General features: G+C 50.5%; 7 protein-coding genes, 3 long non-coding RNA genes, 2 other non-coding genes and 1 pseudogene across 43 annotated transcripts; 3 read left to right on the top strand and 10 right to left on the bottom strand.

The window, feature by feature from the left end:
* Positions 1 to 11,361: 11,361 nt before the first annotated feature.
* Positions 11,362 to 12,424, bottom strand: LOC145530138 (uncharacterized). Its single transcript, XR_014071476.1, has 2 exons — positions 12,368 to 12,424; positions 11,362 to 11,410 (listed from the first exon to the last, which is right to left on the bottom strand). It is a non-coding gene; the product is annotated as an uncharacterized LOC145530138 (long non-coding RNA).
* Positions 12,425 to 13,101: 677 nt separating this feature from the next.
* LOC145530137 (uncharacterized) lies at positions 13,102 to 19,630 on the top strand. The gene is made up of 3 exons (XR_014071474.1): positions 13,102 to 14,140; positions 15,319 to 15,395; positions 16,081 to 19,630. It is a non-coding gene; the product is annotated as an uncharacterized LOC145530137 (long non-coding RNA).
* A 2,476-nt stretch (positions 19,631 to 22,106) lies between these two features.
* On the bottom strand, positions 22,107 to 26,030 carry LOC145528661 (small ribosomal subunit protein eS8-like). The gene is given in 4 exon segments (XM_081547308.1): positions 22,107 to 22,237; positions 22,675 to 23,219; positions 23,348 to 23,598; positions 25,857 to 26,030. Coding segments are annotated over 4 exon segments (1,080 nt in total). The 3' UTR covers positions 22,107 to 22,127.
* Positions 22,360 to 22,430, bottom strand: LOC145530722 (small nucleolar RNA SNORD38). Its single transcript, XR_014072026.1, has one exon. It is a non-coding gene; the product is annotated as a small nucleolar RNA SNORD38 (small nucleolar RNA).
* On the bottom strand, positions 23,270 to 23,348 carry LOC145530681 (small nucleolar RNA SNORD55/SNORD39). The gene has a single exon (XR_014071991.1). It is a non-coding gene; the product is annotated as a small nucleolar RNA SNORD55/SNORD39 (small nucleolar RNA).
* A 5,295-nt stretch (positions 26,031 to 31,325) lies between the features above and the next one.
* Positions 31,326 to 40,864, bottom strand: LOC145530136 (uncharacterized). Its single transcript, XR_014071473.1, has 2 exons — positions 40,812 to 40,864; positions 31,326 to 36,243 (listed from the first exon to the last, which is right to left on the bottom strand). It is a non-coding gene; the product is annotated as an uncharacterized LOC145530136 (long non-coding RNA).
* A 1,493-nt stretch (positions 40,865 to 42,357) lies between these two features.
* CHAMP1 (chromosome alignment maintaining phosphoprotein 1) lies at positions 42,358 to 45,831 on the bottom strand. The gene has a single exon (XM_081550951.1). The coding sequence runs from the start codon at positions 45,829 to 45,831 to the stop codon at positions 43,384 to 43,386; it is 2,448 nt and encodes an 815-aa protein (XP_081407077.1). The 3' UTR covers positions 42,358 to 43,383.
* On the bottom strand, positions 42,358 to 84,243 carry UPF3A (UPF3A regulator of nonsense mediated mRNA decay). 5 transcript variants are annotated; one of them, XR_014071471.1, is made up of 13 exons: positions 84,005 to 84,243; positions 82,644 to 82,750; positions 80,933 to 81,039; positions 79,640 to 79,738; positions 79,410 to 79,520; positions 75,941 to 75,996; positions 75,699 to 75,857; positions 70,130 to 70,290; positions 68,632 to 68,926; positions 65,774 to 65,920; positions 60,040 to 60,548; positions 50,468 to 50,588; positions 42,358 to 45,869 (listed from the first exon to the last, which is right to left on the bottom strand). XR_014071471.1 is itself a non-coding variant. In XM_081550959.1 (12 exons), exons 1-11 carry the CDS (start codon positions 84,206 to 84,208, stop codon positions 50,508 to 50,510), a joined length of 1,527 nt encoding a protein of 508 aa, XP_081407085.1. In that variant the 5' UTR covers positions 84,209 to 84,243; the 3' UTR covers positions 42,358 to 45,869; positions 50,468 to 50,507. The 5 variants fall into 5 exon arrangements, 4 of the variants coding, with proteins under 4 accessions (XP_081407085.1, XP_081407086.1, XP_081407083.1 ...); XM_081550959.1 differs by lacking the exon at positions 60,040 to 60,548; XM_081550960.1 differs by lacking the exon at positions 60,040 to 60,548 and having other exon boundaries at positions 75,711 to 75,857.
* Positions 84,244 to 92,048: 7,805 nt separating this feature from the next.
* On the bottom strand, positions 92,049 to 118,930 carry CDC16 (cell division cycle 16). 5 transcript variants are annotated; one of them, XM_081550952.1, is made up of 18 exons: positions 118,756 to 118,930; positions 117,600 to 117,654; positions 117,405 to 117,502; positions 116,070 to 116,108; positions 115,676 to 115,816; positions 113,355 to 113,514; positions 112,362 to 112,453; positions 111,745 to 111,878; positions 110,932 to 111,011; positions 109,909 to 109,958; positions 108,928 to 109,001; positions 107,108 to 107,233; positions 101,957 to 102,109; positions 100,638 to 100,701; positions 98,238 to 98,299; positions 97,186 to 97,321; positions 95,574 to 95,664; positions 92,049 to 92,525 (listed from the first exon to the last, which is right to left on the bottom strand). In XM_081550952.1, the coding sequence occupies exons 1-18, from the start codon at positions 118,801 to 118,803 to the stop codon at positions 92,266 to 92,268; spliced, it is 1,863 nt and encodes a 620-aa protein (XP_081407078.1). In that variant the 5' UTR covers positions 118,804 to 118,930; the 3' UTR covers positions 92,049 to 92,265. The 5 variants fall into 5 exon arrangements, with proteins under 5 accessions (XP_081407078.1, XP_081407079.1, XP_081407080.1 ...); XM_081550953.1 differs by having other exon boundaries at positions 117,600 to 117,651; XM_081550954.1 differs by lacking the exon at positions 101,957 to 102,109.
* A 10,410-nt stretch (positions 118,931 to 129,340) lies between these two features.
* CFAP97D2 (CFAP97 domain containing 2) lies at positions 129,341 to 141,993 on the bottom strand. Its single transcript, XM_081547307.1, has 7 exons — positions 141,904 to 141,993; positions 139,840 to 139,920; positions 138,878 to 138,996; positions 138,434 to 138,566; positions 130,180 to 130,252; positions 129,545 to 129,601; positions 129,341 to 129,405 (listed from the first exon to the last, which is right to left on the bottom strand). The coding sequence occupies exons 1-7, from the start codon at positions 141,991 to 141,993 to the stop codon at positions 129,341 to 129,343; spliced, it is 618 nt and encodes a 205-aa protein (XP_081403433.1).
* On the bottom strand, positions 132,538 to 132,906 carry LOC145528896 (large ribosomal subunit protein eL22 pseudogene; annotated as a pseudogene).
* Positions 141,994 to 163,608: 21,615 nt separating the features above from the next.
* Positions 163,609 to 243,610, top strand: RASA3 (RAS p21 protein activator 3). Of its 5 annotated transcripts, none has more exons than XM_081551598.1 (24): positions 163,609 to 163,745; positions 194,533 to 194,650; positions 204,076 to 204,179; positions 213,768 to 213,862; positions 217,460 to 217,536; positions 221,282 to 221,362; positions 221,674 to 221,746; positions 222,779 to 222,855; positions 224,160 to 224,264; positions 225,307 to 225,463; positions 225,827 to 225,975; positions 226,521 to 226,635; positions 227,113 to 227,187; positions 227,596 to 227,719; positions 228,049 to 228,155; positions 228,932 to 229,009; positions 231,061 to 231,138; positions 231,519 to 231,592; positions 232,315 to 232,421; positions 232,749 to 232,831; positions 236,259 to 236,467; positions 236,605 to 236,708; positions 240,976 to 241,147; positions 242,193 to 243,610. In XM_081551598.1, exons 1-24 carry the CDS (start codon positions 163,691 to 163,693, stop codon positions 242,266 to 242,268), a joined length of 2,493 nt encoding a protein of 830 aa, XP_081407724.1. In that variant the 5' UTR covers positions 163,609 to 163,690; the 3' UTR covers positions 242,269 to 243,610. The 5 variants fall into 5 exon arrangements, with proteins under 5 accessions (XP_081407724.1, XP_081407723.1, XP_081407727.1 ...); XM_081551597.1 differs by having other exon boundaries at positions 240,976 to 241,159; XM_081551601.1 differs by having other exon boundaries at positions 221,282 to 221,366; positions 221,679 to 221,746; positions 240,976 to 241,159.
* Positions 243,611 to 245,489: 1,879 nt separating this feature from the next.
* C12H13orf46 (chromosome 12 C13orf46 homolog) lies at positions 245,490 to 254,368 on the top strand. 20 transcript variants are annotated; one of them, XR_014071705.1, is made up of 8 exons: positions 245,490 to 245,783; positions 249,633 to 249,684; positions 250,136 to 250,295; positions 250,377 to 250,432; positions 251,316 to 251,363; positions 252,480 to 252,547; positions 254,000 to 254,076; positions 254,220 to 254,368. XR_014071705.1 is itself a non-coding variant. In XM_081551611.1 (8 exons), the coding sequence occupies exons 1-7, from the start codon at positions 245,594 to 245,596 to the stop codon at positions 254,064 to 254,066; spliced, it is 633 nt and encodes a 210-aa protein (XP_081407737.1). In that variant the 5' UTR covers positions 245,490 to 245,593; the 3' UTR covers positions 254,067 to 254,076; positions 254,224 to 254,368. The 20 variants fall into 20 exon arrangements, 16 of the variants coding, with proteins under 16 accessions (XP_081407737.1, XP_081407736.1, XP_081407738.1 ...); XR_014071703.1 differs by having other exon boundaries at positions 250,127 to 250,295; positions 254,224 to 254,368; XR_014071702.1 differs by having other exon boundaries at positions 250,127 to 250,295.
* The last annotated feature ends 28,544 nt before the right edge of the window (positions 254,369 to 282,912 follow it).

Raw genomic sequence — 282,912 nt, 5'->3', positions numbered from 1 at the left:
CCAAAGATAGAGAAGCTCTATACAGTCAGCAGAAACAAGATCAGGAGCTGACTGTGGCTCATATCATGGCATCCTTATTGCAAAGTTCAGACTTCAATTGCAGAAAGTAGGGAAACCCCCTAAGCCATTCAGGTATGACCTAAATCAAATCCCTTATGATTATACAGTGGAAGTGACAAATAGATTCAAGGGATTAGATCTGATAAACAGAGTCTCTGAAAAACTATGGACGGAGGTTCCTAACACTGTACAGGAGGCCATGATCAAAACCATCCACCAAAATGAAATGCAGAAAGGCAAAAGTGTTGTCTGAGGAGGCCTTACAAATAGCTGAGAAAAGAAGGGAAGCTAAAGGCAAAGGAGAAAAGGAAAAAGATATACCCATCTGAAAGCAAGGTTCCAAAGAATAGCAAAGAGATATAAGAAAAACCTCTTAAGTGAACAATGCAAAAAAAAAAAAAAAAAATAGAAACAATAGAATGGGAATGAATAGAGATCTCTTTAAGAAAATTAGAGATACCAAGGGAACATTTCATGCAAAGATGGGCACAGTAAAGGACAGAAAAGGTATGGACCACTTCTGAAGCAATAGATATTAAGAAGAGGTGGCAAGAATACACAGAACTGTACAAAAGAGATCTTAATGACCCAGATAACCACGATGGTGTTATCATTCACCTAGAGCCAGACATCCTGGAATGTGATGTCAAATGGGCCTTAGGAAGCATCACTACGAACAAAGCAAGTGGAGGTGATGGAATTCTAACTGAGCTATTTCAAGTCCTAAAGGATGATGTTCTTAAAATGCTGCACTCAATATGCTAGCAAATTTGGAAAACTCAGCAGTGGCCACAAGGACTGGAAAAGGTCAATTTTCATTCCAATCCCAAAGAAAGGCACTGCCAAAGAATGTTCAAACTATTGCACAACTGCGCTCATCTCACATGCTAGCAAAGTAATGCTCAAAATCCTCCAAGTGAGGTTTCAACATCCGTGAACCAAGAACTTCCAGATGTTCAAGCTGGATTTAGAAAAGGCAGAGGAACCAGAGATCAAATTGCCAACATCCACTGGATCATAGAAAAAGTAAGAGAGTCGAGAAAAACACCTACTTCTGCTTTATTGACCATGCCAAAGCCTTTGACTGTGTGGATCACAACAAACTGTTGGAAAATTCCCAAAAGATGGGAATACCAGACCACCTTACCTGCCTCCTGAGAAATCTGTATAAAGGTCAGGAAGCAACAGTTATAACCAGACATGGAACAACGGACTGGTTCTAAATTGAGAAAGGAGTACGTCAAGGCTATATATCGTCACCATGTTTACATAACTTATGTGCAGAGTACATCATGCGAAATGCCAGGCTGAATGAAGCACAAACTGGAATCAAGATTGCCGGGAGAAATATCAATAACCTCAGATTTGCAGATGACACCACCCTTATGGAAGAAAGTGAAGCAGAACTAAAGAGCCTCTTGATGAAAGTGAAAGAGGAGAGTTAAAAAGCTGACTTAAAGCTCAACATTCAGAAAACGAAGATCATGGCATTCGATTCCATCACTTCATGGCAAATAGATGGGGAAACAATTGAAACACTAACAGACTTTATTTTCTTGGGCTCCAAAATCACTGCACATGGTGACTCAAGCCATGAAATTCAAAGACTCTTGCTCCTTGAAAGAAAAGCTATGACCAACCTAGGCAGCATATTAAAAAGCAGTGAATTAAAATAAATGTAAACCAAAGTGTGATCTTTTTAAGGAACAACAACAACAACAACAACAAAGCAGTGACATTACTTTGCCAACAAAAGTCCATCTACTCAAAGCTACGGTTTTTCCAGTAGTCATGTATGGGTGTGAGAGTTGGGCCATAAAGAAAGCTGAATGCCAAAGAATTGATGCTTTTGAACTGTGGTGTTGGAGAAGACTCTTCAGAGTCCCTTGGAATGTAAGGAGACCAAACCAGTCCATCCTAAAGGAAATCAGTCCTGAATGTTCTTTAGAAGGGCTGATACCGAAGCTGAAACTCCAATACTTTAGTAACATGACGCAAAGAACTGACTCATTGGGAAAGACCCTGATGCTGGGAGAGATTGAAGGCAGGAGGAGAAGGGGATGACAGAGGATGAGATGGTTGGATGGCATCACCAACTCAATGGTCATGAGTTTGAGCAAGCTCTGGGCATTGCTGATGGACAGGGAAGTCTGGCCTGCTGTAGTCCATGGAGTCACAAAGAGTCAGACATGACTGAGCAACTGAATAACAAGATGTGCTGCACGTATACGGTAGACTATTTCTCACTCATATAAAACTGCCACTGAAGTTAGGGAATTATGACACTGGTAGTCACAGGGATGGAGTTTGAAGGATCATACACTAAGGCAGAGGTAGAACATGGTGTATGAGGTATCGTCCAGGTAAACTAAAAAAAAGATGTACAAGTCAACCAATTTCCAATTCTGAAAGAGACTCTGAGAATTCAAATCAAACAAATGGTTCCAGAAAAAAATTGAAGTGAAGGGATGGGATGCATCAGGAGGTCCATACATAAATTGACAAGAAATCAATATATGTAACAAGTAATCCACAAGGAAAATCCTCTGCCTTCCTTCCTTCATTCTTTCCTTCAACATAGGCACAGAAATCTTTGTCTCTAAGAGGTAATTCATAAAATTTATCTCCTATCTTCCTGTTTATAATCACAGAAAAGTGTATCTGATATAAATAACTCACAAGGACCTGATGCTCACCACTCTGCTCAACCTTCTAAGGCAAAAAGTCAGGGGAAAAAAAGTAGAAATTTCATAGATAACTTGCATTCCAGTCCCTATGATGAAAAGGCATCTTTTTTTGGCCTTAGTTCTGGGAGGTCTTGTAGGTCTTCATAGAATCTGTATCTTAGCTTCTTCAGCATTAGAGGTTGGGGCATAGACTTGGACTACTTTGATATTGAATGAATTGCCTTGGAAATGAACAGAGTTCATTCTGTTGTTTTTGAGACTGCAGCCAAGTACTCCATTTCACATTCTTTTGTTGACTATCGGGGCTATTCCATTTCTTCTAAGGGATTCTTGCCCACAGTAGTGGATATAATGGTCATCTGAATTAAATTCACTCATTCCCATCCTTCTTAGTTCACTTATTCCTCAAATGTCAATGTTCACTCTTGCCATCTCCTTCTTGACCACATCTAATTTACCTGGATTCATAGACCTAACATTCCAGGTTCCTATGCAATATTGCTCTTTACAGCATCAGACTTTACTTCCACCCCCAGACACACCCACAACTGTTTCCGTTTTGACTTAGCCTTTTCATTCCTTCTGGATTTATTTCTTCACTCTTCTCCAGTAGCACATTGGGCACCTACCAACTAGGGGAGTTCATTTTTCAGTGTCATATCTGTCTTTTCATACTGTGCAGCTGAATATTAAATGCCAGCTGAATTGCTAGGCAGTTAATATTCAGGGAGATCCAGGTTTTTGTAGTTGTTCAGTTGCTAAGTCATGTCTGACTCTTTGTGACCCCATGGGCTGCAGCACGCTAGGCTTCCCTGTCCCTCACTGTCCCTGGGAGTTTGCTCAAACTCATGTCTGTCGAGTGGGTAAAGCCATCCAACCACCTCATCCTCTGCTGCCCCTTCTCCTCCCATCCTCAATCTTTTCTAGCATCAGGGTCTTTCCCAATGAGTCGACTCTTCGCCTCCAGTGGCCAGAAGATTGGAGCTTCGGCTTCAGTCCTTCCACTTCCAACGAATATTCAGGGTTGATTCCACAAGAACTTTCTCTCCAACACATACAAATTATTAGTACACCTCAGCTAAAAAAAAAAAAACTAAAAAAAAAAAATCAGCCAAAGGTCTAAATGCATGTTTCTCTAAAGAAGTCATAGAGACGGTCATAAAGCACATGAAAAGATGCTCAGCATCACTAGTTCTTTGAGAAAGGAAATCAAATGTACAACGAGGCATCACCTCACATTGGTCAGAATGGCCACATCAAAAACCTACAACAATAAATTCTGCAGAGGGTGTGGAGAGAAAGAAACCCTCCTGCACTGTTGGTGGGAATGTAAACTGGTACAGCAATCAGGGAGAACATTATGGTGGTTCTTTTAAAAACTAAACACTGAAGTACCCCGTGACCCAGAAATCCAACACCTAGAAGGAGATTCAGAAAAAAAAGCAACATTTTAAAAGACACCCACACTCCACAGACCATGGCAGCACCGGGTCAACAGTCAGGACAAGGGAGCGACTTCAGTGAGCAAGGACAGACAGACGGACACAGAGAATGAGGCACATATACACAAGGCAATATTGCTCAGACATAAAGAAAGATGAAATAACACCATTTCCAGTTACAGGAAAGAAATTAGAGGTGATCAAACTAAGTGAAATAACTGAGAAAGGGAAAGTCAGATAATAGAGAGTATCACTTCTGTGGAATCTAAAAATGGATACAAACGAACGTCATTACAAAAGGCAAACAGATTCACAGACTCAGAAATGTATGGAAAGGTGGCCAAATGGAAAGGTGGCAGGGGGTGGGGGAGTAACTAGCTGGCACAGATCAAGATTTACATGTCAAAATGGGTGCAGTTGTTGATGTTTAGTTGCTCAGTCGTGTCCAACACTTTGCAACCCCGTGGACTGTAGCCGGCCAGGCTCCTTTGTCCATGGGAGTCTCTAGGCAAGAATACTGGAGTGGTTTGCCATTTCCTTCTCCAGGGGATCTTCCCAACCCAGGGATTGAGCCCAGGTCTCCTGAAAGTCTCCTGCATTGCAGGTGTATTCTTTTACCACTGAGCGAGCAGGGAAGCCATAAAACAGGTGCTGAAGGGCTCTAAATAGTCACAAGTTTGACAGGGCTTTAAATGACATCTGCCCTCAAGAAATGTCCCAGGTATTTCATCAGAAAAGAATTCCAAACAGGGCCGAGATTCAGGAAGCCATTTTCAAGAGGTAAATTGTACTCACAAAGTATAAAATAATAAAAGCACATGGAAAGATACTCCACACTAATCATTATTAAATCAATGCCAATCAAAACTACCATAAGGTATCACCTCGAGCTGGTCACAATGGCCATCATCAAAATGATCTACAAAGAATAAAGATAAAATAAATAAATAAAACAAAAGATCTGCAAAGAATATACAGAAAATGAAATCCTCCTACAGTCTTTTTGAGAGTGTAAATGGTGAAGCCACTAAGGAAAACAGCATGGAGCTTCCAAGAAACACAAGACATAGAGGTATCATATGACCCTGCAATCCCACTCATGGGCTTATGTCCAGAGAAAGTGAAGGGAAATTAGCTCAGTCGTGTCTGACTCTTTGCAACCCCATGGACTATACAGTCCATGGAATTCACTAGGCCAGAACACTGGAGTGGGTAGCCTTCCCCTTCTCCAGGGGATCTTCCCAACTCAGGGATCAAACCCAAGTCTCCCTCATTGCAGGCGGATTCTTTACCAGCTGAGCCACAAGGGAAGTGCAGGTCCGCAGAAAATCACCATTCAAAATGACACGTGCCCCTTGATTTTCAGGGCAGCACTATTTCAATAGGCAAGACATGGAATCCACCAAAAGGTCCACTGACAGAATAATGAAGACTAGGGGGTACATCTATACAGTGGAATACTACTCAACCATAAAACAGAATGAAATAAGGATGCTGTCAGCAGCATGGATGGACTAAGAAATCATCACAGTAAGTGAGGGAACTCAGAGAGAAAGATAAATATCATGAGATATCACTTACAGGTGCAATCTATAAATTCATACCAATGACTTAATGTACAAAACAGACTTCACAGCCTGAAAAAAATCAAACTATGATTATCAAAAGAAAGTTAGAAAGAATGGATAATTAAGAGTTTAGGATTAACTACACACACTAATATCTAAAAAATTAATAATCAAATAGGACCTAGTGAATGGAACAGGGAACTCTATTTAATAGACTGTAATAATCTATACGAGGGAAAAAATGGAAAAAGAATAGATACGCTTCTATGTAAAATCAAATTAAATTCCTGTACTGCTAAAACTAACAAAACAATGGAAATCAACTTGATTCCAAGAGAAAATAAAAATTAAATTACCTGAAATCCATCTGGGGAACCCCAGACAGTGGCGACCCTATAGATTAGATATGTGATATGCTATGACATTAATATGACACCACCAAAGGTTTTCACTCAGCAGAACACAGAGCAGCAACCCATTCAAAGGTGCCTGACTTCATGTGAATGTCCAAAGATGAAGAGAACAAAAAGGACCACAGGTTAATCAGGGCAACACCCTCATTTCAGATGCTGGGAATCTCCGAGGGGCAAGAGCAGACACAGGGTCTACGAGTACGGGATCCAGACCCACGTGGATGGGGTGAGACACACACAATCCCCGGACCCTGCGTCTGGGGTCGCGTGACTCTTGGTTAGGACACCAGGTCTCTGCTGGCTCGGCCCCTAAGGCGGAAACGAGTGGGTTCCTGGAACCTCCTAGGAGGGTAGAAAGAAGCGTAGAGTCTCCTCTCCCCACACTTGTCCCAGGGAAGTCCTCCCCTCCCGCCCTTTGGTTCTGTCTGATACTGTTTTTACAGCTGTCACGATAATGTTGAACACACTACCTTGGTTCCAGCAGGCTCGGTCCTTCGTTTTCCCACTGGGGTGTTGAGAAAACACACCGGGCACGGGGCTAGGAGACGAGGGGCAGGACTGGTCTCTTCTGAGCAGGGACGGCTGACCGGAAGGCAATCACAGGAGCAACCTCACCTGCTGCCCGTTGGTTTTCTGCCTCATCCCAGTACCCTGGAATCAATTTACCAGGTGAACCTGCCTTCCTACTCAAACTGAATGTGCTGGAAAATGGGACTAATTACCAGGTAGCCCACCTGAGGTGTCTCTGTGAGCCCCAGGGCAGGTGAACCTGGCAGGAGGAAAGACTAAGAGCCCTGCTGCAGCCCTGACCCCTGGGAGGGCCACGGAACCCCACTCAGAAGAGGGCACGTTACCCAGAGGAGCCCACCTCAGCTCCAGACCCCGGACCTCTGAGCACTGACATTCAGACACAGGCACGGAGTTTTCCAGGACAGGCCCAGTCTGCATCCAGCTCTCCACACCCTAGTGCACACAGAACATGGTCAGTGTCAATATTCTCACACTATTTCAATAGGCAAGACATGGAATCATTGTAGAAAGCACGCAGTCTTATCTAAACATAATCAGTGAAGACAGGATTGAAAAGTCAAAGTGTTCGTCATTCAGACATGTCTGACTGTTTGTGACCACATGGACTGTAGCCCTCCAAGCTCCTCTGTCCATGGGACTCTCCAGGCTAGAATACTGGAGTCTGTTACCATTCCCTTCTCCAGGGGATCTTCCCGATCCAGAGATCAAACCCAGGTCTCCTGCACTGCATGCAGATTCTTTACCATCTCAGCCACCAGGGAAGCCCCTAGAAAAGACTTGCTGCTGACTTAGGGAGGTCTAAATCTACCATGTAGACAGAATGTGGTCAGGTTTAAACTAGCATAAGGTTGCTCTCCCTGGAGGCACAGGTCACACACATGCAGGGTCTCTCATCATTGGACAGGGGCCTCACCTTCCTGAGGGAAACAGAAAGTAAGTTTCTTAAAGAAAAAATCATCACTGGGCTCCGCATGTCACCCACACCAGGAAACTGAAAGAATCTTTGTCATTAAACACTTCAACAGGCAAAACCAAACCGTTACCAGTGTCTTTGGGCACATGGTGGTCAGGATCCAGGGGAGATCCAGGGGTTTCTTAGAGTTGAGCCCAGGGTCCTGTACAGACAGACAGAAAGTGCCCTGATTTCATCATCCAAGGCTTCCAGGAGGAGGCAGCCACACTGGAAGCCTTCTAGAAAAGGATATTCTTTATCAGAATAAAAATTGTTGAAATTGAAAGCATATTAGTTATTATTTGCCAACCTAAAATATTCTTAAAAGCCTGGCCCCCAGATCCTTGCGGTTCCCACTGGTTCCTTTGTGTTCAGATTGTCAGGGTAGAAACAATCCATCATTTCAAATTAGTTTCTTCTAATTCTGTTATTTGCTATTATATGAAGGAAAGGTCACACTTGAAAAAATACATAGGAAAATTCCTGCAAAAAGATTGAGTCAAGGACCCCATAAGCTGCATGAACTCTGCCTTCTAACAATTTCAGTTTCAAAGACCGAGGGCAGAAGAAGAGGGGACGACAGAGGACGAGATGGTTGGATGACATCACCGACCTAATGGACATGAATTTGAGCAAGCTCTGGGAGATGGTGAAAGACAGGGAAGCCCAGCGTGCTGAAATCTATGGAGTCACAAAGAGTTAGACACGACTGAGTGACGGAACAGCAACAAGCTTCAATTTTCTGCCTGGAGAAATCTGATAAAATAGGCATCCTGATTTTTTCAATTCTCTTTTCAAACTCTGCTAAAATGAAATTGATATTCATATCAACATGTAAGAATTTCTGAGTTTTGACATGTCACACCAAGGTAAGAGGTGCTGGTGAAAATAGAACGCTACTGGTAGGCAAAACATTCTTAAAGTTTTGTTTCAAATTGGATTTAAATACAACACTACATGGTTATATGAAGTATGAACCAAGAGTCTAAATATAGCAGGCAATATGTAAAAGCAAATTTGATATCCCATATGTGAGAGTAAAAGCTACTTGTTTTTGCAGCAGTCATGTACGGATATTAGAGTAGGACCACAAAGAAGGCAGAGCATCGAAGAACTGATGCTTTCGAACTGTGGTGCTGGAGAAGACTCTTGAGAGTCTCTTGGACTGCAAGGAGATCAAACCAGTCAATCCTAAAGGAAATCAGTCCTGAATATTCATAGGAAGGACTGATGCTGAAACCAAAGCTCCCATCCTTTGGCCACCTGATGTGAAGAGCCGACCCACTGGAAAAGACCCTGATGCTGGGAAAGATTGAAGGCAAATGGAGAAGGGGACGACAGAGGAAGAGATGGTTGGATGGCATCACCAATTCAATGGACAACAGTTTGAGCAATCTCCAGGAGATGGTGAAGGACAGGGATTCCTGTCATGCTGCAGTCCATGGGGTCACAAACAGTCAGACACAACTTAACAACTGAACAGCAACAACCACGTGAGAGTAAATGTTTCTTGTCAGATCTGCAGCTGGTATGTGCAAATTGGTTCAGAGCACTCTCCAACATGGATTGTCTCTAGGTCTGATTAAGTGTGTCACAAGGGCATGAATCAAAATGTGATGTATTAATTCCAGGATGGAATAGAACGTTACTTTGAACGGTCTGTAAAACTTACACAGAGTCTGTAATCCACTCAAGATTTCAAATAATAAAACATTTACCTGAAATTTAAAGCCTCTTGGAAAGTTGTGTTCTAAACATTTCATAGATTTCTTTTCATAATCATTTTTCACAGTGATAACACTTTAACTCCTCAGTTGCTGATGTTGGTACCAAGATAAACTTGTCCTCATGGGTGTGGGAGATAAAGTTGATCCATTGTGATTGTTCTCTGGTCAAATGACTCTCACAATTTCTAATTATGTTCTACATCCACAATATTTCTTTTTATATCCATCAAAGTCTACTTCTCAGATCTTCATGTACACCAAATAATAGATACCTGGTGAGTTCAGATTACATTTAACACTCTTTCCATAGCTTTTCCCATGTCAATTGAATCAGAACAAGGTGAAGCATGGAGAAGAGTTGAAATTTTCAATGATTTCTAAGGCCTCTAAAAAAAACATTAGACAGAAATCCTAGCCTTTACTGGTCTATAGGAAAGAATCACAATGTGCCTTTTTCATGAAATTGCAACAATTGACTAACTAGAGTTGCAATTAATTGGAATTATGCTTGGAATGATTTGAGTTGAAACAGTTTGGATGTGGGCATGTGAGGATATATATAGGATGATACATACTTAAGGAGGTATCAACAAGTATGAATCCATAAATTGATGAGGTATACTTTGTAAACAAAGATGAAACATTTAACTTGTTTTCACTGTCTGACCCTTCCACAATTTGCCATCATCTACTGACTCCCCTGTGGACTTGGTTTATTGCCACCAGATTAAAACTAGTTACAGGAATCGTGGTTAGCTTTGTTCTCTTTGTTTGAAATTGTTTATGTTTCTCTCTCCTAGGATGCTCTTATAAATGCCACTATCTGTATCACTTATTTTGTCTATAAGGTTGTCTCTTGCATTTTCCACTGTGTAACCATCTTCCATGTATACAGATATTTATATGTCTATGTATATAAATATCTATGTCTATATGTATCTATAATAGATATTTATATCTGTATGTGGCGTGCTGTGATTCATGGGGTCGCAAAGAGTTGGACACGACTCAGCGACTGAATTGAACATAGATATTTATGTATATATGTACATAGATATTTATATGTCTATGTATATAGATATTTATGTTTCTGTGTATCTAGGTATTTATATATCTATATATCTATGCATATAGACATTTATATATCTATGTACCTAGATATATCACTATCAGTCTGGACATTTATATATATATGTACCTAGATATTTATAACTATGTACACTTATGTATACACAAATAGGTGTTTTACCAGTGTAACAGGGCCTGGCGAAAAGGGAACGCTCCTACAAAAAGAGTCAGACATGACTAGGCGACTGAACAACAAAATAGAAAATACATTCGGTTCACCTGCCACCAACAACACATAGTATCTCAGTGTTACTACAATATAAAATAAAGGTTCATTTAAAAAAAGAATGCCCAGGTGGACTTCCTTGCAGTTCAGTGGTTAAGATTCTGTGCTTCCAATGCAGAGGGCGAAGGTTCGATTCTTCGGCGGGGAACTAAAGATCCCACAAGCCGCATAGCATGGCCAATAAATAAAATTATTAAAATAAATAAATAAGAATGTTCAGGAAGAACACACAGGCTTTTGGGTGTTTCTTCAGGTACGTTCCGTATTAAATTACAGTCCTGAGTTAAAACTCAAAAGCTTTCATTTCCAAGGAATCACAACAGGGCATGAAAGAATCCTGCCGCCTTGTGGCCATTCCCTGCAATAGCAACCTTAAGAGTTTTGCTTTTGAGTACCTCTTTGTTGTTCAGTCCCCAGGTCGTGACCCACACTTTCCTCTCTAGGACGTCACGCCGCCTCTCACTGGTCGGTGACGTCTTTCCTCTCTAGGACCTGACGCCGCCTCTCACTGATCCTGAGGTCGTCCTCTCTAGGACCTCAAGCCACCTCTCACTGGTCCGTGACGCCTTTCCTCTCTAGGAGCTGACGCCGTCTCTCAATGATCCATGACGTCTTTTCGTGACGCCTTTCCTCTCTAGGACCTGACGCCGCCTCTCACTGCTCCGTGACGTCTTTTCTCTCTAGAACCGGACACCGCCTCTCACTGATCCCTGAGGTCGTCCTCTCTAGGACCTCACGCCGCCTCTCACTGGTCCGCGATGCCTTTCCTCTCTAGGACCTGACGCCATCTCTCAATGATCCATGACGTCTTTCTGCGATGTGTTTCCTCTCTAGGACGTGACGTCTTTCGTCTCTAGGACCGAACGCCACCTCTCACTGATCCCTGAGGTCGTCCTCTCTAGGACCTGATTGGGCGGGGGGGGTTCTCTCACTGATCCCTGAGGTCATCCTCTCTAGGACATGACGCCACCTCTCACTGATCCCTGACGTCTTTCCTCTCTAGGAAGTCACGCCACTTCTCACTGGTCCGTGACGTCTTTCCTCTCTAGGAGCTGACGCCACCTCTAACGGCTCCCTGACGTTTTTCCTCTCTAGGTGCTCACGCCACTTCACACTGGTCCGTGACGGCTTTCCTCTCTAGGACCTGACGCCTTCTCTCACTGGTCTCTGAGGTCGTCCTCTCTAGGACCTGATTGGGGGGCGGGGTTCTCACTGATCCCTGAGGTCATCCTCTCTAGGACATGACGCCACCTCTCACTGATCCCTGACGTCTTTCCTCTCTAGGAGCTGACGCCACCTCTCACTGGTTCTTGACGCCTTTCCTCTCTAGGACCTGACGCCGTCTCTCAATGATCCATGACGTCTTTTTGTGACGTGTTTCCTCTCTAGGACGTGACGTCTTTCCTCTCTAGGGCCGGACGCCGCCTCTCACTGATCTCTGAGGTCGTCCTCTCTAGGACGTGACGCCACCTCTCACGGCTCCGTGATGTCTTTCCTCTCTAGGACCAAAGGCCGCCACTCACTGATCCCTGACGTCTTTCCTCTCTAGGACCTGACGCCGTCTCTCAATGATCCATCACGTCTTTCTGTGACGTGTTTCCTCTCTAGGACGTGATGCCGCCTCTCACAGCACCCTGACGTCTTTCCTCTCTAGGACCGGACACCGCCTCTCACTGATCCCTGACGTCGTTCCTCTCTAGGACCCCACGCCACCTCTCACTGGTCCGTGACGCCTTTCCTCTCTAGGACGGGACGCCGCCTCTCACTGATCCCTGAGGTCTTTCCTCTCTAGGATCTGACGCCTCCTCTCACGGCTCCGTGACGTCTTTCCTCTCTAGGACGTGATGCCACTTCTCACGGCTCCGTGACGTCTTTCCTCTCTAGGACCAGACGCCGCCTCTCACTGATCCCTGACGTCGTTCCTCTCTAGGACCCCACGCCACCTCTCACTGGTCCGTGACGCCTTTCCTCTCTAGGACGGGACGCCGCCTCTCACTGATCCCTGAGGTCTTTTCTCTCTAGGACCAGACGCCGCCTCTCACTGATCCCTGAGGTCGTCCTCTCTAGGACCAGACGCCGCCTCTCACTGATCTCTGAGATCGTCCTCTCTAGGACCGGACGCCGCCTCTCACTGCTCCTTGATGTCTTTCCTCTCCAGGACCGGACGCCGCCTCTCACCGATCCCTGAGGTCGTCCTCTCTAGGACCGGACGCCGCCTCTCACTAATCCCTGCGGTCTTCCTCTCTAGGACGTGACGCCGCCTCTCACTGATGCCTGACGTCTTTCCTCTCTAGGACCTGACGCCGTCTCTCAATGATCCCTGACGTCTTTCCTCTCTAGGACCTGACGCTGCCTGTGACCGGCCCTGACCTCTTTCCTTTCTCTATGCCCTTTGACAGCCCCCTTAAGGTCCTCTCCGCAGACCCCGTGCGCCGCCGCTCGTCCACTTACGACTCCCCACTCCAGGTCCGCTTGACTGCTACCCTCAGGGTCCTCTCCGCGGACCACCCCCACCCCGCGCCCAGGTTCTCTCCGTGGGTCCCCCCAAGTCCTCTCATCGGCCAGAATCAGGTCGCCAGTTTCTTTCGACGGCCCGCCGCTGGTCCCCTCTCGTCGCCTGCCAATGGTCCTCTCATTGGCCAACTCCTGGTCTTCACTATTTCATGTCTCTGGACCTCACTACGACCTGACTCTGGTCCTCGCTATGCCCTTACTCTGGACCTGACTACACTTTCAACCCTGTCTCTGGTCCTCACTTGGGCCTGACTCTAAAGGAACTGTTAAAAATATGCCATACAATACCTACATAAACAGAGTGAAGTTATTTCAAACACAAATACAGATCACTTCAAAGCAAAGGAACTCAGAAGCACCTTCCAGATGAGATTTCCTGGAATGAACAAACACCAAAATGAGAACCAAGATTATCCTAAGTCTACATAACCACAGAGGGCATGCCAGCGAGTTAGCACACAGGCTGAGTTCTTGAAACACCCCGAGTGCTACTTTCCTAGTTTCCCAGATTAATTCCTTGGAGTAGGACATTTGGAACAGTCCAGACAGGATGGAGAGAGGATTGTCCTCAAGGCAGAGTTGGTCTTGGCAGCGGCTAAGGCAGTCCCTCTTCAGTGTCTGCTCCTGCCCTGGAATTCCAATTGCGAGATGGGGTATGACTCAGTCTCAGCTTTTCCAGTCAAGAATGCCAGGTGATCTGCCCTCTAATGGAATTCTCCAACCTTCCACTCTTGAAAGAGGCTGGCATGGAGAAAATCTTGGAGCATCTGATCAAGTCAGAGGACCCACAGGGGCTATCCCCAAGTCAGCCCGACAATGAGCACCAAATCTGATCCCAAAACGCCACCTCTGTACACCTGTGCTAAACTGAATCTCAGAGAGAGAGTTTCAGGTGAAGTAGAAAAGCATAGCTATACTGCTTTGCTAGCAAAGAGGGACACAGAAAACTCATGCCCTCAAACACTGCCCCAAGGCAGGAGGATTTGCTTAGGAGTTTTATAGCTATGGGCTTCCCTGGTAGCTCAGCTGGTAAATAATCTCTGTGTAACGCAGGAGACCCTGGTGCAATTCTTGGGTTGGGAAGACTCCCTGGAGAAGGGATAGGCTACCCACTTTATTATTCTTGGGCTTCCCTGGTGGCTCAGCTGGTGCAGAATCCACCTGCAATGCAGGAGACCTGGATTTGATCTGTGGGTTGAGAAGATGCCCTGAAGAAGGGAATGGCTACCCACTGCACTATTCTGGTCTGGAGAATTCCATGGATTGTATAGTCCATGGGATCACAAAGAGTCGGACTGAGTGACTTTCACTTTATAGCAATGGTTAAAGGGCAGAGTTGTAAGGATTAGGGTATGTACAGGGCCTGAACTCCCTTCACCTGACCTCAGGTGGTCCCTTGGTGAGCTTCTCTGCAATGAAGAATGCTACAATTTTCCATTTTGCTGGAGAGGATGTTTCAGTTCAGTTCAGTTCAGTCGCTCAGTCGTGTCTGACTCTTTGCGACCCCATGAATTGCAGCACGCCAGGCCTCTCTGTCCCGAGAGGATGTTTACTTGGGTAAAAAGTTTAGAGATATTTTTGTGTGTATCCCTTTTGACAGAAACAGGACCCTGACCCAAGACAAAATACTCTTTCTTGAGTGCTCTTTCCTTCTCTCTGCATCCCCTCCCTCCCCTGATTAGCACCTCTTCCAATCTGCCCTTTGGAGCTCAGGGTAGGTCATGGAGCCGGGAGTCTATTCCCAACAAAGAAACAGGGGACATGGGAAAGGCTTCTGGGCCCAGGAGCCCCACAGGGTCCTGCTCGATTTCACTCCCAGGCCCTGGCCCTACACTAACTATGGCCTTGAGCTGTCCATGACGGCCTGAGCTTTCCCAAACTGTCCTCTTAACTCTCTCTAACTAAGGCCCTGATGCTGGTTGTAACGAACACCCTGACAATATCCCTGGGACAAATGGTCTAAAGTGTCTTTTACTAAGATCTTCAGTTTTCTCTGAGGCCCTGACACGCTCCCTAATTAAGCCCTTAACTCTGTATTTAAGTGACAACCTGATGCTCTCCCTCTCTCAGGCACTGAAGATGCACCCCTGATGCTCTCCCTCACTTCAAGGCACTAAGGATTGAAGAAGTCTCTACCTGAGGGGCTGGTACTGTCTGTAACCAATCTTCTGACTCTTTCCCTAACTAACATCCTCATTTTGCCTCTAAATAACACCCTGAGACTCATCCTAATGCCCTGATGGTGTCCCTAATAGCCCTCAATATCCCCACTTTTGCCATGATCCTGTCCGTAACTGAGGCCCTGAATATGTACTGAAGTAGGTCTCTGATGCTGTCCCTAACTAACACCCTGACACTGGTCACAACTATGAACCTGATGCTAGCCCTATTAAGGTCCTGAGATGCTGCTAAGTAACAGCCTGAACTTCTTTAAGGCCCTCAAGTTATCTCTAACTGAAGCCTTGAAACTGTCTTTAACTAAGCCCCAGACACTGTCCCTAGCTAAGGCCTGAACTATACTTTATGAAGGCCCTAAGCCTGTCTCTAACTCTGACACTGCCCCTAATTGAGGCCATGATACTGCCCCTTATAGCCGAAGCTGTCACAAAATAACACCCTGATCCTATTACTAAGGCCCTGACTATGTCCCTAAGAAAGTCACTGAAGTGCATCCAACTAACAGCCCGAACTATCTCTTACTCAGGCCATGAAGTTATCTCTGAGGTCCTAACAAGGTCCTTAATTAAGGCCCTGTTGCTGGCCCTAACTAATGCCCTGCTGCTGAATCTGAGTCCCTGATGCTCTTCCTGTTATCCTTTGCCCTACCAACAGAGTTTTACCAAGAGAACACACTGGTCATAGCAAACACCCTCTTCCAACAATACAAGAGAAGACTCTACGGTCAATACTGAAATCAGATTGATTATATCCTTTGCAGCCAAAGATGGAGAAGCTCTATACAGTCAGCAAAAACAAGACTGGGAGCTCAGATCATAAACTGAGCCATAAGACTGTGGCTCAGATCATAAACTCCTTATTGCCAAATTCAGACTTAAATTTAAGAAAGTAGGGAAAACCACTAGACCATTCAGGTCAGCAGTGACCACAGGACTAGGAAATGCCAAAGAATGTTCAAGTTCAGTTCAGTTCAGTCGCTCAGTCATGTCCGACTCTTTGCAGTAGTTTGAGCATTCTTTGGCATTGCCTTTCTTTGGGATTGGAATGAAAACTGACCTTTTCCAGTCCTGTGGCCACTGCTGAGTTTTCCAAATTGCTGACATATTGAGTGCAGCACTTTCACAGCATCATCTTTTAAGGTTTGAAATAACTCAACTGGAATTCTATCACAATTGCACTCATCTCACATGCTAGCAAAGTAATGCTCAAAATTCTCTAAGCCAGGCTTCAACAGTACATGAACCATGAATGTCCAGATGTTCAAGCTGAATTTGGAAAAGGTAGGGAACCAGAGATCAAATTGCCAATATCTGTTGGATCATCAAAAAAGCAAGAGAGTTCCAGAAAAACATCGACTTCTGCTTTATTGACTACACCAAAGCCTTTGACTGTGTGGATCACAACAAACTGTGGAAAATTCTTAAACAGATAGGAATACCAGATCACCTGACCTGCCTCCTGAGAAATCTGTATGCAGGTCAAGAATCAACAGTTAGAACTGGACATGGAACAACAGACTGGTTCCAAATCAGGAAAGGAGTATGTATATCATCACCTGGCTTATTTAACTTCTATGCAGAGTACATCATGGGAAATGCCAGGCTGGATGAAGCACAAGCTGGAATCAAGATTGCCGGGAGAAGTAACAATAACCTCAGATACACAACGACACCAGCCTTATAGCAGAAAGCAAAGAAGAATTAAAGAGCTTCTTGATGAATGTGAAAGAGGACAGTGAAAAAGTTGGCTTAAAACTCAACATTCAGAAAAATAAGATCATGGCATCTGGTCCCATCACTTCATGGCAAATAGATGGGGAAGCAATGGAAACAGTGCGAGACTTTATTTTCTTGGGCTCCAAAATCACTGCACATGGTCACTGCAGCCATGAAATTCAAAGACGCTTGCTCCTTGGAAGAAAAGCTATGACCAAACTAGACAGCATATTAAAAAGCAGAGACATTACTTTGCTGACCAAGGTCCATGTAGTCAAAGCTATGGTTTTTCCAGTGGTCATGTATGGATGTGAGAGTTGGAGTATAAAGAAAACTGAGCGCTGAAAAATTGATGCTTTTGAACTGTGGTGTTGGAGAAGACTCTTGAGAGTCCCTTGGACAGCAAGGAGATCCAACCGGTCCATCCTAAAGGAAATCAGACCTGAACAGTCATTGGAAAGACAGATGCTGAAGCTGAAGCTCCAGTCCTTTGGCCACCTGTTGGAAAGAACTGACTCATTTGAAAAAACCCTGATGCTGGGAAAGATTGAAGGCAGGAGAAGGGGGTGATAGAGGATGAGATGATTGGATGGCATCACTGACTCGGACATGAATTTGAGCAAGCTCTGGGAGTTGGTGATGGACAGGGAAGCCTGGGCTGCTGCAGTCCATGGGGTCACAAAATGTTGGACACGACTGAGCGACTGAACTGAACTGAAGCTCTTCCTAACTAAGGTCTTGATGAGGACTCTACCTAAGGCCCAGACACTGTCATTAATAACCTAACTCTTTCCCTATATAACACCCTACTTGTGGCCCTAACTCATGACTTGACAATGGTCCTGTTTCTCTGATCCTGTTCCTTCTTAAGGTTAAGAACCTCCTCATCACAAAGGCCCTGACACTGTCAATAATAATGACCTGACTTTTTCCCTAAGTAACACCCTGATTTTGTCACTAACTAATGCCCTGACGCTGGTCCTATTGAAAGCCCTGAGATATCCCTAAGAAACAACCTTACCTGAAGCCTTGACACTGTCCCTAGCTTAGGCCTTGACGCTGTCCCTTATAGTCTATGCTGTCACTAAATATACCTTTGAATCTGTCCATAACCAAGGCCCTGAATATGTCCCTAATAAAGTCTCTGAAGTGTCCCTAATGAACAACAGCCTTAGCTAACTCTTGCTAAGGCCATCAAGTTATCTCCGAGGTCCTGACACTGTCTCTAAGGCCCTGATGCTGGCTCTAACTAACAGCCTGACGCTGACCCTTACTAAGTCCTTGCCCAGGAGTTGTTCCAGGCTGCTGGGCAGCTTTCTGTTTTCCTCATCTCTCCCCAGCTGCCTCCCATTGGCCAATCTAAGATTCTGTGATGCGGTGGTCCCACATAGGATGTGCCTGAGGAGGCTTACCTACCGGAGGATGGTCATGGCCATTCCACCCTCCAAGGGACAGGGGCTCAGGGTGGGAATCTCTCAGCCAGTGTCTGACCTCAGGTTCTGTGTCCCTGTTTGTTGTAAAACCCTTGGAGTTACTTCAGTAACATTTTTAAATGGATCTCCCCCTTGGCATATTTATAAGATAAATTTTTACTGAATTAAAATTCAGAACAACATTATTAGAATGAGCAGGAAGACAAAGGATGCCCTCAATGATCTATTACTTGGAGGATTTTACAATTCTCATGAGAAAACACTCACTCTCATCACCCTCTAGGCATCAGCATGAGGAAGGAATCATCTGCATTCTTTATTTATCCCTCTGAATCTTTCAGAACCTTTCCTTCAGGAGAAATCTCTGGGCTCTTCAGGAACTGTGAGTGGCGATGTCAGGTAAATCTGAAACTGAAAAGCAGAGGAAAAGAGAAGGTGAGGAGATGAGAATTCTTGATGGAGAAGCTGGGGCATCCATGTTCAATCTCAACCTGTGAGTCTAAGTTAGTATCAGTGAAAGTAAGGACCACCAGGACCTGGCCCCTTGGCCTTGTCACCTGGTGTAGGGACTGGAGACACCCAAACTGCCCTGGCCACTTTCAGAGAAATGAAGAAGCTGGGAGAACACCATGGGAGCCACATTGGAAAAGGTCCCTGCTATGAAGTAAGATGCACTTTTCAAGAGAGTGAAGGATGATCCCTTGGTTCTCAAAGACTTGCAAAGATTCTGTGTTCTTCTGGAGACATGTTGAAGCCTCCAGTCTTTGAGGGCAGTGATGAGAAGGAACTGTGCTCAAAATCGTCCAGCACACACTCCTTGAGGGTGCTGAGAATGACCAGTGTCCAGCCCAAGGGTGTTGTGGGCCTGAAACCCCCTTATCACCTGGGATGGGAGAGGCCCCATGGGCACCCCCTGGGCCAGCGGGTTCTCAGCTTGTAGGCTACAGACCTTTATCAGGTGCATGATCTGCAAACATCTTGTGCCATTTTGGATGGTGGATCTTTTTCTTACTCCTTTTGTGCACAACAGCTTTTGTTTTGAAGAAGTCTAATTCATCTCTTTTGTCTTTTGTTGTTTGTGGTTTTGGTAGCAGACCTAAGAAATCATGGCCAAATCCAAAGTTGTGAAGTTTTTCTCTCATGTTTTCTTCTATGGGGTATATAATTTTGGTTCTTACATCTAGGCCTTTGATCCATTTTGAGTCGATTTTGTATAGTGAGGGAAGTAGGGGTCCAACTTTGTTCTTTTGCATGTGGGATCTGGTTGTCCCAGCACCTGTACTAATTGTTGGGGGAAAATATTTGCAAATGATGCCACCAAAAAGGTCTAATTTCCAAAATACACAAACAGCACATGCATCTCAAAAAAAAAAATTAAAAATGGGCAGGTCTAAATAGACATTTCTCCAGAGAAGACATACAGATGATCAACAGGCACATAAAAAAGACACTTCACACGCTAATTATTAAAGCAACGCAAATGAAAACCACAATGAGGTATCACCTCATAGTCATCAGAATGGCATCGATAAAATATCTACAAATAACAAATGCTGGTGAGGGGGTGGAGAAAACAAAATCTCCTACACTTTGGTGGGAATTGATGCAGCCACTGTGGAAAACAGTATGGAGGATCCTCAAAAAACTAAAAACTTGCCACATGAATTAGCAATCCCACTCCTGGGCATATATCCAGACAAAGCTATAATTCGAAAAGATACATTCACCACTATGTTTATAGCAGCACTATTCACAACAGCAAAGATGTGAAAGCAACCTACCTGTCCAACAACTGATGAATGGATAAAGATGTGTGTGTGTGGCTGTGGTGTGTGTGTGTGTGTGCATATATACAGTCCATGGGGTCGCAAAGAGTCGGACATGACTAAGCAACTTCACTTCACTTCATACATATATATGAGTATCTCCCATTCACACATGCTGTATACACATTATTTAACTTATTTGTGCAACCATGCGAAAGTAATTAACATCACAAAACTGCATACTTAAGATGAATTAAATGGTTAATGCCACGTTTTGTATTTTTAATGACAATGAGAAAAAAGTGTAGTGGTCATAATTGTTACAACATAAATGAATATTAAAAATGTCCTTAATGAAAAAAGCCATACCATAAAAGGCCACCCAGATCCCATATTCATCTTATCTGCTTTAAATCCATCAAGGCTGTCCAAATGAGGGGAAAACTCAGTAATGGTTCCAGGAAAAGAAAACGGGACCAGGATGGAAAAAGGTATCTTCACACAGTTGGGGCAGCAGGTGACGGTGGAAGCGGGCCTGTGTATTAAACCATAACACAGAATTCATGCCTGCCTCGGGGGGGGCTAGGTGTTGGCTCCTCAGGAGAGTGTCACTGTTTTCGGTAAAACACACTGAACATTTTGTGTGAATTTGCAAATATGAGTACTTTTTGCCATTATTAAAAGCTTTCTGTACATTTTAAATTAGTGGAAAGTGAGTTACTTTTCAAAACAACCATGACAATACCATTCAAGAACTCAGGTAAGACAGGCATCAGACTTTGTTATAGAGGCCAAGACTTACCAGACCAAGTTCAACCAAATTTGTGACACTTATTTCCCTTGTAGGAGTCCATATGGTATTAGTATTAAGAGGCATCGTGGGAAAAGTATGTTAGTAGCCACTAAGTCATGGGTCCTGTGGATGATCTGGATTGCAGGAGAAACAGTGAGATTTTAGCTTCACAATCTTTTACATTATTTCAAAAAATATGTTAAAAGATAAATTCAGCAAAAAAAAAAAAAAATGGAATACACACAAATCAATTGTTTCTATACATGAATAACAAACCATCAAAAAGAATAAGAAAACAATCCCATTCACAATTCAAGAAAAAAAAAAACTATCTAGGAGTAAATTTAACCAAAGACATAAAAGACCTATAATCAGAAAACTATAGGGCATTGATAAAGAAATTGAAAACAGAAAAGAAAAATATCCTATACTCATGCATCAGGAAAAACTATTTTTAAAATATTTTCTACTGAGCCCAAGAGCCTAGAAGTCCACGCTCCACAGCAAGAGAGGCCACTTCCAAGGGAAGCCCACATACTGTAACTAGGAGCAGCCCCACGACCACAACTAGAAAAGGCCCAGGCATAACAAAGACCCAGTGCAGCCAAAAATAAAAATAAAACAAAAAATAACTTTTAATAAAAGTCTATCAACAAAAGAAAAAATAATGTGGACTTTATAAAATTAAAAATTTCTACTCTATGGAAGACCTTATTGAGAAAACCAACAGACGGAGCACACCCTGTGTGTATGCTCAGTTACTTCAGTCATGTCTGACTTTTCGTGACCCTACAGACCGTAACCTGCCAGGCTCCTCTGTCCATGGGGTTCTCCAGGCAAGAATACTGGAGTGGGTTGCCACACCCTCCTCCAGGGGATCTTCCCAACCCAGGGATCGAATTCCTGCATTGGCAGGTAGGTTCTTTTTTTTTTTTTTTGAACATGGAACAGTAAACGCCTTTATTATATGAGCTAAGACAGAAGGGAAGAGGGTTTATTTGTCTTTCCGGGCCTTGATCTTCCTCAGATAGAACTCGAGCTCTTTTCCCTCTAGCACATAGCCATCTGCTCGGCCACACTGGCCTGGTCTTGAAGCGATGCATGCTGCAAGAGAGTATGTGGTCCTCAGGAAAATGACACTGTGGCCCTATCCACACCTACGTATCGTATCCCCTTAAGTGCCCATGTTGGTCCAGGTATCCTGGGGGCAGACACGAAGCCCAATGTCTCCTCAGATATACTTTATCATCACTTTGAAAGTCAGTAGCAGAACTGGACAAAGTTTTCATCACTGAGACAATCCCCTCAGCCTGAACACAGACTTCTCAAGATACTCCTGAAACTCAAGAGGCCTAGACCAAGCTCAGGCCTATGGGCTCCTGCCCACTATCTTCCATTTCCGCTTCAAACAAACCAGATGATCAAATATTCTGATTTGTGCTTGTGTGCTGTTATCAAACCCTTCTGGTGAACTCTCTAGCCCCCAGAGAGCACACCGTATCTTGAGATGCCTCCTCCCCCAAATGCAGGAGTCATCTTACCAAGAAGCTTGCCCTGCTGGAACTGCTCCTCAAGAAGACTGCTGATTTTGGCATTCTTTTTCCTCTCATCGTATTTCTTCTGAATTTTCTTTGATCGTTTCTTGTTTAAAATCTCCTCCTCCTCAGGAGTCAGCTTGGCTCCCTTCTTGCGGCCCAGGGGCAGTGCATAGTGGGACTCGTACCACTGTTGGTACGGTGTGCTGTCGATGAGCACGATACAGTTCTTCACCAGGGTCTTGGTTCGGACCAGTTCGTTGTTGGATGCGTTCTAGACAACATCGATTATTCTTGTCTTGCGTGTACAACACTCCGAGCCCCAGGAGAAGTTCCCCACGTCCAGCCTCAAGGCCCGGTACTTCTTGTTGCCTCCCCGCACACGGACTGTGTGTATGCGGCGGGGGCCAATCTTTGTGTTGGCAGCGGGGCGTCCGAGCTCATACTTCCGCTTCTTGTGGTAGGGCTTTCTCTTGCCCCCGGTCTTACGGCGCTTGTGCCAGCTGTCCCGAGAGATGCCTGCGTGTGGAAGCGGGGGGCGAGAACCTGAGCTAGGGAGCCCGGAGCCGAGGCCGCCAGCCCAACGCCCCACGCCAGCGGCCGCACGCTCAGCTCTCCAAGGTTAGCTCCCCCACAGACAGTCGGGAAGTCACAGCATTTCCAAGGTGTCATCATGTACGTGCGACGCAGCCCGGACCCTTCCCGTCCCGACCCCGGCAGCCATGATGGTGCCGCTCGCGGCCCCAAGTCCTGCGGCTCCAGGAATGGCCCCTGGAACGGTCCCGGCGGCCCAACCCCGAGCACTACCCTCCTCGCGGGGGTTCGGTGTCTGGGGCCCTGGGAGCCCGCGCTGCCGGCCGGGCCCCGAAGCAGGATGGCGCCGGATTGAGCTCGCTCCCCGGCAGGTAGATTCTTTACCACTAGCACCACCTGGGGCAAAAGTGCCTAAATGGAGATCAGGGAAACCCAGATAGAAGGGACTCAGAGAAAAGGAAGTGAGGGAAGGAGACTCTTAGTCACATTCAGAGAAGCCCAGCAGGTAGTTCTGCAGGTGGAAGCAGGCTGGAGCTGTGTAGAAGATGAAAGAGGGAACTAAAGCAGGGGCCCCAACCTCTAGGATCTGATGCCTGATGATCTGAGGTGGAGCTGATGAAATAATAATAGAAACAAGTGTTCGGTCAGTCAACCGTGTCCAACCCTTGGTGACCCTATAGACTGTAGCCCACAAGACTCCTCAGTCCATTGAATTCTTCAGGCAAGAATACTGGAGTGGGCTGTCATTTCCTTCTCCAGGAGATCTTCCCGACCCAGGGATTGAACCCGGTCTCCGCGTTGCAGGCAGACTCTTTACCAACTGAGCCACCAGGGAACAGAAATAGAAACAGCGCACGATAAACGGACGGCACTTGAAACATCCCAAAACCTTCCCCCACCCCTGTCTGTCAAAAAATCGTCTTCCAGAAAAACTCCCGAGGTCAAGGAAGGAACTTCATGGGTACTCAGCTGTCCCAGGCTGCTGGCTTAGGGAGATGCTGAAGCAGAGGTGTCCCAAGAGGTAGAACCTCCCTGGCATGTGGTCCTCAACAGACCTCCGATAGCCTTGGTGATGATCGGAGAGATTTGATTCATTTTTTTTAATATCCTTGTGGGAAAAACTTAAAACTTAGCAATTCTGTTACAGTCTTCCTAAGAAAAAGTTTTCTTTCTTTACTAATCTGTGAAGTACCAACTGTGACGATCACTGTTCTAATATTAATATACCTCATAGTGTTGCTGACACTATGGATCTAATTGTGTGAAACTGAACTTATTCAATAAAAATGATGAAGCATCTGCTCTGTGCCCAGTACGTTCCAAGGGTTGGGGAGTAAAATGAAAATACTCCATAAGATGCACAGCATCTTTAGGCACATTCTTTAAAAAAGCCTTCTACACTTCCACCAATAGTTTATTCTCAATGTCAACACTTGCCAATTAATGACCATGCTAGGTAGGAAGCTCATTAAAAACCCAGGAGCCAGAGTTCCTGGAAGGATATCCCATTCTCCCTTGGACAGTCCTCCACCCTCTCTGGGTCTCAGTTTCCTCATCTGTAAAATCATGGACAACTGACTATAATTCAATCCTGGAACCCAAGCCTATTGAGAGGGATGGGAAATATTATTCCAAGGCCTGGATGATAGACCAGATTTAAAGAAAAATATGGCATTGCTGCTTTTCAGTCAAACAAATACAATGAAGGAAGGAGTCCCTGGCCCTGCGGGATTTGCCTAGGGGTCTAGTCGGGGAAATTCTTACACATCAGGAGATGGCTCCGAGCTGGATTTCCACAAACAAAAACATCCATGCAAAGGACAAGCCTGCAGAGCTCTGTGCCCATCAGCCAAGGGAAGAGACTACCTCCCAACAGCCAGCAGCATTTACAAGTGGCCTCGTAAGGCGTTCACCAAACTACAGGGGCACCTCTGAGTTTTCTGTTTCCCTCACTTTTCTGACTCTTTTCTTAAAAGAACGCACATTTCTTCATAGAATGCCACAGTGGAAGGAAAATAGGCCTTCAATTTTTAGACCTCAATTTGCAAAAAACTTGGAGCTTGTTTTTTTAATTAAAGCACAACATAATTTAAAGATTTTACACGTTCTAATTATTCAGTTCCAAAACACCACAGTTATTGCACAGGGTGCCCATGGAAAGGCCCCCTCTCAGCAAGACAGCCACAGATGCCACCATGAAAGGTCAGCAAGGTGCCCTCCTCCCTTCTTTTCCGCCTGGGTGGCCACCAGGTTTTTAAATCCATGCACCCTACTAAGTTTCTAGGGTGCAATTCGTGGACCCTTCCCTTTCCCATCCCAGAAGGTGGTCAAGGGCCCGCTGGGCTGCAAACCGCCCGAAGCAGGGCTGGGCCAGCCGGCCAGAGGAAGGGTTGTGGAGTCCCAGCAGGTGAAATCACCAGGCAGGATAAATCCCTTGGACTTCCTGGGGACCTCGCTGAGGGCACTAGGCTGCTTGGGAAAACCGCGCGGGTCTGAGCTTTAGGCGACGGGGTAAAGTGGTAATAAAGGCCTTGACCCCAATGGCGAGGCCTTTCTGTGGCCGCCAGGTTAGGGGGCTCCGAGACTGTGCCAACAGAGAGGGCGGAATACGTGGTTCCCTGCTCCGCCCTGCGCCAGAGCCCCAGTTCCCTTACCTGTGGTCCGCACCCCTCCGCTCCACTCACTGAATGCCGATCGACGGGGACCCAGGAGCCCACGAAATGGGCGTTCGCAGCCGTAATGGAGACCCCTGAGACCCGGGACCCGCTGCCTAAGAGCTCGGAAGAGGCGCGCTCCGCCCCCGACGCGGCCAGGTGCGCTCCGCCCATACGCCCGCTCCTAGGAGAGGCCCGCGGGCCTCGCTACTGCCGCCAGGTGACAACCATCCACGAGCAAATCCACCCCACAGAGACGACCCGAGCTTTCTATCCGCTGATCTGTCTATAATTCAGGGATAAAACTATGACTACAGAAAGGAAAGATGACCTGACCTAGGATGGCCATGATACTCTATAGAACCAGAGAAAATTGGATAAAATAAAAAAAAATTTTTTCAAGGAAATTGTAAAGTTGGTTCTTTTGCATATGCAATTAAGAACAATTAGCTTGTTTAAAGGCCTGCCTAGAGCAAAGCTTGAAGTTAACCCTTTCCTTGAAAAACACTGCCCACTTTGCCTGAGATCTCAGCCTTGGGCAAATGAGAACTTCAAACCACCCTCCCCCAAAAAAGGAGGTCAAAGAGATATTTTAAATCTTAGGCGGAAAACTAGAAGGTCTCTGTCTGTGTGGATTTATGTATGTCTCAGTGTGAATCTTCTGTTTTTTGATAATATTGCTGAAGTTGGGAGTTCTTATTTAAGAAAAGGAAGCCCTTACAAATCAAACAGTTCTAAATACAAGAAAAAATTGACCTAAATGAATTTTAGATTCATGTGAACTGCGAAATAGTCAATATTAAATATTTAGGTTTTTTTCACTACTCTAATATAGACGTGTCTAAGAGTCATTAACATTAAGCATAAAATTTTTATAATGCCTAGGTTTATTATAAGTTAAAAATTGCTATATTGTTATATCTGTCACTAGCTTGTCAACAAAGAAAGTACCTCTAAAAGCAAAACAAAACAAAAAACTCCTAAAAAATGTAAATGCGATATGAGCTTTTAGATAAACTATTAAAAATAATTATGCTTTAAAATATCTGTCTATAATAGTCTCGATTGAAGGCAGAGGAGAGGGGGACGACAGAGGATAAGATGGTTCGATGGCATCACTGACTCGATGGACGTGAGTTTGAACAAGCCCCGGGAGTTGGTGATGGACAGGGAAGCCTGGCATCCTACAGTCCATGGGGTCGCAAAGAGTCAGACACGACTGAGCAACTGAACTGAACTGAATTTACAATAGTTTCTCCAGATTTTGGTTACCTGAATTTCTATTGTTGTGCTAAACTAAGTGATGACAGTGTATTGAGTAGCTAGGTCATTTCCAAATAAATTAAGGTTCTGAAACATTCACTACTTGACAGGACCTTCCTCTTACACAGAAACTAAAGAGGTTTTTGACTCTCCATGAATTGTATCTGGTGCCATCCTGAGATGTCCACTATAAGAAAGCAAAAATTTTTTTAGATAGTATCACTGATACGTATGTTCACCAATCTGTAGAATGCCAATATAAAAGTCAGTTCTTGGTTGCTTAAGGAAAATGTATGTCTTCTTATTAAAGAAGGTATGAGGTATGAAATCGCATTTTATGAAGGAAAAAGAAGTAGTTCTGACTTACAGGCGGCAGTTTCAGGGTGGGAGAAGCAAAGGAATGGGTACAGAAAGTGATAAGAAGGCTTTATGGAAGGTGGGCCCCCGGAAAAGAGCTCTGTGCCTAGAACAAGTTTCCCTGAGATGCTGAACTGCCTTTGCTGATGGGTTTTAGGTTTCTTTACCTCTTAAGTGATCTGTTCTAGGTTTACCTTTGAAATCTTTTGTTAACTTTGGCTCAGTGGGTAAGTATTGTTTCACAGTGACGTATGTGATCCTTCCTGACTGTTATAAACCCTTTTGATATTTATGAACAAACCTTCCTAAATAATTGACTTCTAGCTAACTTTGGGATGCTTCACAGGGCCCCTGAGACCTCCCAAAGAGAGATATTAAACAACCTGAGTTCATTTGGCCTGTTAAACTGCATGGGAAGTGTTGTCAGAAGGAGTGATGAATCTTCTCAAGTTATATTGTATGGTTGATGATACTAACATAGATATCCTAGAAATTATGTGACATTCATGAAAATCTGATATGTTCTGGTAAAATGCTGTCAGTTATAATTCTACTTACCATATTAAAGTGTTTCAAGTCACAGCAATGACCAGATTACTTTGTCAATTTCAATTTAATCAGGTTTTAAACATGCCTTTTATGGTTTCACACGGATGCCTTTGCAAAAATACTGTTACTTTAAAATATATGGGAAAGACTTTTCTAAGCTTACCCGTAAACAATTTTTTTGTTTGTTATCTGGTAAGCTGGTATCAGACTGGAATTTAGTCTACTCTCTAGGTTAAGAGAACACAGATTTCTTAGAATGCAGCTTTCGATCACAGATTATGAATTTACCTTTCAGTGATTTATATTTGTTTTTATAATCTATTTTTTTACTTCAGTAAAGTAAATAAGCATTATTTAAGATTAGGGTACATGTAGGATGGACCAAGCTTTTCCCACTCCTGCAAATTCCCTTAACCCCTCAGATTCTTCTGATAGGACCAAGCTTCCCTCCAGAGGGACAATCCAAGCTTTTTCTCAGCTGATCTGCCCCTGATATCAGAGTTAATTTGAGCACTATTTGGTCTATAATTTAGGCATGAAACTATGACTACATAAAGAAAAGATGACTTTTTGATGCAGGATGGCCATGATATTCCTTGGACTTCAGAGAGAATTGGTTACAATGAAACTTTTTTTCTTGGAAACTGCAAAGCTGGTTCTTTTAGCATATGCAATTGAAAACATCTAGGTTGTTAGGTCAGTTTTCATTCCAGCCCCAAAGAAAGGCAATGACAAAGAATGTTCCAACTGCCACACAATTGCACTCATCTCACAAGCTAGTAAAGTAATGCTCAAAATTCTCCAAGCCAGGCTTCAACGATACATGAACTGTGAACTCCCAGATGTTCAAGCTGGTTTTAGAAAAGGCAGAGGAACCAGAGATCAAATTGCCAACATCTGCTGGATCAAGGAAAAAGCAAGAGAGTTCCAGAAAAACATCTATTTCTGGTTTACTGACTATGCCAAAGCCTTTGACTGTGTGGATCACAATAAACTGGGGAAAATTCTGAAAGAGATGGGAATACCACACCACCTGACCTGCCTCTTTAGAAATCTGTATGCAGGTCAGGAAGAAATAGTTAGAACTGGACATGGAACAACAGACTGGTTCCAAATAGGAAAAGGAATATGTCAAGGCTGTATATTATCACCCTGCTTATTTAACTTATATGCAGAGTACATCGTGAGAAATGCTGGGCTGGATGAAGCACAAGCTGGAATCAAGATTGCCGGAAGAAATATCAATAACCTCAGATATACAGATGACACCACCCTTATGGCAGAAAGTGAAGAAGAACTAAAGAGCCTCTTGTTGAAAGTGAAAGAGGAGAGTGAAAAAGCTACCTTAAAGCTCAACATTCAGAAAACTAAGATCATTGCATCTGGCCTCATCACTTCATGGCAAATAGATGGGAAAACAGTGGAAACAGTGGCAGACTTTATTTTTGGGGGCTCGGAAATCATTGCAGATGGTGACTGCAGCCATGAAATTAAAAGATGCTTGCTACTGCTGCTGCTAAGTCACTTCTGTCGTGTCCGACTCTGTGCGGCCCCATAGACAACAGCCCACCAGGCTCCCCCATCCCTGGGATTCTCCAGGCAAGAACACTGGAGTGGGTTGCCATTTCCTTCTCCAATGCATGAAAGTGAAAAGTGAAAGTGAAGTCTCTCAGTCGTGTCCGACTCTTAGCAACTCCATGAAGTGCAGCCTACCAGGCTCCTCCGTCCATGGGATTTTCCAGGCAATACTGGAGTGGGTTGCCATTGCCTTCTCCAAAAAGACCCTTACGACTTAGAAAGAAAGTGATGACCAAACTAGACAGCATATTAAAAAGCAGAGACGTTACTTTGCCAACAAAGATCCGACTACTCAAGGCTATGGTTTGTCCATGTGTCATGTATGTATGTGAAAATTGGACTATAAAGAAAGTTGACCACCAAAGATTTGATGCTTTTGAACTGTGGTGTTGGAGAACACACTTGAAGGACGCTTAGACCACAAGGAGACCCAACCACTCCATCCTAAAGGAAATCAGGCCTGAATATACATTGGAAGGACTAATATGAACCTGAAACTCCAATACTTTGGCCACTTGATGCGAAGAGCTGACTCATTTGGATGTCACTTTGATTTGCCCATCAGTGTGGGAGCCCGACCTAGGCGCAGGGCCTCAGGGGCTATTGCCACTGAATAATGACGTTAAAGCAAGCGCGTTCCAGCCCTGTGTGACTCTCAGCATGCAAGAGACTGGGAAAGCTATCTACCTTGGAGGGAGGAAAGGCAGGCGAGGGAATGTGTTTTCAGGGCTCTCCTCGCAGCAGGCGTTTGGCTCCTAAGAGGTGAGACCTCCAAGCCTGCTCCGAGGGCCACAATTCCCAAGTCAGGGCTGTGTGTCACCCTGCACTTTCCGAACCTTGCAAACACATTTCTAGGTCAGTGTGGTCCTGCCCATGGGGAAGGAGGCTGCGGGAGTGTGTCTGAGGGGCCGGGTGCCATGCTGGGGTCATCTGGCACCTCCCATGGGACCCCGGTGAGGAGTGGTGGGCCAGCCCCTGGCTTTTGAAAAAACTGAAGTGGGGAGCAAAGGTAGCTCTGGCAGAAAGAAGCAAACAGCAACGGGATGCCTTTGCAAGCAGTTGCTGGGCCGCCCCATGTTAGGGCTCCCCGGGAGAAACATGAGACTTTCGACCCCTAGGCCCGGGCTCCAGGTGGGCACCCAGGGTGTTCTGCCCGCAGGATCCGAGCACGGTGCAGACCGACCTAGGTTCATGAGCTCTCTTCTGCAGAGCAAACGTGATGGAACAGCCGTGTGGAGGGTGCCTTGACGTTACCGGGCAGTGTGGGAGCCCTCCCTGGGTGCAGGGCCTCAGGAGCCATTGCCACTGAAAACTGACCTCCCAGCCAGCATTTCCCAGCCAGGGGTGACTCTCAGCCCCCCAGGCTTCTGGGCATGCTATCTTCCTTGGAGGTAGGAAAGGCAGCCCCAGAGAGTGGGTTTTCAGGCCTCTATCGAGCAGCAAGTGTGTGGCTCCTCAGACGCCAGACCCCCGGGCCTGCTCCCAGGGCCACGATTCCCGAGTCAGGGCCGTGTGTCTGCCTGCACTCTGAGAGCCTTGCAAACATATTCCTAGGTCGGCGCGGTCCTGCCCGTGGGGAAGGAGGCTGCGGGAGTGTGTCTGAGGGGGCCGGGTGCCAGTATGGCATGGGGAAAGGGCAAGCATATTGCAAAAGGGGCTTTTATCTCCAAAACTGATCGAGGCATCAGACAACTCAACTTCCAGAAGAGAAACAACCCACGATGAGTGAAGTGGGCCGGAGGCCCGAACAGACACCTTCATTCAAAATAAAGGTAGAACAGACAGACACACAGAAGCACAAGGTAGACAACCAATCAATGGCAGGGCTGGGCTGGGCTGGGCTGGGGCTGCTGGGGGTGGGGGCGGGGTGGGGGGTGGACTCACGGAAGCACCCCTGGGCGTTTATCTGGACAATGATGTTCGGAGGGGAAAGGCCCAGGAGCTGGAATCACGACAGCAAGTTCAAAATATCAGAAGACAGTGGCTCCTGATCGATCGAACTCGTCCCTTCTGTGGCTGAGAAAAATGTTGGCAGACTCAGAGATATCAGATCTCATCACCTGGCGCCTCACAGAGAGAGAAACCACATCCCTAGGGAAAAGAGTCCTGTGATCCCTCGGAACACTCCACCAAAGATTCCCCATTCGACCCAACCCAGCAACTCCACGGAGTGCCCACAGAGGAGGGGACAGAGAAGACATGTGTATGTGTGGTATCGGCACATATGTGGGGCGAAGGGTGGGGGCAGAGAGGAGGAGGAGGAACACAACTCCCTGGTGCCAGTGAGTGCCTGTGGCCTGGAAAACAGATCACGCACCAGGCTGGCTCCGAAAAAGGGATCGGTCACGAGATCAGGCACGTTTGTTCTTTGCAGAGTCACTGCAGATCGAACAGGCAGTGGCAAGTTTGGGGCTTCCCGCAGTTAGACCTGTTCACCCATTGTGGACACAGGCGTCTGAAACACTGGGGTTAGGCTCTCCGTGCGATGTCCACAAGGCGTAGCCACTGAAATGTGTGCACCCCGGAGCCGCCATGCAGAGGTAGAGCTCATCCGGCTCCATGTGTTCTTCCAGTGAGTAGGCCGGAATCTCAGGAAGCACCGAAATCCAGAGAGTTGAGTGAATCTGGCCGTCACGCTTTCAGAATCCAAGTGAACCAGAAAGGAGGTTCACTCACATGTGGCTTTGTCTTTCCAGAGGATGAATCCTCTCTTTGAGCAGATGAGGGTTCAGGGGGCAAAATGGAGCAGAGAGGACCGAGAGTCCCCTTAGGTCCCCCGCTCCTCCCGCGCGCTCTCCCCAACGGTCCTAGGGACACCCTGCCCCAGATGAGTGTGCTGGCCACACCCCATCTACACTGAGACGTCGGTGTCTGTCCTCCTCGTCCAGAGTCCCCCCTTGGCCCTCGCCTTCACGCCCGGCATTGTCCGTTCTATAGGTTTGTATTGAACCTTCCTGGAGCCCAGTGGCGTCTTCCCGGATCAGAGATCAATCAAAAACACCCTGTCCCCTGCCTCAATGGCAGGTGGATTCTTCACCCCTGGACCACCAGGCAGGAAAGTCCCTTCACAGCCTTCGAAAATCATCTACCCTGAAACATTCAATGTCCTCATCCAAATCATTGACTATCACGACTGAAATGAAGGAAAATATGTTAGTTAAAGAAAGTCTTTAACTCCTCAGTGCTTGCCTTAGAACCACAAAGCCCTCTCTCTCTCTCTCTCTCTCTCACACACACACACACACACACACAAGAACAGAGGTGGGCTCCATAGTCCAAAAGAAACCAGCTTTTGTGTTTATCCATCCCACTTGTTGTGGCTGTCGTGCCATCGCTAACTCAACGTCTGACGCTCGCTCTGTGACCCTGCAAGAGAGTTCCGGAAAAACATCAACTTCTGCTTGATCAACGATGCCAAAGCCTTCGACTGTGTGGATCACCACACACTGTGGAACGTTCTTCAAGACATGGGAATACCAGACCCCCTGACCTGCCTCCTGAGAAATCTGTACACGGGTCAGTCAGAAAGCGAAGAAGAATGAACAAGCCTCTGGATGACAACGTCAAAGAGGAGGGTGAAAACGTTGGATTCAAACTCAGCCTTCAGAAAACTAAGATCACGGCACCCGGTCCCATTCCTTCATGGCAGATAGATGGGGAAACAATGGAAAGAGTGACAGACTTGCTTTTTCTGGGGGCTCCAAAATCACTGCAGATGGTGACTGTAGCCAGGAAATGAAAAGACGCTCGCCCCTTGGAAGAAAAGTCACGATCCACCTAGATAGTATCTTCAAAAGCAGAGACGTGACTTTGCCAACAAAGGCCCGTGTAGTCAAAGCTTTGGCTTTCCCAGGAGTCACATATGGATGTGAGAGTTGGACTCTAAAGAAAGCTGAGCGCCGACGAATCGATGCTTTCAAACTGTGGTGTGGAGAAGACTCTCGAGAGTCCCTCGGACAGTGAGGAGATCCAACCAGTCCATTCTAAATAAAGGCGATCAGTCTTGGATATTCATCAGAAAGACTGATGCCGACGCTGAAACTCCAATACTTTGGCCACCTGATGCGAAGAACTGACTCATCGGAAAAGACCCCAACGCTGGGAAAGATCGAAGGCGGGAGAATGGGACGACAGAGGATGAGCTGGCTGGACGGCATCACCAACTCAACGGACGTGAGTCGGAGTGAGCTCCGGGAGTCGAGGACAGACAGGGAAGCCTGGCGTGCTGCAGCCCACGGAATCGCAAAGAGCTGGACACGAGTGAGTGACTGAACTGAACTGAACTGACCCGAAGCGTCTTTGAAATGTGGAGATGGAAATCAATGGGGCTCTTCCAGGTGTAGAATGATAGGCACTCAGGATTCCTTCACCCAGCCCTCCCTCCCTTTGTTCTCCTCCTTTGGAGGTTTCGATGGATCGTTCATAGTTTCGATTCACCAGCAAGGAGAGAAGCGAAGCGTGCATCGTTTCTGTTTTCCAAGTTCGACATGACACATGACATGTCGGCGGGCGAGGGGCAAGCTCTTCTCACGAAACAAAGAAACGGTCGGAGATGTGGCAAAACCTAAAGTCCATTTTCCTATTGGTTCGAAGACAGAGAGGCCATCTAGAAAAGCAACTGTACTACTGGGAAGGTGGTGGTGGTGGTGGGGTGGGGAGGAAGGGGAGCGCCTAAAAAGAGGAGAATATCGGCCATCCTTAGACACAGAAACATCACACGACTGGGGGCCGTTCCTATCGTTTTCCCCGGGGTGTGAAAGAGACTTTGCCTCCCGTCTCCTGGGATTTCATCTCCCCAGGAACAATGTCAGGCAAGCTTTCAGGTGTGTGTGTGGCGGGGGGGGGGGAGGAGAGAAAAAAGAAGAAAACTTTCAAGTAAAAGGAGGCAGAGCAAAGGTCACTGAACAATCTGACAGCTGCCTTCCTTTTTCCAGACCAGTGACACGTTCTCCCAAGTTGCCTGGTTCCAGAAAATGCCTTTTGTAAACAGAATCCTTGAGGCTTGTGGAATCCTTAGGAATCTTTTGATGAGCTTCCCAGCCAGGCTATATATAGGCAGCGTTCTTCACCTGAAGCCAAAGCAACAAACTTCAAAGGGTCACGTCAAAGAAGCTGATCTAATATGGAACCCGATGTCTTCTTTTCTAGGACAATTCTAGGAGCAGCAAGAGTGCCAGTTTGTGAGAACAGAAGGTGAAACTGGCATGATGTAAACCCAGTGGTGTGTGCGGTCAGAGGCCCATCTAGATTCGACCTCCAGTTCACGGAGGGGAGCAGTGGGAACAGGAGGGTGGACTGTGAGCCCACCCTCCTGTTCCCACTCCTCCTGTGAACATCTGTCCCGTGGAAGGTGTCTAGGAACCTCATGACCTGACCTACGTGGTGAACAGTCGCCAAAGACAAAGAATTCCTACAGCCAGACATTTGCAACCACGAACCCTGTCCCTCCATCACCTGGCCTTTCAGAATGCTATGTTCAACACTTTCAAGAAGTTTGGGGCTTGGAGGTATGGACCCCTGAATTCTCCTCCCTCGGCCCTGCAAGAAAGCATTCTGTGCCTGCCCCACATGCCGACTTTTCAGTGGATCGGACCTCCCAGGGTGCTCCTGCACGCGGCACCCTGCGACATCCCAAGAGATCCTATGGAGAAACATCTCTGGCCACTCGCATGGCATCTACATCACTGGCGAGTGAATACGTGAGAACAAACACTTCTTCACAATCTGGGTCAGTACAGTTCAGTTCAGTTGCTCAGTTGTGTCCGACTCTTTGCAACCCCATGAATCGCAGCATGCCAGGCCTCTCTGTCCATCACCAACTCCCAGAGTTTACCCAAACCCATGTCCATCGAGTCGGTGATGCCATCCAACGATCTCATCCTCTGTCGTCCCTTCTCCTCCTGCCCCCAATCCTTCTCAGCATTTGGGTCTTTTCCAATGAGTCAACTCTTCGCATGAGGTGGCCAAGGTATTGGAGTTTCAGCTTCAATTATCAGTCCTTCCAATGAACACCCAGGACTGATTACCTCATAGGATTTGTGAGTTCCTCCGGTTCAGCACTCCGTCGACTTGGCTGTGGTTTTGGTTTTTGTTCTGTTCTGTTTTTGCTTTCTGACCCACATGATCTCTCTGGATAGGGCACCCAAGAAAAGCTAAAAGAAATCGAGTCTGTGTGAATACTATTCATGCATCAAGTGGGGATATCAACGACCTCTAACGTGGATCAATAAAAATGGCCGTTTTGTGTTCAGGAGGATCATTTTGTGTTTTCTGGGTGCGCTATTTGCTGTCAATTATTTCATGTGTCTTTTGGGCATGGCTGACAGAGATGGACAGGAAGCAGCAGGGCAGCAAAATCTGGCATCTCGGCCTAGGGCGGTTTCACAAGTGACATCTCAGAACTGGAGCTGAGACAGCCATCCCTCCCCGGGCCCCCCTCGGTGGCTGTGGGGTGGAGGGGGAGGTTGAGGAGGAGAGATGGGGGAGCTGGGCTAGGGGTAGGGGGCGCACGGTGCCAGGGGACCGTCCCCGGTCCTGCTGGGAAGTGAAGGCAGGTTCTGGTCCGCTGAGAACTTCCTTCCTTCAGGCGAGTGAGAGGAGCAGGTTTCTCTCCAATCCATGGCCGTGCATCGTTTTCGCCCTGTTCAAAAAAACAGACAAAAACGTATTTGCTTATCTTGGCTTGTTTTCTGGCCGAGGCCAAAGACCTCTTCAAGCGTGTCCAAAGGATCTGACAGGAGGGGAGGGTGCAGGTCAATCCATGTGTCAAGAGATCCAGAGAATCTGTCACAGCTGTGACTTGGGCCTTTTTCAGAAACAGGCCAATTTTGATGATTCCCCTGGACAGGAATCACCCCAGAAGTTTCCTTGAAGGGATGGAGTTGCAGGAGTCGGGGGCGTGGCCCCGCCGCCAAGAGAGGGCTTCCTCAGCTCGGCAGGCCGGCCAGCCGGCCAGCAGTTCAGTTCACTTCAGTCACTGAGTCGTGTCCGACTCTTTGCGACCCTGTGAATTGCAGCACGCCAGGCCTCTCTGTCCATCACCAACTCCTGGAGTCTACCCAAACCCATGTCCATCGAGTCAGTGATGCCATCCAACCATCTCATCCTCTGTCGTCCCCTTCTCCTCCCGCCCCCAATCCTTCCCAGCATTAGGGTCTTTTCCAATGAGTCAACCCTTCGCATGAGGTGCCCAAAGTATTGGAGTTTCAGCTTCAACATCAGACCTTCCAATGAACACCCAGGATTAATCTCTTTTAGGATGGATTGATTGGATCTCCTTGCAGTCCAAGGGACTCTCAAGAGTCTTCTCCAACACCACAGTTCAAAAGCATCAATTTTTTGGCGCTCAGCTTTCTTCACCGTCCAACTCTCACATCCATACATGACCACTGGAAAAACCATAGCCTTGACTAGACGGACTTTTGTTGGCACAGTAATGTCTTTGCTTTTAAATATGCTATCTAGGTTGGCCATAACCTTCCTTCCAAGGAGTTAAGCGTCTTTTAATTTCATGGCTGCAGTCACCATCAGCAGTGATTCTGGAGCCCAAAAAAATAAAGTCTGACACTGTTTCCACTGTCTCCCCATCTATTTCCCATGAAGTGATGGGACCAGATGCCATGATCTTAGTTTTCCAAACACTGAGCTTTAAGCCAACTTTTTCACTCTCCTCTTTCACCTTCATCAGGAGGCTCTTTAGTTCTTCTTCACTTTCTGCCATAAGGGTGGTGTCATCCGCATATCTGAGGTTATTGATATTTCTCCCGGCAATCTTGATTCCAGCTTGTGTTTCTTCCAGCCCAGGGTTTCCCATGATGTACTCTGCATATAAGTTAAATAAGCAGGGTGACAATATACAGCCTTGACGTACTCCTTTTCCTATTTGGAACCAGTCCGTTGTTCCATGTCCAGTTCTAACTGTTGCTTCCTGACCTGCATACAGGTTTCTCAAGAGACAGGTCAGATGGTCTGGTATTCCCATCTCTTTCAGAATTTTCCCCAGTTTATTGTGATCCACACAGTCAAAGGCTTTGGCATAGTCAATAAAGCAGAAATAGATGTTTTTCTGGAACTCTCTTGCTTTTTCAATGATCCAGCGGATATTGGCAATTTGATCTCTGGTTCCTCTGCCTTTTCTAAAACCAGCTTGAACATCTGGAAGTTCACGGTTCACGTATTGCTGAAGCCTGGCTTGGAGAATTTTGAGCATTACTTTACTAGCATGTGAGATGAGTGCAATTGTGCGGTAGTTTGAGCATTCTTTGGCATTGCCTTTCTTTGGGATTGGAATGAAAACTGACCTTTTCCAGTCCTGTTGCCACTGCTGAGTTTTCCAAATTTGCTGGCATATCGAGTGCAGCACTTTCACAGCATCACCTTTGAGGATTTGAAATAGCTCAACTGGAATTCCATCACCTCCTCTAGCTTTGTTCGTAGTGATGCTTTCTAAGGCCCACTTGACTTCACATTCCGGGATGTCTGGCTCTAGGTGAGTGATCACACCATCGTGATTATCTGGGTCGTGAAGATCTTTTTTGTACAGTTCTTCTGTGTAGTCTTGCCACCTCTTCGTAATATCTTCTGCTTCTGTTAGGTCCATACCATTTCTGTCCTTTATCGAGCCTATCTTTGCATGAAATGTTCCTTTGGTATCTCTAATTTTCTTGAAGAGATCTCTAGTCTTTCCCAATCTGTTGTTTTCCTCTATTTCTTTGCACTGATCGCTGAGGAAGGCTTTCTTATCTCTCCTTGCTATTCTTTGGAACTCTGCATTCAGATGGGAATATCTTTCCTTTTCTCCTTTGCTTTTTGCTTCTCTTCTCTTCCTAGCTATCTGTAAGGCCTCCTCAGACAGCCATTTTGCTTTTTTGCCTTTCTTTTCCATGGGGATTTTCTTGATCCCTGTCTCCTGTACAATGTCACGAACCTCTGTCCATAGTTCATCAGGCACTCTGTCTATCAGGTCTAGTCCCTTAAATCTATTTGTCACTTCCACTGTATACTCATAAGGGATTTGATCTAGGTCATATTTCACACACTAGCAAAGTAATGATCAAAATTCTCCAAGCCAGGCTTCAACAGTATGTGAACCAAGAACTCCCAGATGTTCAAGCTGGATTTAGAATTCAAGAAAAACATCTACTTCTCCTTCACTGACTACACTAAAGCCTTTGACTGTGTGGATCAAAACAAACTGTGGAAAATTCTTAAAGAAATGGGAATACCAGACCACCTTACCTACCTTCTGAGAAATCTGTATGCAGGTCAAGAAGCAACAGTTAGAACTGGACATGGAACAACAGACTGATTCCAAATCAAGAAAGGAGTATGTCAAGGTTGTATATTGTCACCCTGCTTATTTAATTTGACTTGACTTCCCTGGTGGCTCAGATGGTAAAGCGTCTAAAATGTGGGGGACCCAAGTTCGATCCCTGGGTGGGGAAGATCTCCTGGAGAAAGAAATGGCAACCCACTCCAGTATTCTTCCCCGGAAAATCCCATGGATGGAGGAGCCTGGTAGGCTACAGTCCATGGGGTCGCAAAAAGTCGGACACGATTGAGCAACTTCACTTTCACTTTTATTTAACTTATATGCAGAGTACATCATGCAAAATGCTGGACTGGATGAAGCACAAACTGGAATCAAGATTGCCGGAAGAAATACTGATAATCTCAGATATGCAGATGACACCACCCTTATGGCAGAAAGTGAAGAGGAACTGAAGAGCCTCTTAATGAAAGAGGAAAATGAAAAAGCCGGCTTAAAACCCAACATTCAGAAAACTAAGATCATGGCATCTGGTCCTATCACTTCATGGCAAATAGATGGGGAAACAATGGAAACAGTGAGAGATTTTATTTTCTTGGGATCCAAAATCACTGCAGATGGTGACTGCAACCATGATATGAAAAAACACTTGCTCCTTGGAAGAAAAGCTATGACCAACCTAGACAGCATATTAAAAAGTAGAGACATGACTTTGCCAACAAAGGTCCACCTAGTCAAAGCTATGGTTTTCCAGTATCATGTACAGATGTGGATCGTAAAGAAAGCTGAGCGCTGGAGAATTGATGCTTTTGAACTGTGGTGTTGGAGAAGACTCTTCAGAGTCCCTTGGATGGCAAGGAGATCCAACCAGTCCATCCTAGAGGAAATCAGTCCTGAATATTCATTGGAAGGACTGATGCTGGAGCTGAAACTCCAATACGTTGGCCACCTGATGCGAAGAACTGACTCATTGGAAAAGACCCTGATGCTGGGAAAGATTGAAGGTGGGGGGAGAAGGGGACAACAGAGAATGAGATGGTTGGATGGCATCGCCAACTCAACAGATGTGAGTTTGAGCAAGCTCCAGGAGTTGATGATGGACAGGGATGCCTGGAGTGCTGCAGTCCACGGGGTCACAAAGAGTCAGACACAACTGAGTGACTGAACTGAACTGATAGGGATGCTGAGCATTTTTCTTGTGTCTGATGGCAATCTGTATTTGTTCCTCAAAGAAATTTCATTTTCTATTCTGGCCCATTTTTTTTTTGCATGGCGGGGAAGTTGTTTGTGTTTCTGATATGGAACTGCATGTGCTGTTTTTGTGTTTTGAAGACAAACTCCTTGTGAGTGTCTTTGTCTGCCAGTATTTTTCCTATTCTGAGGGTTGTCTTTTTCTTTTAGGGGTTCCTTTGCTGTGCAAATACCTTTAAGGTTAATTAAGTCACCTTATTTCTGATGTATTTTCATTATTCTTAGAGGTGCATGTAAAAGATTCTTAATGCAATTTAAGACAAAGCATGTTCTTCTGATATGCATGCATGCATGCTAAGTCGCTTCAGTCGTGTTTGATTCTGTGGACCCTGTGGATAGCCTGCCAGTCCATAGTATTTCAGGGAAGAATACTGAAGTGGGTTGCCATGCCCTCCTCAAGCGCATCTTCCCCACCCAGGGATTGAACCCATGTCTCTTACGTCTCCTGCGTTGGCAGACAGGCTTTTTACATCTAATGTGAGCTGGGAAACCCCTGTCCTTTTTGATATACTCCTCCAGAATATCCTAGGATCCATGCAACTGAACTGAACTGATAGGGATGCTGAGCATTTTTCATGTGTCTAATGGCAACCTGTATTTGTTCCTCAAAGAAATCTCGTCTCTTTGAGACCAGAAGGGTAAAGTCACAATCAGTTGACTGACCAAGAGGGCTCCAGGGCAGGGCTTACCTCAGCGGGAGAAACCTGGATGAACAGCGTTTTCCCTAAGGCTCTGCTTGTCCTAGAAATTAGAGATGGGCATGAATAAATGCTGCTGCCTTTTGGCCATTTCCCAAAACAACTGTAAAACCAGTGCTAAGCAAGAGAATTCCAGAAAACCAACCAATTCTGCTTCATTGCCTACACTAAAGCCTTTGACAGTGTGGATCACAACTGTGGAAAATTCTTACACAGCCAAAAATACATGAACAAAAAATAAAAAGAAAGTAAATAGGTTCTAAACTAAGGTCACAGTTTACCCCTTAGAAGTAAAAGGAGAAAAAACTGGGAAGCTACAACTGAGGTGAGCCAGGAACATGCTGGTTTACTCAGCTAAAGGCCTTAATGCCAGAACTACACATGCAACACAACTGAACCTAGCACCAAATCTACCTTATGATAGTATTATTAAAAACCAACATGAGATGCCAAGTTACAGGATCTAGCTAGCTTCCCCTTGAGCATAGGGAGGACTGAGAAGGCTGCACCAAAATACATGACTCCAAAGACCCTGTTGCATGCTGTTACATTCTCAGACACGGTTGTTTTGATTGCAGGCTTCAAAATGGTTTCTAGGCACTGGAGGTCCCTTGTTTTTCTACTCATAATTTTAATCAAGTCAGCATATAACAGAGCTGTATCCAAGATACCTTCCCTCTCCTGCCTGTTGGCATCATGTCTAGGAGTCAACTCAACTCACAAGCTTGTTAAGCTGCCCAGTGTAAACCAACAACCCCATCAAGCAGTGCCTTCCCTGCCAGACCGTGCTCTCTGAAGTAACAGGTATGGAGCTTAGGAGACCTTCCAGCATTACCTAAGCACCGCATTCCCAATCAGTGTATGCACTTGAATTCCATCAAACAAGCACTCCCTTGAAGTGTCTGGAACAGCTTGATAAAAGCCAGTATCTCACTCCTGGCTAATCAGAATCCTTATGACACTAAATGCTTCCTATTGTTTAAATGGAATGGTCAGGATTGACCACTACCAGGATTAAGTGACCTTAATAGGTTAATGTGGATTGATAAGAATTTTCATGCAAAGCTTCATGAAGCTTGGCCTCGTGCACCCTTGGTTTCCACTTGTGTGGATTCAACCAATCATGGATCAAAAATATTAGAAAAAAATTCCAGAAAGTTCCATAAAGCAAAACTTGAATTTGCCACTTGCTGGTAACTATTTACAACGCACTTACATTGTATTAAGCACTGTAAGTTATCTAGAGATGATTTCAAGTACGGGAGGACATGCGCAGGTTATATACAAACATTACATGCTTTTCAGAGACTTGAGCATCCATGGACTTTGGTATCTGCAGGGTGTCCTGGAACTACTTCCCTGTGGACTCCAAGGGATGACCATATAGTCCCTGAACCTACCTGACCACTCTGAGAAAATAGAGCTTAGAAAATGCTGCTCCAGATATGAAAATGAGTGTGAAAACAAGTGGAAATTGGAAATAATGGAATTTGGTATCATATGATGAAAATCACACAAAAGAAAACACACAGGAAGATGTTGCTAACATGAAAGCCTTTGTTTTTAATTTGGTTGATACACATTTGACAAAATATTCTAGAATAAAACAATCCATAAACAGGCACCAAGTACTTACAGTAACAACTGTGAAAAACACGGAACTGACGTATTCTTAAACAGTAATGTTTATTTATAAAACTTTCTGTGGTTAATCTGGAAGACTTTCGGTTCTGCTCATGACCCTGGTCTGAAGCCCCAAAAGATGGTGCGGAAGGCCCAGGAGGAGGTTCAACTCTTCACACATTTGGCAAGTAAGGATCACCTGTTGGTATGAGCTCACAGGGAAGGCAAGGGCCAGATCTTGGGGTAGGGTACGGAGTGGAAGACTCCAAAGCAATCAACTAAGGACAAGACCCAAGATCACACGCCTGTTTCTCAGCTTCCTACAGGAGAAGACTGCAAACTATATTTTAAACTGACTCAATTTCCCCTTTTGGCAGAAAATCGGCAACCCTGAGACTCCAAATTTCCATGACATCAAAGCTAATAAACACCTAAAAGTGGTTCAAGATTAATAAACTAGTATTTTATGACCAAAGAGAAACTTTAAAATAATTTTTATGATCTGAAAACACTCTTAAGTGAGAACAAAACTTCTCAGAATTTTCATGCCTAATTCTTAAACATTCTAACGAATAATTTCCATTGTCCGAAATTAGTTGCACAAAAAAGATGTAACTAGATGTTTCAAACTGGGTATGATTTAGTCTTGTTATACAGAACGCCTACCTCTTCGTATTACTCAAATATACTAAAGAAATTAGAGAAATTTTACCCATGTGGAATATACAATATGCATTTATTGACTAATACAACAGCCACATAAACAGAGACCAGGAAAAAAAAATTACAAACTCTTATTCTTTGTAACGCTACTGAGACAAACACAGTACACCACAAACATCAATATCTACTGACCCAACTAGGCTTTCTAACTGATACTTTCAACAAACGGGTTCAATAAACAACTCTGTAGAGCACATATCTACACCATGTTTAAAAATCAAATTTGCTGCTCCTCCAGTGGAGGTTCCAGAGCTTCCATCAGCTTTTTATTTGCTTCCTCATTATGCCGGCTTTGACAATGAGTTAAATGTTTCTTAAAGCCTCTTGGAAAATTTGATTCAAAATTACAACGTGGACATTTAAGCAAACTTTGCCCATGAGCAGCTACATGATTTTTAAGGAGAGATTCTAGAAGAAAAGCTTTTCCACAAATTGCACATTTGTAGGGACTGTGGACATTATGCTTGTTGACCAAATGATGCAGAACAGCACCTTTCTTCATAGCACGACAGCAACAAATTTTGCAGTAATACTTTCCTTTTCCACGCTTCATGTATTTTGCAATCTCTTCTTCAGAGATAAAAGCCTCTTTTTCTTCGGTAAACTGCAATACATTTTTGGACTGCTCTGGACTAGTAATGTCCATTTTGTTCTCTTTACTAAAATCAATAGATTCCACATCAACCTGCTCTTGATCACTGCTTGATTCTTGGCCCTTACTATCTATCGCATCCAAATCTGTTTTTATATACTCACTGCTACTAAGCTCAGCATCAGAGTTCTCTTGGTTGTCTTTCTTGAGCTTCTTTGAGGAAGGAAATAAAGTGTCTTCTAAGAGTTTCTTAGGTGTAGCCATTAGTTCTTCCTGAACTAAAACATCACACTTTTGATCATCTATGGCATCTGCCTGTAGTTCATCACCAAGCTCAACTCCCTTCTGAGACTCCGAGAAGATGGCAGATTTTGGAAGTTCGGGGAAAAGGGCATGCTTCCGGGGCTCTGGAAAAAGAGCACGTTTTCGTGGTTCAGGAGAAGGAGGAGGGGCGGTTTTGGTAGGCTCAGAAAACAGGGCAGGCTTTCTAGGCTCTGTATCAAGAGAGAGAACAGGCTTCCAGATATCAGAGGCTGCTTTTGGGGACTCAGATGGCCCAGAAGGACCTGGTTTCCGGATCTCAGGGAAGACAGGTTTCTGAGGTTCGATGAAAAAGGAAGACTTCCAGAGATCAGGGGAGCCGCCACGGGAACCTTTCTGGGACTCAGGAAAATCAACTGAAGCAGCAGACATTTTCCGCTGATCAGGAGAAAACTTCCAAAGCTCTGGAGACCCTGAGGGCTTTCTGAGCTCTGGAGATCCCGCTGGACTCCGGATCTCTGGGGACAGTGTGGGGCCTGGTTTGCGAAGCTCAGGAGACACTGGAGGGACTGTCTTCCAGTGTTCAGGCGACAAGGTGGGAGCGGTCTTTCGCAGCTCTGGTGGGCCAGACTTCCAGGACTCGGGAGACGCAGGAGGAGATTTCCAGGAACCAGATGAGACTGATGAAGACTTCCAGGAGGCGGGGGACACGGATGCAGCCGGTTTCCAAGGTCCAGGTGACACAGAAGGAATTGGTTTCCAAGGTCCAGGAGACACAGATGGAGCAGGTTTAGCTGGCTTCCAAGGTCCTGATGCTGTTGACGGACTGGATTTCCAAGACCTGGGGGATCCAGGTGGCCCTGGCTTCCAAGAGCCTGGTGACACAGCTGGAGCTGGCCTCCGAGGCTCTGGGGAGGCAGCAGAGAACGGCTTCCAAGGTTCAGGAGATGCTGATGGGGACAGCTTCCTCGGCTCAGGGGAGACAGTCTGGGCTGCCTTCCGAGACTCCGGAGATGCAGTTGGGGACAGTCCCCAAGGTTCTGGGGAGGCAGCTAATACTGGTGACTCAGGGGATGGGGCTGAAGGCGGCACCAATGTTTCTGGGAAATGGGAGTGTTTCTGGGGTTTGGGATTAGTCAGAGTGGCCTTTATTGGCTCAGGAGACACAGAAGCAAGTTTCTGTGGTTCTGGAGAAGGAACAGGGACTGGTTTCTGAGATTCAGAAACAAGAGGGGCTGGTTTTGGAAGTTCAGGAGAAGAAACGGGGGCCGGTTTTGGAGGCTCGGGAGAAGGAAGAGAAGGTGTCTGTGGCTCAGGAGAAACAACAGGGCCAGGCTGCTGAGAGTCCACGGAAGGAAGAGGAACGGGTTCTGGTGATTCTGGAGATGTAACTGGGCCAAGTTTCTGTGTTTCTATAGAAAGGGCAGGGACAGGTTTCAGGAGTTCTGCAGAACTGGAGGCCGTTTGCTGGTGTTCAGGAAGAGGGGGGCTTTTCACAGGTTCTGTTTCTTTGCTGAACTGACTTTTTGGTTTCTCATCCCATTTCTCTGCAGCCGAATGCTTGGATGTGATGTGATAGTACACATTCGAGTACATCTTGCTGGTGAAAAAGCATTTATGGCAGTGAAACAGCTTTGCACTTTTCTGGTAAAATATCATTTTACCTAACCCACCGGCATCCATTTCATCACAAAATTCTGGATGGATGGTACCCATGTGGATTTGTACATTTTCATAATCTGTGCCTCTGAAATTGCAGTGGTCACACTCCAAACGTGCCGACGTCTTACGAAGTTCCTGGAATACTTCCATTTTTCTAACGTACACAATTTTATTCTTTAAAAACAGTGCTGCAACAAAGTAGAAATAAATGAATGATTTTCAGGGATCATAATTTTGAATGAAATGCTATTTCTAGTCCATTCTATACTTGAAAAATTTTAAGTCTGGAATGGCACATGCATTTATTATATAATATCTCTATAAAGACTGAAAAGAGAAGGGAAAAATATAACTAATTTTTAACCAAGTCCCAGGAACTCTGCTATTTTTACATATATCATCTCATTTCATCCTAACACTATAACTCCAATATTATTTTCATCTACAGATGACGAACCTAATGTTCAAAGTCAATTACCCAGGTTATAAGACTATCAGGAACTCGAGCTTGATTCCAGAATTATCTACTGCATGTGCCTCACACTTTAACTCTAAAACCCCGAATCAACAAGCTGTTAGCACACAAAGGCTGAGTAAATGTCAAAGTTAAAGCTAGGCTATTAAGGCAGAGCCAAGAAACTTTAGACTCACTTTAGAAAGTGCTTGTTAAGCTAATTCTAACTATGAAAAGACAACTTTAAAAAAAAAGTCAACATCCTAATGTATTTTTTTCCATTCATTTAATGAATTAATTATTTTGTGCCCTATGCTTTTTGTGACATTGTACAGGAGACAGGGATCAAGAAAATCCCCATGGAAAAGAAATGCAAAAAAGCAAAATGGCTGTCTGAGGAGGCCTTACAGATAGCTGGGAAGAGAAGAGAAGCAAAAAGCAAAGGAGAAAAGGAAAGATATTCCCATCTGAACGCAGAGTTCCAAAGAATAGCAAGGAGAGATAAGAAAGCCTTCCTCAGCGATCAGTGCAAAGAAATAGAGGAAAACAACAGATTGGGAAAGACTAGAGATCTCTTCAAGAAAATTAGAGATACCAAAGGAACATTTCATGCAAAGATAGGCTCGATAAAGGACAGAAATGGTATGGACCTAACAGAAGCAGAAGATATTACGAAGAGGTGGCAAGACTACACAGAAGAACTGTACAAAAAAGATCTTCACGACCCAGATAATCACGATGGTGTGATCACTCACCTAGAGCCAGACATCCCGGAATGTGAAGTCAAGTGGGCCTTAGAAAGCATCACTACGAACAAAGCTAGAGGAGGTGATGGAATTCCAGTTGAGCTATTTCAAATCCTCAAAGGTGATGCTGTGAAAGTGCTGCACTCGATATGCCAGCAAATTTGGAAAACTCAGCAGTGGCAACAGGACTGGAAAAGGTCAGTTTTCGTTCCAATCCCAAAGAAAGGCAATGCCAAAGAATGCTCAAACTACCGCACAATTGCACTCATCTCACATGCTAGTAAAGTAATGCTCAAAATTCTCCAAGCCAGGCTTCAGCAATACGTGAACCGTGAACTTCCAGATGTTCAAGCTGGTTTTAGAAAAGGCAGAGGAACCAGAGATCAAATTGCCAATATCCGCTGGATCATCGAAAAAGCAAGAGAGTTCCAGACAAACATCTATTTCTGCTTTATTGACTATGCCAAAGCCTTTGACTGTGTGGATCACAATAAACTGTGGAAAATTCTGAAAGAGATAGGAATACCAGACCATCTGACCTGTCTCTTGAGAAACCTGTATGCAGGTCAGGAAGCAACAGTTAGAACTGGACATGGAACAACGGACTGGTTCCAAATAGGAAAAGGAGTACGTCAAGGCTGTATATTGTCACCCTGCTTATTTAACTTATATGCAGAGTACATCATGAGAAACCCTGGGCTGGAAGAAACACGAGCTGGAATCAAGATTGCCGGGAGAAATATCAATAACCTCAGATATGCGGATGACACCACCCTTATGGCAGAAAGTGAAGAAGAACTAAAGAACCTCTTGATAAAAGTGAAAGAGAAGAGTGAAAAATTTGGCTTAAAGCTCAACGTTCAGAAAACTTAAGATCATGGCATCTGGTCCCATCACTTCATGGGAAATAGATGGGGAGACAGTGGAAACAGTGTCAGACTTTATTTTTGGGGGCTCCAGAATCACTGCTGATGGTGACTGCAGCCATGAAATTAAAAGACGCTTACTCCTTGGAAGGAAGGTTATGGCCAACCTAGATAGCATATTTAAAAGCAGAGACATTACTTTGCCAACAAAGGTCCGTCTAGTCAAGGCTATGGTTTTTCCAGTGGTCATGTATGGATGTGAGAGTTGGACGGTGAAGAAAGCTGAGCGCTGAAGAATTGATGCTTTTGAACTGTGGTGTTGGAGAAGACTCTTGAGAGTCCCTTGGACTGCAAGGAGATCCAATCAATCCATCCTAAAAGAGATCAATCCTGGGTGTTCATTGGAAGGTCTGATGTTGAAGCTGAAACTCCAATACTTTGGGCACCTCATGCGAAGGGTTGACTCATTGGAAAAGACCCTAATGCTGGGAAGGATTGGGGACGGGAGGAGAAGGGGACGACAGAGGATGAGATGGTTGGATGGCATCACCGACTCAATGGACATGGGTTTGGGTAGACTCCGGGAGTTGGTGATGGACAGAGAGGCCTGGCGTGCTGCAATTCATGGGGTCGCAAAGAGTCAGACACGACTGAGCGACTGAACTGAACTGATGCTTTTCCAGGTGTTTGGTCTTACAATATGGTGCTTACATGAGTTTAGAAGGTAAGAATGTGGAAGACAACACAGAAGGCTCTCAAGCGGGGGTCGTAAATGAAGTGAAGGACTTTGCCAAGAACAGCAATTCAGATGCAGGACACCCTTGAGGCAACTTGCTTGCCAGAAAACAGGACTTTTAAACTTTTAAGCTAATCTTCTTAGGTGGTAAAAGTTAAGAGAAACTCACATACTCATTCATGCAGACAAGACCTTCACACAGTATCACTTCCCAGGAGTAGTCACTGTACTTATGTATCACTAAAGAGAAGTTCTATGTTTACAAAAGGGCACAAATACATTCTATACAAATGAGGTATTAAACATATTTTTCAGCAATAAGCTTCCATTTAAGGAAGAGAAGTCTGTGGCTCAGGAGAAACAACAGGGCCAGACTCCAGGGAGGTGAGAGGAACATGTTTGGTGATTCTGAAAGCACCTGGACCAACTTTCTGCTTCTACAGTGAGGGCACACAGAGGTCGCAGGGGCTCTGCCAAATGAGAAGGCCTTTCCTAGGGTGTCTTTACACACAGGGTAAGCACTGGAATCCCTTATACAGATCTTTGAATGTGAGGGTATTTTTGTAGGGGAAATTCCTAGAAATGTTTCGAAGGCTATTTGCAACTGAAACTGATGTTTTACTAAACTCTCAAAAACCTGCAGTACTATCACATACCTTATATAGCAACTGTGAGGAATAATTCAATAATTCCCAACTCCCTCATCATCAGAGGATCATTAAACTTCAAATCCCTGCTACTCCTTAGGTGAAAACTGATGTCTCACTATTGTTTTAATGTTCTCTAATGAGAAAGACTGAGTATCTTCCCTTTTATCAGCCACATGTATATCTTTTTTCTAGGATGTACTTGATGCATTTTTCTTAATTATTTGTAAATAGTCTTTGTATATAAAAGAAGTCAGCCATTTTATGGAAACTATCTTCTCAATTTACCATTTGTCTCTTAACTTTATTTGACTTTTTATTTTTTTCCGAAACTACATATTGGGTTGGCCAAAATATTCATTCAGGTTTTCCATAACATATCATGCTGCTGCTGCTGCTAAGTCGCTTCAGTAGTGTCCGACTCTGTGCGACCCCATAGATTGCAGCCCACTAGGCTCCCCCATCCCTGGGATTCTCCAGGCAAGAACACTGGAGTGGGTTGCCATTTCCTTCTCCAATGCATGACAGTGAAAAGTCAAAGTGAAGTCGCTCAGTCGTGTCCGACTTTTAGCGACCTCATGGACTGCAGCCTACCAGGCTCCTCCGTCCATGGGATTTTCCAGGCAAGAGTACTGGAGTGGGGTGCCACTGCCAGGGAAAATCCAAAAGAATTTTTTGGCCAACCCAATACAACTGGTTTACACAAAAATTAGAAACTTAAAACTGTTTCTCTTATGACTGTGTTTTAAATTATGCCTTCTCACTCAAATATTTTTTTAATAACTCAATATTCTTCCTATGATAATGATAACTTCATTCTCTTCTTACATATGTGTATCTTTAATTCTCTGGTATCGAGCCTGTTTTTGACCCCAAATGGATAGTTCTCATCTCAACACTGATTACACATGTAATCAATGACATATAATGTTCTTTTTCTGACATGCAGCATTCTATTTAACAATTACTAAGTTTTGTGATTCTATTCTGGACTCTATTCTATTCTCCACCAGTTATATCTGGTATGCTCTTCTTAGCATGGATCCAACAACTGCTAAAACAGATTCTGTAACTAACATAATTAATACATGTTCATATACCACTATCAACATGGGTATGCATGCTTTTAACGTTTTCACTTAAGAACTCCAAGCACTTTTAAAAAATGCACTCATCATAAAATATTCTCTTAAATGTTAGAAAGTGAGAAATGTTAAAAGCACACAAAAATATATGCAAAGCAATGCTGCTAGAATATCACTGTATAAATTCAGAACAAGTACTTTTAGAACAGGGAAGAAATACAGAACAACATGTTTTTTCATTAGTAGACTTACCAGCTATCTTAGAAGAATTCTTAAAAGGGGTCTTCAAAAATCAGGCAAGTGTACATGGCTTTTTGACTAGACCACAGAAAACAATGTACAGTACATTAAGGACAAAAATGAGAAGTTGAACCTGAAAAAAACAAAAGGAAGGGTAATCAAAATTACTTCACTGTGAAAATCTGTGCCCTCCATAATAGAATTCTGGTAATTCCTCTCACTATCCTGCCCCTTCCAACAGCAACAGAGGTCGGATCCAAAGCCTAGACATTAACTTTAATAAAATGACACCAAAGATTACAGTAGATAACACCCACAACACCACCCTCGTTGAGTTTCAATTTAATGATCCAGTATGGAATTACATAGAGTTCAGTTCAGTTCAGTCGCTCAGTCATGTCCGACTCTATGCGACCACATGAACTGCAGCACGCCAGGCCTCCCTGTCCATCACCAACTCCAGGAGTTTACCCAAACTCATGTCCATTGAGTCGGTGAGGCCATCTAACCATCTCATCCTCTGTCATCCCCTTCTCCTCCTGCCTTCAATCTTTCCTAACATCACGGTCTTTTCAAATGAGTCAGCTCTTTGCATTAGGTGGCCAAAATGTTGGTCCCTTCGCATCAGGAACCAGAGATCAAATCGCCAAAATACTGGAGTTTCAGCTTCAACATCAGTCCTTCCAATGAACACCCAGGACTGATTTTCTTTGGCCAAATTCAGACTTAAATTGAAGAAAGCGGGGAAAACCACTAGACCATTCAGCTATGACCTAAATCAAATCCCTTATGATTCTACATGGAAGTGAGAAATAGATTTAAGGGACTAGATCTGATAGACAGAGTGCCTGATGAACTATGGATGGAGGTTCATGACACTGTAGAGGAGACAGGGATCAAGACCATCCCCAAAGAAAAGAAATGCAAAAAAGTAAAAGGGCTGTCAGAGGAGGCCTTACAAATAGCTGTGAAAAGACCGGAAGCGAAAAGCAAAGGAGAAAAGGAAAGATACACCCATTTGAATGCAAAGTTCCAAAGAATAGCAAGGAGAGATAAGAAAACCTTCCTCAGCAATCAATGCAAAGAAATAGAGGAAAACAATAGAATGGGAAATACTAGAGATCTCTTCAAGACAATTAGAGATACCAAGGGAACATGTCATGCAAAGATGGGCTCAATAAAGGACAGAAATGGTAGGGACCTAACAGAAGCAGAAGATATTAACAAGAGGTGGCAAGAATACACAGAAGAACTGTACAGAAAAGATCTTCACGACCCAGATAATCACGATGGTGTGATCACTCACCTAGAGCCAGACATCCTGGAATGTGAAGTCAAGTGGGCCTTAGGAAGCATCACTACAAACAAAGCTAGTGGAGGTGATGTAATTCCAGTTGAGCTATTTCAAATCCTGAAAGATGCTGCTGTGAAAGTGCTGCACTCAATATGTCAGCAAATATGGAAAACTCAGCAGTGGCCACAGGACTGGAAAAGGTCAGTTTTCATTCCAATCCCAAAGAAAGGCAATGCCAAAGAATGCTCAAACTACCGCACAATTGCACTCATCTCACACGCTAGTAAAGTAATGCTCAAAATTCTCCAAGCCAGGCTTCAGCAATATGTGAACCGTGAACTTCCAAACGCTCAGCTGGTTTTAGAAAAGGCGGAGGAACCACAGATCAAACTGCCAACATCCGATGGATCATCGAAAAAGCAAGAGAGTTCCAGAAAAACATCAATTTCTGCTTTATTGACTATGCCAGAGCCTTTGACTGTGTGGATCACAATAAACTGTGGAAAACTCTGAAAGAGATGGGACTACCGGACCATCTGACCTGCCTCTTGAGAAATCTGTATGCAGGTCAGGAAGCAACAGTTAGAACTGGACATGGAACAACAGACTGGTTCCAGATAGGAAAAGGAGTACGTCAAGGCTGTATATTGTCATCCTGCTTATTTAACTTCTCTGCAGAGTACATCATGAGAAACGCTGGGCTGGAGGGAGCACAAGCTGGAATCAAGCCGGGAGAAAGATCAATAACCACAGATATGCGGATGACACCACCCTTATGGCAGAAAGTGAAGAAGAACTAAAGAACCTCTTGATGAAAGTGAAAGAGGAAAGTGAAAAAGTTGGCTTAAAACTCAACATTCAGAAAACTAAGATCATGGCATCCAGTCCCATCACTTCATGGCAAACAGATGGGGAAACAGCGGCTGACTTTATTTTTCTGGGCTCCAAAATCACTGCAGATGGTGATCGCAGCCATGAAATTAAAAGACACTTACTCCTTGGAAGGAAAGTTATGACCAACCTAGACAGCATATTAAAAAGCAGAGACATTACTTTGTCAAGAAAGCTCCGTCTAGTCAAGGATATGGTTTTTCCAGTTCAGTTTAGTTCAGTCGCTTGGTCGTGTCTGACTCTTTGCGACCCCATGAAACGCAGCACGCCAGGCCTCCCTGTCCATGACCAACTAATTCCCTGAGTCCATCCAAACCCATGTCCATCGAGTTGGTAATGCCATGCAGCCATCTCATCCTCTGTCGTCCCCTTCTCCTCCTGCCCTCAATCTTTCCCAGCATCAGGGTCTTTTCCAGTGAGTCAGCTCTTCGCATCAAGTGGCCAAAGTATTGGAGTTTCAGCTTCAACGTCAGTCCTTCCAGTGAACACCCAGGACTGATCTCCTTTACGATGGACTGGTTGGATCTCCTTGCAGTCCAAGGGACTCTCAAGAGTCTTCTCCAACACCACAGTTCAAAAGCATCAATTCTCTGGCGCTCAGCTTTGTTTATAGTCCAACTTCACATCCATACATGCTGCTAAGTCACTTCAGTCGTGTCCGACTCTGTGCGACCCCATAGACGGTAGCCCACCAGGCTCCCCCGTCCCTGGGATTCTCTAGGCAAGAACACTGGAGTGGGTTGCCATTTCCTTCTCCAATGCATAAAAGTGAAAAGTGAAAGTGAAGCCGCTCAGTCATGTCCAACCTTTAGCGACCCCATGGACTGCAGCCTACCAGGCTTCTCCATCCATGGGAGTTTCCAGGCAAGAGTACTGGAGTGGGTTGCCATTTCCTTCTCCACACCCATACATGACCACTGGAAAAACCATAGCCTTGACTAGATGGACTTTTGTTGACAAAGTAATGTCTCTGCTTTTTAATATGCTGTTTAGGTAGGTCATAAGTTTTCTTCCAAAGAATAAGCGTCTTTCAATTTCATAGCTGCAATCACCATCTGCAGTGATTTTGGAGCCCAGAAAAATAAAGTCAGCCACTGTTTCCACTGTTTCCCCATCTATTTCCCATGAAATGATGGGACCAGATGCCATGATCTTAAGTTTTCTGAATGTTGAGCTTTAAGCCAACTTTTTCACTCTTCTCTTTCACTTTCATCAAGAGGTTCTTTACTTCTTCTTCACTTTCTGCCATAAGGGTGGTGTCATCCGCATATCTGTGGTTACTGATCTTTCTCCCGACAATCTTGATTCCAGCTTGTGCTTCCTCCAGCCCAGCGTTTCTCATGATGTACTCTGCAGAGAAGTTAAATAAGCAGGGTGACAATATACAGCCTTGACGTACTCCTTTTCCTATCTGGAACCAGTCTGTTGTTCCATGTCCAGTTCTAACTGTTGCTTCCTGACCTGCATACAGGTTTCTCAAGAGGCAAGTCAGGTGGTCTGGTATTCCCATCTCTTTCAGAATTTTCCACAGTTTATTGTGATCCATACAGTCAAAAGCGCTGGCATAGTCAATAAAGCAAAAATAGATGTTTTTCTGGAACTCTCTTGCTTTTTCGATGATCCATCGGATGTTGGCAGTTTGATCTCTGGTTCCTCTGCCTTTTCTAAAACTAGCTGAGCATCTGGAAGTTCACGGTTCACGTATTGCTGAAGCCTGGCTTGGAGAATTTTGAGCATTACTTTACTAGCGTGTGAGATGAGTGCAACTGTGCGGTAGTTTGAGCATTCTTTGGCATTGCCTTTCTTTGGGATTGGAATGAAAACTGACCTTTTCCAGTCCTGTGGCCACTGCTGAGTTTTCCATATTTGCTGACATATTGAGTGCAGCACTTTCACAGCAGCATCTTTCAGGATTTGAAATAGCTCAACTGGAATTACATCACCTCCACTAGCTTTGTTTGTAGTGATGCTTCCTAAGGCCCACTTGACTTCACATTCCAGGATGTCTGGCTCTAGGTGAGTGATCACACCATCGTGATTATCTGGGTCGTGAAGATCTTTTCTGTACAGTTCTTCTGTGTATTCTTGCCACCTCTTGTTAATATCTTCTGCTTCTGTTAGGTCCCTACCATTTCTGTCCTTTATTGAGCCCATCTTTGCATGACATGTTCCCTTGGTATCTCTAATTGTCTTGAAGAGATCTCTAGTATTTCCCATTCTATTGTTTTCCTCTATTTCTTTGCACTGATTACTGAGGAACGTTTTCTTATCTCTTCTTGCTATTCTTTGGAACTCTGCATTCAAATGTGTATATCTTTCCTTTTCTCCTTTGCTTTTCGCTTCCTGTCTTTTCACAGCTATTTGTAAGGCCTCCTCAGACAGCCATTTTGCTTTTGCATTTCTTTTCCTTGGGGATGGTCTTGATTCCTGTCTCCTGGACAATGTCACAAACCTGACAGAATGTGGTCCACTGGAGAAGGGAATGGCAACCCACTTCAGTATTCTTGCCTTGAGAACCCCATGAAGAGTATGAAAAGGCAAAAAGATAGGACACTGAAAGATGAACTCCCCAGGTCAGTAGGTGCCCACTATGCTACTGGAGATCACTGGAGAAATAACTACAGAAAGAATGAAGGGATGGATCCAAAGCAAAAACAACACCCAGTTGTGAATAGGACTGGTGATAGAAGCAAGATTCGATGCTGTAAAGAGCAATATTGCACAGGAACCTGGAATGTTAGGTCCATGAATCAGGGCAAACTAGAAGTGGTCAAATAGGAGATGAGAAGAGTGAACATCGACATTCTAGGAATCAGTGAACTAAGATGGAATGGAATGGGTGAATTCAACTAGGATGACCATTATATCTACTACTGCGGGCAGGAATCCCTTAGATGAAACGGAGTAGCCATCACAGTCAACAGAAGAGTCCGAAATTCAGTACTTGGATGCAATCTCAAAAACGACAGAATGATCTCTGTTCGTTTCCAAGACAAACCATTCAGTATCACGGTAATTCAAGTCTATGTCCCAACCAGTAACGCCAAAGGAGCTGAAGTTGAACAGTTCTATGAAGACCTACAAGACCTTCTAAAACTAACACCCCAAAAAGATGTCCTTTTCATGATAGGGGACTGGAATGCAAAAGTAGGAAGTCAAGAAACACCTGGAGTAACAGGCAAATTTGGCCTTGGAGTACAGATTGAAGCAGGGCAAAGGCTAATAGAGTTCTGCCAAGAGAACGCACTGGTCATAGCAAACATCCTCTTCCAACAACACAAGAGAATACTCTACACGTGGACATCACCAGATGGTCAACACCGAAATCAGATTGATTATATTCTTTGCAGCCAAAGATGGAGAAGCTCTATACAGTCAGCAAAAACAAGACCGGGAGCTGACTGTGGCTCCGATCATGAACTCCTTATTGCCAAATTCAGACTGAAATTGAAGAAAGGGGAGAAAACCACTAGACCATTCAGGTATGACCTAAATCAAATCCCTTATGACTATACAGTAGAAGTGAGAAATAGATTTAAAGGACTAGATCTGATAGAGTGCCTGATGAACTATGGTTTTTCCAGTAGTCATGTATATACAGAGTACATCACGCAAAATGCTGGGCTGGATGAATCATAAGTTAGAATCAAGACTGCCAGAGAAATATCAACCACCTCAGATATACAGATGATACCACTACTCTAATAGCAGAAAGCAAAGAGGAACTAAAGAGTTTCTTGATGAGGGTGAAAGAGAAGAGTGAAAAAGCTGGCTTGAAACTCAACAGTCAAAAAACTAAGATCATGACATCTAGTCCCATCCCTTCATGGTAAATAGGAGAAAAAGTGGAAGCTGTGACAGATTTTATTTTCTTGGGCATCAAAATCACTGCGGATGGTGAATGCAGCCATTAAAGTACTAGGCTGGTGCAAAAGTGTTGTTTTGCATTGTTAAACTTTGCTGTTTGATATTGGAATACATTCTTAAATACACGTGGTCACAATATACATCATTTTTACATACATTTCTCACTTTATGGCTTTTTTTGCTAATGACATTACTTGCTGTTTATTTTAGACTAGGGAAATGACGTTAAGACAAAAGGCGAATTCAAATGGTTTTTTTATTCGAGTTCAAAATGGGTCATAAAGTGCGCCAGAGACAATTCGTAGCATCAACAATGTATTTGGTCCAGAATCTGCTAACAAAACTAGAGTGCAGTGGTGGTTCAAGAAGTTTTGCAAAGGAGACAAGAGCCTTGAAGATGAGGAGTGCAGTGGCCGGTCACCAAAGTTGACAATGATCAATTGAGACGATCATCGAACCTGATCCTCTTACAACTGCACAAGAAGTTGCCAAAAAACTCAACATCAACCATTCTACAGTTGTTCAGAATTTGAAGCAAATGGGAAAGGTGAAAAGGCTTGATAAGTGGCCAGCCCATCAACTGAGCACAAATCAAAAGAAATCATCATTTTGAAGTGTCGTCTTCTTTTATTCTATCCAACAATGACTCATTTCTCCATCAGATTATGATGTGAGACAAAAAGTAGATTTTATACAACGATCAACGATGACCAGCTCAGTGGTTGGACTGAGAAGAAGCTCCAAAGCACTTCCCAAAGCCAAACTTGCACCAAGAAAAAGGTCACGGTCATCGTTTGGTGGTTTGCTGCCCATCTGATCCACTATAGCTTTCTGAATCCCGGCAAAATCATTACATCTGAGATGTATGCTTAGCAAATTCATGAGATGCACCCCAAACTGCAATACCTGCAGCTGGCACTGGTCAACAGAAAGGGCCCACTTCTTCTCCACAACAATGATCAACCACATGTCACACAACCAATGCTTCAGAAGTTGAGTGAACTGGGCTAGGAAGTTTTGCATCATCCATCATATTCACCTGACCTCTCGCCAACCGACTACCACTTCTTCAAGCATCTCAACAACTTTTTGCAGGGAAAATGCTTCCACAACCAGCAGGAGGCAAAAATGCTTGCCAAGAATTCGTCGAATCCTGAAGCATGGATTTTTACGCTTCAGGAATAAGCAAACTTTACAGTTGAGGAAATTCAAACCTAGACATTAATAACTTACTCAAGGTCAGGCAAATAGTCAGCATCTGATGAAGGACCACAATAATGTTCTGCTATCTATCCAGGGTTCTTTCTCAAATACCTCAACCAAATTAATATAGCAGAATTTAGGAAGATCTTGATGGAGAAGGCAATGGCACCCCACTCCAGTACTCTTGCCTGGGAAACCCCATGGACGGAGGAGCCTGGTAGGCTGCAGCCCGTGGGGTCGCGAAGAGTCGGACACGACTGAGCGACTTCACTTTCACTTTTCACTTTCATGCACTGGAGGAGGAAATGACAACCCACTCCAGTATTCTTGCCTGGAGAATCCCAGGGACGGAGGAGCCTGGTGGGCTGCCGTCTATGGGGTCGCACAGAGTCGGACACGACTGACGCGACTTAGCAGCAGCAGCAGCAGCAGTAGTAAGATCTTGAAAAGCCAGTAAATGGGCCAAAAGCAATTACATGAAATTTATCAAACATTCAGAAGAACCCCTGGAGAAGGAAACAGCAACCCACTTCAGTATTCTTGCCTGGCAGGCTACAGTCCATGGGGTCCCAGAGTCCGACATGACTTAGCGACTAAACAACAACGTATATACACAACAGCACTGCTCTATATCTTTGCTGTTTTAAAAATATTAGAGAAGTTTTAGGTTTAAAAAAAATTGAACAGAAAGTTCTGTGTTCTCATATATCTCCTTTCCTCCTCTGCACATCATTTCTATTATTAACACTCCGTATTAAGGTGGTAAATTTGTTACAACCAATAAACAAATATGTTATTGTTAACTAAAGTCCATAGTATACAACAAGCATCACTCCAGTATGTTATGCAGCTCAAATGCGTTTTCACAAATATATCCCGTCATGTATCTATTACAGACCCACACACACTAATTTCACTGTTGTAACAATTCCCTGTGTTCCTCACAACCACTGTCTCTGTAGTTTAGCTTTTCTGTATACATTTTTAAAAACTGTGATAAAATACAACATAAACTTTACCATTCTTCTTACCACTTTAAAAATGAATATACCATTCAACTTACCATTTTTAAATGCATAATCTTGTGGCATTAAGTACATTCACAATGTTGTATGGCTGTTTCCATTATCCATTTCCAAAATCTTCATCATCACAAACAGAAATTCTATACCCATTCAACAATTCCCTCTTTGAGAGGAATCATAAAATATTGGGGGTTTTGTGCCTGGCTTTTTTTACTTAGCATGTATATACTGAAGCATACATCATAATTTCATTTTTTCAAGGATATGCAGCAGTCCACTGTATACACAACTTTTTTCCCCACTCATCTGTTGACAGTCATTTAGATTGTTACCTCCTTTGGCTACTCTGGTTGAACAAAAACTATGCTGTGCTTAGTCACTCAGTCCTGTCCGACTCCTTGCCACCCCATGGACTGCAGCCCGCCAGGCTCCTCTGTCCATGGGATTCTCCAGGCAAGAACACTGGCGTGGGTTGCCATGCCCTCCTCCAGGAGATCTTCCCAACCCAGGGATCGAACCCAGGTCTCCTGTATTGCAGCCAGATTCTTTCCTCACTGAGCCACCAGAGAAACCCTCTTTTTGGCTACTCTGAATAAGGCTGCTATGGACACTGGTGTACAAGTACCTGGGTCTCTGCTTTCAATTCTTTGGAATTTATACCTAGGAGGGGAACTGCTGGATCATACTGGTAACTTCAAACGGTAATTTCTAAACCATTTTCCATAGCTGATAGCCGCATCATTTCACTTCCCAGCCAGCAAATTAGGACTGTTACAATTTCTCCAAGTCGTCATCAACACTTTGGAATTTTTTTTTTTTTTTTTTACCAGTATTAGCGAGGGGGAAGAGGTATCGCATGCTGGTTTCCATTTTCACAACGCTGATAGCTAAGGGCCATCCTTCGATGTGCTCTGGGGCCATCTGCACATCTCAGGAGAAATACCCACTGAAGTCCTTTGCCCACTTTTAAACGGCTTTTTGTTTCTGAGTTATCAGATACAGATTACCCGACTCCGCGGGTTGCCCCCTGACTTCCAAGCGGCAGTAATGACAAAGCCCACGCAGCCGAGGGGCAGAGGAAACCGCCTCCAGAACGAGGAGCTCGTGGGCCCGGGTTCCGTCACCCCTGCGCGGTTTGAAACAAAACGTTTCCGACCTCGGGCGGGATGACGCACGGCTCCCGCCCCAAGCCCCGCGGCCCCACCCGGCCCGCGGCCGCGCCCGGGGCCCTCGTCGGCGGCAGGCCCAAGCCTCCTTGGGGCGGCGGTCCGGGGACGGCCCTCCCCGCCCGCCGCGCTTCTCACCAGCGGGCCGCGGCCGGCGTCCGGGCCGGGAAAGAGGGGGGAAGCTCGCGGTCCCGGTGGCTTCGCCAAGGCCTGCGGCGCGGGGGCCTCCCGAATGGCGGCCAGGCGCAGGCGCGGCTCCGGACGCGCGAACGTGCGCGCGGCCCCAGGACGGGCGGGCGCGCGCTCACGCGACTTTGGCGCCGCGCCCCCTGCGCAGACCAATCAGATCGCTGGTCTCAGGCGCCCCTGCGGAGCGCGGCGGCCCCCGGCGGCCCTCCCGCGCCCGGAAGTGACGCGCCTCCCGCCCCGGCCCCGCCCCGAAGCTCCGGGAGCCGGCGGTGCTGGAGCTGGTCTCCGCTGTCCGCGCGCTAACCCTAACCCTTTGTGCTTCCCGCGGGGTCGAGCGCCCGGCTACTGAGTCCTGGGTTTATTTCTGCCTTTGGCCGAGTTCTTTCCCGTTGACAGCTCCTGAGTGCCCGGCCGCGACGGAGCTGCGCGAGGAGGAAAGCGGCTGGCCGCTGGGTTCCCTGTGAGAACAGACGGCATCCATTACCTCAGTTGCAGGCATCTCTAGTCTATTCCTTTATTTTTTATTTTATCCTCACTTTCATACCAAATTCTGAATATTGTCTGTTCTTTTAATTTCTGGAAATAGTCTAACTTTAAATAGTAACGGGTTCATTCTAGGAAATCTTCAGGTTTTTGTTTTTGTAGCAAAATGATCCATACATTTGACCGGACTTAATAGCTTTAAAAGAAAACTTTTCAGACTTCCCTGGTGGTCCAGTATGTGCGCTTCCGGGTGGCTCAGCTGGTAAAGAATCCGCCTGCAGTGCGAGAGACCTGGGTTCAATCCCTGGGTCGGGAAGATCCCCTGAAGAAGGGAACGGCTACCCACTCCAGTTTTCTGGCCTGGAGAATTCCATGGACTTAATAGTCCATGGGGTCACAAAGAGTCGGACAGGACTGAGCGACTTTCACTTTCACACATAATTAAAGGCTTTAAAATTTTTCAGTTGTCTTTTACCTGAGCTCTGTGGACTCCTCCCAGATGGAGGCACCTGTCGGCTTGAGGAGTACCTCCCTAGATGCCCTGTGCCAAACTCGAACTTCACTTGGCCGCCACTGAATTTACGATGTCCAGTTGAGTGAACAACTAGAACTGACGTTTAAACCACCACGCTCTCCATAAATTCAGCCCACCCCAGCGCTCCCTAATTTCTTGTTTAGAACCCGACACTGGGAACCCATGCCTGCATGTGCTCCCCTCAGGTTTGTAGGCGTGAGTTAGTAAACCCGCTCGTTCTCGTTCGTTTGGTTGGAAGCGGCTTCCTCTAGACGTCGACTTTGTTACTGGCTACTTCAGATCTGAGATGGTGGTGGGGAGGGGGAGCAGAAGAAAACCAGCTTCCTTGGTGAGGGGAATGGCATGGGGGGGTGGCGCTCAGGTGGGTGTCTGTGGGTCTGCTGAAGCCGGCTAAGGACCTCAGTTCTGATACATAGTCTCATTCTTTCCAGATTATTGACCCAACTTCCACACAGGCATTTTGTGGCTATTTCAACCCTGTGATTGTAAGACATAAATTATTTTATTATCTGCCTAGCAAGTCCCAATTCTTATGTCTATAGTGGGAACAGTTTAGACACTGTGTTTGCTGTTTGAAAACTTTCAGTGCTATTAGAAATTGCTGCTCTGCCTACAATCCTGAATTCCTTTTCCCTTTCACACTGTTCTGTGGCAGTGCCAACGCAGCTTCTTCAAACCTGGCCCTTGATGAATAGTTTGTTTTAGGTGACCACAGTAATTAGCCATTTTCCACCACAGGGAATAGGCTGCTAGATTCTCATCCCTGAATATTAGTGGAATTTTTACTCAGGGCCATGTAACTTATCTCCCCAAATTTCCTTTCTCCAAATTTCCTTACTCCCCAGTTCATCAGTTTTCCTTTGAAATTCTTGGTTTTAAGCAAAAGAAACCAATTCTAGCTGACTTAAGCAGAAGAAAGAACTTACTGGGAGCATCTCAAACAGCTCAGAGTCAGCTGGAAGCCGGGAGTACCAGCAGTTCTGAGGCAGGGCTTGAGGATGCATTTCTAATAAACCCCCAGGAGCTGCTGAGGCCTGGGGGGACACTCTCTGAAAATCATCACAGCAGAGCAACAAAGTTTCTCATGCATTCAAACCAAAAGAAACAGACACAGTGACTCAGACTGCTTTAGCAACAAGACTTGTCCCTTGTCCGCAGGGAGGGGAGTCCAGGGTGAGCTGCTGCAGCACAGCCACCAGGACCCCATGGCCTTTCCACCTCTGCTCTGAGTGCACAGCTTGGGCCTCCTTGGTCACTTAGGTGATAGTTTCTGCCAATAATATCGAATTGCTCCATTTTATGTTTATGGCAAGAAGATTGTGAAGAAAATTTAATGCTGGATTATTGTTGCTGTTCAGTCGCCCAGTCGTGTCCGACTCTTTGTGACCCCATGGACTGCAGCACACCAGGCCTCCCTGTCCCTCACTACCTCCTGGAGTTTGCCCAAGTTCATGCTCATTGCAGCGGTGATGCTGTCCAGCCATCCCATCCTCTGACACCCTCTTCTCCTTCTGCCCACAGTCTTTCCCAGCATTAGGGACTTTTCCAATGAGTCGTCTGTTTGCATCAGATGACCAAAATACAGGAGCTTCAGCATCAGTCCTTCCAGTGAATATTCAGGGTTGATCTCCCTTAAGATTGACTGGTTTGCTCTCCTTGCTGCAACTTTCAGGAGTCTACTCCAGCATCACAGTTCAAAGACATCAAATGTTGGCAGAGTAACGTCTCTGCTTTTCAACACACTGTCTAGGTTTGTCATCGCTTTCCTGCCAAGAAGCAACTGTCTTCTGATTTCATGGCTGCAGTCACTGTCCGCAGATTTTGGAGCCCAAAAAGAGGAAATTTCTCACTACTTCCACCTTTTCCCCTTCTATTTGCTATGCAGTAATGGGGCTGGATGCCATGATGTTAGTTTTTTAAATATTTAGTCTTAAGCCAGATTACTGACAGCCTAATATATAAAAATTTTATCTTCTGAAAAGTTATTCCTTTGAGGATCTGATGAAAGCTTATATAGACCATTCCACAGAAGTGTACAATATGTTTTTTCATAATATCATGATCCCAATTTATGGAAGCTACGGATGGTCAGAAGGACAACAGTGTCACAAGAGCACCCAACAGATTTTGGGTTAAGAATTCCTGATTTAGGGGGACTGATTTTGCCATTTGTGATGTGGAGGATTTGATGAAGCCGGTGAGCCTTCAGGGGTTTCCATTCCTTTTATGGGAAAGGAAGAGTATTGAGGCCTTTGAAGTCGGGGGCTGGTCTGCTCTGCTCACCACTGTGGCCGACGCCTGGAGAAGTGCCTTCCACACAGAGGCACATGGTGACCTCTTGATGAGCAAATGTGTCACTCCATTCCGCCACTTTTTCTTATTGCTAATCGAAGCATAGTTGATGTACAGTATTACATCAGTTACATTATCATTACAATAATATTACATAAGTTACAGGTGTGCAACATAGTGGTTCATAACTTTTAAAGGTTATATTCCATTCATAGTTACTATCAATGCTGGGTATATTCCTTGTGTTGTACAATACGTCCTTGTAGCTTCGATGGTTTGCACACCACAGTTGGCACCTCTTAACCGACTACCCCTGTCTTGTCCCTCCTTCCCCTGCTCTCCCCACTGGTAACGGCTAAACTGTTCTCTGTATCTGTGAGTCGTTCTTTGTTGTTGTTTCATTCACTAGTGTTCTGTTTTAGATCCTACATATAAGTGATATCATATCGTATTTATCTTTGTCTGAGTTATTTCACTTAACATAATGCCCTTGAAGTCCATCCATGTTGCTGCAAATGGAAAAATTTCCTTCTTTTTTATGGCTGAGCAGTATTCCACTCCAGTGTTCTTGCCTGGAGAATCTCAGGGACGGGGGAGCCTGGTGGGCTGCCGTCTATGGGGTCGCACAGAGTCGGACACGACTGAAGCGCCTTAGCAGCAGTATTCCACTGGGTATGTACACCCCTTCTTCTTTGTCCACTCTTCTGTTGATGGACACTCAGGCTGCTTCCACGCCTTGGCAACTGTAAATAATGCTGCTGTGACCATTGGGGTGCAGGTATCTTTTGAATTAGTGTTTTCTGATTTTTCAGATTTATACCCAGGAGTAGAATTGTGTGGTGAGGTTATTACTCTGACAGCTAAAAGGAACATATGTTTATATATTCTTGTGCTTAAACATTTTGCTTTAATTTTGACAACAGTAAACATCAATAGCTGATAAAAAAAGTCCTTTGTGGTTGTTAATAATTCTTAAGAACGCAAAGTGTTCCTTAAACCAAAACGTATAACAACCATTCCTTTAAACCATGGATCTTGAAAATGAACCCTAACAGACTGTGGTCCACAGGCCAAATATTGAATGTTCCTGTTTTTATAAATTAAGTTTTATAGGAACACAGCCCTACCCATTCATTTTTCTATTGTAAATGTATTCAAAGGTGGCTTTTTCCACTATGACGGCAGAGTTTAATAGTTGTTACACAAACCTTATTGCCTGTAAAATCTCAAGTGTTTACTATCTAGCTCTTTTCAGCCAGAGTTGCAGCTGCTGGGTCACCTGACCTCACTGAATCCACAGCAAGCCCTCCTCTCCCCATCCCCACCTACAGCTCAGCAGTGCTGGCAGACTGACTGCCCAACAGGCGTGGAGCTTTTTCATAACAAATCTCAGTTTCCTGATAAATATTTTATATGTTATAAGGAATAGATATAATCAAAATATTCAGATGATTACAGCTACATTTTAAAAAGCAGTTTTTTTTATCACATAACATTCTACATAGGAAAAGTATCATAACTGGAGTTCAAATTCATAGCAACTTAAATTTTTATTTAATAAATGGTACAAAGCACAGTGCCAAAAACATTAACATTTAAAATTTCACCGAAAGAAAAAACACTATAGAATACACAGTTGCAAAAAGCTACATTAAGTTATTTAAAACTGCCTCAGGCTGCAAAAAGAAAAAAACCCAATGCCATATCTAAGTTATCCCTCTCTCAAAATAATGCATGTTATAAACCATGAGCACCCCATCAAAAGAATGGAACTGTTTTTGTTAATTCAGTGGCCACATTGTTAAAAGGGCAACAATTAGACCTTTGGGGCTTTGTATACAGAGTTAGAGTTCCTATCAGAGGGACAGCAGCACCACAGCCTTAGTGAATCCTTATGAAAGAAGGTACATAAATGACTGAATTACAAGAGTTACAAGGAATGAGAGCTGCTCACTTCCCAGAAACTACAGCTCACAGAAAACCAACAAAGGCACGAGATACAGATCATTTACTTATGAATGTGTAAACCTCAAAGTCCACGTTATCCCTACAACATGTTGAAAGTGCTTCAGAATTCACACAATATTAGTTTTCTTTTGGTTCTGGTTAAATTATATATACCAGTTTATAACAGAAATGGGAAAATCTGTAACTCTGTTCAAAGTTTTAAAAGATTACTTAAGAATGGTTTCTTGTATTTCTATGGCACCTTTATAGCTCTGGTTTCTCATTTCTTCATGAGGAGTAAATTCAGCGTGCAGGCTTTATCCCAGGCTAATTTATACACTTCCGGAAGGAACGCCCTCTTGAATCCACAGAGTGTTGAGGCGGGGAGCCCCCACCCACGTCACCAACATGCATGTCGCCCCTCACCTCCTCGTCGCTCCTCTCGGCTAAAGCCACCATTGAGTCTTCCGCCTCAGCCCTCCTCCTGTCGCGGCGCTCCTCCGGGTGTCTTCCATCACAGTCACGGGCTGGGATGCGAGCGCGGGGCTGGTACAGCTGCAAGCCTGGTCGGTCCTGCCAGGACAGAAGGCGTGTTACTCTTCCAAGGGCCAGAAACACAGGTTGGGGCAACAGCTCTATCTATTTTAGGCCCTGATCATCCTAATTATCTAAAGAAAATCAGTCTAGCAGGTAAAAATCAGCCTTTTTCATAGAACTATCTCAGAAACTAGGCATTTTGATATTTTAAAATAGGCCATGAAAAAGAGTATTCCAAATAAATTGAAAGTAAAGTTAGTCTCTGAGAAAGTGTTATTGCTCAAACCTAGACCACTCTGTGGAATTGGTACAATCATGGCATCCCCTCCTATTTTGAAAGCTGAAAACTCAAACACATTCATCACAACCCCTCAAACTCACCATGCACAGTGGATGCAAAATCGGAAACAAAGTAAGACATGGCCTTTGAGCTATGAACTGAGCAGTCACACACATTTGTAATAAGCTACTGTTTCTGTGTAGCTTATTCCACAACTGTCCCCTTTATAGAAAATACTAACCAGTCATCATACTAAACTCTTAGAGGTGGTGGGATAAAAACATGACTGGATAAAGTACATGAAATGAAATAAAACTGCTTCAGGGCATGAGAAAGCAAAGCCAGGGAAGGACAAAGCGATTCTGCAGGACCGTCGCGGAGGCCAGTCCCACGGGGGCACCTGGGGGACAGTGTGACTCCAGGGCTCACCACTCACCCTAACCCACCCCTGGGCCGTGTGTGTGGTCCCCACAGTCACTACCATGGGGTTTACCAGAATGTCCTTTTCCTTAATATCAGCCTGGCCAGCAAGAAGAGTGGGAAAGAGCTTGGCAGGCCTGTGTAGCCTATCACGCTCTTTCCCATGCTCTTGGATCAGAAAAATTAATGCTGCTAAAACGGCCACACTAGCCAAAGCAATCTACAGAGGTGATGCAATCCCTATCAAAATACCCATGATATTTCTCACAGAACTAGAATAAATAATCCTTAAATTTATATAGAACCACAAACAGCCTAGAACTGCCCAAGCAATCCTGACATAAAACAAAAAGCTGAAGGTGTAACCCTTTCAGATGTCAGACTATACTACAGTAATCAAAACATTCTAGTAAAAAATCAGACATATGGATCAATGGGATAGAGTAGAAAGCCCAGAAATAAACCCACACATCCACAATTAATTAAGCCAAAGGAAGCAAGAATATACAATGGAGAAAAGACAGTCTCAGCAGCAAGGGGTGTTGGGGGAGCTGGACAGCTACACACAAATCAATGAAATTAGAACATACCCTCACACCATGCACAAAAATAAACTCAAAATTGTTTAAAGACCTAAATATAAGCCATGACATCATAAAACTCCTAGAAGAGGACACAGGCAAAACATTCTCTGACATAAATCACAGCAGTATTGTCTTAGGTCAGTCTCCCAAAGCAAAAGAAAATAAACAAATGAGGCCTAATTAAACTTAGAAGCTTTTGCACACCAAAGGAAACCACCAATAAAAAACCCCTACAGAATGGGAGACAATATTTGCCAATGATGTGACCAACAAGGGGTTAATATCCAAAATACGTAAACAACTCATATAACTCAATAAACTTGTGTATTACTTGTGTAAAAAGTATTATAAGCCTATTACAATACAGTACTACATAGCCAATTGTGTTAGTTGGGTACCTGGGCTAACTTGGTTGGACTTATGAACAAACTGGACTTAATGAACACACTCTCTGACCAGAATTTGTTCATATGTGGGAGACTTACTATAGTCAAGGTATGGAAACAACTTAAGTGCCCATTGAAAGATAAGTGGATAAAGAAGATGTGGTACGTAATACTATGGAATATTACTCAGCCATAAAAAGAATGAAATAATGAACATTTGCAGCAACATGGATGAACCTAGAGATTATCGTACTAGGTGAAGTAAGTCAGACGGAGAAAGTAACTATATGATTACCACTTATATGTAGACAAATAATATAAATGAATATAAATAATATAAAAATAATATAAATGAATCTATATACAAAACAGAAATAGACCCACAGTCATAGAAAAAAACTTACGATTATCAAGGGAGAGAAGGAAAGAGGGAGGGACAAATTAGGAGTATGGGATTAACAGATACAGACTATTAAACATAAAATAGATAAGCCACGAGGATTTACTGTACAGGACAGGAATTACATTCAATATCTTGTATTAACCTATCATGGAATGTAATCTGAAAAAAATAACCAGTTCCCAGTACACCTGACACTAGCACAATATTGTAAATCAACTAAACTTCAATTAAAAAAAATCAGAACACTGTTAATAACGTAAAAGGAAGCACCAAGACATATCATATTTTCCTTACTGTCTTAGGGGAAAAATACATAATCTTTCCATTACTTATTCTTAGGCAAATAGTGTGAATGTGCAGTTTTATGCTAAATAAAAGGGTTTTTTTTTTTTCCTTTCTTGGTTAAAAAAAAATCAATTTTCTGAGTAAAGGAGATGCTGGTTTCATCTCAGGCCCTGGTACCCTCTCACGTGACAAGAATCACTGCTCTACAGACACAGCCTTTCAGGACAGGGAGCCCCAAGACACTGTCAAAGCCTGTGGTCCTGCATCTCAAGACACTTGGTTCAGTAAAACATTTCTGTTTGGAAAGGCAGCTGTAAGCCTGCAGGATTATAGTTTATACTCTGAGCAGATGAAATGAATGGAAGATTATCCCCAAAGACTAGGAGAACCTTGTTTCCCATGCGCTCCTTTCTGGGTGCCGGTCGGTCTTCACTCTTCTCCCTTCCTAGCCTCTCTGCTGCTTCCACGGGGCAGCCCCCATCCTGGCTTCCTCTCCTGCCTCTGTCTGCGGCCACTCCTTTCCCCCATGCCAGCTCTTCTCCGCTTCTCCCCGAGCATCTGTCCAGCTCACAGGGGGCTCTGTGTTTCCTGCTGTCTTCCAAGTGGCATCGCTGTGCTTCAAGTTCTTTTTCTCGGGATCTTCTCTCCTTATCCCTTTGCTCTTTATCACTGTCATTTTGTGACCTGTGATTCAACACAAATTATCAGTAACCTTACATAAGCTGCCTGTCAATTTATCTGTCTTCCCTTCCAGACTACAAGTTCAGAAACAGGCAGGGAACATACAGCCTGCTCATCACTGTCATGCAGGTTTGCACGTGATGGGCACACAACAGATGCTCAATAAGAAACTTTTGAAAAGATGAATAAACAAGAGTAATAACAACATTTACTCTTATGCTTGAGTGACATATATGTAATAGGCACTATGCTCAGGTATCATATACACACACATATACACACATTCTTGTAATTCCTAGTAAATATAACCCTGTTTTTTTTTTGTTTTTTTGTTTTGTTTTTTTTTAAAGATTTGTTTATTTATTTGGCTGCACTGGGTCTTAGCTGCGGCATGCGGGATCTTCAGTGTGAAGTCTTAGCTGTGGTACATGGGATCTGGTTCCCTGAGCAGGGATCGAACCCAGAGCCCCTGCACTGGGAGCTCGGAGTCTTAGCCACTGGGCCACCAGGGAAGTCCCTAACCCTGTTTTTTTTAACAGATAAAGCAAATGAGACTAGAAGTAGTCAAGGGACTTTCCTAGTAGACCAGATGAACATCCATCGTGACACAGAACTGGTATTTAAGTTTGAGTTTCTGTTCCAGGCAGAGCTAAAATTAATTTTAAAAATTAACACATGCATATATCAAACTGTTACATGAATACTAAGTAAATAAGCCGCTGCTTAGCTCATCTTAAAGTCTTTCTCTCCATGAGCCCCACGTACCATCTGTGGCTCCGCACACGATGGCAGCAGGGCTCATGGGACAAAAAGATCTGCCAGCACAGATCTGTGCCAGAAACAGGACAAGCGCAGAGACGAGAGCTGCACACTGACAGAGAGCGCCGAGGGGGCGAGTGAGAGGAGGAGCGGGCGGGACAAGCGAAGGCAGGGATCCGAGAGAGGCAGCAGCAGAGCCGATCACGGAGACAGGATCCTTCCTGCCTGCAGACAGCCTCGAGGCTGCAAACTGACCGGCTCACCATCAGCATGACCCTGACCACAGGGAGGCAAAGGTGTGGACAAGGACATCCCAGCAAAACTCCTGAATTCCAAGCATGTGTATGAAATAGAAGCATTTACTCACACTGCAGAAGGATACATGACCACAGCTTGACGACACCTTCAGGTGCGCAACATGGTCAGAGAAACAAGAGCTCGGCTCACCTCTCCCGGAGCTCCTCCAGCAAGCTCTCTGAGGGCTTGGGCTTCAGGGCCACCCCGCTGGGACAGGGCTCCCACTTCCCGTCTCCAGGGCCAACCTCCTCCGCTCTTTCTTTTGGTTTCTCAGTGCTCGGCTCCTCTCCCTTTTCTGGTTTTTTGAGAAGCTGAGAAATTATAATGCTAGTAAAATACCACTTTGGGAGTATAGTAAAAAGAAAGTATTTAATAAGTAATTTAAAATATACACCAATATTGAGCCCAAATGTTTGAACAGCAAAAAATATAAGCTAAAGCTCCAATGAACAGGTTTTTGGTTTAATATACATGGGAACATTCAGTCAATGAGGTACTTTGTAGTTATGAAAAACAATTTAGGAAATGTGATAAAAAGATAGTATATAAATGAAGAAAAGAATATTACAAAGCAGAATGATCTGATTCCTATTTATATGTTGATTCACAGATATATTAATAGAAAAATGTCTAAAAGGCATGCAATACTGTGTTATTATTTTCAGTTAGCAGAAATGAAATGATTTTCTTTCCTTTCATCTATAGGTTCTAGTTTTTCTAAAATGAACACGTACTACTTTTATAATACAGAAAAAAACTTTTTAAAGATGTTTTACTGTTGATGACTTTGAGAATAGTTTCCAAAATACCTATTGCTCTCTTTCTTGTAACAGACTTAGCAGGAGCACTGATACACTGAGTCTGGGATGGAATTGGGCCTGCCTTCTGTTCTTACTCTTTAAACTTCAGTACCACAGGCCAAGTCAGTTTGTAGAACATGAACGTAAGTCTACACATAAGAATTTTGCTCTCACTTATAAAAGTGAACTTATAAAACTATACACAGACACATTTCACTAAATGCGATCATTTAAGAATGAAGTATAGACTGTCAGACACTCTTGTCAGAGGTGCTTCTCACCAGAGGTTACTCGCCTACGCTACCTGCCTAGGGGAATCCTTTTGAGTAAGAGTCTATCTTTGTTTAGTTTAAAAAGTAATGTATGCAAACCACAGGGAAATGCAACAGTGAATGTCTCCATCAATCCAACAAGTAGTTTATGTGCCTACAAACTGTTGTAACAATATTTCTGAAACCAAAGAGTTTTTCCAACACCACCTCCCTGACTCTCAACACAGGCTGGTGCCCTATGAGTCAACCCAGTTCTGACACCATCTACCTGGGGTCAAGGTCAGATCCCACGGGGCTGCCCCCACTTCAGAGGCCAGGTGCTAGTCCCAGGTTGTCACCAGTACTTGTGACTGACCGGCTATCGATTCAGGGAGTTCTTGGATGAGAATGACTCATGGAACTCGGGAAGCACTTTACTTACTATTACTGGTTTGTTATGAAGAGTACAACTCAGGCCTGGCCAGCTGGGAGAGAGCTCAGGGCGTGGAACCTGGGAGCAGTCTGAGGCCTCCCCCCTCCACTCTCTCAGCAGCTGCGTCCACCAGCTAGGTTGCTCTCCAAACCCCGCATGTCAGGACTTCTACGGAGACGCCACTGCACAGGCATCACCGACTGCACCTCTGGCCACTGACGACTGAACTCCATCTCCAGCCCTTTCCCTCGCGGGAGGTGGGGATGGCGCTGGAAGTTCTAACCCTGTAATCACGCCTGGTCTCTCTGGTGACCAGATTCCATCCTGAAGCCATCCAGGGCCCCAGCCACCTGTTAGCTCTTAGCATACAGGACATTTTTATCACTCCAGAGGTAGCAAGGGTTTGAGGAGCTGTGTGCCCTGAACTGGGGAAGAGACCCCGGGCTCAGTGCTAGGAATGCAGTTGTGCAAAATGAGGGCCCACAGTTAGGGCTTCACACTTGATATTCTTGCCAAGGCGGTGGCATCATGGGAGTGGGAGAACCATATCCACAGTGATGAAAACAGAAGAGTGAGCCAGATAATCTCAGAAGGTTATAAAACCCTACAGACACATAATAAACAGAATAAAAGTACAATGAGGTGTGGGGGAGGGAGGAAGAGGAATGGTTTCTCAAGAGGTCAGGGAAGGGTCCCCTGCACAGACAGGATGCGCACAGGAAGCAGACGGTGAGGGGAGCCATCCTGAGAAGGCGTGAGTCTGCGGAGGCCCAGGAGCTCCCTGTGTGGGAAGCAGGGGAGAGAGCACAGAAGACAGCAGGGAGGACAGCAGGGAGGGAGCATGGAGGACAGCGGGGAGGGAGCACAGAGGACAGCGGGGAGGGAGCACGGAGGACAGCGGGGAGGGAGCATGGAAGGCAGCGGGGAGGACAGTGGGGAGGGAGCATGGAAGACAGTGGGGAGGAAAGTGGGGAGGGAGCATGGAAGACAGCGGGGAGGGATCAGGGAGGACAGCAGGGAGGACAGCGAGGAGGGAGCGGGGAGGACAGCGAGGAGGGAGCACGGAGGACAGCGGGGAGGGAGCATGGAGGGCAGCGGGGAGGACAGCGAGGAGGGAGCGGGGAGGACAGCAGGGAGGGAGCACGGAGGACAGCAGGGAGGGAGCACGGAGGGCAGCGGGGAGGGAGCACGGAGGGCAGCGGGGAGGGAGCACGAAGAATAGCAGGGAGGACAGCGAGGAGGGAGCGGGGAGGACAGCGAGGAGGGAGCACGGAGGACAGCATGGAGGACAGCGGGGAGGGAGCACGAAGGACAGTGGGGAGGGAGCATGGAGGACAGCGGGGTGGACAGCAGGGAGAGAGCACGGAGGACAGTGGGGAGGGAGCATGGAGGACAGTGGGGAGGGAGCACGGAGGACAGCGGAGAGGACAGCAGGAAGGGAGCACGGAGGACAGTGGGGAGGACAGCAGGGAGGAAGCACGAAGGACAGTGGGGAGGGAGCATGGAGGACAGCGGGGTGGACAGCAGGGAGGGAGCACGGAGGACAGTGGGGAGGGAGCACGGAGGACAGCGGAGAGGACAGCAGGGAGGGAGCACGGAGGACAGTGGGGAGGACAGCAGGGAGGAAGCACGAAGGACAGTGGGGAGGGAGCATGGAGGACAGTGGGGTGGACAGCAGGGAGGAGAGAGGGGGTCATGGCGTGTGTGCCCCGTCCAGTCCTCATCCATGCTTGTAAACTGATCTCACACACCTGTTCCTACAGAGCTTCGTGGAAAAGATCACACAACGTTTTCAGATAATAGCCTACAACTGTACACAGTTTTCAGGAATTTCTTCTGTGACTCTGGCAACCTGACTGCCTTCTTCAACTTGAGCTCATTGCTTAGTTTTCTGAGGAAAATAAACCACTGGGTTGCTCTCCATGAGTCATATTTTCTTTATGGTAAAAAAGGGCCATGAGGACCTCTCTCTGCCTCCTCACTTTTAGGTTATCAATACAAACTCTTTTGGTCTTTCTCTACAGATTTTATTTTTCAGGTTTCCTTTTTTTAAAATTTGATTTCCCCAGATGAATCTTAGGTCAGGGATCCCCACACTGAGCACATGCTCATAAAAGGCTCCCCTTGGAGTCAGACACGTCCTGTCAGATCAGAAGCCCGGATCCGATCAGACACTTGGAGGACAGAGCCGAGGATGCCTCGTGTCAGTGGGGTCTAACCTGCCACCAGGACTCTGTTTTACCAGACTCAATAAGACGGAGCCCTTCTCCTGCTGTGCCCATGTTTTGGTTTCTTTTTCTATGTGAAGAGTCCTACAGTTACTTTTACTGACATAATTTGTTTTTATTTCTTTGGCTTATTTTGAATTCTAATTCCATATTCAAACATGTAAAAATAAAATGTTATACTCCAAATACCATAAGTCTTACTTAAAATTAGAGTCAAAATTGTAGGCTACAAGTTTCAATGTCTCTTCCTGAAAAACTCTCAAAGCTGTTGAAAAGACCACTTTTGAGAATATCAAGCATTAGGTGCTATTACATTTTGCTGAGAAAGGTAAAGGAAAAGGTTACACAATATCTGCATACCTGCAAGCGTAAGGTCTGCATTAGGTATACACCTTCCACCCCTCTGGTCATGACAGAGCTGACATTCTACAATGACAAAGCCCTTCCCATAGTATTGCAGCTTCATTTTATGATCTTTCAAGGGCTGTTAATTTATACTGTTGAGACTATTGAAGTTTGTTATAGGCAGTATATCTACTACATTTCTGCTATGAATAGTTGTGCTCACACTAAACCACACGGACAAACAGGAGACACTCTCTGAGTTATCTTCAGGGGACACCCTGGCTTTGCCTGTCATTAGGTCCATGTCTTGGCAGAAGCAAGATGGACAACCTTCACTTAATAATCTTGACTGGGTTCCTCAGTGTCATCAATGTTATTATCAGGTTATGAGATTTTAAAGCTACACAGATCTGTAAGAATTGTCATCAAAGCCAAGATGAAGGAAACCACTCTGTCCAACTTCTTGCTCATCTTGCTGAGTTTATCTTTGCAGCAGATGTGCTGAGACAACATAACCTGGCCCACACCGTCCATCAGGCTGAGTTTTTCAGCAAATCCTTAAACTTAAGGAGACACATTTCAAGGAACAGTCTTCAGAAATTGTTATGCACGAGTGCTGTTCATCAGATGTTTCAGGCTTTCCTCCTGATGCTTCTACTGTCCTTCAAATTGACATTAGGTGGGGATGTGCCTTTCACTGGCCAGTGAAATGCAGCAGATACAAAAGGTTTAAGAACCAATGTGCAATCTGCTGTGTTACACACCTCCTCCCCCGTCAGAAAGACTGTGGAAGCAAATGCAAGATGGACCCTCATCAGCTTGGGTCACTAGAGGGCTATGATGAGCAATGCACGATGGACACGTAATGGGAGCAGGAACAGAACTTCAGCTGCATGAAACCAATGAGATCCTGAGGCTACTTTCACTGCAGCATCATCAAGCCAGTCCTGATTGACACACACGGTTTTGTGTTTTACAGGCACATCGTTACGAGATTCCTTTCAATGCTAGTGAACCCCATATGATCACCTATGAGAGAAAACGCCTAGAAAAAGCTTTGCTTTCCTTGAAGAAACGGCATGTTTTCTCCTTGTGGATAATGAAAACTACGTTTCTGATCTTTTCTGTTTCTGATTGCTGAGCGCATCGGCAACTGATCTATTGCTCGATTATGGCAACTGTGATCTCTTTCCTCTCCTTTTCTCTCCACCTAGTTCCCACCTGGTCCTGACCTTTCATTTTTTCCCCTTTATATTACATGATTCTAATGAATCCTTAAAGGGCACTTTAGACACTTCATAGAAGAGGTAAGATGCACGATAGGTTGGAATTTAGACTGAGTTAAAGTCACCTGAGCAGAATACTAAGAAGGTAATGGCTGACCGCAATTGGGCAGTAAATTTTACACAGAGAAAAAACCTAAATCACCCTGCTAAACAAATGCAAAAGTCAAAGAAAAAACCAGGGAAGAGATGTAGAAACCATTGCTGCTACCATAAAAGAAATGATACAACCAGTTTGGCGAGTCAGCCTGCATGTAGAAAGGCCAGTATACACAAAGCCAGCAGGTTTCAAACGTCCCGTTTTTCAGTTAGGAAATCTTTCTGGAAAGGCAAATCTAAGCAGAAGCCCAGCCGCTGACACTCCACTCCTGGAGGTTACCTTCATCCTTACTTCCTTCTCGGCCGTTTTCTTCTGTTTTCCTGCTGCTTTCCTCCGGCATTTCTCCTCCTCCCGCCGCCTCCGCTTCTCTTCTTCCCGTAGGCGCTTCTTGTCCAGCTCCCTCCTCCTCCGCTCCTCTCGTTTTTCCTCTCGAATTCGCTAAAGATGGGAAAGTGTGTGTATAAACTGTCTGCCCAGACATGATGGAGAAGGCTACTCACAGGGTAAAAAGCCAGACCTACCTGCTTCTCTAATTTTCTGTTTTTAATATATTCCAAGAGAGGTGTGGTTCTTCTAGCTAAAATACAAAAATTGCAATGCAGTATTTACCTGTAAAGTAAGATTTCCCTATTTTAAATACTTGCTTTCAATTCAACCTTTAAAACAAGGGAAGAATGTATAATTTTAAAATTTACATGAGCATTCATTTTATCTGGGGGAATTCTTACTCTATCTCTAAAAAGTCAAGTAATTTGGAGCTACTGACAGTTTTACACATACTAGGCATTTTATTCCTCATTCTTAAAGAAGTCTTATATATTATTCAAAAATGATATAAAAGCAATATAGTAAAATGAATACATTAAACTTCCCAAATATTCTATGTATATACAGACGGCCGTCACATCCACCACTTCTGCATCTGCAGATTCAACCAACTGTGGATCAAAAATATTTGGGAAAAAATTTACAGAAAGTTCTAAAGAGCAAAACTTTGAATTTGTGACTCAGTGGCAACTATCACAGCAGTTACAGTGTATCAGGTATTATAAGTAATCCAGACATGACTTAAAGTATACAGCAGGATATGTGTAAGCTGCATGCAAATATAACACAATTTTATAGAGGGGACTTAAGCACCCACAGATTTTGGTGTCCATGGGGTGGGGGCAGGGCTGGAAATGAGTGAGGACTCTGCTCCACACTGTGGGGGTTCTGGACCGGTCAGCTGCTGCAGGGCTGAGACCTATAGGGGGACGGGTGGTAGGGGGTGAGGGGGGTTGATATGAAGACTCCACCTGCCTTCCCTCCTTCACTATAAACACCTGCCTTGTTCCCTCAGAGGACTGATATGATGGGTAAGTGACACCCTGCATAAGAAAGTGCTTTGCATGCTCAGTTGCACAGGCATGTCTGACTCTTTGCCACCCCCTGAACCGTGCAGCCCACCAGACTCCTCTGTCCATGGGGTTTTTTAGGCAAGAATACTGGAGTGGGTTGCCATTTCCTCCTCCAGGGGATCTTCCTGACCCAGGGATCGAACCTGCATCTCCTGCATCCCAGATGAAACTGAGCCATCAGAGAAGCCCCAGAGAAAGTGCTTTAGAAACCATAAAGGTGCATCTTTTACTAAGAGAACATGCATGACCATGTAGCCCTGATTTAACCTACAGTAGAACAGTCCCCACTTACTAGGCTTGGCCACAACTACCTATGAGGAAGCAAGTCCCATGGTTGCTGAGTCTCAGAGCTGGGACCCGGGCCCGGGTCTGTCTGCTCTAAAGGCTCTGACAGGCCAGCATGAACCACGACTTTAGGGTGAACTGACCCCTGCACATCACTCCCGTGGCTCAGACTTGAGCCTAAGAATCCACCAAAGGTTAGACTCTAAGACAAGAAAAAGGCATTTGCCACGAATTGCCTGATTAAGTTTACATTTAAATAGGCAGAAACAGGAATCACAGAAACAAGGTTCTACAGGCTCCTCTGGGCTTGTGGATGCTAAGTCACATTTATCCATTTAGTAAACAGTTACACTGCATCTCCTACGCATCGAGCACTGGGCAAGGCGCTGGGAACGCAGAGGACAACTGGTCTCTCCTCTGCAAGAGAACGGCTGGTGTGTGTGTGTGTGTGTGTGTGTGTGTGTGTGTGTGTGTGTGTGACCAGCAGGCGGATATCCAGCAACTGCCCGGAAGAAAAGGTCCTGCACAAGGGTGTCTAAGAAGAAGTGGTAAAGACACAGGACAGGGAGGAAGTTGAGTTTTGTAAATAATTTCTAGCTTGCTGCCTTGTTTAGCTCTTCTTAGAATCACTATGTTCTCCAGTGAAACTGCACTTTTCCCTCAACACTGTTTCTCCTCCACCTCAGTCAAGGTGCCGTAAACCACTGACCTGCTCAAGTTGAGCTCCTGGAGGCCACGATCCTTTCCGCTGTCTCACCCCCACACCCAGTCCTCAGCCAGTCCTGTCACTTCGACCTCCAGAACACATGCTGACTCTGCTGGACTCATCCAGCCACCTTCCCCGAGGACAGCAAAGCCTCTAAGCAGAGCCCAGCTTCTCCATCTTCCGCAGCAACCAGAGTGATGGGGAAAAATAAATCAGACCACTTTACACCCTCGCCCTGCCTCTCCAGAAACTCTGCCTCTTGCCCGCTGTGTCCAACCATGCAGGCCCAGAGTGCCAGTCTCCAGCCCTCTCCTTCCATCTCTTGGCTCCGCTGGACTTGGCTCAAATATAGTCTCAGAGAGGCCTCACTCTCTATCCCAAGATCCTACTCCATCATATCTGTGGCGCCTCTCACAAGAGGAGATGTTTGGGCTTAAGCGTTTCTGCTTGTGTTTGCTCCAGTCACCCCAGTAGGAGGGCAGCTACAGAGGGCAGAAGCCTGTGTGTCCTGTTCTCATGCTGCCCTGGACCCAGACTCAGAGTCGATACCCAGTCAACATGAGCTAAGCATATCTCCGTAAATTCTTCAGTGATTAAAGATCCTTCCAGCCACACGTGAAATCACCTCCTATAAAATATAAAACTTCATTATTAGACTAATGAAGAATGTTTCAATAATGTTAACCTTTCTTACTAATTTATGCAACACGCATTTACCAAATACCTAACTTGTCCAAGCAATGTATTATGCGCTGAGACTACAGAGACGAAAATGCCCCTCTGTTGGGGGGGGGGCAGGGAAGCACAATGAGAGGAGAATTAAGCCGAGGGGGGAGCAAAGAAGGGAAACTATGAACGGCGTAGCCATTCGGTCTTGTAAGTCTCAGTGGGCGAGCTGGAGGTAGGCATGGGAGGGAAGGCAGAGGAGCGTTAGGCAGTAAGGAGGCCCCAGACCCAACAGAAGCAAGAAGGGAGATACTACACCGCGTTTGGGAGTGACAAGCAGGTTGCCTGATAGAGAAAGGAGTTTCATGTCTACCCTTGATCTTCGGGCAGATTGCTACTAGGATACAACCATTCCCAAAATATATCGCTTGTGGGTGGAGGGCTGAAGGCCTGATTCAAACCAGGTTCAGCACTCTGGCTGGGCTTATCCACGCATCTGCCTCACTCGCTCAGGGGCTGTGACAGTTTCGGAATGACGGCAAGATGGCATCACACTTAAGTAAAGCGTCTCGCTGCTGTGGCTGCTCTTTGCGAAGATAACTGGCTTCAGCTCTGAGACAGAAGTTTCCCTGATGCAGCCCAGCACACGGCACTCAGATGTCTTCTCGGCTGCCAATTCAGAGCATCAGAACTTTGAAGCAGAATGACCGTAGCCAAAAACTCAGGTGTTCTCTCTCCACTGACAGATAATCAGAAATACCTTCCCCATTTGCCATGTTGACATCCTTTTCCTTTTGTCAAAACTGGGAAACACTCTATATTTCTGCCAAGCCTGGTACATGCATCCATTTTTTTATAATAATCATGAAAAAGAAAAAATATACTCTATATAATATATATCTCAATAAAGAGAAAAAAATGAGCAAAACAGACCAATAAGTTCCCGCGTCTTTGCCTCTATGTCTCCCAGAAGAGTTTCAGGACTGGCACTAGTTTTCTCCTCCTCCACACAGTAAGTTTCTAAAAATTTCTTATACTCTGGGTCTGTAAATGAAAACAGAAAAAAAAGAAATGTATTACTTCCCACGTATGGGAAAGAATTGTATTTGACCAATGTGCTTAATTTCGAAGCCTCACAATCCACTGCTTGAAAGAGGACTCACCGTCTTCAATGCTTCCGGTTTTGGCATCCTTTTTCTTCAGCTTCTTTTTGGCTATCTTCTGGAATGGAGCAAATTCTACCACTGCAGGATATTCTAGCCCTTTAACAGGAAACAAATTACAAAAGCCATTCTGAAATTCTACTGTATTCATTTTGAAACAATAATCTAGCTTACTTAAGCATTGAGCATAGCATTGATAATGTTACTATTTAAACTATAATTTAATTATACTTTCAAATAACAGTAATCTTAGCACATCAAGCTCCAAATTTAAACAAAGAATTAGCAGTTACTTACTGAATAAACTAATTCCTTATATTGTAGTTGCGGTTACATGACTGGACATATTCAAAATTCATTAAACTATATACCTTAAAGTGGTACTTTTTAACCATATGTAACTTATACCTCAATAAACCTCTTCACTCTCCCACCAAAGAGCTTATTTTGGAATACCTTTAAATAGCTTTCCTAGTCATAGCTTATATTTTTTAATTTTAAAGGTTAATTCAATGATCAATCTGTTATATGAATTCGAGGAAGTGACATAGTTTACAAGAGACACTCATTTAAAGAGAGGGTTTCAAAGGATGTACATGATATTCAGGTAAGATTTGCTTCATACAGAAAAATTCAGGATAAAAGTAACTTGAAACTAATTTTGTTGTTATAGTGGGGTGGGGGACAAGCAGAAATGTTTACTAAGAGAATCTGCTTAATCAAGAGATGAAATACTTCTACCTTGGTACCAAACCCTTTAGCCACTTTTATATTTGTCAGATGACTGATATTTTAACTCTCATTTATCTGCAAGACATTTTCTATATTTGCTTTATACTCAACTATGCAGAAAAAAGCCAAGGACCAGGAGAAGAGCAGGGCTTCAGACAGGGACCGTGCCCGACTCACTTTTCATGCTGCACCCATAATGCCTGGCACACAGCACCAGGATAAAATGATTTAGTTTGCATAGAAGAATGAATTTTACTTATCTAGAAAAATTTTACATAAAATAGTCAAGTTTACTTATCCAGAAAACTCATTATGAGAAAAACTTCACTGTCCAGTGATAATACCTACGTAGGTTGTCTACACAAAATTGCTAGAATTCTTCGGTTTATATATAATTTTAATTTTCAACATAAGCTCATAATCACTGTAACATAATCAAAGTTTATGAAGTTATTTTAGATTAGCATCTATGGACTCAGTAAAAACTCACAAACATCTAGCAAAACTTAATTAATGTACCCAGAAATTATAATGAAGAGTTTAAAAAGCCAATGACCCAACCTTTACTATCAATGAAGATATATCCATCAAAACGATCTCTAAAAAGAAGGATGTCATCTGGATTTCTAAAGTTAATGTATGCTCTTGAGTAGAGATGAGGATAAAGACTGAAAGAAGAGACAACAATGAAAATAGTAAAAAACTTAAGACCAAAACAACTTAAGACATCTTTTAATTTTTTTTTTCTTTTCTAGATACAACAAACTACTTCAGATAAAATCTTTATGCCAAAGAATCATTTCTCAGTTAATTACAACAATCTGGGTACTCTACATCAAAAAAACCCAAACAAAATATTAACTGAGATTTTTTTTTAAAGATTTCGGAAATACTTTAGGTTGGTTTCTCTACTGCACAGAGCCAGGGTTAGAATACTGGTTCTCAGAGGTAGGAAATCAAAGGCAAGGTTATTCAGAGATCATTCCTAATCATACATCATGACCGCAACACAACCCAGTCATGATTCATTCAGAGAAAATGTTATATTGTAAAGAGATCCTTTACAGATTTAAAGAGTGTGTTTAGGTTATCTTAAAAGAGTATTTATTGTAGCATGCAGCATGTGATATACAGAACTAAACCTTTCTCCTCTATCTCACAGTTACCAATGTCCTTCATAGGCAGGAATTTTCAACCCCATTTCATGCATGAGAACACTAAGGTTCGGAGAAATCAGGTACCTGCAGAGGGAGGAGTTGGTAAAAAGGTGGGGCTGGGATTCCAATCTGAGTCACTCTGAGTCCAGTGCCTGACCTCCTTTAACTGTATCCTAAACTTTAGTCATTTGAAAAAATCATGCTTATGTTGTTTTTTTTTTTAACCCAAATCTATATTTACCTGTGATACTTTTCTCTGACTGAACTGACATTTTTAATGAAAGGTATTTATTCAAAAGGAAAGTATGTATGACTGCTATAAATGAGAACTCATGATACTGAAGAGAAAAATAATACAGATAATGTGAAATCACTAAGAAATCACATAGTAAAATTCACTAAGTTCTAGCTGATCTGTCCCCTGTTGGGCTAACTTGAGGTCTGCTCTTTTTTAATAAAAAGTAGATATTGAACTGTTGAAGCACAGACAGAGACATCTCACTACCAAGCTGCAAAAGGGAATCAAAAGAGACATAACTTAGCAGAGGTGGGTTGAAAGTAGGGGTGTCAGCTCTGGGAAGGAACACTGGGGTCTGAGTTACGTGGGTGTGTTCACTTGTAAAAACTCATTAGGTTATACATGTATTATTTATTCGTTTTTCTTTCATATTTCAATGCAATTTATTTCATATAAAAGGTAATATTAAATAAAGTTTAGTGATATCCAAAACAAAATTAAGTAATATGGTGTTAGATTGCTTTTCTGTTTAGACTATGTTGATGCTATGGAGATACTCAAATCATTTTAAGGGAATTTAGTAATTCGACTACTTCGAAATATCTTGAAGAAATAATGGTCTGCACTGATTTTTGCATACCTGTGGGAAAGAAGTTGAAACAGAGATGGCTTCTATTATCTATATTACTTTACCATCCAACGACAGTGCCTCTCTCTCTCTCTCTCTTTTTTTTTTTTCCCTTTTCTTGGCCCCACGGCACAGCCTGTGGGATCTGTTCAGGGGTTGAACCGGGCGGGCAATGAAAGCTCCGAGTCCTAGCCCTGGACCGCCGGGGAACTCCCGCTCGGCCTCCTAAGGCTGGTGAGGTCTTCTCACCTGACATCAGCAGTAAAGAACTCGAAGTAATCGTGTGCAGGCAGCGGGTGCAGCTGCTGTTCCAGCTGCTCCTTGGTGAGGCTGGGGGGAAGCCGCCGGATGACCACCTGGGGAGAGAGGTCGCTGGTTGGATTCATTAGAACCTCATTAAGCTTCAGCTACTAAGTGGGACACGACTTATCGACTAAACAACAACCACCCGGATCGTGGTCACCCCGTTTATGCTCTGAATATCCAGCTCGGAGTATTTTAGGGTATCATGGTTGTGAGAGGTGGCCCGTAAAGAAGGCAGAACACCAAAGAATTGATGCCTTCCAGCTGTGGTGCTGGAGAAGACTCCTGAGAGTCCCTTGGACAGCAAGGAAATCAAACCAGCCAATCTTAAGGGAGATCAAACCCTGAATATACACTGGAAGGACTGAAGCTGAAGCTCCAGTATTTTGGTCATCTGCGAACAGACGACTCATTGGAAAAGTCCCTGATGCTGGGTAAGATTGAGGGCAGGAGGAGAAGAGGGCGTCCGAGGATGAGATGGCTGGACGGCTTCACCGCTGCAATGAGCATGAACTTGGGCAAACTCCGGAAGATGGTGTGGGACTAGGAGGCCTGCCGTGCTGTGGCCAGTCCATGCAGTGGCAGAGTCGGACACGACTGGGCGACTGAACAACAACAAATATCCTAAAATGCGTGAAATATGCGCACGGAGAACATGGCTGTCAAAAGCGCAACGAGGGCTCAACAGTCTAAAACGGATCGGTGAGGTAAGAAAAGGCTGCGGACAGTAGCCCTTCCCCAGGCAATGGTCATTAAAGCCAGACAGCCGCCCACAGTGCGGCCCACGCTCTCACTACGACGCGCTCGGGCCCACGGAGGCGGCGCCGCTGCAGAGCGCCCGGGGGCAGAGTCCGCCGCCCGCCCGGCCGCCCGCCCGCCCGCGGCCCCGCTGGACCGGCCCGGCTCCAGTCAGCGAGGAAAGCTACTGCGCGGCACTGGCGGGCCCGGCGTCCCAGCCTCGCCGGGAAACACCCACAGGCTGAACCTTTCTTCCTCCAGAGTCAGAAAAGTCAAAGTGAAGTGAAAGTCGCGACCACTCTTTGTGACCCCATGGACTACACAGTCCATGGGATTCTCCAGGCCAGAACACTGGAGTGGGGCTCGAACCCGCGCCTCCCGCACTGCGGCGGGTTCTCTACCCGCTGAACCACCGGGGACGCCCAAGCACGCTGAGGTGGGCTTCCTCGCCGCCCAGAGGCCGCTGTCCGCGGTGCTGGAGAGCCAGCGGCCCCGCCCCCAGTGCTCAGAGCAGTCTCTTATCGCGAGGTTTGCCGGCCCGGCCCGCCCCGCCCCCGCCCCGCCCTCACTTTGCTCAAGACCGTCCTCTTTTCCTCGCGAGGTTTGCCTGCGCCGCTCCCACAGCCGGAGGAGGCGGCCAGCGGCGCTTCGGTTTCCCGCCGCGGAGACTCCCGGCGGAACTGGCTTTCTGCGGATGATGGTTTCTCCCTCCCGCTCGGACTCCGCGTAGCAACGGCCACACCGGGGCCCCCGGCTCCATCCTCCGAGCGCATCCGTACCCCACGCGGTGCTCCCGCCGCTTCCCGGCAGAGCGGAAACCTCGCGAGAACTGGGTCGCCCCCACCGCTGTGAAGCCACAAGTCCCCTCCCCCGACCCGGGCTCTGCGTCTGCGTCCCCCTCCCGCCCCCGGCCGCCGGGGCCGGAGCGCGCGCGGGGCCGGGGCGCGCGCGGGCCAGAGCGGGACCCGAGCGGCGCTGGGCGGGCCGTGGGCCTGGAGCCGCGGTCAGCGGGGAATTCGGGGCGCGAGCTTAGCCTCAGTAGGAGCTCTGAACTGGGCGAAGCCGAATCCGTCTCCCGCGGAGAAGAAACGTCCCAGAAATTTACACACGCGCGCTCGACAGTGTTTCGTTTTTGTGTGCTCAGTGGTATCCGACGGTGCAACCCCACGGACTGTAGCCTGCCAGGCTCCTCCGTCCGTGTAATTTTTCAGGCAAGAATACCGGAGGGGGTCTACATTTCCTACTCCAGGGGATCTTCGCGACCCAGGGATCCAACCTGCAGTCTCCTGCAGTGACAGGTGGATTCTTCACCACTGTGCCACCTGGGAAGCCCAATAAAGTGTTCACCGCCTTTTATTCTTTTCCAAGGAAATCTGAACGTTTCATCAGAGAATAGCAGTTACGTTTAAGAAAAAGCAAGCAAATGACAGCACAAATCAGCACATGGCTTTCCCCTACGAAGTAAAATAAATGCCCCAGAATGGAGAGAAGAAATAGGCCGCAAAGCAGTTTCATTTCACTTGCCCTTAGTGTTCAGGTGTCAGTGACTAGAGTACCTCAGACGCTCAGCACTCACACAACAGGGCCTAATGTTTCCAATATAATCTTCACTCACTTTGTGAAGCTCTCAATGGGACAGCAACCATGTTTTCCTTTTACAAACATGCAGGCAGAAGTACTTTTGGTTAGAATAACTCATATAGAGGTTGATTTTTAAATGCCATGTTTTTTCATATTTTCGACTTAATCACATTGACTATATTTTTCATTCCGTAGCACCTTCCCAGTACTTCAAGTACAAACGAGAATGGAGTAACTGAGGCATTAAGAGATTAGCGGAGTCGTGGCAGCCACTGGGAGTAACGCAGTTTTAACTCAATCCAGTTTAACTTTATTCAGGTTTAACTCAATCCAGTCTTTTCTCCCTGAACCACTCGCTACCTATGAAAAAACTCGAAATGTGTCGTTTTATTGATTTTTGGTTGGGCTGGGCTTTCCTGTGCACATGGGCTTACGGGGCAGGGGCTGCTCAGGCTGAGCACCAGCTCTAGGCTTCAGTAGTCGCAGCTCCCTAGCTCTAGAGCACAGGCTCAGTAGGTGTGGTGCACAGGCTGAGTTGCCCCGTGGCATGTGGGACCTTCTAGGGTCAGGGATCAAAACTGGTGCCCCTGCCTTCTTAACCACTGCAGCACCAGGGAAGCCCAGAAATGTGTCATTTTATATGAGCTAAAAAACTGGAAAAAAAAAGTTCCAAAACGAAGTTCTCAAAAACCCCAGAAAGGGGGCAAGGAGTCACTTTCATTATTTCATAAAGTCTAAAGGAATCCTATGTATGTACACATGTATATGCACACATGTACACATGTATGGATGTGAGAGTTGGACTATAAAGAAAGCTGAGAGCTGAAGAATTGATGCTTCTGAATTGTAGTGTTGGAGAAAACTCTTGAAGAGTCCCTTGGACTGCAAGGAGATCCAGCCAGTCCATCCTAAAGGAAATCAGCCCTGAATATTCATTGGAAGGACTGATGCTGAAGCTGAAACTCCAATACATTGGCCACCTGATGTGAAGAACTGACTCACTGGAAAAGACGCTGATGCTGGGAAAGATTGAAGGGGGGAGGAAAAGGGGACAGCAGAGGATGAGATGGTTGGATGGCATCATTGACTCAATGGACATGAGTCTGAGCAAGTTCCAGGAGTTGGTGATGGACAGGGAAACCTGGCATGCTACAGTCCATGGGGTCGCAAAGAGCTGGACACGACTGAGCAACTGAACTGAACTGAAAGGAATCCTATAGGAATAAACTATGATGAAGTTGCACACACTAGATCAACAGTTTCCTTGTCTGTCTCCAATCAACTATGTATTGAAAGCCTAGTTATGCTGATCAAAAGCTTTTATTGTGACAAAAAAAGTGAAAGTGAAAGCTGCTTAGTCGTGTCTGACTCTTTGCAACCCCATGGACTATACAGTCCATGGAATTCTCCAGGCCAGAATACTGGAGTGGGTAGCCTTTCCCTTCTCCAGGGGATCTTCCCAACCCAGTGATCAAACCCAGTTCTCCCACATTGCAGGCGGATTCTTTACCAGCTGAGCCACAAGGGAAGCCCAAGAATACTGGAGTGGGTAGCCTATCCCTTTTCCATCAGATCTTCCCGACCCAGGAATCAAACCAGGGTCTCTTCCATTGCAGGCGGATTCTTTACCAACTGTGCTATGAGGGAAGCCAAGGAAAATGCAGTTGTCAGATAAGATACAGTGAATGATACACTTGTAAAATCGCTTATGATTTTACATGAAAAAAAAAAGTATAGCTCAAAGAAAATCTAGCCTCCGACACATTACCGAGCATGTTTTGTTTAAAATACACACAGAACTACATCCAAAACAAAAGTAGTATTACATAAGCTCCAAGTGTCAGAAAACCTAGCCCTAACTAAACACTCCACCCATGAACATGGTCTTGGTCACAGGAAGGGTTACATTTTACTCCAGAACACAGGTCTAATGGATGGATGACAGTAGCTTAAAGCAACCGGTGACCATTACACTCTTATTTTTCTTCAAATGTGACAGCACGGTCACTTTAAAGTTGGCAAGAAGGCTGATATTTTAGGAAACTAGGCATTATTATGAGATACTAGAGATCTGAATCGTAACAGAAAAGTACTTGGCAGAACAATCACACATTACCTTTTTTTTTTTTTTGACACTTTTTGAAGACAACACTGATATTAAACTGCTGCTGATGTGGAAAATGGCTTAGTCAAATGTCTTGAAGCTCTTATCTTAAAGAACTGTCAAGCAGGCCATGGCTTAATTATGAGGTGTTCACTTTTTCAAAAAAACTAAAAAAATAACGCCACATGATCATTGAAGAAACTAAATGAAGCAATGTTATCGCCCGGTGGGCAAAACAAATGTGCACAAGTACTAATACCTTCATTTTTATTTATTTTAAAAGTGACTATTTTAAGTTCTAGCATCTGATTTTCTAGCCCAGCTACAGGAAGCAGGGACAGGGAACACAAAACCAGGCGTATGTGATGCCTGATGGACACAGAAAACTCAGGAACACACTATGTGAGTCCAACTAGCAGCAGGCAGCGGCTGGCACGCAGTATGCAGAGCTGAGACAGGGAATGGGGCCTGGGTGATGCCTTGCATCACTAGTTGTGCTCAGATTCCTCGTCTGTACCAAGTCTTCAAAGACTTACTGGAGTTCGTACGTGGGGCCTCAAGAAACGAGAGCTACTGTATTTCTAACCCTTAAAAAGGTAGAAACATGTAAGACTACATTTTAGATTAAGATAAGTTTCATTGTTTAAGGGAGAATATTAGATGCTTGGAAAATTCATTTCTATACAATACTTTACTTGTTAATGATGCTGTAAATAAATGTCTTAGAATAAAACATTTTTCTATGAAAAAACAGGATAATGTGCCTGATGTCAGGTTGAGAGCATGAAAGAAAGGATTGTAAACAAAGGACCTAATCCCATCACTTTATTAGAATGACAGAGTTGTTCTCTGCTTATATAGTTATTATCTATTTAACAGCAAGATTTCTTATTTTGCAAAATTCAATGAAGAGGTGAAAATACATTTAAAGATTAGAGATCTAGTAAAATTCTTGTATAAACTTTTTAAAGACAATTTTAACATGTCTTTCACAGAATAAATCACTTGCCAATGTGTGAAACTGTAAGAGAATTTCTTGCCCCCACAAATGTGATCTATCATTTCAATCAGTTCTGCCACAATTGATGCACATTCCTGGGCAAGACAGTTATCTAAGCTACGACATACTGAGATGACATCCGTGGAGAAAAGCAGCTCCAGAACTAAGACTCCCTAATCAGGGCAGGCTCTGGCTCTGAGGACTGTATGTGGCTGTACATAACTGCCTGGGGAATGGCTCTCAGACATATACCAACAAACTGAAAAAACCAGATTAAGTGGAAAAATTCCTGGAAACATACAAACTCCAAAAACTGACTCAAGAAACAGTTGTAACAAGTAAGGACTCTGACAGTAATCAAAACCCCTCCAACACAGAAAGGTGCACAACCAGAGGGCTTCACTGATGAATTCCACCCAACATTTAAAGGATCAACACCAGTTCTCAAACATTTCAAAAACACTGAAGACTTATCTCAGGATTGCAAGGGTAGTGCAGCATATGAAGAACTATCAACAGAACAAAGGGGGAAAACCCTGCAAGACGTGACACAAAGGAGTCAAATGTGGCCCCTGTATATTGATCCCTATGTTGTCTATTTCTTTGCAGCAGCTAAGATGGTGAGCCTAAGTCCACCAGAGCCAAATCAAAATTTTCACATGCAACTGTTTATATGTAGCCCAAACAAGCGTATTTTCAGTCATTTAGAGCCCACCCATTTTGCATACTCATCAAAACTACACTCAGCATCTTGAAGCTGTAAATAAAACAAACCTGGGGCCATGAAGACCCCCAGGCCTCCTGCACTTTGCACTTCTGTACCCAGAGATTCCTGCATGCTGCTACCTCCCTGGAAGGAACCTCCCTCTCCCCCAGGAGTTCCGTGGCCCTCCTCTACTTTTGGGTGGTGGCCTGTGCTGCTGTCTCAAGAAGGGGTGACGCATTCTTGCAACCCGTCAGAACAGGGCTCAAATAAAGCTACCCCCAATAAAGCGTGCAACTGCCATTTATAGTCATGCCTTTTCCTTGAACAGCTCCAAAATCCTAGAACTCATTAAAACTGAACATCTTAATTGATTCCCCATCCCCCCCAAAAGCATTTGACAACATCAGCACCTTTTCCTGATTAAACAAAACACTCAGTAAACTAGGAAACAGAAGAGAACCTCTCCAACACTATGGAAGACTAAACACTTTTCTCTTAAAACCAGAAATGCCTACTTTTGCCACTTCTATTCAATAAAATACTGGAATTCTAACCAGAGCAGTTACGCAAGGAAAAGAAAATGAATCCAGATTGGAAGGGAAACAGTAAAACTATCTCTATGTGCAGACGACATGATTCTATTGTGTAGAAAATTCTAAAAAACGAATATACACACACACACAAATAATTAAAGCTAAGAAACAAATTCAGGATACAAAGTCAACAAACAAAACTCAGTTATTTCTATACACTAGGAATGATACAATCCAAAAAGGAAACTAAGGAGACAATTCCATTCACAATAGTATTATAAAGAATAAAATTATTAGGAATAAATTTATCCAAGGAGGTGAAAGACAACGAAAACGGGAAAACGTTCTTAAAAGGCATTGAAGACAAATAAATGAAAGCGCACCCTATGTTTACGGCTCAGACGCAAAACTCAGTGAGTCCCGTCAAAGTCCCAATGGCTTTTTTTTCCAGAAATGAAAAAAAGTCTAAAATTAATATGGAAATTCAAGGGACTATAATCGGCAAAACAACCCTGAAAAAGAACCAAGTTATAGGACTCAAACTTCCCAATTTCAAAGCTTACTACAAAGCTACAGTTAACGAAACAGAGGTACTAGCATAAGGATATGCATACGGACCAATGGAATAGAATTCAGAGCCCAGAAATAATTCCTTCCATTTGTCATCAATTCAACCCTAACCCTAACCTATTTTAAAGTGAGCAAAGTATCTGAACAGACATCTCTCCAAAGAAGACATACAAATGGCCAATAAGCACAGGGTATCCAATCAACATCACTAGTCATTAGGGAAAGGCAAATCAACCAAAATGAAATATCACTTCCACCTACTATGGGGGCTAGAGTAGAAAAGCATTGGTGAGGATGCAGAGAAACTGGCACCCTTGTGCACTGGTGGTGGTTAATGTAAAATGGCACCGTGAAGTCTGCCCTCTCTCAACCACAGTATCATCACATGACCCAGCAACTCCACTCCTAGGCATACACCCAAAGGACTGAAAACAGTGACCCAGACAGACAACCACACAGCCATGTTCACAGCAACATTATTCACAACAGGCAAAAAATGAAAACAACCCAAGTATCCGTCAACAGATGAATGCAGTAAATATACACATAATGGAATGTTCAGCCATGAAAAGGAACAAAGTTCTGATAAAAGCTACAATATGGATAATCCTTGAAATATTATCGCAGATTAAAAAAAAAAAAGGACACAAAAGGACAAATATTCTATGATTCCACTTACATGAAATTACCCAGAACAGGCAAATCCAGAGACAGAAATCAGATTAGAGGTTACCAGGGGATGTTCAGCACTGAGCCCCTCAGTCATGTCTGACTCTTTGCGACCCCAGGCTCCTCTGTCCACGGAATATTCCAGGCAAGAATACTGGAGTGGGTTGCCATTTCCTCCTCCAGGGGATCTTCCCAACCCAGGGATGGAACCCATTTTTCTTGCATCTGCTACACCGGCAGGCGGATTCTTTACCACTGTGCCACCTGGGAAGCCCAGGGGCTGAGGGAGAGACAAGTGAAGAGTTACTGCTTAGTGGCCAAAGTTTCCGTTTATAGAGTGATAGAAAAAAGCTGGAAATAAATGCCACTAATTATACACTTGAAAATAAATAAGAGGACTGCCTATCCCCATATGCACACATTCTTTACAGCCAAATGGGAAAGAAAGCCGAGCTCCCATGTACTACCTGCTCCTCCCAACCCCAGATCCCCACCCCGCACTAAGGTGACACAGTGTTACCAAGAATACGCATTAGTGTTAGCTACAGTCCATAGTTTATGTTACATATATTTTACCAAAATAAAGGAAAATCCAGAAGGAAAAAACAAATGGATTGGGGCACGTGACAAGGACAGAGAGCCAAGCTAAAAGAGTTCCAACGGCCAAAGGTGAAACAACTGAAGCCACAAATAAGTAACATTAGTATAGAATTATAACTGAGAATAGAAAATACGTTTACACGACTCAGTGCTGATAAATAAATGGGATCAATAAATGAAATGAATACAAAGAAGAAAACAGATGAAATCACCATCTACCTCAGGGGATGGAGCTTAACTTAAACCCTGTGTCCAACAGAGGGTAGACTGCACTTAACGATCTGTTTCGAAAGCGTGTAAAGGGGAGAACAATGAATTTTCAGAGGGCAAACCTGGCCGACTCCACTGCCACCAGTGATCAGGCCCACACCGCCTGTAAGCCATGCTGCCAACATGCGCCCCGACACGTGTGCTAAGAAAGGTACCTCACACCTCAAACCCAAAGCTCCAGTCCAATCAAGAGAAATACTTGAAACAAACCCAGACTGAGGGAAACTCTACAAAACATCTGACGAGTCCTCTTCAAAACCGTCCAGATCATGAAAGACAAGGTCTGAGACACTGTCACAGCCAAGGAGCCTAGGAGACGTGACAGCCTAGGCCCCCCGAATGCAGGTTTGGAAAGAGGACATTCACAGGAAAACTGGTGAAATCCAAAACACCTGGAGTTTGGTTACTGGAAACCAAGGTGGACTTCCAAGTTATGATGAAAGTCCCACAGTCACATGAGATGTTAACAATATGGGAACTGGGTGAGAGTATATGGAAGCTCTTGGTACAATCTTTGTAGATTTTCTGTAACTTCAAAATTAGCCCCAAATAAAAGCCTGTTGAAAAAAAGACGTTAAGAGATGGTTTACCTTCTTTATTTCACTTTGCATTACTATTTTGTAGATTCAGAAAACATCTGATGCAAAAGTGTGCAATCCAATCTCTTAAGGCAGGTATCCACTCCTAAATGCATAGGTGGGGTCCGGATGCATGTTGAGAAATTGGAAATGTTTAAGACAAGGATGAGAGGAAACAGACTTACTCTAAGACAAAGGGGAACTGGGACTAGTCTGGAATCATGTACTGTGGTCCGACATAGATGTCTCTAACATCATGTCACTTTCATTCATTTCAATTTCAAAGGTTTCTTCCAAGGAAGGTCTGGAATCTGGAGTTTTCCTTGAGGTTTCTAGTGGTGCAAGCCCTGCTTCTTCCACAGTCTGTTTTTCTACTTCAAATTCCCTGAAATCCCATGGAGGTGAAATAATGTTTTTCAATGTCTTCATTGTATGCACATCAAAATCGTAACATTTTAGTTTGTCTTTGATGTCTGCACCTAAAAAGATAGACACACCACAGTAAGAACAAAACAGAAAATCCCATTTGTCATTTCCAGCAATACATAACACTGCTCTATCATTTGGGTCACAAGTCCTTGTAAGAACACATGCATAGCTAAGGAAAATAAATGTTCCCATGTCTCTCTGCCCCATGGATCTTTATGATGAAGGGAGACTGTGGGGAAGGCTCCCAGAGGCACAGGCAGGCTCAGCTCCAGGGCTTCAGCAGCCGCCTGCTACCCCAAAGGGAGTCAGCACCAACAGGAGCCCGTGGGCAGGACCTCCTCAGCAGCTGCAGATGGAGAACTCCTGGCTGGCACTTGGCCCGAGTACAGTCACGAGTCTCAGGCACAGAGAAACACACTGATTTTCCACAAATCAAAATTGTAAGAATAATGGATGGGCCACGGAGAGGCCCAGCTCTATCAGGGCTTCCCAGGCGGCGCCAGTGGTAAAGAATCTGCCTGCCAATGCAGGGGAACCAAGAGACGCTGGCTCGATCCCTGGGTTGGGAAGATCCCCTGGAGGAGGAAATGGCAACCCACTCCAGTATTCTTGCCTGGAAAACCCCATAGACAGAGAAGCCTGGCGGGTTGCTCCATGGGGTCACAGAGAGTTGGACACGACTAAAGTGACTTAGCACAGGTTCAACTGTTCTGACATGAACAAGATGACAGTTTTACAGACTTCAAACTAGTAGCTTTCAGTAATAGATGTCTTGACAGATAACATGCAAGTCTGCTAAAGACAAAAACAGTACAGCATGGCAATTACGGTTAACAATACCGTTTTACATAATCAGAAGTTGCTGAGAGTATACCTTGTAAGTTCTCATTTCAAGAAAAAAATGTTTCTGTGTTGTGACAGATGTTAACTAGACCTACTGTGGTGGTCATTTTACAACGCAGATGTTAAATCACTATGCTGTACACATGAATCGAACGTAACATTGTATGTTCAATAAAATAATATGTAATGAACAACCTTAGAAATCTCCTTTGTAAGACCTCTATGAGGGCAGGCAAACATCCGTCTTACTCAGTACTGGGTCTCCAGACCTTTTATTTGTAAACAGTTCTCATTCATGCATTTCTTTTGGGCTGTGCTGGGTCCTCACTGTTGCACAGGCTCCTCTCTAGCTGTGGAGAGCATGCCTCTCACTGCAGCGGCTCCTCCTGCGGCAGACCGCGGGCTCCGGGAGCACAGGCGTCAGCAGTTGTGGCTCCCAAGCGCTAGAGCGCCAACTCAGGCATCGTGGTGCACGGGCTTAGGGGCTCCGTGGTGTGTGAGGCCTCCTGGATCAGGGATTGAACCCATGACTCATTGTGATGAGAAGAATGTGATGGAAATGATTTTGTGCAATTTGTAGCCTTCAGGGGGCCCTGAAACTTTAGTTCTTCTCCCTCAGGCCCCGAGACCACCATGCTATAAAGAAGCCTGGGTTAAAGACCCACGGAGGGGCTCAGCTCTGCCAGCGAGGTTCCCCTGTGCATACCATCTTAGACCACCAGCCCTGCCAAGGGAAAGACCAGCACACGAGTCACCGACCAACCTGCAGGGCTGTGGGAAATGGCATGTCTCTGCTGGCCAGAGCAGCGTGCTGGGCAACAACAGGCCTGTTTAACTTCAGCAGATGTGCTGTTAAACAGTTTTCCAAAGAGTCTGACCTGTTTATAATCCAGCAACAACAACATGTGCGAGTCCAGCTGCTCTGCGCCACCGCCAACCCCAGGCACTATCAGCATCTGTTTCTTTTAGCCATTCTGGCAGGTTTATAGTGATACCTCCTCATGGCTTTTATTCACTTTCCTGATAAGTAATGATACTGAGCACCTTCATTTGCTTGTAATTCTCTGAATATCCTCTTTGGTGAAACTCCTGTTCAAGTATTTTGCCCATTTTTGGTACTTTTTCTTATTGTAGGATTATGTGTAGGATTTTTTGTATTCTGGACAAGTTCTTTGATGACTTGATGTATTGTAAGGGACTTCTCTTGGTCTATAATGTGCCTGTTTGCTCTCAAGTTTTTAATTTTATTGAAGCCTAATTTAACATTTTTTTTTCTTAGGCTTTTGTATCCTGTTAGAGAAGTCTTTGCCTACCCCAAGATCTCAGGATGTAACCTCACTGCAACATTCTTTGCTTCACAATGTTCTTGACTAAGCGAGCACAACTCCACATCAACTTACCCCTGCAGTTCTTGCTGTTGTTCACTCACTAAGTCATGTCCAACTCTTTGTGACCCATGAACTGAAGCACACCAGACTTCTCTGTCCATCACTATTTCCCTGAGTTTCCTCAAACTCATGCCCATTGAGTAAATGACGCCATACAAGCATCTCATCTTCTGTCACCCCCTTCTCCTCTTGCCCTCAATTTTTCCCAGCATCAGCGTCTTTTCCAACAACTCCATACCAACTTACCTTATGACTTGCTAATCATTTATAAAAACTTAAAGAATTACATAGCGTTGAAATGTGAACATAAGCCAATTTAACGGTCCACTGAAGTGCCAAGATTAACATGCTATATTCTGCATTGTAAAACAGTAAAGCATTTACTTATTAGAAAAATCTCTCAAGATTTTTTCAGTTATGCAAATAGACTAATTCTTGTACGTCACACCTATTCTAAAGTGGTATTTCGCATACAGCGAGTACTCAGCTTTAAAGTGAAGGAATCGTAGAAAGTGAAAGAAAGTGAAAGTGAAGTCACTCAGTCGTGTCCGACTCTTTGCGACCCCATGGACTATACCCCACCAGGCTTCTCCATCCATGGGATTTTCCAGGCTAGAGTACCGGAGTGGGTTGCCATTTCCTTCTCCTGGGTTGGGGATCTTCCCTCCCTTCCCAAGGGAAGCCATGAATCATTAATCCCCACACGCTGTTCCATTGAAATAAATGGAGTTTCTTGATATTACTATAGCAAGAATGATCAGACGAACAAACTTAGAACTTTACATGAGAATTTGAGAAACCTAAACAGAGATATACAACAATCTAAAATACGGAATACAACATCAATAAGAGTAATTATAATCTTACCAATATAAGCTTCAGAATCACCAATGTACATTTCAATGCAATGACCAAGCATTGTAACAGAAAATGTATCATCTCGCCTAAGACCGAGGGCCTGCAGAAAAGATTCAGCCTGGTTATTACAAGAAAATCTGTTTCTTTCTGATTGGCTTAAAGCATTGCCACAGATCTCATTTCTAAATATTCCAGGGAACTCAGGATAGAGGTGAAGGGAGATGGTCAGTGGGGATACAGACAGCATGAACGACTGTCATCTGATGACTGCTCCGATCGGGCGATGGGCACGTGGAGGGTCATCACACTGTCCTGTCTCTTTATGTTTGAAACGCCGCCCTACAGAAGGCTTTTAAAAAGGCCCGCGAAGCCTTCTGTATTAATTAAAACATAGAAAAGAAATAAACTATGCAACACTCAAGTATAGACATTTGAAAGGTCACAAAAACTAGAAAACTTGCTTAGTCCACACTCCTGCCTGCTCAGCAAGTATCTGGTCATCTCGGTGGTACCTCAGGACTTCATATTCCCTGAAATCTCTAATCAACCCTTGCAAATCAGTTACAAATCTATCATTCACTAATTTATCTTTGAAATATTGTATTTTCTCATATTTTCTCTTTCTCCAAATATAGTTACTTCATCAATTTGAAGACCCACGTTTTTTCAAATTCTAGTATCTGAACTTTGGAGGTCTTTCACCCGGTGACTTCTCATTACTGCTGTCAGCTGGTCTCACTGCGGTGAGCACGCCTGTGTCAGCAGTGTGGGCCTGGCAGCCACATCAGTGGTACAGACTAGACCGCACACCACCTGAAGAACACCCAAAGAAGGCACTGAGTTGTGGGCATTATCCAAAAACGTTCTGGTGACACTTTCTGGCAGATCCAATGCCATGGCTGGGAGAGACCTGAGGGGGCATGTGTACCAGCATGCGGACACAATTTTGGGAAAACAGGAATACTGATCACTTGGTACAAAAGTGACTCAGAAGAACCAAACTTTGAATGTGAAGAACTGAATATCCTAACAATTTCACTTGTTATCTTCTTTTTTATGTAGATACTAGAGTGATCCCTGACAAAAATTTATGTCCTAATATGTTTTTCTAAGCAAACAAAAAAACCAAAGTGACAGGAAAAGAATTACATTAAAGTTTAAATGGCAGCATAATTTTTGATATAATCATTTTGCTTTCTAATTATTAATGATGGCTTAGATTTGATCAAATACTGCATGTGGATTAAGGAGAGAGCCTTTCCCAATGATGCATGCAGCAGTTCTGCTCAACTATTCACATGATCTCAGGCAATTACTTTTAAGTCATAAATAGAAAGACTGGAGTTCCCAAAGGGCTCCCTAGACGTGCACCCAGCTCAGCCGCGCTGACAGACACTCAGGTAAGGCTCACATCTGCTCTAATGCGGTGAGAACTATACGACACTCACACACTTTTCTCTGCAAAGAAAAGAGTAACATGCAAGGTTGCCTGAAGAATTTCAAAACGTAAATTTTAAATTGCACTTTTCTGAAGTAAGAAAATATTGCCTAGAAAAGATGTTTCCAAAAAGTGGTAACTCTCAACCAGATTTAAAGCTCTTGGTACAAACGAAAGACGCACAGTGTGGAAATAGTCCACAGCGTTTTCAAAGTTGCCCATCAGACTGTGAATATAGCCGATGGCAGAGTAGGTGGACGCGTTCTGAGGGATCAACACCAGGGCCTGTCGGTGGTAGTCCAAGGCCTCAGCATACTTCCTATGAGGAGGGAGAACAGGAAGAGAGAAGCAGTCAGTGGGTACAGCTGGTTTTCCCAGATGGGCACACACAGAAACCCTTTCCTATGTTAGAGTAACAGTCTACATGGCAACACCCTTCACATCCACCGTGTACCCACTTCAGTGTGTCTGCCTGTCTTCCAGCCGAGTGTGGACAGTCCTACAGGGCTACCGGGTGACGCCCACGCTTGACTCTTGGGCCTGGCCCCATCACGCAGCAAGGCCTCTGTTAGGTGAAGGCGAGCCTCCCAGGCCAGGGGTGGTTCAAGGAACTACATGGTTTTGCTTTAAGGCACACAGGAGTCACCTGGAGCAGCATTTCCCCAACTTTTCTAGAATACTTGCTCTGTAAAAACCCTGGTGAAGAAAGGTTTCGCGTACAATAATGTTTGGGAAATGCTGCAGTACATCATGCACAGTAAAGACTGCAAGATATCCTGAAAAATCTGCTCAATTTTGAGTAACTTCAAGGTTACCAAACTTATTTAACCAAAGAGTCTCTCTTTCAATTGTCATCTAATATCATACCAATTATCACTCCGTAAAACTGGTATCTAGAGGAAAACAGTGAGTTAGGATACGGATACGGATATGGCTTTAATTAGATCCTACTGTCCTAATTCTTCTAAAGTAATTTTGAACAGTAAACATTTTTAATCCAAGAAAACAGAAGTTATTATTATTCTCAATATATTTCTAAAATAAAATTATACTAACAAAGGTAATAAAAACATTTCTTCTGTTGCTTGCTATATCTGAAGAGCCAAGTACAAGAAAACTAAAGGATCTCAAAAATATGGAAATAGAAAAAAAAAAAATTATGGAAATAGCTACACAAGAGTAAGTAAAATTTTAGTCACAAAGAATATTTCTGAAAAATGCTTTATTTCACTTACTTAAGTTTTCTGCAGACATGGCCCAAGTTGTTCAACAAAGGTTCCCATTTGTCAACTGTCACCTAAAACAAAGCACATCAGACCACGATTCACAAGCGGCTTTACCCTGACCCATCTGCACTGCAGGACTTCACTTAGCTGTGCGAGGGTCTCTCTCCTGGTGCTTCCACAACACTGAGCAAGAAGGTTTAGTGGCTTCTCCATCTCTCCTACTGGAAGACACTTGCTGAGGTTTATTTTATTAGCACAGTTTATGCCTAAAGACGTCCATATTCTGTGCCTCCAGCTCAGAACTCTCCATCTGCCTAGCACACGTTTCTACTTAGAAATCTCACAAGCAGTTCAAATCCAACAAGTCACATGCTAACCTCATCCTCTGCCCCGTCATCCCAGCTCCAGAACATCACCCCCCTGAGTGCCCCACACACGTCCATGCCATCCCCGACCCCAAGCCCTCCAGGAACCACCTGCTTATCAGACTCCTCACAGAGCTCCACCCCCACCACTGACAAGTCTCGTCTGACCATGTGGCCCGTGTGAGAGCTGCTCCTGTCCCACCACCATCTCAAGATGAGCTGCTAACTCTCAGGTCCTTTCAAGGCCCCTGGAGACCCACACTTCGCCCTCCTGCCCTGTTTCTTGATGTTCTCTGTGAACTCAAAACCCAAGCCATACTGAAGTTTTGCACATTCCCTTTGCAATGCCTGAAATGCCCTGCCCCCTACTTCTGCCTGGCCAGCGTCCACCCTTTAGGACTGAAGTGCATTTCCTTGAACCCAGAAGGCCGTCCTGACCCACTCCCAAGTCTGTGTAGGTTCCTTTATTTCCTCAATCACAGCCCTTTCTGTGCACTGCACTGTTACTGCCAATTTATATCCGCACTGATCTGAGGGCAGTCAACATCGAACCTGTTCTCTGTTGCCTGCCAACACCTAGCTCAGAGCTCAGGACACAGCTGACAGGCAGCCACGAGTCAGGACCAAGTCAATCAGCAGACCTGACCACCCGCTAACTCGGGAGCCCAGCCCTGGGAGGCACTGCCCACGCGAAAGAAACAAATCCTCTATGATTCTTAGGCACAAGTGCTTTGCTGCGGCTACTCTGACATCTGCTGACGTTTACAACAAAGTCACACAGTATCTTTGCCTCCTCATGTAACTTTTTAATGAGTACTTGGAAAGTTTAACAGTACTGTGCTTTTGCATTTAGACCATTACTTTAAATGTCTGCAAGAACTTCCCAAAGTGCCTTCAGATCATCAATTATAATTTCAGTTTCAACTGTGCTTTGCAACAGTGCATTTCAAACTTCTCTGTGCATGAGCATCGCCTGGAGGTCTTCCTAACACTGCAGATTCTGGTTCAGCAGACACAAGGTTCTGCACTTTTAACAAGCTCCCAGGTGATGCCGATGAGCTGCTCCAGTCTGAGGGTCAAGACCCTAAGGTATTCAACCCTTTGAAAATGGGCAAGGTGACAAGCACAACCGTGTGTTAACAAAAACACATGCATCATCCAGACCACCCAAGACTGAACTGTGGACGACCCGCTTATATACAAACGTGCAGACACATAGAATACAGTGTTTTTGAGTTCATGTGACAAGAGGCCAAAGTAAGCAAAGCTGTGTCTACAGGGACAAGTAAACTGTCACCTGGAAGGGAGCCCAGGGGAGCTCCATCTGTCTCCTCAGTAAGAAGAAACTGACAGCTGAGGAGCTGTGTGCTGTGGGTAAGTGTTCCTGCGGGCCGGAACAGAAAGACATGGGAAGTGGCAATTGGACAGAATATGACAACATGGGTATGAACAAAAATAATCAGGATACAAAGAGCAACAACATGCAAACCTCTGACCTACGGAAGTGCACGGGGCCCAAAGCTGCCACGTTTAATATAATATCAGTGTTAACACATCCAGGAGAGCTGGAAGCACAAATTCATGCATCTTTCATGAGCCAGAGCCTGGTTACAGATCTAAACATATCTTAAATGCCAGGCAAGGAAGAACAATGACAGGTCTTATTTTAATTACACCTGGCCCTGTTCCTGCAGAAATGGGATCTGTTGCTACAGGTACCCATTCATCACAAAGAAAGGACAAGTCAGACACGACAGTGCCCAACCCCTTCCAGGACCATCACATACTCTCCCTATTGCAGTCATCAAATACCTTCTGATTATACCCACAGATCAAAACTAGAGCTTCCAAAGAAGCGAACAGCCAACCACTGCCCTCTCACACTCATTTTTCACCACATACCATGATAAGTCAAATACTAACAAACATTTGCTATGATAAATATTAGGCTATTATATTCTAGGCAAGACAAATATTATTTTCTTCATTCAATACTAAACACACTTATGAGTGTCTGTGTATTTACAGATATTATATAGAATACCTCATTCCCAATTGCTTTAATTTTTTCCAAAGCATCGAGAAACCATTTTTCTGCTGTTTTCCATCTAAAATAGAGGGGGGAGGAAAGTTGCAGTTTATTCAAAATTGGCATGTATAAACATTTTGAGAATATTTGAATTATCTTCTAATCATAAAAATGAGATAAACTTCTATGAATAGTTTTTTAGAATTCAAGTGAGACAGATGATTACTTTTATGGCATTAACATCACAAGAGCTCAAAACTTAGGAGACACAGCATATTCTTATTATTCTGAGTAATCAGGTTCTACAAAGACACTGTGAACAGCGGCTTAGCCGACACCGAACCGCTGCTCCCAGTGGAAAAACTATGCTCCTCTGCTCACAGGTTCACCAACCGTTCAAAGGATCTGCTTCACAGATGCTTCAGGTTGGCACCGTCTTACTTAACGTATATTGTTGGTTCATTAACACTGAACTCACAGCAAAAGCACCGTGACTGCTGCCTGCACAGAGCTTATCTAATCCTACATTCTGTTCAAGGCACATCTCAGCCTTCCTACACTTAGGATACAAGCAGCACTTCAGCATTCTGCTTGGGGATCATTTTAAACTGTGAAATAATCAAGAAAAGCACAAGGGGGAGGGGGACAGCGGAGGGGCATAAAATAGACTACGACTAAATTGACTGTAGGAAATTATTACTGTACATTATTTTAAAAGGCTCCAAACTCATAAAGATCAGACAACCCAGTTTTTAGAGTACACACCAACACCACAAAGGACACCACAGTGGCACTAATTTACTGGTTTAAAATTTACACATAGTTTAGTACAAAGGATTACAGGCAGTTCTTTCAGTTTGACACTGAACTGCCTGCTCTGTAAACATCTAAGACAACAGCAAGCCTCAGCTACTGACCAGGAGACTCAAGAGACTGGGCCACTTGTAACTGGTTTAACTTTTGGATTAACTGGTAACTAAAAGGGAAACATGTTTGTTTCAAAATTGTGAGAAATCTTTCTCAAATGTATGAATCCAATGCCTGGTCAACAAAGAGATGACAAGGGATTCTGCAGTGCCTCCAGACCACCCTGTAGTGTCCAGGCCTGGACTTAAGAGCCTGTGCCAGCCCACAGTAAAGGGGGCCACAACCCCGGTTTAGTATTTTTAAAGACTTCCAAAGTAATGGTTGCTACTTCTTTTTAACTGTCCACCTCCCTCTAAAATAAGACATCTTATCGAGAGTCACTGGCCAGTAAAGAGTAAACTCTGGGGATCAAGGTTTTGCTCTGTTTACAGAAAGGAACAAAAGGACTCAAGCCTTTCAGTACTCACTCTCCATTTTGAAATGCAACCACTCCAACCTCGTGCATAACAAAAGGGTCTTCTGGCGCGATGCTTAGAGCTTGGCCAAAGAATCTTTCAGCCAATTTTGAGTTATTGGTCAATCCATATTCTAATCCAATATAAAGCATTGGCAAGTGACACCTGAAAGTATTGGAAAAGTTCACATATTCAACACTTAAAACTTTAGAATTCAGACTTTCAAATCCTGCCCCTGCAAAATTATTTTAACATACCAAAAAGAGCACTTAGCTTTTTTCTAACAGTTCATTTACTAATATTTAATGAATATCTACTAGGCTTTTAGAATAATTAGCTGCCACTTCTAGAATCTATCAGCAACCTATTTACCCTTATCTTCCATTATTCTACACTAAAAAGACAAGAACAAAACCCTTGTAAAGCAGAAGGGCAGGCCCCATGTGTGCCAAGACTGTCTTCCTCTCACTGACTCAGCAACATAGAGCCTTCACGGCTGTGCTCAGTCCCACCTCCCACTATGGAACCAGCCCCGCCCTTGAGTGGACTTCCACTGCATCGGGTTATCAGCAGGTCTACGCTAAAGAGCTTGGAATACGTCATATTCCATTCTGATAGCCTCTGACTAGGCAGAGGAGCTAACTGTACTTGAATTTTCATCTCTTCATGCTGTCAGACAGTAAGCACAGTAAGATGACCTCTCCCTGAAGATGGCTGGACAATGTCAGTGAGCACTGACCACCCAGCTGGAGGTGGCCAGGCTCCAGAATCACAACTGAAGTTACAACCGTGCTGCCTACAGAAGTGTCACGAAGCCTCTACACACAGACCTGGAGGAAGTAACGGGGCAATTACTGACCCCAGACAGTAATTCAAATCCACCTAAAAAACAGAGTGCCGATAAAGGTGATTACATTTCTTCTCTTGACTAACAGGCCTAACATATACAGAAATGTAATGTGTACCGTTAACAGCACAAAGGAACAGCACAAAGGAAGTGGTGGGAGCAAAGGCCGTCTGGGAGTAAGGAGTCTTGGAGTAAGGAAGTACACCTGACAGTATCTTGGAAAAAGGAAGTGACATCAGATAGCATCCTGGAGTAAGGACACTTAAGAGTGAGGAGTCTTGAGGTAAGGAAGTAAGGAGCCCTGGAGTAACAAGGAAGTGACTCCAGATGGTATCCTGGAGTGAGGAAGTGAGGAGTCCTGGAGTAATGACGTGACACCGGATAGTATCTTGGAATAAAGAAATATCACCTGATAGTATCTTGGACTAAAGGAAGTAAGGAGCCCTGGAGTAACGAGGTGACACCAGATAGTATCTTGGAGTGAGGATGTAAGGAGTCCTGGAGTAAGAAAGTGACACTGGACAGTATCTCAAATTCACAGGAACAAATGAAGAGAACTTGAAACAGTAAACAAAAAAAGGTCAATGCAACAAAGGACATAAATATATACCTGCTCTCCTTCTCACAGCTTCTTTGAAAAACAACATTACACACTGAAATCATCACAACAACGGATAACTGAGAGAATCTGTTGTTTGCAGATCTGCCCAACCAGAAATACTAATGGGAGTCCTCAGGCTGAAACAAAGACACTTGGTAACTCAAATCCAAAGGGAAAAACAGTTTGGACAAAGCAACTACACAGGTAAGGATAAGACAGTATAAGTGTACTTCTGTTTGCAGCTCTTCTTGAACTTGAAATTAAGTTGGTGTCATAAAGTAAGAAACACATTTGGTTTTATCCCTGGTTGCTGGCACAGACCGCCTAAAAGCCTGGGGAGTTCCTGAGTGAGAGGTCTGTCCTCTGTTATGTACAACAAGCCCCTCCTGATTACACCCAATTTATATTAATGGGGACTCAGAGCGAGGCTGGTCACCAGGAAGACCAGGTGCTGAGAGGACTGGAACTTTCAGCCCCATGCACAGACCTGCTGTAGGGAGGCTGAAGCCTGAACCCTGTAACCGCTCCTGACTGCGAGATTCCGAGAGCTTCCAAGCTGGTGAACACACCACAGTCCTGGGAGAGCTGGAAGCTGCATGCTCTCCTACCCACGGACCCTGCACTGCCTATCTCTTCCATTTGGTTCTTCCTGAGTCGCATCATTTATGATAAACAAAACACTTTCCTGAATTGTGTGAGTCATTCGGGCAAATAATCAGATCCAAGGAGGAGCTGTGGGAACCTGATTTATAGCCAGTCAGTCAGAAGGACAAGTGACCCAGGACCAGTGTGAGAACTGAACTGACTTGTAGGGCTCAGCAGGCGTCTGGAGAATCAGAAAACTGGCTGTTAGTGTTGGAAAGTACTCTGGTCAGTAGTCAGTATTAATCCAAACTAGACTGTTTAAGATGTTAACTGTACCCCCCAAGATAACAACTAAAACCTCAAAAAATGTACTATGTGAAAAAAACAGGGGATTAAACTGGTAACTACAAAGTATCCAGCCAAAGAAAGGGCAGTAAGGAGAAACAGAACAAAAAAAGATGTAACATATTAAACAACAGAGCAAAACGGCAAGCATAAATCCTACCTTATCACTAATTACATTTTACACAAATGGATAAAACTCCAACAAAAGCCAAGAAATTGGCAGAATCAATAATAAAACCATATTCCAACTAGTTGTCGTGTACAAGTGACACACTTTAGATTCAAAAGACTCAAGTTGAAACTGAAAAGACTGACAGAGATACACCATGCAGAGAGCAACCAAAATAAGCAGGAATGGCTACACTAAACATTAGGTAAAACAAACTGGGACAAAATCTGTTACTAGAAACAACTAAGGATGTTTTACAAAGATAAAAGGGTAAATCCATGAAGAATCTAACAATAGAGACCCAAAAGCTAGTAGGAAAAACTGCCACAATTGGAGGGAGAAAGACAATTCAACAGGAACAGTTGGGAGACTTCAATGAGGAAATCCCCTGCCATTTGAAAACATGCTTTACGCCACTTCGTGTGCATGAAAGTGTTTTGGCAAACCAACGGAAATATGAAGAGGGTATCTGCTTTTATGGGAAAGAAAATTTCCACAACTTCAGCTTATAAAAGGTTTCACAGGAACACGCTACTTGTGACGAGGGGAAACCCACGCCCACTTGCAATCATGAATGAAATCACGAGGTGCAGGAGCAACACACGGAAGCCATGAACAACACCGTGGCCCGGCGGGACCCAGGCAGCCGAGCAGCGCGCTGGCAGGAGTGGGGCGCTCGGACACCGGGAGGACTGGTACGGAGTGTCCTCCAGGACAGACGTGCGAGGTTGTAAGGAACCTCGAGAGACCTACAACACTGAGATCACAGAGTACGATCTTCACTCACGTTGGAGTTAAATTAGAAATAACTGAAGGGAATGTGGGAAATTCATAAATATCTGGTAATTAAACAACACACTCTTACATAACCAATGGCTCGACAAGTCATAAAGAAAATTTTAACACAGGTATGCAATTCCAAACAATGAACCAAACACACAGTAAGCTAAGGGATACAAAGCTATTCTGGTGAGGAAGTAAAATTGAGAGGAAAATAATGCTTATCCTGATGAGGTGATGTGAAAATTAGAAAAGTGCTCGACTGGGAAACAGTAAAAGTGTTAATCATATAATTAACTATTGGTTTTGACTCTTGATTAGTAACTAACAAGTAACCGTTAGTAATAACTGTTCTGGGTTTGTGAGCACCCAGAAGAGCAAAATAAAACTCGCAGACTCTAGCATTGGCTCTGAAGAAACAACCCACAGTAAGTTATTATTATTTGCTGCAGTTTACCAGATTGACAGATTAGAGGTACGTGCAGACAGTGAGCCAAGCTTCAGCAAAGCACTGGAAAGCATCTCGCAGTCTTGGTGAACAGGATGGACTGGGTACGAGGACCATTTAGGTGGGTCAGTAACTGGTTGAACACCTGTAATGTGGAGGACTGTACTAGTAATATGTCAGGATCATGGACTTATGGACTGAACGTAGGTCTCCCCCCAAACCTTAGGCCCCATGCGGGCCCCCAGTGACTACACTCAGAGAGAGGGCCTGTGAGGGAATAATAAAGGTTAGATGAGGGTGTAAAGGTGGGGCCCCAATACAACAGGGCTCGTACCCTACGAGAGACAGCAGACCAAGCTCCCCATGTGTGAGGAGACAGTGAGAAGGCAGCCGCCGGAAGGCCAGCACGAGAGCCCTCACCCGGAACCAAATCGGCCGGCCACCCTCCCAGACAGGAGCAACCTGACTCCTTTTGTTTAAACCAATATGGTCTCTGTTATGGCAGCCTGAAAGACTACGATTCTTAGGGAGCTGTGTCTTTTATAATAGATTCATGGATAGCTACTTAGATATCAAAGTCATACATAGAAAATGTAATACACTGAAAAAAGCTGGGACCCTAGATAATACAGATGCAGAACTGAGTGCCGGGAAATCAAACCTAACAAATGCAATTCAAGCAAACAAGGTAGCTAACTCTCACTGAGTGCTTTCTGTGTCAGAAACTGATCCCAGTCTGCAACTAGAATCTTCTTTACTCCTCCTCCTCACAGTCAGCCTAGGCCTAAGTGTTGCTGCTGCTCCTGTTTCTCAGGAGCTGAGTAACTGGCCAAGATCAGCAGGTACCCTGGCACTCCCACCACCTCCCCACCAGAGGTATGGCTGCGGCCGGCAGAAGCAGCCTGCACAAGAGAACGGGGCAAAGTGAAACTAGTGCAAACCTGAAGAGAGTCAACAGGAAGAACAGCAGTACTCTGCCCCGCAAAGCAACATGCTGTTAGGGCTCAGTATCAACCCATTTAACACTGGCATGAATTTACAGCACTGGCAGGCTCAGTTCTGAATCTGAATCATGAATGAAGCCACATAAACACCTTCTGCGCAGAAGCAGGATACAAGCAATCTGCCTGCTTGTGGAGCCTGCCACTCCTGTACGAGCATGTGAGCAACAGCTTCCACCCTCCTCTGCTCCCTCAGCTGATGTGTGAGCTCCCCTCTGTGCTGGTTAGGATAAACTACTCGGCAAACTCACACCAGCTTTCTTCTCTCTCACCCCCATAGCTACTTCACAAGCATAAGCTACTAACGAGACACGCTACGGTTAGCAACCCAGTGGCCGAGACGGTGGTACCAACACCCCACTTGCTGCATCAGCCTGTCCTGCGCACCCTTTCATCAGCTGTGCTGCTGTGAAGTACGCGGCCATCGCTTGGTCGTGTTCACTCTCGACCGCGAACGAATGCCCGTATGCGATCCACGCCGGCCCGTAGGTCTTCTCCAGCGTCGTAGCTTTGCTAAAAGATGAAATTTCATTCACGTGTGTAATACTTGAAGTTGTTAGGTTAATTTAATATAAGTTGATGATTTCAAGGACATCAGAATTATGTCAATGAACGAGCTGTCAACGTATTAAACATTAATGTAACATTGTGTTAATTCACTTGAAATAAAATAATGCTTAATAGTACAGGCAAAATTTTAAGTAATTTTAGGAGAGGTCCACAACTTCCTAGGTATGTAGTGGAACCCATTAGCTTTCTGCATCGACTTTACAAATATTACTTAACCCAGGGGTTTCATTTCAAAGTGGAGGAGATAACCAGTGGCAGCAGCAACCATCTAATGAAGGCCTGCTTTGTGCCTCATATGCACCATCTAATCCTAATAACTTTCAGGGTCATTTATGTTTAAGGGTAAGTACATCGAGGCTGGAAAGATTAAGTGACACCCCACAGATGCCTGGGAGACTCATGCTGGTTCGACGGACAGGACCACACAGCCTTACACAGTCTTCAACTAGGTGACCCACAACTAGGAATCAAGACAGCAGATCACAAAACATGAAAAATATAAAGGACAAGATCTCCACTTTCTTAGCATTTTATTTTCTAAGATTTCTTTCACCCAGATGGTCCCTGTTTCATGCAGAATTCATCACTGAAGAAGCGCACTAAACCAAAGACAACTGCTGTGACACGAATCATCCTGCTCCCAAAACACACGAGCATGTGTTTCCTAAAGTGCTTAACACTCAAATAGTCAGAGTGCTCTAACTTTTTCCCTAGTGCAGGATCCTCTCCTGTCATCGTATCTTCTTCTTAACAATCACAGCATACAGCTACATCACTCCCCATTTTACAGGAGAGGGAGGATCAGAGGAATGAACTCGCCCAAGGAATCATATCTAGTAAGTGGCAGCATGTGAGCTAGAAATCAAGGCTGTGTCCAAAGTTTATGAACTTTACCACAGACCCATTTTCTATTCCGTTTGCATGGAGGGAAGTCACAGGTATTACTAGAGCTTTTTCTGTACTTGAGTAATTGAATAACACTGGTTAGGCAGCTGGACTGGGCTGCATGGAGCACCTCAAGCTAATACCACAGCAGATCCTTACATAAACCTGTCCACTTTGCCAAGCACTCTCATTTTTTTTTTAAGTATTTTTTATTTATTTATTTAGGTTGCGCTGCGTGGCATGTGCAAGTTCCCACACCACACATCGAACCTGTGCCCCCTGTAGTGGAAGCAGAGTCTTAACCACTGGACCACCAGGGAAGTCCCCAAGAATTCTGTTTTACAGTCACATTTAGTGACCCTAAGCTCACAAAGAGTTTCATGTAATTTCACAGTTATTAAAAAAGTCCTCATAGTAAGAGGTTAATACTATCTCTGTAAATAACCAACTCCCAAAATATTTCCTATTATTCCCTATTCATATTTATGCTCATTTATAAATAAAAATTTAAATATATCATAAGCCCCTTGAAAACAAGGTCTATACCACTGACTACTTTTCTCTCCCCTTCCCCTTACAGCATCTTATAAAGAGCAGGAAACACAATGGATGCAACTGAATAAAATCTGAAGAAAACACTTATTCTTTGATACTGCTTTTAAAGTACTACAAATTACTATATTAAAGCAGATGACGAAGAAATTACTGCCTGTAGATTCCCTACAGAGGGAGGAAGACAGTTAAGTTCATACCTGAGATATCTCCTGGCATGTTCATTTTTATGACCAACCATGAGATAATAGCATCCCACTGCAAACCAAGACACCTAAAAAGTTTAAAATGCACCATGATCAAAAGCATGTAACCTTGCACTGGGAATCGGCAACAAGTCAGATGTCCCATCACACACTCAGTTCATGACAGAACCTTCTCTGCACAGGCTGACTATGAAGGGTCCTGGGTGCCATCACACACTCCAGTCCGTGAAGGAACCTTCCCTGCGCAGGCTGACTACGAAGGATCCTGGGAGAAGAGAGACCAGACTCTCGACGGCTGCTGCTCCAGGCGCCCCCCGTCGTGTTCCTGCAGCATCTCAAGCGCGAGGCCCTGGACTCGTCCTGTCTTCCTGGCCCCACCTTGGGTCTATAGACCCCCACCTCGTTAGCTAACTTCTCCTGCACTGATTTCTCCACTTGATAAACTGTTTCCACTATGGGGTGCAGATTCTTCTCAGAGCCTTAAACCCTGACTCCTGACTTTTGTCTTCAAGCACATAGTTGCTGATTCCACTTTCAATCTCTACGTCTTCGTTCTGATCCATGGCAGTTTGGAAGACGCAATGATTCACTCAATGCATAATTCAGTAAATTATCATACATGCAGCAGGAGAAATACCAAGCAGGTATTAACTTGCTTATGAGAGATATATGACTTTCACTTTTAGTATTTAATTTTTCTGTATGTTAAGCATTAAAATGATAAGCGTGTATTACTCCTATAATCATAAAAAATAAAGATTTTTAAGTTATATACTAAAAAAATACTTTCGTGATTTGAAAAAGTGAACACTGCTTGTAATTATCAAAACCATTAGGAGATTCTGTTCCAACAACTTAAAATAAAACATTTATATCAACTTAAATTTAACCTCTGTCTAAACACTAGTTAAGTATTTTCTTAAAGTTTAGGTAAGAAAAAAATACTATAAGGAAAAAAAGTTTATATTTACTTACAGGATTACTAGGATATAAATCCACCAATTTATGAGAAAGATAGAAAAGTTCTACATTAGAGAAAAAGAAAAAAAAAAGAACAAAATTATTCATAGCAAATGAATTTTATGATATGACTTTCCCCCAGTCACAACTCTTTACAATCATACAGTGTTCTCACAGCAGTTGATTTTACACTTTTCATTTATCTACCGCAACACAGAAACTCACGGAGCAGTCACTGAGGCTGCCCTTTACTCCCCACCCCACACCTGGCACGACGGGGGTGGGCAGCAGAGGGGCCAGAAGCCTGGACGAGCAGCACAGGACAGGGCACTGCATGCGCTCCGGTCACTTCAGAGGGCCTCGCCTGCCTTCAAGCCCACGTCTCTCACTCCGGGGGCCCATCACAGACCATCTCAACCACTCCCAACCAGCTTGGTGGACCAAACTCTCCCGTTTGTCGCAACAGCCAAGCGAGTTCCTCCTGAGTGACACAAAGACCAGGGCAGCTAGAGAGCCTGCGCCCCCAGCAAACACGCAGGAGACCCGATGCTGCAGATCGATGGGTGGAGCTTGGAGCAGCAAGCCTAGAGCTGGAGTGCCAGGCCACCCTTCCTGACAGAGCTGACTGTTCAGTTTAGAAGACGTAAGGGCAAATATAGTCAAACTCTAAATGTTTCTGAAATGTTAAAATATGGAAAACATTAACAAAAACTCTGCCCCCTTACAATTTCTAAAGTTACTGACTCTTGCCATATCAGCTTTCTTATGGATTTTACAAGAAAAGAAAAAGGCAAACTGCCACCCAACACTCTAAAGTTATGACATCTTGGAGCACAGATTACATTTAAAAAAGGAAGCAGAAAGTAGGGATAAAGAAAGTGTGTCCTGCTGCAATGACAAGACAGACCACTGGCCAGTCTGACAAGCACTTCTTCCACCAGCTGTCACCTGCAACTGCAACTACCCAGGACTCGAGAGAAAATTTCCAGTTACAGAATATTTCTGTTGTAAAAATTCTTAGCTTTAAAATATTCTTACCATTTGCTTTATTCAGCTCTACAAGTGTTCCTATATGTACAGGTAAACAATTTGCATGGAAAGGATCTTTTTCCATCACTCTGAAAGTTAAAGCAGCACATTATGTATGTAGGTACAAACAGTATGTAACAGCACTCATTACAACTAGCTATGTTTATTCAAACAGTCATTTCCACATTACACATTTTCAGTTTCTTAACTCCATTAGTCTCAGACTTTCTTAGTTAAGGCAATGATTAGGTTATAAATGAAAGTGAAAATCCTGATTTATTCAGAAGCAATAAATATAGACATCCCTATAAACATTTACTTTAAATTAACAGATATAATTTAAATGGTCTAATTATTTAGAAAGAACAAAAATAATATGAAATATTAAATGAATCCTACTTGTCAATTAAAATTTTTGTGAATTCAAGGATTTTAAGCAACCCCAAAGACAAATGTAAACTATGCACACAGAACTGACTGTAGGGGAGGAGGCTTGGCAAGTGAGCCTGACACTCAGTCCCTGTAGGATTTTATTCGTCTCTACTTCAACAAAGAATGGACTTTATAAAACACGTGCCAGGATGGGATTCCCAAACTTGCAAATTATCACCAGGGAGGGACAGGGACATTCCCGAGTTAAAGACATGAAGCAACAAATGTGCGCACACCTCTGTCTGAGGACTGCTCTTTCGAGACAATACCCACTCTGTACTCTGCAAAGGCTCACCCATCAGTTGCCATTATTCAGAAGGCATGTCCACACACTGCTCCTGTAAAGCGGACTATACTCTATGTTTCTGCAAAGTAAGTGGATGTACTCACACAGAAGTCAGCTTGTAGCACATTTTAAAGTCACAGTTATAATAATGTCTTTCAGCTAAAGACACGACCACATCCAGATTCTCCTGCAAACCATCGACAGACTCGGGGATGACAGTTTCACTAGGCTTGTTATACTGAAAAAGAGGAACGCGACCATGACTCAGTGGGAAGCACTGAAGGCACACTCAACCCGACCCAAATGTTTCAATGTCTAACACACAACAGGTGTGACAAGCTCGAACTTCCAACTTCGGGTGTTACCAATACTCCTTTCACAAGTCTGATTCTCTTCTCACTTTTATCACAGAATTCCATGGTAGGAAGTATTTTACAACATAGAAGTACAGCAAGCATAGAAAAAACCCTCATTACATCATCCCATTATCTGACAGTTTCATCTTTTAAAAGTAAGAGTTGTTCCTGGGAGAAAGACATATTTTTGAAAGCTTTATTAGGAATCATATTATTTAAAATAACCTATGTGTATTCCTGCAAATGTGCTAAGCTAATAAAAATTAATGTTTAAATTCTTAACTCATAAAAGAATAGAGGCCAAATTTAAAGAAAGAAATACGATACTTATATAAAGCAAATACTAACTTGGTGTTTTACCTTACCTTTTTCAACTTGTTCTCAAACAGAAAACGTAGTAATTCCTGTTCTTCAGTACAGAGCTTGCTAAGAGGTAGTGATTCGAGAAGTTCTTTTTCTAAAAAATATTAACGAAAAAAAGAATGTCCTCAGTAATTATGGTGAAAAAAATCAGCAACAAAAATTATTCTTCTATAATTCTTGGTCCAAGCATACAGAACTCAAGAGAGAAAATAACAAGATCAAATGTACTACAGAAAACTAAGATCCAGGTGATGACAACCGCACGATGGCTGTGTGCGAACCTTCAGGCAACTCTAGTCACCCCCAGACTTGACAGCCAGCAGGCCACTTTCCCAGCCTCAGCACGATGGACTCTGCGGGGATGATCTCTGCCGAGCTGGCTGTGCTCTGCCCTCTACCCACTAGATTCCACGGGCAACCTCCAACCCCCACCCCCACAGGCCCCCAAGCTGAGACAATCAGACTCTCCCCAGACACTGCCAAACGTCCTCCAGGGAACAAAGCTACAGGCTGAGGACAACTCATTAGGGCAAAATGTGTCCGAGTCCGATTCATACATCCCCACCTTCTCTGCTCCCACGTTCAGGCACCTCGCGCCACCGGCCACACACTCGGTCCATGGCTCTCAGCACCATCTGGGGGCTTTAAACCATCTGATGCCAGGGTCCCACCACAGATTCTGACTTGACGGGTCAGGAGTTGGGACCTGCACACTGATTATTTGTCAGACTCCTCGGGGTTTAAAGTGTAGCCATGTCGAGAATCCCCGAATCAGATCCTGAATTCTTACACAACCTCAAGTCATCGAGAGACTGGCTGCAAGAGACACTGCACAACGCGCTGCAACGCGCTCCATGTTTAAAGGCAGGAAGGACGTGAACAGCTTTATTTAACACCTGTACATAGCCTGCTATCGAGTCTATAAATTTCAGAAGAAAAACAAAATACAAACAATATTAATTGTGCTAAACATAAAAACACCTGGGTTTCCAAACCTTCTTGGGCTGTCAACATGTGGTGAGACGTTAACAGATCAAACGCTTCGAAGCAATACACGTCAAGCCTCAAAGCTTCTTTGTAGCTGTAGGTAGCAAGGGTTCGGTTGTCTAGAGCATCATAGATTTTTCCTCGTAAAAGACAAATGGAACTCTTTATCTATTGGAAAAATAAGTCACATACTATGGTCAAAAATCATATAGTATCCGAAGGCGAAGACTTTTTTTTTTAACATCTAAAAGGATTCACTCCATCTCGGGGTCAGACACAATATACATTAATAGAAACATAAAAACAAAGTGAAATTTCTGTCATCTGTCCTCCCTAGGCTCCCTCACTTCAACACACCTTTATAACTAGGTTATGCGTCCCTGCCCCTTTATTCATCCTTGTTCTGCCTCAGAGGGCAGTAACTCAGAGCACACGGAGCACACACAGATGAAGGACACGTGAAGACGGCGTGGCACGCGTGTCTCCGGCACGAGCCTTAGGAAGCGCCAGAAAGCCGGCGGCTACGCGGCACAGGCCTCCGGGAACCGGAGAGAGGTGGGCGCCAGTCCCAGCTGTGCTGCTCCCAAGTGACCCTGGACCATGCTCCAACTGCTCACCCCAGCTCCCTCTCCTCATCCAACTCACAGGCTCTGTAAGGGGCAGAGGTGGCACCATCTGGAGCCAGCACATGGTAAGCAGCTCACACAGCAGCCACCTCACCACTACCCGTAACAAAAGGATGTAGAAACCAGATTTATGTTCCCGATTCTGAACCTCAAAAAAGAAGTAAGTGAGCTTAAAGGTTGTCCAGAGATGCCATTAGGCTTCTCAAGCGGCTTAAAGAATCTGCCTGCCAATGCAGGAGACGGGGGCTCTGTTCCTGGGTGAGGAAGATCCCCTGGAGAAAGAAACAGCAACCCACTCCAGTAATCCTGCCTGGAAAATTCCCTGCACAGAGAAGCCTGACGGGCTACAGCCCGCGGGGTCACAAAAGGGCAGGACACACCCGAGCGACTGAGCACAGGTGCGTGCGGAGAACTGGCGATGGGGGAGGGGCTCATCCCCGACCACAACCCACAGACAGCAGAGGGCGCTGCGGGAGGCCTGAGACCTACGGCCACAGACAGCAGAGGGCGCTGCGGGAGGCCTGAGACCTACGGCCACAGACAGCAGAGGGCGCTGCGGGAGGCCTGAGACCTACGGCCACAGACAGCAGAGGGCGCTGCGGGAGGCCTGAGACCTACGGCCACAGACAGCAGAGGGCGCTGCGGGAGGCCTGAGACCTACGGCCACAGACAGCAGAGGGCGCTGCGGGAGGCCTGAGACCTACGGCCACAGACAGCAGAGGGCGCTGCGGGAGGGCCTGAGACCTACGCGGTATCTGTGAGTTAGTAAAAAAAGTCAACTCAATAAAGTAAATACTGCATTAAAAACAAATCGAGCGTTTCTTAGCAGTTAATGTGTAAGAGGTCCAAAGGTAATAATCTTCAACTCGCTCATAAATGCATTTCCTCACACAAGAAACAATGTGTTTCTTCAAAAGAAAAAACCTAAGAATGTTTAGTATTCCCACCATTATATACTGAACAGCAGAGTGACCAAGTTCCTGCATAGATATGTTACGCAGAGTAACTGGAATATGAAGGAATTGGTGGCTGACAGCTAAGTGATATAGGGTCTCTTGCTGAAATTAAAAAAAAGTGTTCTCAAATTGATTATGGCGAGGATTGTACAGCTCAGTAAATATACTAAAAACCAATGTACTATGCACTTCTGAAGAATGAACCGCATGTTATGTGAATTACACTTCAAGCAAGTTGTTTAAGAAAAGAATAACAGTCCAGATTAGCAATCTGACTGTGAACGTTATCTATTATATTATATAATCTCTGCCAGCAGGCATTTGCAATTTCAGACAGGTATGAAGTACACAAACTGAAATACAGAAAACAACACAAATAGTAACATCGAACCACTTCCTGGAAAGAAACAATCTAAGGTAAGCAAGGTTTCTTGGGGGTACCTACCTACTTAACTGCCGAAACACAGTTAAGAAGGGAAAAGTGGGAAGGAATTTAAAACATCAAAGGTGAGAAGAAAGAGCTTAAGTCTGCCTATTTCAGATTCAAGCATCTGAGGACACAATTACAACTTCTAACTGATGGCTCAGAAATATCTTAGAATCTTTTTGGGTTGGGACAATCAAGTAAGTTGGCAGCCCAACTATTTTAAGACGATTATCCTGAAGTAAAAGAAGGTGCTTTACATTTGTCCTCTGCTGTGGGCAATTCTTACTGCTGTCACTGAAGCTTCTTACTGTACTACTTACTGAGGACTGTGACACTTCCCAGTCACTGGAGGGGTCTTTCAAGCCACCTTCATCCTTCAAACATTTCTCAAACAGCCGTTTGTTGATCGGCTCCTCCATGTCAAGAATGTCAAGAGCCTGCTGATGTTCTTTCGCAGCAAACTGTGTAGAAAACAGAAACAGCCTTTGTCACTTATGACTTCTGATACTAGATACACAGTCACTGTAGATTTTTAAAGGGTAATGAGTGTTGTACCCACTCATTACTTAAATTTAAAATGTTTAAAGTAGAATTTTTTTCATGCACATCAGCTTTTAGTAAATGGAGACTCGGTATACTGAATTCTCACACTCATGTGAGGGATGCAAAGATTCACAGCATTAAACCTCTACCAAATAATGAAAGCATACTTACATGGCATCTAGCTGCAAGGTAGCGACATGCTTCATACAACTAGAAAAGAAATTAATCTATCAAAAAAGTGATCAAGATAACATGTATCTTCAATCAAAAAGAAAACTATAACAAAAAAAAGATGAAAGTTATTTTCATAATTCCCCCTTTACTCTCACAGAGAAAAAAAGTCTTTTTAACTCATATTCATCAAGAACCTACTGTTTGCCAAGCACCAAGAATTCAAAAAGGAATAAGGACCTGCCTCAAGGAGGTTGTAACACGAGAGACATAAATACAACACACAGTTTCTTTTATAAGCTATGAAAGAACTGCATTAAAAAAATACTAGCCAGTTGAATAAGGAAACACCTCCAGGGGGGAGAAGGTAACTTCAGAGTTGGTCAGCATCCCAGCGCTGCGTCTGAGTAGCTGTCACACATCTCAGGAGCTCCAAGCAGTGAGCATGACTGTATACACACCCCATGCACTGACGGTGGCGGCGGCTATGTGACAACTGGAGAGACATCACAAAGCACCTGGTGGTGCCGGGGGGTGTCCATGAACGCATCTGACTATCCTGTGAGTGAAAGTCGCTCAGTCATGTCCGACTCTTTGTGACCCCATGGACTATACAGTCCATGGAATTCTCTAGGCCAGAACACTGGAGTGGGTAGCCTTTCCCTTCTCCAGGGGATCTCCCCAACCCAGGGATCAAACCCAGGTCTCCTGCACTGCAGGTGGATTCTTCACCAGCTGAGCCACCAGGGAATCCTGCAGGTACCGGGAAAGCACTGAGTGGTGCTGTGAGTGATGTCATCAGATCTATTTTAGGAAAACCACCCTGTGAGAGTTTAAAGGATGAACGGGAGACAAGGAAAGGGGTGTGGGAAAGATGTTATTGAACAAAAGAGAGAAGCTAAGACAACAAAACAGACAAATTACAGGCCTGATGTGCAGAGTGGTAATCAGACAGAAAGGAACAGCCATACTTTCAAAACTATTTAGAAAACAGTATTGTCAAAACTTAGTGACTGGGGGGTGGGGGTGGCAGGAGGGAAAAACAAAGTGATCAAGATTAGGAATAAGAACATTTCTCTTTGACTTCCCTGGCGATTCCAATGTAAAGGACATGGGTTCCATCCCTGTTCAGGGAACTAAGATTCTGCAAGCCTCACGCTGAGACCAAAAAGAAAAACACACAAGAAATTTCTCTTTACATTTCATAAGAGAAATTGAATCCTTTAAAATATTCTTTAAAGTATTTTCGCATAAAAAGAACATATACCTAAAATACTAATCTAACGACATTTTTAACACCTTTGGAAAGCTTTTAACACCTCTGGACTCACTCACTTTGTCCAGTTTCCGAGACCGAAGTGCATGAGCCGCCCTGTGATACTGGGCTGTCAGGTAAAGACACTGAGCCAACCAGTAAATGTCCTGGGGGTCCTCTGCAGGGAAAATTACATCAACGGTCAGAGGTGCAAGGTGAAGTAGAAAGTTCTTTTAAGGATAAAGAAATCAGAAAAAATAGAATTTGTCACTTACCATGAGAGAGTGAAGCTACTTTATCTGCCCAAAATAGAGCACTCTGATACTGCTGCTGCATCAAAAACAGAAAAAGCAGTAATTGCCCTGTTGTTTCAATAGTTTAAACAGATGGCTAGTATTACTAGAAGGCTTTAATACTACATAACAAACCAACATCTCAATACAGCATTTTTTTTTAACATATAGTATCAATCATATCTCTATCTTCTATCCCAGGTGAGTTTTAGTTCAGTGGTACAAAAAAAATCAAAATATTATTGGAAGACTGTTGACATACAAGTTGAAGAAGGCAGATTTTTAAACAATTTATACTCTGAAAAAGTACATCAGCAGGTATCTAAGGAAGTGGCTAAAGTGATCACTAGCAAGTTTCTCAGTCTTTGCCCAATCAGGCCTCCTAGATGCAAACCAGGAACTCTGCTGCCAATCAATGTGGGAGGAGGGATGCTCTAGGAGGGTCACAGATCTGCCCAACCTTAGTGCCTAGAGGCTGAAAACAGGCCTGTCCCCTTCCTGACCACATCCCCAGAGCCAGAGGAAAAGTACTCAGGAAGCATTTGGTTAACTCATCTGACTTAAGGCAAACCAAAATAACAGCGTTCTGAATGTTGCAAACAACCAGCAACAATATTTCACACCCAACTCCTAACAGTTCACAGTGAACAGGCTTTTCTCTCCTCTTCTTGGTTTTCAATTTATTGGGACCACCTACATTTTACAAAAACTAGGTGACATCGTAGACTCAAGTGATGCTGCTGATTCTGGAAATACATCTTCCCTTAAACACCGATGCTCATTCAGGCGAAGCGCAGGAAGAGCTGCAGTTTAGCACGAACTTAAAGCACTGATTTTGACACTGCAAGTTTGTCTTTATCATTATTCACTTAAACTTGCCCAAATAAGAAGGACAACTAAGCTTTAAACGTTTTCTATTTACTAGCGAAGTTCACAGGCCACCCCTCGACTTGCGTTCAGTACGAAGCGTGTGCTGAACACCTCGGGCCGGGCTGGGGGCACCGACACACGCCCGGCGCCCAGCGCCCCCTCGACGCCCCCTCCAGGGCTCCGGCCCGAACCGAAGCCCAGGGCCGCGGGGCCGCGCGCCGCCGGTGCCGCGTTTCCAGAGCCCCACCCGCGTCCCCAGCCGGCCCACCTGGTCCAGGTACTGCCGGACGCGCTTCCGCAGTCGCTCCAGGTTCATGGCTGAGGGGCCGGGCCCGGCGCGCTCGCCGCGTCCCGCTGCCCACCCAGCGGACCCCTGCCGCGCCCGGCGCCCGCGCCCACCCTACTGGACCGCGCGCGGAGCCCGGGGACTTCCGCTCCCGTCTGGCCCCGCCCCGGAAGCCCTGTGCAAACGCGTCCCTCCTGGCGCCGGAAACGGGCGTTGCGCCGTGGGTTCCGAGGGGCTCTCTTGCCCTTTTGGTGGCCAGGGCTGTCTTTCGGAGTCCTACGTTGTTTTCTGTATCGTCCAGTTCTTGCAAGAATTCTGATGTCGGTGTAGCCGGAATCCCCCATTCTTTACCCTCTGTATCCACTGCGATCTCCCAGGTGATGTCTGATCGCCGTGGCCTGCTTTCGGGGAGAGCCCCGTGAGGTCCGAAGTCTCCCCCTAGTCCTTTTCCCCCGAGGGACCCACACGTGCTCCTTGGCTGCGCCTTCCCACTCGCCTGTGCTGCGTCCTGAGTTAACCCGTTTCTCCCTCGCTGCAAACTTCCATCGCAGAGGTCCTTGTATCCGTGTTGACAGTTTCCCACCTTTGAATAAAATCTTACAGTGCCGTAAGGAATGTCATTTGAATACTTTTTTTCTTTAACATCATTCAAATAAAATATCCAAAAGAGGCCAATCAATAGAGATAGAGAATTGAGAGTAGTTGTCAGGGGTTGCAGTGAGATATGGGGTTGGGCAGATGACAAGTGACCTCTAAAAGGTATGGGATTTCTTTTAGAGTGATGATAATGATCTAAAATGGATTGTAGTGGTTGCTGCATAGCTCCGTGAATAAACTGAAAGCCACAATCGCTACACTTTCAACTTTATGGTATGTGAAAGATATGTCAATAAAGTTGCCTTTAAAAGCTCACCTTTGACAATTTGAATGCAAAAAGAAACTATTTGACAAATACGTTTTCCATAATGTGCATAACATGGTGCCAGCAGTTAGCTGTGCAAAGATGAGAAAGTTCTGTGCTTACTTGAGAGCAATCTCTGTACATGTAAAATGTTCAGTCTAGTAGAGGGACGGAGAAGGCAAGGGCACCCCACTCCAGTACTCTTGCCTGGTAAATCCCATGGACGGAGGAGCCTGGTAGGCTACAGTCCATGGGGTCGCTAAGAGTCGGACACGACTGAGCGACTTCACTTTCACTTTTCACTTTCATGCACTGGAGAAGGAAATGGCAACCCACTCCAGTGTTCTTGCCTGGAGAATCCCAGGGACGGGGGAGCCTGGTGGGCTGCCGTCTATGGGGTCGCACAGAGTCGGACACGACTGAAGCGACTTAGCAGTAGCAGTAGCAGTAGAGGGAAACAGATGAGTAAAGAAATAAGTGCAAAGATGCAAGACTCAGGAAGGAGTAGAGGGACTAATAGGGAATGGTCAGTACTAACAGTCAGAAATCAAGCGGCATGTAAGCAGTTGGAATGGAGGTGATGTAAGCTGAACCTTTCTTTCCCGTAATGAAGTTCTACTTTTAAAATAAAGGCAATGCATTCTCATTACCATACCAGAAAAAATGTAGACAAAGAGGACATGAAGTCAAAAGACAAGCTAGGGAGAAATTTTAAATCTACCATGAGATACCAATTTCCTTTAGATGTAGTAAGCCAATATAAAGAGACCAGTGGCTCAAGAGGGGAAAAAAAAAATGGGTAAATGACATGAAAATGCAATTCATAGGATAAGAAATGCAAATTGATTCTAAACATATGAAAGAAAGCTCAACTTCACTCATAATAAGAAGACTAAAATAGTGGGATATCTCTTTTCATACAATAGCAAAGATCAAAAGGTTTGGTGACACTTTGTTGGCAAAAGCAGGGGAAACAGACCTCTTCATACACTGTTTTTGTGAGTGATGTTGATACATGCTCTATGGTGAACAAGTTGGCATGTCTTCCAAAACTAAGAATGTACATACTCAGCCCTAACACTTCCAATTCTGGGAAACATCTTCTAGAGACGCATTTTGCATGTGTACAGAGTGACCTGTTGTATGGGGATAGTCATTACAGTACTGTAAAAGCAAAAAGTTAGGGACAGTTTAACAATCCATCAGGTTGGAAACCAATTAAAAAAGTCACAGCATGCTCACATAGTGAAATACCATGCAGCTATTTACAGGAACAAGCAGTTCTATGTGTGGATATGGGACAATCTCCAAGATATATTAAGGGGGAAGAAGCAAGGGATAGAGAAGTGCTTATTATCTGTGACCATATGAAATAGAAAACTAAAAATAGAAAACTAACTGAACAATGGGTAGAAAGATCCTTAAACTATCCATGGGAGGACAAATTAGGACATTGGCAATGTGCAATGTCTTCTGAAAGGAGCATAATTATATTAACATGAATATCAAGATACACTGCCTCACATTAGTTATGTTATTAATGCCATTTGTTACCAGTGGCAATGGTTGTAGTGGGGTCTTGCTAAGAAGCCTGAGAGACACAAACCAGCAGGGTGAAAATCTGCCATTTCTGAGCCAAGCTCAAGGCCAGAGGGTTGGCTCTACTCCAATGAAGTCTCTGCACCGAGACAGCTCTTGTTACCTTCTGACCCGCTCAGCTCCATGGAGTGGCTAAAGAGCAGTGACCAGGATGCCAGAAAGTTTCTGGAATCTCAGGTAGGCCTGGAACTTCTCTGTTGTGCTAAGACTGGCCAGGTGACTTATCATACACAATTTCATGTTTAGAGTCTTAACTGAACATTTTTAAATTAACATATTAGTGTTAAAGTCATATACTTGAGATGAATATTTAGTAAAATCACAAATATAATCTAAAATTTTCCTTCAAACTATTTTTAAAATGACAAAATAAAAGAGTGAATTCAGTTTGGATTAAAGACCTCAGTAACTGAATCATTCTGACATTTCCTAGCTGTGTTTGAAGATCCAGTTCAGATCAGTCGCTCAGTCGTGTCTAACTCTTTGAGACCCCATGGACTGCAGCCTGCCAGGCTTCCCTGTCCTTCACCAACTCCCAGAGCTTGCTCAAACTCATGTCCATCGAGTCGGTGATGCCATCCAACCATCTCATCCTCCGTTGTCCCCTTCTCCTCCCGCCTTCAATCTCTCCCAGCATCAGGGTCTTTTCCAATGAGTCAGTTCTTCACATCGGGTAGCCAAGGTATTGGAGCTTCAGCTTCAGCATCAGTCCTTCCAATGAATATTCAGGACTGATTTCCTTTAGGATGGACTGGTTTGATCTCCTTGCAGTCCAAGGGACTCTCAAGAGTCTTCTCCAACACCACAGTTCAAAAGCATCAATTCTTCAGCACTCAGCTTTTTTATGGTCCAACTCTCACATCCATACATGACTACTGGAAAAACCATAGCTTTGACTAGGCGGACCTTTGCTGGCAAAGTCATGTCTCTGCTTTTTAATATGCTGTCTAGGTTGGTCATAACTTTTCTTCCAAGGAGCAAGCGTATTTTAATTTTATGGCTGCAGTCACCATCTGCAGTGATTTTTGGAGCCCGAGAAAATAAAGTCTGTCACTGTTTCCGTTGTTTCTCCACCTGTTTGCCATGAAGTGATGGGACCCGATGCCATGATCTTAGTTTTCTGAATGTTGAGTTTTAAGCCAGCTTTTTCACTCTCCTCTTTCACTTTCATCAAGAGGCTCTTTAGTTCCTCGTTGCTTTCTGCCATGAGGGTGGAGTCATCTGCATATCTGAGGTTATTGATGTTTCTCCCGGCAATCTTGATCCCAGCTTGTGCTTCATCCAGCCCGGCATTGCACATGATGTACTCTGCATATAAGTTAAATAAGCAGGGTAACAATATACAGCCTTGATGTACTCCTTTCCCAATTTGGAACCAGTTCATTGTTCCATGTCCAATCCTAACTGTTGCTTCTTGACCTGTATACAGATTTCTCAGGAGGCAGGTCAGGTGGTCTGGTATTCCCATCTCTTGAAGAATTTTCCACACTTTGGTGTGATTTACACAGAAAAACATCTATTTCTGCTTTATTGACTATGACATAGCTTTTGACTGTGTGGATGACAATAAACTGGGGAAATTTCTGAAAGAGATGGGAATACCAGACCATCTGACCTGCCTCTTGAGAAACCTGTATGCAGGTCAGGAAGCAACAGTTAGAACTGGATATGGAACAACAGACTTGTTCCAAATAGGAAAAGGAGTACGTCAAGGCTGTATATTGTCACCCTGCTTATTTAACTTATATGCAGAGTACATGATGAGAAACGCTGGGCTGGAAGAAACACAAGCTGGAATCAAGATTGCCGGGAGAAATATCAATAACCTCAGATATGCAGATGACATCACCCTTATGGCAGAAAGTGAAGAAGAACTAAAGTGCCTCTTGATGAAAGTGAAAGAGGAGAGTGAAAAAATTGGCTTAAAGCTCAACATTCGGAAAACTAAGATCATGGCATCTGGTCCCATCTCTTCATGGGAAATAGATGGGGAAACAGTGGAAACAGTGGCAGACTTTATTTTTCTTGGCTCCAAAATCACTGCAGATGGTGATTGCAGCCATGAAACTGAAAGACGCCTACTCCTTGGAAGGAAAGTTATGACCAACTTAGACAGCATATTAAAAAGCAGAGACATTACTTTGTCAACAAAGGTCCATCTAGTCAAGGATATTATTTTCCAGTGGTCATGTATGGATATGAGAGTTGGACTATAAAGAAAGCTGAGTGTAGAAGAATTGATACTTTTGAACTGTGGTGTTGGAGAAGACTCTTGAGAGTCCCTTGGACTACAAGGAGATCAAACCAGTCCATCCTAAAGGAGATCAGTCCTGGTTGTTCATTGGAAGGACTGATGTTGAAGCTGAAACTCCAATACTTTGGTCACCTGATGCGAAGAGCTGACTCATTTGAAAAGACCCTGATGCTGGGAAAGATTGAGGGCGGGAGGAGAAGGAGATGATGGAGGATGAGATGGTTGGATGGCATCATCAACTCCATGGATATGAGTTTGGATAAACTCCGGGAGTTGGTGATGGACAGGGAGGCCTGGCGTGCCGCGGTTCATGGGGTCGCAAAGAGTCAGAGACGACTGAGTGACTGAACTGAACTGAACTGAACCCAGTCAAAGGCTTTAGCATAGTCAATGAAGCAGAAGTAGATGTTTTCTTGGGATTCTCTTGCTTTTTCTATGATCCAATGGGTGTTGGCAATTTGGTCTCTGGTACCTCTGCCTTTTCTAAATCCAGCTTGAACATCTGGAAGTTCTCGGCTCATGTCCTGTTGAAGCTTAGCTTGGAGAATTTTGAGCATTACTTTGCTAGTGTGCAAGATGAGGGCAATTGTGCGGTAGTTTGAAGATTACACATCTTTTATTTCATTCCATGAGGCCAGATTGTCCAAATGTCTTCAGGCATTAAAAGCTTCACTGCAAAAGCATTTAATAAAGTAAACACATACTATTGAAAGCACAATCTATTACTTTCTCCCAGTTCATTCTTTCTTGCTCTCGATGGCAGCTCCAGAACCATCTCCACTGCACGCCATCAAGATGATCGCGGTGGCATTCGACTACGTTATGAATCTAAACCTTGAGAAAGTTTAATTTCAAAGTCACAAAAATCCTGAAGCAATAACCAATATCCAAATGAGATTTCTCAACTCATTTGGGGAGGGAGCACCCTCCCCTGGTGGCTCAGTGGTAAAGAATTCGCCTGCCAATGCAGGAGACACGGGTTCGATCCCTGGGTCAGGAAGCTCCCCTGGAGGAGGAAATGGCAACCCACTCTAGTACTCTTGCCTAGAAAATTCCATGGACAGAGGAGCCTGGAGGGCTGCAGTCCCTGGGGTCACAAAAAGAGTCGACATGACTGAGCACACAGGCATGCCTATGTAGCAATCACGCACCTCACCACCTCCTGGGCTGGGGCAGGGTTCCCTCCTTTCAGATCAGGGGTCTGAGTCCCGACGGAGCACTGACACTTTTAACGCACCTCCCTCAGGACTACGTTTACCCAGCAGCTCCAGGCCAGTCTCAGCCAAAGAGCGCACTCCTCGGTCAGCCAGCACCATCCCAGTCCTCTCCCCTTCCCCTTCTCCTCCTCCTCCCTCTCCCTCCCCTTCCTTCCTTGGCCATGGTGGCCTTGAGAAGGTGGCATGGCCTCCCGCACCTCAGATGAGGTAGCCATTGTTCAGTAGCCAGGTGGCCAGCCCTGTGCCTTTAAGGGTCCTTGGTACCAAGGCCCAGCCAGCTACTGCAGGCCAGGCTGACTGCCCTGGGCCCCTACCTTGGAGAGAGCAGCACTCTTTTCTTCCTGGAGTAACAGCTTGATCTGGACTTGGATTTGCTCTCCCTGCCTGTCATGTCTCTGTAGACCTTGGGACTGCTGCCCTTGTCCTCAGGTTCGAACCAAGGGTGTGACGTGAAACCGCAGCCAGTAGTCATGCCATTTCCAGCAGCAGCAACTTCACTACAACTAGGTGCGCACGACTGTCCCCCGACTCGCCCCCTCACGCCTGCGACATAAAAGCTCCAGTCAGAGGCAACAGCTCAGGTGTCTGAGGGTGGTCCCTCAAACTGCCTGCTTTTTCTGCAGGAGTGACTTCCACTGCCTTCGAAATGGGACATTGAAGAATCACACATGGAAAGAGAACAAGACCCTGATACCATCAATCAAGTCATGAATTACGTTAGACAATAATACTACTTCATCCAAGGGGTTCCAAGCCCCTAGTACAGGACTCTCCTGGCATGTGAACTTGTCTGAAGTCAGCAAGATACTGGGGAGCAGCTGCTCACTGATATCCTTATGCAGTACTAAGATTTGTGAAATTGCACACGTGCAAGTCTCTGTTTTGCTGTTTCTCTGATGAGTCCCTCCTAAAACAGTCCATGAAACACAGTCAGAAAAACAAGGCACGGATTTTCAGTCTGACCAGAATATTAAACATCCCAAGGGGTTTCTTAAGAAATTAAATTACTCAGAAACAAAGAGAGAGCCATCTTGCTCACTGGAGTGAGGACTCCTGTGATCAGGCCATGGCAGGAGAGTCATTTAAGAAGCTCTGGACTGGTTCCAAACTGGGAGAGGAGTACATTAAGGCTGTATACGGTCACTCTATTTATTTAACTTCTACGCAGAGTACATCATGCGAAATACCAGGCTGGATGAAGCACAAGCTGGGATCAAGATTGCCAGGAGAAATATCAATAACCTCAGATATGCAGATGACTCCACCCTCATGGCAGAAAGCAACGAGGAACTAAAGAGCCTCTTGATGAAAGTGAAAGAGAGTGAAAAAGCTGGCTTAAAGCTCAGCATCCAGAGGGATGGGATGGGGAGGGAGATGGGAGGGGGGTTCAGGATGGGGAACACATGTAAACCCATGGCTGATTCATGTCAATGTATGGCAAAAACCACTACAATATTGTGAAGTAATTAGCCCCCAACTAAAATAAATAAATTTATTAAAAAAAAATATTGTATGACATATTGGAAAATTGCTAAGAGAGTAGATTTTAAAGGTCTTTATTTTTCACAAGAAAAAAAGAAAAGAAAATTTCTGTAACTGTGTGGTGATAGTTGTTAACTAGACTTATTGTGGTGGACATGTCACAATGCATATAAATATTAAATCATTATGTTGTACACCTGAAAGTAATATAATGTCATATGTCAATTATGCCTCAATTTAAAAATAAAATAAAACTTAAAAAAGAAATAAAATGCATATGCAAACTAAAAGAGAAAAAAGAAATATAAAATTCAAGGCTGGTTAAAAAAAATTCTCAGTGCCTCTGGTTTAGACTCATTGCTTGTTTAACGCAATAAAAAAATCTTGAATTAAAAATCAATGAAGTTAATAAACATGTTCAAGTTGAAAAAAAAAAAAAGCTCAACATTCAGAAAACTAAGATCATGGCATCGGGTCCCATCACTTCATGGCAAATAGGTGGAGAAACAACGGAAACAGTGACAGACTTTATTTTCTTGGGCTCCAAGATCACTGCAGATGGTGACTGCAGCCATAAAATTAAAATACGCTTGCTCCTTGGAAGGAAAGTTATGACCAACCTAGACAGCATATTACAAAGCAGAGACATGACTTTGCCAGCAAAGGTCCGCCTAGTCAAAGCTATGGTTTTTCCAGTAGTCATGTATGGATGTGAGAGTTGGACCATAAAGAAAGCTGAGTGCTGAAGAATTGATGCTTTTGAACTGTGGTGTTGGAGAAGACTCTTGAGAGTCCCTTGGACTGCAAGGAGATCAAACCAGTCCATCCTAAAGGAAATCAGTCCTGAATATTCATTGGAAGGACTGATGCTGAAGCTGAAGCTCCAATACTTTGGCCACCTGATGTGAAGAACTGACTCATTGGAAAAGACCCTGATGCTGGGAGAGATTGAAGGCGGGAGGAGAAGGGGACAACGGAGGATGAGATGGTTGGATGGCATCACCGACTCGATGGACATGAGTTTGAGCAAGGTCCAGGAGATGGCGAAGGACAGGGAAGCCTGGCGGGCTGCGGTCCATGGGGTCACAGAGAGTCAGACACAACTGAGTGATCAACAACAAAAGACTCTAACTGGCTAAAGTTGATAATTCTTAAGAAGATAGTGATTTTCAGACATTCTGTTGTCATTTTACAATGACAGTTCTACACATCTGGGACTGACCTCTGTCCAAACATCAGGTCTGTCTCACAGAGCCTTCTGTGTGTCCCGGTGTGTTCACTGCAGACAGGCTCTGAGGGTTGCAGCAAACACCCACTTGGAAAACGGTGCTTGTGTCCTTGGTTCATCCCCCAGTCATGGCCCCACAGGTTACTGCCCTGATGGAACAGATCCTTGGAGGGCAGGTCTTACCCCTGCTGCTTCTACACACAAATCTGTTAAAATTCTTGGGGAATCTATTATCTTCCCGAATTGGATTTCATGACTTGGAGACTTGTTATAAAACAGCCCATAAAACCATGCTGAAGATCTGAGCGCAGGGAGCAGTGCTGATCGTGGTGGCGGTGGTTTAGCTGCTCAGTGTTTCCCGCTCTTGCAACCCCAGGGACAGTAGCCCGCCAGGGTCCTGTGTGCATGGGATTCCCTGGCAAGAATACTGGCGTGAGTAGCCATTTCCTTCTCCAAGGGATCTTCTTGACCCAGGGATCAAACCCAGGTCTCTTGAATTGCAGGCAGATTCTTCCCTGAGCCACCAAGGAAGCACCTGGGGTGACTGGATTCACTCATTCTTCTTGATCAGGCCTGAGTATTTTGGGTGACTTAGTACATATTTGTTGAGAACAATTGATTACTTTGCTACAATTTACAATCTGATGAAGATATTGCAAACAACCTGAGAGAAAGAGTGCTAATCAGGCTGGAGCCGCGGGCTCCTGGCCTTTCTCATCAAACGGCAGGGAGGGAGAGAAGCCTCCTGTCGGGGCCGCTGAGGGCTCTGTGGTCCCACCCGCCCGGCAGCCTCTGAGCTGGGCTGCGGTCCCAGCGGCCAACGCCAGAGGGCGCGCCGCCACCGGCTCCTCCAGGCCGCGGGCAGAGGCTGCCGGCCGGTCAGTTGTGCGGACGCCTTGAACGGGACCGGGCCAGGTCAGGCGAAGGGCCTCGGGAGGCCGGACCCTGAGGATCACGGAGGCCTTGTCCGTTTCGGCCATTGTTTCGAGGGTCAGTTTGTTTTGCAGTTTCCCCAACCTGCTCCTGGGTTAATGCAGGAGACACTGGGTGGATCCCTGGGTCAGGAATATCCCCTGGAGGAGGGCATGGCAACCCACTCAGTATTCTCTCCTGGGGAATCCCATGGACAGAGGAGCCTGGTGGTCTACAGTCCATGGGGTCACAAACAGTCGGACACGACAGAGCACACAGTACATTAGCGAATACAGGTAGTTGAATAATTGTTTCAAAAGCTCAACAGATAACAAGGGTTTTTTTTGCTAGAAATAAGACATTTTTGGACAATTTTATCATGTATCACAAATCTTTGTTTCCCCCTGTGTGCAACCAAGCTTCTTCTGCATTTTGGAGTTGAGCACCAAGGAGCCTCAAACATAAAAAACATATTGAGTAAATTCACGGTGCTGGGGCTTTTCAGGGTGAAGCTTCAGAGACCAGCTACTAAAACTCACCTCTGGGAGTGAAGTAGTCACTGGGGTGCGGACAAAGGCAAGACGAACACCGGCTGTGGTCGGGGAGGGCAGAGGTCGACCCTAAGTAGCCACAGTCACAAAGGAGGCGCAGGTATGAGGGCTCGTAGCATCGATCGCTGCTGGAGGGCTTTTTCTGGTCGCTTGGCGCTGAGCCCAAGGTTCCTGACACGGTACTATGCCCAGTTTGAGGCTTCTGGACAGGGAAGGGGTGTGCACAGCTTGCAGGGGTTCTGAGGATGCCCCCAAACATAATGAAGGCCAAATTCAGTCTTGAGCCAGGTTCTAGCACCAGCTCTCTCTTCCGATGGGGGTTCAGAGAGGCTGAATAATCTCACAGTCACTCAGAGAATCCTCTGAAGGGTCAAAACTCACATCCAGGTCTGTCTGACTCCAGGCCTATGATTTTAAACACCGTCATTGAAGGGCCTGCCTGCTGGGAGCAGGGAAGAACCTGGGTGATTCCACGTGGACATCGAAGCCTGAGAGGAGACGGGCCGTGGATCTTCAAGGGTTTGTGCAGCAAGGAGTGATGTGAGCTCCTGGTTCTCCTCTTTTATTTCAGTAGAGAATGCAACCTAAACCTGCAGTATGAGCTAAATACAGCCAAGTGTCACGTACTATGATGCTCGCAAGGGTCCAGCTCTGTGAAGCGGAGCCCCAGGCCCGTCCCAGGGCCTGGCACATACACAGATGCACATGTCTCTGACCGAGACCTACTGATTCCTCTTACTTCTTAGGGTCTGTATCTTGGGATCAGGGTGTAATTTCACCACATTGAGGAGTTTTAATCTATTTATTCAGATATTTGTTAAAGTAATAATCACACATTTTTAAGGCAAATTATACAAATATATCTGAGAATTATAAACAAATCCACAACAAGACAAAATATGGTAACAGAGTATGAGTTCCTAACTAGAGAGAAAAATCCGATTCAAAAGCCTTTAGCTCCCAGTGTTACTCTGCATAATTTGTTTGCAGCTATCAGCCCTAGAAGCACAAAAAATAATTTCGCTGCATCATCTGCTCAGACATCCTGTGAGCACATGCAGTTCGGATGCTGACTCACACTCGTGTAGCTGTCCAGTGAACACACACAGTTCGGATGCTGACTCACGCGCGTGTAGCTGGCCCTGGTGATAAGGTGAGGAGGCCCTGGCCTGGCCAGGGTAAGAGGCGGCGTCCCTGAGGACGGGGAGCTGCCCCGGGAGGCCGTGACGGCCTCGCCGTTTGTCCACCACCGCTTCTGGCACGTCTCCTCCTCCTCTGTGCTCTGAGTGCCCCCCTCCACTTCATCTTTTGGGTCCAGGAGGTGGCCTTGCTGAACTTCAGTTCCATGGGATCAAAAATACACGCTGGAAACAAACACTGTTCTTAGGTAAAGACGGTAAAATATCAGTTTTCTAGAACACGTGGGAAATGAAGAATTTAAATTCATTGACAATTCTACTTTATTTAGAATTGATTATATACCTTAAAAAAAAAAATAACAGCCTTGTGTGCATGCTAAGTCGCTTCAGTCATGTCTGACTCTGTGCGACCATATGGACTGCAGCTAGCCCGGCTCCTCTGTCCATGGGATTCTCCAGGCAAGAACAATGCAGTGGGTTGCCATGCCCTCCTCCAGGAGCTCTTCCTGACCCTCTTTTAAAAAATAACAGCCTTATTGAGACATAATTGTATAACATAAAATTCACCATTTCAAGCTGTATTTTCAGTGGTTTTGGTATATTCTACGTTGTGCAATCGTCACCCAAAGGGCCACACGCAGCTATGGCTCCCAGTTCTCCTCCCCAGCCCTTGGCAACTGCTAATCTACTTCATGTCATTCTGGGCATTTCATAGAAATGAAATCATGCGCTATGTGGCCATTTGTATCGGGCCTCTTTCACTGAGCAGAATGTCTCAATGTTTATCTGCAGTGCAGCGTGTATAGAACTTTATTCCCAGGTCTCCCGCATTGCAGGCAAATTCTTCACTGTCTGAGTCACCAGGGAAGTCCCTTATTCCTTTTCATGGTTGCATAATGTTCTGTAGTATGGTTGTATCCCATTTTGTTTTTTTGTTCATCAGTTGATGGAACATTCTTGTACAACCTTTTGTGTGGACATGTGTTTTTAATTCTCTTGGGTATATACCAAAGAGTGGAATTGTTAAGTGATATGGTACGTCTGTGCTTAACTTTAGAGGCCAGACTGTTTCCCAGGGTGGCTGCACAATTTCACATCCTGTCACCACAGCCCGCCTCAACCCTTGTCTTCTGTGTTTTGACTTTAGTCGCCTGGTGGGTGTGGAGTGAGTTTTCACTGTGGTTTTTACTTGCATTCCCCTGATAGTATTGAGCATCTTCTCATGGGTTTCTTAGCCATTTGTCCATATTCTTTGGATAAATATCTAAATAATCAGATGATCTTTTGCTATGTCAATTGTGTTGTTGAAAATCTTTCTGAAATGGGTCAAAGTATTTTTATACTAGACTGGTACTTCCACGGTTGCACTTTGAACCTTCTGGCTTGCTGGTGCTGGAAGATGCTGGGCCTTTAGGAAGTCTGCCAGATCCCAGAGGGTTTCTCTTTTCTGTTGTTTCCCTCATCCTTCACTGAAAGGCTGTGCTGGGAACTGCCCATGGGTAGAGACTGCGGCAACGGAACCCAGTCGTCCAGGTCTCTCAGGGAAAGGGTAGAACGGGGCTGCTTTCTGTGCTGTGGACGCATTAGGACTTGGAAGAGGAGAGGATGAAGGCTCTCTGTCATGTCCTGCTCTGGAGCGTGTCTGCTTACCCTGACCTTGCACACTGCATGTGTCAGGGGGACTACACAGTGCAAAGCAAAGTCTCACGTGAAATACTAGGAGTTGAATTCTTACAGTTTTTATTTGCACGATATAGTTAAGGAGTAATCAGGCACACAACCCATCAAGGGATAGCTCACATGATCACAAGATATTCCCAGAACTTTTTGGCAGGTAGAAGAGCCACCTCAGTCAACACATTGATGGAATCCTGTGGCTTAAAATAAGCGGAGTGGGATGAGGTGAAAGGTGGGAGGGAAGCTCAAGAGGGAGGGGACATATGTGTACCTATGACTGACCCACGTTGATGTACGGCAGAAACCCACACAACATTGTAATTATCCTTCAATTAAAAATAAATTTTTAAAAAGCCGCACTGTTTTTTCCCATTATCTTAAATGGCTAAAACCTTTAAATAGAACCTATTGTGTTCTCTTTCACCTTTAACTATAAGCCTAAAATAATAAATCCATGTTGGATGCTGAATGTTTGGTAAGTAGTAGGCTCTCATAAAACACATTGAATGATAATACAAGAATATTTTGTAATTAAATTCAGTCACCTATGTAAAAATGTCACCCTGTTCCTAGTTCAATATTCTCATGTAAGAATTGAAATAATCTTAATGACAGCAACCCCTGATGTTTCATCATTCATTTATTTCCAGTACACACAAACACACACACACACCAAGATTATAAAATCCTTGAAGTGGGCAAATATCTTAAAGTACCACTTGCCCATCATGTGTTCTTTTAAAAAATTTTTTGGGCGTTGATAAATTTTATTTAAGAACTTATACAAATATTCCAGATTGAGTTTTAATTCTCATCTTCCTCCTCTTCTTCATCTTGATTAATCTGGAAGTAATGCAGCTTATGACTTTCTTTGCTATTAGCAACTATGTGTAGCCAGTCACATAGATTATTCGTCTTCAAATATTTTTTTGTAAGATATTTCCAATATCTTTTGGAAAAGGACCCCAGAAGTTACAGTGATCTTGCTTTGGCTTCTTTCTGACTGTGATGACACTGCTTCCCAGACTGCAGCCTTTTCCATCCACCTTGATCCTGAAGACACGGCTCAGTTTTGCTGGCATCTTCTACAGGACGGGCCTAGTCCAGAGGGCACTTCAGGACCGGCTTCTTTTTATGCACCCCCTTCGCCATAAGCTTTTTCACTGGCACCATGGTGGCAGCAGTGGCAGGAAGGGTAACATTTTTATATATTTGTTTCTTGATGGCTGCACTGGGTCTTCACCGTTGCGTGGGCTTCTTCTCTAGTTGCGGTGTGCGGGGGCTCCTCACTGCGGCGGCCTCTCTGGTGGAGCACACGCTCAGTAGTTGTGGCTCCAGGGCATGTGGGGTCTTCCTGGGCCAGGAATCTAACCTCTGTCTCCTGCATTGGCTGGCAGATTCTTTACCCTTGAACTGCCAGAGAAGCCCCTCTCCATGTGCTCTTAATAAAGGAATTTAGAGAAGCAGACTTTGGGGTTCGCATAATGTCAAAGGCTCTGTCTTTACTCTGTTAAGCTTTTTGACCCTCTTGACCTCCCACCACCCACCCCCACCTCTGGCAACTACCAATCTGTTCTCTGTATCTATGAGCTTATTATTATTATTATATTTTACATAAAAGAGAGATTGTACAGTGTTTGTTTTTCTCTGTCTGTCTGACTTATTTTTCTCAGCATAATGCCCAAGAAGTCCATTCATGTTTTCTCAAATGGCAAGATTTCATTCTTTCTGGTGACTGAATAATATATATATATGCATAACTATATATCTTGCGATTTCTCTATCCGTTCTTCCGTTGATGGGCACTTGGGTTGCTTCCATATCTTGGCTGTTGTAAACAGTGCTGCTGTGAACACGGGGGACGTGTACACCTTTCAGGTTAGTGCTTTTTTTGGTTAGTGCTTTTATCCTGTGTGGCAGATGCCTACAGTAAAGAAGGAAAGAAATAATATTTCATTATTTCATGCTTGCCAAGTAAACGCCAGGCACTGTTGTAGTCATTTTTGTAAACATTTAACCCTGACATGCGTTCTGGAGAGGGTTCTCTTTACAAAGGAGCAATGGAAGCTTATGGGGGCCGAGTGAGCTCGGGGTCAGCCTCTGCCCTCTGCGTCTCCACCAGGCCCTCTGCACCGGCCACAAGCGCACTGGGCCGCTGCCCTTCACGGTCACTTGTGTTTGTTCTGTTTTTGTTTCCTTCTCACGTGTGTGGGCTACTTGGGGCTGGGGCTCTAGATTAGAACAATACACGCTTCTAGTAACTGCAGGCTCCAGCAAATCCACGATGCCTAGTGGGTTTTATTGGTTGATCTTTTAGAAATTTTATCCTTCCTAAATAAAAAGTTATCAAATCAGTTAAGTAATTTCTCAGTTTGGAGTTAGGGATAAGTGAGGATGATTTGAAAGCGTAAGTTAGATGAAAGGTTGAAACCTTTCCTTCAAAATATTTGAGATACTTTGCAAGTTAATACCTAAACCAGCAAAAACTACAGCAAGATTGAGGAGACGCTGCTCTGGCGAAAGAATCAGGGCTCCAGAGGAAGGGCTGTTTTTTTCTGCCAAGTCAATGAGCATATTTTCTGGAATTTTAAACGTAAACTGAAGCATATCCTGTCTGTGCCTGACCAGCAAAGGCCCCAGGCTCAGCTGACCGGACGTTGGATAGGGGATATCAGTCTTCAGACAGCTGGTCAAGGGTAGCTACTGGGCTTTCTTTGGACCATCTTCCAACTTTCTGGTCCTATAACAGAGTTCTCTCCTCCCTAAACCTGCAGTTTTCAAATAGCTTGGTTTTTTGTTGCGATCCCTGCTCCCACCTGGATGCTGACCAAGTCCCTGTGTTTCCAAGGATAGAGGGCAGGGGCCTGTCAAGGAAAAGTCCTGCTGGTTCGAGGCAGGGAAGGGGACCCTCGGCAGGGGAGTCCTGCAGTGGGACATCTGTCCCTCTGTCCTGTGTCTGTCCCCACCCTCGTCCTGCACAGAAGCTGAGGTTGGAAACTCCACACAGGGTGTGAGGGCCGCTTGGGAGGGAGCTGCCTTTGGGTCTGGATTGTGACACTCAGGTCACAGTTCTGTCCTGGGACCAGAGGCAGTGAGCTGGCAGTCGCTTCCTTATGCTTTCCACTGCTGTCTTTTCACAAAGGGAAGCACAGAGCAGCGATGACCTCGCCGGGAGCCCAGCACTGGGACGCCTGCCCGCCGGCTCCCTGGGGTCTGGTCTTTGTCAAAACTGGGAGCTTTTCCCCACTTTGGTTCCTGTTCTGTCCTGGCAGCTCCTTGGCCCCACACTTAAACACTCAGCGCAGCTGGTGACACTTAAATAAAGTGCAGGAAACCCTGCTGCGAGGGGCTTCTGTTTTCCCTTTCTTTGTTTGGCTTTAACATCTCCCTTTGCTCGTGGGCTTTATCTGTTTCCTGTTTTGTAAAAGGAGGGTTTCAGGGGAGTCAAAGTAAATAAATGAAGAATGAATCTGAAGCACAGGATCCAAGCATTTTCTTGACATTTGCTAAACAAAATGATAAACGGGAAAAAAGTAAGGAAACACAAACAAACAAAAAACCAGAAATGAGAGCAAACACGATACGACGCTTAAGTCAATAAATATAAACAGGTAAAACTGGGGGCAAAGCCACTCAGACTAGATTACAAAACAAAATTCGAGTGTTCCACTTAGAAGATACAAATCTGAAAGAAAATGACACAGAAATATTAAACATTAAATGATGTCAAAAAAACAAATCAATCGTGTAAACCAGAGGAGTAAACACGAGACATCCCAATGGAAAAGGCCCAGGACCCACGTGAAGGGCGCACAGGGCGAGCCCTTCTCCATCGGGAAGACCCAGGAGCCCTCTGCGCCCTGGGTGGTGAGCCTGTCACCCTCTGGAAAGGAGTCTGTGTCAAGTATGAAAAGCTTCTGATACAACACGCTGGTATTTTTTAAGCAATAAATTTGGGGGAAATTTTTCTCACACTATGAACAAAAATTCCATATTTATTAACTTCTATATTAATTAAAGATTTTAAGTGAATCAGGAAAACTATGAAAAATTAAGGATAACATAGAATATTTTTTCCACTCTTAGCTTGAGAGAGCCCTTTCTATGTACAGCAGAAGAACCAGGTGCCATGAGGGAAAAGAGTCATAGACTTGATGACCTAGAAATAAATTAGGTGAAATGATAAATAATAATGGGAAAATATCTGTGACACTGATAATAGAAAAAGTAAATATTGACAGTGCATGTTAAAAACCACAGGAGACACACCAGTAGGAAGTTGACAAAGGCATGCGCAGACAGTTACTCTGCAGAAGAAATCTGGAGGCCAGAGTGTGAGGGGACAGGCGTCTCAGGTGCGGCCGCCACAGGGAGACGTGCACGTTGCTGGGCGCTTCTCAAGGGCAGTTTGGTAGCATCACAAAATTAAGTGTGCGCCTTTGGATTGAATGGTTTCACTTCCAGGACTGTAAGTTGCAGAAATAACATGGGCTAGGATGATTATCATAGTTTCACGTGGAATAGTGAAAAACTGGAAACAACCTAAATTTCTATAGTTAGGGGGCTGATTAAATAAATTAGGGCATATCTGTGCAAAAATACTTTGTAACTGCTAAAAAAGAATGGAGAAGATCTTTGTATACTGTCATGAAACTGTCTTCATGGTATGTTGTTGAATGAAATGAGCAACTGATAAAAAACTATGTAGGATGTGGTGCCATTTTTGTTTAAACAGGCGACTCTACATAGGAGAAAAGTCAGAGCTCACAAGCAAGATGTTGGCAATGATCACTCCCAGAGAGTCCAAACTGTGAGAAACCCACAGTTTGAGACTGTGAAAGAAACCTCTTACTGTTTGAGAAACCTCTTACTTACCCACTCTGTACTGTTTTATATGTTATTTTTTTACAATAAACAAGTATTAGTTTTATACTTAAAAATAAAGATTTGTAACAAACTGTTCATGTTTTTAATATAAATTGCAAACTAGATTTTCTGAATGCTTTAGCGCCTTGTTTTACTGCACTGCCCAGACACTGCATTTTTATACAAATGGAAGGTCTGGGGCAACCCTATGTCCAGCAAGTCCATTTCGGTCAGTTTTCCAGCAGCATTTGCTCACCTTGTGTATTTGTGTCACATTTTGGTAATTGTCACAATATCTCAAAGTTTTTCATTGTTATTATATTTGTTAAGTGATCTGCTATGTCATTACTATGACTCACTGAAGGCTCAGATGATGGCTGGCATTTTCTAGCAGTAGAGTGTTGTTGTTTTTTTAATTAAGGAATGTACTTTTTAAAGATACGATGCTCCTGCACACTTAAATTAAAAGTATAAATTAAAGTACTTAATATAAATTAAGTACTTAATTAAAGTTTAGTGTAAACACAACTCTTACATGTGCCGGGAAGCCAGAACACTCGCAACTCCCTTTCCTGTGGCCTTCACTTTGTTGTGGCGTTCTGGAACAGGCCGAGCAGGTGTGCCTGTTATCAGTAATTGCTTGTAAGTTATGGATCTTTGTGAAATGTATGTGTTCTTTCCGTGCCTCCGGATTCTGTAAGAAGTGTCCGAGGCAAGTAGGCAGGAAGGTGGGGGCTTCTCAACACTCCCCCCAAGTGGGGAGAGAGGCATTAACAGAGCCGGGTCCACTCACGTGCCTGCAGGCTCGGAAACCACCTACTAGAGCCGGGCCCCTGCGGGGCGACGTGGGGGACCGGGCACCGAGTATTCACTTAAACTTTGATATCTAGCGTTGTTCCCTGTGATGGGCTACATTTCAAGGGAAAGCAAGTCCTCGAAATACCAGAGCCATGTATACAGATGGGGTGAGTGAAGGTTTTACAGCCCTTTAATTGGATTCATTGGGACATTCATAAACAGGATAATTAAGGACAAAATTAAAATCATTTTTTCATTCAGAATTATGGTTTTGCCAGCAACGAGGACGAGATGAAAAGGGAGAGTTTACAGTTCAAAGCGTCTGGCAAACATGTTCAGATCATTAATTTCCTTTGCCTCTCTGGGTGCAGCGTGGAACCGCTATTTCAGGATTGTCACAAAACTTCCCACTGAGGAAGGCTTTTCACCAAATCTTTCTCCTACAGAAGGCTTTCCACCAAAACATCCTTCCTACAGAAGGCTTTCTCCTACAAAGGATTTTCTCTGCTCAGAAGGCTTTTCACCAAATCTTTCTCCTACAACCTATAATTGATCAACTGAGCTCATTTTTATCTTCTTATAATTTTTCAAGGAGGTTTCTTTGGTAGCTCAGATGGTAAAGAATCTTCCTGCAATGTGGGAGACCCAGGTTCAATCCCTGGGTCAGGAAGATCCCCTGGAGAAGGCAACCCACTCCGTGTTCAGCAACCCACTCCAGTATTCTTGCCTGGAGAATTCCATGGACGGAGGAACCTGGCAGGCTACGGTCCATAGGGTTGCAAAGAGTCAGACATGACTGAGCGACTAACACACACATAATTTTTTTAGTGAGGAAATAGCGGATGAATTCCTCAGTTGAGTCATTGTTCTGTGTCTTCTATTATTAAGCTACCACCATTGGCACACATTTGCTGACAATAGAGTAAAATGCCCTAAAATAGCAAAGAGTCTGTGTGTCCATACATATGATGAATCTGATGAGGGGAATGGAAAATTCAGACAGCTCTGGGCTGGAAGGAATAGAAGAGCGAGATACCTCCTCCGGCGGTGGGTCTGCCTTCCACAGGGTGTGTGGCGAACTGGTCCCGCGCTGAGTTTGGGGCCCTTTCCAGAAGGGGTTTTTCTCTCTCATGCTGCAAAGCTTCTGCTCTCTTTTCTCCCTGTTTAGACTCCAAAATACAGCATAGATGTTGAAACATGGAGAGTTGAAGCCCGTGGTGGCATCAACTCTCATCCTCATTTCAAGAGGAGCTGGGTGCCTTCTGGGCAGGAGTGTCCCCTCTCGTTCACAATGAAGTGAATGGACTCGGGAGGGCCAGTGTGGACTGGAGCCCGCGACCGTGAGAGCTGCTGCTCGCGTCCAGGTGTCGCTGAGGGCGGGAGCGAGCCTGACTCTGGACGGCGCGGGCTCTCTTGCTGCAGGGCGCGGAGGCGCCTGGCTCGCCCAGTCTGGTCCCGCCCGCGGATGGGGCCCCCTCACCTCCTGTGTGCCCAGGCGACTCCGCTGCGGGTCCGCCCTCCGGTCCTCAGGATGCTGGAAACCTTCTCCAGCAGCAGACGGTTGTCCCTGTCGATGACGGACAGCCGGCCCTCCTCCAGCTGTGCAGACACATGCCAGAGGGGCCTGAGCCCCGCTCCTGGGCCTCCGGGCCTCCTTACGCACCTGCCCGCGCTGCTGCGGCCGCTCCCTGGGCGGCGGGCGGGCTCCTGTGTCCTAACTGGGATACCCGATGACGAGGACGGGGTTGAATTTCCCGGACTTGGAGTGGAAGTAACAGGCAGGGAGAAGCGAGTGTTTGTGAAATTAGGTCATTCCTCAAAACCTCTGACTGTGTCAGTGAAATACAAAGGAAATCACTTTATATTTTAAGAGGGAGATTTTATACTGCTCAGAAGAAGAGAAGAGTTGAGGCGAGAGGAAGTGAAAACCCTCCTACTTTATTTAGGGTTTTGAACCGACTGATCTGCCGATTTTTGCCTGGTTAGGCTGACGCTGGGCGGCATAGAAAGCTCGCAGCATTTTGCTCTGGGAGGTATAAGGATTAGCACAGCCATGCGATGCTGACTCTCACCAGATGGCTTCAACTCCAAGAAATAAAAATTTCAAGGTGGCCACGGAATGGTCTGGTTTAGAGGAACAATGCTAATTAATTACTGTAGATCTGTGATGAATAAATTGCCACATGGGTCCCCTCTGCCCCCTCCCCACTTCTGGATCCCTGCCAGCTCAGCAGGGAGACTAGAGGAAGATCTCTGGTTCAGTTGTCACCAGCTCCATCCCAGGTGAGACAGGCTTCATTGGCTGCCTAGAGGCATTTTATTTTTGATACATGACTTGTTTACTCCCTATGAACCTGCTTTTTTCATTTTCCTGGGTTTTTAAGCTGATATTTTTTGGTTTGTGTTGGCTGTAACAGTAACTGGAGTAGAACTGAAACTTACCTTGAGTTTGCCAAGTTTCAGGCAGAGGTGACTGAGGGTTGGTGGGGCGCGGCTGTCCACCACCGACCGGGCCTCCTGCACCTGTGCAGAGAGGGCAGTGTGACCCACGCACCCTCACCAATTACCCTGAGTTTTCGTTGGGCAGCTTCTGGTCTGTGGGCCCTGGAAACACGTGCAGGTTGTTACTCACAGCGTCGGAGATATCCAGTTGGCCTGGGCAGAAAGTTCTGAAAGAGGCTCCGAACTTGATTCAGAACCTGAGCATCCCCTGGAGGGGAACAGGCAGCCCTCAGACATGGCCTGAAATGGTCATTTTCAAGTAGAGAATCAAGTGTGTGTGGGATGAGATCTCATTAAATGGAACTGCCAGCTGACGTTTCCACTCTGCACTGCCTGGCTTTGAGACAGTGAATTACGTCCCCGAGTCCACCGAACTCTGATTTCTGAGCCTCCAGCAGTGTTTTCAGCTTTAGCATCTTAGCCATTGATTAAGTACAAAATGATCCACGCAGAGTTTCGTATCAGAAATTGTACAAACAGGGGAAGAATTTGTATTTTAAAATGTGATGGACGAAATGCATGAGGGCCATAAGTATTACACTTGCAATAAGAAGGAACCCCCGTATTCTAGCCACTTGCTCACAGATCCCCAGCTGCTGAGACCTCTGATCTGGTCATCTGGAAGTGGCAGCTCCACGACTGCATCTTTCCAGTGTGAGGACATGAGCTCCAGGCATCTGGGACCCAGACCCACAGAGCCGTGTGGTGATGGAGCAGGCGTCCTCGCAGAGAGCCAGGGGATGGCCAGGGGTCTTGGATAATAGGCTCGGGAACCAGCACTTGTGCCCTAAAGTAAGGGGTCCCCAGAAGGACAGAGGGAAGAGAGAGGTCCTCCCCACTGCGTGTGGAGGAGGACATGGTGGATGAGGCTGGACAGTCCGCGCTCCCCTGTCACCCAGGGCATGGGAGCGGGCAGAGGTGAGCCAGACTCGGGCCCTCTAGCCACGCTCGAGCCTGTTAGAGTGGAGTCAGAGGAGGGGTGGAGGCGCTACGGGCTTTTGTTAAGGAAATATCAGCAGCAATTTCTATTTTATTAAGGTAATTTCTTAGCATGAATGGGTGTTGAGGTTCTGGGAAGAGGCCTGCCCAGACATGGGGAGGGGCCTCACTCTGGGGGTGCTGTGGGCTGGGGGAGGAGCCCAGTCATCTTAAGGCTGCACTGAGTCCCTTCCTACCCTCGGGGGTTCTCAGCCAAGCAGCGACGAGCTCCTCGAAAGAGCTGACCCCACTCGAGTACAGGAGAGGAACCACAGGGGGGCCAGGGTGAGTCCTTCCCACCCACAGCGCTTTAGTGCTCCGACGCGCTCGGGCAACCAGACCGGCCGCCCTCCCCGACGGGGAGGCTGCGTGCCCATCCTTGTTCTCAGTGAGCAGGGAAGGCTCCAGAGCCAGGGGTCGCAGGAAGGGAGATGAATTGGGGCGAAGCCAAGAGGCTCCTAGGGGCTCCCACAGGGACGCGGGTGCAAGGCCAGTGAGCGGGCACCGTGCAAACCTTGCACCCAGGCGGGCGGTACCCCAGGAGGAGCAGGAACCTTGGGTTCACTCCTTCAGATCATTCCATGGCACCCCGATTCCCACACAGCCGCTTCTTTGTTTCTCAGCTTTGGTGGCTAGCCAGCACCCTGCACCTGGATGGCTCTGAGACGTCTCGGGGGCAGAAGACTGCCCGGCCACTTGGGACCACAGGGCCACCTTCTCAGAGACCCACGTTTGCATCAGATAGATGGAAATAATAGTGTATCTCTTAACAGAAATAAAAGTCCGTTCCTAGGCCCCTCTGGAGTTTGTTGTTTCAATAGGGGAATTATGCCATGATTGAGAAAGGATGGTCCTAAAACATGGCACTTGGAAGCCATAGTCTACTTAATGGGATTTTTATTGTATGGCATGGCCAACCTTTTAAGGAAATGCCATTTCACCTACTCCATCTCCAAAAAGAAAATGCACCTTTGGCTCCCAGGGGAGCTGTGGCTTCGAGGTGCCGCCCTGCACGCCTGCCCCTACCTTTCTCCTGTGATCCTGGTAGGCTTTCTCCCAGGTGCCCTGCAGGTACCCCCTGCCATGGGAAATGGTCAGCCGGGGGCCTCCAAGCATCTCGGAGAGGACAGAGAGTGGACGCCTGTCCGGTGCAGCCCTGGACAACTGTGTTTGCTGGGTCACATGACAGTCTCCATGGCACCCAAGCTCCGGGAAGGGAATAGACCAGAGAGTGGCCTCTGCACTTGGCAGAAGGAACTGAATGTCCTTCCCTCCAGGGGTATCTCCTCAGCGATGCCGCCTGGAGGGGCGCACTTCAGAGCCCCGCAGGGGAATAAGGTGAGGACTCTCTCCCCTGACTAACCCCTCCCGTCTCCTCTCTCTCCCTGCATCCTCCCCCTCCCCTCCCCCTCCTTAGTCCCCTTCTCTCTGTCTTTGAATTTTATAACAACTTGGACAATTCTAAATATTTTTATCTGCAGCTTAGGTGGCAGATCTTTAGTAACTTTTTCTCCAGTGGGCTTAAGACAGAAAGTTTTAGCCATTTTAAGCCATTCCTCTCTCCCCATCTTTTTCTGTTAGGAATGGGTTTTCTTTGAGACAAAAGAAATAAAGTGATGATAGCATTATCTTTCGAGTTATTCTTCTTTGTCAGAATTATATGCATAATTTTGAGGATGACATAATTAGAGGAACAGGTTAATGACAAAATAGCAGTGCTATTTTCATTTCCGATTCTGGTCTTCACTGCGTTACAGTGTCCATTACAAACCTCTGCAGTGCAGAGTGCGTGAATGGGAGCTCACCGCGCAGCTCTGTGGAAGGGGGCGTATTAGGAGGAATTGGGTTCCGCACAGCAGAAGATAAATATAAGAATTACTGCCTAAAAAATAGTCGGCGCTTTAAGTCTTCCTTAAAATTTCTTAGCCTATAAAGCCTGCCTGTCACAGTCAAAAGACTTCTGCTATGTTATTTTTGTTTACCTGGTTACAGGCACTGATCCAGCCCGCAGTCAGTGGTGCTTGGTGGATATCTGCCATTAGCACTGATGGAACATAGGACTGATGTTGGTGACCGAGTCTGCAGCTGGGAATCTGAGACTTTTCATTCAATCACGGGTCTACATGACTCTCCTCTTTCTTTTCCTGAAGCCTATTGGCCGCAAAGGCTGAGAGATTTTTGATAACCTCAGCATCTTGCCAGGTGCCTGGGGCAGAAGCTACTCTGTCCAGTTTGTTCACACTTGTGTGGACAGCCTGGGCACTGAGGGCAAAGCAGAAACTGGACAAGTCACAGGATGCTTGGTGGCTTTGCTGCACTCACCCTTCCAGCTGTGTGCTGACAGTCCGCCTGGGCTTGCTCTCCACCCACCTCTCGATTCACATTTGCTATTTGATTGGCTTGATGGTGGGGCCCAGGGCAGGGAACCTGGAGAAACTGGACCTGCCCCCATGAGCAGAAAGGTCACCATCAGCTGCCTGGTCTGGCTCCCACTCGCCCATCCACCCCGGCTGGAACTAAATTTTAGTTGCTAGCATGCTCTCAACAAGATTAGAGCAGAAAAGTCTGTTAGTCTGGAGCTCCTCAGGGCTTGTCCTGAGGGAAGAATCTGAAACAGTGACAAGGATTCACACACATTAAGGAATTACTAAAAGTGAAAGATTGGAAGGCCTAGAGTTTAATTTGTAGCAAGAGACAGTGCTGGTCTCTACAGATGTTCTTTTCTGTCCAAGACACAATCCATGATACCATTTTGCATTTTGTGAGCTTTTAAGTAGTGAATTTTTATATGGTTCTAGATTTGAATGTTTAATATTAAAATAGTTTCTACCTATGTTCTGCAGAAAATAAATACCAGAGCCTTTTTTGATTTGCTCATTCACATGATAACTGTGTATTTGGCTCAGCCTTAATCAGTGTTTTGGTCCAATATTGACTTGAAAATTGAGTTTATTAGTAAGGCCTTGAGATGTTACCAATGATACCACAACTACATGAAGCCCTTGCACATGATTGATTGTGATGTGTACACAGGATCGAGTATTTGTGATACAATATGTTTTAATTAAATCCTTAATATTTGTAAATCTTTTCTTGTGCTCTGTGACCACAGTTGACTTTTATGTCCCTCTGCCTTTCCACAAGGGCAGTGTGAGCAACAGGCTCCATCCTTATTTTGCAGGAATCTCAAATTTCATCAAACTTACTCCCTTTTGGAGGGAAACTGGCCCACAGATGTTTGTTCTGAGAAGTAAGGAGGTGCCCCCAGTGGCCTCTGGTGGTTATGGGTCACCGGGGGCCATGATGGGCATACTGGGCCCCTCTGTCCAGTCAGGGCTGCTGCTCCTCCGGCCTGAGACACCTGGAAGCACAGAGAGCATCTTAAATGCACCAAGGGGCTGACTCGGGCTCAGGAGTTTCGAAGCTGCAAAGCTGCAGTCAAAGCAGCCGCAGTCCTGAGCCAGCACAGAGGGGGCTCTTCCTGGGGGTACTCCAGGCACCGAAAATGGAGGTCTCTGTGAGAGACACATGGGCCCCACAGGAGAGCCCTGGGTGAAGGCGAACCAGAAGCCATCTCTAAAGGCAGTTTCCAGGCTCCTGCAGGGCAGGAGCAGAGTAGGGAGTCCCTGCCCCCAGCTCCTGTGCCTGGGCAGCCAAACACTCTCACTCCACGGGACTGGCTGAAACAGCCGTGGTTGGAGACATCCCAAGATGCCAAGAAAAAGTGATAGTCTCCATCCAAGGCCCCAAACCTGCCCAGTGTCTTCAGGGCGTGAGTGTCTTGCAAAGTGAGTCGACATGAGTAGAACCAGTAGAAACCTCAGAACTGACTCCCAGAGACAACAGCTACTGAAATCATGAGACGATCAGAGGACAACAGTGCTCCCTGTGTTTTAAATGGAAAAAAAGATGAAATTGGAAATATCTTCAGGGAACAGGAAACCACAAAATTTTCAACACATGAGGAACATTTACAAAACTGGCAAAATTTGACCATATGCTGAGCCATAAAAAGTCTCCACAAGTTTCAAAGAACCACGATCATACAGATAATGATGCAGTGTGGGGACTGAGCTGAGGATTAAGCAGAGGGACGACTGGGAATCACCTGTATCTGGATGAGCTCCAAGGTCAAGAACAAGACAGGGTGTTCCTGCAGCCGGTGAGTGTGCTTTTAGGATACCTCTGATATATTTGTTAAGTGTTTTGAAAACAAGGAGTTTTAGTTGCCAGTAATTAGTGATGGTGGGGTTATCTGTAGCCTCAGTTATGCAATCACTTTTCAGGGATGTTAGTCCTGAGAAGGTTCACTTCTGTCTCTTAATCCTGCTCTGGAGATATTCTTAGGGAATTAACCCAGAAGAAGAGAAAAGTTTTGAACACAAGTGATGACTTCCCACGTTCCTAGTTTTCCTGCCAGTGGGGCGATGTGTCCTCTAGGGGCAGGTCACCTGCCATATTCACGTGGGGTGCAGAGACTGTAAATGCGCTATAACGCAGGGTCCCAGCCTCCGTGTGGGAAGGCGGTCTGGGGGGCAGTCACTGCCCCATCCCTGTGCCTGTATGACCCTCACTGTGGAGGCGGCTGGCCTTGCATGCTGTTGGGTGACCAGGCAGAAGTCACGTCTCTGCCCTGTGTGCGGGGATGGCGGGCAGGTGGGGCCTTCTTGCTGGCAAAGTTAGCGTAAATAGTTATGTGTGTGGTCTCTCTGTTTTTAGACCCTGCCCTACCATCCTCACTTCACTAAAATAAGCAGATAAGTTCTTGAAGCTTGTTTCTTCCAGGACAGAATTGAACATAAATGTCAGAAAGTGTCTTAGAGTCACCTTGTGCTGGGTCCAGAGGCGCTCTTGAGCTACTTAACTTTTAAAAATGGAAGCGATGCTGTGAAAACAGCCCCAGACCCAGTGGGTAGCAATAGCACGTGTTTCAGCCTCACAGGGCGGGGCCAGGCTGCAGCGGAGACAGAGCTGGGCCCGGGGCTCTGACCCGGGGTCAGGGATGTTTCCCTCTGCCTGGGCCTCAGCGTCTGCCATGCGTTGGTGAAATAACCTACCTTCTGCAGACATCGCAGTAGGTATCTTGATGTCAAGGACACACGGGGCAGCAGGTTTGACCGGGTCTTCAGCTGAAGGTGAGCTGCTGCCTGCCTTGAGGTCGTGGGGTGGGGGCGAAGCGGGTTCCCTCTGCGGCGTTCTGCGGCGTCACTGCGGAGGGGCGGGCAGGGCCAGGCTGGTGGGAGCTGCAGTGTCTTCCCTCCTTCGCAGGTTCACCAGCTCCCACAAGTGGTGTCCTTTGCTGTGTGAGCTTCTGGGGCCCTTTCAGTCAGGTTTCTGACCTCGAGTCTTTGTGGAGACCTCACCGATTAAAATTTCTGACATCTTTGTTCGTTGCCAAACCCGAAGATTCTGTCCCACCCTGACCTCACCTCCCTTCTGCCCCGCCCGCCTCTCTCCCCGTGGCCTCTCTGCAGGAGAAATGCAGACTTGCCCTAAAGCCGAAAAACCTGACGTCCAAAGCCTCCGCTGCACCCAAGGCCTTGGGAAGACACGAGTGGTCTTCTCTTCATAACTTTAACCTCTTTTCTTTTCGATTGAGGACCCCCTCAGCCAACGTCCAGTCATACCTCCTTCAGGACCTGCTGCTGCTTGTACCCCCTCCTCCTCTGCAAAGCCCTCCCTGCTCCTGTGTTCCCTGCTGGGTGGACGTCTCCAGGGGGCTGGGTCACCAGAGGGTGTGAGGCTGGGACGGCAGGACCCCAAGAGCCTTCCACACTCAACCAGATCAACTCTACCTGGACACATTTAATATTTGATTTTGTGTTTTCATGTGAAGAAAACATCCTGAAACTCAGAGAAACTATGAAAAGCAAAGCAATCCATGGCTGGAATCCTAAATGTTAAAGCTAATAACTAACTCACAGGATGTGATGTTTTGCCCTTGAGCATGGGATAGTAATTTGCTGTGAAGCCTAATTTTAAAAGATGTCAGTGAATTGGGCAATGAGTCAGCACAATTCTTACCAATTCAGTGGAGCAACACTGAGGTGAATCATGCAGGAAAGTAGAGAACATGGCCGGTAGATACTGTTTCTTCTCTTTACACTTGAGTTTAGGGATCTGGCTTATTAGTGAACCCAGATGATTGTCATTCACGCTGCAAAGCATCCTCACAGAGACGAGCTGACATGACCTCGGAGCAGACAGCTACATAAAAAAATAGAAAATTAAACGTCGAATTACTGTCCTCAGAAACACTTCAGAAAATAGTGCATATCCATCGTGTAAGAACAGAATGCTATCTTCTAACAAGCAGAGACCAGGAAAGAAATTAAAATACGGGCTTACTGAACTTAAATCCTGTGAAGAGCTGCCGGCCAGGATGGAGCTCAAACGTAGAGATGGGGGGACCCCTGAGAAGAGCTGGGGGTGGTCCGTGGTCAACTCGAGAGCGAAGTGTCTGAATACCAGGGTTTCAGAGAGACAGAAAGAAGGATGAGCGACCACGAGCGCTTGATAGGGAAACTTCCTGAGTGGCTCAGGGGCTGAGCCCACGAGGCTGAGGACAGTGGGAGTGTGACCAGCAACCCACTGTCCTTAAATAAGTTCACCTCACTGTCTAAAAGAAAGACTGTTGGGCTGAATCACAGGAGCCGGCCCACAGCAGAGGGAGTCAGAGCGTGTGAGGTGGGAGAGCCCGCAGAGCCACGCCAGGCAAACGGCCCTGAAGGGAAGACGCACACAGGCTGCGTGTCCTTTTTGACTAGAGAAGGTAAAGCAGCAAAGATAGCCACAAAAATACCTGAGGAAAAAGACTCGTGGTGGTGGCGTAGTGCTGGTCCACGAACAGATCAACGGACGGATTAGAAAACCTAGAAAAAAAAGTTTACACAGGAATCTACTGATAAAAATGCCATTTCAGATAATCAGGGGAAGGATTAGCCACACGAGGTCTGAGAAAACTAAAGAGCCATCTGAAGAATTAGCTTCAGTCCACATCTTTTATCTTAATCAAAATAAATTCAAAACAAATCAAAATTTAACTGGAGACAAAGAAGGCATGAAAGTAGTAAGTGAAAATAAGAATGAGTTTAAAAATAATGTGAGAGGGAAAGTTCTTTCTACAGTATGATACAGAACTTCAGAAGACAAAAGTTAATAAAAATAATTGTAAAAATAAAATAGCACAGCATAGCACCCCATTGGAGCATCTTCCAATGATATGTGGGATCTGAGCCCTAATGAAAACAATTTTAAAATAAAAGTGCTCAAAAATCAAATAAAGGTCTTTGGATTAGCTGATTAAAAACTATATTAAAAAAATAAATCTATCAATAAATTTTATTACAGAAAAATAAACTATATCTTTAACAAAACACAAGCCAAAGACAAAATAACCAAACCCAGAAGTATTTACATACTATAATCTAAGTGAGAGAGTCATTTCTTTAATAAATGAAGGTACCAACAAGTCAATACAAAAGACCACAGACCCAACAGAAAAGTGAGCAATAGTGATAAACAGACATTTCACAGCAAAAGAAATGCCCTGGCCTTCAAACAGTGAAAAGATTCATGACCCCGAGAAGCACGAGGAAACAGCGCCAGGAGCTGTGTGGGGGGCTGCGGAGGAGCCCATCCTCGCGGGTTTCCAGGCGTCTTCAGAGCCAGCCACACCTCCTCCCTCTGGAACAGTTTTAATGCCGACCGCAGGAATCAGGAATCGTGATCTTAAACAGAGCGAGTGACGAGGACTCAGCCCTCCCCAGAGGCGACGGTGCCTTCAGTTGTTACAGGAGCTGCCGTGGCAGCTACAGCCCTGGCGTGTCCACGGGCCGGTCCAGCCTCGGCCTGAACCTTCCTCATCAGAGCACCCGGACAGCCCTGTGCGCCTCCCAGCTCCGACATCCCCCTGCTGATGGGGGGACCGGGGTTCCGGCTCACAGGGTGCTTACAGGCGACCGCTATTTCTGTTTGCCCAGAGGGTGTCCGTGGACCCTAGAGTTGGGGTTGTGCTGGGGGCCTGGCTAATCGGCCTGAGGACCTGGAACCGGGCCTGCCTGTCAGCGTGGACTTGGGGGAGCGCTCTGCCGGTTAGCGCTCTGCTGGTTAGCACTCTGCTGGTTAGCGTTCTGCTGGTTAGTGGTCTGCTGGTTAGCACTCTGCTAGTTAGCGCTCTGCTGGTTAGCACTCTGCTAGTTAGCGCTCTGTGAGTTAGCATTCTGCTGGTTACTGGTCTACTGGTTAGCACTCAGCTAGTTAGCGCTCTGCTGGTTAGTGGTATGCCGGTTAGCACTCTGTTGATTAGAGCGCTCCCTGTTAGAGCTCGGCCAGTTAGCGCTCTGTGAGTTAGCGTTCTGCTGGTTAGCGCTCTGCCAGTTAGCGCTCTGTGAATTAACGTTCTGCTGGTTAGTGGTCTGCCGGTTAGCACTCTGCTAGTTAGCGCTCTGTGAGTTAGCATTCTGCTGGTTACTGGTCTACTGGTTAGCACTCAGCTAGTTAGCACTCTGCTGGTTAGCACTCTGCTGGTTAGTGGCATGCCAGTTAGCACTCTGCTAGTTAGCGCTCTGCTGGTTAGTGGCATGCCAGTTAGCACTCTGCTAGTTAGTGCTCTGCTGGTTAGTGGCAGGCTGATTAGCACTCTGTGGATTAGAGCTCTCCCTGTTAGCGCTTGGCCGGTTAGTGTCCTGGTAGTAAGTCTTTTCCTTTCTCACAAGTTGCTTTGAAAGACAATTCAGAAATGAAGTTTTTGTTAAGAGAAACACAGATTGTAGCAAATAATCCACAATCCTTTGTCTGCCTGAGACAAAGGGTCAAAGGTCCGTTTCCACGCTGCTTCTAGGCTTGGTCATGTAAATTGGTTTGACCACTGGGATACAAGCAGAGGCTTGAAATGTGCACAGATCCTGGAGTTTGCTGCGCATGCTGTGGGAAACCCCTTGGTGCTGAGTTAACGAGGCTGGTTTGCTGCCATGAGAACAACTGATCGAATGTGAGGAAAAGTGGCCACCCCTGCCGACCACCCGTCCTGCCACCAGGAGAACTGCCCACCAACCCCAGAACCAGACAGCGGTGCCACTTTAAGCCGCAAGATGTTTGTTTGATGGTTGCTATATAACCGACAGAGAGATTTTGCTAAAAAGTTAGTAGATGTAGCTAAAGCTGCTTCATGCATAAAATGAAGATGTGGAAATGAATCTACGTACGGACATTAGAAAAGAACATAACACTTTATAAAGTGCAGAGCTGAGACCTAAAGAAGTGAGGTGTATAAAATTCGTCTTTAGATGCACAATGGCTGAAAGTTTTTTCCCCCTATTTGAATGGTTACTTCTTTCAAAATTCTTCTTTATAAGAGAAAACTTCTTGTAAACAAATCCAGATGAGGTGTTGAGGCTTGTTTTGTGATCTTGCTGGTGTATTTATACCTCAGGAGGATGTCTTCCAGGGACACACCACATGCCAGTGATAGAACCCCACTGCTGGCGGGCGGCGGGCTTTGATCGGGGTCGCAGATGCCATCACAGGCTTCCCTGGACACTCCAGTTTTAACTGAAGTCCCATGTCCTAAGAACTCCCTTTGTCTAGGGCAGACTGGGGCTGCTGGTTACTCTTTTCCAGAAACAACAGTGAAGCATCCTTCGGGATCAGAGGTAAGGCCAACTCTGGGCCTGCCTTGGACCTGCTGAGTCAGAACCTCAGGATGGATCCAGCAGCTGCTTTTACCTGGCCCCTCAGGTCGTGCTGATGGTTATGAACTGGCTCTGGGAGGGGCTGAGGCCCAGGCTCGTCTGGTGGGGGCCCAGAGAGGCTTGAGTTTATCAGAGGAACCTCCAGATCCCAGGGGCTGGGGAAGATCTGGAGGAAGTCCAGTCAGCGGAGGACCTGTGGTCTGACCACCAACCCTCATCCCCACAAGTGCTGAGACTCAGGCTCCTGGGTTTGCCCGATGGCTCCAGGCCACGTTCCAGGTGTCCTTGTCACTTGGGGACATTGCCAATGTTTCCAGCAGGTGGCACATGCTAATCACCCCGTCAGAAATCTGAGTAAACCCAGCAGTTGACTTAGCTGCTGAATCAGGCTTCTCTACTTGCAACGTACGCGCGATCAATCACGCCATCAGCAGTGATAAAGAGAAACGTATAACTGGCGTTATTAAGCACTTCAGCATCGTCGTGTGTGATAAAAAAGAACACTCTTTCGGCTCTAGTCACACTGAGGCTGGTAAGCACAGACTTCTAAGGAAAAAGAATAAAGGATGATATTCTGAATTTCAGCCCCTGTTCACTTAAACATGTCTTAGCTCTTACTGTCCTTTGTAGGTGACGTGGCAATGTTGCCCAATTCTGGTAAAAATCTATGGCAGAAAAGAAAGTAAGATGATTTAGCAATGTGTGTGACCAAAGATGCAATCACTTTTTTATTTCCTAAGGAGGAAGTTAGACAAAGATAATAGCTCTATAAATTTTTGTACTATTCCCATTGCTTCACAGTTGGCTTAAAATAAAAAATGTCTAGTGTAGGTTGTTTCTGTAACCTGAGAGGTCGCCCCCGTCACGGTGATTCTGGAGACTGATGTCTACATGTGGTTGTCTGCTGTCTTGGCGTGGCACCGCCTGCCATGGCCGCAGAGGACACAGTTGTGGGGTAGGTACCCTGAGCAGGAACTGAGCCCTGAACCTGTGGCCCTGCCACGGCCGGCAGAGGAAACTTGGTGGGCCCCAGCAGCCCACTGGGGCCACAGTAGGGACGCGGTTGAGAAACTCAGTGACGGGTGTGCACGGAAGATTCTGGGAGAAAAGTTAGCTTCGGCATCAGCAATGACATCGGCCTTCTGAGTTGTAAATAGACAGCCTGGTGACCTAACCAGGGATCGAGCATTTCAGCACGGTACTGAGGAGGCAGACGTGGCTGGCGATGCTTGACGTTCTGGGCTGAGCTGGGCTCTGCTGACCGGCTCTGAAAGGCTCAGAGAGAAAAAGCCGTCAAGGGGGTTATGCACAAGCCGGGAGTTTGTAAAAACTTGTCAGTACAAAAGCCTCTGAATATCTGAGTCCGTCTTGAGAGAGCCTCATGCTGGTGATTACACAATGATGTCTATCTATATATAGAGCAGATGCTGGCATTCAGTTTAGAGAACAAAAAACTGTGAAAACAAAGATGAAACAAAAGTACAAGATCCCTTCCAAAAAGAAGAACAAAACACAGTCCTTTCAAACAAGAATTTCGAAATTCCCTGCAGCCATCTTTTTTTTTGTTTTTGTATTTCTGATTATTTTATGGGGAGACTGACACACACGTGAAGTTAACGCATACCTGGCAGCTGAGGCTAAAGCCAAGAAACAGTGGGTCAAGGCTAGATTCTCATCACCAGCTGGAGCAGTTGTATCCGGGTCAAGGTTAGATTCTCATCATGAGCTGGAGCAGTTGTATCTGCCTCCTTTTCTCAACTCTTTGCCTTAACCCCACTTAAGAGTTAAAGAAATTAGATCTGTGTGTGCTTCTGTCCCTGGGACTCCTCTGCTGCCTTTGTAAACTCAGCACTGAGGGCTAGAAAGGAATTCGGGGAAACCCTCCGACAAGGCGACAAGGCGAGCCGGCCTGCCTGGCGGCCCAGAAGTCCTGCCGGCCGTCTCCCACGTGGACGCCTGACGGGGCCCAGCAAACCTCAACTCCTGGGTCCTGGAGAGTCAGAACAACGGCCACATCAGAAACATCTTCAGTTACAACAAAGATGATGATGCCGCAGATCTTATTTCTCTTGTTAATCTGCCTTTTAAATTCCCTCTGGGCCGAGTAACGTGTGTGTCAGGGGAGATCGGACCAGGGCACAGGCCACATGTCCAGCAAGAGACCTGGTCACAGGCTGTGCGGGCTGTGGGGAGTTGGCGGCAATGATTCTTGCCTTCTTGTGGGAAGGCCTCCTCCAGGAGCAGGAAGGAAGTGACTGGCGGTGAGTGAGTCACCGGCTCCGGCTGAGAATCCTCCGGCAAGAGCATGGATTCGCTCTGGAGGCTGGACAGATTCGACCACCCCTGGGTCTCAGCCCCCACCCCCACCCATCATCAGGTGTAGCACACACGGTTCAGATACAGCAGTGGGTGAGCTTCAGGACGCCTGACAGGCACTGATGGTGCTGGGCGAGCTGACTCCTGGGGTTGTGCCTGGCCCGCTTCCACTGGGACATTAGCTGTAAAATGAACACGTGAGTCTAAGAAGAGGCACTTTTATTTATTTATTTGTTTTATTTATTTTAGTTGGGGGCTAATTACTTTACAATATTGTAGTGGTTTTTGCCATACATTGACATGAATCAGCCATGGGTTTACATGTATTCCCCATCCTGAACCCCCCTCCCACCTCCCTCCCCATCCCATCCCTCTGGGTCATCCCATTGCCCCAGCCCTGAGCATTTGTCTCATGCATCGAACCTGGAATGGTGTTCTGTTTCACATATGATAATATACATGTTTCAATGCTATTCTCCCAGAACGTCCCACCCTCACCTTCTCCCTCAGAGTCCATAAGACTGTTCTGTGTATCTGTGTCTCTTATTCTGTCTCACATATAGGGTTATCGTTACCGTCTTTCAAATTCCATATATATGCATTAGTATACTGTATTGGTGTTTTTCTTTCTGGCTTACTTCACTCTGTATAATGGGCTCCAGTTTCATCCATCTCAATAGAACCGATTCAAATGTATTTTTTTAATGGCTGAGTAATATTCCATTGTGTATATGTACCACAGCTTCCTTATCCACTCGTCTGCTGATGGACATCTAGGTTGCTTCCATGTCCTGGCTATAGTAAACAGTGCTGCGATGAGCACTGGGGTACACGCGTCTGTTTCAGTTCTGGTTTCCTCGGTGTGTATGCCCAGCAGTGGGATTGCTGGGTCATACGGCAGTGAGGAGGCACTTTTAAAAGGTAAATTTCTACTTTACCTGTTAGGGATTGGGGGTGAAGTAGAGCACGGTCACTGAGATCCCCCTGAATAAACACCTAACCCTCACTTGGCAGCGAGAGCGACACCCTGGAAGCTGACTCATCACCGCCGCACCGTGCAGACCCCGGGCCGGGGGGGCCCGTCGTCTCAGGCCCCGTGTGAGGTGCTGTTCCCGCTGCTCTGGCCTCCAGTCTCCTAGCTCTTCGATCCAGCAGCCACATACATTGTGTTCTGAGTTCTTTCCACCAAGTAAGATGGAATTATGGGACCAGACCAGCTGGGAGCAGTGTGGCTTCCTGCCTCCCCAGCCCCCAAACCTGGAGCTTCAGCCCAAAGGCCCTGCCAGTCCCCGGCTCCTCCTGCAGCCTCTCCCTCCTTCTGCCTTGGGAAGCTGCTCTGCTCTATGGCAGGGTGGGGGGCGGGGGGTACGGACAGTGAAGGCAGGGACTTCAGGGACCTCTGGGCAGTTGGGGGCTCGCTGGTGACCAGGTCCAGGGCCGTGCAGGTCCCTCCTGCTGCCTTGTCACGTGCACAGCCCCGTCGCCCCTTCCCCGGCCGCTGACGACCACAGTCGTTTTTCCGTTTCTACAGTTTCTTGTTTCTAAGTTGTGTGAGTGGCCTCGTGAGGTGAGCGTGGCAGGTCCTCCTCCTCACGGTCACCCGATTCTGGCACCAGGTCAGCCATCTGCTCCTTTTTGCTGCTAAGCTGTGTCGGTTTAAGATCCACCCGCGGAAGGATGGGTGGAGGTTGTCTCTGGTTTGGGTGTCAGTGAACAGTGTGGTTTTGCGAGCGTCCTGTCTTCTGAAGATTTCTTCCTCCAGGGGAGGCTCTGGGGTGAGTGTGAGGCCTTCCTCTGCAATGATACAAGCTTATCCTAGGAGGCAGCGGCAGGGAGAGCTGACTCCTAGGAGGTGGGTACCTGCAGGGGCCGTGACCCGAGGTCCCAGGGCGGAGCGGCTGACTGCCTTCCCCAGGTCTCCCAGGTCTGGTGCAGATGCTGTGGGAGAGCAGGTGTCTCCCAGGTGCTGGGGGGAGGCGGAGGGGGTGAGAGGAAGGTGCCCCACCCTGGCCCTGAAACCACTGAATTGGCCTGAGCACCGAATGCCAGCAAAACAACTCGTGGTCCTCAGAGCCTCTCTCTGGGAGGGCATTGTTGGCCCATTTTCACAGACCAAGAAACTTAGAGATAATGAGGGGAGAAGAGTTCTGTTCACATCAAACCATTTGGGAGGGATAGAAGGTAACTGAGGTGGGTGTCAGGGCCACGTGTTAATAAAAGCAGCGTCTGCCCCGCACGGTCACACACAAAGGTGATGGACTTGCATTCATGCTCCCAGATGCCACGCTTGCTCCTGACCCCACCTGGTCTCCCTGCCTCCGTGGGATGCACAGTCTGGCCGGTGGCCACCGTCCCCTCCCTTCTGTGCCGCCTGTGGCCTTGAAGTTGGGAGTGATGGCCTCTGTGAGGGGGGAGAGGCAGTCCTGGCCGGGCCAGCCACAGAGCCAGAACAACCTCGGAAATGGGCTTCCAGTCTTCACTAAGTGACGCCACTGTGTCCACAGCTTCGAGGCCATGTCCACTTCCAGGGTCATCTCCTCTGCTTGCTTCCCCCACCTCTCCAGGCTGAGCCTGCCCGAGGGGTGCCCAAGGCAGCAGGCAGCCGCCTGCCTGAGACAATGGGTATACCATAACTTCCCGCTCTTCCCGCGGGATCTGCAGCCTCCGGACACGTGCCCTGTGCCCAGTAAAGGAATCTCTAAACAGTAAATATTCATGCAAAACTGCACAGCACTGTGCAAGACTGCCTATAAATAATAAGAAAACCTTGAAGGAAATATAAGGGGCACGCAGGTGCCCACCTTGCTCCTTTCACATTTCTTTACTACGATGTTGCGCCTTCCAATCCAGTGTTTCACAAAAGCTCCTTCTGACCCTTGATAAAATCTGTTTTGCTCGATTGTTAACAACCTACAGAGCAGTTTGGGCTGAGGCTGCTTTACTGCTGGATCTCTGCAGCCCAGCTCTCTACACAGGAAGAGTCTGTGGTCACAGGCAGGGGTTTCCAGAGCTCCTGGGATCTCTTCTTTGCAGCCTGAACTATGATTCCATTGTGAGGAAACATCGACAGCAAGTCTCCACCCCAAGTGGTCTGTGCCAGGTACCCACACCTCTCCTTTTAGCTTCTTCTGGGATGCTTTGATGAAGATTTTAGAAGAAAAAAAATGCATACCCTCCTGCCATAGCTAAGAAGTCCAGGCTTGGGGTCTAGTTAGCGGCTACTTTCAGGGGTGTCCTCAAAGAATCTCTTGATATTTGGCAAATTAGGTAAAAAAAATAACAAGTTAAACATTTTATGATAAAAACATAGATATTTTGAGCAAATATTCTTCATAATAAGCAATCACAGCATTACCTAAGTCTACATAACAAGTAAATTTATTAGATACTTGCACTTACACTTTACTGTTACTCAAATTGACAGGTGCATTGATATTGATCAACGGCATCCCACATAAACTGTTGGGGTTTTTGTTCATGAGGCTGGTCCAGGCCTGGGCTACCCCGGTGATCCCTAAATCTCGCTGGTTTTACACAGCAGGCAATGTTTCCCACAGCTGCCCACCAAGGCGGCTCCAGGGCAGCTGTCTCCCCACAGGGATTGGCCGCTTCCGTCTTATGTCTTAGTCTCAAAGCGAGGCCTCCCGCTCACTGCGGAGGGAGAAGAGAGGGACGGAGCTGATCGGCGGCTTTTCCCAGCTTCTCAGAGGTGCTGTGGCTTACTGGGCACTGGACCCTGCAACGAGCTGCCAGGAGGGGAGGCAGCGTGGGCCCCCTTCCCAGGAGCAGCTCCCGGGCAGGCAGCGGCCGGGCCCTGGCCTCCTCGCAGGCCGCCGAGCCGGGCCTCCTCTCCAGCAGCAGCTCAGAACACCTGGGCTTTGAGCATCTGGCGGGAAGCTCAGTGCAGACACCTTTGCTTGAGGCTGTTCTCCTCGGTGTGGGGCAAACAACCAATACTGGAGGAAGATTATTCAAGGGTGTTATTCTTCTTTTCTCTGGATTCTCCGAATGCTCTCTCTTGCACCTATCAGGGCCCCAGAGACACCTCCTTTGACTCCTAAGAGCCTGAGTAAACTACCAGAGAACTAGGCTGAACATTATGAAATTTAGAAAGCTCACCAGTGGCCACAGGACTGGAAAAGGTCAGTTTTCATTCCAATCCCAAAGACAGGCAATGCCAAAAATGTTCTGACTACTGCACAATTGCACTCATTTCACACGCTAGCAAAGTAATGCTCAAAATTCTCCAAGCCAGGCTTCAACAGGATGTGAACTGACTACTTCCAGATGTTCAAGCTGGATTTAGAAAAGGCAAAGGAACCAGAGATCAAATTGCCAATATCTGTTGGATCATAGAAAAAGAAAGAGAATCCCAGGAAAACATCTACTTCTGCTTTATTGATTACACTAAAGCCTTTGACTGTGTGGATCACAACAAACTGTGGAAAATTCTTCAAGAGGTGGGAATAGCAAACCACCTGACCTGCCTCCTGAGAAATCTGTATGCAGGTCAAGAAGCAACAGTTGGAACTGGACATAGAACAATGAACTGATTCCAAATTGGGAAAGGAGTATATCAAGGCTGTATATTGTCACCCTGCTTATTTAACTTCTATGCAGAGTTCATCATGCAAAATGGCAGTCTGCATGAAGCACAAGCTGGAATCAAGCTGGCTAGGAGAAACATCAATAACCTCAGATATGCAGATGACACCACCCTTATGGCAGAAAGCAAAGAGGAACTAAAGAGCCTCTTGATGAAAGTGAAAGAGGAGAGTAAAAAAGCTGACTTAAAGCTCAACATTCAGAAAACAAAGATCATGGCATCGGGTCCCATCACTTTATGGCAAATAGATGGAGAAACCATGGAAACAGTGACAGACTTTACTTTCTTGGGCTCCAAAATCACTGCAGATGGTGACTGCAGCCATGAAATTAAAATACGCTTGCTCCTTGGAAGAAAAACTATGACCAACCTAGACAGCACATTTAAAAGCAGAGACATTACTTTGCTAACAAAGGTCCGCCTAGTCAAAGCTCTGGTTTTTCCAGTAGTCATGTATGAATGTGAGTGTTAGACTGTAAGCTGGACTATAAGAAGGCTGAGCACCAAAGAGTAGATGCTTTTGAACTGTGGTGTTGGAGAAGACTCTTGAGAGTCCCTTGGACTGCAAGGAGATCCAACCAGTCCATCCCAAAGGAAATCAGTCCTGAATATTCATTGGAAGGACTGATGCTGAAGCTGAAACTCTAATACCTTGGCCACCTGATGTGAAGAACTAACTCATTGGAAAAGACCCTGATGCTGGGAAAGATTGAAGGCAGGAGGAGAAGGGGACAGCAGAGGATGAGATGGTTGGATGGCACCACCGACTTGATGGACATGAGTTTGAGTAAGCTCCAGGAGTTGGTGAAGGACAGGGAGGTCTGGTGTGCTGCAGTCCGTGGGATTGCAAAGAGTCGGACATGACTGAGTGACTGAACTGAACTGCTCCTTGGAAGAAAAGCTATGACCAATCTAGACAGCATATTAAAAAGCAGAGACATTACTTCACCAACAAAGATCCGTCTAGTCAAAGCTATGGTTTTTCCAATAGTCATGTATGGATGTGAGAGTTGGACCATAAAGAGGGCTGAGCACCAAAAAATTGATGCTTTTGAACTGTGGTGTTGGAGAAGACTCTTGAGAGTCACTTGGACTGTAAGGAGATCAAACCAGGCAATCCTAAAGGAAATCAATCCTGAATATTCATTGGAAGGACTGATGCTGAAGTTGAAGCTCCAAGATGTTGGGCACCTGATGTGAAGAGCTGACTCATTAGAAAAGACCCTGATGCTGGGAAAGATTGAAGGTGGGAGAAGAAGGGGACGACAGAGGATGAGATGGTTGGATGGCATCAGCAACTTAATGGACAAGAGTTTCAGCAAGCTCTGGGAGATGGTGAAGGACAGTGCAGCCTGGTGTGCTGCAGTTCATGGGGTTGCAAAGAGTCGGACATGACTGAGCAACTGAACAACAAATTCTGTTCCCAGTTTTTTTTTATGTGACAGAAGAAGGAACTATTACAGTCATTCAACAAGCACCCGTTGAGCTTTTACTGTGTCCAGACTCCGTTATGAGCAGAGCAGCAAACCCACTGTTAGAGACGGAGAGGCCCTCCCTGACTCACTGAATATCCCTTATGAAAAAATGACCTTAAAAATTCCTCCAAAATGTTGTCTTTTCTGAAAAATGCACACACTTCCTTTCATTAGGTAACAGTGCGCATATGCGATAGTGTGTTCCATCTTTCCCTTTTCCCCTTGACTGTCAGGAAACTCAGAGCTGAGCTCTGTGCTCCCTGCAGTGGCTGCTTTCACGACACAAGTTAGAAACAGTAATTTCTTCCTTCAATACATTTTTGATACCCTTTTAATTATACATTGTATACTGGTCATTTATTTTATGTCACTTCAAATCCTTTGAAAGTAGATTGAGCAGATACGAAAATAAATACATTATGCTATTTTTTGTGTGTGTTAGTTAGTCACTCAGTCATGTCTGACTCTTCGTGACCCCATGGACTGTGGCCCGCCAGACTCCTCTGTCCATGGGATTCTCCAGGCAAGAATACTGGAGTGAGTAGCCATTCCCTTCTCCAGAGGATCTTCCTGACCCAACCAGGGTCCTGATCAAACCCAGGTCTCCTGCCTTGCAGGCAGATTCTTTACCATCTGAGCTACAGGGAAGATTCGCAATGCTATTTTAGCCATACATGAATACCCATTTGCTGATAGATTGGTGCTTCTCAATGAATATTTTGGTGCAGCAGAGGGTTCTATGGAAGAGAGAGCACGGCAACAGTAGTTATAAACAAAAGAGAACACAGCTGTTTTCCGCGAGTTGTCACTTTTCCCTTTGATCCCTCTGTGTCTTCTTGTCTCTTACAATCACAGGTATAAGAGAACAGATTTTAGTTTTGGAAAGAAGGATCAATCCCTTTGAGCAGAACACAGATCTGAGCAGGCATGGTACTTGCATGGTCTATGGGGGTGAGTCTTCTCAGAGAAGGAGTCAAGAAAGGATGCTGTATGCATCTCCGTGCTTCTTGGATGGAAAGTGAGGTGCTAAACAACATCTGGCCCCACTGATGTGGGAACCCCTGCATCTCCATAAATTTATTTCTGATCCTCTGAGCACATGTGTCTCAGAGCACACATATCTTCTCAGACCCTCTGATGAACTGCCAACTTCTTGCTCCTCTGATCTGATTAAACTGATGTCATCAATATGGCAAAACAAACCAATGCTCTGCAGCCGGTCCAGATCTCTTTGGGCTGTGTTACAACAGAGAGTAGGAAAGCCTGAGGCTACAGAGACATTCCAGGGGTGTGCTAGAGTCTATGCCATGTGATATAAGCTGCTTCTGATTCTCCCCCTTGTTTGGGGTCAGAAGAGGGCACCCCCAGCCCTGTGGCCACGCACCACAGTTCAGAGATCTGGCTCTGCACCACCCCTGGCATGGCAGCTGCAACCATGTGGGGTGACCGTGTGGTAGAGACTTTGCTGGTTCAATGTCATTCTCCAGAACCTGCCTGACTTCAGACATGGGACTGGGAATTAAATGCTCCATCAGGGCTTTAGGAGGTCTTGACCTCTGTGTTCCCTCCAGGATGTGTCATCATTTTTGATCTTCCATCTTGGCCTTCCTCGCTGGGATGGCTCTTAACCCGCATAACAAGGAACCAAGGTGGGCGCTCTGACAACTGTCACAAACGTCCCCACCAGCCCCGCGCCTGCAGTGCGGGGAAACGGTCGCCGGGGGCTCACTGCGAGCTGCTCCCGGCCCCAGGCTCCATGTTTCCCGGACCTCACAGGTTTCGCTCTAACAGGGGCCCGATGATCCTCAACCCAGAACCCAGCTCAGCAGCTCTTCAGACGGTGGGGCGTTTCCCTCTCCAGATGGGATCACCTGCGCAAACGGCCACAGGCCCCCCTGGGGGAGGTCCCAGGGGGATGTAGTCTCCTCCCCTCCAATCGGCAGTCCCTGGGATGAGAACTGGCTCATGCCTAGAAACTGGGTAAGGGGCTGTGACATTTTATCGAAGCAAATTTCTTGGGCCCCTGAGCCCTGTCTTCAACTTTCTTTGATTGCGTGAACTGAGTAGTTCTGCTGGCTGGCTTCTGTCCGGCCCCTGATGCCATGTTCGACTGACCATCACTGTAGCTTCTCCAGCTCAGCACATCAGGGCTGCCACTTCAGTCTTGCTGCACAGTAACTACTCCCACTTACTTCTGAAGTTAAACGTCACCATCTGGCCTCTATCATGTCATCACCTCGTCACGCTCACTGCTATTAGGGAGCCAAGTGCTCCCTGTAACGACGTCTCCACCCTCTACCCAGTCCTGCACAGCCAGCAAGTTCTTCATTGCATTTGGAAATGGAGTGTCTCCTGGGCTTTCCTAGACAGTGAGGAGGTTTACTGGGCTCCTGGAGCTTATTTCCTCTCCTGTTTCACATCTCTGAGCACTGGCATGCTGCTCTCAGCTGTCTGCCACAACCATTGGGCATTCCCATTTCACTTCACGGGAATGCTGCTTTTTACACGTTCGCAAAGGCCCTATGAGGGGTCTGGGGTCCTGGCCAGGGTGCTGAATCCTGTATCATGGTTCAGTGACGCTGTGTCAGGGGACTCTACCCTGGTCCCCAGTGATGGCAGTCCTCTCCTGGGTCCAGCGTTCTTTGGCTCTGCTCCTGATTTTGCTCCCCCCCCGGTCCCTCCAGCATGCTTCCCACGTTTGCAGATCCAGCGCTTTCCCAGCTGGGAGATGCTGCCGTGCCGGGGAGTGGAGATGGACGCAGAGCACAGGCACCTCCCACAATCATCTCCAAGCCCAGAGGGTGCATTCGCCTGTGACTGGGGAAGGGGCACACCTCCTCAAGTGCAAAAGATTTAGGAAGGCTGGGATTCAAGGTTCTGAGTGCACTAATCCAGATGACACTCCCCCAAATCTCTGGGTCACAGCAACCTTCCTTGGGTTGAGCCTACGGGCGGCCCTGGAGCACTGAGACTTTTGTGATTAAGCCCTCACTCTGATCCACAGCTTTTTGGTTCTCTGGCTGTAGGAGAGTTATATGGTGACAAAGAAACCTTTTGTCACATTTTCCTTAAATGGGTGATCTTCTCATTGCCTCACCCTTAGCAAGAACCCTCTGGTTCCAAAGCCCAAGTGATTCCTGCTTTTCCAAACCTCTTGAGTGCCTGAGACACTGCACAGCACTGTTCCCCCCATGCTCAGCTCGGCTGCAGTCACTGGCGGGTAGGGGGCTCCCAACTCTCAAACCCCATCACAGAGGCCACTCCTAGAACAATCCTGGCCCCAACTGTCTTATGCTGGTTTTTCTGGAAACAGACTCCGAAGCAGAGATCGGAGTGTGCAGGCCTTTTTTGAAAGTGTTCTCAGAAGGGGAGTCCTGAGAGGGAGTGAGGGAAGGAAGACTGGACTGGGGAGCAGCTGGTCAACAAGGCATCTGCAATCAGGGCTCAAACAGATCCTCTGAGAAACTTGGGAGCTGGGAGTGCTTTCCAGGTCCCCAGATGGAGACAAAGCCCTCCCAGGTCAGATCAAAGGAAGGCTGGCTTACTCCAGGAGCCCCCGAGGTTTGGAGTAGGATGCAGCAGCTCTCCCTGGGGGTTGGACCAAGGAGGGGCTGCTGCCCTAACCTTCCTGTTAAACCCCATAAACACCTCCTGTGAAGGTCTGGAGAAGATAAACTCCAGGAGATGACTGAGGACCGGGAAGGAGGCTCAAGTAGTCTGGGTAAAGAGGGTCATTAACTTTTCTCAACACATACGTTACCATTTCTTTAAGGAAGTGAGGAAAAATAAGGAAGAGAACAGGCCTCTCTCTTTATTATTCTGGGGTGTGTGTGTGCTTGGGTGGCGCAGGGCGCTCTGAAGCCAGCGGAGGGGAAGAGGATGTGAAGTCAGTAGACACAGAAAGCGCGCTGAGGATGGTAGCCTGGGGGCAGGGATGGCCGACAGGAGTGCGCTTGGCCTGCGAGAAGCTAGGAGCCAGGGTGGCCCGAGGCCCGGCGACGGGCATATTGGCAGCTGGAGGGATTTGGTCTCACCAGGACTGCGCGCTCCTCCAGATCCCAGGTCGCCTGCAGCGCCTACTCTGAGGGGGCTGAGTCGGGCCGGGGAATTCGTTCCCTTTTCCATTTTTAGGTTTGCGTTTCTTAAATCCCTGTGCATGTGTCTTGCCTCCCGCGCCCCCGCCTGGTCCTCACACCCAGCAACACTCGCCGCCCCCCGCACACCCGGCTGCTCGGCCTGGTTCTCCTGCAGCAACCATCCCGGTCGCCCCCTCTCCCGGCTGCTTTCCCGCCGCACCCCAGTCCTGCTCCCGCCGCCGGCCTGTACCCCGCACCCCCGGCCGGTTCCTCTCTGCCGGGCCAGGAGTCCGGTGCGGTCCCTGGGATGCTTCGCGGATACAGAACCGGCCTCTCGGGCCTGGGATGTGGGCGGAGCCGCCCCGCCTCGCCTCCTCGCCCTCAGCCAATGGGCGGCTGGGATCGCGCGGTTGGCCGGACGGTGACGCCTCTGCCCAGCGGCGGGCTCTGGGCGACCGGGGCAGGGGGCGTGGCCTCCCTGCCCCCCCGCCCGCGCCCCCGGCCAATGGGCGGCGTGTGGGCGGGGCCGGAGGCGGAGCGCAGCGGGCGCGCGGGCGCGGGGGTCTGGCCCGGAGCGCGGGGACTGCGCTGCCGCTCGGGCTCCGGCTGCTCCGCGGGGCTCGGCTCGCGGATCCCGGCGGACCCAGCATGGCGGTGGAGGAAGAGGGGCTCCGGGTCTTCCAGAGCGTGAAGATCAAGATCGGTGAGCTCCCAGGAGCAGGCGGGGCGGCGGAGTCTTCGGGGAGCTCGCGGCGGCGCCCCCGGTCCCCGACCCCTTCGCTGGGGTCCACAGCCCTGGCGCCTCCCGGCGATACGCGCTCCCCGGTTGCGGCCCCTCCTCACCCCGGGAGAGCCTCGCCGCGGCCCCCTTCCCAGCACCAGAGACGCCCAGCGGCGGCCCTCTCCCCGCCTTCCCCGAGGACGGGCTGGGCCGAGGGGGCCTGTGGCCCTGGGGGACGCAGCTCCCCGCCGCTGGCGTCCCCTAGTCCCCGGAGGCAGGGTCGACTGCAGCAGGGGGAGGCGCTCCGCCGGACCTGGGTCTGGTCCCCAGGGACTGCGTATCTGCGTGTGCACGAGCGCGCGCACAGGGGCTCTCCGGATGCGAGAATTTTAGGTGCCAGAAACACCCAGCTTGGGGTTCCGCGCCTCGCTGAGTGCGGCACCCAGACACTGCCATTGCTGGGGACGTGGGAGCTCGTGCACCTTCCCTCCGGGGCGAGGGGCCGAGCGGGTGGCTGACCGAGCCTGGGTGTGCGGGCCGCTGTGTAGGGGGCTGTGTCTGTGTGTGTGTCTGCCTGTGACTGTGTGCCGGCTCTCTGGCCCAGGGCGCTCTCAGGGCAGGGCGCCAGGACAGCCACCCCCTCCCCCTTCCATTGAGAACTGGCGGAGGGAGCTCTTGGCCACCAGGGCCTGCCATTCAGGTCGTGTCCCCAGAGCCGCCCGCCGTTCTCACTGGACCCAGGAGCTGGGGGAGGGGCTGGGAGGCTGTGTCTGGACTTCCTGGGTTTATGTAGAGAGACTTGCTTTTTCCCAGTTCTGAGTGGGAAGGGTGATGTACAAGTTCCCCCAAAACAAGACCGGTGCCTGGATGGACCGTTACCAGTCACTGCCATTGATGTGCCGGCTGAGAGGACAGCTCCCGCTGGAGAGGGCTTCTAAGGCCGGGGCGAGTTGCCATCTCAGGGTCCTTCTTGCTCACTGAACCCCCGGGTCCTCCACGTTCCCATGTGAAAAAGGGCCTCTGGGAACCAAGCCAGGCCCCCAGTGACTGCTGGAGCGTCAGTTGTTGATGACATCTGATGCTGCTTAGGAATTCCAGCCACCCCAAATCAGCGTGTTGTTTCCTGTCTGCTTTATTTTGGTTTATGGATCATCGCTGAGACGCTGTTGATATTTGGCTCAGAAGCGCTGCAGCTAGGATGTGGCCGCACTTCAGCCCTGAGAAGCTTGCCTGGAGAGGGTTTCTCTTGTTTACTGGGTTGGAATCTGCTGCCACTTTCTGCCCAGAGGGTCAGCACGGCTCTCCACCTGAAGTGAGGCAGGGAAAGTGCCTCTCAGGGTCCAGTGAGCATGAGGGGGGCTCACACCAGAGGCCTTGAGCTGCTTCCTTATTCAGGGGACAGGAAGGGGTGGGGCATGGCCTCGGGGGTGTGCCAGGCTTCTGGGTGCAGCAGGCAGGAGGGGGTCTGGGGACTTTGGAGTTCGAGCCCCACACGGCCAGCCTGGACTCATGTCAGGAAGCGGAGAAAATTGATTTCTTTCCAGAATGGCCCAGTCCGAGAAGCAGAGGGCAAGGAGGCCCCCACAGGCCTGGGAGAGGAACTCTGCTGGCCTGGCAGGACGCCCTCGGGCAGGCTCTGGACCCACACAGATGGGCTGGGCGAGCGGGGAAGGGGCTTGGAGATGCTGCTTGATTAGGCTTTCTCTCTTTTGTGTGTGTCGCTTTAAACAAGTGAGAGGAGCGCCCGGCTCAGTGGGGATTAGTGCAGCCACTGAACATCTGCTGCTTCAGCCCTGCGTGGGGACGTGGGGACGGGTATTATTAGAGCCTTTGGAGACCCCCTCCCTGATATTTGGGGACTGCAGCAGAGAGGATCAGCAGAAACGCCTGTCCATAGTGGTCCTGCTCCCTGGACATGGTTCCAGCTCTCAGAAGCCCCTGTCTTCTCCCGACTTTGAGGGTCTTCACCCACCATGTGGGGTTGTCCCATCTTTGTCGCTGGGGCTTGCAGGGGGCAAGGGCCTCCGCAAAGCACAGGTAGGGCCTCCTCCTGTGCTGGAGCAAAGAGGCGGTCTGGGCCACACTGCTGACTTGAAACCTGGGCCCGGCCCCAGACAGGGAGTGCGAGAGCTGGTCAAGGGGCTTAGTCTTGTTCCACTGTGAGTAGGAGGGCCTGGTGGGTGGTGCCCCAAGCTTTCCACTTCTTTCCTCCTTCCTCTGCTGTGGCCAGTCTTGACTCTGACTTGCCTGAGTGCCGGGCCATGAAGGCAGGCCAATGAGGAGGGACACCAGCATTGACCCGGAGGAGGGGCGCCTACGCAGGCGGCACAGGCACACCCGCCTCCTGGCTCCGGGAGACCCTGGCCGATCGACCATTTATACTGAGCCCTGTCTTGAGGCTGGCTGGCAGCATGTCCGTGTCTGCTGGTGGCCTGCCGGCTGGAAGACGCAGGGCAAGCGCCCCCCCTTTCATGGCCTCATTTTTCCATTTGCAAAGTGCCGGCAGTCATTGTCTGCAGCATCCTGTGGGAGCTTCCCTACCACCACCGCCCCCCCGCGCCCCCAGAAACAGAGGAGTTCTCCCTCCAGTTATACCATCAGCAGCATCACTGTTCCTAGTGCTGAGAGAAAAGGCAGAATGTTTTGGGGGGGCTGAAGTTTTTCGGGGTGGGGTTGTAGTCCTTAGTCTGGAACGTGTGGTGGTACTTGGTCATTGATAGGCTAATGGTGGGGAAAATGGGAAGAATCTCTTCCTTTTTTTCCTGTTCCCCTTTCTTTTTCCTTCCACCTTTTGCAAATGAGATAATACATAAGAAAGTGCTGGAAAAAAGTAAGGTATTTTTATTGTAAGTATTTCGAGTCCTTGTCTTAAAGAACCTGTGTCTTTCCCCACTTAAATCTCTCAGTTATTTTGGATGGTTCTTCTGCACACTTGGCTATCTTACCCGTGGTCTATCTTTGGAAACAGCAGTGTCTCATGTCAAGTAAGACCGAGCATACTTCCTATGAGGCTACTTTGAGGAAGTGTGCTCTTCTGACTTTCTGTGAGTCAGGGCTTTAGCCCCGGGAGGGAAGCGACTGCGGGCGGGGTGGGTGCAGACCCCTAGCGGGAGCCCCCCGCCCCGCGCTGTCGTTTGCACCTGGCGCTGCTCTAAGGCTTGCGACACGGCTTTACTGTCCAGTGGTGTTTCCCTTTTCCATGACGGTTACTCCTTGTTTTTAAAAGTGTCGTCTCAATAAATGTGTTCAGTTACGAGCAATACACAGGGGTTTCTCTCAAACTAAGAAACAGAAAATCCTGGCCTTGCACTTGAGGATAAGAAAAGCCCCCTTAGCCCGGCCTGTGGTTGGACTGCTGTCGGGTTTGAGGGCATCTGGGATCTGTGATGAGTCCCGAGTGCGGCCACGGGCGGCCTTCCTTTCTGGGTCCAGAAGTGGCCCCCTTCTCCCCGTGCTCAGAGCACCCGCCCCTGTTCCTTCTCCATCAGCCGAGACCCTGTCACCGCCAAGGGCGAGGGTGGCCTGGGTGCAGCACGCGTGCAGGGAACCTCCACGCCTCCTTGGCCGGCTGTGGGCCTGCCCGCCGGCAAATGCATCCTCCCAGATGCAGGAGGCCCCTTGGGCCGGGTGGGAGCGGGGAGGGACCCTGGGCAGCCTGGCGAAGAAGCCCTGGACCCCAGGGGTTGAGAGTTCAGGATTCCAGGTCTGAGAGTGATTTTCAACCTGATTTCCACCCTGGGAAGTGGTGGTGTGCCCTTCACAGGGTCTGCGAGGCTCAGATGAGGGCTTGTAAGTTGAAATGGTTTTTAATAGAAGGGCTTCTCAGGGCTCAGTGGAGGACACGGTCTGTGACTATGACGGGTGATGTCACTGTGTGTGTGTGTGTGTGTGTGTGTGTGTGTGTGTGTGTGAGAGAGAGAGAGAGAGACAGTGGGAGGAGGGGCTGTGCTGGCCACACACGGTTCTTGGCGTCGGGGGTTTTATATTCTCCGGAGCTCTCCGATTCTAAAATTAACCTGGATATTCTATTAACCGAGCTAGGCTCTCAAGCTATTTTCGGCCCCTGAGGACCAATGGGCAGGCTCGCTCTGCCTGGGGCAGTGAGGTTGGTCCTAACTCCAGCCTGTGGCTCTGGGCTTCCCGGGAAGGAGCGTGTGCTGGCGTGTGGGGTGGAGCGGGGTGCACACCCCAGGCCCTGGGGTGCATGTTCTCTCGCTTCACCTACAGGGGTTCTCACAAGCCCACGGTGTTGCTGTCGCCGTCAAGGGAGGGAGGTGAAGTCACCCCCCCGTCCAAGCCTGCCAGCTGGCGGGGGCTCTGCGCTGCCTCCTCGCTGTGTAGTGAGCTCGGACGGCAGGGCCACCCGTCCCCACTGGAGGGGAGAGGCCTGTGTGAGGACGGGGTGCGAGGCGTCATGTCCCTGGGCGCCGGCACTAGGACAAAGATGGAGGCACAGAACTCGTCCAGATGGGACTGGACAGGAGCAGGGACCGAGTCGGCTTCCCTCTCGGAGCCCAGCTCGCAGGGAGCAGGGCCTGGGGGACGGGTCGGCACTTGGCAGAAAATGTCCAGACTTCTCCTCTCAAGCTAACGAGGTGCATGCTTGAGTCCACACTCACACCCTCCTGAGGGCGTTTGGGAGTCAGTGCATCGCGCACTGCGCTATGGAAACAACCCGAGTGGGAGCGGCGAAGCTGAGAAGCAACGCTTGGAAGTCTCACCTGAAAGTGGAGGCTGCAGGCACCCCTCCTGCTTCCAAGGGAGGAGGGTCCAGCTGGGTTCTGGTCGCTCAGGAAGGGCAGGCAGCCTGAGATGGAGTCCTGGGCAGTTGCTGGCTAACTGCAGCTTACGGGCTCAGCCTCACCCTGCTCTGTTGCAGGGAGAATAGGGGCGGCCCCAGGCACAGCGGGGCCGCCTGAGGCCCTTTGTGTGCGGCTCAGTGAGCCAGTGTGAACAAAGGCGCCTGTGGTGCTCCGGTCTTGATGACGAGGTGTTAGCTGGTGCAGTTGGAAGCTGCTTGTTCAGTTAGTCCTGTAACAGGTTAGGGCTCCAGCTGAGTCAGGAGAGGGAGGGGAGGTGGGGAGGTGGGGTCCTTGCCGGGTGCCTGTCCTTTGCCCCCTACTGTCAGGATGGGGCTCTGTGTTCCAGCTGCTGGTGATGCTCAGGAATGCTCAGAGGACTGAGAAATGCCAGCTGAAGGGGTGATTACACGATGGCACCCCTAGAGCCAGGAGGGTTCTGTAGCTTTCAGAGAAATGAGCTGGAGCCCAGCCGGGCCACGTGACCTGCAGGAAGCCACAGGCGTGACTGGAAGGACAGTGGCGTGAAGAGCCCGCTCCCCAAGAAGAGCAGGGAGATGGACACGCATGGAAATGAACCAATGCACGTCTGTCCGCTGGACCCCAGCTGGGGAATGTGGAGACGCTTCTGTAGGAGGAGAAAATAGATCTGTTGGAAGAAGCAAGACCATTACTGTTGTGTATACAGATGGCTAAACGAAGAGTTAAAAATCACAGCCACTTAAAATGTGAAGGGAACAATGCTCTGCGGAGGATACCAGGGCCCAGGAAGACAATTTCCTAGACTGCAGACGCTCACGCAGGCAGGATAAGTGTGGGTGGCCATCCAGCACAGGGTGCGTGAGGCGGGGGCCTCGAATGAACGCGGACACGTGGGCATCTTGGGCTGCAGCCCTGTGATCAGGAAACTCTAACCCTGTTGACAGGGAGCTTAAAGTCCCACCGTCCACACAAAGGACCCTGTGCTTTTCTCTAAGTGTGAGGCGGCTTCCGGAATTCGACAGCTTACACATTCAGATTGCAGGGTAATCGCAGGCTCTGTGATCAAGTCTCCTGACTCCACGCGCAGCTCACGCCGGGGACTGGACCCACGGGTGTCCCCGCACGGCGCTGCTGGGGGGCTCAGAGCTGCTCAGCGTCAGTGTCCAGGACGCTTCTCTGCTGGATGTGATGGCTAAACAGGAGAATGGGGACCAGGCGGTGGCCCCAGCCCTCCGAGTGTCTGCAAACACTCGTGTGTTTCTGTGCACAGGGTGGGTCCCGGCCGGCCAGGTCTGTCTTAGGATATGGCCTTGTCCGTTTTAGTTTTTGAGCAAGCCTGTAGCTCGTAGTGGGATGGTCAGTATCCCACAAGGACCCCTTCAGTGAGGCTGTGTGTCCACCTCAAGGCCCGCCTGCTATGGGGGGCTGGACCCCCCTCAGGTTCAATCTGAACACTGTGCCCTTCACCCCTAAGTCAGACCAGGAGTGTTCCTGGGGCCTGTGTTTTCCTCTTTGCATAGTTTCTGCTCCTGTTATCTGAATGGTTTCCAAAGTGTAAAAAGTGGCTGTCTTAGCCCCATTGCCAACAGGATGGAACCCGAAGGTAAACAAAGTAGCTGCAAAGGACCCAGGGTGACTCGGCGTCTAGAGCCTCAGTCAGTCGGGGCTTTCCCCCGCTAGCCTTGCTGCCTCGTCGCTGCTCCAGGGACAGTCCCGCTTGCTTGGTGCCCGCTGGTGCCCACTGCTGCCTCCACAGGACCAGGACCAGGACCAGGGCCTGGTCGCCAACCTCTCCTGGGACTGATTCCCCCTTGGCCGCTCTCCAGAGCTGGTGGGATCCCAGGAAGGGGCCTGGGCTTCTGGATTTTAGGGACATTTAAAGGAGGGATGCTGACAATTAACCTTGTCCGGAGCTTTGTTTTGAACTTGACAGTGGATCCAGTTGGGTATGATCTGTGTGCGGAGTCAGTTCAGTTCAGTTCAGTTGCTGTGTCATGTCTGACTCTTTGCGACCCCATGGATGGCAGCACACCAGGCCTCCCTGTCCATCACCAACTCCCAGAGTATACTCAAACTCATGTCCATCGAGTCAATGATGCTGTCTAACCATCTCATCCTCTGTCATCCCCTTCTCCTCCCACTTTCAATCTTTCCCAGCATCAGGGTCTTTCCAGTGAGTCAGTTCTTCACATCAGGTGGCCAGAGTATTGGAGTTTCAGCTTCAGCATCAGCCCTTCCAATGAATATTCAGGACTGATTTCCTTTAGGATGGACTGGTTTGATCTCCTTGCAGGCAAAAGGACTCTCAAGAGTCTTCTCCAACACCATACTTCAAAAGCATCAATTCTTTGCTGCTCAGTTTTCTTAATGGTCCAACTCTCACATCCATACATGACTACTGGTAAAACCATGGCTTTGACTAGGCGGACCTTTGTTGGCAGAGTAATGTCTCTGCTTTTTAATATGCTGTCTAGGTTGGTCAGAGCTTTTCTTCCAAGGAGCAAGCGTATTTTAATTTTATGGCTGCAGTCACCATCTGCAGTGATTTTGGAGCCCCCCAAAATAAAGTCTCTCACTGTTTCCATGGTTTCCCCATCTATTTGCCGTGAAGTAATGGGACCGGATGCCATGATCTTAATTTTTTGAATGTTGAGTTTTAAGCCAACTTTTTCACTCTCCTCTTTCACTTTCATCAAGAGGCTATTTAGTTCTTCTTCGCTTTCTGCCATAAGGGTGGTGTTATCTGCATATCTGAGGTTATCGATGTTTCTCTAGACAATCTTGATTCCAGCTTGTGCTTCATCCAGCCCAGCATTTTGCATGATGTACTCTGCCTATAAGTTAAATAAGAAGGTTGACAATATACACCTTGATGTACTCCTTTCCCTATTTGGAACCAGTCTGTTGTTCCATGTCCAGTTCTAACTGTTGCTTCTTGACCTGCATACACATTTTTCAGGATGCAGGTCGGGTGGTCTGGTATTTCCATCTCTTGAAGGATTTTCCACAATTTGTTGTGATCCACACAGTCAAAGGCTTTGGCATAGTCAATAAAGCAGAAGTAGATGTTTTTCTGGAACTCTCTTGCTTTTTCGATGATCCAACAAATGTTGGCAATTTGATCTCTGGTTCCTCTGCCTTTTCTAAATCCAACTTGTACATCTGGAAGTTCTCAGTTCACGTCCTATTGAAGCCTGGCTTGGAGAATTTTGAGCTTTACTTTGCTACCGTGTGAGATGAGTGCAATTGTGCTGTAGTTTGAACATTCTTTGGCACTGCCTTTCTTTAGGATTAGGATGAAAACTAACCTTTTCCAGTCCTGTGGCCACTGCTGAGTTTTCCAAATTTGCTGGAATATTGAGTGCAACACTTTCATAGCAGAGTCAGGGCCTTTTTTGTTTCTGTGTGACTCTTCTTTCCAGAGGCCACACAGAGTGGTCCCCTGGGACCTCCCGTTCCAAGCCCCCCTCACACTGGTGGCTGAGGACAGCTGCTTGTGCCCCTGGATCTTCTTGTAGCTGTATCTCATGGTTTTTTCTTTTAAGGAAAAGATGTCATTTTCCTTTTTCGCTCTTTGGGAGGGGCTGGAATGGCCAGTTAAGCTGAGTTTGTGCTCCGGCCTTTTCCACGCTGCTGGACCTGCCTGCAGGGCCCTGGACACGCCAGGGAGCAGCAGGTGTCCCTGTGGTCGAGTCCGAGTCTGGTCGCGACTCTGTGCCGCGTGCAGGCACGTGTTTTCTCTGGGCCCTCCCCCAAGGCTCAGAGAGGCCAGGTCAGTTTCCCAGAGTCACACAGTGAGAGAGGTGACTGCCTCAGTTGTCTGGTGATGAACTTGTAGTTACCCAGGTCAGTGAGGAACAGCCTCTAGGGTGTGTTGTCAGTCACTTCCTCAGCAGACAGCTGACTTCCCTCCAGGGCCTCCCCTTCCCTGAGAATCTTGGAAAGAGCATCTGGGGACATTCTCAGCCAAGCGACACCTGCGAGGTCAGGACAGCGGGGTCAGGGCCTGCCGACCACCTCCCAGCCAAGGTTCTTGAGCTGCTGGAAACTGAACAACTTCACCTGAGATCACGCTTCAGATGCGGGACTGGAGTCTGCGTGGACAGAGCTGGGGGGCTGGGGTCTGAGTGGGCAGAGCTGGGGGCTGGGCTCCCCGTGGACAGAGCTGGGGGCTGGGCTCCCCGTGGACAGAACTGGGCTCCATGGGAAATAACTGGGGGCTGGGCTCCGCGTGGACAACCTGCAAGCTGCTGTCCGGTGAGAGCAGCACTGTTTCTTCCTGATGCCTGCCCTCTAGCTTCTGACCATCCTTTCCTCCTGCTGGCCCAGGGGTTGCCTTATGCAGGAAAAGTTCCCAGACTGGGCAGGCAACAAGTGGTCGGCGGGGGGAGTGGGGCTGTTGGACTTGGGGGTGGGGGTGGGGGAGGAGGTTCGGTCCCAGCCCCCAGCCACTGGGCCTCTGGTTGTTTGGGCCCAGCTGACTGGGAGCTTTCCAGGGCGAGCTCAGATGGGGCACAGAGCTGTGAGCAGAAATGCAGGAGCACGAACTGGTGCCAGGAATCCCATCAGTGTGCAGACCCCAGGGGTTGCTGCTGCACTGGCTTCTTGTAGAGGGCTGCAGTGGGCTGCTGTGATAGGCTGGTTTTCCGATGGCCTCTCGGGTGAGAGCAGGCTGGGGATTTCCAGATTGTTCCGGCCTGTGACTGGCAAGCTCAGCCTTCTCTGGCGGCCCTGTGGCCTGTCCTGGGGCTGACCGCCTTAAACAGTTTTTAACTTACGATCAGACAATTGGGTATTTTATCTGCTTTGTAGGGGTGACTTTCAAGGGTAGAGAACTCTTTCTATATGATATTCACATAGAGGACACACCCCACCCAGGTGCGGTGTGTCCAGGGCCTTCTGGCGGTGTTCAGGGTCCCCAGGCTCCCCCAGAGAGGGCTGCGCCCCCGAGGCCGAGGGCTTGGCTCCGAGCAAGAGTCATTTGCCGTTAGCATCTCACGGGGGCTCCTCTTGTCAGAGCATGACTGTGCATGCACACACAGACACAGGCACACACGTGCCCGCACGCCCAGGGACTATCTCGGGGCCGCGGTGCGCTGTGCGGTGATGGGAGGGAGGCCCGTTGGTGGGACCTGTGGCGCTGGGGAACCAGCCTCGTCTGTGCAGCAGGTGCACGAAGTTTAGAAAAGGTTCCAGTTCCTCAAGCAATTCTCACTCTTATTTCTTCTGCCGGGCCTGGTGGAGGCTGCAGACACACTGCAGAGTCCCAGGGCTCCTGTGGGCCGAACCTAGGGGTCTGTGTGGGTGTGTTTGGGGGCACCTGCCATCTGAGAGCCCTGAGGGTAGCTTGGCCAGGTCCCAACCTCCTGCCAGGGCCTCACTGCTGGGACACCTGCCTTTGCAGTTTCTGTGACTTGAGCATTTTTTCTGCAGTTGTTTTTGATTTCTTCATGTTTTGTATTTGCATCAGAAACCGTTGGCATTTTTGGTCCACAAGCCAGGCTCTTCCTGTAGCTTCTTTTCCTGTCTGTGTCTGGCTGCTCTCTCTCTCCTGGCTGTGCTCAGGTGGGAGCCCCTGGCCTTTGGCGAGCTCCTAGGACCCTGGGCGGGGCTGGACGGCCAGGAGACCACAAGATCAAGTGAGAGAACGTTGGTTAAGGCGAGGGAAGCATTGTGAACAGGGTGCATGAGCCGTGGCGGGTGGGGAGCTGGGGCCCCCGAGTGTGAGGCTCCTGTTTCCTGCCTGCCTGCCCTGGTGAGGAGCCCAGCTCCCTGGAAGCAGGCACCCTGCCTGGGGGGACCCGAGCCCCGAGCTGGGTGGGCTGCAGCTGCCTGACCACCCTGGCTCTCCTGGCTGTGCCCTGAGACCTGGCGACTCCTCGGTGATGCCTCCTAGGCATCAGGAGGGGCAGCCAGAGGACCCTGCGCCTCCTGAGCCCAGCTGGCCCCATCCGTCTGGAGTCCATGGCGTTCCTTTCTCTGTTCATCATTTCCTGCTCCGCTCAGCTCCGCCTCCGTATCTGGAGAAGGAGTTTCTCAGCGTTTGGACCCAAGCGTGTGTTTATGCGCGTCCTGACCGGAAGGAAAGGGTCTCGGGGGCAGAAAACCCCTGTGTCCATGGTTTTGTTCAGCCTCCTGACCTTCTGTTTGCTCGCTTCGTGGCGGGCGTCCCGGCCTTCTCTGCAGGGCCTTTCCCTCTGGGCCGGCATCTTTCCCGACAGGCAGGCCTTCCCGGCAGGAGTAAAGAGGAGGGGCAGGCCGAGCCACCCGAGTGAGGCTTCTACGTCTTTTTCACGTGCACCCGACTCAGTGTAATTGATAACAATTTAGGTCTGTTTGTTCCGAAACCTCTCCCTGCCGGCCAAACTGGCCTTGCTACCGCTAACTGGGCTAGGACCCCCAGTTTGGTGAATATAAGAATGTTGGTTTCCTGAAGTAGGAGTTTCTGCGGCCAGAAGGGGCTGGTGGCCGTGGGTGTTGGCCCGAGCACATGGATCTCCAGCCCCCTCGTGCTGGAGGCCAGTCTGGATGTAGTCCAGATTTAGTGTCACGGGGCCTGAAAGTGGTCAAGGCGTCCTTTTGGACAGAAGATATCAGAACAGCTGGGAGGTTTCTGCGCATCTGATCTGGGTCGCGTCAGAGGCCTGTACACACATGCTGGTTCTGAGTCAGGGGTGGGGTGGCTTGGTTGGCAGTGCGTGGAGGTCAGTGTAAGGGAGCTGGCTTTTCAGGGTCACTCCCAGGCAGCAGCGGGAACTTTGAGCTTGGCCTGATGTAATCACAAGGACTGGTTGAGGGAAAATTAGTTTCCAAAAGCTCTTTTCCCTGCACATGGTGCTCAGAGGTCGTCTTGGGAGTGACGCTGAATCCCCTGGACTGACCTTTAGGTGAAGTTGGCCCAGGGGTGGGGTGACGTTTGCCTCCCTGGTTGTCCCATGGCAGCTGGACGCCACCTTCACACAGGCCTGTGGAGTCTTAAACTGGACACTTCTCAGGCCTTGCCTTCCAAGGGTTTACAGAGTGAATGATAAAGGAGACCAGCCCATCTGCATCTCATGCGTTGCGGGAGTGACAGTAAATGGGGTTTTCACGTCTTGGGGGTCGCTGAAGAAGACTGGAGGGGTCCGCCTTTCCTCCTGTTCCCCCAGGAGCGGGCACCTAGGTGTGCACACACATGCGTGAGCACACACACACGGCACGCTCTGCACACGGGGCGCTTTCCACACCTGGAGAATTCTCAGAAATGATAGAAACTGTGTGCACAGAGATTTCTCAAGACGGTGACCCCCGAGGAGCAAGGGCGGTGACCCCCGAGGAGCAAGGGCGATGCCTCCTTCTGTCATGAAGAATATGCTGAAGGTCAGCACATCGTTTTCTGTTCTAAGGCTTGGTTCGTCCGAAGGTCCCCTGCCCCGGGCCCGCAGCCCTGGGGCTGCTCACCACGGCCGCTCCGCTCAGTGGCACTGCTCCAGCTCTCAGCAGCAGAGGACAGCACTGTCTCGTCCCGAAGGCGTCTGAGGCTCCTTGCAGAGCAGAGGCGGGAGGGCGGCCGGACAGGACACTGCTTGTAGGTCCCCTTTAGTGTGTCTGCGTTTCCAAGGTGCCAACCTCCTTGGGAAAAGTAGGGCTCTGGACGGGGAGCCTGCTCGGGCCCGGCTGTGCCCCAGTCCACACTTTGGTCCTCCATCTCTTCCTCCTCAGGGTCTCCCGTCACCTGTGGGGTCCTCGTACTGAGGGCGCAGGGTGGGGGACAGCAGGGGGGCAGCCGTGGAGAACACGAGTTGCAGGTGAGGCTCTTGACGGGGGTGACGTGAGGGAACAGTCTTCTGGGGGGTCCCCTGCCTGGGGCATCTCCTGCCTCCAGGAGCTGAATGACTCAGATGACACCCCAGGAGCAGGGTGGGACCAACAGGAGGCCCGCTTGTTCCTGCCTCAAGAGCAGACATCTGGGGGTGATGTCTGCTCGCCGCCCCCACGAGGGAACCCCAGGGTGCCATCAGCTTGGCGTGGTCCTGGGCCCGTGCGTTCTCTTTGGAGCTCTGGTGCTTCTGTGGGCGGCTGACTGTGACTTCAAGGCGAAGTGCCCACCAAGAAGCACAAGCTCACAGTCGGGTGCAGACCTGCGGGAGCAGGTGCCGCGGCGTCGCCAGGGGGTGGTTTCCCGAGAAAAGCAGCCGGAGGAAGCGAGGTCGGCTTCTGACTTCCGAGTCCTGGGGGACTTGGCGTGGTCGGAAGGTTCACACGAGGCTGCATGTGTTTGGGGAGAAATGGGAAGAACAGCCCCCGTTAGGGACTTTAGGTGACAGTTGACGTTATTTACCATGTGTTGAATTCTGTGACTTTTTTCTGGATCATTCTGTGGTTTTATCTCTGTGGCTTGATGTCCTCATGATGAGAAGTGGGCGTTAATGAATCAGTCAGCTATTTTGTAAACCTAGGATGCTGTCTGCGGTCTTTGTAGCCCCCGCTGGGTGGGGACGGTGGCCCCTGTGCTGACTTTGCCCGGAGATGCTGGGGCGCCGCCCCGTCTCTTGTCTCACACGGGGACGAGGTGTGAACGTCACCCACCAGCGAGGGGAGCCCTCAGCGGGCTGGGGCATTTTGCTGTGGCTGAGCCCCTGCAACCACGGCCTCTCCATGGGCCGGGCTGCTCTGTGCACGTGGACACCGGCCTGAGGGGGCACCCAGCTTCACTCTCCAGTCGTCGGGGAATGGGGATCACTCACGGGTGACTTCGGGGGTCTGCTTCTCTTGCACCTAGAAATGGGGGTACTGAGGAATCAACACCAGACAGGGTTGGAGGACGCGTTCAACCCACTCTCAGGCTCATTCTAGAAACTTGCCTCAACTTTATTAATGGATAAGAGAAAACAAAGGCTAGTGAAGAATGAAGAAAAACAAGTTGCTTTGATAAATACAATCAAATATATAATAAGGTTCCACTCATTTTGGCCCATGATGTTTGAAGACCCACCAAGAGTAAGGCATTTTTTAAGGGTAGGATGAGGCCCTGGCCCGCTGTGGAGCATAAGCAGTTTTGTGGTCTGTCCCCGAGAGCCTTAGAGTGGGACACGCCCACTTCCACGGTCCCTCTGCCTGTAACTGTCCTCCGTTATATGAGAAAGGCCGAAGCGACTGAGAGTCCTTTCCAAGATAGACATGGGCTCAAGTCTAATAAAGGAAACCCCAGGAAATCCAGAACAGACGTCAGCACGTGATCAGAGGAAACTGATTGTAAGCTCCACAGATAAACTGCGGCTCGGCCTCCTCACGCCGCAGCAAACGGCAGAGTCCCCAGGCCTCAGTGTCTGCTGGGCGTTGTGGGTAAATTCAGGAACAGCGTGCCAGCCGGCAAGTCTCTAGCAGACGGTCCTGGTCCTGAAACGTGGGCGACAAAGGCTACAACCTGCCCTCCTCACTCTTCTATTCCTCTCTTAGAAGTTTGTTAGAAGCAACGTGGTTTTTACCAATGGGTGGCAGGGATCCGGGTGTCTTTCAAGCTGGTTTGATGTTCCTTTTGTTCGTCACCCCTCAGCAGGTGGAGGGAAGGTGCTGGGGCTCTGAGGGGACACCGCCTAGCCACAGCTGCTGGGTGGAGTGTGGGGTGTGAGGCCGGGCTCTCAAGGGGGAGACCCCCTTAGGAGACCTGACGCTGAATAAGCCCCACCTGTGGACTGCAGTGCGTGGGACGCACAGCCTCTGGCTCCTGTGGTGGTGCCACCCAGACCAGTGCTGCTCAGCCCGCTGCCCAGGACCACAGTCAGCAGAGGCTTCTCAGGGCCCCCAGCTTCTGTCGGTCTCTGGCCCTGGTGCCCCTGCTCTCTGCCACCCCTGCCCTGTCTGCCTGCTCTGCCCCTTTGCACGCCCTGCCCCGAGGCAAGCCTCTGCCTCCTCGAGGGGCAGGACCTCCTTTTTGAAACCCTTTGCTCTGAGAACCTCTGCCTCTGCTGCCCCCAAGGATAAGACGGCTGCGGGCCCCCCTGGAGGTGGGAGAAGACGGGGACCTTCACCCTCTCCTCCATTTTCTGCCCCTCGACCCGCATGGATCCACGCAGGGCAGCGGCTCCGGGATGGGGCCTGGTGGTCGTGTTTCGAGGGTCCCAGGGCCTGAGATTTGCTCACTTGCTCGGTCAGAGCTGAGCCGGCCCTCGCGGTGCACCCCGCACTGTGTTCTGCAGGCCGCTGCCCTCAGCACTGGGGGGCAGCTGTCCTCCTTGCAGCCAGGCTCCCGGGGACCAGAGGCTGTCGCTCTTCAGACGGAGTCCCCCCGCCCTGCCGCTGCCCACAGCACGGAGCTGACACCCGGGAGACACGGGGTCCCCCCGTCACCGCATGGAGACATGGGGTTCCCCTGTCACAGCATGGAGCTGACGCCCGGGAGACACGGGGTCCCCCCCGTATTTGCACCAGCTAGTCCTATCCCACAGAGGCACCCCGTCTGCAGGAGAAGCCGGGACCCCAGGAGCTGGTCTCTTTTGGCTTCTGCAGCTTCCACACTCCCACCCCCTACTTTGGAATTAGAGGCAGGGGGAGTCTGTCCGCAGGAGTGGGGTCGGGCGTGTTCTGTGTTGAGTCACCGCTGCTGTGCGAGGCGACCTGGCCACAGCTCCCCAGGGTCGACAGCCCCTGGACTGCACCAGGGAGGCCCTGATGACCGGCCAGGGACAGAGGCTCAGCACACTGCTGTTAGTTCTGAGGGGTTTTGAGCAGCCTGTGTGGTTAGAGGCCACTTTGGAAGGAGAGTGTCATGAATGTACTTGAAGTGCTGAGTCTTTTTATGGTGCTGTTGGGAGGCTGGTCCTGCGTGCGGGCGTGGGGGCGGGCTGTACAGCTGCATCTTTCCTGGAGACACCAGCCCCTTGGAATTTTCCCCAAGCACATCGGTGGCATCCACAGTGTTCTGTAGTTCTAGATGTTCCACCTGGAACAGCCGTAAGTGGGGACAATGTCAACCCCGTGTCCTTGGGCCCACAACGCCTTGAGGTTGAGAGTCAGTGAGGAGCCCCACGCAGACAGGCTGAGCTCTGAGAGGGTCGTCGAGAGGGCCTGGCCCAATGTCTGGGCTGATGGGAGGAGCCTCTGATGAGCCGAGTGGGGCAGTGGGCCGAGAGCAAGGTGGCAGCACTGCAGAGTGCCTGCTGTCTACTGAGACCTCAGCACTGGAGGTTTGGACGGAAGAGAAGCTGCTAGACGTCCTGCGGCCACTCGCAGAGCCAAGACTCAGGCTGGCTGTGGGCTCCACAGAGGTGTGTCCCTGGAGAGCCCTGGGATTCTGACCCTGTCAGGCTGTGGGCTCCATGTCCCACATCTGGATCCAGGTCTGCCCTGGAGCCTCCTTCCTGCAGCTCTGAAGGGAGCGGTGACCTGCCCACTCGCTGCTGGTTTGGTGTGCTGGACGCCTCTCTGTGATGGAGCGGACCCTCCCTGTGATAATTGTGGAACCAGGATTTTGTGGAAGGACTCTGACTTACACAGGACCTTTGGGGTGGCTCAGGAATGCACACGCCGAAGGGCTTTCATTGTCACTGGGGGTCATGACACCCGCTGTGGACCCAGCCGCCGCCCGAGGCTGTGGACCCAGCCGCCGCCCGAGGCTGTGGACCCAGTGGGAGTGGACGCTCGGCAGGCGCCTCTCCCTGAGGTTCCAGCCCAGGAGAGCAACGGCACGGTGATGGCATGAGCTACGGTCAGCCCCCAAGTTGGGAGGGCTGAGCAGGAGCAAGAGGCTCAGGTGGCCGCGTGGCTGCCAGGAGCCAGCATCTCCTGGGCAGCGTGTGCCGGCTTTCCCGATGGGGACGCAGGGTGGCAGGGAGTTCGCTGGCCCCAGCCTGGACAGAGCAGCCGCCTGAGCTCTGACCTGGTGCTTGGGCTTCCCAGGAGGATGAGGGTGGGGCCTCGAGGGACAGGAGTGGGGACCAGACCTTCCACGGGCAGTGACGGGCTGGGAGGTGGCCCCACGGCCGCACAGGGAGGGGAGGGGGCGTGGGACAAACCTCCAGGTCTGCTGGGCTCCGCTGAGGGCGTTCGGGGTGTGCGCGGGCCGGGCCGTAGGCGTCTGCTTCTCTCGCCCCCCTTTCCGTGTTTCAGGGGTCCTGGGTGGTCGTCCCCCGTTTGACGGCGCGCACCGTGCTGGCTGCTTCCTGTGTTGCTGATTCAGGGACGTTCCCTCTGCCCTGTGCCTCCTCCTCCCCTGACCCCTCTGCCCTCTGCCCTCTGACTTCCTGCCTTCATCCCCATCTCCCTGCCTGGCCTGACCTCCGCCCTCTCTGGTCTTCCCGCCCGGTCCCCAGACCTCAGGGCCGCGCCTCCAGCACCAGCTCTGTGGCTGGAAGCCCCCCACCTTTCTCAGAAGTGGTGGTGGGCGTTAGGCAGGGCTCTTCTGTGAATGCAGGTCATTTCGATTCATGAAAAGTGGTGAATTGGGCCGTGGTTGATTAACAAGCAGGCAGGCTAGGCCAGCCAAGGGCTCAGATTCTGGAGCTAAAAATACGAGCACTGAGAGGAACAGCGGCTCCAGAGAGGCCGCGTGTCCCCGGGGGGGTGCTCGGGCCCAGATGGCATGCGGCCAGCCAGGGATGTGGCCCGAGGAGTTGCTGTAAAGTCCCGTGTTTTGCTCGGGCGCAGTACACTGTGAGTGGGCAGTGGGTGGTTTAATTCAGATAAGAATAAATTAAAGAGTAAATGTGGAGCATTCAGTTTATTAGGTGTCGTGAGATTTAAACCGGAACGATCCTATAGGAGGTGAAGGGCTGGGTGCCCGCTGTCTGTGTGGAAGCGTGGCGTCCCCTGGGGTGGGCATGCTGTGTGTGGAGGCGTGTCCCTTGGGTGGACGAGGGATGGGAGGGCTAGCTTGCATGTGTGTCACCTTTAGTGGACAGACATGGTCGCCTCTTTAAAATGTTAGATAGATACTGTCAGGCTCCTAACAGATAGACAGTATCGCAGAGGATGTGGAGCAGGTCGGAGCGCCTGATTCACAACAGAGACGCTGCACTGTGGTTCCCTGGAGAGTGTGACGCTGCCTGCTTTGCCATCTGCTTGAAACAAGTTACGTCCTAACTAACCATAATAGACAAATTCCGGGTGGGTTTTAAGGCTGCTGTGGGTCCAGGCACGACACGGCCGTCCTCCACGGAGCAAGCACCTGCCGCCATGTGGGCCCAGGGCTGAGGGCTCACTCCCGCACCCCGTCCCCCGCCTCCCAGCTGCTAGGTGTGAGGAGCATTTTGGAAACCACTGTGAATAACCTGCAGAATGCGGGAGGACTTCTAAGCTGTCAGTGAACTAAACAAACGGCGGGTCTGATTATGTGAGAGCACAGATCTCTGATGATGGCGGCCGTGTGCTCGTGCCCTGGACAGCCAGCAGGCCTTCACTGCCGGAGGCACAGCCCACCGCCCTCTCTGACGTGGAGCCTGATCTCGCTCTTGGCTGGTCTTTCCAGTAATGAATGAGAAAGGAAAAACCAAAGTCTTAATTTTACTGTTTCCTCCTGTCCTAAAACTGCCATGAAGACTCAGACCCAGTGGCTGGCGTGGGCTTGGCTTGTGATTCTCTGCAGGGCAGCAGATTACAGACCGTCTCTGCGGGTGGGTCACTGAAGTGGGCTTAACACTCCTGGAGGTCACCGGCATCCCCGATGGCCAGGGTCCAGGAAGGCGCTCCTGCGGGGCTCGCAGCCTGTGCTCACGGACTCAGGGTGGGCAGCAGGTGGACCGCGGTGCTCTGTGGCTGGACTGTGGGGGCTCTGTGCCCGTCTTGGCTGCACATGGCAAGAGCCCACCCCCCAGGGCTGGGTCTGTGAGCCCGGCTCCCGTCGGAGAAGCGAGGTCTTTGGAACAGACCTACTGGGCCTGGATCCTGGGGTTCTCTGTGCTCGTTGGCGCCTGTAGGCCTCTCAGACCCTCACACTCCGATGGGACGAGAACCACCTGGAGGAGGCCTCTGTTCTTCTGGACACGCCCCCACCCAGTGCTCAGCCCACAGCCCGGTCGGTGCCCAGCGACAGCGCAGCGACCGCGACCTGGGACCTGGGGTCCCGCTGTGTGTGCGCTGGTCAGCCTGCTCTGCACCTTCTGGCCCCTGCAGCTGTGGACACGCTGATCGGTGAGCTCCGAGGGGCCCTGACCCGGCTGCTGCTCTGGGCAGGGCCGTTGACCCGTGAGGGCCCAGAGCCACACACACCTTCCAGGCAGCTAGTCCACAGCCTTGCCCTCTGCTGTTTGCCTGTTTCCTGGGACCACTAGTCATTCACAGAGTCCCCGAACCAAAAGAGTCAACGACGGGGCTCCTCGGGGGAGCGGCTGTGTCAGGCCTCCAGGGCGCTGCATGGAGCCCTGAGGGCAAGAATGAGGGTGAGTCCCCGGAAGGCCCCGTCCCTGCTCCGGCCAGCGCCTGTCCATCCCCAGTGACTAGCGAACCTTCAGCGGGAGTGACCGGGCTCAGGAGCCCCACCGTGGAGGCTCATCCTGGCACGGAGCTCAGCCTCCTGGCCTGGAGGCCTGCCCTGCTGGCCGGGGATGCCGCCGGGATCCGGACCATCCTGGATCTGGCTTCTGTGGCCTCTTGTGCCCGGGGTCGCACGCTGGACTCTTTCTCAGGGAGCCTCCACCAGCCGGCGAGCAGCCGTTGTCAGAGGAATGGAGTCACGTCGGAAAGCCCCGGCTTGGCAGCCGCTGCCTGGAGAATGCTGAGTACACGGTCCTCCAGCTCCAGTGGAGGTGGACTCGGCCCGCGTCTCAGACACGCGGCCTTCTGACCAAGAGGCACCTGCAGCGTGGGCAGCGGCCCAGACACCCCTTGGTTCAAATCTGCCTGGTGCCTCTGGGCCTCGGTTCCCCAGGAGGTGGGTGTTGGGAGGCTGCGCCCGGAGAGGCCGCAAGGTGGGCAGTGGCTATCAAGTCATTTGACTCTGCTGGTCAGTGATGGACCCTCCATCCCCCAAGGCACACGGTCCCCCTCCCCCACCTTGGGGGCGCACACACTCGCCCCCTCCCCTCCCCCCAGGGGACACGTGGTCCCGGCCGGCTGGTGGGTCTGGGACTCTGCTGCTGCCCTTCTGCCCAGGAGACACTCGTGTGGATGAATCACGGCTGAGAGCACAGCCTGAAGCCCTTTAGAAGTAGTTCTGAAGCTTTTATTACTTCATTCTGTGAACCCCTGGCGAGGTGCCGCCTCCCCCGCCCCTGACCTGTGTCTTCCAGCTGCTTCTCTTCTTGTGGCCTCAGGCACAGTGAAGCCTGTGTTCCGGAATGTTCCCTGGGGTGTCCCGCCTCCTCTAGCTCCAGCCAGCCTCCAGCCTCTCCTGGCCTGCCCCTCCTGCGCCCCTCGCCGCCTGCAGGGGGTCCCCTGGCTGCCACTTCCAGGGTGCCCTTGGCCTCCCAGCCTCCCCCACCCCCATGTCTCCAAGGAGTTGCCCCCAGTCTCTGGGTGTGAAGCCCCGGCTGCAGTCCAGCAGCCTCTTCCCGCTTTCGGGGCGCCCCCTCCCACCTCCTGATTTCCTCTGTGAGGCGGTGCGTGTGGCTGGCCGCAGGGTTCCTGCTCATCTGAGAAAAGACGGTTGATGAGCCCAAGGTTCCCCTGCAGGCCCCGGCCCCCTGACCCCTGGGTGGGCCCATTAGTGCCAAGCATATTTCTTGCTCGCCTGTTTGCTGAGAGTCACCTGGCGTCTCGAACGGGGGTAGGGGGAGCTGGCACCGCGGGCACAGGCGACCTCTGCGAAATGGCAGAGGCGTGAGGACCAGATCTGTGGGCCTCAGGGGGTCTTCAGGGGCCCAGCTGAGGGCCGTGCCTCGTTGCGGCAGCTTTGCTATGAGAGTGAAACGCTTGCCAGGGCTCCAGTCCATGCTGCTCCTGCGGGGCTGCCGCGGCTGGCGTGCAACACACGCGCTCGCACAGGTCACGCGTGCCTGCTGGAGGTCACGCGAGTGAACAGACTGGCTGTGTCGTGGCTGCCCTCCGCTGCCTCGATGCGGAACAGGAGCTACTGAGGATGCAGGGGTGGAGTGTGCTGAGTGCAGAGGGTGTGGGGGTTCAGGCCCTCCATGGCCCCCACACTCTGGAGTTAAGCATGGAGACAGCTGACCTGGGTGAGGCCTGGTCGGTGTCTCGGACCTTGGGGTCCCCTTGTCTGAAAGGGTCTGGGCAGTGGCCCCTCCAGGCCAGGCTCAAAGGGTGAAGGAACACCGTGCACTTAAAATTATTTCGAAAACTTGGTGTTTTGTACCAGATGTACTAGTGCAAGTTCTGAATTTATAAGAAAGAAAATGGTTTTTCTACTCTTCTGTTAACATCTAAGAACTTTTCTTTCTCAACTTCTAGCCAGGACTATTTCGGAGAAAGGTGTGGGAAAAAAGAAAAAGAAGCAAAAGTAGCTCCAGAGTAGACATGATGGGGTCCTCTCTGGGTCATTTCTGGAAAACGAGCCTGGATCCTCCCTCTGTGGATGGAGGCCAGGTGCCTGCCCCTGCTTGCCGAGTCTGGCGGGGCCACGGCCACGGTGCCCTTGGCGACTTTCCCCAAAATCATATTTTCCAGATTGTCTTCCCTCCTGGAATCCAAAATAACACTAATGCCAACTTATAGGAATGTTCTGCTGTCAGAATCCAGGAACCTGCGCTGCAGCAGCCCTCACCCCGGCTGGCGGACCACCAGCAGCATCTGGCCGTGGGGGGCCTCAACCCCTCTGAGCCGCACACCACGGGGTGTTGGAGAGGAGCTAGTCAAGAGGGTAGATCCACGCACACTTGGAAAAGTCAGAACTTGACAGCCAAGATCTCAGCTCCCTGCGCCTCGGCTTCACGGTTCTGTCAGAATGGGGGTGCCAGACTCGGCAGGGCGGGTTTGGGGGACCTTGTCCTGCTGAGGACGGAGAAGAGGGACAGGAGAGAGGCTGGGAGTGGCTTTAAGTCCTGAATAAATGGAATGGAATCAGGTCCCACGATAAGAGCCTTTTGTAACAGATGGACAGCAGAGTGCACAGCATTTTTACCTCTCAGGCTAGAAAGGTGCACGGTTTTGATGACTCGGTTCTAGCAAGGATCCGGGAAGGAGCGTTTTCAAATGTGGTGGTCAGCTTGTCAGTTCGATAGATGTGCATGAAAGTTACAAACTGTGGCCCAGTGAACACACTTGAGCAGTGAAGATGGGACGGGACCTGCAGATGTGAAGGGGGGACTTGAACCCTGAACTGACACCCAGTCAGACCACAGGGACCCCTGGGCAGAACAAAGTTGCCTGGACCTGGGTAGGGGGAGGAAGGGGTGTGAGGGGTGACGTGCTCAGCTGCTCAGTTGTGTCTGACTCTTTGCAACCCCATGGACTGTTGTCCACCAGGCTTCTCTGTCCATGGGATTCTCCAGGCAAGAATACTGGAGCAGGTTGCATGCCTTAATCCAGGGGATCTTCCCAACCCAGGGTCTCCTGCATCGCAGGCAGATTCTTTACTGTCTGAGCCACCAGGGAAGCCCAAGAATACTGGAGTGGGTAGCCTATCCCTTCTCCAGGGGATCTTCCCGACCCAGGAATCGAACCAGGTTCTCCTGCACTGCAGGGGGTTCTTTACCAGCTGAGCCACCAGGGAAGCCAGTGAGGGGTGATAGTTGCACACAACCCTGTGAACGTGCTAGAAACATTAGATTGTTCATTTTAAATAGGTGAATTTTGTGGTCTGCTGACCCTATCTCGATAAATTTTTATGTTAAAAAACAAAAATCAAAACATTCATGTACACACCTGTAGACCCTCGCACCTGTAAGATGGCTGTGGGGGGTGGCCAGCTATGGGGTATCTGTCATCCGTGTCCGCTGTCAGGCATCAGCCCAGCTGTCCCCGCTTCCCTGGCTCTTCCTGGGTCCCCTCCCCTGTCTGAGGTCCCAGAGGCACGTCTTGTGGACTGTGTTTTCTGTTCTGCATCATCTGTGTCCCGGTGTCTCCTGATCCTGCCCAGAGGCTCAGGGACCCCAGGGGGTGGCCTCCCTGCCCTTGGGGAGCTCGAATCCAAGAGGCCTCATTCTTCTGGAAGTTTCCATGCTGTCTTCACCTTAGTTTGTTGCATTAAAAAAGCATCTTGTGATACCCCTGACATCTCTTTTATCTCCTCCTCCCCTCTCAGCTACCTTGACTCCTTACCCCACGCCCTTTCCTGATAACCTCTTGGAAATCCCCCCTAACCTGTTGGAAATCCCCGCGAAGTTAATAATGCGCGAAGGACTAGAGGGTTGCGGGTCTGTGGAGCCGAGCTGGGGGGGGGGTCTTGACTTGGGGTGAAGCTCCAATAATCCGGCTTCAGCTCCTGTTTTAGTTGTCACAGTGTCTCACATAAGGGCATTGTCGACCCTATTAACTTCTTAGGTAGCTTCCTTAGTTTCTTTTCCAGAAGCTTCTTTTTGAGCTTGGTAACCAGCTAACTGACATCTTCTCATGTGAAAATTAGTTGGGGGAGTTGCAGTTTACAGATGTGTTCAGGCCTGTCGAAGCAGGAGGTCCCAGGATGCGGTTCCTGGGAGGATGCCCGGCTACTGCAGTCCCTGCTCCACCTTTCAGGGTCCCAGACGAGGCGTCGGTGCCGGGAACGCCAGTGAGGGGTATCACTCGCTGAGGCTGGTCCAGGCTGGGGTGTGAGCAGAGGCACCAGTGTGACCCCCATGCCTGTCCGGTGGTGTGGCCAGGTCGTGGGGGCTGTGACGGTGCTGTTGCGTCAGCCCTCTCCCGTGTGTCCTGCCCCCGAGGGACCCTGAAGGAAGGGGCCCACGTGTCCCCGCGCCCCCCACCTGCCTGCTGGGCGCCTGGTGCCCAAGAGCAGGTCCAGCTCCAGGTCCCATCATCCGGGCAGGCTTGTCAGGAAGCCACTCAGGTGTGTCCCCAGGCTGGGGAGACAGCTGTAAATATCCTCCTCTTTTCTGGTCTTAGCAGCCCCTAGAAATGCAGCATTAGGTGAAAAAGTATTTCCTAAACAGAGGCACAAAATTTCAGTTTCCAAGGAATCAGAAATACCTGTTCACCACAACGTTATAAAATAAAGGAGACGCAAGGTTTCTTTTTCCCTTGAGTTAATTTCACAGCTTTTAGTTCAGGATTGAGTTGTTGTCCAAGAACACTACTTTTATTTCTGGCTTAATTAGAAAAGCGCAAGAGAATAATAGCGTGTGCTTTTTTTCCCATTGGGAAAAGACCAGCATCTAAGTGAAAGCAAAGTTACCTAACATTTTGTGTGTTTCAGGTGCTGAATATGTGGAATTCAGTTCAGATAGAAGATCTAAGTGACTCTCAGGGGCTGTTATCCACAAAACCGGTCTGACTGTGACCCCCACCCAGCTGCTTGGTGCCTGTGGCTCTTCTCCCGCGGGAGCCTCAGCGACACTTGCCTTTTGACCCCGAGGCCCCCTTGCCGGCAGCTCAGACAGAGGAGTGCTCCGGGTGGGCAGGTGGTCTGCGGGCTCTTCCAGGAGCGGCTGCGTGAGGTGCACCGAGGAGCAGCCAGGGTTGGGGGGCCTCACCCCTCCACCGCAGCCCCTCCTTTCCCGCTGGCTCGGAAGCTGGGGCTCCTGCGGGTGTGGAGGCACCGGGCCTGGGAGCCTGGAGGGTGGTGTTTGCAGGGGTGCCACGGACCTGTGCCCCAGGTTCCCCTCCCTCAGCCCCACAGGACTGTTCATTCAGCCGGAGATGCCCAGCACTCAAGGTGACCAGCGCCGGGGCCGTGGGGGAGACAGAGGCTTCTGGGGTGGGTGGGGGCCTCAGGCAGGAGGGGCGCCCCTGCGTGGCCTGGGCTCGTGTTTGCACTTAGGTGATGCTTCCGTGAGGCCTGGGTGGCGAGGAGATAAACTCTGACAGTCTCAGCACAGGAGGGCAGCAGGTGCCCCGGGCGGGGCCGCCCCGACCTGGTTGGTGACTGTCATGATGGAGACGTGGCCCAGCATGACTGGACCTTCTGAGTCCTCAAAAGGCACGAGAGTTCTGAACCAGAAATGTGTGGAGCCACCGGCGTTAAACGGAGTCAGGTAACCCAGAATGGAAAGGTCACCGTGTAGGGAAGCCCTCTGTGTGCGCCCACTGCTGTGTGCCTGGGGCCCTCGCCCAGCTGTCGCTGGTCCCACCGGAGCCCTGGTGTCCCCGCCGCACGGATGTCCCACGTCACTATTCTCGAGTCGGAGGGCCTTTGGGTCAGAGTCAGATGCACCAGGGGCGCAGGGCAGGGTCTCCTCACCCGGGGGGCGCCCAGGACCTCCTGGGTACCCTGCAGCCGGGTGCATCGACCCTCTGGGTCGTCGCCGTGGGTGGGGTGGGGAGGCGCCGCTTTGTCCGAACACCTGAGCATCTGAGCACCGCGCTGTCACCTCTCACGACGTCAGGGCCAGGGACGGGCTGGACGTGCGGCTAGGAGGGAGCTCTGGTGGGCAGCTGGTGGACAGCCTGCCCTGTGGGCACTTGAGGCCTCTGTCACCGTGTGGGGTGCTGGAAGGTCAGGCTGGCCAGGGCTTCCTGGGTCACCTGCATGGTAGCGGGGCCTGGCCTGTGGCTCCACACACAGAGCACCAGTATCCAGTGGCCAGGGTGGAGGCTCGTGGCTCTGACCTCCCCCGGGAAGCCCTGCAGTTGCCGCTGGTCAGTCAGGGCCCTGAGGCCAGCCCAAACCAGAGGGAGGGACGTGGCAGTCCCCCCGGGAGGGGCGGCACAGGAGCTCTGACGCCCCGTGCTGTGTGTTTGGGGAGAGGCTGCCGCGTGGTCAGTGCCCAGCAGACCGTGTCGTCACAGGCTCACTCCTTGACTTGCTAGAACACAGGTTTCTGGAGTGCTCCCCGTCTGCCCAGCACTGGTGGATGCAGAGAGGAAGCGGGGGTAGGCGTGACTGTGGGCCCGCAGTGAGGAGGGGGTGACCAGAGGCTCTGGGGTCCCTCTGCCTCGCAGCCCCAGAGTCCGAGGGGCGACCCCGTGGTGTCTGCGTGGGGAGCAGGGCCCCCTCGGTCTCTTCCCGGGGCTCCTGGCTGCCGGGGGGGCCCGGCCCCTGCAGCGGCCCCTCCTGTGCTGCGTGCTCGTCACAGGTCATCACCTGCGTCCCCACCCGAGGGCAGAGAAGAGCCCCCGAGGGCGTTTCTGCATCTTCTGTAACAGTTTCTCAGAAGACATGCCAGCCTGTCTTTTCACAGTTCTCCTCCTGGAGCTGGTGTGTCTCCTTTTTAGGGAAATGGTGAGAATTCTGTGCTTTGCCATTTCCGTGTGTTTGTTAGCTCCTGGGGCCTCGGCGCCTGGTGCATCGCTGACCCACTCACGGTGGGCTGGGAGGCGTAGTTCTCCTCTCTCCTTCCATATGTTACACTTTATTTCCTTGTAGCAGCCGTATTTTATTCTTGTCTTTCATGCTGTCACCTGTTCTTTTTGGAAATTGGGGGAGATCTGAGATGCACGTTTGCGAGTCTTCTTGTGTCCTAGGTGTGCCCCTCAACCCCAGTACCTGGAGCTGACCTTGGCTACTCTGGGTCAGGACCTTGGCCGTGTGCTCTGGGTCAGGCAGCTCAGCCCGGAGCACTCCTGGCTTGTAAATCAGCCTGTGGTAGAGCAGGCGGCCTGTACCTTGATTCAGAAATCTAGCCTCATCTGATTGTGCGGATGTTCATTCTTCTAATGTGTGTGTGTGCTGGGTCGCTCAGTCGTCCGACTCTTTGCGACCCCGTGAAATATCCCAGGCAGGAATACTGGAGTGGGGCCGTTTCCTCCTCGAAGGTATCTTCCCGACCCAGGGACCAACCTGCGTCTGTTGTGTGTGTCTACTGCCTTGGCAGGCGGGTTCTTTTTACCCCTGAGCCGTCTGAGAAACTGTTCTATTTAATATCAAGTGTTAAAAGAAAATAGCAAGGCCGTCAAAAACATATTCAAGGAAAGAGAATGTTTTCATCATGAAACTGATCTATGGTGGGAAATGGGCTTTTATGTAGTTACAAGGAGCTCTACTGGCCACCAGACTCTGGAGCCCCGCTAGGTACTTGGAAAGAGCAGATGGGAGCCCAGGGGCTGTGGCTTCCTCGCCAGGTCCTGCCCCTGTGCGCAGAGGCTGGGCTGGGGAGGGCTGTCTCCATAGGACGAGTGTCCGGGGCTCCTGCAGCTTCTCGTGTGTGGTTACAGACTTTGGCCTGTAGCTGAGCTGAGGACCGGCCTACGTAGTAGGACAGAGCAGAGGCCCCGTGCTTCGTGGACACGGCAAATCTGAGGCCCCAGCTCACCGCTGGGAGTCTTCCCAGGGCCGGTTGAGGGCAGCAGCCGCAGTCAGAGTCCCTCAGAGGGGAGCCTGCGGACGTGGGGGCCTGGGCCGGCTAGACCAGCGACAGCCTCTTGGGGTGCAGACGACACTGTTGCCTCTGCAGGGCAGTGGGCTTCCTGGTCTGGGCTGAACCTGGTGGAGCTGCGGAGACCACCCACAGCCCACGGGAGGCTCCCTGCTCTGCTGGGTCAGGCCGGAGGCCCACTGTCTGCGGGGCTGGGTCTTTCTGGCTGTGATCACCCGGAGTGTGCGGGAGCATGGCCAGCGGTGGCCAGGAACCACAGCCTGACGCCTTAATGAGAAACAGGTTTGCTGCTTCCGAGTCGATTTATTACTGGTTTTCAGGTGCCGCCTTTTATGTCTGTCAGTAAATTCAGCATTCAGAGATGATACTTGGCACAAATTTGCTGTCTGGATCAAATCCACCAGCAGACAATCATTCTGGGTGAACAGTATACATTTTGGAGTCATGGTTAACAGGATGGACACCTTTGACAATGTGACTTATTTGGCTCTTAGAATGAAACCAGAGTTTACTTTCCTTTTTCTCTGCAGGCATTTATCCATCCCTTCATTTATCAAATAATCAGCACCTACTGAATACCAGGCATGACTTTGCCTTCTTAGGTAAACAGCTCCACACATGAGAAAAGAGAACACATCTCTCTTCTCATTTGAGGGACGAAAAGGCCCCATATCTGTAGTCAGGAAGAAAATGACCTCCAGCCTTTAGCATAAGTGATGCACGTGGAAGAGATATCATCTGCTCTAGTGTGGCTGGGACCCGCCCCTGCCCTTGTGGCCATGGCAGGGTCCCCAAGTGCAGGGCCCGGGCAGACAATGTGGCCAGATGGGGTGCCGGCCTCCTCCCAACGCTCCTGGCCTGAGTCACTTGTTAACATTGGCTCCAGCGCCTGGCTGGTCTCTGATGCCATCGTCATAGCAACCAGGATGCTTCTGTAACCATGGGGGTGGGGCAGGGGGGTGGGAGGCCATGTTCAGCATTTCACAGTTTTAACTGGTTGTTCAGAGAAGGCACTTTCATCTCTTCTGTTCTTGAAGAGAAGTGTGAACTGCTGCTGCTTGTGTTTTGAGGTTCTTAGGAGAATAAACAGGAAAAAACCCCTTCCTGTATTTTCCGCTAGAGGCCATCTCCAGTAAAGACTTTTAAAAATAGATTTAATTCTACTTTTAAGAAACACAGGCACTTGCAGCTAAATATCTCATTTATTGCAAAAAAAAATAAAAAATCCGAAGAGGAAGCGCAGTCACACCCTAGCAGTGTCAGCAGGGGGGTTGGAGTGGCTTCGGGGGAAGGTTTGTGAGCATCAGTTCGGGAAGGGGGCAGGAAGTCGATGGGCCCCTTCGGATGCGGTTCGTCACGGTCTGTATGCACCTGCGTGAGTACACGTGAGTGCTCGCGGCTGCCAGGAGCCTATGGAAAATCTGTCTCTAGACACTTCACGCTGGGGCTGGGAGCTGCCGGGAATCACGCGCTCTTCTCAGCTTGTCTGTGTTTCTGTGCCCAACTCCCTGGGAGTGGCCTGATGTCCAGGGCCTTGCAGCATTGAGGTGTCGTGGGGGTAATTGTAGGAAAACATTCATTGGTTATTTCTTTTTCTTCGCCATCTGAGAGTCACTGATGATTCCCTGACGATGCCCAAAGGAAAAACCCACAGAAGCTTTTGAGTTAGAGGAGCCTGGGACGTGTGTCCTCACACCTTATGGTTGGTAAGCTGAGGCCCTGAGGGGAGGCCTGGGGTCCCAGGCACGTGTGCGGCAGGCCCTGCGTGCGGCAGGTGTGTGTGTTCGGGTTGCAGTTGGGGCTGCTAGGAAGCCTCAGAACACTCGATTTATTGGCATGGAAAACACCCACTCAGTTATCGCATGACTTCTCTAACCTGTTGCTCTCCTCCGTCCCAAGTGATGACATTAATGAAAAGCTTGAAAGAGAGGCTTCGGGCTCGCAAACTCGCCTCTGCCCTTCAGAGGCTGTGGCAGGAAGTTGCAAACTGCGTGTTTCCCCGAGAGCAGAGCCAAGTGTGTTTGCGGGGTGAAGGTGTGGCCATTCCGGGTGCCGAGCTCTGAGGAACTTTTGCTCTGGTTTCGCTTTGATTTCTGTTGTTGTTGTTTTTCCTTCAGCTCTAACCGGGGGCGGGGGTGCGGCCCTGGGTGGTACTGGCAGGTGTCGGCAGCGCCGGGACTGCACCTGTGGTGCTGGGTGCTCAGGCCCGGCCCCCTTCCTGGCCCTGCGTCTGGGGCCCTCAGACCCTCAGCGGCGGAACAGGAGGCCCCTGGGAGGCAGGAGCTCCTTGAGGGGGTTCCTTCCTTCTGACCTGGGAGGAGAAGCCCCCTCTGCTCCCACTTGGTCCAGAAGCAAAGGGGCCGCAGTGGCCTGCAGCGAGCTTGCCCCGGCTCCTGGCAGAGGGTCCAGGAGCTGTGACTTTGCCAGCAGTCTCCAGTCAGACCCGGGGTCAAAGGCTCCATGGGCCGGTGGCACCAGGCTGCCTGCAGCTCATGCCTTTTCTCCCAACGCGTAGGGGGAGGCGCGGGCCCAGATGGCCCCCCGGACTTCTCCTCGCTGGCTGGAGTTGTTGTTTCTGCGTGCACGCTGAGTTACTTCAGTCGTTTCCAACTCTTTGTGATCCTTGGTTATTGCCCCAACTTTGACCTAATACTATCAAATTAAATCAGAATAAAAAGAGACCTGGGGATTAGTAGATAAGCAAAGTGTCAGCCTTGAGAAAGAAGGGAATACTGAGTCAGGCCAGGACGTGGGTGAGCCTTGAGGGCCTGGCACTGAGTGACATAAGCCAGACCCAGAAGGACAAACACGGTGACCCCACTTCTGCGAGGCCCCTGGAGTCGTCAGTGTCGCAGAGACAGAAGCTAGAAGGCGGGCTGCAGGAGGGGAAGCGGGGCTCGTCTCACGGATGAAGGGTCTCAGTTTTGCGAGATGAAAGCGTTCTCGAGGTTGACTGTGCAAGTGTGCCGCAGTTAACTGAGGGTGCTGCTGAGCCGTATGCTTAAAGGTGACTGAGAGGATATTTTTAAATTTCTGTATATCTTACCATAATTTAAAGTCTTCCCTGGTGGCTCAGATGGTAAAGAATCTGCCTGCAGTGCCGGAGACGAAGGTTCAATCCCTGGGTTGGGAAGATCCCCTGGAGAAGGAAATGGCAACCCACTCCAATATTCTTGCCTGGAGAATCCCATAGACAGAGGAACCTGGTGGGCTACAGTCCATGTGGTCGCAAAGTGTTGGACACGACTGAGTGATTAACACACACCGTGATTTAAACATTACAAATATTAAAGGGACTAATCACTGACTCAATGGACATGAGTTTGTGTAAACTCCAGAAACTGGTGATGGACAGGGAGGCCTGGCGTGCTGCAGTCCGTGGAGTTGCAAAGAGTCGGACACGACTAAGCGACTGAACTGAACGGACTGAATGTGGGTAAAAGGAAACAATCCTTAATTTCTAGGCTGATGGGTTCCTGCCTTTACAGGAATCCATTGTTTTAGAGGTTAATGTGTGTCACGTTCATGTAACAGTACAAATGGTTTTTTCTTCCGCACTTTGACTGGTGGTGACAAGAAAACGTTCAGAATATACAGAAGCGAGCAGGTGCCTTGTGTGGAGTAAACCCATTATCGGGAAAGATGTCTGAGATCAACTAGGAGACAAATAATTCCATGCTAAACTGATGATAGATTTACATTTGCTTTTAGGTGAAGCCAAAAATCTTCCCACATACCCGGGGCCAAACAAGATGCGTGATTGTTACTGCACCGTGAACCTAGACCAGGAGGAGGTTTTCAGGACCAAAATCGTGGAGAAATCACTCTGGTAATGTCTGCTGCTGCCCTGTCTCATCCTGATAATCCCTCATCTTGCATCTCCTTGTCTCTCGGCTCCATGGGTGGTTATGAGCTGATGGTCCCTGAATGCTCCTAGTGTCCAGGACTGGGTGGGAGGACAAAGCAGAGGCTGTTTGTCTGTTGGGAGGTGGGCAGGGACTTCCTAAGTCCAGATGAACTGGTGCAACAATAGTGCAGATCATGGATTTCAGAGCATAAACATTTGGGAAGCTTTTTTACCATCTTCCTTTTCCTAAAGAGGCTCAAGATGAGTGTAGAAGTCACTGCCCACAGAGGTCAGAAGCATTTGCCGATGGAATTCGAGGTGGGGGGAGCAGATGAGAAAGGGAGAGTTCAGGTCTGGAAACAGAGTTTGCAGCAGAAGAAACAGGTCAGCTTGTGTAGGAATCCCCCGAGAACCTGTTCAAGCCTGGCTGGTCCCGGTGGGGTGTGAGTCGAGTTTCCCACCAGCTCCAGGCCCCCTGGCCCCGACCCCACACTAGGGACCCCACCCTAGGGACCCCACCCTAGGGTAGGAACTGTAGCGCCTATGGTCACAGCATGTTGGGGGCGGTGCCTTGCTGCCCGGCAGGTGGGTGGGGCCAGGGTGTGGGTCTGGGAGAAACAGCAGAGCCGGGTGGGGTCTTGACCAGCACAAGCCAGCGGTTCTGTCTGCGGCCCCGCCCTCGGGCTTAGAACTGTGGGTTGTGTGGGTCCATCCACAGAGCTATTTTGGGCTTGAGAACATTTTTAGCAGATGAATTATATCCTTGCTTATTGCTGCTTCTAAGTGGGAACAAACAGCACGTTCTGATGCCTTAATGAACTTTAGTTTTAGACGCCGTTAAGCTCTCCTGCCCGCGAAAGGTGGAGAGCTTCTCTTCACCATCTGCCCTGTTGCCGCCCACACTAGCAGGGCAGCCCCATGTTATTTCAGTCCACGCTCTGGATCCTCTAAAGTAATTTGTTGAAACAAAACTAGAAGACTGAGGAGTTTGTCAAGAGTCAAGTGTGGCTTTGGGATAACCTGCAAGGGTTATTTCTGTGAATTCCCCAGGAGAGGAGTCCTTCCGTGTTTAAATAGTCCCTGACCTGGAGAATTAGCGTAGACCCCTGTGAAACTGGGCTCCCTGCAGACCTGCTGGGTGAGGGCCTCTGGGAAGCAAATCTGTTGAGGAACCTCTGCCTCAGGTGAGGGCGAGAAGTGAGGACCATTCCTAAAAATATTTCTTATGAGTTTAGAAATGGAAACCATACTTTCTGGTTTTGGTGGCACAAGACACTGTGCTTTGGGGGCAGGGAGGGGAGACGGAGGGCTGCACAGAAGCTGGGGTGTAGTGGTGTTGTCTGCGGGGGGCAGCTCCCTGTGATGCAGCCAGAACCAGGGCAGCCCCCGGAAGCTGTCCCAGGGGCCGGGTAGCTCCAGGAGGGCCCAGAGCACACGCTCCTTCTGACCCCCACTCACCATTCACGCTCTCCGCACAGGCAGTGTTAATATGCTAGCTTTTAAGGTTAATGTATTCATTAGCTCAACTAATATTTACTGAGGGCTTATCTAATATACAAGATAAGGCCAGGAGTGCTGAAAGCAGAAAGTTAAAGCTGACAGCAAATAGAGAGACAAATTTGCACAAAATAATTCTGAGAGCCTAGAAAAATACAAGACAATAAGCAATGGGACCTCAGTTCAGTTCAGTTCAGTTGCTCAGTCACGTCCGACTCTTTGCAACCCCATGAATCACAGCATGCCAGGCCTCCCTGTCCATCACCAACTCCCGGAGTCCACCCAAACCCAAAACGGGACCCAGAACGGGACCCAGAGCGGGGCCCAGAGCGGGACCCAGAGCGGGGCCAGCTAAACTCAAACGCTTTTGTATAGTGTTTGTTTCCTTTTTTAAGGAAACCATAAACCAAATGAAAAGACAACCTATGGAATTAGAGAAAGTATTTGCAAATGACACTACTGGCAAATGATTAATTTCCAAAATATATAAACAGCTCATACAGCTTAATATCAAAAAACCAAACAACCCAATCAGATAATGGGCAGAAGACCTAGACATTTCTCCAAAGACATACAGATAGCCAACAGACACATGAAAAGATGTTCAACATTGCTACTTATTAGAGGAAAACAAATCAAAACTAAACTAGTCAAGACAAGTTTTTTTTTAGTCAAAAAACTAAAAACAGAATTACTGTATGATCTAGTAGTCCCAGTCCTGAGTGTATATCCAGAGAAAGCCGTAGTTCAATAAGATGCATGCATGCCAGTGTTCACTGCAGCGCTGTTTACGATAGCAAAAACATGCAAACAACCTAAATGTGCATCAACAGATAAATAAAGAAGGTGTGGTGTATATATATATATATAAATACACACACACAATGAAATACTACTTGGCCATAAAAAAGAATGAAATAATGCCATTTGTAGCAACATGGATGGACCTAGAGATTGTCATACTAAGTAAAGTAAGTCAGACAGAAAAATAAATATCATAAGGTATTGCTGATATGTGGAATCTAAAAAAATAGATACAAATGAACTTACTTACAAACCAGAAATAGAGAGACATAGAAAACAAACTGATGGTTACCAAAGGGTATAGTGGGGGAGGGGAGAGAGGGAGAGAGGGATTAACATATACACACCACTACATATAAAATAGATAAACAGCAAAGACCTCTTGTTAGCACAGAGAACTATATTCAATGCCTTGCAATAGCCTGTAATGGAAGAAAATCTGAAAAAGAATGCGTGTGTGTTTGTGTGTGAATCACTTTGCTGTGAACCTGAACCTAACACATTGTCAATTAACTATCTTCAGTTTAAAAAATGGTTTATAATATGACTATGTTTAGTATTGAGGCAAAAACCTTATTCACACTGGTGGGGGCCAAGCTGGTGTCCCCAGACCTTGACTCGACACTGTGAGGGCAAAAGCAAATAACCTGCTCTATAAAAGAAGTTAGCGAGGGAAACTGTGCCTTCACTTGGTGCCCAACACTTGAAATCAGAGCTGGCTCTTGTGAGTGTGTGGCCTGAATCCATACCCCATCTGCGGTCTAGAAATCGCAGTCCACGCACATATATTAATGCAGTCCAGGGTTAGTGTTTTGTAACACCCGCTGAGGCAATGACAAGCCAGTCGAAAGCAAATCCAGTCTTCTCCTTCAATCTAGGTCTCAGGATTCTCCAGTATAACATTCCAGGGAACTTGTGCTCAGAGGAGAAAATGCACAGAGAACACAGGAATAAAGCATCATGTGCATTTCCCAAGAGAAACAATCGATAGCAGAATTAGACCTGCAGAGTTTGCAGAATGTCAGCTAACAAAGTTTAGTGAACACAGAGTGATAAGAGACAAGATTGTAAACAGGAGCAGGATCAGAAACGATGAAGAATACCTGAACCAACTTGAGAAAGAATCAAATGGAATTTCCAGAAATGAAGATCCCAAAAATTTATATGAAAAACTCAGTGAATGAGTTAAATAGCTGATTAGATGTAGCCAAAGGGAAAATTGGTTAACTGAAGGTATTACATTTGAAAGATACCCAGAGACACAAAGGGATGAAAGGTACGAGAGAGATTTAGAGACACAGAAGGTGGAGGGATTGTTGGACACATCCCATGGGAATTCCTAAGGCCAGAGGCCACTGAAAGGTCACAGGAAGGAGGTGGCGTCTGGATGCAGCTCAGTCCTCGAGGGGCCACATCTGGGGGCAGCGCCCAGAGGCACAGGCCCAGACTCAGACGGCGGCTGCGAGGGAAGGAAGAGCGCCCGGGAGACCAGGAGGGTGTCACCCCCTGGACAGGCCACTGACGTGGACGGGCTCTGGGGCTCAGCCTTGCCCCCTGAGGCGGCTGTGTGCCTCGCTTTGTCGTGGTCCTGACTCCCAAATCTCCTCCCGTGACCACCTTGGTGTTTGGTTGTTTATTTGGTAAAGTTGCTGTGGAATCAAAGAAACCTCATCTGATCTTAACCCGATAGCCGGCAGGGTCTGGCGCCCCATCCAGGGGACGTATCAGAGGGACCTCGGCGGCCTGGGCGAGTCAGGCCACCCAGGGCGCTCTGTCCTTCCACAGCCTAACATGCAGCTGGAGCGTGAAGAGCGGAGGAAAGACACTCACCCCTTCCCTCCTTTCCCTGGGCTTCAGGCTGGGCCCACCTGTGTGGGGGTCCCCACGCCCTGGGTCTGCCGGACGCTGCCCACCCACGCGCTGGCTCACGGCTCCTGCCTTCCTTCCTGCACGTCTGGTGCAGGACTCCTGCTCACATGTCCTGGGGAACTCACGGGGTCGGATGCCTCGGGGAGAACCAGCCTCTGTCCACCCCAAGCCACCTCCAGCAGGTGATTCGGGAATGGTTTCCGTCCTACCAACAGCAGCATCTTCCTGATGTTGCAAGTGGACTGGTTCACGTTTAACTTCTTACAGCCATACTTTTTAATCATTTACATGACAAGCCATCATTTCTTTACCTTTAATTTAAATGTTAAGGCTCTATGAACCTGGGTCATCAGGGCTGGGGCTGGATGGCTCCCTGCTCGAGGCCATGGTGCATCTGCAGAGGCATCCTGGGGTCCCCGGGGTGGGGCAGATGGGGCTGAAGGCTGCCCGTGGAGAAAACCATCACCTTATCCAGTAAAAGGAGCATGTTGACGCCACGGGCACACACAAAGTAAAACAGAGCTCTTGAGGGGCTTCCCTCATAGCTCAGCTGGTAAAGAATCCACCTGCAACGTGGGAGACCTGGGTTTGATCCCTGGGTCAGGAAGCTCCCCTGGAGAAGGAAAGACAACCCACTCCAGTATTCTGGCCTGGAGAATTCCATGGACTGTGTAGTCCGTGGGGTTGCAAAGAGTCAACCACGACTGAGCGACGTTGACTTTCACTTCAGTGCTGGGGTGGTCTAGTCGTTTGCAGGAGTATTCCGCGAAGTGCTGTTCTTCACTTCCATTGGTCCACATAAGTGATCACTCTGAGGACGACACTGTCCGCTTCTGCCCAGGGGGTGTCGGAAGGGGCTCCTGCTCCAACCCTCACCTCCCCCAGGGGCGGCTGTGCTAGGCAGTGTGCTGTGCCTCCTGCCTGGACCCCAACCCCATCCCTCCAGGCCTCCGCTGTGTGACCGTTTGGCCCTGAGGCCCTGACTAGGGGCCCTGCCCAGTGCAAGACGGGCACGTCCTGCCCCCTTGTTTCCTTGTGTCTGTCAAGCAAGGAAGGCAGGCTACAAAGTTGCGTTCATAGTAAGAGGCCTTTTTGCTTAAAACTTGGGATGCTCTAAAAATGGCCTGAAGTGTGAGGACTGTAAAGGCAAGTGTGGTTATTCTTTCTGAGTAGTGGGATCACAGGTGGTGTTTTGTTCTTTTGTTTGTAGGTATTGTCCTTTTACGTAATTAGAAGTTACTTAAATAACCGCTTTCTGGACCGCAGGGAGGAGGAGCTAGCGCATCGATTGGGCTGTAATTACAGAATCTCCGTCGGCCTCTCTCGCCAAGGACTTTCCCCGCCAAGGACTTTCCCTAATGAAAGGCTGTTCCCCAGCGGGTGGGCGCGAGCTTCCGGTTTGCAGTCAGAGGGAGCATGAGGGTCAGAGACTTGAGAGGGTCCTTCTGTTCCTTCCTAGAGATGCAAATTGCTCAGAAAATAGAGCTTTGTGCGAAGGGAGTGACTAGACCCAGAAGCACCTCCTCAGTCTTCCAAGGGAGAAGCTGTTTGGGGTTAGGGTGTGTCAGGGGGAGAGGAAGTCTGTGGTTTGAGGGGAAAGACGTCATTTTCTCAGATGTTTTTAATGAAAATCAAGTTGTTGACTAGAAAACACCAACTGACATTATAAGACTGTACAAATAACATCTTCTTTGCTTACATTTTTCTCTCTAATTTCTCAAGTTAAAGCTTAAAATATTTTTGACATAAATGCAGGTCTCAGGTCCAGACATTCCATACCACTTGGAGTGAGTGTACCCCCTACATTCCCGGGGGCTCTGAGAGGACCCTCCCCCCACAGTCCTGGGGGCTCTGAGGGGGACCGTCTCCCGACCCTCTCCCCACAGTCCCGGGGGCTCTGAGAGGACCCTCCCCCCACAGTCCCGGGGGCCTGAGGGGGACCCTCCCCCCACAGTCCCGGGGGCTCTGAGGGGACCCCCCCCCACAGTCCCGGGGGCTCTGAGGGGACCCTCCCCCCACAGTCCCGGGGGCCTGAGGGGGACCCTCCCCCCACAGTCCCGGGGGCTCTGAGGGGACCCTCCCCCCACAGTCCCGGGGGCCTGAGGGGGACCCTCCCCCCACAGTCCCGGGGGCTCTGAGAGGACCCTCCCCCCACAGTCCCGGGGGCCTGAGGGGGACCCTCCCCCCACAGTCCTGGGGGCTCTGAGGGGGACCCTACTCCCACAGTCCCGGGGGCTCTGAGGGGACCCTACTCCCACAGTCCCGGGGGCTCTGAGGGGACCCTCCCCCCATAGTCCCGGGGGCTCTGAGAGGACCCTCCCCCCACAGTCCCGGGGGCCTGAGGGGGACCCTCCCCCCACAGTCCCGGGGGCAATGAGGGGACCCTCCCCCCACAGTCCTGGGGGCTCTGAGGGGGACCGTCTCCCGACCCTCCCCCCACAGTCCCGGGGGCTCTGAGGGGGACCCTCCCCCCACAGTCCCGGGGGCTCTGAGGGGACCCTCCCCCCACAGTCCCGGGGGCTCTGAGGGGACCCTCCCCCCACAGTCCCGGGGGCCTGAGGGGGACCCTCCCCCCACAGTCCCAGGGGCTCTGAGGGGGACCGTCTCCCGACCCTCCCCCCACAGTCCCGGGGGCTCTGAGGGGGACCCTCCCCCCACAGTCCCGGGGGCTCTGAGGGGACCCTCCCCCCACAGTCCCGGGGGCTCTGAGGGGACCCTCCCCCCACCGTCCCGGGGGCTCTGAGGGGACCCTCCCCCCACCGTCCCGGGGGCTCTGAGGGGATCCCTCCCCCACCGTCCCGGGGGCTCTGAGGAGGACCCTCCCCCCACCGTCCCGGGGGCTCTGAGGGGACCCTCCCCCCACAGTCCCGGGGGCTCTGAGGGAGACCCTCCCCCCACAGTCCCGGGGGCTCTGAGGGGGACCCTCCCCCCACAGTCCCGGGGGCTCTGAGGGGGACCCTCCCCCCACAGTCCCGGGGGCCTGAGGGGGACCCTCCCCCACAGTCCTGGGGGCTGTCTGGTCCAGGGCGGGCCTGCAGCTCAGAGCATCCCCCCAGCACCTGTCTCCATCCTCCCTGAGCCCCTGAGTCTCAGGAAGTGGGCTTCTCTCTGAGCTCCCAGATGCCCTGCTGACCACGGTGTCCAGGCCCAGGCCAGGCCAGGACCCTGCAGGAGAGACCATGGGTGGACCCCATCCACCCCCTCTGAGTGGTGAGTCAGTCCCTGTGGGCCTGTGGGCTGGGCAGTCTAGGGATCAGGTTAATGGGATCCCCTGGGTCCCCCAGAGTTTCCCAGGCTGCTGCCCCCTCACCCCCAGGGATCTCCCTGACACCCTCCTTCCCTTGGGGCCTTTCTGAAGCTTCTGGGGTCTGGTGGCTTCAGTTGCTTTAGGAAGTGTGGCCTAAGAGGACTGTCCAGGTGTGAATTGTTGGTGAGGACACATGATTTCCCTGGGGGACGTGGGGGGCCCCGTGTGGGGTGTGAGCCGGATGGTGAACCCCACGTGAGCAGGGGCTTCCAGGTGGGAAGACAGTCCGGGAGAGGAGAGGAGCTGCCCTGGCCGCAGGCCCTGCCCACAGTCTCATGCAGATGTGAGCGGCGGCCAGAGGGATGCAGCTGACTGTCCACGTCCTCGTGTGGATGGAGCAGCTTTCTCTCTAGAACCCGGCCCTCCCTGCGCTCTGGCCATGACCCCCGACGGGGGGAACCTGAGCTTCTGGAGAGGGTCTGGAAGCCTCAGACAAAAGCTGTCGTAATGCATGCTCGCAGGCACTGAGAGCCATGCTGCCTGGCGATTTTAAAGGAGTTTAAAACCGTTTAGAGGAAGTGCGAGAGGGACTCTGAAGCAGCTGGAAGGGGTCTCTGCTGCCTCTGGGGGCTGTGTGAGGTCATGCCTGGGGCGGCCTGCGGGCGAGGTGAGGTCCCCCCCTCCCCCCGTAGCACTGGCCCTGTGGGGGTGCTGCCCCTCCCTTCTTGACTCTTCTCCTGTGGACGCTTGGATAAAGTATTTGGCTTAATGAATTTCAATCCAGGTTTTAGTGAATGGTTTAACCAATGCGTGATTATCAGCCAGATGCTGAGCTGCTTAAGCTGGCCGGTGCCCTTTCTGGAGACCTGGCCCTGCCTGCCTGGCTTCCGGCTCTCGCTGTGCTGTAGGGCGGTCCTGAGCCCTACCTCTGGACCCCGGGGCTCCGTGTGGGCTGCCCTGGGGTGCATCTGGGGCTCACGGGAGGCTCCCCTCTATTCCGTGGCTCCTGCCCTCCCCTCCCCCAGACCTGGGAAACGGATGCCCGTGTTTGCGACATAGGACAGCGCAAAAGGGGAAAACCAGGTTCTTTTTCAAGGCTGGCCCTGTGGGGGCGGGGCGGTGCCAGCCTGGCGCGGCATTGGGGGAGGGGGGGTGGGAAATGACTCTGCTGGCAGAGGGAGGTGTTTGCACATCTGGGCTCAGGGAAAGGGGAATCTGCTTTTGAACTTCTCCCTGTAATTAGCAAGGAAGGCACTCTGGCCGACCTCAGGGCTGCCAGTATTAAACCCTCGTCATACAGCGGTAGTTCAGGCCAACTGGTCCCTGGGCTGCATATTTCCTTTATCTGGAGAAGCCTGCAGTCGTGCCCCTATGACCCGTGTGCAGAGATGCCTGGGCAAATGTGCCAACCGGGGGGGCTTGGGCTATGGGCCCCCTGGGTCCCCCAGAAAGGAGAGACCGTCTGACAGGCACATGAGGGGGTCTCGCCCTGCTCCCCACCATCCACAGCTTCCTTCATTTTGGAAAAATGCTTCCAACTCTGTCCCCACAAAGAGACACTGTGGGCTTTCCCTTGACCAAGAAGGAGTGGCCTGGACCATGATGGCCCAACCTTGTACTCACCCCCTGAGGACTGATCCCCCTAGGATGACACCCCCAGGACTGTCACCCCCAGGACTGTTCCCCTCCAGGACTGACACCCCAGGACTGATTCCCTAGGAATGACACCCCCAGGACTGGTCCCCTCCAGGACTGACACCCCAGGACTGATTCCCTAGGAATGACACCCCCAGGACTGGTCCCCTCCAGGACTGACACCCCACAACTGATTCCCTAGGAATGACACCCCCAGGACTGGTCCCCCAGGACTGACACCCCAGGACTGGTCCCCTCCAGGACTGACACCCCAGCATGGTGTCCCCCAGCCCCGGTATCCCCAGGACTGGGGACATGGCTCAGAGTCTAACACTGTCCCTCTGTCTCTGTCTAGCCCCTTCTATGGAGAGGACTTCTACTGTGAGATTCCGCGGAGTTTCCGTCACCTGTCCTTTTACATTTTTGATCGAGACGTTTTCCGGAGGGATTCCATCATAGGTAGGTCCCGACCAACCAACCAGGTGTATTCTTCATTTTCTCTGCCTCTTCTGAACGGGGACTTGTTCTGGAGGAATTGGGGTGTCTCCTGGACACCCCATCTGAGCCAGCCAACTGCACCAGCATCTCGCCTGCCCTTGCTGGCTGTCCCAGGCTGGCCATCAGTGGGTGTGGGGGCAACGGCCCATGAGCTCATGGAAACACATTCGGAGCTGTCCATCAGGGCTACAGTGGGGTCCCTGGACCTGACCCCAAATGACTCCCAAGGGCTCCTCCAACCACCCCACTGCCTATCCCTGACACCCAGCACCCACCTATTGAGTGGCTGTTCTCAAGGTGTTGGGGTGCTCTCAGAGGGGTTGAGGTGCTCTCAGGGGCATTGGGGTGCTCTCAGAGTTGTTCAGGGGCTCTCTGGGGTGTTGGGTGCTCTCAGGGGTGTTGGGGTGCTCTCAGGGGTGTTGAGGTACTCTCGGAGGTGTTGGGGTGCTCTCAGGGCTGTTGAGGTGCTCTCAGAGATGTTCAGGGGCTCTCTGGGGTGTTGGTATACTCCCAGAGGTGTTGGGGACTCTCAGAGATGTTCAAGGGCTCTCTGGGTTGTTAGGGTGCTCTCCAGGGTGTTGAGGTGCTCTCAGGGGTGTTGAGGTGCTCTCAGAGGCATTGGGGTGCTCTCAGGGGCATTGGGGTGCTCTCAGAGATGTTCAGGGGCTCTCTGGGGCGTTGGGGTGCTCTCAGAGATGTTCAGGGGCTCTCTGGGGCGTTGGGGTGCTCTCAGAGATGTTCAGTGGCTCTCTGGGATGTTGGGGTGCTCTCAGGGGTGTTGAGGTGCTCTCAGGGGTGTTGAAGTGCTCTCAGAGGCATTGGGGTGCTCTCAGGGGTGTTAGGGTGCTCTCAGGGGTGTTGAGGTGCTCTCAGGGGTGTTGAGGTGCTCTCAGAGGCATTGGGGTACTCTCAGGGGTGTTGAAGGTGCTCTCAGAGGCGTTGAGGTGCTCTCAGGGGTGCTGGGGTGCTCTCAGGGCTGTTGAGGTGCTCTCAGAGGTGTTCAGGGGCTCTCTGGGGTGTTGGTATACTTTCAGAGGTGTTGGGGACTCTCCGAGATGTTCAAGGGTTCTCTGTGTTGTTAGGGTGCTCTCAGGGCTGTTGAGGTGCTCTCAGAGGTGTTGGGGACTCTCAGAGATGTTCAGGGCCTCTCAGAGGTGTCAGAGTCCCAGATACAGCAGCATCCTGGAGAGAGTGAGGCCCACCTGAAAGGGGGAGCAGCCCAGAGCTGCCCGTTTGGTGGGTGCGCCTTTGTCCCAGAAAACCCCTATCAGTTCCCTTGGCCCCAGAATTAGACCCGAGCCCCCAAACACAGGCTCAGCTGTAGCCTCGGGATCCAGCTGATCGTTGGTGGCCTGGCTGTTCCTGGCGGGAGCAGTCTCAGTGCTTGCTCTGGGGCAGAGCAGTTAACTCTGACAGCCCCTGACCCTGCAGTCTCCCGCCCGCTCCTGGGGCGTCCGGCTAGCTCTGCTCACCACCCGCACGTGACCGGTCAAGAGTGTTTGTGTCCAGGCCAGCAGCCCTCAGAAAAAGTCTGAAGGCAGTGCTGGCACTGAGGTCCTTTGAGGAAGCATCTAGCAGAGTTCTCAGCACATGGATCAGAGCTTCCCACACTTGTCAAGATGCAGATGCTGGTTACTGGGTCTGGGCAACAAGTAGCATTCTTGGAAACTGCTGAGTTTTAAGTAGAGGTCACCAGGGTTTGTTCGACAAGTGCATGGCCTGGATCACACAGGAATTCAGGCAATTCATAACTTGACTTGTTTAAGATGGAGCTGTGGTTGGGCTGCCAGTAGGACCTTTAACTCTCGATCCAGAAGGTTTCCATGTGGGGGAGGCAGGGAGGGGCACTTTCATGCAGCTCACCCTGTAGGCCTGGCCACCTTTGCCCTCAGGATGGTGCCCAAACGAACCCTTAGCAGCTATCAATCCCTGGTGATTCCTCCTCGAGGCCAGACGTGGGCTCCAGCCTCTCAGGTCTTCGTCTGGTGCCTCCCGGCCTGGAGCCCCCTCAGACCGTTCCCTGGTGCCCACGTGGCCACCACTGTTGGCCAAGACCCCGGTCAGCAGGGGGCTGCCCCTCGGTGCACGTTGTGTTCACCGTGGCTGCGGGAGCGGTTCTTTTGTGTCCAGCGGACCTCACTTCCCGCGGCCGTGGACTCCCTGCGCAGTGCCGGGGGCGTCTCTGTCCAGCTGCTGGTGGACACACCAGGGTTTGTTCAAGGAGGAAAGGGGACAGAGCGCTGGGTTTGGAAGTTGACGTGTTACCTGATGGAGCAAAATACCAGGCTGGATGAAGCACAAGCTAAAATCAAATTTGCCGGGAGAAACATCAATAACCTCAGGGATGCAGATAACACCACCCTTATTCCAGAAAGCAAAGAGGAACCAGAGAGCCTCTTGATGAAAGTGAAAGAGGAGAGTGAAAAAGCTGGCTTAAAACTCAGCAAATTCAAAAAACGAAGATCATGGCATCGGGTCCCATCACTTCATGGTAAATAGATGGGGAAACAATGGAAACAGTGACAGACTATTTTTCGGGCTCCAAAATCACTGCAGATGGTGACTGCAGCCATGAAATTAAAAGACACTTGCTCCTTGGAAGAAAAGCTATGACCAATCTAGACAGCATATTAAAAATCAGAGACATTACTTTGCCAACAAAGTTCCGTCTAGTTAAAGCTATGGATTTTCCTGTAGTCATGTATGGATGTGAGGGTTGGACCATAAAGAAGGTTGAGCACCAGAGAATTGCTGCTTTTGAACTGTGGTGTTGGAGAAGACTCTTGAGAGCTCCCTGGACTGCAAAGAGATCCAACCAGTCCATCCTAAAGGAAATCAGTCCTGAATATTCATTGGAAGGACTGATGCTGAAACTGAAACTCCAATACTTTGGTCACCTGATGGGAAGAACTGACTCATTGGGAAAGACCCTGATGCTGGGAAAGATTGAAGGCAGGAGGAGAAGGGGATGACAGAGGATGAGATGGTTGGATGGCACCACCGACTTGATGGACATGAGTTTGAGCAAGCTCCGGGAGATGGTGAAGGACAGGGAAGCCTGGCGTGCTGCAGTCCGTGGGGTCACAGAGAGTCAGACATGACTGAGCGACTTGAACAACAAAGATGTTTATTAATCATTCTGTTTAAGGCACCTGCTATTTTTAAAGATAACTAACAAAATCATGGTTTAGCAGTTCCTGGTGGCTTTAAAATTGGGATGTGTCAGGGTGCAACCAGATTTAGAGTTTTCAAAATCGTTCTCATAGCCATAAAAATAAGAGGCTGTCTGATCTCCAGGGGTAATTTAAAGTTATGACTGGCAATTATGTTGTTACCAGGATGAGAAACCACATTCTAGGGTATAAATTTGTGTCACAGAAACAAGCACAGTGTCGCCAGCTTCTCACGTCTGCCGTGTGATCTGATGGCACGGCGCCCGGTTCTGCCTGTGCGGCCCCGTGTGGGCACCCCCGCATGGGCCCCTCCGCGGGCCGGGTCCCTGGTGCCCCAGGGAGGGTGCAGAGATGCTCTGTGCGCGTGTGGTCGAGGTCATGCTGGGTCAGGGCCGCCAGCTCTGGGAGGGTGGCTGGTGGGGCTGGCCGAGCGGCTGGGCTCCTCCCGCCGTCTCCCACCTTTGTCAGGGTGGGAGGGGCGTCCTGCAGTTTCTCTGTGCAAGGTGGGGGTTTGCTGTGATACCTTGGCCCCCTTGTCTGTAGGCCAGTTTACTGAGCTGTAGTCTGTGCACTGTGCCCGTTGCAGGGAAGTCCGCTTTTGCCCACTCATCACCAGATGGGGGTGGGGTTGTGTCCAGTTTTTTGTGACTGTGAACAAAGCCACCCTCAACTTTCTTGACTAGGTCTTTGTGTTGACAAATGGTTTTATTTCTCTTAGAAAATACCTAGGAGTAAGATTGCTGGGGCATTCTGTAGGCTTTAGAAGACAGCAGAATTTGCCATCTCGAACAGGCCACTTTGGTATAAGAAACTGTTTGAGCTGAAGGTAGTTGAGAAGAAGTGGACACGTGGAAATCTCTCTGCCCTGCAACCCGGGACAACTCTAGACCCTGATCAGCCTGGAGGTGACCCCCGAGGAGCCCACGTAGCGAGCCCTCTGACCCTCTAGTTCCCCTGAAGCTAGCGAGCCCTCTGACTCTCTAGTTCCCCTGAAGCTCTTCCTTTGTGTCGTCACTCCTCTGAAAATCCGTGACTGTTGTTTTAGGTGGAGATGCTCTGAGTTGCTGCCGCCTCCTGGAGTTACTCATCGCCAGGTTTCCCCTCATGTATTTGAGATACATATTAATAAACCTGTCTGTTTTTCCCTCATTAATTTTTCTTGTTACAGCGGCCAGAGAACCTGAAAGAGTAGGAGAAAGGTTTTTGTCCCCTGCAGTGTATGTCCACCTCCATTAGAAGCTGACACGGCGCTTTCCTAACGCACCGCTTGAATTCTCTCCAGCACTTGTGTCCTCTTGCACTTTCAGTTCACGTTTGCCGTTCTAATATGTGTGTAGTCTCTTACTGTAGTTTTACTGCTTTTTCATAATGAAGAATTATTTGGACATCTTTTCACGTGCTTATTTACCATCTATATCTCTCCTTTGGTAAATTGTTCAAATCTTTGCCCTTGTAACTGGGCTTTCTTGTTGAGATTTTTAAAGTTTTTAAACTGTATTCTGGGTACAAGTCCTTTATCAGATGTGTATTTGCAGGTATTTTCTTCTAGCTTGTGGCTTGTCTTTTCATTTTCTTACTAGTGTCTTGACGAGCAAAAGTTTTTAATTTTGATGAACTCCAATTTATAAAAACTTTTTTATAGTTTGTATTTTTGATGTCATATCTAAGAATTCTTTTCCTACCCCAGGGTTGTGAAGATCTTCTGTTTTTAGTTCTTATATTTAGATCTTATATTTAGATCTATTTCAAGTATATTTTACATATAGCAAGATTTGTTTTTCTCCGTGTAGACGTCCAGCTGAATTTCCTCGGCGTCTTTTGCGAGTCGGTTGACTTTACGTGTGTGGGTCCACTTGTGGCTTCTGTTCTCTTCCCCTGATGTGCACGCCTTCCCTCACACAGCATCACACTGTCGCAATCCCTGTATCTTCACAGTGAGCCCTAAATCAGGCCTGTGAGCTCGTCAGCTTTGTCCTTTTCCAAACTTGTCTTGCTATTTTAGGTCCTTTGAATTGTCATTTACATTTTTGATCCGCTTCTCAATTTCCAAAATAATTGAGATTACATTGATCTGTAGATTAATTTGGGGAGAATTAACACTTTAAGAAAATTGAGTCTCAGACTGTCCAGCATGGCATGTCTCGCCATGTCCTTGGGTCTTTAATTTCTTTCATCAGGGTTTTGTGATGTGTTTTCAGTATATACATCTTGCATGTACACAAACATATGTGTGGGGAGTGTGTATGTGTGCACATGTGTGCGTGTATATATATATATATATATACATTTATATATGCATATATCCCTATATTTATGTTTTTGATGCTGTAGACAAAGATTTCTCATGTAGTACACCAAAAGGTCAAGCCATAAAACCATCATTTTATGGGTGTGTTGTTAGTGTGTTTTCAATTTCAGTTTCCACTGTCATTGCTTCTATGCACAAATATACTTGATTTTTACGTACTGACTTTGTATTCTGTGGTTTTGCTAAACACAGCTACTCTACTAGCTATTCCTGTAGATTCTCTAAGTAAAGGCTTATTTCTTCCCTTCAAGCCTGCAGGCCCTTGTTTCTCTCTCTGCCTCCGTGCACCTGCTGGACATCAGGATGAACAGGAGTGACGAGAGTTTCTCTCTCCCTCGCCTGTCTTGGAGAAGCGTCCCGTTGTCCCTCCTTAGTTGCTGTCCTAAAGGTGTCACCCTTGGCTGCCCACCTTCCTGCACCCTCTGTACTGTACCTGTTCCCACATCACATGCCCCTTCTTGAACTACCTGACATGCTTCTCTCTTCTGAATAGACCCCAGCAGGTATAGTGCCACCAGAGGAAGTAACACAGGGATTTTAGTGGTGGAAAGGCTGTTGCACCTTTCCTCCTGAGTGGGTCCTGAGTCTGTCCTCCTGAGTGGGCGAGGCCTAGGGGATATAGTGACCTGATGTCACCAAGATCAATCAGGGAAGCTATGGATTATGACACGTTGGGCACATTTAACTGGTTTGCAGGTCGGGTGCTCCCCAGGACAGCTTGTGGAAGCACCGCCTCTCACATGTAAAGAGTGCACGTCCATATGTTCTTGACGTGGTCAGCCTCTAGAAGGGCAGGCTGGCAGCGGATGACAGAGATGACCCCAAGGTGGAACCTTTGTAGCAGGGGAAAGACAAACTTATTCTTGGCTGTATTTTATATCTTTTTGGATGTTTCGGATTTTATTCTGTGTTTCTGTATTACTCACTTAAATTTGAATTAAGCACTTCCAAAAGTAAAGAGTAGTACTGAAGTGTAAGTTGTAGAAGTCATTTGAGTATAAATATGTGAGTCCTCCCTACTCCAGTAAAAAATCATGAAAACACTGTGGTTACTTAAAATCTCAAACTTCAAATGTAACCCTCCTATCCAGCTGAACTAATCATGGAGTCTGAAAATTTCTTTATCCCTTTCAATGAAATGTATTGCCCAATTCAGTTCCAAGAAATGTTTGTTTCTTGTGGCTTCATGCCTGCAAGACTCAAAGTCATATTCCCATCAGGGAAAAGGGTTGAGTTTTGTAGCAGCCAAGAGGAGAAGCAGCAGTCTTCTCCTGGGGGCTCTGCCTGCTGACAGGAGGTCAGAGGTGGGGGAACCCACGTCAGCCCCTGGCAAGATGCCCCCCAAAACCAGGCATGGTGGTAGGGGAGGCGCCTGGGATGGGTCGCTGGTGCTGATTGGAGGAAGGCCCTCCTGGCTGTGACCTGAGTTCTCTGATCTCCTGTGGCTGGTACTCTGCGGCACCCTGTGATGCTGTGTGCACCGTGCCCTCTGCCTCTTAACTGGCATGTGCTCCGCAGCTGACTGTGTGCCGTGGCCTCAGTGCCCTGTGAGGCCCACGGTGGGCAGGTTCGGTTCTGCATGGCCAGAGCTGAGCCAGCAAGGTCGACGTGAGCAGGGGTTGGTGCTGACCCTTGGAGCCCGGTGTGCTGCGTCCACTTTGTAAGTGGACAGAGGGCTGGCCTTGAGCCACTGCGTGTGATGGTGGGAGGTGAGCGGAGGACCGTGGTGGACATGCTGATGTGCTGCGGGGACAGCGGGCAGGGAAAAACGGAGGTGAGGCAGGGAACAGCGCCGCAGCCCCCGGCTCTCGGGATGGTGTGTCCCTGTTTCATTTCTAACTTCTGACTGTGTCCGGCAGGTGCATCTGTTGATGTCTGGAGTCCAGGATGTGAAAACTGCAGGGCGGAGACCTTGTCTCACCCAGCTGGGTACTCCAACTGCCCTTGCAAAACTAGACAGAAGACAGACTAAGAAGAAACAAGCATTTTCAGTTTCTCTTAAAGCACATATGTGACGGGGAGACACCCCAGCGATGAGTAGGAGCTGGTGACGCAGGCTAGCAGCATATCTTAGGGAAGGGATGGCGGGTTTCAGAGGAGGGTCGAGACAAAGCGGGGGCTGCGGGGTGCGGAGTGTGCGGGACCCTCTGGGGCTGACACCTCCTCACTGCTGAGGCTCTGATTCCCACCCCTTGTATTGTGGGTGCATGTCCTGAGCCCCCAGAGCCCAGCAGCAGGGCATCCTTCTCCTTAAACCTCCCCCCTCCTGGCATATGGGACCGGGCCCCAGCGAGGCTGCCTGCAGGTCCCAGGGGAGCCAGAGAGGAGGGCACATCATGGGAAAGCCTGGTGGGATGGCATCTGGGGACAAGAACGAGGCAGAAAGACGGGAAGGCAAAGGTGCCTGACGAGGCAGGCGGCCTGGAGCCTCACAGGACAGGCCGCCTGTTCAGTGACCAGACCACATCAGCGACCTGCCACCTGCCTCCCAGACGGCTGCTGGATAAAGCGAGGGGACAGAAGGTTTGGGGACCCTTGGGGCAGGCCTCCCTGTGAGGCTGCCAGTGCTCCTGTCTCGTGGGAGCCGGCGCGTATCGTTGCGGAAGCCCAAGATGGAGCACTCCTCCTTGGAGAGGAGGACTGTGTGTCCTGGGTGAGGGCAGGGCTGGCCCGCCAGCTCCGGGCTCTTCAATAGTGTCGCCTTTGGTGATGAGACTGTGGTCCTGAGTTAGGCTGTGTGTCCTGAGCTCCAAAAGGAAACAAGAATTTAAAAAACGTTTAATTTTATGTTGTCCTTTATCGTTCCTATTTCCTTATGTGATTTACAGTGTATTTAGGACATGTGTATACAGGGATGCTCACATGGCCAGGCTCCCACCTCCCCTTCCCTGATGGACAGCATGGTCCCCATGCTCGAGGCCACAGAGTGTGGGGACAGGTGGGCAGCCTGGTGCCCTCTGTCCCCCCAAGCCGTGAGCACACGTCTGCTAATGCCCATGCGCTTTACTGGAAAGAAAAAGGTGAATGAACAATGCATGATGGTTATAGATATATATTTAAACACTACAATTCTGTGCCAGGTAATATACATCATATGTGTATGCTTTCACTGATGTTCTGACTCCTCAGTACCAAGCCTGTGTCAGGAACCTAAAACTGTTGAGAGTGGGCATCCTCAAACTTTGGGACCCCAGGAGTTCCCTGGGGATTTTGTGGAAATGCAGATTCCAGGAGGAATTCCTCTGGAGATTCCTCCACCATGGAGGCTGCGTTCTCATCTGAAACAAGCCTGGGAACTTGCATTAGGAAGCCCTGCGGCTGTTTTGATGCAGAGGGCCCATGATCACACGTCAAGAGACACTGATTTGTTGACCCAGGCCGGTGATAACCGGCTCATTCCGCAGGTCTGACAGGAACACGTGTGCACATATGCTACATAAGCTAAACGCACACACGTGCACACACTGTATGAACCGACTGTGAGTGCTCCCATGAGCTAGGTGTGCACACTCGTGAGTTCTAAGCTGCAGCTCATCCAAGCACACACACACTAGGTGTGCACACGTGTGAGTTCTCATCTGTGGCTCATGCAAGCGCACACATTTCTAGGGGATCTGCAGCAAAGTCCTCAGCAGACACCACCCACCACGTGCCACAGCATGGATGATGGGGCAGGAGGGGCTGTGACGTGGCTGCCTTGGGTTCCTGCCCCGTCATCCCATCCCACACACCCCCCTGGGCCCAGGCAGCACCCCTGGCAGAGCCGCCCCAATCTGTAGGATTTCCACCAGGTGCCCCTGACCCACAGTCTGGGTGACATGGGAGGAGGAGCCCGTCCAGGTCCAGGCTGTGGACGCCATGGCAGTGACGGGCTGTGTTCGGGTGGACGTGGCACTTCCAAGACAAAGTGTGGCCTCTGTGACCTTACCGCATTGTCCGTCTCCCGATGCTCTATTCTGGGTTTCTGTCTGAGATGACTGACAATGATAGTGGAAATCCTGCTGGCCAGGCAGGTTGGGTGGGCAGATGGGCCCCGCGTGACTGGTCTCCTCTGCGTTGGTCTTCCAGGAAAGGTGGCCATCCAGAAGGAAGACCTGCAGAAGTACCACAACAGGGACACATGGTTCCAGCTGCAGCACGTGGATGCCGACTCCGAAGTGCAGGTGAGGCTCACGGAGCCCATGGGACCAGGTACCTCCGGGTGGAGGAGATCTGATTGTGTCTAGAGAAACAGATTCAGGATTCCGGTCTTCAGCGGAAACAAGGGTTAGCAGACTGTCCCCTGGGTGTGTCCTCCTGGGTGGTTCATTTTTTTTGTTCCATCAGTTGCTGTGAGACTTAGTTGTGCAGCTTAAAAATGTAAAATGCAAAAGAACGTAACAGATAATTGAAGATAAAAGAGAATAAGGTGAGAAAACCTAAGGCTGTGGGCCTCTGTCTGCTGGAGGCGCCCACGCATGTTCCTGGCTCCCTGCCCCAGGAAGGACCAAAGAGGTGATGAGGGCCCATGGCCTGAGCATCCCCAGGGCCCACCTGGCGCCCCGGCTGTGTGTTAACTGGGAGTGACACCTTGACCAGGACCGGGGCTTCTCCCCCAGCAGGGCTGCTGCCTGGGCCCGGGGTCCAGGAGACGCTCATCGGGGGGCCTGCTTGCGTCTTCTCTTCCCTGGTGACCCTGCCTGTGCTCCCGGTCAGCCTGTCCCCAAGCCTAGGCCATGCCTGGTGTTCCAGGACCAGAACCTCGGCTGGCAGCATGGCAGCCCGGGGCCAGCGCTGAGCCGGGCCTGCACTGAGCTCAGCGGAGTGTGGCCCTGGTGCTTTGGGCCTCAGCTTCCTCCCCATAACGCAGGGTTTTGTAAGTAGCAGGGTCATTGACCGAATCCTCTAGGGGGGCCCACGAGGCCTTCCCGGGGGTCAAACAGCAGGGTCACGGACCGAACCCTCTAGGGGGGCCCACGAGGCCTTCCCGGGCTCCTGGCCCAGTGTCCACATGCCTCCTCGTGGGCCCAGGGCCTCCACTGAGCTCGGAGCTGTGTGCCGGGGCTCAGGATTTCTGCTGCGGATGCCTCGTGGCCACTGGGTCAATACCCAGACTGTGACAGGGAGGTGGCACACAGGTGCGCTGAGACGCCCAGGGTGCTTGCTCACGCCTGGTCGATCCTGACTGAGGCCCCGTGTGCTGCGGGAGGCGGAGGGGCCTGTGATCACTCAGAACGAGGGACGGTGCCCGAGTCCGGGGCGGTCCTGACTGTGACACCAGTGCTGGTGGGGGACAGCGGCCTCTCCTGCTCTGGAGGGGCTCAGACACGTGTGCTGCGTGTGCTTTACGCCCGTCCCCGCTGCCGCCGTCCGCACCTTCCCATCACTGCTGTTCTGAAGAGACTCCACCTGCAGCCACTCAGTCCCCAGGTTTAAATGCTGTTCTGGTGGCAAGTGTAGATTTCCCTTTTTCTTGTCTTTTTGAAAAAGCTTAGTTTTTAGTTCTGAAGTTGTTATCGAGTCGTAGGAAGTCACAGGAAATGCTGCCCAGGGAGTGCTGGTTAGCCTGTTCACACTCAGAGACGCATCGGGACGGGGCCCTGTCCCTCCCCGGACCCCGCCTGGTGACGTCTGTGCACCTGGGCAGGGCCCCCAACACCACTCAGATCCCGCCAGTCCTGGGTGTGCCTGCGTGTGCCCTCGTGGGCTGACGCGAGCACGCGTGGCACCCTCTGTGGATCTCGGCCTGCTGTCAGAACCACAGCTGGTTTCCTGGAGCCAGCAGCGACGCCTCGCTTTTATTTCTGGTTTTAGTAACTTGTGTTCTCTTTCTCTTTTTTTAGCATGGTTAGAAGTTTACCAATTTTACTGTTTTTTTTTTTAAATAGCTTTGGTTTATGTATTTTCTCTATTGATTTCCTGTTTTCAGTTTCATTGATTTCTGCTTTGATTCAACTTATTTGTTTCCTTCTGGCATTTTAGATTTAATTTCTCTTCTTTTCCTAGTTTCCTAAGGTGGAAGCTTAGATTATTGATTTTTAGACCTTCCGTCTTTTCCAATATCTGGATTCACTGCTTTGAATTTCCCTCTAAATGTTGCTAGGACTGTATCTCATAAATCTTGATGCTTTATTTCATGTCAACTTATGAAAAGAAACAAATTCAAAGTTTTTTCCCAGAAACTTCTGCTTTGGCCTCCTTGTTATTTGGAAATGTGTTGTTTAATCTCCATATATTTTGTTATTTTTAGCTCTCTATCTATCACTGAGTTCTAGTTCAGTTTCCAGTGTGATCTGAGAGTGGCTGTGATGCTTTCTAGATTTGCTGACATGTGTTTAAAAGCAGATTGGTCTGTCCCAGTGGATGTTTTCATGTGGGTCTGTGATGCTGTTAAGTCATTATTCCCCTTAAATAAGACTGGGAAATCTATGAAGTCAGCATTTTCAGTGCTCTGCCCTGAGTCTCTCTTCTCTCAGACCAGCATAATGCAAGAACCCTTGCTGATGTCTTACTACATCTTGCCTGCTGCTGCTAAGTCGCTTCAGTCGTGTCCGACTCTGTGCGACCCCATAGACGGCAGCCCACTAGGCTCCCCTGTCCCTGGGATTCTCCAGGCAAGAGTACTGGAGTGGGGTGCCATTGCCTTCTCCGACATCTTGCCTGGGCTCACAGCTAATGAGCAAGGTTCAGCTGACCCTCCTGTGGGAGGGGGACCACCCCAGCCCTCAACCTGGCAGGGGTTCTGGAGCCACCTCCCTGGAGAGGTAAGGGCATGGCTCCCGTTGGGGTCAGAGCAAGCCCAGGGGACACTTACATGTGCAGCCAAGCAGCCAATGTCCCCTGTGTCTGTGGGAGGTTTCGGAAAGGAACTTGGAGACAGTGACCCAGTGCCGCTGCATTCTAAGGAAAGTCACTCTAGTTTAACGTCACACTCTGCCAGTACTCTTGCCTGGAAAATCCCATGGATGGAGGAGCCTGGTAGGCTGCAGTCCATGGGGTTGTGAAGAGTCGGACACGACTGAGTGACTTCACTTTCACTTTTCACTTTCATGCATTGGAGAAGGAAATGGCAACCCACTCCAGTATTCTTGCCTGGAGAATCCCAGGGACCGGGGAGCCTGGTGGGCTGCCGTCTGTGGGGTCGCACAGAGTCGGACACGACTGAAGCGACTTAGCAGCAGCACTCACAGAAGCACCCACACCACGCTCCTCCTGTTGGACTTTTGGGGGCTGGTCTTCCCCGCTCTGTTTGCAGCCCTGATAGTGCCCTGGCTGTGTCCACCTGTCCGTCCTGCCCACTTGCTGTCCTCAGCCAGGGGCCCTTTGCACACACAGCCCCAGCCCAGCTGCATTCCTCCAGCCCGGCCCGCTCCTCCCAGAGCATCCATGAGCCCTGACTTCCTTCCTGAAGAGCAGGGCTGAGGCTCCTGGCCTCCGACCAGCCTCACGGTGGACACAGAGACACCAAGATGGGAGCAGAGCTGCCCTCGCTGCCCGAGACCCCTGACGTGCCATGAGCTTAGCCCAAGCAGCGGCTGGACACGCTGCAGACACTGCGCCCTCAGGGCCTTTTCTTTTTCTTTCTTCTGAAGCAGCACTTGCTGTCAGCAGCCCGCCCAATGTAAAGCAGGAGGGCTGGAGGCGTAAACTCTGGGATCTGAGCAGGGCAGGTAGACGGGTCATGGATGCTATGCAGGGTCAGCTGTCACCTGTCCTTGATGGGAGCCCGCGAGCTCCCACTGCTCATGGCCCCCATGACCCCCTGTCCTTGTGCCTTCCAGGGCAAGGTCCACCTGGAGCTGAGGCTGAGTGAAGTCATCACCGATTCGGGCGTCGTCTGCCACAAGCTGGCCACGCGGTAAGACCCGGGATGGCCCCACCACCGGTCTCCTCAGCTCTGAACATGACCCTGGGCAGTGGGCAGGTCGTGATTTGTAAACAGATGAGTCAGGATTCCCAGAAGTAGGGCTTCCCCCAGAGACGGTCTGAGCATCCTCGGGAGGCACATGCTCACCCGGGGGGTGGCGTATTTGGCTTTTGCGAATAACCAGTCACTCGGGGTGACGTTTAGCAGAGGTGGGGTCACGCCCCTGGCTTTACGCTCAAGGAAATGGTGAGTTGGGGGCAGAGTTGAGGTTTGACCTCTGACCTCAACCCCCAAATCTTAGCTGCCTCTACCCATAATGCTTGGTGAGTGTGCATGTGTGCACCTCTGTGTGTGCAGGTGTGTAGGAATGAGTGTGCACACCTGTGTGATTGTGTGCATGCAAGTGTGTAGGAGTGTGTGCACACTTGTGAATGTGCACCTGTCAGTGTGTGCTTGCAGGTGTGCAGTGGTGAGTGTACACAATTGTGTGAGTGTGTGTGCAAGTATGAAGGAGTGTGCACCTATAGATGTGTGCCTGCAAGTGTGTAGGAGTGAGTGTGTACCTGTTGGGTGTGTGCCTGCATGTCTATAGGGGTGAGTGTGCACGTGTGTGTACCAGTGTGCAGGAGTGAGTGTGCACCTGTTGGGTCTGTGCCTGCAAGTCTGTAGGAGTGAGTGTACGTGTGTGTGTGTGCACGCCCAAGTGTACAGGAGTGAGTGTGCACCTATGGGTGTGTGCCTGCAGCTCTGTAGGGGTGAGTGTCCACCTGTGTGTGGGGGGTCAGCTTAGGCACATACCCTGCTGCGAATGTACCTTTTCCACTGAGATGGGCTCTGGGCAGATGGGTCCTGAACAGGCTCGAGCACCAGGTTGTGCAGCTGTTGCAGCGACGTCCCTGGGAGGAGGGCTGATGAACCCACGACCCGTCTCCCGTTGTGCGTGTTGCATCCTGGGAGGCAGCATGTCGGGTTTCCTTTCTCTCTGAGATGTTTTGGTGGTCGGCCCCATGCCGCTCAGAGCCTTGAGTGCTGGTTGGTGAGGAGGGGCAGTGCCGGCCGGCAAGTGGCTGTCTATCAGGCGGCTGTCCCCGCGTCCAGGCACGTCTCTGAGATGCCAGGTGCAGGAAGAACTGCTCCCCGACTAAGCTGCTGCCAGGAAACCTTTGTCCCTGAGGCTCCAAAGTAAACCTACCATCCTGCCTTCTCCCTGATTTACAACTGGATGTGATAAAAATCCTTTAGCCTTGAACTTGGGCCTTTGGCACAGTGTGGGGGCAAGTGAATCCCTCCTCCTGCTTCCAGCCCCAGGGCTGCAGCTCCCCGCCCCCCAACTGAGGACCTCCTCCCACCCTTCCAACCAGCGGGTCACCCTGTGTGTTTCTCCCGGGTGAGATCCACCCACTGTGCCACTGTGGCTGCTGGGCTACCGAGCCCCTGGGCCTTTTGGGGTGTCACCCTCACACAAGCCCCTCCCCAGGGCTTTCGGGGTGTCAACCCCTCACATAAGCCCCTCCCTGGGCCTCTCAGGATGTCAACCTCACACAAGCCCCTCCCCCGGCCTCTCGGGGTGTCAGCCCCTCACACAAGCCCCTCCCCCGGCCTCTCAAGTGTCAGCCCCTCACACAAGCCCCTCCCCAGCCTCTCAGGGTGTCAGCCTCACACAAGCCCCTCCGCCGGCCTCTCAGGGTGTCAGCCTCACACAAGCCCCTCACACAAGCCCCTCCCTGGGCCCCTCACTGGAGCCTTTGGCTAACTCACGGCTTCATCCCCATCCCTGGAAATGTGCCTGAGATTCTTGTTTAATGAGAAGTTAGTTCACGGAGGCAGGAGGATGAGGATGACCCCAGACCAGGTCAGTAGCAGGGAGTGAAGTGCGAAATTCCAGAAAGGGTGGAAGAGAAAGACCTGAAGACATTCGCTAAAGTTCCTGAGGCCCAGCCTGTCCAGTGGGCAGAGAAATGGAGAGAGGGGCCACCCACTCGCGGAGCAGAAACAGAGGAGCTCTGACCCTGAGAGAGGAGGTCCCATGAAGGGTCAGGACCACCAGGCCCCCTCGAGGGGCAGAAGCCACCCAGGTGCCCACCTGCAGGAGTAAGCAGGACCACAGTCTCCCTGAGGCAGGAAGACGGGACATTCAGACCCTTGGCGTCTGAGTGGGGTTAGGGCTCTGCTTCCAGCCAGGATGGGACGGTGGGACGCGTGCCCTCTCTCACCTCAGAGGACTAAAGAGCTGACGCCGTCTGCACCAGCCATGCGGACGTGAGGAAGCAGACGAGGTCACCGCAGGCCCACTTTTGTCCTGGACGTGCGTTGGTGACACAGCCAGCGAGCTCCCCCAGTGGAGCCCAAGGCAAGTGAGAAGAGAGACAGAGCCGGGGCATCTTCTGCAGGGCAGGGCACTTGGTGGCACTCCCTGGACCTGCACGAATGGACAGGGTGGAGCCCCTCAGGACCAGGTGGGCAAGAGGGCTGAGGGCAAAAGGGGCCACAGAGCTGGGGGTCATTTGAGTCTCCCCCAGCCCAGTGGAGAACACGCACTCACTCGGACACTCAGCAGACTCTGGGGGCCACGCCGGGCAGTGGGGCCAAACTGTCCCCAGACAAGGCCACCGGCACCTCCCGGACAGAGCTGTGGAGCAGTCTCTTCAAACAAGAGACCACAACCTCTGACGGCACAGAGGAGCCCAGAACCCGGGCACTGACAATGTGAAGCTCACAGCATCCAGCATCAAGCCAGGAGTTCAAGCAGGAGCAAGGCCTGTCCAGCAACAGACCAGGGTGACAGGTGATGGATAAGGGCAGTCCAAGAGCTGGTGTGACCACGATCCAGACCCAAAGGGAGCCAGGAACCAGGGCAGTTGATGGAGCAAAGCCTGAGATGGGGTTTCCCTGCCTGAGAAGCACGTTGGAGGCAGCGCGCAGGCCAAGGCTGTGAGCCCCTGCAGTGCTGGTCCCTCAGGCCCCCCGAGAGCACAGACCGAATCCCGCTTCCTGCCTGACAGGGCTGCGTAGACCTCTCTCGAGCTCCTGGGGACGGAAGGCAGGGGCTTCGCTCAGGGAGCTCTGCGCTGCGGACAAAGGACGTCACCTGCCGTATCGTAAACAGAGGGCGTTGCACCTCCAAGCCAGCAGCCACTGCAGCCGCCCCCAGCAGCGCCTTGCCCCGAGGGTCTCAGGGTGGACAGTCTAGGACTCTGGCCTTAGAGAGCGGAGGTGCCCATCAGAGGAATGATCTCAGTGAGCCCAGACTCCCGCCCATGTCTTCCCATGTGTGGAAAAGCACTAAACTCCTTAACCTGAAGTGTTTGGGTTTAATTAACAGTGACCTTTTGATGTTCCGACCACCTGGTCTTTGTTGCAGGCGCTCCTTTGTACCCTGGCATCTCTCACCTGTTCAGAGCCGTCTGAGAGGCTGCATCTTGGGCTAGGTCCTCAGAAAGTCCACCACGTAAACAGGGCCCTCAACTCATGCTGTGCATTGCTTTCAGCCAACACTGGAAACGTGTCTGTCCTTCCCGTGGGTGCACACACACTTTCTCTTGCCCCCAGGTGTTTGCTGCCTGCTGACCAGGGTGTCCATCTCTGTTTACTAGATGGGAGCCCAGGAAGCACTTTGCGGGGACTTGTGGCTCTTGGCCTAAGCTGTTGAGACATCTGCCCTCCCAGACCTCAGGGCGGCTGTGAGAGATGGCCCCTGGGCCTCGGGTCCCCTCCTGACCCCCACTTCTCTCCTCAGCATCCTCGAATGCCAGGGCCTCCCCATCGTGAACGGGCAGTGTGACCCCTACGCCACAGTGACCCTGGCAGGACCATGCAGGCAAGTACTGCCTCAGCTGCAGGGTGGGCGAGGTCCCTGAGGCGGGGCTTCCCTCCGGAAAGCAGGTGGGCCAGGCAGGCTGTGTAGGTCTCACTTCTTCTGTTTCCTCCATGGCCTAAAGTTTGTAAGAAGAAAGCCTTCTTGTTCTTCACGTGGGTGTCTCTGGCTCAGTAAAGGGTCCTGATTTGCATACCATCTGGTGCTGGAGACGCAACCGCGCGAGGGCCAGGTGGTCTGTGCGCTGGAGGGCCCAGCCTTGGTGGAATCAGCGTCAACAGTGTTTTCCATCCGATCCTTCCCCTCGAACGCAGGTCAGAAGCGAAGAAGACAAAGGTGAAGAAGAAGACCAACAACCCCCAGTTTGACGAAGTGTTTTACTTTGAGGTCGGTGTTTCAGTGGCACAAACACAATCAGTACCCACAGCCCAGGGTCTTTGGCAAAAGGGCCCTCGGTCACTGCTGTGGACAGTTCTGGGTGCTGTCCCTCACCTGGAGTCCCTCCCACCCTGCAGCATGAACCCCCAGGAACTCCTTCCTTCCCTGGGCAGAAAGGCTGTTTGCTGCTTCCAGTTTGACCCGGTTTTGTGTTGAATGCTGACAAATTAATACTTTCCAAATTACCAAGATTTTGGGGTTTTTTGGCTGGCTTGGTTTGGGTTTTTTTGCTCCACCCAGTCTCCCCTGAGCAGCAGAGGGAGGCTTGTTTCACCGTAAGTAGTGAAGGTTTTGGGGGTGGAGGTAGTGCATTCAGACGAGAGCCCCCAACTGCCCCTTAGAACCGGAACCACCAGTTGGCTGGCGGGTGAGGGCCAGGCTGGCACAGAACTACCGACCACTGGCTCAGAGGTGCCAGTCTCAGTGACGCTCGAGAGGCCATCGTCCCCACACAAAGGTCACCATAGTAAGCATGAGGGTCTTGCTCCCATCTCCATGGTTCGCTGCCCAGCACGGGGCGGGTGGGGTGGCTGTGCCCTTATGCAGTGACCTTATGCATCAGGGCTCCCAGAGCAGAGTGTATGCGCCACTGTCCAAGGGGCAGTGGGCAGGGCTTCCGGGGTGGGGCTGGAAAGGGTGTGCATGGAGCACTGGAGCTGTAGGAGACTGGAAATGCTGGAGTGGAAGAGGACTTTGCAAATGAACTTGGAGGGATGGGTCAGGATGTACGGAGGTCACTGGCCTCTTCCTCCTGGGCCCTCAAGAGGGTGGGCGATGGTGGCCTCATTGGGTGGCTGTGGAGGGCTAGAGGCACAGCCTGAGAGCCTGGATGAAGAACCGGTGCCATCCTGGGATGTGCTTGTTGTAGCCAGGAGGAGAAGGTGGCCAACCCTCCCTCACAGGTGCATCTGGAAGGCTGTGCAGGAGTGAGCAGGCGGCCAGGGGCAGCAGAAGCCTGACGCTCTCTCTCCGTCCCCGCAGGTGACCAGGCCCTGCAGCTACAGCCGCAAGTCTCACTTCGACTTTGAGGAGGAGGACGTGGACAAGCTGGAAATCCGGTGAGTGAGGGTGTTTGGGGTCGAGATTCCCAGGCAGTGCGCCTGGGCTCCTATGTCCTGCTGGATCCCTGTTCTGGTTTTAGAAACTGGGCAACATCTATGATAGCTTATGGTGAACGATGTTGGATCGTGACCTCTAAAGATTTAGCTTCAGGACCGGGGACCAGGCTTGATCACGCAGAGCTTTTGTGTGGCAGAAGTGTTATTACAGTGAAAAAGGAGAGAGAGAGCTTCTGACATAGGCGTCAGAAGGGGGATGGAGAGTGCCCCCCTCCATAGTCTGATCAAGGCTTTATGTACTTCTGCCAGACCCAATCCCACAACATACTCTTAAGACAACAAGGTTGGTCAGAAGGTTCCTGTTAAGAGCAAGAAACATGCCCTTGAGCGAGAGGTTGTTCTATAATCATTAGTTCAGAGCTTAAGGAAAAACATACCCTTGAGCAAGATGAATTGTTTGGTTGTATTGTTGTGTAATCATTAGCTCTAGGTTTAAAGAAAATTAGTCTTAAAGATTGTTGTCACAACAACTCAGAGTTTAAGAAAACATGTCTTAGGTGACTAAGACAAAGCAATGTAGAAAAAAATGTTTGTCCCTTTCTCCTCCTCGAGGGCCCTGGACTCCTTATCAACCTACCTAAGATTTAACTCTCTCATCTATAGACAGGAACGTCAGTTTTCTGGGTCATTTTAACACGAGGATGCTGGGTGGTGGCTAGAGGCCACATGGTCTGTGTTCACTTTGCAGTGTCTTCCTGGCTTCAAGGCAGAGGTTCCAAGCCCCTCTGCGTGTGAGGCCTGGTCTGGTGCACGGTTCCACTGCTTCGAAGCCTCGCAGTGGGGCCTCTAGGGCAAGGTCCAGCATCCCTCTGGGCCTCGCCAGCCCTCTTGCCTCCCTGGCTGTAGCACCACCCCCTGTGTCTGGGGACAGATCATAAGCCTCAGTCTGGGCTGGCCACAGTGGGTCTGACCACCATGCTCATGAGAACCATAGGGCTTTTCCAGATTTGACACCATTTAAGTTTGCTTTCCTGTGGGTCAGGATTTCCCTTGAAGCCTGAAGTTCTGACACTCAGTCAGGGGCAGCCTGGGATCTGTCTGGCAAGCTCAGCCTCCTCGTAGTGACAGGCCGTGGGGTGGGGCTCTGGGTGAGCAGCTCTTCCCTCTAAGGGCCTGAGCTGCTTGGACCTCAGGCTTCAGCTGTGCTCAGAGTGGCCTGCGGGCCTGTCCTGCCCCAGTTCTGGGCTTTGGGGCTCCCGTTGCCTGGCCACCTGGTAAGAGGCCCCATTCTTTCTGCCTTCCAGGGTGGACCTGTGGAACGCCAGCAACCTAAAGTTCGGAGACGAGTTCCTGGGGGAGCTGAGGGTCCCGCTGAAGGTGCTGCGGCAGTCCAGCCCCCATGAAGCCTGGTGAGGGCAGCCACGGCCCAGCAGCATCTTCTGCATGATGGTGACCATGCCAGCTGTGTCTCCCCATGCTGTGCTCATGGCTCTGGGTGCCGGCAGACGGGCCCTCAGGTGTCCTGAGACCAGGGCCCCTCCCCCTGCCTCCTGCCTCAACTCCAGGCTCCTGGGCCCACGGGTCGCATCGCCATGTCACAGGGAGGGAGCAGACCCCAGGCTTGGAGCCTGAGCCCCTGACAGTGGCTTCACTGCCCCGTCTCACCACTGAGGTGGGGGGCAGGTGCAGATAACTCACCTCACACCTCACCCCAGAGCCTACTCACCTGTGAACATGTGGGCAGATGTTGGTGCTATGCTCCAGGGAGCATCCATCCCAGGAAACTGGAATTCCTCTTTCAATTCCCAGGCGGCCCTGCTTGACCAACAACCTGGCCTTGGGATGGGGCTGGACGGGAGGCCTGCAGGTGGTCAATGCCTCAGCCATTTCATACCTCAGCCTGCCTGGCATGAGAGCTCAGGGAGCTGGGTGCTGCAAGGCCATGGGTGGGTTGGGAGGGCGAGGTTATCCGTCAGGAGCACCGCTGGGTGCCCCTGTGCCTGGGGCCACCCCTCCCCACTAATGTCCATTTCTGAGGGTCATTCCCCCGGGCGCTGCTCAGCGACAGCCGTTTTCAGGAGTCAGTCTCCAGGGTAAATGGTTTTACTGCAGAGTCTCCTGCACTGCTCATGGCCCTGCCTGTTCCTCCCATCCCCACACCTCCCCTTCTGAGTCTGTGGCTCTGTGATCAGCCCAAAGTGAGCAACCACGGGGGATGCCCCCCATGCAGACTCGGTGAGGGCATCAGGTGGGGGACGCCCCAGGTGCAGGGACCCTGTAGGGGGGGTCAGGTGGCGCCACTGAGGGCTGGGGACGTGCAGGGGTGTCCTGCAGAGTGTCCGCGAGTCCCCTCGCCTCGGACGCTGAGCCAGCCCCTGTCGGGAGGACCGCTGCAGCCAGGTCCCTGGGGAGTGATGGCCTCATGCTGCTCGTCCGTGTGTCCTGCACCAGGTACTTCCTTCAGCCTCGGGACAACGGCAGCAAGAGCTTGAAGCCAGGGGATCTAGGCTCCCTGCGTTTGAATGTGGTTTACACAGAAGACCACGTTTTCTCCTCTGACTACTACAGCCCCCTGCGGGACCTGCTGCTGAGGTCGGCAGACGTGGAGGTACCTACATGGCCCCCCAAGGCCCTGCCCACCACCACCCGGCACTTGGCAACCTCCCCACCACCCCCGCCCCCATCAGCCCAGACCTCCCAGCCTGCCTAGTGCTTGGGACCATCTGTGTCTCCCTTTACTGGGGGTGAGGACCCCACAGCCCCCATAGGAAGAGCCACAGGAACCCCCATACCCCACACGAGAGCCCCGGGAAACCCAGCATAGCCCAGGACTTGCGATTTCTTTGACTATGACCCCAGAGTCGCTGGCGGGCCCTCTGCACACCGGCTGGTGCTGCATGTGGGCAGGTGGGCATGGCACCCGGAGCGGGGCCGGGCAGACAGGGGCTCACTTCCCGCACCCCTGCCCCAGCCTGTCTCCGCATCCGCGGCCCACATCCTGGGCGAGGTCTGCAGAGAGAAGCAGGAGGCGGCCATCCCGCTGGTGCGGCTCTTCCTGCATTACGGCCGGGTGGTGCCCTTCATCAGTGCCATCGCCAGCGCCGAGGTCCGCAGGACCCAGTGAGTGCCAGCTGGGCCCGAGACCCTCTGGGGTCCCGGCCTGATGAGGGGTTGGGCGGGGGCCCAGGCAGCCAGAGGGAGCCACGCAGACTTCACAGACATGCTGACTCTTTTAAAACTTTGCCTTTTCTCCTGGGAACAAGGTGGGGGGCAGGCGAGTGGGGAGCTGGGTGCCTGGGGTCAGTTCCGTTCCAAGGTTGGGGCTGTGGGATCAGCATGAAGCCCGCATCAGGGGCCGAGTCCCTGCTCCCCAGGGCCTGCCACTGTTCTGGGAGGTGGGCTCTGCTGGGACCAACGGCTCAGAAAGATCCATACACGTCTGTGGAGGTGTGGTGAGGCCACCCTTTGCCCCTGGTGCTGTCCTGAGTCCCTGAAGACCAGGTGCGGCTCTTGAAGTGTGGGGCCCTGGGGGCCCTGTGGTGATCGTAGTGGTGGGGGGTTAGTTACGCAGCAGGCAGGCCTGGACCCCTGGCTGCTGCAAGGCATTCGTTGGTCAGGGCAGCCCCCTACCCCCTGGACGCCTCCCTATCCATGCTGTTTTCTAGGGACCCCAACACCATCTTCCGAGGAAACTCACTGACATCCAAGTGCATCGATGAGACGATGAAGCTGGCAGGCATGCAGTACCTACACGTCACCCTGAAACCCACCATAGAGGAGGTGAGGGCCTGCAGGAGGGGAGGCCTGGGCGCCCCCGGAGCCCAGAGCTGTCGCCGCCACGCCAGCTTCCCCAGCCTCCTGAGGGGGCCTCCCAGCATCCCAGAGCCTCCCTCATTTTTCAAATTAGAAAAATACTTCAGAAAGTCCGTTATTCCACTCAGACAGGAGGACCCATGGGAGGACACCTCCTTCCCCAGTCCAAGAGGCCGTTCCTATGGGTCCCCTTTCCGGGAGGGGAGTTTCCTTAGAACCGTTTCACAAGAAACGGGTCCTTTGCAGTTGAGAGGACTGAGACTAGAGTCTGGTTTGCTCTGTGAACCGAGCCCTGAGGGCACCTTGGGGTGACCTGTGAATGAACCCGTGGAAGCTCACCCTGCGTGAGCCGGCGCTCCGTGGTCTGGCCAGGCCCGCCAGGACCTCCACCCGCCTGGGCCCCAGTTCAGCTCACGTGTGGCTTGTCCTGAACACTCTTTGTAGATTTGCCAAAGTCACAAGTCCTGTGAGATCGACCCCGTGAGGCTGAAGGACGGCGAGAGCCTGGAGAGCAACATGGTGAGGCCGCGCTCTGGATGGGCGGGGCTGTGGGGGCCACCCAGGCACCTGAACTGCAGCGCTGTGGGGGCCACCTGGGCACCGGCCGCCACACTGTGCTCCAGGCCTGGCCCGCGGCTCACAGATCACGCTGTCTGTGCCTCTAAAGAGCCGAGAGGGGGCCTGGCCTTCTGCGGTCACATCCCGTGGTGCCATCTATGGGTCCTTGGTCGGCAGGGGAGGGGCCACAACGTGCCCCTCTGCCCTCCTTGGTTGGATGCAGGGTCTGGACTCCACAGCACACCGGTCCTGACCCGTGGCGGGAAGTCTGTTGCCCGAGGGCCTCAGGGGCAGCAGGGCTCTGAGCAGCTGGCTCCGCAGCCCCGGGAAGGCTGGGTGCAGCCGACACTGCTCTCTCTGCCTTTGCAGGAGAACCTGCGGCAATTCGTCGACCGCGTGTTCAGCGTCATCACCAAATCGGGGGTGAGCTGCCCCACCGTCATGTGTGACATCTTCTTCTCCCTGCGGGAGGCGGCTGCCAAGCGCTTCCAGGGTGAGTGCTCGTGGGCCCCTCGTGGGGAGGCCTCCAGGCAGCAGAGGACTCGCAGTTCCCGTCAGGGTTGCGGCTCCGGCCGTTGCTGCTGGGAGGGGTCAGGCACCAGTGTGGAGGGCTCCCTGTCTGCACTCCCCAGCTCTCCCCACTCCTGTCTACATTCCCCTGTCTACACCCACCCCTGGGGGAGCCAGGCCCCAGCCCTGCCCGGGGAATCACAGCTCACAGCCGAGCTTTGTCCCAGTGGCTCCCATTTTCTTCCTGGCCCCGGTTTTTCCCTGCGGCTCCAAAAGCCCAGGGGAGTCTGTCTGTCCGTGTCTCGACCACAGATGACCTGGACGTGAGGTACACAGCTGTGAGTAGCTTCATTTTCCTGAGGTTCTTCGCTCCAGCCATCCTGTCCCCCAACCTCTTCCAGCTCACGCCCCACCACACGGTGAGTGAGCCTCAGACACAGGACACGTGAACCAGTCAACCAGACCCGTCCAGCCGTCCTGACCCATCCAGCCCCCCGGACCAGCAGGGGTTAGGGAAGGTGCTGCTAGCCAAGTGGGGGAAGGTGCAGAGACAGCTCCATGTGGTGACTGGGTTATGGATGAGCCACGGGCCCTTAAGTCCTTATCTCCGGGAGGTGCTGAGACATTCTGATCTAAGTCATGTCATTAAAAACATTGGATGGTGTGACCAGGCTTCAGCTGAGGGCTGACGCCACCCCACCCGCCATGGGAAGACAGAGTGTCCCTGACCTTGGGTATATTCAGTCATCATTCAGGCCAGGTGGTCATGTGACTTTTGAACTCCCGCCATGACCGTGAGTGAGGCCCACGCCCTCGTGGACAAAGTGCCAGGCGGCCCCAGCACTTGGTGGAAAGCCCAGAGTGATGGCCCGTTCCTGGTTTTGAGTTCAGCCTATGAACGGTGTGGAGGGTGAGGGGCCCCTGGGCAGCGTCCTGGGAGACGTGGCCAGAGATCTGCCCCTTGGCTGGCAGCACTGGATGTGGATGGCCCGGAGGCCGCCTCTTCAGCAGGTCCCAGACACACAGGCGGAGGGTCTACAGGGACCTGTGAGTCCAGCAGTTTGGGGGGTATCTGCTCCCTCACGGATGACACGCACGTGGGACGGCTTTTTGGGGTGTCCTTCCTTTTGTTGGTGGCACTTCTGGGCTCAGTCACAACTTGTCTGAGAGACCGTCACCCTCTTGTCTCTGGCAGGACCCACAGACATCAAGGACGCTGACACTTGTTTCGAAGACCATTCAGACTCTAGGCAGCCTGTCCAAGTCCAAGTCCGTGAGTCACTGACTTTAGTTCTCCTTTCAACACGAGGGAGGACGTGGAGTGATAGGGTGAGGAGAGCCACGGCCTGGCCCCCCCATATGAGGCTGTAAGAGTGCCCTTGGGGAGAAACAGGGTGACAGCATGTGGGGGTGGCATGCCCTGTAGGTGTGACAATCCCTGTGGGTAGTGATGTCACGTCACCTAGACACGGAGACCGTCCCCCGTGGGCGGTGATGTCACGTCGCCTAGACACGGAGACCATCCCCTGTGGGTGATTTCACCTGTACATGGCGACTGTCCCTGTAGGTGGTGACTGACCCCCATGGATGGTGACATGACCTGTACTTGATGACTGTCTCTGCAGGTTGTGACATCCCCCGTGGGTGGTGACATCTCCTGTACATGGTGACTGTTCCTATAGGTGGTGACATCACCTGTATGTGGCGACTGTCCCTGTAGGTGACGACATCCCCTGTAGGTGGTCACATCACCTGTATGTGGTGACTGTCTCTGTAGGTGGTGACCATCCCCTGTAGGTGGTGACATCTCCTGTATGTGGTGACTGTCCCTGTAGGTGGTGACTGACCCCTGTAGGTGGTGACTGTCCCTGTAGGTGGTGACTGACGCCTGTAGGTGGTGACATCACCTGTATGTGGCGACTGTCCCTGTAGGTGACGACATCCCCTGTAGGTGGTCACATCACCTGTATGTGGTGACTGTCTCTGTAGGTGGTGACCATCCCCTGTAGGTGGTGACATCTCCTGTATGTGGCGACTGTCCCTGTGGGTGGTGACTGACCCCTGTAGGTGGTGACATCACCTGTATGTGGCGACTGTCCCTGTATGTGGCGACTGTCCCTGTAGGTGGTGACATCTCCTGTGGTTGGTCACATCACCTGTACGTGGTGACTGTCCCTGTAGGTGGTGACTGACCCCTGTAGGTGGTGACATCACCTGTATGTGGCGACTGTCCTTGTAGGTGGTGACATCCCCTGTGGGCTGTGGTGTCACCTGTGCACAGGGACTGTCCCCTGTAGGTGGCTAGCACTGCCACTGCTGTATGTGGATCCGCAGAGGTGCGCCCTTGGCGGCAGACACTGCCCAGCCCTACTGCACAGCTGGGCATTCTCAGCCTGAGCATTTAAAGGAAGTTGGGGCGCCACCCAGTGACCAAAGCGTTGTCCACACACAGCCAGAGGCAGCCCCTCCTTCCCCAGACCCAAGCTCATTCTGTCTCCCCTTCATGGGGGCTCCCTCGAGACTGATGTGCGGGGCCCTGAGGTCCACATGTGAGGGCAGTGGTGCGGGTGCTGGATCCTCCATGCACGGGCGGTGACGTGGCCTGCTCCTCGGAGGTGGGCCCGTTGGGCTCTGTCGGGAAAGGGTTGAGCCGTGACTCGTAGGGCCCCCGCCCCTGCCCTTCTACTGAGTTCACGGCCCCGCCTGCCCCCAGCCCTGCAGACAGGGCCCCAGCCCTTCTACTGAGTTCACGGCCCGTGTGCCCCCGCCCCCAGCCCTGCAGACAGAGACCCCTGCAGGCCAAATCCTCAGCTTTCTCGGAACCTAGGTGATACACACAGAAGCAGGCCAAAGCCCCATGCTCCGTCCATCAATCAGCCCAGCATCTGTCAGCCGAAGCAATGAGCGGGTCCCTGCTGGGCTGAGGTCCACACAGACCCCCTCGTGGTAAAGTGACTCACGTGGACACAGGCCCCCAGGTTCCTCCTGCCGTTGACCTGACTCCTGAAAGTGAGGACTCCCCATCCCAGCAACACATCTGGAAGCCACATGCCCACGAAGGGTGTTGAGTCGTGCGTGACAGATCTCACCCAGGACCAGGACCCCGTGTAGTTGGCATTTTAAGCACAGCTTGAGTGGAATCCTTCCTGCGGCGTGTGTCAGGCCTCTGTAGCAGGGGGGTTGCCTACGCTCCACACTGCTGGAAAGAGATGCTGGCCTCTTGTGCTCAGCCCCGAGCTGAGGCTTGTCTTGTCCACGCTCCAGGTCTTTCAGGTTTGGGCCATGCGACCTCAGGCTTTGTTTAAATGCCCTTTTCTGTTTTAGGCCAGTTTTAAGGAGTCCTACATGGCTGCGTTCTATGAATTCTTCAACGAGCAGAAGTACGCTGATGCAGTGAAAAACGTAAGTCTCAGCATCAATTACACAGACTCACAGAGGCTGAGGTGGGTGACTCATGGGAGGCTGAACTGAGCGGGGAGGCCCCTCGGGGCTAAACCCAGAGGTGGGGAGCTAGGAGGGAGCCGGGGTGGCTTTGAGCTCCAGGAGGGGTGCGGGTGAACCTCCCCGAGTCACCTGGGGCTCTCAGGAGCAGGAGCAGCTCTGGGTGCTTCTGTGAGGGGCGAGCTTGGGCGGGGTGGAAGCGGCTTGGCCTCCGTGGTTCCCTGAGGGACTCTGCCCGCACCCGTGCTCAGACCCACCTCTCCTCTGGCTACAGGAGACTCAGGGTGCCCAGGCAGTGCTCACAGTTTCCCCGTAACTGTCTGGTTTCTGTCCCACTTCAGTTCCTAGATTTGATCTCATCCTCCGGGAGAAGAGACCCCAAGAGCGTGCAGCAGCCCATCCTGCTTAAAGAAGGGTGAGGCGGTGGGAGGGAGGCTCAGGACAAGGGGGCCTGCCCGCGGGTCCAGGGGCGTCCAGAGCTGCCTGGGGCCTTGGTCTGTGGCTCTGAGACGCCTTAGGGCTGCATCCCTCTGTTTGTTCTCTGCTGAGGATGCAAGGGGAGGAATGCCCGTCTGTGGGGTGTTGTGGGGGACGGAGACTGAACGGCCCCCGAGTAGTCAGAGGCTTCTGCCCGGTGGCTCCCTCAGCAGAGTCTGAGGGCCCCTACCCTCCATCAGCCCCCCCAGGCAGCAGTGTCCCCCGCCGGGGCTCAGAGCACAGGATGGAGCCGAAAGCAGCTGGCTTTCTGCTGTCTTTGCCTCCAGAACACGCTTGCGGGGCTGGGACCTCCTGCCAGACTGGCTCTGGGAGCACCTTTAGTCCACGTTTTCAGGGCAGGAGGTGGGGCTCCTTGTTGGAGCTCTGGTAGACCAGGGTTGTCAGCAACCCGCAACCTGAGGTTGACAGTTGACACCAGCACAGGCGCTAAACTTTTCAAGAGTAGAGGCCTTCATCTTTTGATTCTTCAGTCCTGTCCCTTGGAAATAAGATACTGAAACCCCGTAGTCTGCATCAAATGTCACAGGTGTGGAAGCGGCGAGCTGTTTTGATTTTGTGACTGGCCTGTGGGGGCGGGCAGGCGGGTGCCCTGGCCCCAGCCCTCGGCCACTCACCCCCAGACTGTCCCGTTCACAACAGGGTCATGATTAAGAGAGCACAAGGGAGAAAACGATTTGGGATGAAGAATTTTAAGAAAAGATGGTTCCGCCTGACCAACCATGAATTCACCTACCAGAAAAGCACAGGTAACAAGAAAGGGTCACTTTTTACTGTTTTCACATATATTATTCCAAGGGACCAGAGCCTCATCTTGGGCCCTGTGGGGTCCAGGTTGCTTTTGGGGTGAGCACTTGCTTGCACGGGAGGTGGGGGCTCCGAGAGGGTGGCCTGGGTGGCGTGGGGAGCAGTCAGCCCTCCGCAGCTGAGCGTGGGGTCAGGGTCTCGGGGCGGACACTCTCGTCCCATGCGGGTGGCCTGGTCTGGATGGTGGGCGTCCCCCTGGGACTCGAGGCCCATGGGAGCCTGCGGGGAGACCAGCCCCTCCTGGCCACTCACAGCGCGCTCTGCCGCAGGGGACCCGCCTCTCTGCAGTATCCCTATCGAGAACATCCTGGCCGTGGAGCCGCTGGAGGAGGAGTCCTTCAAGATGAAGAACGTGAGTCCCAGCCCCTAGCCCCTCACCCCCACCCCGGGTCCTGGTCTGCCCCTGGGCCCGTGAAGCAGAGAGCCCACCCTGCCTGTCGGGTCGGCCGGGACCCGTGGGCTTTCTCTCAAAGTCAGCTTTGGGTGGAGGCTGTGGGGACCTGCATCCCGATGGACCTCCCATCAGGTCCGCCTCTGCTGACCACCTGGATGCTGGCAAACAGCTTGGGGACCCTCGCTTTGCCTTAGCTCCCCCGACACTGTGGGGACCATAGGGATGGGAACAGTGCCTGAGTTCTGCCCGGTAAACACCTCCACCCGCTGGGGGGGAGGAGACATGTGCCCACCCCCGCCGCTGCATGGTCGCCGCGTCCCTCCTGCCCCCCTGCGAGGCTCCGAGGAGGGGCACGGGGTTCACACTGGGTGCCAGGACGACCCCCCTCTCCGAGGGGCTGGTCTCCGGGGGGCAGGTCCCTGCAGCCTCACGCGGTCGCTGTGGGGTCCTGGTCTCCGGGGGGCAGGTCCCTGCAGCCTCGCGCGGTCACTGTGGGGTCCTGGCCCTGCGTCCCAGCTCCCTCAGCTGTCTTCCCAGAGCCCAGTCTGAGGGCTTTCCTGGGCTGTTTGTTTCCTTCAGACAGTCTGTGCACCGGGTCCTATTTATCCTGAGTCTGCTGCCATTTCTCTTCTTTAATTCTGTCCCTAATTTTTAAAATATTTTTTGTATTTTTCCAGTTTCATTAGATGCATTTTGTGTAAGTCATGTGCAGTCTCTTTTGAAGGTAGATGGGGTATAAATACTGATAGATAAAACTTGAAATTCTACGCATGATTCACTAGTCTTCCAGCTTTTAAGAGACCCTGACCTGTGACCAGGCGAGGGTGGCAGACAGCACAGGCCCTGCCATCCAGCCATCAGTAGGCGAAGCCCCCTCGGGAGTGTAGGCGTCTGCTCAGCAGCCTCAGACTGAGCCTGTCTTCTCTGCGGCTCGTCTTCATGTCCCGAGGGCTGGGTGGACGGAGAGACGGCCCCACTGGCGTCTCCCTGAGGAAGATGGTGGCTAGGACACCCCTTCATCAGGTGGATGGAGCGGGCAGGAACCACCTGGCTGGGCGGTCAGCCCTTTGTGCCCTCCTCTGCAGACGGTGGTCATCCTGAGTGGTCACAGGCCAAGTGGATGGCAGGCGGAGCTCAGCAAGGGGCCTCCGCATAGCTGGTTCCCCCTGATGTGTTGGGTTGTCATGCTTTATGGTTTGGGGGATGGTCCGGTTGAGCAGGACCCTGAGGAGGCCTCACTGAGCATGGTCATCTGGAGCCCTTTGCACACAGGACAGTCCCGTGAGGAGGGGTTTCATTTCAGTGTTCAGACCAGTTGCCTCCCGTGCCCTTCAGGGCACTGCTGGGGCCTTGGTGGGCTCAGCGGGGTACCCTCTAGGCTCTGGGTGACTGCGTCTTCTGAGGTCACTGAGCGCCCTCGTGTCTCGGGACCACTCCCCCATGACCATCCTGAGGAGGACGACCTGGAGCTAGCCAGGAGCTCACCCCCTCGCGTGGGAGCGGGACCGGCCCAGGCCGACCGTGGGGCCCTAGACCCGCCTCCCCGTCTTCACATCGCTGCCCCGAGCTGCTGCCACAGAGCCCCTCCAGGCCTGAGCGTCCGGTGTCCGCCAGTCCCTCTTCCGGCTCACAGACCCCGGCCAAGTCTGGTCTGCCCACCCTGCGTCTGTCTGCCCCCCATGCTGGGCCCCTGCAGGCGGTCTGGTTTGCATAGCTGCCTCCAGCCACACAGGGTGGGTCTGCCTGGCCTCCGTCTGGTCTGAGGCCGGCCCCGTGGCTGCAGAGGGTTAGGTGCTGGCTAGATGGATGGTCAGAGGCACCTGCCCTCATCCTGCGCTGGCTCTTGACCTTGGCTTCCTGCCCCACCCCCAGGGCGATCTGAGGTGATTTCTTGGGCTGGGAGGTGGCCTTGTGGCAGGTGCGAGGGTGTTTGTGGACCTGAGGGAGGTCAGCGCCCTTGCCCTGTCCTGTGTGTGTCTGCACAGCATCGCGGCCCCTCCCAGGCCGGTGACAGGTCCCTCCAGGATGGGGCTGGGGCAGCCCGCTCCCAACAACCAGGAAGAGACACAGTGTGGAACCGTGCCCTGAAGCAGCCAGAGCCACTCCTTCCGTCAGGTGTAGAGCGATTCCTTAATGATAATAATTAGAAGAATTATTATGAGAAGTATTAGAGGAAATTCCTAACTTCAGAGTCCTTTTCTCCTGCTGCCTCCTCAGAGGTGGCTCCCACGAGCTAACTATAGGCCAGCGTCCTCCTTTTGTGAGACGTTTTCGAAGGCCTGTGGTGTGCAGGCCCTATTGGAGGGTCCAGCCTGTGAGGATGGTCGGAACAGAGTGCCCTCCTCCAGGGTGTTGCCTCTGTCGGGGATGGAGCTGTATACAGATTGTGCAGTCTGCGGCCTGTGCAATGGTGCTTGTGTGGGTAGGGCTGGCCAGAGGAGCCTTGGCTATTCACTCAGGAACCTGAACTCCAACTCCTCCGGGAATCCTTCATATCCTGTTCTGTCTTTCCTCTCTGGGCACACCTCCCCACCTTGCAAAAGCCACCTTGGACCTTGACATCCTAACTCTTGGCTCCCTGTGCCCTCTGACAAGCCTGCCGACCTCCCTGCCCTTCTGTGGGCGGCCTGGCTGTGTCTCTGGGAGGTCCCAGCCCTTGCTGCCCCAGGGCCTTTACCCCTGCTGCTCACCGTCCCCACTCGGCTCAAGTAACTCCAGGAGGCCCATCCGATCGCAGCTGGAGGACCGTTTACCTGGAGGTTCCCTGCTGACCCTTCGCTAGGCCTCCTCCCTCACACAGCCCCTGTGCTCTGGGTTCACTCTTGTCTTTCTGGCTGGCTAGATGCTCACAAGCGCAGAAACTCCATTTGGGCCACTGAGTCCCCAGAACTTTGGACAATGCCTTGGACTCAGGAGTGTTTGTTGAGTGAATAATAAACAGGAAAGGCAACAGAGGCTCTGAGAAGCCTCAGGGAGGACATAACATCTGCCTGGAGGGCGGAGGAGGGGCCCCTGGAGTGGCAGGCTGGGAGGGGCACCTTTCACATGGACGACAGCATGTGCACCCATCCTGAAGCCGGTCTGGGGATGCAGATGGGAGGATGGACAGGTCTGCTAGGGCATGTCTTGCACAAAGCCCATCTCACTCAAGGAAGAAGGAGGCCCAGGGAAGCTGGCACTTTTGTATAACAGCCACGTCCACTTCGGCCGTCCCAGGGGCAGGCCAGCGGTGCACCCGGCCCGGCTGAGCAAGGCTGAGCCAGGCAAGCCTCGCCACCTCGCTTTGTCCCCGCGTGGCCCAGGCAGGTTGGCACAGCCGGCCGCGGCCCCTGTGGTGCAGGCGGGGGCTGTGCCGCGCAGGCCCCTGAGCCCTCCCCGCTCGCAGATGTTCCAGGTCATCCAGCCCGAGCGGGCGCTGTACATCCAGGCCAACAACTGCGTGGAGGCCAAGGCCTGGATCGACATCCTGACCAAGGTCAGCCAGTGCAACCAGAAGCGCCTGGCCGTCTACCACCCGTCCGCCTACCTGAACGGCCACTGGCTGTGCTGCAGGGCCTCCTCGGACACGGCCGCTGGCTGCTCCCCTTGCACTGGGTAGGTCGTGACCGGTCGGTGCCCCAGCCCTGGCAGGGATCAGTGAGGGGCCGGGTCCTCCGTCTTTAGGGGCCACTAAGTGACCGGCATCACAGCTGACCCTCCTCCTCTCCACCGGCTCTCGTGTGTCTGTGCAGCGGCCTCCCAGCAAACATCCAGCTGGACATCGACGGGGACCGAGAGACCGAGCGCATCTACTCCCTCTTCAGCTCGTACATGAGCAAACTCGAGAAGATGCAAGGTGAGGCGGGGCTGGGGGAGCCCTGGGGGCCGCCGAGGGGTGCAGCGAAGCCACGTCACAGCGCGCGAGTGGAGGAGGCTTCTGCAGGCTGTTCGGGGGGAGTTACTTTAGTAACAGTTTCTGTGGGTAATTTTAAGGTGGGATAGCTTGCAGCCTCTGAACTGCCAAATTCTTGAGAAGATCCTGTGTCTCAGTAACTCCCATGCCCCCAGAGGGTTTCATTCTTCTGTGTTTTCCAGAGGGACATGAGCATGTGTGTGGACCCATATATGTGTGTGCACGAGTGTGGAACCTTGTGTGTGTGTGTGTGTGTGTGTGTGCATGAGTGTGGACCTGTGTGAGTGCATGTGTGCATGAGTGTGGACCTGTGTGTGTGTGTGCATGAGTGTGGAACCTTGTGTGTGTGTGTGTGCAAGAGTGTGGAACCTTGTGTGTGTGTGTGTGTGCATGAGTGTGGAACCTTGTGTGTGTGTGTGTGCGCATGAGTGTGGAACCTTGTGTGTGTGTGTGTGCATGAGTGTGGACCTGTGTGAGTGCATGTGTGCATGAGTGTGGAACCTTGTGTGTGTGTATGTGTGTGCATGAGTGTGGACCTGTGTGAGTGCATGTGTGCATGTGTGTGGACCTTGTATGTTGTGTGCATGAGTGTGGACACTTGTGAGTGCATGTGTACATGTGTGTGGACCCGTGTGTCAGCATGTGTATATGTGTGTGGACCCGTGTGAGTGTGTGTGCATGAGTGCGGACCCGTGTATGAGCGTGTGTGCATGAGTGTGGACCTGTGTGAATATGTGCGCATGAGTGTGGGCCCGTGTGTGAGTGTGTGTGCCTGCCCAGCAGCTCCAGGCGTGTCGATGCAGCTTCGTCTTGCTGGGTGTTCATTGCTCTTCTTGCCCTCCTGAACTAAGCAGTGTAGGTGGGACAAGTCAGGAGGCCCGGGGGCTTGGTTGGGCTGCCTCAGGAGAGGCAGATGCAGGACAGATCCCCCAACCGTGCCCTGAGGCCGGCGCTTCTCAGAGCTGGGGTCGGACAGTCTACAGTGGGCCCTGAAGCCCCCAGAAAGTGCCTGGAAACAAGGCTGTCAGACTCTTCCTTCTCATCCCCTGGTCTGGCCTGGAAGTGTCCGTGTGGCCCGAGGCCTGGAGGGGGCCTTACTGCTTTGACAGGCACGCAGCTGCTGTCCGTGAGCTCCGCCTGCAGTCCTCAGGCCCGCCACCTCCCTCTGTGCCCAGCACCACGCTGCAGAGCCCTGCGCCCCTGCCCCTGACGCACCCCCAGCCTAACACCCCCGTGGCCTCTGGGTGCCCCTCCCCCCGACAGCCTGTGCTTGTCTTTGTCTCTGCGATGGTGGTCGTCTCGCAGCGCTTCACCCGTGATGTATGTGAGCCTTGAGAAGAGAGGCAGGTGTGACTCATCCCCACGCCTGGCACACGGGAGGCGCCCGGTACCTGTTTGCTGGACGGATGGATGGACAGACAGTCAGATGGAAAGGGGTCTTGAGCACCCCGCCTCCCTCCTGGGCAGCAGTGATCCTGACAAGCAGGGTTCACAGGATGTCAGTAGGATTGGGGACCCTGCCCCCACTTCATGGAGGCGCCAAAGCAAGAGTCACTTTCCACGGTCTTCAGGCCTCTGCCTGGAACCTCGGTGCTTTCTTGAGGCCGATAGTCTGCTTTCAGAGGCTGTCATCCCTTTGGGATCTTGTCTGTGTTCGCCAGACTGCCCTGAGCACTCAGCCAGTGGGCTCGTGATGTACCAAGGCCGCTCCCCTGGAGAAGCAGCGTCTCGGGGCTTGGAGGTGGCTGTGTCCCTGTCACCCGTCCACGCACCCCACTCGGTGCTCCCCTGCAGCTGGGTGAGGGTGCAGCCAGTGCCTCGGGCGGGCAGGCCCAGCGCAGGGCCGGCAGGGATCCCTGCTGAGGGGCTGGCGTGGGGCCCCGGCTGCTGGTCAGAGGCGTGTGGCTGAGGTCCTGGTGATGGTGACTGGCCGCCCTTGCTGTGCCCCAGGCACAGACCCGGCCATCGGGGCCTGGGCAGGGCTCGGGGTGACTCCAGACACGAAGCAGCGCTGCATGCGGGCCCAGAGCCGCCGTCTGCCCTGAGACCAGGGCGGGCCTGGCCTTCCGTCTCGGGGCACCGACATTGACATGTGGCAGGGCCGGTGGGTCTTGGTTTCCTGCGTCTCCTGGCCGTTGGCTGTCCTCCCAACTTTGGGTGTATGACCCCTGCTGCCACCTGGCAGAGTCCACGTCAGGCCCTCTGGTCCTCAGGGTGTGGCTGGCCAATCGGCAAGTCCGCCTGTTGGCGTGCCCCACGTCTGCCTTGTGCTTTTCCTCATTCCTGGGGCTGTTTCATAAATCCATGCCCGCTGCTGGCTGGCATCAGCACGCAATCCAGCGCTGCCAGGCTTGGTCTGGGGAACCTGTTAAAGAGGAGTGGGTGAGCTCCCCGGCCTCTGGATGCTCGGGGTCTGTTTTCGGTCCAGTCACGCATCTCGTGTCTGACATTGGGCTCAGAATTAAAACCTGCTCCCCCACCCTAGTCTTGGAGCCTCCTCCCAGGCCTCTCCCAGCACCCTCCCGTCAGCCCGGCTGTGCTGCCTGACGCCCTGGGACGGTGCACACTGCTGCTGCTGCTGCTTAGTCGCTTCAGTCGTGTCCAACGCTGGGCGACCCTATGACTGCAGCCCACCAGACCCCTCTGTCCATGGGATTCTCTAGGCAAGAACGCTAGAGTAGGCTGCCATGCCCTTCTCCAGGGGATTTTCCTGGCCTGGGGGTCGAACCTGGGTCTTCTGCATTGCAGGCAGGTTCTTTATCACTGAGCCACCAGGGGAGCCCCAATACACAGACCTTAATTCAGAACCACGTTGGCATCCCCTGCGAGATCAGCTGGCACATTACCCACCAGGCAGTGCCGACTTCCTCCTCCAGGCATCAGCCCCACCGACCAGGCTGCTCCAAGGGGTGTATAAAGTCACCCTATGAAGCGGTTCATGCAGCCCCCATCCTAAGGCGGCCTGGGTCTCCCTGCCTGTGTCCTGTCCGCACCCCCATCCCCCACCCCCGTCCATCTCCCCAGTGTGGTCCTTCCGTGATTCCCATCCTCCTCTAAGCAGCCCCGTCTCCCAGCAGGGTGCACTGAGGCTCGGCGCTTCAGTGACTTGCTCAAGGCTGAGCAGTTAGCCCAGCAGGGCTCCGGGAGGAGACGCAGGCCCGCCAGGCGCAGGCACACCAGCCGGTGTGACCACCCTGGCCCTGGTGCCCCCAGGTCTCTGCTTCTTTATCCCTTACATGTGGAGCCCTCATCTTCCTCACACCACGTCCCCTTTTCCCTTGAAATTTTAAATCTTCTCAGTTTCTCTTTGCACAGACTCGTGGTTTTTCAGTAAGAATTAGGAGATTCCTTCTGAGTTAGAAAAGGCAGTGAAGCTTTCTGTGACAATGGTGATGACAGTAATGATGATGATGGTGGTAGTGATGGTGATGATGGAGGTGACATGGTGATGTGATGGTGATGAAAGTGATGGTGCTGATGAAGTGGATGGTGGTGATGTTGATGAGGGTGGTGATGGAGGTGATGAGGCGATGAGGGTGACGGTGGTGGTGATGGTGATGTTGATGATGAGGGTTATGATGCTGAGATCAATGGTGATGTGATGGTGATGACGCTGTCCATCTCAGGCCAGGGTGACGGACCCGATGCTGGTTCACCTGGGCCGGGCGCCAGGCGTGCAGGACTCAGCTCAGGTGTTTGGGGTCAGATGGGGTCCTGGAGGCCACAGTGTGGTCTTCAGCAGGGTGACGTGGTCTCAGGAGAAGTTTCCTGTTGAGCAGGGGGGGCCATGCGTCCTGGAAAGCTGCCAGCACAGATGGGCCAACAGAAGGCTTTCTTGGCCACCCTGTGCCCTGTGCATACCCCTTGCGGGGCATCCTCGTAAAAGTGGGTGGAGCCCAGCGCCCCTCCTCAGGTGGGGTTTCCTTGGGCCCATCTCCCCAGATTGACCGACCCTGCCTGGCCCGTGCTCTAGGACAGAGCCAGCTCACCCCAGAGAGGGTCTGCGGCCTGGTGCTCAGCATCAGACCCTCAGGCCGAGGTGCCTGGCGGCTCTCAGCCCCGTGGGCGTCTCTGCAGTTCAGGGGCAGCCTGACTCTTAGTGGCTTCTGTTTTGTGTGCATTTGCACGAGCGGTTGGTCCTTCCTGGCGTGCTCCGGGGGTGGCCTGTCTGGGCCCCCCACACTGACCTCAGCCCTCCCTGACGCTGCAGAGGCCTGTGGAAGCAGATCCGTGTATGACGGGCCAGAGCAGGAGGAGTACTCCACATTCATCATCGACGACCCCCAGGAGACCTACAAGACGCTGAAGCAGGTCATTGCCGGGGTCGGGGCCCTGGAGCAGGAGCATGCCCAGTACAAAAGGGACAAGTTCAAGAAGACCAAGTACGGGAGCCAGTGAGTCTGGGGTCTCGGTGGCGCAGGGAGCTGGGAGCGGGTGCTGCCTTGGACCACCTGCCCAAGGGCAGGGCAGGCTTCCTGCCTCCTTCAGAGCAGGTCCCTCTGGACTGTGTCTTGGAGCAGCGCTTTCTACCCCCACCCCCAGACCCTCAGGCCCCCAAGCCTCCTGCCTCCCGAACCATTTGCTTTTAAAATTAGGCTTTGGTGGGCCAGCGGCACTGCCTCTAGGAGGCACCTTCAGCCTCTCTCCAGGCTGGCTGTGGACCCCACCCCACATCCTGGGAGGGCCAGACTGCAGAGACGCAGACTGAGCCAGGCCACCTGCACCCCACGCCACTGGCTGCAGACGGCTCAGCCAAGGGTCCCTGTCCTCCTGCTCTGAGCGTGGGGTAATGAGAGTCCATGAGCAGCTGGAGGCCATGGACCCATGCAGAGCTCACCCCGCACACACCTGGTGTGGGTCCAGCCCCCTCCCTGCTCCCCTTCCTTCCAGGGAGCACGTGTGTTTGGTTTGGGAGGAGGAAGGGGCCTCTGGGAGAGACCTCGACTTTGGCCAGGCTGCGAGGGTGCGTATCATCTCCAGGGATGCCCACAGTGTCTGCTCCTGGCTCCATAGACAGGAGCCTCGCATCACCTTTCAGACCCTCTAACACCCTCTGTCAGAGCCCACTTCAGCCGTGTGAAGATGCTGCCTTTTCCTAAACATGGCAGAGCTACCATGTTGGAAACAGCCGTGACTCACAGCTGTGCCAGCATCTGTAGCCAACGGGGCGCGACACTGCGGTGCCCGCTACCGGAGCTCACGGTCTGAACACTCGTGCACAACAAGCCCCACCCGCTGGGACTGGGCTCACGGTGGGCGCTTCCCTGGGTGGTTTCAGGCTGGCTTCTTCCCTTGCTGGTCTGCATTTTTTGTATATGTTACGAGGGTTGTGCATCACAAGCCAAGGTAGGAGCAGGCAGTGAGAGTTCCGAAGTGTGCCAGGCACGGGGCAGCCCATGCTCACGCTCCCATCCCCATACCCTGTAGGGAGCACCCCATTGGAGACAAGAGCTTCCAGAGCTACATCAGGCAGCAGTCTGAGACCCCTGCCCATTCCATGTGAAGTCTTTGGACACGCTCTCCCAAGATGGCGCCCTGAGCTTCACCAGAAGAGCCCGTGCTGGGGGAGGAGAGAACCAGACCAGAGGGCAGCTCGTCAGACGTCCAGCTCACGAACTTCTGAGGCTCCCGGGCCACTTCTGCGAGGCCACACACTTGGTCACATCGGTGGCAGATGAGCTGGCCCTCCTGGAACACGGTGCTGGCACTACCACAGCCTGCAAGGCGCGTGCCCATGTCACACGCACATTTGTCTCTATGGCACTAAGGCTCTGCTTCACCTGAGCAGGGACGTTCTGAGCATTATTCTCCTGTGAGCCTGCTGTCTAGGCGGCCATCAGCACAAGGCCTCCCGGTTTCAGCTTTGACGTTTGTGTCACCCCTGGTCGGAGGGTCAGAGCCACACGGAGATCCCAGCTGGAGGATGGCCTCGATCTTCGGGGACAGGGGTCCTCTTGCAGCGATTTCCTGGGGGTCCCAGCCTTCATTCCCACCGTGCTGCTGAAATGTGTCCACCCAGCTGCCACATCAAGGAAAGCTGTGTTTGCTGTCAGTGGGGCTTAAAGTAGAATGCCACCCTGGTGGGAGTTTGGGGAAGTTTGTAAAAATGGAAATGTGCATTATTTTCAAGTCGTTTTTCTTAATGTTTTTAAAGAACCGTTTTAAATTAGCTCTTTGATATAAAGTATTAGTAACTCGGAACATCCAAGCCTCTACCATTCAAGGGAGGTGCCACCTTAGGACAAAAAAGGGAATGGGTGTGTCTCATGGGTGACAAGGCCTCAACACAAGGCCTCCCGGTTTCAGCTTTGACGTTGGTGTCACCCTTGGTCGGAGGGTCAGAACCACACGGAGATCCCAGCTGAAGGATGGCCTCAATCTTTGGGGGCAGGGGTCCTCTTGCAGAGATTTGGTGACAATGGGTGACAAAAAAGGGAATGGGCATGTCTCGCGGCGGCCGAGTCAAGTTCCCGAGAGAAAAGGGAGGGGGAACTGCTGGGCCAGCACTGGGCGGCCTCGAGAGCAGATGCTGGGCCCGGGGCAGAGCTGCCGCCTCCGATGCCCTGAGGTCAGCCAGGCTGAGCCTGAATTTGGAAAGCCCCATTTGGACCCCTAGGACCCGGTACCCTGTGCCATCTCTCACTGGAGATCCAGATGGCAGATAGAAATGTTAGCAGTTGTCACAAATGGTGGAAGAAAATGTTGCAAAAAAGAAACTTGCATCACACAAGGATTAGGCGGCTCCAAACTGCAACTTTTAACATGAATTTGTAACTTACTGTTTCTAAGATACTAATGATGTGCGATGTATTTTACTGGCTAATTAAAACAGACCTTTTATTCTTTCTGAGGCTGCCTTGGTTTCACAGGAGCACCCACTGATAATATGCACCTGTGGGGATGGGGGTGGGTGGGGGGAGGGGCAGGAAGGAGTTTGATGACACACACGTGACGGCAGGCGAGGCCCCCTGATGACCAGTGCCGTCCTCATGATGACGTTGGGACCCTTCTGACGACAGGTGAGGTCCTCTGACAGCAAATGAGGCCCCCTGACGACAGGTGAGGTGCCTCTGATGACGGATGAGGCCCTCCGATGACAGGTGAGGTGCCCCTGATGACGGATGAGGCCCCCCGATGACAGGTGAGGTCCTCTGACAGCAAATGAGGCCCCCTGACGACAGGTGAGGTGCCTCTGATGACGGATGAGGCCCCCCGATGACTGGTGAGGTGCCCCTGATGACGGATGAGGCCCCCCGATGACTGGTGAGGTGCCCCTGATGACGGATGAGGCCCCCTGATGACAGGTGAGGTCCTCTGATGACAGGTGAGGCCCCCTGATGACAGGTGAGGTGCCCCTGATGACGGATGAGGCCCCCCGATGACAGGTGAGGTCCTCTGACAGCAAATGAGGCCCCCTGATGACAGGTGAAGTGCCTCTGATGACGGATGAGGCCCTCCGATGACAGGTGAGGTGCCCCTGATGATGGATGAGGCCCCCCGATGACAGGTGAGGTCCTCTGACAGCAAATGAGGCCCCCTGACGACAGGTGAGGTGCCTCTGATGACGGATGAGGCCCCCCGATGACCAGTGAGGTGCCCCTGATGATGGATGAGGCCCCCTGATGACAGGTGAGGTCCTCTGATGACAGGTGAGGCCCCCTGATGATAGGTGGGGTCCTCTGACAGCAAATGAGGCCCCCCCTATGACAGTGGCGTCCCTTGAGGACAGGTGAGGCCCCCCCAATGACAGGCGAGGTTGGCTGGTGGATCCCAGGCCTCCTGTGAGCTACGGTGCTGTGAAATGTTCGGGGATGAACATGGAAAATGGGGATTAGTCACTTTGGCTTCATTCTGAACATTGACAACACATAGTGCTGTCGGCCAGGTGCTCAAGAAACCTCTGCTGTGACTTGTCCCCCATGGTTCCAGAGGAGAAGAAAAATTTGTGCTGAATAGATCATCAGAACCTTTCTGTTAGGCTGTGTTATAGACTGAACTGTACCCCGCAAAGTGTGAAACCCTGACCCACAGGACTCAGAAAGTGGCTGCACCGGAGACGGGCCTTTAAAGAGGTGACGAAGTGACCTGAGGCCACTAGGGGGCCCTGATCCAGTCCGACTGGTGTCCTTTTAAGAAGAGGCGGTTAGGACCGAGACGCACAGGGGACGACCCCGTGAGGACGTGAAGAGACGGCGTCTACGCTCCAAAGAAAGAGGCCTCCGGAGAGCAGCCCTACCCACACCTGGACTTCTGACCCTGCGCTCCAGACCCAGAGCGTCTGCTGTGGGCACTGCCCGAGCCCTGGTTACGGACACGCCAGCAAAAGGCCCCACTTAAAAGGCAGGGAAGGGTTTTGTCAGCACAGTTCTGAGAAGCCTGTCCCCAGGTGGTGGCCCGCCCCCTCAATGTCGCATTTGAGCAGATCTCCCCTTGTGTGGCATGGGGAGGATGCAGGACGCCACCAGGGCCCAGACCGTCAGCCAAGTGGGATCACCACCGCCCCCCGAGTCCTTTGGCCCTGCGAAGAGTCAAAAGATTCGCTGAAGGCTCGGCAGACACGGCGCCAGGCACCCCAGGAGCCACGTGCTGGCGCCGACCACTGGCCCTCTGCCTCTGCCACGGCCGGGGGCCCGGGGAGGCCACTCCAAGCCACATCCTGGGGCCGGGCACCCGCTGGACTCTGCCCCTGCAGTGATGTCACAGGGGCCACCTAGCAACAGGGCCGGTGCCCTTGGGCAGCTCCCTGCGGGGTGGAAGCCATGTGCCCCAGCTGAGGGCTGCTCAAGAGCGCCGTCCCCCAACTCTGCTGTGACCGGAAAGCAGGGAGAATGGACAAGGACGGCACAGCCACACACAGGAGGCACCGGCCCGGCCCTGGTGCCCCTCCCTCGAGCGTGGGCCCCGCATACCTCAAGGCGGCCAGCGAGATGGCTGAGCTTCAGCGGAGCCGAAGTGTGGGCGGCCTGCTCCAGAAGGGGGACCCGCCGAGGTGCATCAGGAAGCTGTGCAAGGAGCTAGGTGGGGGCAGGCGCTCACCCCAAGCTAATGTGGGCCCCCGACCCCCACACGACCCTTGCCTGGGATCCTGACGGCCAAGGGGGTGCGTGGCTGCCACTGAGGGCTGCAAGTGGCAGGGCCGGCCAGGGGCTGCGGGGGCCCATCCTGGGGGCCAACCGGGGGATGTAGAGGGCCATCCTGGGGGCTGGGGCCTGGGGGGCGCCCATCCTGGGGGCCTGGAGGCTGCGAGGGCCCATCCTGGGGGCCGACCGGGGGATGTAGGGGTCATCCTGGGGGCCGGGGCCTGTGGGGGGCCATCCTAAGGGCTGGGGGCTGTGGGGGGCCCATCCTGGGGGCCGGCCCAGGGCTTCAGGGGGGCCTGCTGTAAGCTCTGCTGAGGGCGGGAGGAAGGGGTGAGGACAGAGACCTGGCCTCTGTGGCCTGTGAAGGCATTGAGTACTTTGGGAACACCTCTGGCTCTTGAGGTAGCGCGGAAAGTGTCTCAGGTTCATAGTGAGGCCCCAGGGCGAGCCTCGATTCTGCTGTGGGAACCAGGGGCCTCAGGGGCAACGGGGAGCCCATGGGGCTGGAGCTACCCACCATACATGGCACGAATGAGGCTTTCACATTGTGAACTGTGCACGTTTGCATGTCGTGTTGTCCGTGTTTCCCATGCCAGCATGTCTCTAAGCCCGCAAGCGGGCAGAGGTGTGCCCAACGTGGGGACAGGTGCTCAAAACGCACTGGTGCTGCTGTGGGCCTGCTCCTCGGAGGTCAGCTGCCCCGGGGCAGCAGCCATGAGCTGGTGCAGAGACGGGGTGGCTGCCACTCATCGGCAGGGCCCTAGGTCGTGGTTCTCCTGAGAAGGCCACACCCGTAAGCGCCCTTTGCCAAGACCGTTGTTCAGGCCGAGGGAGAGAAACAGCGAGCAGGAGTGCAATTTGCTGGCCAAGCCCTAGGAGGGCCTTTAAGAGGCCATGGTGTAAAAACACTTGTTTCCCCAGCTTAAAAGCCCAAAGCTGTGTCGGAGGAGGAGGTCACAGCACAGAGGCCACTCCGTCTCCACCACCTCCCACCATTAACCTCCGAGCACAGCCGCTCCGTGTCAGGCTCTCAGGAGGGCTGAGTCCCCGAGAGGAAACCAACCCATAACCTGCCCAGAAATACCTCAGGCGGCCGTGGTGTCTCCCCTGTAACGCTGGCCTCAGATCTTCCCGTCCAGCACCGCGGAGTTTCCCGAGGTTGGAAGGACAGCCAGGACCTCCGAACTGAGCATCATCCTGCCCTGTGCACCCGAGGCTCCAGGCCCGGGAGGTTCCAGACAGTTCAGAGGGGCTGGAACACAGAGCAGGCCTCACTGTCTACGTGGTAAAATGGAACAAGACGTGGCCCCCCTGAGTGAGCGCCAGAGACCCAGCCTTGATGCTCACACACAGGGATCACGAGGGAGGAGGCCAGTGCTGCCTGACCTGCGGCTGTCAAGACCACGGGGACGCAGACGAGGGGGCCACGGACACACAGCCGGGAGGTGCACAAGCCACTGGAAGCCGTGGATCCGCGCCTGCGCCCTGAGTGCCTCACCTGGGACCCCGCACCCTGGCGACCACCTCACCACACAGAACCTGCCCCGGAGCCACCGATCAGCCCCTGTCCCCGACGGCCCTCCTGCAGGGCGTGTCCAGGAGGAGGAGGGCCGTTCCGAGGGTAGGCTCCGGGCCTTGGGCTACTCCGCATGGTGGGACCTGCTGAGATCCACGGGCTGGAGGAGGCTCTCCTGCTGTGAAGGGAGTGAGGGGCGCCCTGGCTGCAAGGCAGGGTCGGTGTGGTTGTGCAGAGGGTTCTGCGATGTCAGCCCCTCGCCACCTGGCCTGCCCACCCTCCGCGCTCATCCCAGACCTACGGGGGCGTCCCAGGCTCAGACAGTGCCCTGTGAGTGGTGTGAGGATCGCTTAGCACCCGGCTGAAGGGAGGCAGCAAAGGGGGTGCTCTACCGACCTCCGGGCCAACTCCTGACTTCCTTCCTGACGTCAGGTCCTCCTGACGCTGCTCTTGGGGCCCAGGGGAGCAGCCCTCCCATCTGCCCGGAGTTCATTGCAGACCCTGCAGACATGCCCAGAACCCGGGTGAATGCAGGATCTTCCTTAGAAGGCAGACAGGGAACCCACCAACACATGCGTGTCTCCCTTTCTGATGATGGTGCCCTGGAGGAAAAGGCGGCTGTTGCTCATTCCACAGCTGTGGCGGAGCAGAGAAGAGCCAGTTCTTCCTGCTGATCCTTCCTCTCCTGTCAGTCCACGCAAGAGGAAGGAGCAGTGGAGAGTATGCGGGCCAGCCTGTGCACACACACGTGTGCACACATTCACACACACAGGGATAGGGCGCCAGCACACACGCACACACACACTCGCATACACAGGGACACGTGTGCCGACATACACATGTGTGCACGCTCACACACCCACAGACGTGCACCAGCACACAGGTACACGCATGTGCACCCAGGCGAGGGGCTGCTGAAGATTTTCCAGAAGTCACCTTGGAGCGCTGCCTGCAAACAGCGGCTCCTGACCGTCCAGGCCCTTCCTGCTGAGAGCAGTCAAGCTCTGAAACGTTCTCTGAAGACCCGCTGCGGCTGCACCCTTGGCCTTGAGGACTTTGTCTCTGGGTGGCCAGGGCCTGCCCGGGGGCGGCACAGCACCAAGTTCTCACCTGCAGGGAACTCAGACCAGAGGCGACGGAAGGTCCACGAATGACCCAGCCCCGGGAGTGGGTGCCAAGCACCAGGGACGCCAGGCCTGGTGGAAAACTGCCTCCGAGGAAGGCCACTTAACCCTGGGCAGGAGGCCCAGGTCCCTGTGAAGGATGTCAGGAGCCGGGGGGACACAGGCCTCGGGGCCGAGGGAGGGACAGCGTGCGAGATGGCGAGGGCCAGCAGACGAAGCAGGTGCAGCTGGCAGGGCGCCCGCGAGGGGCTGGCCCTGACCCCTCTCCCTGGCGGTGCCGCAAGCCCCGAGGCCTGCAAGCTACCTGAGTAGCCAATCTGGCCACCAGATTCTGTAGGAAACCCTCCAGGACCATGGCCACCAGAGGCGTCCTGCCGAAAGCGTTCTTTAAAGCTGGGAGCCTCCTGAGGCTGCGCCGGCTTCAGGGCCAGGGCCCAGGGTGTGTGTTGGGCTGGAGGTGGAAACCAGGCCACCAGGGGGGAGTCCGGAGCGGCCACGGGGCGCCTCAGGCTCAGGGGGGCTGCGTGGTCGTGAGGCCGGAGCACGGCAACCTCGGGGCCCCTCCAAGGGTCCTCTGAGGCCTCGGGGCCTGTGGGAACCCCCACTGTGAGCTCCGAGCTCCAGAGTGAGGAGCCTGTGTCTCACTGGGAAGCCACAGCCTCCTGCTCGGAGCTCAGGGCTCACGGCCCCACAAGGCCCTGAGATGCGGCCCCCCACACCTGCTCCCCATGTGTGAGGCGCCCTGCTCTGCTCACAGACAGACCCCCCAGCCAAGAACCCGCCCCCGCAGCGCCCCAGGCCGCTGCGGCTCAGATGCCACCTCCGGGAGGGTCACGCTGCCCACCGGCTGCAGGCCGAGTGCCCCTGCCCCCACGTCTGCTGCCTCCAGGAGAACACAGCAACACCACAGGCCCCACAAGTTCCACTGAGAGGGCGAGACCCCACAGGGACCCCCTCGGCCCAACTGCGGTCCCTTCAGGGCCCCTCACTAGCCTGCAAAGTGCTGAGGGGGGGGCGTCAGGGCTGGCAGCCTCCCGGGCGAGGATGCCAGGGGACTTGGGTCCAGACAGGGGAGGCAGAGCCCGCTCCCCGCGGGTGGCCGTCAGCGTCCTCACAGGCTGACCACAGCCTTGCTGCCCCTCCTCAGAGTCCGAAGACCCGGGGAAGGACATCAGGAGCGAAGCAGAAGATGCCAGCTGGTGAGTGCCCTCGGCGCAGCGGAGGCAGCGGTGCAGACACGTGTGGGGGACGTGGGAGGCAGGGCGGGAGCAAGGCCTGGAGGCCCTGAAGGAGGGCAGCGGGGGTCCAGGGAGGCTCAGTGGGGCGGGTGACCCAGCAAACAGCAGCACAGCTTAGCCCGGCCCAGCACCTTGGTGCTGGCACCTGTCTCTTCAGTCCTTCCCCAGGACCTCCAGAAAGCTTGTCGCCTGGGAGGTTGCCAGGGCCCCGGGCAACCCTCGCGCTGGGGCAGGTCTGGGGCAGGACAGCCTCTCGCAGCCCTGTGTCCCTCGCACCTCCGCACCTCCTCTCCCCCCAGGCCTGCCTTGCCCACTGCCCCCACCACCCCTCTGCCAATGCAGGGGCACTGCACGGGCTCCCAGGGTTAGGATTAGGGTGAAACCACCTCCCAACCACCTCCAGCCCCTGCAGCCAGGCCAGCCTGGAGGACAAACACGACGGGGGCCAGGATGCCCGCAGGCAGGTGCCAGAGGACGCGAAGGTGCAGCAGCAGGAGGACGAGGAGGCCCGCAGCCACCGCGAGCAGCCGGCCGGGGGGGAGGGCGCGGACGAGTGCGCCCCGGAGGCCAAGGTGGGCCGCGCCCCCGCCCTCGCGGCCAGCCCCTGGCTCAGCCCTGCCCATTTACCGGCCTGAACTGCTTCCTCCTCACAGGAACAGGAGCCCGAGTCCATCAGGCTAGATGACCTTCTGGAGAAAGAGGCAAGAGAGTCTCGCTTCAGTGGCGGAAGTTGGGTGGGGAGGACACCAGTCGGGGTCACCCGGGAAGAGCCGGGCTTGCAGGCTGGACCGGCCCCGAGCTCCCTCGGCATCGGGCTCTGTGCTCTGCCCTGGGGCGCCTTAACCCCAGCTCACAAAACAGAGCCGCACTCAGGGAGCAGGGAGTCCTGACCGAGGCACCCTCAGTTCAGCCTTGTCAGGGAGACCCAGCCTGGCCCCGGCAGCCCTGGGTACAGCCCTTCCTGGACACCAGGAGGTGCCTTCCTTCCCCGCCACGCTCATGGGGGTGGAGAGGAGCTGGGCAGTCTTGCCAGGGTTTACACCGGTGGCCCTTGGCCTGCGTCCGGGGGTTCTGGGGTTCCCTCCACTCCCAGAAACACTTCTCCCAGTGTCGACCAAGGTGCTACCGCGGGAAGCACTTTCAGGGCTGAGCCAAGGTGCCTGAGGGGGCAGAGAGGCGGGGCAGCCACAACGCAGCCCCCGGGCCCTCACGGCCCTGTGTGCGTCTGCACCAGGCGGAGGGGCGCCTGCGGACAGAGTCTGGGTGCTGCCCGGGTGAGCATGTGGGCATGCAGCGTCCGCCCAGCGCCTACTCACCCAGAGGCTCTGGTTCTCAGCAGGTAAAGGTGGGGGCCCCTCTGGGTCCTCAGGGACCGGATACGAGGTGACCGAGGGTGCTGGGGAGGCCAGACCTCCCTGCCCTCTGCCAGAGCTGCCATGGAGGCGTTGCCAGCCCCACTGCCAGGAGCTCCCACCACGCACAGCCAGGGTCTGGTGACGTGGGGCCTCGAGCCCATGCCCCTCCCAGGAAGCTGTGCTCCCCCCTGGCTCAGCCACGCCCATCATCCATGCGTCTCTGATTTCCCTCCACAGAAACCATCTGTGTTTGTGGAGATTGACCTGGGAGACCGTGCTGAGGAGGTAAAACGCCAGAACCAATAAAGCCGGGCCACCCACAGGGAAGCGGCGTGCTCGGGGCCTGCAGCGGTCCCGGGAACGTGCCCGAGCAGCGTGTGCTGGCCGCTGAGGAGAGAGGGCCCGGGGTTGGAGGACTGGCCTGGGGACCAGAGGGCACCTGACCTCTTTCTCACTCCCTCACGCCAACCCACACGCATTCCTGCACCACCAGAGACCCCAGGGCCTGGGTCAACACTCAAGGTGCCCGGGGGCCTCGAGAACCTCTTGTGGGATTGTGCTGGGATGGTGAGCAGGTCCAAGCCAGGAGCTGGAAGACTCAGTCTCCACATGCAGGGAATGCTCACACAAGTCACCATGCCTTTCCATGCCTCAGTTTTATCATCTGCAAAATGGAAATCTTAATACCCGCAGCCCAGCATTGTTCTGTAGAGCCCTCAGAACACTGCCTGGTGCCCGGAGAGCCCCGGTATTAGGCACTATCTCCACCACCACCACCATCGTCCCTGTCTCCATCATCATCACCCCACTCACTGTTTTCATCAGCATCACCTGCAGCACCACAGCCACCGTCACCGCCTCCAACACCCCCACCACCATTTCATCACCATTCTCTGTAAACAGAAGTGGTTGACCCAGTGGCCTGATTGGGCCTTTCCAACACAAATATTCTCCGTTTCTGTTATAGTAGTAGCCATCTCTTCGGAAGCATTTTGAAATTCTCTCTTGGCAAAAGTAAGCCTCTGCCTTGGGGCTTCTCCTTTCCAGATGATGCTTCCTAGCTCTTTGCGCTCAGACATGATGCATGATGGAGAGGGCTGGTTACTGGCTCAGCCCAAGGTCACCGTGGGGACAGGGTTCAAGGACTCAAGAAGGTTCAGCCAGGGCAGAGCTGGGACTGAGGGACCAGGCCTTCTGACTTGCATTCCAGGGGTCAAGGGCACGGTGCCTTGGTCTGGGTCCCCTAGTTAGAAATCCCTGCCTGACAGAACCCACCGTGTGGGAGGACGTTCGGGGCCGTCTCCACGGCCCCCGTCTTGTTCTCGGGCAGGTCCAGCAGTCCGGCCTTGGTCCCTAATAGCTCTCTCCTCCTCCTCTCAACTGCCCCGCCCCATCCCACAGCTGATCACGTGCGTCAAGAAAGAGGAGCAGCGGTCCCAGAAGGACGTGGGGGATGTGTCAGAGGACGAGTGAGTGAGGCAATCACTCGGGGGGGCCTGGGGGGCAGGGGAGTGCTTGTCCCGATGCCTCCACCCTCCAGGGTAGAGACTGTGAGGCTCTGAAGTCAGGAGGAGGCACGACGCTCACCCAAGGGCTGTGGGTTGATGGTATTTTAAATGATACAGAGAAGCGCAAAGAAGAAAATAGCAGTTCATCCACTTTTCACCACTCTGAGTAAACCGTATTAATCTCTTGGCTAATTTGTTTGCACAGTTTTAAAAAGAAAAATTTCTCTATTCATTTTGTAAAACTGATAGTCATTTAAAATAAATGAAGCCACATGAAATAGCACAACAGAGAGGAAAAGTTTAAAATACCCAAGTGCCACCAACTGGAAACAGTGGCGGCGTCTGGGAGCCTGGGCCCCGAGGGGTCAGGAGCAGAGGCTGGAGCGCAGGTGAGCTGGGGGCCGGGCCCCCCGGCCGCCCTCCTGCGCTGCCAGACGTGCTTGGCCACAGCGTCCCGGCCCTTTGCGACTTGGCGGTGGCTGTTATTGCCTCACCCCGGGTTGGGTTCCGGGGGGACAGTGTCCCTGTGAGGAAGTGTCACCCCCACATCTGCACTGATCTCTGCTCACGCGGCCAAGCACACGGCTTTTACCAAGGTGTCAGGACTGCCTGGCACAGCCTCAGATCTAGGCTTGCCAGGAAAGCCTTTCTTAAGCTAATGTCTGCTTTTCTCATCATTTCTTACTGGACGTGGTGATGGACTTGGTCACCCTGGACATAGCCCGGCAGCTCCTTTCCTGCCCCAGGCCAGGGGGGCCCAGGCCCACTTCTCAGCCTCTGGGTCCAGCTCCCACACTCTGTGCTCAGTGGCCCCAGAGAACCTGTGGACGGGCTGTGCCTAGGAACCAGGCCTCAGCGGCAGGCAGCTGCTTGGCCGACAGGACAGGGTCTGCTCGTGAGAGGTGCCTGGATACGCGCCAGGGAGGCGGGCTCACCTACCTGTTCTTCTGCAGCCTCAGTCCCCCCAGAGCTGAGCCGTCCTATCCGGTCGGCCCCCTCGGGCACCCAGGTGCCTGTTAGGGTCCCACTGGGGCACTTTGGCCCAGAGCCATGGAGGTTTCTGTGAAGAGGAGTGCCATCTGACCCCAGAGACAGCCCTGGTTGGAAGTGGAACCCCCAGAGCCACCCCAACAGGAACAGGCACAGGCCACAGTGCTCTGGAAACCCTGGGCTGGGGTGGGCACTGTCCACCTGCGACGCCTCTTCACGGCTGTGCTGTGGCTGGACGGGGCGGCAGGCTCAGCGGCCTTCAAGGCCTCTCGTGCTCAAGGGGCCCCTGTTGGGCTGGAGACGCAGAGGCAGCAGAGGGGACGGCCCCAGAGGGGCCTGGGAGCCGTGTCTGGCTGGGAGCTTATCCACGCGGAGCTGGTGGGATGGGATAGGGTGCCTCTCACCCCTCCCCTCGGCCTCCAGGTCCAGGACCAGCTGGGTGTGCTGCATCCCGTACTCCACCAGAAAGAAGGTGAAGGAGAGCGTGTAGCCTGGAGAAGGTAATTCAGGCTCGGGGAGGGGCTGGGCTGAGGGAGGCGCAGAGCCTGGTGTGGGGCGGGCGGAGGGCAGGCTGCCTCCCGGGTCCTACCCCAGACCTGCCCCTCTGGCCAGTAACTGGGCCTCCACTTGGCTCCTGGGCCAGCCAGACCGGGAAGGGTGAGGACGCAGACAGCTGTCCTGCGACACCACAGGAGCCTGCTTCAGAGGCGCCGTGACCACCCCACACACGATGCTCCACCACTGGGAAGCGATGAGGCCATCTTCTAAAGACGCAATAAAAAGTGAATGAAAGATGTTGTACCTCTCAAGGGCCCCATCCCTTCTTGCCACGAATCTTTTCCCACAAAATGTACATCAGGGAGGAGAAGCAGCTCAGGGACTTATCTCCCGGGTCATGAGGTCATACCTTCCCTCCCAGGTCACGTGGTCACACCCCCCAGGTCATGTGGTCACACCTCCCAGGTCACGTGGTCACATCTCCCAGGTCATGTGGTCACACCTTCCCTCCCAGGTCATGTGGTCACACATTCCCTCCCAGGTCATGTGGTCATGCAGCACCATGCTTAGCCCCAGACCACGCAGGGGCCTGGCCCCAACCATAGCTGTCACCAGGGCACAGCAGGACCTGGGCATTGGTCCCCGAAGACCAAGGGGCAGGCGTTCCTACAGCTGGACTGGGAGCCCTGAGGACCACGCAGAGGAGATGAAGCCACAGGGAAATACTGCCTGCAGGGGAAGGGGCGCAGGACTTGGAGGGAAGCCACACCAGGGAGACCCCACGAGATCTATGGCTCCTTTGTCCAACCAGCTGGGGCTTGGCAACCTGCCTCCAGCCATGCATCTGACTCAGCCCAAGACTGAAGACATGGTATCACGGTGCCTCCTGTGCATCCGTGGTCTCCACCAGCAGGCACAGCCTCCCAAGCAAGTGTACCCCTTGTCTCTGCCCCTGGGTGGCAGCTCCCAGCTCTGGCACCTGGCCACCGAGATGGTCACCAAGAGAAGCTTCCAGAGAATTGGCCAGAGGAGGCCACAGGCCAGGAGTGTGACTGGTCCCCAGCCAACACTCACCCTTGTCCATCCCTGGCCACCACAGACAGTTGGCCTTGTTCAGAGCCACATGCCGCCTGCCAGGCCACGGAAGGGCCTGGCGCAGGGCAGCCCCACATATGTGCATGTCTGGTTGCGGTGACCTTCACCTCCTGGGTCAACTGGGGAGCCTGCAGGGAGCCAGTCGGGCGGCCTGTGAGAACCGGCAGGATGGTGCAGGCGTGGAGGTGGTGGCTCCTGCCCACGGACCAGGCTCTAGAATGGCAGGTGGACATGGCCTGGGAGCCTTCGATCTGGCCCCCAGGCCTGCTAAGGCCACAGAAAGATCCCTACCTGGGGAGCTGGGCAACAGCCAGCGGAGATGACAGCGTGACCCGGGCCTGCAGGGTACAAAGAGCCAACAACCTTGACGAGAGCGGAGCCCAGAGCAGTAAGAGCCCTGAAGTCACTGCTGGCGGCAAGATTGCTCGCCCTGGAGTAGGAGCGGGGCCGAGCCCCCACTCTGGCCGCCCGGTGGCCATGGAACTGTCTGTCCATCTCGGTGCTCAGAGCCCAGCCCTGGCGGATTGCAGGCAGGAGACGGGCATTTACCCCTGGGAGGGCCCCACTCCCCAGGGCCCCTGACTCAGCCTGCGAGGCTGGGCCCCTGGCCTGACCCGGCTCCCTCCCCGGCCCCCACTGGCCCACAGCTATTCAGACCAGTGAATTCGAGGCCACAGGGCCCCCAGGGTGGGCCCAGCCCAATGGCTCTGGTGGACACAGCCCCCACCTGGGGCCTGTCCCTGCTGCCAGCCTGTTCCTCCCAGGGTTGTTAGTCTCCCCCAAATCGCACACGCGCTTTCACTGTGGGCAACGAGGGAACTGGCAGAAAGCGTGTAACCTGTCCCCGTGACCTTCATACCACCACCGGCAGGATTTCCGTCTCTCCCTCAATATGTAGAGAGAGCTGTACGTGGAGACAGGTAAACATAGCTTTTTTTACAAAACTGACACCACAGTGAACTAGTTGTCGGGGTTTGTTTATTCTTTTACAATTTTTCCTTCTATCCTCATGAACTCTTTCCCACTATCGTCGGTCAGTGTTTGCTGAAAGCCTGCCTTGTGCCAGGTGATACTCAGGGGACACACGCTGGTTGAACAAACCCTGGCCTCTCAAGCTTCCATTCTGGGGGGAGACAAGCGTGGACGCCCAGCGCGTCCTGATTTACTGCTCGTTGCTCAACAACTGCGTCTCCTGGAAAGTGGCGCTCCACGGCCGCTCTGCCCGGCGCAGCCACCTGCTGACAGGCTGTCAGATTAGGAGGAAATGCAGGTGGTGGGCTGGGCGGGGAAGGGGCCTGGGGAGGGTGAGCTGAGAGTGGCTTGCTCTGCACCCCGCGACCTGCCCGGGACAGACTGGCATCTTTCACGTCTACTCGGCGGGCCCTGTTATTCCCCCTGCTGTTGCAGCAGGAAGGCGGGGTGGCGGGTGGCGGGGAGGGATCACTAGCAGGGCACCCTCCACCCAGGCAGCTGCCCTCGGGAGCCACAGTGCCCGAGCATCAGCTGGTCTCTTCCTGCCGCTCCAAGGAAATGGATGTGCAAGGGCCATGTCCGCGGGCCGTTCTCTGAGCTCCCACAGGGACCGGCGGCTGCGCTTGACCTGAGCGCCCCCTGGTGGTGGGCCAGCCCTCCAGCCTCCCTCTGACGTCCAGTCGGGAGTCAGGCTCCCAGACCTTTCACCAGGAGGCGGCAGGCTGCCCTCTCCTCACCTTACAGACATTAACGCTCCTCTACTCACTAAGGAAGCGGCTGGAAGGAGGCTGTGTTGGTGGCCAACCGCGGGCGGACGGAGGGGCCTGACCCAGGCCTTCTGTGCGGAGCTGCCCTGCTCTTCCGACCAGGGCGTGGAGGTCAAGGGTCCTGGACACTGGCCCTCCCTGTGCCGTGACCTCGAGACCTACAGTCCCAGGAGCTACGGAGGACAGACAGACAGACCTGCCCTCTGTCTAGGGTCCTGGGCACCTCCAGGGGTGGACGACACTTGGCCCATGTGGAACCCAGGCCCCAAGGAGAGGCTCCCGCGATGTTCTGACGTACTTCACGTGACACAACACACATGCGGAGCTCGCTCACAAGGCCCCGTGCCTCTAGCCTGTGCCCAGAGTCCCCAGGCACCCTGAGCCTCTCCAGACACCCTGCTGTCCAGGCTAGAGGGCCCGTCTGGGACGAGGGTGGAGCTGAGGAAGGCTGGCCTGGGCGCAGTGGGGTGGTGCTGAGGCCTTGGGAGGTGAGGGGCAACCCTCAGAAGTGGTGGGGAGCAGCCCAGGCCATGCGAGGGGAAGAACCCCCTCTGTCCGTGAGTTGTCCTTCCCAGAGCACAGCCTGCCTGAGGACTCCACCAAGGCCTCACGCGGAGCACCCCAAGCCCGGCCCGGGGCTGGTGACACTCTCTGGGGCATCCCAGGTCCCAAGGCCTGACGTGGGTTCCTGGAAAGGGCAGGACAGCGGCCAGTGAGGACAGCCGGAATCCCAGACCAGGGAGTGGGCCAGGAAAGCGCAAAATCATCCCCGCCTGCCCCTCCTCAGGTGGAAAGCGGGGCGAGCGCAGTCCCCAATGGGCTGTCCGGGGCAAGGGAGGATGGACCTGAGACCCCCAGGGCAACAGCAGCACCCACCTGCCCATCTGCCTGACCATGTGTAGAGGGGGCTGCCCCTCTCAGCCGCAAACACCCTCCACGGGCCGAGATGTGGGAGCTGGAGCCTCTGACGTGGGCCAGGGGGCGTGGGTGGCAGGAGACGCGGTGCGTCCTCGGTCCACAGGTGCGCGGCGCTGGGGCCAGAGCTCCGGCTTCCAGCTCGTCTGGGCCCGGCTCCTCCCAGACCCTTCCTGGCTGCAGTCGGCTGCCCTCGCCTCAGTCCACACCCTTGCTCGTCCTGGACTCCATGCCCTTCGGAGAGTGAGCAGGGCCCTCAGACCTGGGCCCCTGCTTCCCAAGGAGCCTGGCGACCACATGGGCCAGGAGTAAGACTCCAGCTTCTTCAGTGACCAGTACTGCCCGCAGCTCCTGGGGCTGCACCGCCGGTCCCCACCCCAGCCCGTGTGCGCACCCTGGTCAGGCTCCGCGACCGCCGGGCCCAGCCCTAGAAGCAGGCCTGCCTCCCAGCTCTCCCAGAACAAAAGGGTCTCACCCAGACCCTCCTGCAAGCGTGGAGCTCTGACCTCATTTCCCGGGGCTTCTGTGGATGTGTGCCCTAGTCAGTGTCCGCTGGCCTAGGGGCCTCCAGCCTGGTCTGTGCCCCCCCCAACCCAGGACTTCCCTGGCCTGGAACACCAGTCCTGGCTCCTGTTTTCACCAGAATATTTGAGGGTCCTGCCGGGGCGGCTCCGGGGCCACCCGGGCCACTGAATGGCGGGCAGGGAGGGGCACTGGGTGTTGGTCTGACAAGTCCCAGGACAGCCTGCAGCCCCAGCTGCTGACACACGTGGTCCTGGCCCCAGTTACACCTCCACCCTGACAGGACAGGACAGGAAGAAGCAGGACAGCTCAGACACCGCTGCCCCTACAGGGTTGCTTGCTTAACTTGGAGCTGACTTGGCTGACTACCTAACCCCACTAATAACCTAACCCACCTTACTTCTCAACCCAGCTGACCACGTTCGATACCTACTACCTAGCCCTTCTAACTACTTAACCCAGCTGACTACCAATCCAGCTCGCCACCTGCCCAGTCCCTCTAGACCAGCGGCTGGTTCCCTGGGCGAGGGTTCCGCTTGTCGCAGGGACAGTCCCTCGGCAGCCCCCAGCACGCTCAGACAGCCCCCGGGAGAACAAGCCGGCTGCACTGCGGACATGAGGACAGAGCCGTGGGAGCCGCACCGATGTTATGAAGCGACGCGGGAGGGGCGTGCACAGCTCTGCATGCCTGCGGACGCCTGTCCTCTCGCTCTGTGACCCTCCACAGCCGGGGTGAGCTCACCCGGACGACCTTCTCTTTCCCTCTTCCCCTGTTACTTGTCGAGGGAAGGTTTCCTGAAAGCAGCGCTGCCCTTATCCCCGTTCGCTTGTTTACGCAGGCGGCCGTTCCATCGGCCTGGCGCGCGCACACGTGTCACTCTGTGGGTGACACTCTCTTGCTCCGTCTGCGGCTGCTGGCAGCACTCCCAGGCTGTGCCCTGTGTCTGCTGCAAGCTCTTACTTTACTAATTGATTAAACTGGGGAACATTTCCTGGCTTTCTGCCCCACAAGATATTCCAGGCTCGGCTTGTGTTTTCCCTGACCCATTGGGGAGTGGGACAGGTGAGGGGCACCCAATCAAACACGAGAGCTCACAGGGGAGATTCCAGGTATCGCTGAAAAAACTGGAAGGATGTTCTAATAGGAACATCAATATCATGGTGGAGAGCAAGGGCAACCTCCCCCGGGAAGGAGTTGGGGGCCTCCAGGCTGGCCAGCAGGGCAGCTACGGGTCCAGGTGGGGGACACCAAGGGTCGGGGCCCCACTGTGACCCCGAGGAAGAAAGGAAGGGCAGGCAAGCTTCCAGGGGCCTGAGGCTCCAGCTCAGCCTTCCCCTCACATGGGGAGTAGGTGGGCAGCAGGCCCTGTACCCCAAGTCTGCGGCGTCCTCAACTCATGGGTGCCCTGGGCAAGTCCGGAACACACAGCCACTTGCCTGGAAGGCGGCTCTCCCCCCAGAGCCTGAAAACGTCCTTCCTGAGAAACTCGGGCCAGCCTCCCACACCTGGCCTCCCCGGCCTGGCCTCCCACACCTGCCTCCCACACCTGGCCTCCCACACCTGACTTCCCACACCTGGCCTCCCCGGCCTGGCCTCCCCTGCCTAGGTTCCTATCTATACCTGGCCTCCCACACCTGGCCTCCCCGGCCTGGCCTCCCCGGCCTGGCCTTTCCACCTGGCCTCTCCACTGGCCCCTGTGCTTGAGACCCTGGCCCCTCCCCCACGGTGACTCCCACCCAACGCTTACCAGCACCTCGGTGGATGGTCCGTTCGGTCCTCGTGTGACGCTTCTGGAACAGGCACTGCCATTCGCTGTGTTCTGCTGATGGCAGCCTGGGCCGTGGGAGGTCAGCACAGCGGCCCCGACCACACAGCACGCACTACGCAAGCTGGATGGCAGCTGTGAGGTCGGTCGGGGCCTGACCTGCCCTCCTGTGCTTGTGCCAGGCACAGCTCAGGAAACTGAGGTGGCCTCCAGGCCTCTCACCAGGGCCTGCGGAGACCCTGGTCTCGCCTCCCTCAGGGGTGTCCCCGCCCCGTTCTGGGAGGGCACCCCGTCTTGGGCACACAGGCACAAGGCCAGGGCTGGCTGCTATGTTCAGGAAGGCTCTGCCGTAGGGCAGCTGAGTGGATGTCCAGAAGGGACGGGGTGGCAGGTGAGGGCCACCTGGAAGGTGCTGAGCTGCGGGGCTGGCTGAGCTAGGACGGAGGTAGGAGGGGAGACGGTATTCCTGGAGTGAGAGTGTCAAGGTGGGCCGCATGGAGACCCCTCCCCCGAGGGGGACGTCACCTCACCAGGAACAAGGACTTGGCGGGTGGAATTAAGTCGGGGCTCCTATTCTGTGGAAGTTGGCTGCTGTACAAGCTGGGTCAAAGGAAGGCAAAGGAAGGCTGGGCTCAGAGGCAGGCAGGGCTAGAGATGCTGTGCTGTTGGCTTTGGGCCCCAAGGTCGGGCCACCTGTGCTGGGAAGAGAGGCCAGCCTTCCTGGATCCCTGGAGATAGCCCTGCAGCCCTCGGAGCCCAGCACAGCCTCGAATGATCCCCAGCTACTGACAGGAGGCACTGAGTCAAAGGGGTCTTGAGCTGTGAAGCCTGTGATCAGCCAGAGTTGCTCCCTTGGGGCCGAGCCGTCACCCTGGGGCCTGGCCGGCTACGAGAAGAATGTAGAGTCCAGGGCCGCAGTCCAAGCCAGGACCCCGCAGCCTGCCTGGCAGCTCAGGGCTGAGACACGCTGGACTCTGGCCTGGACAAACATGGGCTGTGCAAGCAGCAGGGGCTGAGCGCAGGACCGGGAGTCCCTACCATGAATCCTGCTTCCCTTCCTGCTCACCGCCCCGCCCCCACTCCCCACCCCTCACCCCGTGACTCCCCCAACCCCAACCCCCAAACCCCCACCCCCTGGTGGAGGCTGGTCCCTGACGGACCCACACTTCCTGGCACTTAAGTTGTGTCTGTCTTTTCCAACTCTGGGCTCTTGAAAAATCCTCTGAACTTGGTGAAGATCTATTGCCTATGGGTGTCTTTTCCGCAAGTGCTAAGGAGCTTCACACTGGTTGCAGTCCTGCCTTCACCAGCTCAGTTCTACACAGCCCTCCTGGGTTTTAGGATGCTAGTCATTTGTGCAAATTCAATGCATCAGGGGGCTTTTCCGATTGTGATCATAGTTTGCGAAGTTGCTGGATTTCAGCTGACCTTTGGCGCCGGGCTTGGCGTGTAGAGGGTGTTTCACGGCTGTTTGCATGCTTGTGAAACTGTGGCGCAGCCCCTCCGTGCCAGGCACTTCTCCGGGGGAGCAAAGAGAAGATGTGAAAACAAACGAGCGTCCCGGCATCCAGAAGCTCACAGCCAACAGGAGCCCTGAGCCTCCTGAATGCAGTTTACCCCAAACAGCAGTTGCCATGGCAACAGAAAGCAGGCGGCAGGGCCAACAGCACCCCCAGTCTGGCTGCTGAGAGACAGATGTCTGGGAGATCAGGCTACCAGCCCTTTCCTCACTAAAGGGGAAGAAGCTGGATTTTCTGGGAGAGATTTAAGAGGACAGTCTGAAATCCAACAAAAGCAAGGGCTGCGGAAAGAGGCGGGCTGCTGGGCCTGAAGCCAGCCCCCCAGCACTCTGTTTGTTCTGGCCTCGGCCCGGCCGCACTTCGCAGCAGGCAGACAGCGGCCAAAGCTTTACTGGTCAAACAGCGCACGGGGGCCAAGTTTGCTAGGAGAGAAAACAGTGGCCCGGGGCCAAAGGCAGCTTTTGGGAGCTGTTTTCCACTTTTCCTCCAAGCAGCTGGAGGTCCTGGGGCGGAGGGTCCCGGGGGCGTCGTGCCTGAGGACTGAGTCCTGACCCAGAGTTGAGACCCCAGGGAGGCGAAGACAGGCCTTCCCGTACTCAGACCCCGGGCAAGGCTGGGGGTTGGGGTCATAGGAGAGGGAGGCCCTCTGGCTCCTGTGAGCAGGTGGAGGGGTGAGCTGGGCGCCAGGCCTGCCTGGGACGCTCCTCCATGGCCCTCACCTGCCCAGGCCCAGCAGCCCCCATCCTGCAGCAGAAGGTGGGTCTCTTCTCGTACCTTCACTCTGGATGGCTGCAGGAGACCCTCCACCAAGGTGCCTGGCTGGGACACCACGGCACTAAGTGGTCAGTACTTCACAAGTGGCCTGTCGGAACTGTGAGCTTGACCAGACCATTTGAGGCAGGGGTGCCACGCAGAGGCACAGGCCGTGGTCCCCAGGGTCTCACGAGGGCTGCCCAGGTGCTGGGACAGGGGAGATTCCAGGCCTGGGCACTGCAGCCAGAGGTGGCCCGGCCAAGACCCCAGGGAGCTGAAGAGATTGGGCGGAAAGTCCAGGTTGGCCCTGGGCTCTAGACAAGCAGGAGCGAGTCTCCCCATGCTGGGTGGGGGTGGGTGGGTGGAGGTGGGGTGGTGTGTGGACATCTGAGGGCAGAGTCCAGCACATGTCCAGGTAGCCGCCACAGCCCTGTGGGGACACTGCCTGTCCAGGCAGACCCTGCAGAACAAGATGGGCAGACGGGTCTGGCCCTGGGCCATCTGTTGTTGTTTAGTTGCTAAGTCACGTCCAACTCCTTGCAACCCCATGGACTGCAGTACGCCAGGCTTCCCTGTCCTTCACCGTCTCTCGGAGCTTGCTCAAACTCATGTCCACTGAGTCGGTGATGCCATCCAACCAGCTCATCCTGTCGCCCTCTTTTCCTCCTGCCTTCAATCTTTCACAGTATCAAGGTCTTTCCAATGATTGGGCTGTTTGCATCAGGTGGCCACAGTGTTGGAGCTTCAGGATCAGTCCTTCCAGTGCATAGTCAGTGTTGATTTCCTTTTGGATTAACTGGTTTGATCTCCTTCCAATCCAAGTGACTCTTGTGAGTCTTCTCCAGCACCACGGTTGGAAGTGTTAGTTCTCCGACGCTCGGCCTTCCTTACGGTCCAACTCTCACATTCGCACAACCACTAGAAAAACCATGGCTTTGACTACACGGACCTTGTCGGTACCTACTCACATTTCTTAAAGTATTTTTTTCGTTGATGTAAGATTATCGAATTAAAATTCAGTTCAGTTCAGTTCAGTCGCTCAGTCGTGTCCGACTCTTTGCAACTCCATGAATCGCAGCACGCCAGGCCTCCCTGTCCATCACCAACTCCCGGAGTTTACCCAAACCCATGTCCCTCGAGTAGGTGATGCCACCCAATCATCTCATCCTCTGTCGTCCCCTTCTCCTCCTGCCCCCAATCCTACCCAGCATCAGGGTCTTTTCCAATGAGTCAACCCTTCGCATGAGGTGCCCAAAGTATTGGAGTTTCAGCTTCAACATCAGACCTTCCAATGAACACCCAGGATTGATCTCTTTTAGGATGGATTGATTGGATCTCCTTGCAGTCCGAGGGACTCTCCAGAGTCTTCTCCAACACCACAGTTCAAAAGCATCAATTCTTCGGCGCTCAGCTTTCTTCACCGTCCAACTTTGACATCTATACATGACCACTGGAAAAACCATAGCCTTGACTAGATGGACTATTAAAGAGCGATAAACTGAATGCCCCTGAAGTGTGTAATTAGGTTTGGGTGTGCATTTGAACCCAGAAACCTCACTGTGTCCATCACACCTCTCCAGGCCATCCCGGAAGCCAGCTGTCTGCCTGCGGCTACGAATTTTGTATGATCGGAACCACACACGTGGGCTCTTTCGGACCTGGCTTCTCTCACTCAGCTTTGTGACTCTGAGACTCATCTGTCCTCACACGTGCTTCTCCCCTTTTTATTTCTGAGTAGCCCTGTGCTCCGTGAGGCAAACGTGTTCACCAGATGACAGACAGGTGGTCTATTCGTGGCTTCAGTGATTCCAAAGGAAGCTTCTTGTTCACAGCCTGGTGTGGACACATGTTCTGTTTCCTGAGTGAACACCAAAGGGCGGGATGGTTGGGAGGCAGCACTCTGTAGGTTTCTGTCATTTGTCTTTTTCTTAACAGGAGGAGTTTTTAATTGCAACGAGGTCCAATTGATCAATTTTTAAAATTATTTCATGCTTTCTGCGTTCTAAGAAATCTTTGCCTGTCTTCTGTGTTTCCTTGCAGAAGTTTCATGGTTTTAGAATTTGTATTTATGTATAACCCATTTTGAGTTGTGTGTGTGTGTGTGTGTGTGTTGTGTGAGACAAAGAACAAGTTTTTCTCCCTATAAGGACTTTCAGTGGATCCAACACTATTTGTTGAAAAAGCTTTCTTTTCCCTTTGCATTGTCTTGGCACCTTTGTTGAAAATTGATTTACCATATATAGTAGGTCTACTTCTTTTTAAAAATGGATTTTTGAAAGGAAAATTCCAAGACTATTTTTTCTAAATTTGATCCTACATCCTCCCCCCCCGCCACATTTGACTCACCTCCATCCATTCTGCTTGTCTCAAAGTTTCCTAAAAAAGTTAAATATATATCTACCATACAACCCACAATTGCTCTCCGGGGTTATCCTGGAGAAACAAAAATTTACATTCACAAAAATGTCTGTACTCAAATGCTCACAGCAGCCTTACCTGTGACAGCTAAAGTCCAGAAACAAGTACGTGTCCTTCCGTGGTTAAACAGGCCCTGGTCCACCCCGGAACAGCGTATTGCAGTTACATTACGCTCCTGAAATGACATTGTCATGATGGAGAAGAAGCCGAGGGCTGGGGAGGGACAACAGGAAGGAGTCCTCTGTGGGGATGGAAGAGGTTCACGTCCTGAACACGGCTTCAGGGTCTATACAGCGCGGGATCCCTGTGCAAGACACCCCAAAGGAAAGCACAAACCCGCAAAGACTGGCCCAACCATGTGAGCGCCTTAGTCTAGTGAGCTAACGGTGTTAACTGTCCTAACTAGCCTAGGTAACAGTGTTGACTAGTTATTTAATGGTGTTACCTGTGCTAACTAATCTAGTTAATGGTGCTAACTAGTATAGTTACTGGTGTTACCTGTGCTAACTAGTCTAGTTAACAATGTTAACTACAATATCTCCTGATTTTGAACATTTACTCTTGTCATGTCAGTTTACACCACTTGTGGAAACCCAGCACGGGTATGTGGGGACTCTCTGTACTATTGTGCAACTTCTTATGAAGCTGTAATGCATTCAAAAGACAAAACTAGAAATATAAATACTTGTAAATAAATCTGACAGAAGTTATACATGGACCCATAGGCTTAGAATGTAAAAACATTGCTGAGAGAAATTAAATAAGACCTAGATAAAGAAAAAAGCATTGAGTTCATGGAGTGGAAGATTCGATATTGTCAGAATCGTGAAGAGGCCAATCTCCCCAATTAATCTGCAGAATCAGTCCCAATCAAAGTCCTAGCATGTTTTTAGTAGAAATTAACATTCAGGCTAATTCTAAAATTTGTATAGAAACATATAGGACTTAAAGTAACCAGAGCAAGCATGAAAAAGAACAAGGATGGAGAATTTATATTGCATGATTCCAAGATTATTTTAAGTAATGCTTATCAAGAGTGATATATCATGGTTATAACAGGCCAACAGATGAACTGCATAGAGCAGATTCCAGAAACAGACCTGCTCAGATGCAGTCAGCTGACTTGACAAAGGTACTGATGCAATTCAAGGGGAAAAAAATAATCTTTCCAGAAATGACTCTGGGTCACCCGGAGGTTCATCTGCAACAAAACAAAGAAAATCCCTTAAAACTCTTGCCTCGTTCCAAAAAATATAATACAAAAATTCACATGAAATTAAATTTCAAAAATTAACCTAAAAGAGATCTTAAATCTTAATGTTTGAGCTAAAGCAATAAAACTTCTAGAAGAAATATATAATAACATCATAGTAATCTTTCATTTGGGAAAGATTTTTTAAATATGATGCAAAAGTTTAAACTATATAGAAATTATCAATAAATTAAATTTACTTAACCTTTTTCCTTCAAAAAACAGTGAAGAAAATGAAAAGGCAAGCAACATAATGGGAGGAAATATTTGCAAAACATACATCCAACACATGGCTTTTGTCTAGCACGTGTAAAGAAGTGTTACAACTAAATAATGATAAGACAAATGACCAATTTAAAAGTGGGCGAAAGATTTGAACAAATCTCCATCAAGGAAGATACATGGATGGAAAAGATGCACAAAAAAGGGAACAAACATCATCTAGTCAACAGAGAAATGCAGATTAAGAACATAACTAGACACCACTACAAATGTGACTCTTAGTGACCCTGTGGACGGCAGCCCACCAGGTTCCTCTGTCCACGGGATTCTCCAGGCAAGAATACTGGAGTGGGTTGCCATGCCCTCCTCCAGGGGATCTTCCCCACCCAGGGATCAAATCTGAGTCTCTTATGTCTCCTGCTTTGGCAGGCGGGTTCTTTTACCACTAGCACCGCTTGGGAAGCCACAAAGCCACTAGAAAGGTGAAAATTAAAAAGACTGATGGCCAGGTGGAAGCGAGGTGTGGGGCTGCTGGGCTCTGCAGACAGAGTGTGTAAGACAGGAAAATGCCTCAGAAAGCAGGTCGGCAGTTTCTGAAAAAGTCAAACCCAGACGTTCCATTTCCAGGAATGTCCATTAGAATCTGGGAGCCACTTAGATGTCCACCGGAGGGTGAGCGGATAAACAACGACGTCCAAACAGCAGTAACAAGGGATGACTGCCTGGGTGCTCAGGGTGACCAAGATCAGGCCGTAAACACCCAGGAACACACCCTTCATTCACAGGGAAGTCCCAAACACACACACCAGCCTAGCGTGACGGGGAGGTCTGAGCTCCCCGGGCCAGAGGGGCAGCAAGGTCAGGCAGAGTCTGGTGTGACAGCTGCATTCCTGATCACCCCGATCATGGCGACGGTCTTATGGTGCGTTTGGATGTCAAAGCTAACCAAAGTGTGCATGCTATACATGTGAATTTATGTCAAATAGATCTCAGAAAAGCTGAAAAATGCACAATAAGTGGCATCCAGTTGTGATATAAGGGATTTAGGTCAATAGAAGGAAGAATCCTGCAACAGAGGCCATGGGTCTCCAGGGCCAGTCACACGACCTCACTCCGTGAGTCCTGCTCAGGGGCAACTGAAGGATGAGACGTGGACACAGGTCACACTGGCGACCTGTATCCTCCTCCTGGAAAGTGACATAAAAATCGGAGAACAGCGTGATGTCCCATTTCGGAGTGTATGCCCCCCAGTGTACAAGGAAGTTTCCTCTCCCAACACCTGCCTCCCAAGTGGCTCCTCCTCCCCATCCACCTCCCGTCCACTTCCCCGTCCGCCTCCCTGTCCCCTCTAGGAACAAAGGCCATCCCCCTCCCCTACCACCTGCACAACTCCAGGCCCACAGGCTGTGCTCCCCTGCACGATGGACTTCTGTCCAGCCCAGGAGCTACTGACAAAATAAAACTGCTGTTAAGCCAGGACAAGTAAGTTCAGCACGAGGCTTTCTGTGCCCTGGAGCCGCTCTAAGGGGCCCTTCAGCTTCGTTGCACACGCATCACACACACGAGAGCCCCTCAGGAGAAGCAGGAGTGCCTGCCTGCCCCCAGGGAAGAAAGCCGGTCTCCTCCGGGTACTCGCAAAGTGACTCTCTAGGAAACAACATTCCTTTCCCAATCCCGTAAGGAGTCACAATGACCCACCACTCGCCCTGATGGACAACGTGAACCGTCAATACGTGACTTTGACACAAGACCCTTTGTCTCGCTTATCTAACTGTACTTTGACCTCTGAGGGGCAGAATGTCCTCAGAGATTCTGAAAGACTGTCTGCTGAGTTATAATCCTCAGGTTGGCTCAGATAAAATTTTCCACTTCTTTTTTAGAATGACCACTGATTAGGGGAATGGAGCCTGCCGGCCAGGGCCTCAAGCATCTCTGCCGTCCGGGAAGGGGACTGAACCTCTCTCTTGCCTGAGATGTTGCTGCTGGCCCTGCCTGCTGGAGCCCTTCCACCCCACTAGTGTGGCCAGGGCTTAGATTCTTCTGACCTTGGCCCAAACCCCAGCCTCCCAAGGTAGGGCTCTGGACATCTCCTTGATCAAACACAGCCGTCCCCTTGGCCTCGGGCCCTTTTTCTTCCTGGACAGAACAGTGGGGCACGGTGACCCCGGGCGTGACAGTCAACATCAGCATCAGAGGTCCCAGAGCGAAGGGGACCTGGGCCCCTCGAGGGGCAGCTGGGCGTTAGGGCTCCTGAGGAAGGCAGGGAGGGGAGCTCACAATAGCATCCTGGGGTCACGACCCGTGGGGGTGCACAGGCCCTCTGTGGCCATCACAGGAGAGGAGGCCCAGAGTCTGCCCGGTCCCCCTGCCTCCCCACGCCGTCTCCCTTCTCCTGGGGACTCGGCTCCAGGCTCCGCCCTCAGCTCCAGCCTCTGTGCTCACTCAGCTGGACTCCCACCCCCTGATGGATGCCCCCCAGGCCACCCCTGCATGATGACCCCCAATCCCTGGCTCAGTCCCTTGAATGAGCCCATAGAAGCCCTCCACACACACAGGTCAGGGATGTGATCTTCCTCCCTGTGGTCTGCCAGGACGCCGTTCCATGAGGCCTTCTGGCTGGGAAGACGAGACACATGGTCAGCGAGTAAGAGGATACACAGAAATTCCACTTTTATTCTCACTGCTGGGCCACATTTGGAGCGAGGGTTTCACAACAGCTGGAGGAACGCGGCACCTCCTGTTCTGGGACCTCCAGGGTCTTGTGGGTTTTACCGCAGTCAGACATCTTTTTGCCAGGAAGAGGGGTCTGTGTGGACATGTCAGGGGCCGCCTGGGCCAGGGCTCAGGCTCCGGGACACTCGCTGGGGACTCGGCCTGGGATGCTGGCAGAGCTGGGCCTGGAAGTGGCCATGTGTTGGGTGTAGAAGGCCGCTGCCCACCAGAAACGAGGACACAGGGCCGAGGGCTGGCACCCAGGCCTGCTTGGCTGGGGTCTGCGTGTGGTGCTGAGCTTGGCCTCAGTGACTGGAAACTCTGGCAAACTCAGATGTGACTGAATCTCCTTAGTCATCCCATGGTTGCTGTGGTCTCACTGGAGCAGGAACGGCCACCGGGCACAAGTGCTCCCCGGCACGAGTGCTCCCCCAATGAGTGCTCTGCAGCATGAGTGCTCCCCAACGAGTACTCCCCCAACAAGTGCTCCCGGGCACAAGTGCCCCCCCACGAGTGCTCCCCAACGAGTGCTCCCCGGCACAAATCCTCCCCAATGAGTGCTCCCCCGATGACTGCTGCCCGGCACGAGTGCTCCCCCAACGAGCAGGTGACCACCCTGCCCAGGAGGGCCACCTGGGCGGAGGGGGCAGGATGGAGGGCTTCCTCCCAAGCTGGACTCCTGGAGGTGGAGTAGGAAGGGGTCCGGGGGAGAAGGTCCAGCCCTTGTCCTGGAGCTTAAGTCCAGATTCAAGAAACCCAACCTCGGGAAGGGAAGGGAAAGGAAGGGAAGGGTGCAGGCAGGTGGGGCAGGGGGCCTGGGGCCTGGAGAGAGCTCGGTGGTTTCCCGCGTCCAGGCCTCAGGTCGGCCAGAACCCTCCCTCCACCCTTCGGCCTGGACGGCAGGCTGCCTGTGCTGCCTCTGAGGCCACTCACGGACTCAGGGCCCCCTTGCTGAGTGAAGCCCTGGGGCACGGTCGCCCCACAGGTGCAGGGGGCAGTGGCCATCAGCCAGGACGGCCGGGTGCAGCAGAGGGAGCTTTAATCTTGCTCTGACCATGTCCCAGGAGGCCAGAGGCTCAGAGGCAAAACTCCTGGGGAGACGCCAGGTGGTCTTCAGACTTGTAGGAGTAGATCCCACAGGCAGCATCTGCAAGAGCCTCAGCCTCTGGGCCGATCTGGTCCCCAAAGACCCTGACACGGCCACAAATCGAGCGAGGGCCGAACGGGATTTCATCTGGAAACTGAAAACCTCAGTAACTGCCACAGTGTGAGGACAGGCTTGCTCAGAAACACACCTCTTTCTTTTACATGTACTTTATTGATGTAAAATGTACTTAACGCACAGGTAACTGCTTTAAAGTGTATAATCCAGTGGCATTTAGTGCATTTAGTGCATTTAGTGCATTTAGTGTCTTTAACCACTACTTCTCCACTTCTCTCTAGTTCTAAAATTTTTTCAAAACGTTCACCCCAGAAAAACACCCCCAAACCATTAAGTAACCCCTGCCCCTCCCACTTGTCAGCCCCAGGCACCACCGGGCTGAGTCCCGTCTCTAAGGTCTTCCATCTCCGGACATTTCATGTAAAACGAAGCTTACACCTTGTGAACGCTCGTGTCTAAATCCTCTCACTGAGCATGACGTTCTCGGGGTTCATACAGCCGCACTGTTTGTATATTCAGTGGAAACTGCACTTTGAGTTTTGAATTTTGACCTTCTCTAGGCTGGTGATGACGCGCTCTTGATGCTGGGCAGGGGAGGACGCCCCGTTACCCCAAGGTCATGAGGGCAAACGGCCCGCACACTCGCAGCCACTCTGTGCAGACGGCCACTCTGATTTTCACTTTCAGTACAGTGTTCAATAAATCACATGAACTCTTCAACACTTGGTTATGAAATAGACTTTAGTGTCCTGAGCACGTTTGAGGCAGGCCAGGCTAAGCTAGCAAGTAGGTTAGGTGTATTAAACACATTTTTGACTTAAATACTTTCACTCACGATAGGTTTACTGGGACACAATCCCCACTGTAAGCCAAGGAACAGCTGTGTGTCTGTATATATATATACACACATATACACTGCATTTCTTTATCCATTCATCTAATGAAAAGCATTTAAATTGTTTTCATGTATTGGGTATTTTAAATATGTTTCAATGAACATAGGGTTTCTTTTGAATTAATTTTATTTTTTTAATGCAGGTGTTTACAGCTGATAAGTTTCCCTCTGAGCACTCTCCTGCCGCTCCCCTGAAGTTCTGCTATATTGGGTTCCCTTTTCCATTCTTCTCTAAGTGTTTCCTGTCCAATCCTTCCGCCACCTGACGCAGAGAGCTGACTCATCAGAAAAGACCCTGATGCTGGGAAAGACTGAGGGCAGGAGGAGAAGGGACGACAAGGGATGAGATGGCTGGATGGCATCACTCAGTGGACATGAGTTTGAGAAACTCCAGGAGATAACGAAGGACAGGGAAGCCTGGCGTGCTGCAGTCCACGGGGTTGCAGTGGGTCTGACGTAACTGAGTGGCTGAACAACAAGTATCTTCTCAGAGGAATTTTCCAGTTTCCCTCAAGATTTCTTCTTTGATTCATTGACTATTTATGTTATTTAGTTCCTGTGTATTTGCAAATATTCCTGTTTTCCTTCTGTTGTTGATTTACAGTTTCATTCTACTGTGACCGGAGAAGATAGTGTGTATGAGTTCAACTTTTTAAAATGTACTGAGAATCGTCTCGTAGCCTGACAAGTGTCTCTCCTGGGGACTCTCTCACGCGCGGCCTGTGTGTCTGCTGGCTCTCTGGGGCGCCTACGGCCTGCGCCAGCTGCTGACGGTGCGGCCGAAGCCCTCTGTTTCTCTCTCGACCCTCTTTCCAGGGCTCCTTCTATTATTGAAAGTGAATAATACTCTTCATCTGTCTAACAGATGTTTGTTCATCACGCAGTTATCAGCACAGTGAATGAAGTCACAGCGAGTTACATGTATGGTCGATGCAACGTTCAAAGACCAACTGTTGATTCATCTACGTAACAGTCTCTGTTACCTGCAATATATTGGCAGGAAATACAAAAACAGATGACCTACTGCTCAGGCCAATCAGTGGACGGTACGGCTGTCCACTGGCTGCCGTACCACAAGGCACAAGGTCCTAAGGGTTGTGACACGCGCCAGTGACCAGGACTGCAACTGTAAGGATCTTTCAAACCCAACAGGGGATCCCTTATGGTCGGGAGCAGATTCAGCTGAGAACTGGCCCTGAGCTGATGGCTGGCAGTCTGCATGGAGGTCAAGGATGGGTCCACGCTGGTGAAGGAGGGCAGCTGTGCAGCTGAAGGGAAGCCGAGGGGACAGGGAGCTTTGCTGAGGCCTGCTGCTCCCCTCTGCTCCTGGGTAAGTCACGCCTCCTGGAGGAGAGGACACGAACACGCAAAAGGAGCGGGTCAGGATGCCCGCAGGCTCCCGGGTGACAGCAGCTTCGGGTGAAGGCACCAGGGCCGGGGTCAGGACGGTCACTGCTGGCGGCGTCCTCTCCACCGGTGCGGAGCCCATCCCGCCTCTCCCTGGACACCCGGCTGCTGCCTCCTCGGCTCCCCGATCCGTGGCGCCAGGGCGGACCCAGGCCCACCTTGGTGCCCCCAGCCCGGCCCATCTGAGGGAGGGCAGTGCGCTCCGGGGTAAATGGCGGGTGGTGACCGCAGAGCCACTCAGAGTCGGGATGTGTGGCTCACGACGGCAGTGCAGCCACAGGAACAGAGGGCCCAGTGTCCCGAGGGAATTAGGGGACATAATCCTGCCACACCCACCTAGGAATTAGCCCTTCACTGCTCACAGGGGTGGACACACGAGGCTATGAAAGAAGTCACTTGTTCCCACATGTTAGTAACTCACCTCCAGAGAAACCAGCTACTGACCCTCAGAGCAAGTTCGATAAGATGTGCCTAACTTAACTGCATAATATAGGCTGAAATTACATACTTGTTTCCAGACAAATCTTAAGAAAAGCCTCTAAGCCCATTTTAAGGCCTCTGGAAGGAAACTTGCTGGACACAGCTCTGTGTATGAAGACCAGGCTGTGACTCGGGACAGCTCAGAAACCAGCCCAGAGCCATCTCCGCAGGCGCTGGGTGCGGCGCCCAGGTGCCCTCGCTGATATCCCCGACCAGGAGCCAGCAGGACCAGCCGTGAGAAGTGATGCAAAACCTTTTCCAGGAATGAGTGAAAGAAAACCCATGAGCAGCTCCAAGCAGGCTTCCTGGTCCCACTGTGTTTTACACTGTGGTGTGTCGCGTGTAAACAACTACTTTAACTGTGACGTGATGAGACAATGGGGCTTCCCTGGTGGCTCAAATGGTGAAGAATCTGCCCATCACGTGGGAGACCCAGGTTTGATCCCTGGGTTAGAAAGATCCCCTGCAGAAGGAACTGGTTACTCACTCCAGGGTTCTCGCATGGACAGAGGAGCCTGGTGGGCTACAGTCCATGGGGTCGCAGAGTCTGACACGAGTGAGCAACTAGCGCACTAATGACATAATTAAATTACAGAAGATGACTTAACACTTCCCAGTTCCCCCGCCAGTGGTGTTCTCACCCAGAAGGTAGGTCTCACCCCAACCTGGCAAGCCCGCACTGAGGGGAGGGGTGCTGGGTCATCCCTGATCACAAAGGGCTGATGTGCAAAATTCTGGGGGCGCACACAGCAGCCTGAGCAGGGAGGACCAGGTCCCGCAGAGGAGCCCCACGATGAGCTCAGGGTCATTGCCAGCGACCCCGGAAATGCACAGGAGACTGGGCGCTACTCTACCTCTGGTCAATGGTTTAAAGAGAGGACTCGGGGCCAGGAGCTGAGGTGCAGCATGAGGCAGGAGATGCCGGGAGAGTGGGTCTTCTTCCCGCTCTAGGAAGGCAAGTTGGCAAGATGTGAGGAGGGATATAAAAACTCCAAGCCTCTCGACACATCAAACCCCATAAGGAAGTGACTTAAAGGACAAATAATAAAGCTGTACGTTTGCAAACAGAAAACCACCCAAAATGTCTAGCAACAGGTAGTTCAAGGCATATCTATGTTATGGCTCATTATCACTGACAACTGGTAACATGTACATTTGTAAAGATATGTGCAAAATACCTTATCTGAAGAAAATCAGAGCACTAAATACCGTACGAGCAAGACCAAACTGTGTAAATGTGTGTGCATATGTGGTTAAGTGTGCAAGAAACAGGAGAACCCAAAATAGGTAAGGCTGGTTTAAAAAAATAAGTGACACTGTGTCTTTCCATATTTTCATAATAAAATAAAACTATCTTTTTAATTAACTTACAAGGTTAAAGCCAACGTTCACTTCATCTAGTCAATAACCCCAGTTTTTAGAAGAGGAAACGTGTTGCTCAGACCACAGATGAATGAGCCGGAGTGAAAACTCACGTCTGTTAATTCAGCACCTTGATCAACTCACCAAGCACAGAAAACACAGCCACCTCGACTCTCCAGGCTGAGGCCAGGTTCCTGCTTATTTAAGCCTCCCCCACTCCTACCAACAGACACAGAAGGTCACCTTCTGCAGCAGTGGCTGAGCTCCTAACTGTGTCACCGTCTTGGAATGGAGCCTGGTGTGGGGAAGAGTAAGAAGCCCAGCGGGGGAGGGGCTGCAGGTGGGGCTGCTTCTAACCACAGGGCCTCCTCTGCCGCAGCCTCGCTTTGCAGCGGGGTCATGCCCAAGAACAGCGGAGCGGACAGCTGGGTGGACAGCTGGGTGGATGGGGTGGATGGCAGGGGCACGGGTGGACGAGGTGGACAGAGCAGACAGGTGGGTAGACAGGTGGATGAACAGGAGCGGACAGCTGGGTGGACAGAGTGCCGCCTGCAGCCAGAGACCCCTGCTCCTTCCTCAATCTCCCTCGGATCCCATGCCTGCATCACCCCCATCTCCCTTTCAGGAGGGAGAAACCCAGCACCCTCCTACCATTGAGTAGTTGGTCAGTATGTATCAGTGGGTGAAATTTCACCTTCACCCAAGAATAAAGACAGCGACAAAATGTCAAGTGGATTTACCACTCCAGGCTGGTCCTCTCTTGGTGAACTCCATCTGCAGGCGGGCTGACTACTGGCCCCGAGAGGTGGTGGTCACATGAAAGTGGCCACACAGGGACCTTAACAGACAGTGTCTGCGGAGCTGGCAGTCCCAGCAGGGCTGCAGAGGAGGCAGGGCCAGGCTCCTCCAGGAGGAGCCTGTGGGCCTTCCTGGAGGAGGTGGCTGAGAGAGTTGAGGGGTAGACTCACATTGCATTTTGTGTATATATATATTTTTAAAGCAGTAAAAACTAAAGGAGAAAATCTCTCATGTCCGTGCTTTAAAGTTTAATCAGATAAAGCCTTTACTAAGCTGCGGCTGCACAGCTCCACCCTTTGGAGTAGGGCAGGGGGCCACAGCGACCCAGGGGAGTGAAGGAGAAGCAGGGGGCAGGGCGGGGTGGGGGGCCTCACAGCGAGCAAAAGCGCAGGCCTCCAGTCTGCTCACCTGGAGCTAGACGGGGTGTGGGGCAAAACACTGCGGCACAGCTTCCTGGCAGGAGGGCACCGGCGTGCCTGCTGTTTGGCGCAGGCTCAGTCAGTTCAGTCGCTCAGTCGTGTCCAACTCTTTGCGACCCCATGAATCTCAGCACGCCAGGCCTCCCTGTCCATCATCCACTCCTGGAGTTTACCCAAACCCATGTCCATCCAGTCGGTGATGCCATCCCACCATCTCATCCTCTGTCGTCCCCTTCTCCTCCCGCTTTCAATCTTTCCCAGCATCAGGGTCTTTTCAAATGAGTCAGTTATTCACATCAGGTGGCCAAAGTATTGGAGTTTCAGCTTCAACATCAGTCCTTCCAATGAATATTCAGGATCAATTTCCTTTAGGATGGACTGGTTGGATCTCCTTGCTGCCCCAAAGACTCTCAAGAGTCTCCAACAGGCGCAGGGTCAGCCTCAGTCAAGGCCTGGACACAGGAGCTCAGTAGCTGTGCAGTTTCAGTCTGGTCGCTCACTCACCACTGAGGGCTGCTCACAGCTCGGCCAGAGACCCCAGGCCTCCCCGTGACAGGTGGAAAGGGGTTCACTGTCCTACAGGAATCCCTCGGGATTGGTTCCCAGGCCCAAGTTTAAACCAAGGCGGAGGTGAGATTAGCTGCAGAGGCTCTAAGGTGAACCATATGCGGTTTTAAACACTCAGGCTCAACAGCACTAGAAATATTTGGGACGATGTCTGAAATTTATTGAGCACTTGATACGAGCCAGGAACTAAATAAACACATTCCACACGCTGTTCCGCTGGGGCCACAACGACCCTGAAGAGCTCAGGAGGCCAGGGTGCGTCCTCTGCCCGCCTTGGTCACGAAAGGGTGAGCTGACGACCCTGCAGAGCTCAGGAGGCAGGGGCGTGCCCTCCAAGCCATGGCCAAAGTGGGTGCTGACCCAGTGGGAGACTACCATCACAAAAGGGAAAAGCCCATCTTGGGGGCCATCGTCTCTTATGGCTCAGAGATGACCCTCCAGGAGGAGAAGGAGTGACCTCAGCCATGTCAGGACGGTCCTAGAAGGTCCGTGCGAGGGTCATTGACAACGCAGCGCAGCCTAAACCAGCAGCTGCCAGTGGAGAGTGCCCGTCCGCTTGAGAGGCGGTGCGTCAGACGCCACACCCCTGCTAGCCAGGCGCTGAGGCCCTGGGGCAGCTGGGCCTCCAGGTCTGGGCAGAAGCCTGAGGCTGAGAACTTCCGTCCATGCGCTTTTCTAGGACGGGCTTCTGCAGAGCTTCTGTCCTCAGGACACTCTGGCTGGAAGGTTCTCATCGCTGTGATTTCGGGACCCTCCTGTGTTCAGAGCCCATTTCCTGCCTGAATCCGAGCTGTGTCGACTGGGCCCTCCCCTGCCCTGCTGGGCCTTGGGGCTGTACAGGTGATCACGCTCCCAGCACCGGCTAAGGCGGCTTCTGCAGAGAAGGTCAGCAGCTGCTGCACTGGCCCAAGCTGCTTCCTCAGGGAGAACCTCCTTGGGAGCCCCCAGGTGTGATGCCCACACTTACCTGTCCTCCAGGTGGCGGGACGATGCCCACCAGGCTGGGGGCTCTGCCCGTGTTGCCCCTCCAGTCTCGCGTCTCGCTGGGCCCCCTTTTCTTCTCCTCCTCTTTCACCCCTCACGCTGGGACATCACTGCGGGGTGAGGTCCACGCAGCCCTCTGGTTCCTGGGGCAGAGGGGTGGAGAGACAGAACTAGGCTCAGCCTTGGCCACTGCGCCTCTAGAGGCGACAGACTGAGTGGCCGTGTCCCCTGCCCTCAGATCGGAGCGCGGCAGCCTCTCGGGTCGTGTCTCGCGAGCAACACAGCCCTCAGGCCATCGTGTTCACTCGGTGAGTTAGGGCTTCCCCGGGGGCTCAGCGGGTCAAGAGTCCTCCTGCAATGCAGCAGACACAGGTGATGGGTCCCTGGGTCGGGAAGGTCCCCCGGAGAAGGAATGGCAACTCACTCCAGTATTCTCACCTGGAGAATCCCATGGACAGAGGAGCCTGGCGGGCTACAGTCCGTGGGGTTGCAAGAGTCAGACACGACTGAGCGACTAAGCCCAAAGCGGCAGCGGAGATGATTTTGACAGCTGCGTCTAGAGGAACAGGAAACACAGACCGAATTCGAAAGCTCCGTCCGCGCAGTCCGCCGAGCTCGGGCGGCCTCAGGCGCGGCTGTCCTGAATCCTCCCTTGGGGAACGGAATCCCGCCGCCAGCCTGGGCTCTGTCCCCCAGAGGCATTCCGAGCACGGCTGATGCGTCTGTAAGCTCTGCCGTGCAGCGTCCGGGTTTCACAAGCACTGTCTCTGCACCGTCAGGAGGGTGTTAAGAGAGACAGCCATGCGGCATCGCCACCCTTCCAGTAACTGCTTCAGAGCTCCAGCGGAATGAACCTCAGCACGCGCCCTGAAACTTCTGGACGGTGGCCGCCCACCCACATCACCCACCGACGGCCCCCACGGTCTTCTGTCTCCTTGGGTTTGACGTCCTGGGAAACCGCTCTCTATGATTTGGAGCCACAGTCACAGAGGAAGGTCGCAGACACAGCAGGTCATCGAATCTGCCTGCCGAGGGCCTGCTGCTCTTCTAAACCCTCCTGTAGTTTCCTGCAGGCCAGTCACGGGCCAAAGCGCCAGCGTCCATCCGAACAGTCTGGGAAGGGCAGACTGGTGGAGACTTGCGGCTGGCACTCTGGGCCCCAGCTCTGTGGCGCTCTGAACCGGGCAAGGACTGACAGTGTAATTAGGACGCGGGACCCGCTCTGAGCAGAGCTGCCCTGAGCTGAGCTCTCACGGGAGCGGGGCCTCTGATCACGGAGGGACGCAGGCAGGCGGCTCCCGAGCTGCAGCCGTAATAAGGACCTGACTGCTAATCAGCCGGGAAGTCACTGCCCCCCGTGCACGCGTAATGCGCTCCAGAGGCCGCTGGCACCGCCGGGCCAGGACCGAAGGTCGTCCGTCCACACTGGCCCCTAACCCCGCCCCCGCCCCCTCCAGCCTTCCCTCTGGCTCCTTCTCCCACTGCAGGACAGCATTCTTTCCAACTTCAGGGTCTGCTTGAACCAAGCATGCGTTCTCCTTCCACTGAACACAGCACACAGAACCAGGTACAGACACGGTGAGAGGGATTAAGAAAATATGTTGTGCTTACTTCGTGGATCCAGAAGCAGATGCCTTTGACCCTCTGTGCACCAGGAGTCCCATGCTGGCGGGAAAGGAAGGCTGACCTGCCGTCTCACCCCCACGCTGCCCGTGGCCGGGTCTCTGCCAGGCAGAGCAGAGCACGTGGCTTCTCGAGGCCATTGCTGACTGGGGGCGCAGAGCACAGCTCTGCAGGCCTGGGCCGGAGTCAGACTGGCCCCTGCGGATCCTGCGCCCGGCCCTCAGGACAGGAGCTCAGGTGAGGCCGTCGGGGGTGTTTATTCGTCCGTGCACGCACCCTGGGGGCACACACACGGGGTCATCAGGTGCCAGGAGCCATAGGTGGGACATGCGGGTGCCTGTCGCCTCTGCCACTGTGTGTGTCCCAGTTGTCCCGGGAACAGCCTGAGTCTGAGAAATGAAGCCATGTAGAGAGACCGTCATGTGAGCCTGAGCAGATGTCAGGGGACCGACCGCCACCCCGGTGCTGGCTGGCAGCCTGTCTGCATCCAGGGAAGCATAGGACAGCATGCCGGGCGGGCTGCCCCGAGGGCCTCCGCGTGTCCAGGTGGGCAGCTGTGGTCCCATGACGATCCGGGGCGTTCGTGTGCGCCCAGAACCCCTGCACGCCCGCCTGGTCCTGGAGCGGGTGGCCTGGCCAGATTCAACCTGTCCTCCCGCATCTGACCACACTCCCTGGGCCCTGAGACCTGCTCCCTGGGGCCCAAAGAGATGGCACCCAACTGGCATTCAGACCAGCTGGGCAGATGGCTCTCCTGGAAAGAGGAACTGAAATAAGAAAAACCTGAATGGTCTGGCTCAGAAAAACGGAGGAGAGAGAGGAAAGAGTAAGAGAACTGAAAGCTGAGCCAATAAGAACCACCAAATCTGAACAACGGAGAGAAAATAGACCCAAAACCAAACCTCTCAGGATGTTAGGAACTGCAGGGCTTCGACTTCGTGTCGTAGGATCCTGGAGGAGATGAGCGTGAAGACGGAGCTGGAAATGCTAAAGAAAACATAAATAAGGACAGAAAGAGCTGAGATTTTGCAAAAGGCCTTAAACCCACAAAATTAAGCTAAAAAAAAAAAAAATTCCAAAAAGGAGAAATCCACACCAAAAAAACAGCAAAGTCAAACTTCTGAAAGCAGAAGACAAAATGAAAAGATGCTTTACGCATTTAAGTCAACAAATTCAGAAAACCACTCACACTACAACATTGTCTCATCAGAAAGCATGAAAGCCTAAAGGACAGAGCTTGGCATTTTCAGACGCTAAAGGAAGGGTCGGCCTAGAGCAGCTTCAGGTTGAGGGGAAATCAGAGAATCTCAGCTGAAGGGAAACTAAGAAGACGTGATGCAGAAATCCTTAACAAAGCATTAGCACATAGACTTCAGCAACATGTAGGAAAATTTTATGCCAGGAATAACTGAAGTTCATTCTAGGGATGCAAAGCTGTTTCAATATTTTTAAATCATCCAGTGCAGTTCACCATATTAACAGACCAAAGAAGAAAAATTATGATCCTATCAGTAAGGGACACACACAGAAAGCCATTCGACAAAAATCAGCACCTATTCATGCATGATAAGACAAGTACCAGGAGGTACATCATGAATCACTGGCAGGGCGGCAAGAGTCAAGTCCAACATAATAAAATCAACTGTGTCTTTATGTATCAGTAGAAATACACCTACATGTATATGGTCAAGTTATTTTCAACAAAGGTGCCAAGATAACTCAGTGAAGACAGGAATACCTTTCAGCAACTGTTGCTACGACAGCTGGATACTCACGTGGACAAAAAAAAATCAGCATTGACCCTTACCACACTGCATGAAAAACTAACTCAAAATGGATCTTAGCCCTAAATGTTAAATTAAAAACTATGCAGGATTTCCAGGAGAAAAATGTGTAGTTTGGGTATACACAAAGATTTCTTTGGATCCTAAATGCACAAGCCATGAAAGAAACTTGATGAATTGGACTTCATCAAAATTTCAACACCTGTGCCTTTGGAAAAACAACATTAAGGAAACAAAAAGGAAGTAAATCAGAAAAGGAATATTTGTTTTTTGCCCTACATTGAAAAGACATTGATGTGATTTAGCAACACTATCTGATGAAAAAATATTGACAACGGAAAATAAAAGGAAATATCCTTAACATGTTTTTGCCTTTTACTTTGGTGGGAAAGTCTCTTGAATGTGTGCGACTTGCCAGGTTTATTCTCTTCTCTTGGCTGCACGTCTGAACTCATAAATCCTCTCCAGGAAGACAAGCCTGCCTCTACCTGGAAGCTGCCCAGATGTTTTTGCCCAACACATGTCAACATTTCTTTAGACTTAGAGATAAGCAAAGAGAAGGGGGTGGGGAGGAAAGTCACACTGCATCATTGGGCCAACTGCCCAGGGCAAATCCTTCCACTGGGGCGAGTGGGGGTGGGGGGAGGTGGAGACCCCCAGGCAGAGAGGGGTAACTCGCACAATGGACCCAGACAGGAGTCCCGGACCCTGAGCCCAGCTGGTCCTGGAGACCACTCTGGGCTTGTGTGGAGTAAGCTTGCATTGAGGGGCTTACGACTGAACATCCAATCCACGCGGCACTGAGCCCAGGTCAGGCTCTTGGACTGCAGCGCATGCAGACTGAAGCAGCTCAGACTTCAAGTCCAGGACAGGAGGTGACTGTGGACTGTGGACCCGGAGGGGCTCCTGATGAGAAGATGAAGCAGGGACGGAGCGGGGTCTCCGGGTGAAGCACACTTTCCTAGTGTCATCAGGGCCCTGGCAGGACGCCTGTGTCCACTGTACTCCGCGGTCGAGAAGTCCCCCCTGATGCAGTAGGACCAAACCAGAAATAAATAAGAGCTGGGACATCAGAAGACAAAGGGAGGGTGGAGAAAGGAAACAAAGCTATTACCATTTACACGTGAGTCGCTAAGAATGTCTGTACTATGTTTTCACACACATTGTCGGGGCCCTGGGAGGCAGGTTTGACCACTAACATTTTACACACAAGGAGCCAAGGCTTTCAGAAGATAATGAGTGGCATTGGGAAAACGGGATATCCACATACAGAAGAATGACACTGGACCCCTGTCTTACATCATGCACCAAAGTTAACTCAGACTGGATAAAAACTGTAGAACTCCTAGAAAAACACAGAGGGAAATCTCCTTGATACCGGTCTTGGCAAAGGTTTTGGGATTTGATTACCTAAAGCACAAGCGACAAAAGCCAAAAATAAACAAGTCAGACTACATCAAAGTAAAAACTTCTGCACAGCAGAGGAAATAATCAACAAAACAAAAAGGCAGCCTACAGAATGGGGGAAATGTTTGCAAATCATGTTTTTGGTAAGGGGTATTGCTGTAAGGAACTCATATAACTCAACAGCAAAGCAAATAATTTAATTTAAAAATGGGCAAAGGACCTAAATACACACTGTCCAAAGACAACACACTTTGGACAATGGTCAACAGGCACATGGAAAGATGCTCAGCATCACTAGTCATCAGTGAAACGCAAGCCAAAACCACAGAAAGATATCTCCTCCTCACATTGTCAGAATGGTTATTGCGAAAAAGGCAAGTAACAAGTGTTGGTGAGGATGTGGAGAAAGGGAAGCCTCCTGCATTGTTGGTGGGAATGGCATTGACAAGACATGGAAACAACTTAGGTATCTGTTGATAGGTGAATATCACATTATGGTTATAAGTGCATACATTGTAACATACATATATACATATATTTATCACATATTTCACATTTTATTTATCCATGATTATCATAAGTATACACACAGATGTATATTGGATAATCATGCATATGTAAAATGGATAATCACTCAGTCACGTCCACATGGACAGTAGCCTGCCAGGCTCCTCTGTCCACGGAATTCTCCAGGCAAAAATACTGGAGTGGGTTGCCATTCCCTTCTCCAGGGGATCTTCCTGACCCAGGGATCGACCCTGGGTCTCCACTGCAGGCAGACTGTTTACCATCTGAGAAGGACTGATGCTGAACCTCCAATCCTTTGGCCACCTGATGCGAAGAGCTGACTCATTGGAAAAGACCCCGATGCTGGGAAAGATTGAAGGCAGGAGGACAAAGGGGTAACAGAGGACGAGATAGTTGGATGGCATCACCGACTCAACGGACATGAGTGTGAGCAAGCTCCGGGAGTTGGTGATGGACAGGGAAGCCTGGCGTGCTGCAGTCCGTGGGGTCGCAAAGAGTCAGACATGAC

Source organism: Giraffa tippelskirchi, chromosome 12 (assembly GCF_054371585.1).
Source record: "Giraffa tippelskirchi isolate mGirTip1 chromosome 12, T2T-mGirTip1v1.2.pri, whole genome shotgun sequence".
Classification (NCBI taxonomy): domain Eukaryota; kingdom Metazoa; phylum Chordata; class Mammalia; order Artiodactyla; family Giraffidae; genus Giraffa; species Giraffa tippelskirchi.
This window is presented reverse-complemented; position numbering and strand designations above follow the sequence as displayed.

What these genes read in the sequence shown, in the direction of transcription:
- CHAMP1 (XM_081550951.1), bottom strand. Translation starts at nt 45,831, where the DNA reads ATGGAAGTATTCCAGGAACTTCGTAAGACGTCGGCACGTTTGGAGTGT.
- UPF3A (XM_081550957.1), bottom strand. Translation starts at nt 84,208, where the DNA reads ATGCGCTCGGAGGATGGAGCCGGGGGCCCCGGTGTGGCCGTTGCTACG. An exon ending in TTCTTTACTGCTGATGTCAG is followed by an intron (nt 81,040 to 82,643) that starts GTGAGAAGACCT and finishes CTCTTCTTTCAG; the next exon opens with TCTTTATCCTCATCTCTACT. An exon ending in TATCTTCATTGATAGTAAAG is followed by an intron (nt 79,739 to 80,932) that starts GTTGGGTCATTG and finishes TTCCTGTTAAAG; the next exon opens with GGCTAGAATATCCTGCAGTG.
- CDC16 (XM_081550952.1), bottom strand. Translation starts at nt 118,803, where the DNA reads ATGAACCTGGAGCGACTGCGGAAGCGCGTCCGGCAGTACCTGGACCAG. An exon ending in ATTTATATCCTAGTAATCCT is followed by an intron (nt 109,002 to 109,908) that starts GTAAGTAAATAT and finishes TAAACTTTTTAG; the next exon opens with GTGTCTTGGTTTGCAGTGGG. An exon ending in CATGCCAGGAGATATCTCAG is followed by an intron (nt 107,234 to 108,927) that starts GTATGAACTTAA and finishes TTCATCTTTTAG; the next exon opens with CAAAGCTACGACGCTGGAGA.
- CFAP97D2 (XM_081547307.1), bottom strand. Translation starts at nt 141,993, where the DNA reads ATGCTTGGAGGCCCCCGGCTGACCATTTCCCATGGCAGGGGGTACCTG. An exon ending in ACCAGGATCACAGGAGAAAG is followed by an intron (nt 139,921 to 141,903) that starts GTAGGGGCAGGC and finishes CTCTCTGCACAG; the next exon opens with GTGCAGGAGGCCCGGTCGGT. An exon ending in AGCACAGAGGAGGAGGAGAC is followed by an intron (nt 129,602 to 130,179) that starts GTGCCAGAAGCG and finishes TGTATGTGCCAG; the next exon opens with GCCCTGGGACGGGCCTGGGG.
- RASA3 (XM_081551597.1), top strand. Translation starts at nt 163,691, where the DNA reads ATGGCGGTGGAGGAAGAGGGGCTCCGGGTCTTCCAGAGCGTGAAGATC. An exon ending in TGAAACCCACCATAGAGGAG is followed by an intron (nt 226,636 to 227,112) that starts GTGAGGGCCTGC and finishes CACTCTTTGTAG; the next exon opens with ATTTGCCAAAGTCACAAGTC. An exon ending in CAAACTCGAGAAGATGCAAG is followed by an intron (nt 236,709 to 240,975) that starts GTGAGGCGGGGC and finishes CTGACGCTGCAG; the next exon opens with AGGCCTGTGGAAGCAGATCC.
- C12H13orf46 (XM_081551604.1), top strand. Translation starts at nt 245,594, where the DNA reads ATGGACAAGGACGGCACAGCCACACACAGGAGGCACCGGCCCGGCCCT. An exon ending in GAAGCTGTGCAAGGAGCTAG is followed by an intron (nt 245,784 to 249,632) that starts GTGGGGGCAGGC and finishes GCCCCTCCTCAG; the next exon opens with AGTCCGAAGACCCGGGGAAG. An exon ending in AGTGCGCCCCGGAGGCCAAG is followed by an intron (nt 250,296 to 250,376) that starts GTGGGCCGCGCC and finishes TCCTCCTCACAG; the next exon opens with GAACAGGAGCCCGAGTCCAT.